The 284,193-nt window shown below is 50.7% G+C and overlaps 5 protein-coding genes and 2 pseudogenes across 9 annotated transcripts; 4 read left to right on the forward strand and 3 right to left on the reverse strand.

Moving 5' to 3' along the window:
- Positions 1–14,223: 14,223 nt before the first annotated feature.
- INMT (indolethylamine N-methyltransferase) lies at positions 14,224–18,544 on the reverse strand (the record flags this gene model as incomplete). Its single annotated transcript, XM_081244005.1, is given in 5 exon segments — positions 14,224–14,430; positions 14,432–14,608; positions 14,610–14,658; positions 16,678–16,885; positions 18,391–18,544. Coding segments are annotated over 5 exon segments (795 nt in total).
- A 5,000-nt stretch (positions 18,545–23,544) lies between these two features.
- Positions 23,545–187,932, forward strand: MINDY4 (MINDY lysine 48 deubiquitinase 4). 3 transcript variants are annotated; one of them, XM_081243855.1, is made up of 18 exons: positions 23,545–23,690; positions 30,005–30,124; positions 78,138–78,373; positions 83,216–83,462; positions 88,882–89,315; positions 127,282–127,340; positions 132,427–132,533; positions 135,262–135,378; positions 136,606–136,694; positions 145,748–145,849; positions 147,562–147,625; positions 148,780–148,845; positions 153,514–153,581; positions 165,144–165,207; positions 168,242–168,403; positions 174,729–174,909; positions 175,486–175,558; positions 185,520–187,932. In XM_081243855.1, the coding sequence occupies exons 1-18, from the start codon at positions 23,628–23,630 to the stop codon at positions 185,566–185,568; spliced, it is 2,301 nt and encodes a 766-aa protein (XP_081099981.1). In that variant the 5' UTR covers positions 23,545–23,627; the 3' UTR covers positions 185,569–187,932. The 3 variants fall into 3 exon arrangements, with proteins under 3 accessions (XP_081099981.1, XP_081099982.1, XP_081099983.1); XM_081243856.1 differs by lacking the exon at positions 185,520–187,932 and adding an exon at positions 182,424–182,517; XM_081243857.1 differs by lacking the exon at positions 145,748–145,849.
- Positions 71,953–73,488, reverse strand: LOC308622769 (germ cell-less protein-like 1; the record flags this gene model as incomplete). Its single annotated transcript, XM_081244403.1, has 1 exon — positions 71,953–73,488. One exon carries the CDS (start codon positions 73,486–73,488, stop codon positions 71,953–71,955), a length of 1,536 nt encoding a protein of 511 aa, XP_081100529.1.
- LOC308622906 (ATP synthase-coupling factor 6, mitochondrial-like) lies at positions 79,552–80,134 on the reverse strand (annotated as a pseudogene). The gene has a single exon. The product of its transcript is annotated as an ATP synthase-coupling factor 6, mitochondrial-like (transcript).
- LOC308622770 (oxysterol-binding protein-related protein 9-like) lies at positions 182,495–184,137 on the forward strand (annotated as a pseudogene). Its single transcript has 2 exons — positions 182,495–183,590; positions 184,125–184,137. The product of its transcript is annotated as an oxysterol-binding protein-related protein 9-like (transcript).
- A 16,910-nt stretch (positions 187,933–204,842) lies between the features above and the next one.
- AQP1 (aquaporin 1 (Colton blood group)) lies at positions 204,843–218,441 on the forward strand. Its single transcript, XM_081244833.1, has 4 exons — positions 204,843–205,305; positions 214,952–215,116; positions 215,409–215,489; positions 216,402–218,441. The coding sequence occupies exons 1-4, from the start codon at positions 204,916–204,918 to the stop codon at positions 216,579–216,581; spliced, it is 816 nt and encodes a 271-aa protein (XP_081100959.1). The 5' UTR covers positions 204,843–204,915; the 3' UTR covers positions 216,582–218,441.
- An 18,548-nt stretch (positions 218,442–236,989) lies between these two features.
- On the forward strand, positions 236,990–251,192 carry GHRHR (growth hormone releasing hormone receptor; the record flags this gene model as incomplete). The annotated part of the gene is made up of 13 exons (XM_081243964.1): positions 236,990–237,046; positions 241,332–241,434; positions 241,562–241,669; positions 242,357–242,460; positions 243,587–243,684; positions 244,433–244,565; positions 246,010–246,163; positions 246,451–246,511; positions 247,084–247,153; positions 247,836–247,927; positions 248,505–248,634; positions 249,230–249,271; positions 251,067–251,192. 13 exons carry the CDS (start codon positions 236,990–236,992, stop codon positions 251,190–251,192), a joined length of 1,278 nt encoding a protein of 425 aa, XP_081100090.1.
- Positions 251,193–284,193: the final 33,001 nt, after the last annotated feature.

Genomic DNA, 284,193 nt, shown 5'->3' on the forward strand with positions numbered 1-284,193 from the left:
TACCTGGTCATTGGCTCCCCTCAGGATGCACTAGTGAAAGCTGCCAGGTCTTCTTAATGCTCGGATCTGGAAGCTCCGGAATGTCATTGATGCCTCATCCACTGGCTAAATCACAGTCTCAGGGCCAGGGGAGGGGAAATAGATCTCACTAATGTGGAAGAGTGGCACGGGCCTATTGCAAATGAACATGTGGGTTGAGAGAGATTGTTGTAGCTTTTGGAAACACCATCTACTATACAATTAAAATCCTCTCAAACAGATTGAGAAAAAAGAGGGGAATTTATAAGGATATGGAGTGTCTCAGTGAAGCCCAGGCCAGGAAATGCAGCAGAGGGAAGGTTTGGCTTGGGAAAACCCATCAATAACTCAGACTGCATCCCCCTCACTTCCCTGGGGGCACTAAGGCCTCCTGTGCACACCAGTTTTCTCTGCTTTCTGTGTTCATGGGCTCTATGACGCTGCCTCAGGATAGTGCCCTCAGACCCCAAGTCCTCAGCTTCCCTAGGTTTTTGTGAATCCCAGTTCCAAGCCCCAGAGAGTCCGACTGGTCCAGCTCAGGGCAGCTTTTCTCCCAAATGTGGAAAACGAGGCTCAGAGACGCCAAAGGTGTTGCCTGGCGCCGGAGAGCGGCGGGGTCGAGTTCCTAGCCTTGAGCCTCCATCTGATCCAGAGCCAAGGCTCACTCCAGGCTGTCCCTGAGCGCGGCCCCCCTCCCCACCTCCCCCCAAGCCCCTGTCAAGCTCAGACCTCGGGAGCTGACAGCCTCCTCTGGTCCCCACTCGGAAGGGGCGACATCCTGCCATGCAGGGTGGGTAGGGGCCACGTAGAGGTGTGATTCATCAGAGTGAAGGGCTTCAGTCACCCCAGCGGGCTTTCTGCCTCCTCACTCTAGCTGCAGCGTGGGCTGGGAGTGCAGAGTTTCCGAGGTGAGGTGCAGAAGGAGGCAGGCAGTAATGCTCACTTCGGAGGCCCCTTGGTGAAGGCAATCCATCTTTCTGGCAGCTCTGATGAGAAGGCTTGTTATATCTCCCTGGGGTGCAGCTGCCTGGCTGGGATGAGACACCCCAGGGCTGCTTCTGACCTCACACCTTCCCCTACGGTCTATCAAAAACCTGGTCTGTGGTCCCACGTCACCTGTACCACTTTCTCGGCCCTACCCAGGGGCTGGTCTGCTCTAGGTTTCCAGACCCTTCTTCTTCTGTGCAGGTCCTTAGCTGATGTCAACCCACAGCCTGGAATATCCCCTTCCCCCTTTTCTACCTAAGTGTATCCTCTCCACCCTCCACGGCTTGCAGCAAAGGTCACCTCCTCCACAATGCCTTGGTCAGGTTCTCATGAGAAATGTTTCTACCTCCCTTTGGACATCTCTCTCCTTTCAGCTTGGATCACTGGGATTCTGGACACAGGCAGCAAGGCCTGGAACATCTTCATAACATATCATTTATTCATTCAACTATTTATCGAGTGCCCATTCTGTGCCAGGCACCGTTGTAGCACTGGGGAACAGATGAGATGAAAGTCACTGCCTCTGCGGACCTGAGATTCTTTTGTGGGAGGCCGGCAATAAACAAGATGATTGAGTCACGTGCGCGGTGAGTCACATGGAGTAGGTGCTATGGGGTGAGATGAAGCAGGGGAGGGAGCATAGAGTGCCAGGGATGGGACAGGATGGGGTGGGGGTCGCCTTCTAAGGTGGCCACGTCACTCACCAGCTGTGTGAGTTTCAGCCAATTTCTTGATTTCAATCCACCAACTTTTAGTTGCCTTGACTCTAAAACCAGAACAATGGCACCTAGCTCAAGTAGAAAGTCACAGATAATGGAAAGTCAGTGCCTGGTGCATAGTAGGTGCTTCCTAACTGAGCTGTTACTATTACCACCATCATCGCCTGCCAACAAGGACTTGAAAGCAAAGTTTGCCCGAATAACCCTCCCTGGGCGGGTGGTGGGGAACAACTCCATCTGATCAGATTCCAGCTCCCTGAAAGAGGCACAGAGTTCTAGAGGGTTCTGGCGCTTTAAGAGGATGAAAAGGGGGGTAAATCTGCCTCTGCAGCCCCTCAGCTCAGAACACTTAAGCTGACTCCCTTTCATGATTTCAGGCAGTCCTCAGCATGCCCCTGCCACTCTACCTGGGAGTTCAGTTTCTAGGAAGAGTTGATTAATTGGGTGTCAGTAATTGGTTTTGGCTGCTGGATGGGGGAGGTCACAGATTCTGGGGGGTGGAGCGCTCTGCAAGCGGGATGCACGTAGCAAGGTGGCTGGAGCCCTTAGCTGGGAGGGAGGCATGGGTCCTCTTTCGTGTGTGTGTGTGTGTGTGTGTGTGTGTGTGTGTGTGTGTGTGTGTGTGTGTTTGTGTGTGTGTGTGTGTGTGTGTGTTTGTGTGTGACAGAGAGAGAGTGAGAGAGAGTTCCCACTTCTCCCTGGGCCTCTGCCAGGACAAAATGGGGTGTTTCAGCAAGGTGGGCCAACACGTGGAGAGCCTGCAGGTGAGGTGGGACACATCCTCTTGGTAGGCAGAACTTGGTTTCTAGGCTCCAAGAGTCCCCCTGGCTTCTTCCACCTACCAGGTCTCTTGACCGTGGGGTAGCCAGCAATTGCGCCAGAGCCACTGCCTTTGGCAGGCCTGGGGCACAGACCTTTGGCTCTGAGGTGGGGACCCGGACCCCATGGCCTCTCTCAGGCCCACCTGGTGCCAGGACTCGAGTTAATGCTCACCAAAAGAGCCCCTTCTCCCTGAGGAAAATTGCTGCCGAGGGGGAATAAATTTAGGACTCCAGATGGTTTCTCAACCACGCAGAAGCAGGGCTCAGCCTGGAGTCTGTTGATCTTTTTTCGGTTACGTAATGTAATTCTACCTTGAATTTGCATAGCCCTTTTTCTTTTCTTTTTGAAGCTCTGTCCCGTCGACCCATTCAATGCCGGCACCTCTTCGCACAGTATATCAGCCAAAGCCTTCTTCCCGCTCTCCAGATGGTCAGCGGCGGCCCCTCAGCAGGTCAGAGGAGCCTGGGCCGCACTGAGCCGTCTATACAGACAGCCTCACCCTGATAGAAAAACAACCCAGTGTGGGTGAGGTCTGGTTAGCCCCATACCGCCCTCACCCCATGGTGTGGACAGTGCTCTGGGCCCAGAGAGCGTGAGCGCAGGGCAGAGGGGTACCCGAAAGTGGGATCCGGCTGCTCACCGCTCAAAAGCCAATGAAGAGGCCAGGTTAGTGGAAAGGAAAATTTGCTTTATTTTGGATGCCGGCAACTGGGGTCGGGGGGGGTGGGACATCTGCAGGCACATGTCCCTGGTGTGCACAAACACAGACCCTTGCACGAACACGCACACAGAGGCCTGCATACACACACACACGCACACACAGAGGCCTGCATACACACACACATACGCACGCACACACCTGCATAGCCTGCACCTGGAACTTGCCAGCCGCTCTCCCTTCTCAGGGTCCTTACACCTGCTGTTCCCTCTGTCTGGGAGGCATCTGCCCTGATACCTGTGTGGCTCCCTCCCTCACCTCCTGCTTCAAATGTCACTGACGCCCTCCCTGGCTGCCCTGCAGTGGACACCGCTGTGCCCCACCAGGTCACCTGCCTTTAGGCTGGTGCACCGTAGAGATGAGTTGGAGAGGAGAGGCCTCGGATCCTTGGAGGAGACCCCGGGCAACACCTTCCTTCCACTACCTCATGTCAGGGAGGAGTGACACATGACACTCAAGGCCACACAGCTGATGAGAGGTCCAGCTGCGCCTGGAATCCAGGCTTTCCAACTCCTGGCTAAAACTCCGGGGCACAGGGTTACCACCCAGCTTCGTACCCTCAGGCTTCTCCCCTCTCCTGGAGTCTCAGTTTTGCCATCCGTGAATTGGTTGGTTGTCTCCATGGCCTTTGAGGGCCCTGCCTTCACTGGGACTCCCCTTTCCTGCCAGCTCTGGGGAAAGATAGACACTGGGCGGGTTCCATCCATGGTGTCCTTCTCCCAACCACTTTGGGATTCCGTCCCACCTTTCTACTCCCCAGCCCACTGGCCCCCAGCACCTCAATGCAGGAGTGAGGGGTCATTTGACTGTCTGAAAGCCAAATGCTGGGCTCTCTTAATGGATTTCAGAAGCTTTCTGCCTTTGCTGCCACAGTAGAAAAGACTTTCTTCTTTGTGGTATTGAAGGAAATATAAGCAGTTATGCCTTTTGAGGTCTAAAATGAGCACTATAACCCCGGGTGAGATGCGGGGCGGGTAAATTACTGGCCAGCAGAATGGACAGTGGCCATCTTTCTCAGATCCAGAAGTTATCATTACAAAGAGAAATTCATTCTTTTCTTTTCAGCCTGGGGGTAGGCTACCAACAGCACGAAGTGGATTTCTCCCTGAAATTACAGATGTGCACTCCCACTGTCTGTAGTCGTTCGGCCCCCATCGGGTCTCAACTGGGCCAGCCTCTCCAGCAGGAGCAGCTGCATCTGCAAAATAAGGATTTCCCGGCCATGTTCCCTCTGGGAAAGCCTCTGACCCTCCCTCCACCATGGCCACAGAGAAGCACGTCATCCTCCTTCGCTCCTGGCCCTCCCCTTCCCAAGGAAGAGGCATCAGGAGTCCTGACACGCCAGACCCTATTTATTCAGACCCTTCTTGCTTCTCCAGCCTCTTATCCTCTGGTCCGGCACCCACCAGCCACCCAGCCTTCCTGATCTGGGAGCCCCATGCCTGCCCACCTTCCCACTGCCTTTGATCACACCAGTCTCTTTGCCAGGATGATCAGCCCTAGACTGGCCCTTCTACCTGGGGAAACCCCTCCAAGCCCATGCCAGCCCCTGCAGGAGCCTTGATGACTCTCCCATGCTCCTTTCCCTCTCTCCTGGTGCTCACCCTGGCTGTGCCGCCTCTCAGGGGCAGCCAGCCGCACCCATGTCACACACCCACCCTCAGCCTGAGGACTAAAAGGAAGGCCACAAGGTACCTCCTCTAGACCAACTTCCCACCGGGTGCTGGGCTGCAGGAGCCCCTCTCCTCCATCCTGCAGGAGCTCTCAGCCTCTACTTGCATAGCCCACAGTGACGGGGAGCTCACTCCCTTCCTCCTACACCCATACACACACTCGCCCACCAGCCTCCTCAGTGGATGAATGTGTGCCCTTCCTTGTGTTAAGGCCCCATCACCCTCCCCCCAGGGATGACTCCTGCCCCCTGAGCCCCTCCTGCTTCCCCAGACATCCCAACACCCATGGGGAGCTAGATGGGCAAGACGTTGTTGCCTTCACGGCCATGCCAGGGGCAGGGGGGTGGGTCTGAACAAACTTTCACCCCCCTGTCTTTTGCTCGGACCGCCGATAGTGCACTATGATCCGGGCTGTCCCGAAGCGCCCTTGTGCTGTGCCCCCGACATGGAGCTCAGGACCCACCAGCAGATGAAGATTCACTCAGCATGTCAGGAGGAGACCACCCACTGTCATCCAGGTGTGTGGGGAGGGCAGGGCCTCAGAGCCCAGCCTCACCCAGGTTCCCACTTTCCTCAGAAGAATCTGAAAACCAGACCAGGGTCCTACCACACAGGCCAAATCTGGGAGAGAATTGGGCCAGCCTTGAACATGCCTGTCTTCTAGAGGTTTCCAGAATGCTCAGCTTCTGTGTACCTGTAAGCTGGATTCTAAGACTCAAGTATTCCATGAATGTTTGCCACTCGCAGTCTGGATTCCAAGTTCAAGAATTCCCAAGGTGTGCACGCTTATTCTTTGGTGTTTGTCAGGGTGCTGGGCTCCACTTCCTGTTCTGGTCCTCAGAGAGCTTGATGGCCATTGCAAGGCTGTCCGTGACCAGGGCAGCCGCTGAAGCAGGAGCCCAGGGCTGCCTGCACGGTGCCGACCCCCACAGCGACATCCCAATCCAGCCAGTCGCCCATCCCATCCATCCAACCCAGCTGGGCTCTGTCCCCACTCACGCCTCAGCTTCCTCTCCTATCACAGTCTCCTCATAACGCTACCTCACCTGCACACGCCAGGTATTTTCCCCTCCTTCCTGTGATTGTGTCATCCTGGAAAGGTGATGTCCTCCTCATCTTCCTTCTTCAGGGTCAAGCTCTGTGCCCTCCCCTTGCCTTCAGGGGAGCTCCCTCAGGGCCCACTGACTTCCTTGGGGTTCCCTAAATCCCTACGGACCTCCTTGGGAGCTCCCCGGCTTTGCGTGCTGGAGCCCACCCTCCAGCCACCTCTGACTGAGCCACTGATTGATCCCTGGATGCCCAGCAGGGTGGGAGGTTCCTCCTCTGTGCTCACTGGACATGAGTGGAATTAAAAGGGAAGGAGTCCTGACAACAGCCAACGCTTCATAGCGCTTACCTTGCACCAGACGAGATGCTGAGTGCTTACTATTATATATGAACTCATTTCATCTCCACTACCACCGCATTTTGCATATGATGAAACAGCGTTGGAGAGAGCTTAACTAACTTGCCCAGGTTCATATACCTTGAGTGTCAGGATCAGGATTGAAACCCAGGTAGTGATGCCTTTGACCTCCACTCTCTACTGCCCTCTGTGATACAGCGATGGGGAGGACAATGGAGGGCTGTGTCCAGTGACAATTAGCTCAGTGGACGATGGCTAACTGAGAAATGTGCTCATCTGTGCTGATTCCCATGTTAACATGCCATGTTCCAGCCCTGGGTGTACAGAAGTAGTTAAGACCTGTCCCCAACCTGATGGAGCTCACAGACTTGTGGCAAACAAGATGACGGGTCCACAGAGCCTTGCAAAATACCATGTGGCACCGTGCTGGTGGTGAAGGGGGAAGGAAAGATGCTCTAGATGGAGCAGATAAACTACCTGGGTTTAGAGCTAAGGGGAGGATCTACCAAGTATGGCCACAGCCAAGGCCAAAGGCATGCAAAGCAGCGTAAACAGCACATGCAAAGATCCTGAGGCAGGGAGGGCTGAGGTTTGGGAACAGTAAGGTCACATCAGGTGACCCCTAAGGAAGTTTGGAGGAATTTTTGTTATCTTCCCATATGGGGTGTGAGGGGCTGGGGTGGAGGACCCTTCCCTTCCAGAATTCCAGGCTCCTCTGCTGAAGCTTACATTTGCCTTTCCTGGATTTCTGGATTTCCTGCTATTTTAAGCCCTGATTTGGCCCCAGCAGGACAGAACCTGTTCCTTGTAGGTGCCAGTAATTATGGTGTAAATTTCTGCTTCCTACACAATCTGTTTCTTCCACCGTTGCTTTTTTTTCCTGTTGTTTTGTTCTCTAGTGATTAGGTTCTCCTCACATGTGTGGCAATCCTTAGCTGTCTGTTCATACTTGGAGAGGCGCACTGCAGAGGTTAGAAGCTCTGTATTCATGGCGGGGCGTGATCTGGCTGAGCTATTTGTTGGGGGACAACCGATGTCGATTTCTTAGGTCAATAGGACACTTTAAGTCAACTTCTCTTGCCTTGGTCAGGTTCTCCAGAGAACACCCCCTCCACCCGGCCTCCTGCTAGAGGAAAAAACACTTAGCAGCAGGCATTCTGGAAGCTGAGTAAGAGGGAAAAAGCCTGGGGTAGGGGATGGCCTTGATATTCAGCCTGTAAGTCTTCATAATCCTTTTATTTTCAGGATGGTGCTTCTCCCATCCACTCGTAGTCATGGTCCAGCCCCCCTCTGTTTGGCCCTCTCTGAGAACCCACCTTGGTCCTGTGTGTGTGGGTGAGGAGTGCCAGCTGCCCTGGGTTGATGAGCAAGGTGTGAGCACCTGGCCTTATCCCACACAGTGTTCAATAACCCTCCCGTTGTGTGCCCACAGTCAGCCCACTTGATCTGCCTTTTCCAGAAGCAGCCAGTCCAGTCTCCTAAAGCAAATCATGTTGCTTATCAGCATCCACCACTGCGGGCTTATGATGCAGCGAGGTTAGGGACCACTAATCAGGCTGACGCCCAGCTTTCAGAATCGTGGTGAGGTCATCTCCTTTCCAGTTTGTCCTTGTGGGTTTATGGTGTTAAATAATGTTTGCTGTCATTTTAGTGGGGTTTCGGAACAGATAGAGCTCAAATGTGTGTTCGCTCTGCCACTTTAATTGAAAAATCTGTTTCAGTTGTTTTTTGTGTGGTAGCCACTTACCCCCCAAATTAGAGACTGAAACCAAGAAGCATTTATTTTTATTTCATTATTCTGTGAGTTGGCTGTGCAGGGCTGCTGGTCAGGGCCGGTTTGGCTACTCTCTGCACTCAGCTGGCACCTTGGCTGGGCTGATGGTCTGTCTGGGAGGCCCTCACTCGTTTGCCTGGCAGTTGGCTCCATATCAGCTGGGGCGGTAGGCACGGCCACCAGGATCCAGAGGCCACCTGGGCTTTTCGACATGCTCCAGGTCACAGGGTTCCCCAGAGCAGCAAGAGAGGAAACAAGCTCCAGTGTATGAGCACTTTTAAAAAAAAGACACTTTATTTGTTAGAGCAGTCTTAGGTTCACAGTGAAATTGAACAGAAAGTACAGAGGGTTCCCACTTTCCCCCTGTCCCTCAACTTCCCCCACTATCAACATCCACCCCTAGATGGGTACGTTTGTTGCAATCAGTGAATCTATACTGATATCTTATTACTCAAAGTCCACAGTTTCCATTTGATTCACTCTTGGGGTACATTCTATGGGTTTTGACAACTGTAGGTAAAGACATGTATCCACCATTACAGTACCATACAGAATAGTTTCACTGTCCTAAAAATCCTCTGTGCTCAGCCTATTAATCCTTCCTTTCCCCCATCCCTGTAAAAGTTGATCCTTTTACTGTTTCCATAGTTTTGCCCCTTCCAGGATGTCATCATATAATTGAAATCATGGACTATGTAGCCTTTTCCGATGGGCTTCTTTCACTTAGTAATATGATTTAAGGTTCCTCCATGACTTTCAGGGCTTGAGAGATCATTATTTTTTAGCACCAAATAATATTCCATTATCTGGATGGACCGCAGTATATTCATCCATTCACCTATTGAATGACATCTCGGTTGCTTCCAAGTTTGGGCAATTATGAACAAGGCTGGTATTGACATCTGTGTACAGGTGTTTGTGTGGACATACATTTTCAACTCTCTTGGGTAAATACCAAGGAGCGAGAGATGGAACAAGCCCCATGTGCAAGTGCTTTTCAACCCCCTGCCAGCATCACTTTTGCTGATGCGTATTGACCAAAGCAAGACACATGGCCAAGCCGAGATTGGGAGTGGGCAAGAGATGCGGAGGAATAGATGTGACCTCCCAGTGGGAGGAGCAGCCAAGTCATTTGCAAAGACAAGTTGCCTGCTGGAAAGGGAAGAATTTTGGTCAGTTTTGCAATCTACCCCACCCTGGTACATGCTTTTGAAATCTGGATGTTCTGCCTGAAGTATAAAGTTGTTGGATTCTGGCCCATTTGAAATGTAAAGAATGGGACAAAGCTGTTGGATTAGACAGTTTTGGCAGCTTTGAAGTTCAGAGGGTGAAGTCCATAATTGTAAGTTTCACACAGTCAACTTCTTTATTTAGCAATAGTTGTGCAGCTGGTACCATGTGATGGGCACGGGGGGTACATCAGGGAAGGAGAGAACGTCCTTTCCGGGGAGGGAAGGGGATAGAGACAGCAAAGAGAATAACACGTGCCCTGAAGGAAGAAATGGGTGATGTGGTGGGAATGGAGGGGGTGAGGAGGGAGAATGTGCTCTGTGTGGGGAGGTGGGGACCCCCAACCACTGAGCTGCGACAGGAGGGTGAGGAAGGCCAGAGAGGAGGCTGCTGGGAAGGAGCCCTGCTCCCTCTCCTCTGCCCTTCCGCCCCCTCAGCATCCTGTCTTCATCTCTGCATTTCTAAATCAGGGCTTTTCAGGTTGTAGTGCAGGAGAAGCCCCTGGGGATCTTGTTAAAGTGCAGGTCGGCTTCAGCAGGTCGGGGCTGGGATCTGAGAGTCTGCGTTTCTAACAAGCTCTCTCTGATGCCCATCCTGCAGCCCAGAGTCTGTGGGTGGGGGAGCCCTGACCCTTCTCAGGATGGGGTGTCCAGGTTCAGGGAAGGGCCTGGCTGGTGGTGAGGAGAGAGGGAGGGAAAAAGAGGTCACCCCTGGGATCAGGGGGCCCCATGGCTGTTCTCTCCTGGGACCCTCCTGGCTTCTGGGGAGGAGTAAGCTACAGAAGATCACATCCCCTCACAGGGATCTCAGAACTGATGTTTAAGCATCTTTGGGTACCATTTCAGATGAGGAGAGTGATGCCGGGGGAAAGAAAGTTCTTGCCAAAGGTCAGCAAGTGAGTGAACAGAGCCGCCAGGACTGGACACCCGGGCCCCTGACTCTTTCCTTCATGCAGGTGGCATTCATCAAACCCCTCCTGTATGGCAGGCCCTGTGCGCTCCAAGGAGTTCATTGGCTGGTGGAGAAGATAAAAAAAAACAGGCACAAAACGGCAGATATGGAGGCTGGGACCGGTCAGGAATGCATGGCAGAATTGAAGTGAGGATAATATGGCTGGGTTCAGGCAGCGATGGGGTGGAGAGCGGTTGGGTGGATTTGAAGAGTTGTTTAGGAGGTAACATGAAGAGGCCTGGGTGAGCCTGGGTGACAACCGATGGTGAGAGAGGAAGGAGGTTGGGATGGGTGAGGGCATGGACGGAAGTGTCCTCACTGGGGTGGGGACGGGTGAGGAGGAGAGGGATGGGGGATGGGGACTTTGCCTTTGCACCTGCTGAGTTAGAGGGGCTGAGGTCTGGCAAGTGGAGGTGGCTGGACACTGTAGTCGGGAGGGCAGGAGAGCAAGTGGGGCTAAAATACAGACAGTCGCTCTGTGGATGAACCTCTAGAAGGAATGAGTGACTCTTGGATGCTCCCAATGATGTATTAGTAGAGGCAGCACAGAGAGATCTGGCTTTGCTGATTCAGAAGGCTTTTGTGAATCAGTCAATACCCTAGGTCTGAAGGATGTGGTCCATCAGGGGTCATTGCTTTGCTTTGCACTTGGACCACTTTATTGTGTTCCTCAGTCCCCCTCCCCCAGCTAGCATGGGCCCAGGCTGGGGGGACAAGAGGAGGTCCCCCCGTCTGTAGTCTTGTTTCCCAGACTGGTTCTGGGATCAGCTGCAGGGGCATCACCTGGGGACACGTTACAAATGCAAATTCTCAGCCCATCTCAGACCTATCAACTCAGAATATGCATTTTATTAGAGCCCCAGGTTGTCCATGAGCAGTGGCCCAGGTGAGTAGTTCTCCATCTGGGTTCCACACTCGAATCCCCAGGAGAGTGTTATGAAATACTACTGCCTGGGTCCCTCAACCCAGAGCTTTTGATGTAGTTGGTCTGGAGGAGTTCCCAGGCTGCAGGAAGGTTCCAGCTCCCTGGGTGACTCCATGCCTATCCAGGGTGAGAACCCCAGTCCGAGCCCCCAGCCTTCTTTGAGGGACTCGTGCTGGGAATGTGGAAGGGCAGTGCCTTTGTGGAAGCCACTTTGCTTCTTTGGTCCTCATGTTAATCCACCCTGTCCCCTCTGCCTCTTAGGAGCTCAGAGGAGGGCAGGTGATGTGGCAGGTTGATGGGTGTCTTAGTCATGAAGGGCTGGCAGGCAGGCATCTAGTTGTTTGAAACACATGCCGACCTCAGCAGCAGCAAATCCTGCTGAGTGAGGAGTCTGGGGGCTCCCTCAGTCCATTCCCTGAGGACTTCCATCTGGAGGAGAAGCTTTCAAAGAGCAGAGGGAGGGGAGAGCCCACCAGGCCTGGGTTAAGAGAAGGGGAACCGGAGATGTTTTCTGGGTAGAGTGCTGGGCCTCCTCCCTCTCTCACCTGGAGCTAGGGGCCAGAAAGTTAGGTGTGCCAACTCCAAGGTGTGCCCAGGAGCCCTGTTACTCAGGGGGAAAGCAGAAATCAAGATGCATTCCTTAATGCCTTGATCTTCAAAGTATGGCCTTTGGACCAGAAGCATCAGGATAGTTTGAGGCTTGTTGAGAATGCAGAATCTCAGGCCCTACTGGACTGGACCTATTGGATCAGAATCCATAGCTTAACAAGCTCCCCAGGTGACTCACATGCACGTTAGTTTGCAAAGCCCTAATCTCCTGGGCCCCAGCTGACATGCAGTGTCCAGGACCCACAGAGACAGCAAGTCCCGGTATCAGGGAGGCTCTTCCTGTCCAATGGTTTCCAGGCTCCTCTGACGGGTCTGGTTATGGCTCTGGGCTCGGTGAGGCCTGGCAGGACCCAACTGAGCCAAAAAGGGGCCCAAGCATGGAATTGTCTTTCCAAGCAAACCTCTGAAATCTGCTCTCCTTGCACGTCTGCCGGCAGCTTTCTGCCCTGCACTACCCTCTGGTGGTCATGGGGAGCCATTGCCGCCTCACATTGCCCCCTCTCTCCTGTCAGCCGCCCATGTTTCAGCTGACATTGGAAGGAGGAGGACTGTCCTGCCGCTGCCCCCTGCCTTAAGGCTCAGGGACCCCCAAGAACACAATAGAAGCAGTTTGGAAAACACTGGGCTTTAGCAGCAGGTTAGCAAATGGAGGCTGCCCTTTTGTCTGGGTGAAGAGTCCTGGCTCAGCCCTTCTCCCTGTCACTGCTATGTCCTGGACACCTTGTTGGAAGCTGTTCAGAGCTGGGGCCTGGGCTGGAGGAGAGAGAACGCGTTTCTGGGGTAAGGACGTGCAGGTGGGAGGAGGCTGGACGTTCAGGGAGCCCTGCGTGGTAGCTGCAGGACACAAGGCAGCAGCCAGGTTGCGGAGAGCCTCGTGGGCCGTTACCTGTTGGGACCTTTTCCCGGGGCCCACGGTTCCAACAGGGCAGAGGCTTGACTGCATTTGCTCTGGGAGACTGCTTGATGGAGCATGGACTAATGTAGACACTGGGAGCTGTGAGGGGCCCACGCCATAGGTCAGAGAGCGTGAAGGGCTTTGTATGAGCCAGGCTCTGGTGGAGAAAGGCCAACACTCTCCCACATCCCAGAGAGAATATGTCAGCCCAGAGTCAGGAGCTGGCTGGGATGTGAGCTGGCCGGCTGTGTGGGCAAGGAGTGTCTCGAGAGACACACGACTTCGTGAAGTTTCTTCTAGGGATGTAACCCAGGTCTTCCCAAAGCTCCAAGAGCTTGTTTTCTTGGTCATATGGATGGAGAGGCCTGACTCCCTGCCCTGCCTGGCCTAGTTCAGCTGACCACTCCCTGGGACTCCATCACCTGCCAGGTCCATAGTAGCCTCACTTCACACATATTCTGGGGGAGCTGCCTTGGACCTCTGGTTGCCCTTCTAAGCCCAGGGTACCGGGTCCATGGGGTGACCTGAGGAAGAAAGAATGAGGGGCACAGAGTCCATGGGCTGGGTACAGGCCCCTGCCTCCCCCAGGTTTGCCAGGTCTCCCTTTGTACCCTCTCCTGGCAGCTCCATCCCCCATCCAGGTCCATCCTAACCTGGCCCGCGGCTCCAGCTCTGGCTCTGCAGTGGACTCACTGAGCCATCAGGAACCAGTCACCTCTCCTCCCAGATCTTGGTTTTCCCACCCAAGGGGGAATAGGAGTTTGGCCCGGAAATAATCTAGTTCTTACAGATGCCTTTCGGCTTTGAGAACCTGAGGTCCTGTTCCTCCAGCAGAAGGGCCAGGCTGCCCAGACCAGCCCCACTCTCCTACTTCCAGGGACCAGCCCTGCAGGTCTTTGTCTGAGTGTCTCTCCCTGTTGCACATGATAGGCAGGCTCAAAAATCCTGGCCAATTCATGCACCCTGGGCAGCCCTCAACCACGACCCTGGGAGTTGGTGGACAAATGCCTCAACTTCCTGGAGTGGGGCGACTCTGAAGCCCCCCGACAGGTGATCTCCAGTTGCCCGCAGTGGTGACGGGCTTGAGGACACACCCTTTATTACCTGCCTGTCTGCCTGCCTTCCCTGCTTTCCTTCCCACGCTCCTATTGGTGTTTCCTGGGATCCTCTCTCAGATAAACTATTTGCTCTCAAATCCTTGTCTGAGGGTCTGCTTCGGGGGGGTGGGGGGAGGAACCAAATTAAGGCAATATCTAGCTGAGCCACTTTATTTTCCTGATTTTTTGGTGCAGTATGAGCCAGAAAAGGGTGTGGGGGACGGATCCCTGGGCTGGGGGCAGGGAGACCCTGCTTTTCACCTGTGATCTTGGGACATAGTAATAAGAATGAAGGGATAGGGTTCAGGCTGGCCCTGCATTAGGGGGCTGTGGAGTGAGACTCTAAGAAACGCTGGCCCTGACTTCCCTTCCGGGGCAGGCCCTCTCTGCCAGGCTGGCCTCAGGCCCCGGGACCCTTGCGGGCGACCACAAAGCAGATGCCCTCGTTGATGCAGTGGGCCTCTGAGTAGCTGACGGGGGAGTACGGGCATCTCAGCACCTGGCAGCCGGCGTCCTGCAAGGCCTTCTCCACCGTCTCCTTCTCCAGGTGGAGCCCAAAGAACTTCTTGGCGCCCACCATGTAGTGCTGGGTGCGCAGGGCTACTGCGCACGGTGACCAGGTGCCCGCCCGGCTTCAGCAGGCTGACCAGGCCTTGCCCGGCCGCCCGGTAGGCATCCACGTCATGGCAGGCGCACTCCAGGGCCAGCAGGGTCAGCACGCAGTCAACTGGTGGCACCTGGGCAGGCCCCAGTGGGTGCGGCTGGTTCGCGTCACGCTTCAGTAACCCGCGTGACTGTCCTTCGGAGACGGGCCTCCTTCTCCTGCCACTTGCTCCTGTGGGGGAGGGTCATGGAGGTGATGATGAAAATTATGACAACATCCCTCCACCCCTCGCCCCCTATGCAGGGGCTCCCTATGGGCAAGGCCCATGATTTAACCTGTTGAGCTACTCTTTGAGGGAGATCGTATTTCCCCCATTATACAGATGAGGAAACTGAGGCACAGAGAGGTTGAGTGATTTGCTCAAGGCTACACAGCTGGTAGGTGACAGGGGATTTGACATTTGATTCTTCCTTCTTCCTCTTTGTCCACTTCCTCCTTCCTCTCCTTCTATTTATCTTTCTTCTTGATAATTCAAAATAATTCAATTTTTGATACATTGCCTTATTAATTTTTCAAGTTGTAAAATATATATAACAGAAACTTGCCATTTAAATCACTTTAAATGTACAATTCAGGGGCCTTAATTGCATTCACAATGTGTGCAACTATCACTACTGTCTGCTTCCAAAATTTTTTATCACCCCATACTGAAACTTTGTCCCCATTCAGCAACATATCCGCATGCTTCTTCCCTGCAGCCCTTGACCCTTTAAATATGCTCTGTTAAACATGCTCTTTCCCATTGCTGGGCCTTGGCCCTTGCTGTCCCCTCTGCCTGACACTCTCTTTCCCCAGATCTTCACATTCTTTCTCCTTCACCTCACCCAGGAAGCTGCTCCGAGGGCTCCTCCTTGGAGAGGCCTCCTCTTACCATCTGCTGTGGACGGAATTGTGCCCCCCTCATAATCATATGCTGAAACCCTAACATGAATGTGAGGGTATTTGGAGATGCAGCCTTTGGCAGGTAATTAGAGGTAGATGAGATCATGAGGGTGGGGCCTCTCATGGTGGGATTTGTGCCTTTTAAAAGAAGACACACTAGAGAGCTTGCTGACTTTCCTTTTCCTTCTTGTGAGGACACAACAAGAAGACGGCTGTCTACCAGCCAGGAAAAGGGCCCTCACCAGACCTGATCTTGAACTTCCAGTCTCCAGAACCGTGAGAAATGAATGTCTTTGTTTAAGCCACTGGATCTATGGCATTTCTATGGCAGCCTGAGGTGATTAAGACACCATTCCACCTAACACAGCACCCCTACCTCTTGTAGGCCTCTACTCAGCTGAAGATTCTTCTCTAGAACACTTGTTCTTCCCTGAATATCTACCTCTATCTAGCTTGGTTGTGTTGTCTTCCCTACTAGAATGTGAGCTCCTTGGGGCTGAGACTTTGTCTGTTCACTGTAATAGTTCCAGTACCTAGAAGCAGGCGTGACCATCAGAATGCTCTCCGTGAATGATGACAGGAATGAATGAAGCCCAGGCTGGGTTGATGTGGAGACCCTGTGCTTAGAGACCCTCCAGCTCTGTCCCACTGCAGGCTGCCCCTACCTATAACTAGGTCAGAGCCCCATGGCCCAAGGATGGGTCAGGAATTTAAACTCTGATCTTTGTCCTGGCTCTAAGGTGTCCTAGAGGCCACTCTCCATGTCTGGGCCTCAGTTTCCTCAGCTGCAAAATCAGGGCCAGCATCCTGCCTGTGACCCCTGGGGCTCTGGTAGATGGGTTCCCTCTCTGTGAATTGGATGGGGAAGGTGCCTGGAGGGGTCAGTGCTGTTGGTCTGTGGGATTTTGTAAGAGTGCTTCAGGGGGATTCCTTGAAGCCCATGTCTTCCCATAACAAGTCCCCCTCCAACATTAGGGTTAAGGAGAAGCTGTACCAGAGGGACGTGAGATCTGTGTGAGCTAGAGCAATCAGGGGAGGCTTCCAGGAGGAGGCGGGACTGAAGCTGGTTCTGCAGGATGGGTGGGGTACAAAGTATGGAGAGCCCAGTAGGGCAACCAAAGCTAAGAGCACAGGCAGCTCTGAGGCTGGAGGCAGGACTCACTCAAAGAGAGGGAGGTGCTCTGGGTCAGAGACCCAGGTCAGGAAGAACCTGTAGGGAAGTGGCAGGTGAAGCAGGGTGGCAGGTTCAGGCTCTGGCCTGCAGGTGACAGGGAGACCTCATCTGAGAGGGATGGTGGCCGTGGGTACCTGTCTCCCTCCAGCTCACACACGTACTGCATGGCTGGGGACCAGTCGTAGGCCCCTGGCTCCTTCTTCAGCCACTTCTTCAACTCCTGGGGGTTCTGCTCCGAGTGGTCTGAGGCGATGATCTCCCGGAAGGCTTCACAGGCCGAGAGCAGCTGGTAGATGGTGGGGCCTGGGCCAGTGTTGATCAGGACATCACCTCTCGCTCCTGCTGCAGGAGACAGTGTTTTCCAGGTGCGTGGGAGCGGGGGACACCCTACTCCAGGCCCAGCTGTGATGGATGGAGATGCCAGGCTCTGTCCTGCCCCAGGACTTGCCAGCAGGGGAGGGTGGCTCACAGGGGACCCGACCCTGCCTTGGGTAGCAGCCAGGCTGTGTGAGGAGTCCAGAACCCCATGCCTGGGGCTCAGGGGGTGACGGCTGGCAGGTGGGGCACAGCCTGGCGCACATCACGTCCCCCTGCTGCCCCAAGGGTTGCTACCAGAGGCCTGATAGGACAAATTCTGCACTTCTGGGCAGGTTTCAGATTGACTTCTTGGTTGGAACTGGTTTGTTTCCAACAGTCTTCTGACTCTGGGTTTAAAACAATGGTGAGAGTGACCCCCCATGGCCCACTCTCCCACCTCCTCTGTTGCAGAAGACAGAGCTTCTGATAAGGGATAAGACCCGAGCCAGTGGGTTCAAAACTGGCTTAGTCAATCAGGGGAGGCAAGGGGATCCGGTGATGAGTTGAGGGGAAGGATCTTTGCCTCAGAGAAGCACTAAGTGCACTTCCCTCTTCTCCCTGCTTCCCCCCTCCTCCGCTCTCCATTGAAACACACCTGTCTATTTTTCAAGGCTCAGTGCCGGTCCTTCCTCTAGAAAGTCTCCTCAGATGTCTCTGTGAGCCTTAAGCTTTCTTTCATCTGTATTTTTGTGGACATTGCTTAATATACCGTTCTTGGCACTGATTACATAGTAAGGCAATGTTTGCTGAGTGACTGAGTAACCCCTAATTGTTCAGTATACTCCCTGCCCAACTGTGCATGGCAGCCCTGCGTTAACTGATCTTGAAGTTCGCTGCTGCCACTGACTGGCAGTCTGACCTGGTCTGGCCACCCCCCTCTTTCCCACCTCAGCCTCTCCTTGTGTGCACTGAGGAACCTGGGCGATAATCCCTGCTGATCACCCAGCCTGACGCCCAAGAGCAGGGTTTTGTAAACTGAGCTGTGTTTGGCTTTGTGTATCCATGAGCTCTCTTAATTCTGAGTAAAAGATTAGGAGTGTGACTGTGTGTGTGTGTGTGTGCGCACGCCTGTGCACCAGAGCTTTCCTCAGATTTTCAAGGGGATTCAGGAGCCAAGGCTACAAACCCCGGCTTTACGGGAAGACAGGCAGAGATAGTCAGATGCGGGCAGTGTGCTCATGTCTGTTGTCTCAAATCCCCTCCAGCATGAGCCTGTGAGCCCCACAGCTCAGGAGTTACCTTCCCATTTCACAGGGGGAAGAAACTGAGACTGACTGTCACAGACTCAAGCCTGGCTCTTTGGCTTCTAAGGCCAGTGCTTAGGTCCCGCTCAGTTGCCACCCGGCAGAGGGCCTCATGGGTTCACAGGCTGAACTGCCTTTGCAACATCCTTGGTGAGCAGTGTCCCAGAGCACAGGTCCCCTGCCGCCGGCAGCTCTTCCTGTTAGGTGCAGCCCTGTCTCTCCCTGAGATGGAGACCAGACACTCACCTGAAGAGAAGGTTTCAAAGAGGTTTTTCAGGTTAAATGTCAAGATTTCATTTTCAGCTACGGTGCCTGAATCGAAGGTGCAGTACGTCTTTAAGTAGTCCTGGGAGTCGATCTCTTTCCTGTAGTCCTCTCCTGTGTACAGGTTGCCCTCCATTCTAGCTGGGACCTGGCTGTGTTTCCCATTGCTGCAGTCCCGTTATAACCACTTTCCTCTCCCTGCCTCTTCCCATCAGGAGTTTCATAATCTCCTTAGACAGACCCTCCCGCCCAGGGAGGAGCTCAGATTCCACATAGTTGGAGTCAGGCCACGATGTTAGCTTTTCTGGCTGGAGTTTATCTGTTTGATAATTATCTCAACACAGAAATGCAACAGGGTGGCCAACATGTGCTCCTGGGGGTTCTCAGTACTTGGCTCGTGAGAGGTGATGTTTTGAATGCACGTACTGCGGGTGAGGGTTAAGCAGAGGGGCAGTGCCCCAGAACTAAGAGAGAGACACAGATGGACAAAGACACAGAGAGACCAGCATCTGGAATAGGTCAAGGATGCTTCCCTCTTTGGGACTGGTGGACAAATGAGACGAAGAAAGGAAAAACCCGTAGGGTGGAAAACAGGATGCAGAGGTGGCTAAGATTTCACTGACTGAGGTCAGTGAGCTTGCTCTTGAAAATAGTTTGTCCTGACCTTGGTTAAATATTTCCTCCTGTCTTCAATTCTGTTTACTCTGTTTGCTTAATCAATCCTTTATTTATTTACTTTTTTGCCAGTACGCGGGCCTCTCACTGTTGTGGCCTCTCCCGTTGCGGAGCACAGGCTCCGGACGCGCAGGCTCAGCGGCCATGGCTCACGGGCCCAGCCGCTCCGCGGCATGTGGGATTTTCGCGGACCAGGGCACGAACCCGTGTCCCCTGCATTGGCAGGCGGACTCTCAACCACTGCGCCACCAGGGAAGCCCAATCAATCCTTTATTTTGCTGAGGGTAAAAGTAAACTTAACCGGGGCCCCTGAAAAGGTTGGGAAGCCTCTGTTTGCACAAACCATTTAAAAACTATTGGCATACATAAACACAACATGTGATTAAATTGCATAGAATTTGTGCACACACACACACACACACACACACACATATGACTACCAGTAAAACTAGGAAAAGATGAATAAGAGCAGTGGGTTGTATCAGTGACAATATCCTGGTTGTGATATTTACTATGCTTTGAAAGATGCCGCCATTATGGAAACTGGGTAAAGCATACGTGGATCTCTGTGTATTATTTCTATAGCTGCATGTGACTCTACATGATCTCAAATAAAAGTTTTATATAAAAAAGTGTTGCCAAATCTCTTTCAAAAATTCACCTAAGCTCAGAGATTTCAGGTAGCAAACTCTAGTGTGTTTTGCAAACAGGCAAGTCTGGGGCCCTGGCCTATAATACGTGCCAGGTGTGTCCCCCACCCTCGTTCGCTGCCGTCTTCACAACAATCAGTAGAGAGGGTGTTGAGACCCTCCCCCCTCCCATTGGAGATGAGGAGGATGAAGGTGACGGGCCTTTTCCCAAGGGGGTCCTGGCAGCAAGTCTAGGTCTAGGTACAGATTCAAGGCCCATGTCCAAAGCCAAAATAAAGACCAGCTCCAAACCTTATTCTCTCCCCATCATACTGCGCGGTCTATCCAGGTCCCTTAGCTGTGCTGCTCAAACTAGTGTGCCTGGGAATAGCCTGGGGACCCGGCTAAATGCAGATTCTGGTTCCCAGGTGATACTGAGGCCACTGTGATGTGAGCCGCAGAGCCCCAAGTCCTACCACCCAGAATCAACATTTATTTTTCAGGTTTTTGAGTTTTAACAGACTAGAAACTCTATTTTATTGTTTTCAGTGCAAATTTCCCCCTCTTCTGATATTACTAGAACCTGTACTTGTGCTATTTCCACTCAGTGAGAAAAGGGTCGATTATATAATAAATGGTGAGGGCACAACTGCCTGTCCAGTTGGAAGAAAATAAAGTTAGATGTCTCTCCAATTTGTTAAAAAAGTATGTTATATTCAGACTCAATTAACATAAACTCTAGGAGGATTAAAATTATTGGTGACACTGAGTGTGTCATATTTGTCACAGGGTTTCTTGTTATAAGTGTGCCCCCAGACATGTGAACCTGCAGTGGTTTTGCAGGGCCGTAGAGTCACCGTGTGTGCCCCCCATGCCTGCTTGGTTGTCCGGCACGGGGTCAGCGTCCCTTCTCTGTATCACTCGAAATGAGCTGGTAATGTCAGTTTTTAGTGTTGCCTAATAAACGGTACACAGAGGTCCAAGTAACTTGACTTAACTGCTCCCCAAGTGGTTGACAGGTAAGAGACTTACAGGTGTTCATTGTTATAAATAATCTCATAATTAATATCCTCGTGCAATAAGCTTTTTCTGTATTTTGGATTCTGGCTTTGGGCTGGATTCCTAGACATAAGATTAATGGATCAATTTTTAAAAACTTTTCGTACAAATAATTTAGGTAAATACTTGCCAAATTATTTTTCTAAGGAAAACAATGCTTTTGCTGTTTATTGTTTCTGGACAAATATTTAATTTTCCTTTAATAAAATGTGTCAAATTATTTTTCCTTTGGGCTTGTTTCTATCTAAGCTTTGAAAATCCTTCCATGTCCAGAGTTCTGATAGCTATCCAATTGTGATAGCTTCTGTGATGATTTTTAAAAGATATTTAGCCTTTATTTTGGTGTTTGGTATGAGATGAGGCTCTGTGTGACTGCTTACATCTCACTAGAGAAAAGTCCTGTTTACCCCTGCAAGTTCTGGACTCATTTCTTCACCCCACAGGCTCATGTGGGAAGAAGGATAACAGGGGTATCAGAGCGGGAGATGCTGAGATGATAGTTTTCCTAATCTGGAGAATGAGATTGATTCTTTTCTCAGCTGGTCGACTCTTAAACAGTTTATTTTCTTGATAGCTTGAAAATGTGCTCCTGTGTTTGAAGTTAGGGCAGAAGTCTTCTTTTTTTTTTTTTTTTTTGGGTACGTGGGCCTCTCTCACTGTTGTGGCCTCTCCCTTTGCGGAGCGCAGGCTCAGTGGCCATGGCTCACGGGCCCAGCCGCTCTGCAGCATGTGGGATCTTCCCGAACCGGGGCACGAACCCGTGTCTCCTGCATTGGCAGGCGGACTCTCAACCACTGTGCCACCAGGGAAGCCCCAGAAGTCTTCTTAAATGGAAAATTTCCTGAGTTATTCAAAAGTCACAGTATAGAAGGATGTTTAAGATGATGCCGACATTCTTAAAAGGGACTGAGACGGCCCTGGCATCAACCAAATGTCAAACTGATGAAGGCAAACCTTAGGACAGTGGTTTCTACACTCACCCCTCTACAGTCTATTCTCAACCCCAAAGCCAGAGAGATCCTGTTAAAACCTAGCTTAGAGCCTGCCTCTCCTCTGCTCAAAAACCAATTCAGAGTAAAAGCTCAAGTCCTTCCGAGAGCCACAGGCCTTCGTAGTGGGTCTTGCTGCCTCATTCCCTCCTGGCCTCCCTGTTTCACAAGCACTCAGGCTCAGTGCTGTCTCAGGACCTTTGCACTTGTTCCTTCTACCTGGAGTGCTCTTTTTCTGAGTATCTGCATGGCTTTTATCCTGTCTTTCTTCAAGTTTTTGCTGAAATACTACTATCTAAGTAATCGTTATGGTCTAATATTTGTGTTTCCCCTAGATTCATATATTGAAACCCTAACCGCTAGCATGATGGTATCAGGAGATAGGGCCTTTGGAGGTGCTTAGGTCATGACGGTGGAGCCCTCTTGGAGGGGATTCGTTCCATTATAAAAGAGGCCCACCAAGCTCCCTCACTCTTTCTGCCATGTGAAGATGCAGTAAGAGGATAGCCATCTACGAACCAGGAAGCAGGTCCTCACCAGACACTGAATCTGTCGGTGCCTTGACCTTGGATTTCCATACTTTCCTTTTGAAATAAATCTAGAAACATGTATGATGGCTTAAAGTCAATAATATGTTAAGTAACCGTACAGGTTTTATGGACTGAATTGTGTCCCTCAAAATTCGTATGTTGAAGTTCTAACCCCCAGTACCTCAGAATGTATGTGTAGTTGGAGACTGGGCCATTAAAGAGGTAATTAAGTTAAAATGAGGTATTTAGCGTAGACCTAATCCAGTTAACTGGTATCCTTTTAAGGAGAGAAGATTAGGACACAGACATGCAGAGGGAAGACCATGCAAAGACACAGGGAGAAGGCGGCCATTTATATGCCAAGGAGAGAGACCTCAGAAGGAACCAACTCTGCTGACACCTTGATCTTGGACATCTAACCTCCAGAACTGTGAGGGAATACACTTCTGTTGTTTAAGCCACCCGGTGTGTGGTACTTTGTACACCAGCGCTAGCAGACCAATACACTGGGTGATGCGCAGATGGGGCGGAGATTGTGAAGGTGGTCCCCAAGTGACTGAGTTTGGGGAAGCTGGTACTGGGCAAAGGCATGGGTTTGGCTGGAATCCTAGCCTTGTCAGTTCCTAGTTGTGTGATCTTTAGCACAATCTTAACGTCTCTGAATCTCAGTGTCTTGGTTTAAAGAATGGGCCGATAGCAAGCACCTTGCCTGGAGGTTGTAGGATTAAAGATGTGGTAACGTGTGAAAATGCCTGGTGTTCAATAATTGGCAGTCTCCTTATGGGAAAGCAGGCACCAAGGGGGCCAGGGATTCATCCTTTAATTTGAGCACCAAGTCAGTAGAGAGTCCTGGGCCTCCTTATCCTTGCAGCGGAGGCCAACCAAGGTGGGTCAGCCTGGGGGAACCCAGGAGACGGCTGAGGTGCTGGGGGTGGACCTCTAGGGGCCACTTCACTGGGGGTTTACTCCTCTAGGAACCAGGAGCCAGGCACTCTCCCCAATCCAAACCTTGTGAGATGCTACTCAGATTGGAACAGCGACTTGTTCTAGGCCACCCAGATGGACAGGGCCAGTGCCAGGACCTAATCCCGGAGCCCGCGGCCTGATCCCTGGGATGCACGGAGCTTGTACCTTCTGGGTTCCGCCTCCAGCTCTCAGGGCAAGTTTGAAGGTTGCTCCGCCCCTGCCCTCCCGCCTTCCCAGCCCGCGCGCTCCCAGGGAAGGGGCGGAGTTCTCCGGGTCTGATGACACCGTCGCCACGGCAACGCGGCCATACTGGCCGCGACGGACCCGGGATCTGGGGCTGCGGCGCTGCGGCCTCGTGGGCAGACCGGAGCATGGACAGCCTCTTCGTGGAGGAGGTGGCGGCCTCCCTGGTCAGGGAGTTCCTCAGCAGGAAGGTACGTGGCGCCGCCCTCACAGCCCTGGGAAGTTGCTCAATTTTGGGGGTGGCGGGGCGAACAGTCTGGAGGCACTCCTGCAACCTCTGCACCTTGGGGGAGGGAGCCCTTCCCCTACCCGCTGCCTGCCTTAGAGATGCCCGAGGCAAGCGCCGCTTTCCCGGGCCTGGGGAACTACCTTTCCCAGGAGCCATTTCTCTCACGGTGCACTTCCCGCAAAGCGGGGCAGGACCGCGGCCGTCCTCTCGGGCGTCTCCCTCCAGGGCGCGCGAACCAGGGGCCTGGGCCCTCCCCATTTTCCTAAAGTTCACGAGGCTCTGGGAGCCCAGCAGGCCGGCCTTGCCGCCGGGCTCCATAACCAGTCCCAAGGCTTACATCCCACTAGGAAAGAACTTACCCCCAAAGGAACTCCAAAGGGCTAAAAAAAGTTGTTGTCAGTCAGACCTTTTAGTCTTGTTCATCAGTGGGAAATTCAATCGTTGAGGTCGTTTTGTTTTTAAGTTCTCCTATTGTCTTGTCCCAGGAGAGTTTTCAGAGAACTCAGAAGTTGGGGAGGTCCTTGGCTCCCACCTGCCCTGACAGTGGAGATGAAGGCAGGCTGGGGAAAAGGTCACTGGGGGTCACTGTGTACGGGTGTGTAGGGAAAGCACCCACTGCTGACCCAGACTGACCACCTGCTATGTGTTTGGTGTCCTCCTGGCGTCATGTTGGGCGGGGACGATGGGCTCTTGTCTGGCATTAAAAGACACAAACAAAATAAACAGTGTTTTGAATGGGGGAAAGGGAAGGGCTTTGGAGTCAGAGGGAACAGTTCAAATATCCGCTATTAATTAGCAGCTCAAGCTGGAGTACCTTACTCACTGCCTTGATTTCCTTATCTGTAAAAGAGGAATAATAAGACCTACTCTTGGCAGATTTATAAAGAGGATTAATAATAATGTACGGGCAGGTCCCAGCCACTGTATCTGGCACATAGTTGGCATTCAACATTGTCTCCTCCCCCATCTCTGATGTGCATTTGTTTTGAAAGTGTCTTTCTTTGCTTTTTGAAAATGTATTTTTATTTAAAATGCAATGTGGCCTCACTGTACCTGCTCTGTTTTTATGGCTAATTGACCTGCCATCACCTAGTCCTGGCTACACAGGGGATATCAGTGATACACCCTGTGAGGCTGACCACAGCCATCGTTTCTTTTAAGTCTGGGCTACCAAGCAAAACTCTCTGAGAGTTTTCCTCATACGTATCCTTTCTCGAGTACAAACGAAATCCAGAGACCTCACCTGATATCCAAGGCTCCCCTGTAGCTTGACCTCACCTTGCCAGCCCAATCTCATTTCCAGCTTCTCTCACATGCTTTCTTTTCCCTGTTCCACCCATGGCCCATCCCAAGTTCCATTTCCTTCAAGATGTCTCAGGTAACTGCGGCTGAAATAACAGATTCATTTGTCTGTGGTTTGCTCATCGGTGCTCATGTCATAGTTTACACATCTGCCTGTCTCACCCACCAGACAGGTCCACAGAGCTGACACCTGAACTGGGCGGAACCTTGGCAGTCGTCTGGTTCACTTGGTCTCCTCTCCTTCCTACTTTTCATCGGGGCACACTAAAGCCCCGAGAGGAGAAAGGAGTTGCCTGCAGTCATTCAGAAAGTCATGGAGAGCTGGAACTGCAGCTCAGGTTGGCTGCTTTGCTTATCACCTTCTGCTCCGGGGCAGAGACTGTGTACTCCCCTCAGGGCTTGGCACAAGGCAGGTACCGAGCGGTTCTGACCAAGAACGTGCCCATCGTGGTGCAAGGTACCTTCTAGATGCCTGTTTATTTTCTCAAATCCTCATAACAGTCCTGAAAGAGGTATAATTATTTATTCCCTTTCACGAAAGACTATGATCAGACTGGCAGGCGAAGAAACTTGCCCAAGGTGAGCAGGTCAGATCATGTCACTCCTCTGTCCAAAACCCTCCATGCGCTTCCTTTTGCAATTAGAATAAAATCCCAGGGAAGGCCTCACCAGGGCCTACCAGGCTCCCCATGACGTGGCTGCCGGTTCCCCCTCGAACCTCACCTTCCACTACTCCTCCTCTACCCTCCAACCTACTTTGTACCCAGCTACACTGGCCTCCACCAAGCGTGATCCCCCTGCAGGGAGAACCATGACAGTCTCCTGGCAATGGCAGGGTCCACCAAGGTGACTCTTCTGGTGCCCTAGCCTTCCAGGCCTCCCTCCTCTCGTGCCCCAGCCTCCCTCTCCTGCAGGGACCTGTCCCATCTGACCTTTGACACTCCTTCCAGGTGGTCATGCCCTAGGCTTGTTTCCATAATCTCAGTTCCAAGCATCCCATCGTCCCTCACTTCCAGCTCACCCCCATCAGTAGCCCGCTATAAACTATTCTTCAGCCTCATTCCCATCTCCATTCCACTGTTTCTGCCAACTTTTCATCATTCCTCAGCCCTCTGTGACCTCTCCTCACGTCTTACCCGCCCACCATTGTAATCACGTCCTCAACACCACGCTCAACTCCCTTGCCTGTCTCTCCCTTCTTTATACTCCTCTGATGTTAAAAATTCAGCTTGGGGCTTCCCTGGTGGCGCAGTGGTTGAGAGTCCGCCTGCCGATGCAGGGGACACGGGTTCGTGCCCCAGTCTGGGAAGATCCCACATGCTGCGGAGTGGCTGGGCCCGTGAGCCATGGCCGCTGAGCCTGCGCGTCCGGAGCCTGTGCTCCGCTACGGGAGAGGCCACAACAGTGAGAGGCCCGCACACTGCAAAAAAAAAAAAAAAAAAAAAAAAAATTCAGCTTGGTCTACTCTGTGCCTGCACTGCAGAGCTGAATGGGGCTGGGGGAAAACACACCACCATGTTGATGGTTTCATGCCAAATTCATGGCCACTCACTCCTGTGATGCCTCAGGGATGCCTGCCCATCTGCTTATACCTCTCCAGCCTGTTCACTCTCTCAAATCTTGACTGACCATTTCACACATCTCTCTCCTCAAGCTCCAAAGCCCCCTCCCCCTCTAATTTCACTGAGAAAATAGAAGCAGCCTTGAGAAAACTCCAGCACGCCCTACCACCATAGTAACTAACCTTCCTGGGCCTGAACTATTTGCCCCACCCTGCCTCCTGTTCTTAGGGATGAATTCTCCATCTTCCTGGGTAAGGCCAACCCCTCCCTGTGTGCCTGTCCCCTCTTGTGTGTTCCAGGACACTGGTGCAGTTATCATCATCTCTCTGTATTGTAGCATACATTTTGCTTTCTCTACTGGGTTAGTCTTATCAACATGTATACGTGCTCCTACCAATTCCATCTTGACCCCCAAGACCCTCCAGCTACTAGTCTCTTTCTCTTTTATAGCAAAACCCATGAAAGGGCTCTGTATGTTCTGATTCTAATTCTTCTCCCTGTTTTCTCAAACCCACTTTAATCAGGCTTTTGTCCCCATCACTCCATGGAAACAACTCTTGTCAAGTTCACCAATGACTTCTGATTTTCGTTCCTTACACTTATTGATCTAACAATTGTGTTTGACTCAGTTGATTATGCCTTTCTTGGAAACTCATTCCCCTTGGCTTCTGGAGATCACCCCCTCCTGGTCTTCCTTCTATACCTTCTCAGGTTCCTGGCAAGTCCCCCCTGGCTTCCTGAGCTGTGCATGCTGGTGGGCTTAAAGACTGAGTCTCTGGCCCTCTTCTCTTCTCCATTCATTTCCCAGCCACTTCCACCACTGTTGTGGGTTCCAATACCATCGATATGCTGACAGTTTCCAAATGTCTATCTCTATCCAAGACCTCTCCTTGAACTCTTACATTCTTTCCAACTGCCTATGTTACATTTCCACTTGGATATCCAATAAACATCTCAACTCCACTTGGATATCCAATAAACATCTCAACTTAACACGTTCAGAACTCAATTCCTGATTCCTTCACCTCCTGCAATTTTTCCAGCTTCAGTAAGTAGCATCACTCACTGTCTGGTTGCTTGGACCAAAACCTTTGGAACCATTCCTGGCTTTTTTTCCTTTTTGTGCACCCTGCATGCAGTCCATCAGTAAATCTGTGGGCTTTCCCATCAGAGCACTTAAAGAATGTAGCTACTTATTCCCACTTATGCTACAACCACCCTGGTCCAAGTCACCTCCATCTTTCATGTGAGTTGTTCAATAGCCTTCTAATCTTAATATGTGATCCCCTATCTCATACAGTCTGTTCTCAACCTAGCAGCCAAGTGATCCTTTGCAAATATAAGTTAGTCCAGGATGCTCCTTTTTTCAAATCCTCCAGGAGCCTTTCCATTTTACAAAAGCCGACAAGGCCTTTCCTTAGCAAGCTCTGGGCAACCTCTCTGACCTCATTTCTTGACACTTTTCCCTAGTTACATGGCTCTAGCTGTACTGGCCTCCTTGTAGCTGCCACAGGGCCTTTACCCTTGTAGAACACTACCCACAGGTGTCTGCACAATCTGCTCCCTTAGTTCCCTCATGTCTCGACTCTAATGTCGCTTAATCATGAAGCCTTTCCTGATCACCTTTTATAAAGTAGCAACCCTTCCCTGCACCCCCTCCTGGCCCTGTCTGTTTCCTGACTCTGCTGTATTTTTTTCCCCATAGGGTATTCTATTTGTTGTCTTTTTCCTGATAGTAGGTGAGCTCTATGAGGGCCAGGACTTTGGTCTGTTCACTCCTCTGCCTCTAGCAGATGAACGAGTGGACTAATGGTTTGTTCCTTTCATTTCACAGACGGGGAAACTTGAAGACAGGAGTGAGCACATGGATGATGCTCAATAAATAGCTGACTACCTAAAATAGTGTCTCCCCTCTCTCTGTTTTCTCTGTCTTCATAATCGAGCATATTAGCAGCTGGTGTACTGTACATTTACCCCTTTGTTTATGGTTTGCTTCCCTAACAGAATGTCAGTTCCATGAGGGCAGGACTTGGTCATAATCCATCTATATCTCCTGCATCTAGAACAGAGCCTTGTTGTGCACAGAGTAGGTGCACGACAAGTGTTTGTTGAATGAATGATGGGACCGATGACTGGCTGATTTCTGAGGGCATCCTTGTCCACTGCTCCAGTGGTTTTCAAATGCCAGTTTGCACCACAATCCCAGGGAATTTGTTAAGTGTGCCAAGACTTGCTGATCTGAACTGCTGACAAACATCAAGAGTTACCCAGAAGAGAGGGACCCTCATTATACAGGTTTCCACATCACTTTGGTGGGAAAGCCATGGTTAAGCCCCCATGAAATGCAGGTGCCTCTTGAGTCTCACCTCTCCTTCCGGCTGACTCTCCTTAATGGACCCAGGCATGTCCCTACCTTCTCCCCAACATTTCTTTCTGTTTCCCCCCTCCCCAAGACTTCTTTTCATTCCTTTTGGTTCAAGGTTGTGTTCATATGTCTTGTTTCACAAATTCTTCTTGTCCCAATTCATGGCAGGCAGCAGGTTTTGTCTTGTTTTCCCAGCACTGAGAGCCTCTGTAAAATTCTGAATACAAAGCCTAGGGGAGCCACTGAGGCCTGGCTCGCACTGGGGTCTGGATCCTTCAGAAGCAAGGGACTCCCTTAATGCCAGGCTGAGCTGTGTGTGAGGCATCTCCTCATCTTCCGCCATTTGGTTATCACTGCGTTCTGGGGAGGTGGGCAAGCCACAGGTGCTGTCGTTTTCAAATGAAGAAGCCAGGCTCTTAGGGGGAATAGTGCTTCCCATGGCTGGCCTTCTGGGAGTTCAGGGCCGGATGATGGAAAGCGGCTGCGCTTGGGCACTGCAGACGCTTACCACGTGCTTCGTGTGAGCCTGGGTCCTCGCATCACTGCCTCGCAGCCTGGGATGGTCAGAACTCCCGCTATGTGAGTCCACTGTGTTATGTTGGACAAATCGACCCTGGTGCCCCATCTGAAAGAAGGAAATGAATATTGGCCTTTTGTTTATGCTTTTCCTTTTGTTTATTTTTAAAGCTTCATGTCCTGTGGCCCCAAATCTAGGCCAAACCCAGGGCTCCTGAGCCAGCTTCGGGCCAGACAGTTGTTACCCGGATTTCACTTTCCTTTTCTGTAAAATGTGCTGACAACTTCAGCCTGAGCCCAGCCCACGGGGTGGCTGTTAGATTCGGAATAATAATTGTGAAGATGATAACAAGTGTAAAGGTTATATAAAAATAAATGCTTAAGTCAGTTTTTGGTCCTCCCAATATCCTGAGAGGAAGGCAGGAGAAGATGATCATAAAGAACATCAACAGTCTTTTGTTTATCCAGTGCGTCAGAGCTGGAAGGTTTTGATTTAAAATGGTAAAGAGTGATTCAGAGTTCTTCCCTCAGGGCTTAAAGAAGACGTGTGTGACCATGGACCAGGAACGCCCGCGCTCTGATCTCAGCATAAACAGCAGAAACCATCTCCGAAAAGTTTTGCATCTTGAAGTTCTCTACAAGGAGAACAAGGTACGTGCTTTTAACGTGTGGTACGGAGTTCTGGAACGGAATGTGGCAACGTCAAAAGCACTCGTGAGCCCTGCCAGGTCATCCGAGACCAGTGGGCGGAGGCTTGCCATACATGCGGTCAGGGAGAAACAGACCAGGCTGAGGGCGGACAGATCCCAACTGTGTGTGGGGGGTTTCCAGCCTGAGTCGGCAGCGCCCAACTGGCCTACCGCGCCGCGCATGCGCAGCTCTGGGGCGCATTTTGAACCCGAGCCTGCAACAATTATTCCCGGTGCTCCCTCCTCCCCGCCATGAGGCTATTTTTAGTAAGACTGTACTTAAAAATATAGCATTCAGTTATGCTAAAAATTTCCATTCTCTGCCTGCATATGGTTTTCCTTCTGCAGTTCTGAGTAACACCTTTTTCTTAAGGTCACTGTGACGTTTAATTCAGGCACACGCAGGGCTTGGGTTCAGCTAACGCGGGTGTGTTGGAGTTGAGGTAGCAAATGGAACAGGCACCTCGGGGTGCTTCCCTGAACCCTCAGCCTCGATGCCCCCACTTTCTGTTACAAGCCTTCAGGGTACCCCTTATTTTTCCTTTGTTGTGCTTATTATGTTTATAATAGAATATTTGTGTGGTGGTTTAATTAGGATCTGCCTTCCGCACTACCTTGGACGCTGCAGGATGCGTTGTATCCCCATACTTGACATGGAACTGATGACATAGTAAATAGTCAGTGTGTATTTATGAATGAATGAGCGAGTGAATGAATATACAGGCACGAAGGAATGAAGCCACCGTTCTGAATTAATTGCTCTTTCTGTAAGAAGAGAGAATGTTATAATTTGATTCAAGAATGGGCTCTCCAGCAGATGCCCTGTGGGAGGGCATAGTGTCAGAGGTGGAAAGAACTTCGTGATCCTGTCGTTCAGCATTTATCACAAGGGGCAGCCAGGTGAAGTCCTACCGGAGGCCCGGTAAAGACCTTCATCCTCTGGGTCCTGCAGTGACACTCGGGCCCCTCCATCTCCTGTAGACAGAAGACTGTTGCCCCAGGCAGCAGATACTCAGCAATCCTCCTCTGGCTGTCTTTTAAGGCAGGAGAGTAGACTGTACATTTTAGAAAGATTTTCCACAGAGAGTGAGACGGTTAAGCAGAAAATTCAATTAACCATTGCTGCACAGTGGAATTTTTATATAAATACATCTTTACCTAATTTCCCAGAAGCATCTTTGCCATTCAAGTTATTATTATTATTATTTTTTTGCGGTACGCGGGCCTCTCACCGCTGTGGCCTCTCCCGTTGCGGAGCACAGGCTCCGGACGCGCAGGCTCAGCGGCCATGGCTCACGGGCCCAGCCGCTCCGCGGCATGTGGGATCTTCCCGGACCGGGGCACGAACCCATGTCCTCTGCATCGGCAGGCAGACTCCCAACCACTGCTCCACCAGGGAAGCCCCTCAAGTTATTTTTATTTCTTCACTGTGGTATAGTCTCCCTAAGGTAACTATTATCTTAAGATACTTAAGATATTTTCATTAGATCTTGATAAGTGCCCTGATAATTTGATTTATACAGTAGTTAGTAGCTGTTATACAATGAATTGGAGCTTATATTTTACAGGAAAATATACTCATTAATCTATCTATGGCATTATAATTTTGACGTTCACTCAGCACAAAGCTAGAGTGATTCTGGGAAAGCCCTGCCAATTTAATGTTAATTCCAGTAACTTGTTTTTCCCTATTAAGTGTGCAGTAGATAAAATGCCTGTGTAAAATTGAGGTTTTGAAAAATGGTATCTAGATTCATATAAAGGCTGTATCTATTACGAGCAAAGTGATGTGAAAGGCCACAAAGTACAGTTCAGGTATTCAGGGCCCTAACTCTCTCCTACTGAAAGAAGAACAAGAAGGTTGAAATAATTATTTAACATCCCCCCCCCCCCGAAACTGTCTTCCTTGTAAGTTTCATCTAGACTTAGACAAAATAGTTTTTTGGGTCCCATTCTAAAAAAAATAAAACTGTCCCCTGATTTTGACTGCCTGATAATTCTGTTGAGTTTGATCATAACCCTGTGGGTCTTGGTCCCAGAGTTCTGCTATGTAGGTCAAGGGAATAGAAAGGGGGAAAGACTGGATACACCCGAGGGTTCCCTCTGTGCCAGGCTCTTTATCAGGCGCTTTACCACTCTGACTGCAAACTCGCCACATGCCCCACGCCTGGCCGCAGTTCCAAAGGGCCTGGGTGTTACGGGGCAGGTGGGATGCGGACTGACACATGGTCTAGCCCCTGAGGCCAGCCTGTGGATTGCTGCTTGGATAACTGTGTCTGTACAAGTTACTTAGGAGACTTTCTAAAAGAAATCAAGGTTCTAATCTTGGTGATTCTGGCTTAGTAAGACTCAGCGAGGCCTGAGAATCTGTCTTTTATTTTTTATATAGATTTTTTCCACATTTTTATTTTAATTTTATTTATTTTTTTTATTTCTTTATTTTTTTTATTTATATATTTTTTTATTAGTTTCTACTTTATAACAAAGTGAATCAGTCATACATATACATCTGTTCCCCCATCCCTTCCCTCTTGCGTCTCCCTCCCTCCCACCCTTGCCATCCCACCCCTCCAGGCGGTCACAAGGCACTGAGCTGATCTCCCTGTGCTATGCGGCTGCTTCCCACTATCTATCTACCTTACGTATGGTACTGTATATATGTCCATGCCTCTCTTTCGCTTTGTCACAGCTTACCCTTCCCCCTCCCCATATTCTCAAGTCCATTCTCAAGTAGGTCTGTGTCTTTATTCCTGTTTTACCCCTAGGTTCTTCATGACATTTTTTTTTCTTAAATTCCATATATATGTGTTAGCATACAGTATTTGTCTTTCTCTTTCTGAGTTACTTCACTCTGTATGACAGACTCTAGGTCTATCCACCTCATTACAAATAGCTCAGTTTCGTTTCTTTTTTTTTTTTTTTTTTTTTTTTTTTTTAATGAATATCCATCATTCTTTTTTTTTTTTTTTAATTAGTTTCTGCTTTATAACAAAGTGAATCAGTCATACATATACATCTGTTCCCACATCCCTTCCCTCATGCATCTCCCTCCCTCCCACCCTCCCCATCCCACCCCTCCAGGCGGTCACAAAGCACCGAGCTGATCTCCCTGTGCTCTGCGGCTGCTTCCCACTATCTATCTACCTTACGTTTGGTAGTGTATATATGTCCATGCCTCTCTTTCGCTTTGTCACAGCTTACCCTTCCCCCTCCCCATATCCTCAAGTCCATTCTCAAGTAGGTCTGTGTCTTTATTCTCGTTTTGCCCCTAGGTTCTTCATGACATTTTTTTTTTAAATTCCGTATATATGTGTTAGCATACGGTATTTGTCTTTCTCTTTCTGACTAACTTCACTCTGTATGACAGACTCTAGGTCTATCCACCTCATTACAAATAGCTCAGTTTCGTTTCTTTTTATGGCTGAGTAATATTCCATTGTATATATGTGCCACATCTTCTTTATCCATTCATCTGATGATGGACACTTAGGTTGTTTCCATCTCCGGGCTATTGTGAATAGAGCTGCAATGAACATTTTGGTACATGTCTCTTTTTGAATTATGGTTTTCTCAGGGTATATGCCCAGTAGTGGGATTGCTGGGTCATATGGTAGTTCTATTTTTAGTTTTTTAAGGAACCTCCATACTGTTCTCCATAGTGGCTGTACCAATTCACATTCCCACCAGCAGTGCAAGAGTGTTCCCTTTTCTCCACACCCTCTCCAGCATTTATTGTTTCTAGATTTCTTGATGATGGCCATTCTGACTGGTGTGAGATGATATCTCATTGTAGTTTTGATTTGCATTTCTCTAATGATTAATGATGTTGAGCATTCTTTCATGTGTTTGTTGGCAGTCTGTATATCTTCTTTGGATAAATGCCTATTTAAGTCTTCTGACCATTTTTGGATTGGGTTGTTTGTTTTTTTGCTATTGAGCTGCATGAGCTGCTTATAAATTTTGGAGATTAATCCTTTGTCAGTTGCTTCATTTGCAAATATTTTCTCCCATTCTGAGGGTTGTCTTTTGGTCTTGTTTATGGTTTCCTTTGCTGTGCAAAAGCTTTGAAGTTTCATTAGGTCCCATTTGTTTATCTTTGTTTTTATTTCCATTTCTCTAGGAGGTGGGTCCAAAAGGATCTTGCTGTGATTTATGTCATAGAGTGTTCTGCCTATGTTTTCCTCTAAGAGTTTGATAGTTTCCGGCCTTACATTTAGGTCTTTAATCCATTTTGAGCTTATTTTTGTGTATGGTGTTAGGGAGTGATCTAATCTCATACTTTTACATGTCCCTGTCCAGTTTTCCCAGCACCACTTATTGAAGAGGCTGTCCTTTCTCCACTGTACATTCCTGCCTCCTTTATCAAAGATAAGTTGACCATATGTGCGTGGGTTTATCTCTGGGCTTTCTATCCTGTTCCATTGATCTATCTTTCTGTTTTTGTGCCAGTACCATACTGTCTTGCTTACTGTAGCATTGTAGTATAGTCTGAAGTCAGGGAGCCTGATTCCTCCAGCTCCGTTTTTCGTTCTCAAGTTTGCTTTGGCTATTCGGGGTCTTTTGTTTTTCCAAACAAATTTTGAAATTTTTTGTTCTAGTTCTGTGAAAAATGCCAGTGGTCGTTTGATAGGGATTGCATTGAATCTGTAGATTGCTTTGGGTAGTTGAGTCATTTTCACAATATTGATTCTTCCAATCCAGGAGCATGGTATATCTCTCCATCTATTTGTATCATCTTTAATTTCTTTCATCAGTGTCTTATAATTTTCTGCATACAGGTCTTTTGTCTCCTTAGGTAGGTTTATTCCTAGATATTTTATTCTTTTTGTTGCAGTGGTAAATGGGAGTGTTTCCTTGATTTCACTTTCAGATTTTTCATCATTAGTGTACAGGAATGCCAGAGATTTCTGTGCATTAATTTTGTATCCTGCTACTTTACCAAATTCATTGATTAGCTCTAGTAGTTTTCTGGTAGCATCTTTAGGATTCTCTATGTATAGTATCATGTCATCTGCAAACAGTGACAGCTTTACTTCTTCTTTTCCGATTTGGATTCCTTTTATTTCCTTTTCTTCTCTGATTGCTGTGGCTAAAACTTCCAAAACTAAGTTGCATAAGAGTGGTGAGAGTGGGCAGCCTTGTCCTGTTCCTGATCTTAGTGGAAATGGTTTCAGTTTTTCACCATTGAGGACAATGTTGGCTGTGGGTTTGTCATATATGGCCTTTATTATGTTGAGGAAAGTTCCCTCTCTGCCTACTTTCTGCAGGGTTTTTATCATAAATGGGTGTTGAATTTTGTCGAAAGCTTTCTCTGCATCTATTGAGATGATCATATGGTTTTTCTCCTTCAACTTGTTAATATGGTATATCACGTTGATTGATTTGCGTATATTGAAGAATCCTTGCATTCCTGGAATAAACCCCACTTGATCATGGTGTATGATCCTTTTAATGTGCTGTTGGATTCTGTTTGCTAGTATTTTGTTGAGGATTTTCGCATCTATGTTCATCAGTGATATTGGCCTGTAGTTTTCTTTCTTTGTGACCTCCTTGTCTGCTTTTGGTATCAGGGTGATGGTGGCCTCATAGAATGAGTTTGGGAGTGCTCCTCCCTCTGCTATATTTTGGAAGAGTTTGAGAAGGATAGGTGTTAGCTCTTCTCTAAATGCTTGATAGAATTCGCCTGTGAAGCCATCTGGTCCTGGGCTTTTGTTTGTTGGAAGATTTTTAATCACAGTTTCAATTTCAGTGCTTGTGATTGGTCTATTCATATTTTCTATTTCTTCCTGATTCAGTCTTGGCAGGTTGTGCATTTCTAAGAATTTGTCCATTTCTTCCAGGTTGTCCATTTTATTGGCGTAGAGTTCCTTGTAGTAATCTCTCATGATCTTTTGTATTTCTGCAGTGTCAGTTGTTACTTCTCCTTTTTCATTTCTAATTCTATTGATTTGAGTCTTCTCCCTTTTTTTCTTGATGAGTCTGGCTAATGGTTTATCAATTTTGTTTATCTTCTCAAAGAACCAGCTTTTAGTTTTATTGATCTTTGCTAATGTTTCCTTCATTTCTTTTTCATTTATTTCTGATCTGATCTTTATGATTTCTTTCCTTCTGCTAACTTTGGGGGTTTTTTGTTCTTCTTTCTCTAATTGCTTTAGGTGCAGGGTCAGGTTGTTTACTCGAGATGTTTCCTGTTTCTTAAGGTGGGATTGTATTGCTATAAACTTCCCCCTTAGAACTGCTTTTGCTGCGTCCCATAGGTTTTGGGCCGTCGTGTCTCCATTGTCATTTGTTTCTAGGTATTTTTTTATTTCCTCTTTGATTTCTTCAGTGATCACTTCGTTATTGAGTAGTGTATTGTTTAGCCTCCATGTGTTTGTATTTTTTACAGCTCTTTTCCTGTAATTGATATCTAGTCTCATAGCATTGTGGTCAGAAAAGATACTTGATACAATTTCAATTTTCTTAAAATTACCGAGGCTTGATTTGTGACCCAAGATATGATCTATCCTGGAGAATGTTCCATGAGCACTTGAGAAAAATGTGTATTCTGTTGTTTTTGGATGGAATGTCCTATAAATGTCAATTAAGTCCATCTTGTTTAATGTATCATTTAAAGCTTGTGTTTCCTTATTTATTTTCATTTTGGATGATCTGTCCATTGGTGAAAGTGGGGTGTTAAAGTCCCCTACTATGATTGTGTTACTGTCGATTTCTCCTTTTATGGCTGTTAGTATTTGCCTTATGTATTGAGGTGCTCCTATGTTGGGTGCATAAATATTTACAATTGTTATATCTTCTTCTTGGATCGATCCCTTGATTATTATGTAGCGTCCTTGTTAGTCTCTTCTAGTAGTCTTTATTTTAAAGTCTATTTTGTCTGATACGAGAATTGCTACTCCAGCTTTCTTTTGGTTTCCATTTGCATGGAATATCTTTTTCCATCCCCTTACTTTCAGTCTGCATGTGTCTCTAGGTCTGAAGTGGGTCTCTTGTAGACAGCATATATATGGGTCTTGTTTTTGTATCCATTCAGCCAATCTGTGTCTTTTGGTGGGAGCATTTAATCCATTTACATTTAAGGTAATTATCGATATGTATGTTCCTATTCCCATTTTCTTAATTGTTTTGGGTTCGTTATTGTAGGTCATTTCCTTCTGTTGTGTTTCTTGCCTAGAGAAGTTCCTTTCGCATTTGTTGTAAAGCTGGTTTGGTGCTGCTGAACTCTCAGCTTTTTCTTGTCTGTAAACGTTTTAATTTCTCCATCAAATCTGAATGAGATCCTTGCTGGGTAGAGTAATCTTGGTTGCAGGGGAGGGAGGGGCACGGAGTGCGGGGCGAGCCTGCAGCGGCAGAGGCCGGCGCGATGTTGCACCAGCCCGAGGCGCGCCGTGCGTTCTCCCAGGGAAGCCTTCCCTGGCTCCTGGGACCCCGGCAGTGACGGGCTGCACAGGCTCCCGGAAGGGCGGCGTGGACAGTGACCTGCGCTCGCACACAGGCCTCTTGGCGGCGGCAGCAGCAGCCCCAGCGTCCCACGCCCGTCTCTGGGCTCCACGCTTTCAGCCGCGGCTCACGCCCATCTGTAGAGCTCCTTTAAGCAGCGCTCTTAATCCCCTCTCCTCGCGCACCAGGAAACCAAGAGGGAAGAAAAAGTCTCCTGCCTCTTCGGCAGCTCCAGAGTTTTCCTGGACTCCCTCCCGGAGTGGCGCATTAGCCCCCTTCAGGCTGAGTTCTTGCCGCCAGCCCCAGTCCTCTCCCTGCGCTCTGACCGAAGCCCGAGCCTCAGCTTCCAGCGCCGCCCGCCCCGACGGGCGAGCAGACAAGCCTCTCGGGCTGGTGAGTGCCGGTCGGCACCGATCCTCTGTGCGGGAATCTCTCCGCTTTGCCCTACCCAGGTACGTGGGGAGTTTCTTGCCTTTTGGGAAGTCTGAGGTCTTCTGCCAGCGTTCAGTAGGTGTTCTGTAGGAGTTGTTCCACGTGTAGCTGTATTTCTGGTGTATCTGTGGGGAGGAAGGTGATCTCCGCGTCTTCCTCTTCTGCCATCTTCCCCTCCTTTTTCTTGTAAGAAACATTAGCAGGTGTATTTATGCCCTACCTTATACATTTTGATAAGCCCTTTGGGAACCTAGAAAATAACTTATCATGCCTCTCTTCTTTACCCCAGCATAATAAGAAACAAGCTCTGGATCAATAGTTGAAATGTGCAGGGGCCACCTACTTAAAGTGAGGTTTCAGCAGGCTAAATTCCTCTTTGAGCATGGTTAGGGATTGTACGTGTCTTCAAAACCTGTCACAAAGGAAATAAAGTTTAGAACATTGTCAATCCCCACTTTATACCTCAATCACTACCATAGTCTCTTCCACCAACACTACTACCACAACTACAACCTGATATCCAGACACTGGCGGCATCTTTCTCAAAAGCCCAAGACGTGTGCTCCCTTGCCCAGTTGGCTGAAACACCTCCTGATGTCCAGCCTGTGTAGTTCTAAGGGCCAATGAGTCAATCCCTCAGCCCAGTTGCCTGTTAAGCACTTTGAATAATTTATGCATAATGTTAAAAAAATTTAACATTTTTTTTGTGCTTACCGTATGCCAGGCACCATGCTATGTGCCTTATGTGTATTAGTCCATTTGATTGTCATAAAATCTTATTAGGCGGGTGCTACTTTTATTCTTAATTTTATAGATGAGGATGCTGAGATTTGGAGAAGGAAAGTGACTTGCTCAGTGTCTCATACCCGCCTCTTAAGTTGTAGAGCTGGGATTTGATCCCAGATTGATTTGACCCCAAAGCCAATCTCTTGGTCACTTTGCTATATTGTCTCTCAGGCCACTTGATCATACCAACTAAATTATGTACAGATCTCAACACCTCAGTCTAACTCAGATTTTAGAGCCATACTGTCACCTGCGAGTGAGACCTTGGGCAAGATACTTTAAGTCTTTGTGCCTCAATGTCCTCACCTGAAAAATGGGGATAACCTTACCTACCTCATAGGTGGTAGCAAGGATTAAATGAGTTAATGTAGGTAAAGCACATTTAGAAAAACACCTGGCACATGGTAAGTACAGAATGGTTAGTATTATTATTTAAATCAGAATGTGCCATGGGGAATACTGTGTCCTCTGAAACAATATCCAGATGATGCTAGCCTAACAAACTATGGTAATCCCAGTAGGCAGAGATTATTTTTTGCTCTAACATCAGCATAATATATTTAGGAGTTCTGCTCTAGTCACTGTCTGTCTCCTATATAAATAGAGAAACTTTGTTTTTCCCTGTAAATCTTTTAATCCACAAATATTATGGAGAAACTACTAGCTGTTTTAGCACTGTACTAAGAGTGAGACCATTACAAAAGAAATATGAGATAGGAGCCCTGTCTTCAAAGAACCAACAGTCCAGTGGAAGAGACTAGCACAGGATAGATAACAATGAGGATGCTGGGCAGTACGAATTAAGTGCTCAACGATATGGTCCTTATTTGAAGAGACATAAGAGTTCAATTCAAAGAGGTGAATTGGAATCAATATTCACATCTAAGCCAATTGATGAGAATATTCACTCCTAAAGCATGCCGCAGAGCTGTCTGTTTGCATGTTCACTAACGCCAGAGTCAGTCTAGCCTAGTGGGCATTGGGGCAAATGTCACCTAGTCGCCCAGCAATTCCCTATTTACTCTCCGAACTGTTTCCTACCCAGCTGCCTTCACTATTTATCTCCTTACCCTGTGTTCTTTTTCTTAATAGCATTTATTACTATCTGACTGGACCATATATATTTACTCATTTTGTCCTAGTCCGTCTGTCCCACTGGATTCTCTGCTCCTTGACAGCGGGAACTTTGTTGTCTTCACTGCTCAATCCCCAGGCCCCACAAGAGTGCCTGGCTCACAAAATATTCTTTGGGACAAAGGAATAAACCCTTACCAGACCTGCTGTCTCCAGCTTTCTCCTTTGTTCTAAAGCCAGGCTGTCCCCAGTGCTGCTGCAGGTAATTATAATAGTTACTGTTTATTAAGACTTCCTATGGGCCAGGCTATGTAATGTGTTCCACACAGCCACCCCAATGAAATCAAGAATGTTATTCTCTCCAGCTTACCAATGCAGCAACTAAGGCCTAAAGACATTTTGTACCTTGTCCAGGTTCACATACTTAAGAAGTGACTGACTTCCAATAAGGGTTGACCTTATGCTCTCTGGCTTTAATCTAGCAGTATTGGGACATGGCCAAAATTTGACTCCTTTTTTTTTTTTTTTGGCTGCCCCATACGGCTTGTGGGATTTTAGTTCCCCGACCAGGGACTGCACCCGTGCCCTTGGCAGTGAGAGAGTGGAGCCCTAACCACTGGACCACCAGAGAATTCCCGAACATGCCCAGAATTTGAAGCAGAGAAGTAGAACCCTAAAGAGGCAGGAGTGGTGGAAGGGTGGATGTGAGAGTCAGTGGGTAGGTGTGATGGGTTGAATTATACCCTGCCCCCCTCCCAAATTCACATGGTGACGTCCTAACCTCAGTACTTTAGAATGTGACCTACGTGTAAATAAGGCTGTTGGAAAAGTAATTGTTTCTGATGAGGCTATACCGAGGTGAGGTGGAGCCTAAATCCAACATGACTGCTGTTCTGATGAAAAGGGGAAATCTGGACACGCACACAAGGAGAATGCCCTGTGAAGATGAAAGCAGAGACTGGAGCGATTGCCAGCAAACCACCACAAACTAGGAGAGAGGTGTGGAATAGATGTCTTCCCCGCAGTTCTCAGAAAGTACCAACCCTGCCCATACCTTGATCTCAGACACCTAGCCTCCAGAGCTATGAAGCAATAAATTTCTGTTGTTTAAGCCACCCAGCTTGTGACATTTTGTTACGGCAGTCCTAACAAATTAATACAGTAGGAGTAGGCAAGGAGAAGACCAAGAGAGAGAGAGGAAAAAACCTCTCACAGCTCCTGGTGGGCATTCTTGCCGTATTCCATCCTTGCCTCTTCTACCTTCACCCACAAGCCAATCTGGCATTCTGAAGACATAGCTTTCTTCTGGCAAGACCCTGGCAAGCCTTCTGAAGGACCTAGTGATTTCCTAGGAGATGAAAGCGAGCTTCCTGATTGTCCTTGTTAACTCTGTTAACCAGGCCCACAAAGTGGATCATAGTGCACAGATAGCCACTTAGAAATTTCACTGCCCCGTGCAAAGAAACCTACAGAGACTTCACAGGCTCTGTGGCCTCTCCAAGGCCAATGTTGCCCTGAACTATCCCAGATCTTTGTATGAACATAAGCTTTAGAAAATCCCATGAAGATAGCTCCCTCATCATTCATATGTTGGTGGCCCTGCTTGATGGAAAAAGTTGGAAACGGGACATTCAGGAGGAAGATACATCCCTAATATCTGCAGCGTCTACTGCGGGATATTGATTCCATTGTCCTTTAACCCGCTGGCACTGGGTTGATAGTATATTACTGGTAATGAAGAGAGAATCCTGCCAGGAATTGTTAAATGGTTGTAAGTCACTATAACAAATCTTTTCACAGTAAAAATAATGAGGGCTCAAGACTGATTTCAAAAAGAATGGCAAGAAAAAATGTTTCTCTCCATCCCAGGCCCAATACCCATCCCCACAAACCTACTCAGGGAATTTCAGCAACATGTAGTCTCCTTCCAAGCCCCAGAAATTTCTGTATTGGACAGAACTTCCCTGTCATGACAAAAGGAACCTTTCCTCATGCGTGGGGTAAGTGTTTGATTTCTATAACACAGTGGTCAGCAAACTTTTTCTGTAAAGGGTCAGACAGTAAATAATTTAGGCTTTGAGGGCCATCACTGTTGCAGCTGCTCAGTCGTGCTATTGTTGTGTGAAAGTGGCCATAGATCACACACAAATGAATGGCTCTGGTTATGTGCCAATAAAACTTTATTTAAAAAAACAGGCAGGGGCCAGATTTGGCCTATAGGCCATAGTTTGCCAACCCCTGGTGTATAGCACAAAAAGACTAGAACTTTGCTGCCAATGGAAACAGTGCTCCTTTTTCCAAAGTTTTGGTGTCCAGCTCTTTCCTGGGAAGTGTCATCTCAGGGCTCACATTCTTTTGCATCGCTGTCATGAAACAGAAGAGAGAAATGAATGAATCTATCTCATTATTCCTTTTAGGGCTCCATATTGCCAACCAACACTGAACTAAAGTGATGCCAACCTGTAACCCTTTAATTTCTTCCCCTAGACTTTATCAGCTCATAAATTTTGTGATAAAGAACAAAGAAGAAATTGCCTTGCAGAATGTCTCCTTCAGTGATGAAATGGCATTGATAGAAGAGTACTAGACTTTGTCTAGAGCCCGACTTTTTGTCCATGTCTCTGCCCCTGACAAGCCCAGTGACCCCTCACAAGTCATTTCATCTTTCTGGTGTGACAACTCCTTCCCTTCCTACTTTATGGGATTGTCACGAGAATAAACTAAAAAGACCACAATAACAGACATGAAAACATTTTACAAAAACTTAAGTTGTCACAGATCTATTGCTCCAAGGAAGCAGGAGGATGAGAGGGGTGCTTTTCTGCGCAGGTGGAAATGTTACAACTAAAATAGAACTGAACCCTTGTGATGTAGAGGGACCAGGACAGGAGAGGGCAAAGGGCTGCACATGAAGCTGTGGCAGTTTCAAGCCTGCCCATTAGACTGGCTGGCTGTTGTGTCATTTATATCTAAATTGATTCCTTTCACTTTTGGTTGTTTCCCAGCAAGTCTATTGGAAAGAGCAGGTGCTCATTATTGAATTCCCTTGTTTATTTTCCCCCAAATCTATTAAATCAGTACCAAACACTTAGAATTCTCTGACACTAAAGCAAGTGATTTATTTATCTATAGCTATCTATTGCATCTGGCTTTGATAGGCTTTATCTCTATGTGCTAAAAACACAGAGCCCTTTAAAAGTTTGATTTTATTGCAAAAAGGAAAACAGCTGTATAGGGGAACCTGGATGGGAGTAAAGGAGAGCAGCAACTCTCTGGCTGACAAGTCTAAATGTCAGTGCTTTTTTCAAGCGCATCAAAACATATAGAATCCAATTGTGGACCAAGAGGCCAGACTTTCATAAATCCTTACAGGGAACTTTGTTTGGGTTTAAGCCTAGGGTGGGAGATTAGGTGTAGAGGAAAGAGCGGTGGGATCAGGAGCCCTGGTTTAAGTCTGGGTTCTGCCACTAACTTGCTGTGTGATTTTAGCTAAGTTACTCAGTCACTCTTGACCAGTGTCTTCTCATTTGTAAAGTGAAGAGATTTTAATTTTAAGACTCCTTTTCCTACCCACTCTCTAGGAATTAAGGATTCAGTCACCATGATGCATAAACCAATAGTGCCTACTATGGATCTCATCATTCATTTGTTCAGGAAACATTTATTGAGATGCTACCGTGAGCTAGGCACTGAGGGTATAATGATAGACAAAGACACACTCTTTTGTATCCCATGGAGTGGAGACGATCTCTCTCTTCCCTCCTTTGAATCAGAGAAGCAGAAGGGCTTTGATACGATCATTGTTCAATTACTATTTTATTATCCTTCACATTATTTTATTTTTTAATTTTTATTGGAGTATAATTGCTTTATAATGTTATGTTAATTTCTGCTGTACAACAAAGTGAATCAGCTATATGTATACATATATCAATTATTTTAGCCCATTCTTTTGAATAGCACAGATTTTACCCAAGTCTTAGCACAATCTTGACCTGACCTAGAAACAGATTCTGATATGGTAGTGAACACATAGTTTGACTATGCACGTGGAAGATATTTTTTGACTTAAGGCTTATTGGAGGCTGGTTTCCAGTTTGGCGCGAGAGTTGCCAAGCTTTTAGACCTTGTCTGTTCAGGGACTCTGGTTAGCCCTGTAACCTCACCCGAGGCCTTGAGCCCAACTAGCTCTACCTGTGGACTGGGCCGGGGGGGGCAGGACTGGATAGAGGAAAAAGCAGCTTGAACAGGCTCTCCAGAGAAAAAGACAAACCCAGAGCTCCAGAAAGCATAGGATGTGAAAGAAACGGGTAGGATAGCACAGAAGTGTTTAAAAGGGCTGGAATGACTAGGAGGGATAGGTAAGGGACAGGAAGAAGGAAAAGTTGGGCACAGTTTTCTGGGCTCATAATAGACAAGCAGAGCCATGCTGGGGCTACTACATAGCTGTGAAAGTTAAATATTCACCCACTGACATTTATCTGCTGAGTGCCTAATAGGTACTTTGCTAGATTCTGGAGTTGCAGAGGTAAATTAGACTTCATCCGTGCTCTCAGAGAGCTCATGGTCCATTGAAGGAGGCAAATGAACAAATGGCCAATTAGAATACAGACCTGAACTAGATGAGGACAGTGTTCTAGTCTGCTTCATTCACTGCTGTTTCCTCAGCTTAGTATATAACCTGGGACAAGACTTTGTTGTAGACCAGATGATGGCTCAGAGAAAGAGGGAAGTGGAAGAATCAAACAGATATTAAGGAGAGAGACTAGACCACATTTGATGATGAATTGGAGTTAAGGGCAGAGGGAAGATTCAAGGATGACCTTCAGCCCTCTGATTAGGACAATTAAGTGGACGGTGATGCCATTCCCTGAGAGGTGAACCCAGAAGTTTGAGGCAAGTACAGAGACTGCTGAATAAGGATTGAGATGGTGGTAAGTCATGACTTACTGTGAAGCTCCAGAGGCAGCCAAAGGAGCTGACTGTGGTACTGACCTTTCTGTTTCTAACTTCGTTTCTGCCCCAGGATGTCTGTTTGTGTGTCATATACTGAGAAAAAAAGAATTTGGATCTTTTTGAAGAGTTAGTAGAAAGTGAGCATGGTCTGCAGTCTGACATGATGAGAGTTAAACAGATGTGTGTTCAGTAAATAGTGTCTAGTCCCTCTGTCTTCAGGAACTCCAATGCTTGAGTAACATCCTGAGGTTTCTGAAGGGATAAAAGAGAAAATCTACTTGGGGATATTTCACCTAATGTCGGTGATGTATCTCAGCTGATAGACGTCAGTATAGGGTTTGCCTTTCATCTACAAAGGACTACGACCTCATCTGTGATTCCTTGAAAATTTGAGGTTATCATTCTCATAAAGGCTTCTTTTTAGCACTATTATGGCAATTAAGTTCAGGCAGAATGGAGCCACATCCCCAAATATTATATTGGGCAGCAAGATGAAAAACGAGCACATTACCAGAGAAAAGTGCTTCTGTCTGGAACTTCTTCTTGATGGTTTCCTTGGGGACATAAGTTTGAGATTTTATTAGTTGAAACTGGCCATAATACAATACTTCGTATGTATTTATGTGTCTGTGGGGCAGGGGACCTGTATTCGCATATTTGACCTAGAAGTTTTAGTAACAGAATTTATTTATTTATTTATTTATTTGAAGCATAGTTGATTTACAATATTGTGTTAGTTTCAGGTGTACAGCAAAGTGATTCAGTTATATATATATTTTTCAGATTATTTTCCATTATAGGTTATTACAAGATACTGAATATAGTTCCCTGTGTTATACAATAAATCCTTGTTACTTATCTATTTTATATATAGTGGTTTGTATTTGTTAATTCCATACTCTTAATTTATCCTTCCCCCCTTTCCGTTCCCCTTTGGTAAACATAAGTTTGTTTCCTATGTCTGTGAATCTGTTTCTGTTTTGTATATAGATTAATTTGCATTATTTTTTAGATTCCGCATATAAGTGATATATGATATTTGTCTTTCTCTGCCTGACTTACTTCACTTAGTATGATATTCCCTAGGCCCATCCATGTTGCTGCAAATGGCAATATTTCATTTTTTTTATGGCTGTGATATTCCTTTGTATCAAGATGTATATATATACCACATCTTCTCAAACCAGTCATCTGTTGATGGGCACTTGGGTTGTTTCCATGTCTTGACTATTGTAAATAGTGCTGCTATGAACATTGGGGTGCATGTATCTTTTCAAATTTCATGTTTTCCAGATGTGTTTTCATCTTTTCCGATATATGCCCAAGAGTGGGGTTGCTCAATCACATGATAGCTCTATTTTTAGTTTTTTGAGGAACCTCCATAGTGTTCTCCATAGTGGCTGTATCAATTTACATTCCCACCAATAGTGGAAGAGGGTTCCCTTTTCACTACACGCTCTCCAGCATTTATTTTTTGTAGATTTTTTGATGATGGCCATTCTGACCGGTGTGAGGTGATACCTCATTGTAGTTTTGATTTGCATTTCTCGAATGATTAGTGGTGTTGAGCATCCTTTCATGTGTTTGTTGGCAATCTGTATATCTTCTTTGGAGGAATGTCTATTTAGGTCTTCTGCCCATTTTTGGATTGGGTTGTTTGTTTTTTTAATATTGAGCTGCATGAGCTGCTTGTAAATTTTGGAGATTAATCCTTTGTCAGTTGCTTCGTTTGCAAATATTTTCTCCCATTCTGAGGGTTGTCTTTTCGTCTTGTTTATGGTTTCCTTTGCTGTGCAAAAGCTTTTAAGTTTCATTCAGTCCCATTTGTTTATTTTTGTTTTTGTTTCCATTTCTTTAGGAGGTGGGTCAAAAAAGATCTTACTGTGATTTATCTCAAAGTGTGTTCTTCTTATATTTCCTCTAAGAGTTTTGGTGTGTCTGGCCTTACATTAAGGTCTTTAATCCATTTTGAGTTTATTTTTGTGTATGACATTAGGGAGTGTTCTTATTTCATTCTTTTCCATGTAGCTGTCCAGTTTTCCCAGCACCACTTATTGAAGAGGCTGTCTTTTCTCCATTGTATACTCTAGCCTCCTTTATCAAGATAAGGTGACCATATGTACATGGGTTTATCTCTGGATGTTTTTGGATGGAACGTCCTATAAATATCAATTAAGTCCATCTTGTTTACTGTATCATTTAAAGCTTGTGTTTCCGTATTGTTTTTCATTTTGGATGATCTGTCCATTGGTGAAAGTGGGGTGTTAAAGTCGCCTACTATGATTGTGTTACTGTCGATTTCCCCTTTTATGGCTGTTAGTATTTGTCTTATGTATTGAGGTGCTCCTACGTTGGGTGCATAAATATTTACAATTGTTATATCTTCTTCTTGGATCGATCCCTTGATCATTATGTAGTGTCCTTCTTTGTCTCTTGTGAGTCTTTATTTTAAAGTCTATTTTGTCTGATATGAGAATTGCTACTCCAGCTTTCTTTTGATTTTCATTTGCATGGAATATCTTTTTCCATCCCCTGACTTTCAGTCTGTATGTGTCCCTAGGTCTGAAGTGAGTCTTTTGTAGACAGCATATATACGGGTCTTGTTTTTGTATCCATTCAGCCAGTCTGTGTCTTTTGGTGGGAGCATTTAATCCATTTACATTTAAGGTAATTATCGATATGTACGCTCCTATTACCATTTTCTTAATTGTTTTGCATTTGTTATTGTAAGACTTTTCCTTCTCTTGTGTTTCCTGCCGAGAGAAGTTCCTTTAGCATTTGCTGTAAAGCTGGTTTGGTTCTGCTGAATTCTCTTAGCTTTTGCTTGTCTGTAAAGGTTCTAATTTCTCTGTCAAATCTGAATGAGATCCTTGCTGGGTAGACTAATCTTGGTTGTAGGATTTTCCCTTTCATCACTTTAAATATGTCCTGCCACTCCCTTCTGGTTTGCAGAATTTGTGCTCAAAGATCAGCTGTTAACCTTATGGGGATTCCCTTCTATGTTATTTGTTGTTTTTCCCTTGCTGCTTTTAATATTTGTTCTTTGTATTTAATTTTTGATAGTTTGACTAATATGTGTCTTGGCGTATTTCTCCTTGGATTTATCCTGTATGGGACTCTCTGTGCTTCCTGGACTTGATTAACTATTTCCTTTCCCATATTAGGGAAGTTTTCAACTATAATCTCTTCAAATATTTTCTCAGTCCCTTTCTTTTTCTCTTTTTCTTTGGGAACCCCTATAATTTGAATGTTGGTACGTTTAATATTGTCCCAGAGGTCTCTGAGACTGTCCTCAATTCTTTTCATTCTTTTTTCTTTATTCTGCTCTCCAGTAGTTATTTCCACTATTTTATCTTCCAGGTCACTTATCCGTTCTTCTGCCTCATTTATTCTGCTATTGATCCCTTCTAGAGAATGTTTAATTTCATTTATTGTGTTGTTCATCATTGCTTTTTTCATCTTTAGTTCTTCTAGGTCCTTGTTAAATGTTTCTTGCATTTTCTCTACTCTATTTCCAAGATTTTGGATCATCTTTGCATCTCTATTCTGAATTCTTTTTCAGGTAGACTGCCTATTTCCTGTTCATTTGTTAGGTCTGGTGGGTTTTTATCTTGCTCCTTCATCTGCTGTGTGTTTTTCTGTCTTCTCATTTTGCTTATCTTACTGTGTTTGGGGTCTCCTTTTTGCAGCCTGCAGGTTCGTATTTCCCGTTGTTTTTGGTGTCTGTCCCCAGTGGCTAAAGTTGGTTCAGTGGGTTGTGTAGGCTTCCTGGAGGAGGGGACTACTGCCTGTGTTTTGGTGGATGAGGCTGGATCTTGTCTTTCTGGTGGGCAGGTCCACCTCTGGTGGTGTGTTTTGGGGTGTCTGTGGCCTTATTATGATTTTCGGCAGCCTCTCTGCTAATGGGTGGGGTTGTGTTCCTTTCTTGGTAGTTGTTTGGCATAAGGTATCCAGCACTGTAGCTTGCTGGTCGTTGAGTGAAGCTGGGTGTTGGTGTTGAGATGGAAATCTCTGGGAGATTTTCGCCGTTTGATATTACATGGAGCTGGGAGGTCTCTTGTGGACCAGTGTCCTGAAGTTGGCTCTCCCACTTCAGAGGCACAGCACGGACTTCTGGCTGCAGCACCAAGAGCCTTTCATCGACACGGCTCAGAATAGAAGGGAGAAAAAGTAGAATGAGAGAGAAAGAGAGAAAGAGAGAAGGAGAGGAAGAGAGGAAGAGAGGAACAGAGAGAGCGAGAGAGAGAGGGAGGGAGGGAGGGAGGAAGGAAGAAAGGAAGAAAGGAAGAAAGAGAGAGAGAGAGGAAGGAAAGAAGATAGAAAGAAAGAGGATAAAAGAAAATAAAGTAAGGTAAAATAAAATAGTTATTAAAATAAAAAATAATTATTAAGAAAATTTTTTTAAAAGTTAAAAAAGAAACAAAAATGGACGAATAGAACCCTAGGACAAATGGTGAAAGCAAAGCTATACAGACAAAATTTCACACAGAAGCATACACATATACACTCACAAAAAGAGGAAAAGGGGAAAAAAATAATAAATCTTGCTCTCAAAGTCCACCTCCTCAATTTGGGATGATTCGTTCTTTATTCAGGTATTCCACAGATGCAGTGTACATCCAGTTGATATTGGAGATTTAATCCGCTGCTCCTGAGGCTGCTGGGAGAGATTTCCCTTTCTGTTCTTTGTTCTCACAGCTCCTGGGGTTCAGCTTTGGATTTGGCCCAGCCTCTGCGTATAGGTTGCCAGAGGGCATCTGTTCTTCACTCAGACAGGACGGGGTTAAAGGAGCAGCTGCTTCAGGGGCTCTGGCTCAGTCAGGACGGGGGGAGGGAGGGGCACGGAGGTGGGGTGAGCGTGCGGCGGCAGAGGCCGGCGTGACGTTGCACCAGCCCGAGGCGCGCCGTGCATTCTCCCGGGGAAGTTGTCCCTGGATCAAGGGACCCTGGCAGTGGCGGGCTGCACAGGCTCCCCGGAAGGGAGGTATGGATAGTGACCTGTGCTCGCACACAGGCTTCTTGGTGGCGGCAGCAGCAGCCTTAGAGTCTCAGGCCCGTCTCTGGGATCTGTGCTGATAGCCGCGGCTCGCGCCTGTCTCTGGAGCTCCTTTAAGCAGCACTGTTAATCCCCTCCTCTCGCACCAGGAAACAAAGAGGTAAGAAAAACTCTCTTGCCTTTTCGGCAGCTCCAGACTTTTCCTGAACTTCCTCCTGGCTAGACGTGGCGTACTAACCCCTTCAGGCTGTGTTCACACTGCCAACCCCAGTCCTCTCCCTGCGCTCCGACCGAAGCCCGAGCCTCAGCCCCCTGCCCCCGCCTGCCCCGGCGGGTGAGCAGACAAGCCTCTCGGGCTGGTGAGTGCTGGTCGGCACCGATCCTCTGTGTCGGAATCTCTCCGCTTTGCCCTCCGCACCCCTGTTGCTGCGCTCTCCTCCGTGGCTCCGAGGCTGCCCCCCTCCGCCACCTGCAGTCTCCGCCAGTGAAGGGGCTTCTAGTGTGTGGAAACCTTTCCTCCTTCACGGCTCCCTCCCACTGGTGCAGGTCCCGTTCCTATTCTCTTGTCTCTGCTTTTTCTTTTTTCTTTTGCCCTACCCAGCTACGTGGGGAGTTTCTTCCCTTTGGGAGGTCTGAGGTCTTCTGCCAGCGTTCAGTGGGTGTTCTATAGGAGCAGTTCCACGTGTAGATGTATTTCTGATGTATCTGTGGGAGGAAGATGATCTCCACGTCTTACTCTTCCGACGTCTTGAAGTTCCCTCCAGTCTATTTTAGAACATTCTCAACACCTCAAAAAGAAGCCCTTGTATCTTTTAGCTATTAATCCCCTGTGCTCCCAACAACTTCTGCCTCAGCCTTAAGCAATTATTGATCTATTTTGTATCTATAGATTTGCCTGTTCTGAGCATTTCATATGAATAGAATCACATAATATGTGGTCTTTTGTGACTGACTTCTTTCACTTAGCATAATGTTTTTAAGGTTCAGCCATGTTGTAGCATATATTAGTTCTTCATTCCTTTTGATGTCTGAATAATATTCTGTTGTATGGATTTGCCACATTTTGTTTATCCATTCATCAGTTGATGAGCATTTGGGTTGTTTCCATCTTTGGGTATTATGAATATTGCTGCTATGGATATTTATGTACAAGTTTTTGTATGGACATATATTTTCATTTATCTTGGGAATATACCTACAAGTGGGTCATACAGTAACACTGTTTCACCCTCTGAGAAATTACCAAACTTTTCCAAAGCAGCTATACCATTTTACATTCTCACTAACAATGTATAATGGTTCTGATTTCTCTAAATCCCCACCAACAGTTATGATTATCTTTTTGATTCTAGCCATCCAAATGGGTATGAAATGGTATCTTTCTGTGGTTTTGATTTGTGTTTTCCTGATGAATAATGATGTCAAGCGTCTCTAATGTGCTTCCTGGCCATTGGTATATCTTCCTTGGAGAAATGTCTATTTAGATCTTCTGCCCATTTAAAAAGTTGGGTTATTTACCTTCTTATCACAGGCATGTAAGAGTTCTTTATATATTCTGAATAAAAATCCCTTATCAGATACATGATTGATAAATATTTTCTCGCATTCTGTAGGTTGTTGTGCTATATTCTTTACATGAATTATTTGAGTTGATCTTTGCAACAGCTGTATGAGATATTATCCTTCCATTTTTTTTTAGAGATCAGAAAACAGGCTCAGAGTGGTTCAGTACCTATCCTAACTCACAATGCTAGCATGGGATGGTTCCAAGATTTGCACTTAGATCTCTATTGGAATTTCAGTTAAAGTCCTCCATCCTCTTGCCTTGATGCTCATATATACGGTTTGTATTTGATGAAAGAAATTGAATCTTAGGATTGTATTGCCCTGTCTATTCTTCACTCCTAGACATTCCAGGGGATAAACACAGAAAATGAAAACACTTTGGCAATACTCCTCAAATTGATTCTCTGGGGACCATGCTGATTCCCAGCAAGAAGGTGTAGCCACAAGGCTCCTGAGGTTGTTTGAATTGATGTTCTGAGTCTGGATTTATAAGCATGGGGAATTGTTCCTTTAGAAGACAATGACAAAGAGAACGCTTTTAATGTGAGCCAGATGCAGCCATGATTTTGATTAAATGTTTGCTGGTAACCATACTTAGGCGGGAACATCTGCCCACTGATGAGCTCCCTGGAGTTTTAGCAGGTGAATTTATGTAGGAAATACAGCTCCAAGTACTTCTTCCTGAGGAGAGATGTTAGGCAAAAAGAAGCTTAATTTCCTTTCTTCCATTTTTTGTCCACCTGCCATTTAGGAAGCCTAAGTAAATACATTCCTGTATTGGGATAATACCACTTCCCCTTGGCCTTCCATCTTCCCCAGCTTTGGCTTTGCAGGTGCCCAGTAAGTGTTGGTGCTTGCATCTGGGCCACATCTGTGCAGGCATCTTGGGTTGTCCAAGAATAGTGCATGGCTCCATAAGCCTATAGTAGCAACCCTCTGACATTAGAATTTGCTGTTGATATTTTTCATACACACTCACACTCTTAAGCAAACACACTCCTTTCCTTTCAGACCTACCCTCTTAGATGTCCTTACTAGTCTATCTTTGAAATGCTGGATCATCATACAGGATACATGATATTTAGAGGAAACAGGTTTCAATGGTGTTTCTGGATTCTTCTTAGTTCTAGGTCAGCCTAGATTAAGCAATCTCTAGTCTGGAGGGCTTTACTCACCTCCCAATCTGCCATACAGTCACAAGGTCCATCTTGTCTTATCACTTTTACTTAAGTCACCACCCTGCAGATTATCCATCATTAACTAGACCCTTATTCACGTATTGCTCTGCACTTGACAGAATTGGACCCAACTCTCTCCCCAACTTCATGAGCGCTTCTTTCCTGCCCTCTGTAACTCATAGTCTATCATTAAGAGACTCCCCAGTAGCTTCAAGTTCTTCTCTCAGTGTTCCCTTAATTTCTGTTTTATAACTGGAATATGGCTGTGCCTTGAGGAAATCACTTCCCCTGCAGTCCTCTTGAGCAAACGTTAGTTTTCCTCACATACCCCAAGGAGTCGACTCATTGTCACTTTCAAACCGTTTCTGCTCCTTTCTCCGTCAAAATTCAGAGCTCATTTGTAGTTCTTGCTATTAGATAATGTCATGTGCTGCCCCATCTTATTTCTTTACCTTCATTCATTAGACACTTTCCTGATCGTCTTCTCCACTTTTAGTACTGCCACCATCTTGGCAACTTCAACATCTGTCATCTATGTGGATATTCATCCAGCATTTTTGGCTTTGCAAATCTTTCATGCCCTCAATTCCAATGATATTTTTCTTCCATCATACTTAAGCCACTCACTCTAACGCTCATGCACTAGACGTTGACATTCTCAAAAATTACAGCAACTCTGAAATCCTGATTTTAAAACATACATCTCTTGGGCTACAACTGATTATTCTTCCTAGCAAAATACCTCTCTCTCATGCAGGTATACACACCTACACACACCCAACTCTAAAAATTCTTCAATTTTGAACTCCAGTCTGTGAATTCTACTACTTTTCAGCATCAGCCACATTTCTCTTTTCGCATTTCCTCATTGCTTACCAATTTATCATTAGAATCACTTACTTTCATAAACCTTCATCTCCCTACTCACTTTCCCACCCTAGTACTTCCCTGGCAAAACCACAACCCTTGTTAAATTTAGCTATCTACCTACTTTGTTCCTATATACAAGTGATGGATGTTGCTGTAGAAATTTACAAGGCAAAGCTAACTGAACTCACCTTAAATTCTTGACCACATATCTTAAATTATCAATCTCTCCATATTATACACCCATTTCCATTATACAAAATGAATATCCAATACTTTATCTTCCCCTCAATTTCTCAAAACCCTACCCTCACTCTTGTTATTTTATGCCCTTATCTCATCCTTCACTGAGAAAACTGAAGAGTCAAGAGAAAATTCTTTTATATCTTCCCCACCAAATCTACCATCTTACCTGCATTTGTAATCATACCATAATCGTTTCCTTCTCCACTGCAAAATCTATAAATATTACTCGTTCTCATGGAAAGCCAACATTTCTACATTTGCTACGGATCCCATCTACTAGTGCTCTGAATACCCTTCTTGCTTTCTCAATATTTTTTCTTCTGCAATTATCCCTTTGGTGTTTTTTTTTTTTTTTTTTTTTTTTTTTTTTTTTGCGTTATGCGGGCCTCTCACTGTTGTGGCCTCTCCCCTTGCGGAGCGCAGGCTCCGGACGCACAGGCTCAGCGGCCATGGCTCACGGGCCTAGCTGCTCTGCGGCATGTGGGATCTTCCCGGACCGGGGCACAAACCCGTGTCCCCTGCATCGGCAGGCGGACTCTCAACCACTGCACCACCAGGGAAGCCCCCCTTTGGTGTTTTATATCATCAGTTTCATTCAGTCATTTATATTGGCTAGATGCGTTCTAGAATCTACCCTCTTAAAAATACACTCTCTTAATACCAAATCCCCCTCCAGCTATAGTCCCATATTTCTCCTCCCCTTAGCACCAAAACTCTCAAAAGAAATTGTCTAGCCGCCCCTCACTTTCTGATCTCACATTTTCTCCTTAATACACATCCAGGTTTATATTAAAATATTTTCCACTCTTTCAATTTCCTTCTTATCAAATTTACCAATGACCTCTCTACTAACAAGTTCAATCATCATTTGTCTGTCCCTATATTACCTGTAAAAGGTATTTAATAAAGTTGACCATTTTTTACTTCTTGAAACATTATCTGCCCTTTGCTTTTGTGTTGCTCAATTCACCTGTGTTTTTTTTGTTGTTGTTGTTCCCTCCTTTTCAACTCTTTTCATTATATACCTAGGAGTAGAGTTACTGGGTAATATGGCAAGTCTATGTTTAACTTGTTGAGTAACTGCCAAAATGTTTTCCACAGAGGCTGTATCATTTTATGTTCCCACCAGAAGTGTATGAGTGTTTCAGTTTCTCTACATCCTTGTCAATACTTGTTATTTTCCTTTTAAAAAAGTTATAGCCTTCCTAGTGGGTATGAAGTGGTATCTCATCGTGGTTTTGACTTGCATTTCCCTAACGACTAATGGTATTGAGCATATTTTCATATGTTTGTTGGCTATTTGTATATCTTCATTAACACAATGTCTATTTAAGTCCTTTATCTGATTTTCAGTTGGGTTGTTTGTATTTTTGTTGCTGAGTTGTAAGAGTTCTTTCTGTATTCTGGATACTACACTTTTATTAAATATATGATTTGCCAGGATCTTTCTTTGGTGTGCCTTTTCGCTTTCTTCATGGTATTTTTTTGCAGAAGAAAACATTTTAAAATTTTGATATAGTCCAATTTACTCTTTCTTTGTTGCTTGTGCTTTTTGTGTCATATCTAGGAAACCATTGCTTAACCAAGTTCTATATGTTTTTGATCCCCATAACTGACCAAAAAAGTTGAAACCCATTCATTCAACAGAAATATTCATGGCCACCTACTATGTGCCAGGCTCTACTGTAAATACTGGGGATAGTGATGAACAAGATGGTGGAGACAGAGATTGCTAGCTTATCTCCAACATTTAAGTTCTCCTCTTCTACTAGGTAGACTACATTTCTTATTTTCTCTTGTAGTTAGATGTGGCTATGTGAGTTTTTCCCAATGAAATGTGAGCGGGAGTAATGCATACCCCTTTTGAGCCTGGCCCATAAATATTCCCATGTGCCCTCCTATATGCTCTTTTCTGCTTCTGCAATTGGAATGGAGATGTCCTGGCAGAAATGACAGAAACCGCTCTTTTGCCACTTATCTCAATAGGGTTGTGACGAGGATTAACTATGTATATGGATATTTAGCATAATTCCTACATAGAGTTAGTAGTCAATAAATGTTAGTTTCTGTAATTATTATTACAGTCTTTGGATGCTACAGTAGTCACCCAGGATGGGAAACATGTTAGAAACCCCTCATAATTCAGCAGATAGTACAATGAAGTCTGCTCTTTTGTGACCAGTGTGTCAGACCTCCTGAGGCTAGCAGTCTTTTCTCTTTCTACACAGTTTCTCTGTGATGAACCAAGATAATTCTAAGTCACCTTAAATAATATTTAAAGGACCATAATTTGGGAAATACTAATCTAGTGAAACGTGGTTTAACTGAAAACAATATAAGTGTGGTTATAATGGTTATGAGAATTCTAAACTGTGCTAAACACCTTGCATTTACACAACATTATTCTATAAAAGAGCCCTACCACTGCCTCTTCCCCTGCTTACCTATATCTGATAAGAAAGCTCAGGTACTGTCTCTTCTGTGGGCCAGGAGGAAGTTCAGACTGTGCAAAACCTGACCTGTGTGTGGGAACACTCCAGCGTCATCCCCTCACCACCATAAAAGCCAAGCCAATCTCCTTCTTCTGCTCTCTTAAGCCATTCTTGAACCTGCTTGAGAGCCTGCCCTGCTCTCCCCAGAAAGCCTCCTTATGTAGTAAAGTTTTTCATACTCTCTAGGTGTATGTGTTATCAGTCTCGACATCCAAACCGAATTTGGGTTGAAGGATCCATCCTGTCTCTGTGGTGTGATTACAACAACTGGTCCTGTGAGCAGGACATCAAGGTGCTATCCCTTACCACCAGGGGTCTTTCTTCTCTTGCTTTGGCTTTCTAACTGGCTCTGCTGTATGCTGGTGAACAGGCACTTGGGCTACTGCCTGCTGGCTAGCTTGTGCTTTGAACTTGCTTCTTTGTGCTGCATTTGTCAGTCCTACTGAGTGTCTGCTAAAGCTTTGACCAACATAAATCAGTTTAGCCACTTGGCATATAGTGAAAGGATTATTGGATTGGGACCTTCCTTAAAGCAGTCCTGAATCCTGTGTCTCAACCTGGACCTATTTGTGATTCTCAGGTTGAATCACGTGTTTCAATTCCAAAATAAGGTGTGACTGACACTAACCTCAAAGAAATGACTCTTACCTTGTGAACACTGGTTGTGTCTCAACCACATGTTGGCCTCCTTTCTATATAGAGCTCAGGAGAAAGACTGACAGCCTGTTCAATATACAGGTCCATGGATGGTCACTCGTGTGGAGGAAGAGCCGTTAACTATGTGGGATGCTGAGGTCATACTTCTAAAAGTAAATGACTCACTAGTACCTTACAAAATGCTTCTGCTGCTGCCCCTGTGCCTCTGTCATAAATAAAAATGATCCTGATCCTCAGACCTCTAGAGAAAAACATCTGTGTCACCTCTGTGACAAAGCCAAGAGATTAGTTCAACCATTGCCATGGGGAAGTCCATAACACTGATGGTACTGACTTGATTTGAGGTTCTCTGGAAGAAGAAACTTATAAAAACTTTTACCTATAAGAGCAATAACATCTGCAGATCTAATGTAAAAGACAAAACACAAAACCCCAAACTGTCAACGTCTTCAGAAACAAGAAGTCTAAGAAACTGTCAGAGCCAAGAGGAGCCTAAGAAGTTATAACAAGGAATGACTAAACTGAATGTAGAATCTTGGTTGGGATCCTGGGACAGAAAAAGAACATTAGGTAAAAAATAAGGAAATCTGGGGCTTCCACGGTGGCACAGTGGTTGAGAATCTACCTGCTGATGCAGGGGACACACAGGTTCGAGCCCTGATCTGGGGAGATCCCACATGCCGCAGAGCAACTAGGCCCGTGAGCCACAGCCACTGAGCCTGCACGTCCGGAGCCTGTGCTCCGCAACAAGAGAGGCCGTGACAGTGAGAGGCCCGCGCACCGCGATGAAGAGTGGCCCCCGCTTGCCACAACTACAGAAAGCCCACGCACAGAAACGAAGACCCAGCACAGCCAAAAATAAAAATAAATTAATTAAAAGAAGGCTCAACATTTAAAAAAAAAAAAAAGGAAATCTGATGAAGTACAGACTTTAGTTAATAATACTGTTTCAGTGTTGGTTCACTAAGTTGAACAATTGTACCGTACTAATGTACAATGTTAATAAGGGAAATTTGTTGTGGAGTATATGAATGTGATCTTCACAATTATTCTGTAAATCTAAAACTGTTCTAAAATAAAAAGTTTAAAAAAAACCACACAATACTAGGTGATGAGATCTGGGAGACAACAGAATTAAACACTGAATGGGGGTGGCCATGTGGAATGGTTTGGAGGGAACACCTTCTCCCTAACATGTGCACCACAAGAATTGAACCAGAGAAGATGAGGAAGAGTGGAAGGTCAATTTGGGAAGGCTCTTTAATGGGTGTTGAGGAAGCAGTCCCTTTCTCTAACCAGAGCACCTAGACTTCTCTGCACCCCTCCCCTTCCCCCATGTATCTTCAAGGGTGGTGCTTTGTGATGTCACAGCCACCCCAGCGCTACCATTGGCTGACCAATCAAAGCTGATGGGTGTGGCTCTTCATTGTCCTGGCAGGGTATATATAGAGAGGCCAGGAGCCTTGGAGTAGACCACACTGTTGCTACTGACATGGCAGAGGAAACTGAAAACCCACAGGAGCCTAACTGCGATGCAGAGACAAACACTGAAAGTTCAGAGCAACAAACACCAGGCGTCCAAGGCAAGAGGGAGAGGACGAATTCTCCACTCCAGGGCTATAAGATGGAGAAGGTCAGATTACCCGACTCACGTGCCTCCTCTTCATCCCCCACCCAAGACTTACCCAGCCCTTCCCTGGAACAAACCCCTTCTCAATCCACACCCATTCTCTCAAAGTTCTCCTTCCCATCCTCTTTCCCCAAATCAGTATCTTTCTGTATCACTTTGTTTTCCGACCAGATTCGGAAGGTGGTCGAGTTAACAAAATCAGGCCGTCCTCAGAATTCGGGAAGAGGTCCTACACAGAAGAAGTCAGAGATACTACTGTTTTACTACCGGCAGAGTACAACAATGACTAAAGAGCCAGAGGAGGATGAAAATGTCCCAGAGGGCTCTTCCAGCAGTTCATAAAGTGCTGCCCTGGGTCTATCAGGTGACTGAGACCTTGCTGTCTCTGTTGTTTCTCCAGAAAAAGCACTGGAGAAATGGTCATTTGTGTAGAGATCAAACACAAATGGTCACCTGTGTAGAGACCAAATAAAAAAGCACTCAGCTATTGATTTACAAGCTGTTTTAAAAAGATGTGTGTGTATCTCTGTCGTTCGATGATGGGGAGTGAAGGAAGGCAGGAAGGGGCAGGCGTGTGAGAAGGGAGGGAGGTAGTATCCTGCCAGTGTGGGGCCCAGACCAGCCAGTCCATAGTTAGCCAGACACTGGGAATAAGGACTGGGTGAGGACTGAGCTCTGAAGACAGATTTCTTCCTGAACACTTTATCCTGCTGGTGAGGAGGAAAAGGACTTGGTGTTTCTGTGTGTGTTTGGGAGGTCCCAGATGGGGAGAGGGGTGATGTATGGGTGGTGGCAGTGTGTGTCATAATCTGATTCCACTTTTGATGTTTGACAATTGACAGTTTTGAAGCCTCATTAATTCCCCTTCCCCTTCTGGCCCACATCTGGCCCACACTGTACGTCCATCTCCTCCCAGCCAGGGCGTAGATGAACATACAATAGAAACAGATGTGCCTAACCTGAACCATCCGAATTATTTCCGTGCCTAACTTTTCCATAGCCAAAACATCCATTACCCTAAAATATCCTCTAGTGCATGTGGAGAACCTGACCCAATAAGTAATAAAGTTAAGTCTCTGGCCCTTATAATCAGCTTGAAAACTATGTGACCCTATGGACCTTTCCCCCTAGTTAAAATAATACCTTTCACCTCAGCGTTTAAGAAAAGGTTCAATCTAAATGAAAGCACGGTTTTCACAGATTGAAACCCATTATATAAGACCTATTTAGAGAAGGTGTGGTTATCCCCACTTCTGCTGCGTTTAACAGCCAAGTTTTACTTGTTCTTAAACCCGGGAAAACAGGACCGGTGCCTCAGTGTGAATTCGTACCCTTGGCGTCATGGCCCCACCCACTAGGCCTCCATATATATTATTGAAATGACTGATTCCACCCAATAATAATAAGTAACTGGTAAATACTTTGTAGTTATAGCAAAGTATTTGGCTAGCATGTTCTATTCAGTGCCTATTTCAACAACCTCTCAGCTGCAGTTAACCTTCACCTTTAAAGGGACACAATACACCTTCACCTGGGTACTCATTGGGCTCAGTCTCCACGCCTGCCATCTCACATAGTCTTCACAGGCAATATTTTAACCAGCTCTAACTTTTTTCGGGTACACAGTTATGACATCACACTAATGACATCCTCCTTTGAGGAGATTCACATGAGACACATAGTACAGGGCCCCACCACTTCAGTTAAGTTCCTGAAAATTATTTAGTAAGTTGAGGGCTGCTCCAGTCCTGACAGTGTCAAGAAACAGCTTTTAGTCTTCTTAGTACCCACATTGTTAAAACAAGCCCAACATGTTTTCGACATTTTTAGATTCTGGAGGCAACATTCCTCATTTACAAAGCTTTTTTGTTCTGTAACTTGCAAATAGGCCCAACTTGAATGAGACCCCCTGTAAAAAGATACTAGAATCTGCCTGAATTGCCATAGAACAGGCATTCCTGTTACGGCCCCCCGAGATTCCTTCACTGTGGGAGCTTTAGCAACCTTCTCATGTATCTTGGAGTCCCTCTACCATCAGTGATGGCCGTTAGTTGCATGGGCTTCTGACACAAGGAACTACCTTCCTTGGCCCAATGCTGTATGCCATTAGTGTAGCAATTGGTGGGTACATACTGGACTTGCCTGGAAATATAGACTATCTCAGGTCCTGAACCTGTGACCCTCAGTATACAGCTGCCCGTTAGGCCTTTGATCATGGAAACAGCACCCTGCAAGCCTAGCACAGCTAGTGAGGCTTCCTTGCTACAGGATGGAGCTGAACCTGGGCCCTCTGCATACCCTACTTTCAGGAGAGGGTAACGTCCCCTGTGCTGGGTCCCTTGCCGGATGCCACAGTGCTAGAGGAGGTCATCTCTTAGAATACTTGGATACCTGGGGAGCCCCTTAGGCTCAACACAGTGAATACCAAAGGGAGTTCATTCACTTAACCAATGGCATTGTCACTATCACACTTAATGGAGCTTGCTTGACTCTTGCTTCTTTTCATCTCTTAATCAGAATGTTCCTGATAAAGGACAGGACACAGGGTCAGCTCAGTTGGCCAAACTTTAGGCAGTTATCTTAGCACTTGGCCATGTCTTGGCCAACAATTGGCCTCATCTGCACATTTTTATAGATCTTTGGGCCACTGCCAGTGGTCTGACCATCTGTTCTGGCCAATGAAAACAATTCCTTCTCCAAGGTTGCCTCATTTGGGGTAAAGAACTCATAGAATCTCTTGCCTCACGGATACCCAAAATATAAATCAAGGTCACACATCTTCTGCACATATTAAAGCCACAATACAATGTCTCACCATAGCACTCTTTATCTTCTTTGAAGTTCTACACATTGATAGAGAGACTAAGGCACTCATTTCACTTCTCAGAATATATAGTACTAGATATTCAGTGGAACATTCACCTTTCTTATTGGTCTCATGCTGCAGGTGCCATAATGGCTTACATAAACAAGTCCAAATTAAATTAAATAAACCACGCAATGTTTTAGTTATCAGACAAACACCATGGGTAAGTTGTCATTGAGACTGATCCCATTTTTTTCAGTTTTATTGAGGTATAATGGATAAATAAAAATTGTGTATACTTAAGGTGTAGAACTTGGTGTTTCAATTATTTCTATATCTATACATATATCTATAGAATGAAAGAATCACAACCATCTAATTACCCATCACTTCACAGTTACCAGTTTTTTCTTTTTTTTTTTTTTTTTTTGGTCTAACTGCATTTTTGATGCATAACTCATGTGAGTAATAATCCTTTTCATACCTTCTTGGTATATGTGTGGCATCATTAGTCTTGACATTCAAACCAAATTTTGGGTGGGGGATGTACATTCCACTTCTGTGAGGTGACAATAAGCTCACATATCCATAAATATATATATGTAGATATACTCATAGGCATATGATTAGGACACTTTAAAAAAGATACCAGTATTTCAGGAAACAAATATGTCCTGAGTGCCTAGTAGGTGTCAGATATTACTCTTGGTTCTGGAATTAGAGTGAAGAACATGAAATCAATAGTTCCTGTCATCAAGTAACTTCTGTTTTCATGGGCAAAGGGGTCGTTCTTGTTGTTGGTGTGGGGAACCTTCTCTAAGGAGCTGATATTTGAATCAAGATCTGAATAATGAGGTTGAGTCCCCCCACGTGGAAAGGTGGAGTGCCCCCATAATGCACTGGGGAACTAGGACTGCTTCTCAAACAGCAAACACAGCCTTTCCAATTTCATAAAGGAAGAAGCTGAGCTAGCTGACACCTTTGCAGTTTGGCTAGGGACTGTAGGAACTAATGACCTCCACTAGAATTTTGGGGGCGGGGAGTCCTCCTCGCCTCTGGACACTGAGTCTCTCTGTCCCTGTCAACCCAGAGCCCACGGGATAAACATAACCAAGTCATGTTCTCTTTAAAGGCAGAGGGTGGAAGGTGTGAAGCCAACTGTGTGGGGTGGGAGATGTAAAGTGCTTGACGAGTCTGAATCACTTTGCTGTACAGCAGAAATTAACACAGCACTGTAAATCAACTGTACTTCAATAAAATAAATTTAAAAGTTTTTAAAAATAAAAATAAATTAAAAAATAAATAACGTGCTTGACGATCGGTGCCAGATGTTGGACTTAAGCCCCTGAAGTTTCCCCTCGTTGCTCTAGTTTGGGAATGGACGCATTTCATGACAGTATTATTCACAGCCTCTGCTGACTATAGTGGTGCAAGAGAAAGAACATGAGTGTTCTCACCGTGTGAACCGCACCAGCGCCTCACCACCCACAGTTCCTTTTCTCACACTTACAAAGCCAGCTGAGAGGGTCCCAAGAGATCTTTCTGACTTCCTCCCCCAAATCTGTAGCTGAAGAACCAGGGGTGCAGAGCCTCAGCAGCCAGGCCAGAGACATGCCTCAGGTCACAGTAAATTAATGGAAAATTAAAACTCAAAATCAAACTTCCTTTGATGAATAGTGAACTTTAGCTCGTTTCCTTACCAATGATTGTCAACTGGAGGCAGCACTGGCTCCCGACCACCACCAAGGGACATTTGAAAATGGTGTGCAAACATTTTGGGTTGTCAGAATGATTCAGGGTAAGGGTGCTCCTGGCATTAATACTCAGGGGTCTGCAGTGCATTAGACAATCCCACGTTACAAAATGCCAGCATGTGCCGTTGAGAACCATTGCAGGCCTACACCAGGCTGTATCCACTTAGAAAAATACAGAAGAATACAGTCATGTCTTCACCTTGTCTCCTCCTTCTCCTCAGCAGAAAGCATGAGGAGGGTGAGACTGGAGACCTCGGTTCTAGCTCTAGCTCTGGCATTACATCATTGTGATCATGGTAATCTGGCATTACATCATTCACACAAGCCTTCCTCTCTGGACCTCAGTTACCTCATTTGTAAAATAGTGGTTTTGCCAAGATGGCCCTCAAGAACTCTTCCGATTCAGCATTCTGGGCCTTCTTCTTTCAGAAAAGGGTCCAGGCAGTGCTTGGGCTGCAGCTTTTTAAGAAGCCAGATTTCTGGACCCCTCCATAGACATGCTAAATCAGAACTGATGAAGGTGGGGCACTGGGATCTGTATTCGCCTCCCCCCGCAGTGATTCTGAAGTACAGTAAGTTTGAGAACCATGCTACTGTGGCCCTGAATGGGAGGTGGGAGTGATCTCTTTATACTCTGTAAGTGCTATAGCTGATCAAGTATAGCTCTGCCGTTTAAAACATTAGAAGCCTGGTTCTCAAACTTACTGTGGGCTCCCTGCCAGACCGCTGAGATCTGTGAGCAGTGCGGGGGGAGTCAGCTCAGGGACTGGGGCTGGTGGAGGCAAAAGGTCTCAGAGGGTGCAGTCTGACTTTTGAAGACTGTAGGGCTTACTTCTCTAACTGAGAGGAGACAGCCTGCACCTGTTACAGCTGCGCACCTGCCACTTGGCTTCTCAAGCAGCTACCCTGATGAGGCTGCAAGCTCAGGCTCCATGCTTCGATGGCTGCTAACTACAGAACTTCTTTATTTGGTCTAAGTAGGGCCTCTGCAGCCTGTCTCCTTCATCCCAGCACAGGGGGTGGAGCCTGCAGTGAGCATGTTGTGTACAACACACCCAGAGTGAATTGATGGCTTCTTCCTGTTGGCTCATAGAATGCTTTGCTCTTCCATCCACCAGTCCAAACTTGAAGGCCTTCATCAGTGCTCAAAGCCAAAAGGCTAAGACACAGAGTTCACCTTTGGGTAGTTTGGTGGAAAAAAGGTTGGTTCTTTGAGCTTGGAAATAACGTGTCAAACAGACTGCTTTTATTCAGCATGCAAAAGATGCGAGAGTTGTGTCCCAAGGAAGCTTTGAAGATTTACTGCCTGGCATTCTTGATGACCTTCAGGCTGACAGGCCATCGGTAATCACCCTACTAAGTAATGCAAAACATGTTGGCCACAGTTTTCTCAGGGAGTCTCAGGGATTTCGAGGCCTTTCAAGAGAATGGAGGAAGGGAAGAAGTTAATAGCCAAACATAAGCTAATGTCCTAATTTAGGATGTACCCTCTCTCCTATAGATAGCAATCTCTCTCAGTTTATTTTGCCTAAAGTCATAAAATATATAGATGGGAGGTTGTGAGTGAAAGTTAAAATAGCAACATTCCAGCATACTTTTCTTATGTATTTCTTAGAAATAATCTGTGTTTTCCCCTCTACTGCCCCCCCACCCCCAGAGGGGAAAAAAACCACCATTAAAGTAGTGTTTACAGTTCCTGAGCACCAGTTTCTGCTCAGAGAAAAGGCCAAAGAATGCATATGTCCATCATTCAATGGTTGGATGTAAAGATTTCATTACAAGTAATTAATTTATTGAGAGTAAAAAAATAAGTCAAAACAAAGGCCAAAATACAATCCACTGTCAGTGAGGTAGGGCCCACTTTACACCTGTTGGAAAGCTTGCTAGTTTTTAATCTGCCCTGATAGGAAGAAAGCATTTTTGTACCTGACAGTGTTGATAAATGTGGTGAACACTGGCCCTACATTTTAAAATCAATATGGAATGTTTTTCAGAGCAAACCTGGCTCAAGCCAGCATACCAAACATAAATGACTAACAACCAGCATGGAGACTAATTGTTTAAATGAGTTCCAGGGGACAAACAAAAATCACAAGAGGGAAAGACAGAAGACAAGGCTGATAAAAGGAAAATGGGCTCAGCTTGGTTCAAGGAAACTTTTCTCTAATAAAAAGGATCTTTGGAATGTGAAAGGGACTTGTTATGGCAGAAAGCAGTAAAATGCAGGCAAGAAATGAGCAGGCATTCATACAGTACTTTACAGCTAGTATGCACTTTGGGGCTGAAAGTCTGAACTATGAATCAGAATCATGCAAAGCTATAGTGCAGAAGCCCTAACATAGCCTCAGAATCTTCCAGGTTAGAAGTATCCAACCGTAGCTTATAATTTGCCTGGATTCATTTATTTCTTCAACAAGCATTTATAAAGAATTCTGGAGAGTCATTAGTGACTAGAACAGTGTCCCTGCCCTCAAGAGGTTCACAGGAGAGTAAGATAGAGATATGGAAGAAAATTTCCAGCACCATGCAATAGTGCTGTGATTGAAAGAGGCATGGGGGCCTGTGAGAGCACAGAGCAGGGGAACCGAGTCCAACCTGGCAGGAGGAGAATCCAGGCAAACCTTACTAGAGAGAGACTATGGGGTCAGACAGGCCTGAGTTCTTAACCCAGGTTCTACTGCCTTGTAGTTGTGTGTGACTTTGAGCATTTACAGATGAAGAATAGGAGTCTCAGAGCGTCTGACTAACTTGTCATGATGGTTAACTTTACGTGTCAGCTTGACTGGGCCACAAAGTGGCCAGATATTTGGTCAAACTTTTGTCTGAATGTGTCTGTGAAGGTGTTTATGGGTGAGATTAACGTTTTTTTTTTTTTTTTTTAGGAAGATGTTGGGGTAGGAGTTTATTAATTAATTAATTTTATTTTTGCTGTGTTGGGTCTTCGTTTCTGTGCGAGGTCTTTCTCTAGTTGTGGCAAGCGGGGGCCACTCTTCATCGCGGTGCGCGGGCCTTTCACCATGGCGGCCTCTCTTGTTGCGGAGCACAGGCTCCAGACGCACAGGCTCAGTAGTTGTGGCTCACGGGCCTAGTTGCTCTGCGGCATGTGGGATCTTCCCAGACCAGGGCTCGAACCCGTGTCCCCTGCATTAGCAGGCAGATTCTCAACCACTGCGCCACCAGGGAAGCCCAAGATTAACGTTTGAATCAGCAGAGTAGAGCAGATTGCCCTCCCTAATGTGGCTGGGCCTCATCCAGTCCATTGAAGGCCTGAAGAGAACAAGATGACTAAGGGGCCGCCTCCTACCAGACTGCCTTCTAGTGGAGATATAGGGTTTTTTTTTTTCCTGTCTTCAGATTCAAACTGAAACATTGGCTTTTGCTTATTGGCTTTTAAACTGGAGTAACACCATCAGCTTTCCTGGCTCTCAGGCTTTCCTACTCAGACTGGAGCTACACCCCGGGCTGTCCAGGGTCTCCACCTTTCTGACTGCAGGTCTTGGGGCTTGTCAGCTTCCATAATCACATGAACCAATTCCTTATAATAAAACATACTCATTCCCCCTATTGATTCTGCTTCTCTGGAGAACCCTGACTAATATATTTGCTCAAGTTTACATTGCTGGAAAATGGCAGAGCTGAAATTTCGGACAGGGTTACTCTTACTGCAAAGCCCACACTCGTGACCACTGCACCGCCAGGAGAGTGCATGCTACCTGGGAGCTACCATCCCACACCGCCACCCCTTGGTAGGGCATTCCTGTATAGAATGCTCAGGGAAAACTTGCTTTCTAGACCCTTTTCTTCTCTGACAAGGAAAGGAAGCACTTGTGCCTGCTTCTGATTCCCCTTACCCATACCTCATTCTAGGGCTAATGTGTTTTTTACACCCAAGACAAATTTAGGATTCTTTCTGTTCTAGGTATTTGAAATTATCTTTTTTTGCATGAAGATCTCAGTTGCCTACAGATCAAACAAGAAACACAGGAATCATATGTGTATGTATTCAAGTTGATCAAAATGATATTGGGAGCTTGAGTTATACATAATTTGCCTAAATTATTTTCTCACTAAATAGATAAGCCTTCTAGTTGCTTTAACCAATGTGGACTATATCACTACTGTTTAAAGGCAAAGAAAAGTAAAACTGTCATTTGTTGAACATCTGTTATATGCCTGGCTCTGTCACTGTAATGGTTAATTTTATGTGTCAGTCTGACTGGGCCACAGGGTACCCACATAATTGAACGAACATTATTCTGGATGTTTTTCTGATGGTGTTTTCAGATGAAATTAACATTTAAATGTGTGGACTCTAAATAAGGCAGATTGCCCTCCACAGTATGGGTGGGCTTCATCCTTAGCTGAAGGCCTGAAGAGAGCAAAATGATTGACCCTCCCCCGAGTGGAAGGGAATTCTCTAGCTGACAGCTTTGGACTTTGCACTATCAGCGTTCCCTGGTCTCCAGCCGGCCAGCCCACAATGCAGATTTGGACTCGCCAGTCTCCATAATTACACAGGCCAGTGCCTTATAATAAATCTCTTTAGCTAAATATACACATCCTATTGGTTCTCTTTCTCTGGAGAATCCTGACTAATATAGTCGCATATTTTATTTTATTCTTTAAAAAGTTCTGTGAGATTTAAACATTATTATGCACAGTTAACAGACAAAACAGTGAGGCACAGAGAGACTAAGTACGTGCCTAAGACTACAGAGTTAACCCATGCTTTTCCCCTTCCCCAGGCTGATTCCAGACCCCTGTTTATACTTCCCATTTGCACAGAGCAAAATGTTACCAGTGGCTTAGAAATGTTACCAGTGATACCAGTGTCACTAGTGGTTCCAGACTATAGTGCATCCAGCCCAAACTGTAATACCCATTGAAGGACATGGCACAGCACACACAGACACACAAATCTATTTGCTCTATGCAAATAGAGCTATCAAGGTGGGAGTGTACTTCAGTATTCACAAAAGCTACTTCCTCATCCAATATGCATTTCTCCAATCTGAGAGCCTGCTCTGCACAGCAAAGACAGAGCTCCAGCAAATTTAATTTTTCTCCAATGCTGAAAAACTCCAAGTTTGGAAAACTCTTTCTCATTTCTTGTCAAGGAGCTGGATGTCCTGGGTTAAGTCCAGCCCCTTATGAAACTACTAAAGGAAAAGGGCATCACAGGACACTGGACAGCAAAGCGGTGTCAGGAAGAACTGGGGAGAGGATCAGGTGGTAGGGATACATTTAGTTGAGGAGTGGGCTGGCCTCGGGTTTTTGGTGAAAGGTTTTTTCATCCAACATTTATTAAGAACCTGTGTTGTGCCAGGCATGGGAAATCCAAACACAAGTAACACACTGGCTCTGCCTTCGAGTCCATAACCTAGCATATTTCACAAGGCGACAGGGAGTTCATTCATCTGTAGAACAAACAGAACAACTACCAACTCTGTGCCAAGCCAGTGTGCTAAGTGCTGGGCATAGAGTGGTGAGTAAATCATGTATTATGTACAGCAGAAAGTAACACAACATTGTAAATCAACTATGCTCCAATAAAAATTAAAAAAAAATAAAAAGGTATAGATGCATACAAAACATCATGTATTATAAACTCCTAACCATAAGTAGGCTCACAGTCTACTGGGCCATTGCACCTGGCTTCACAATCCCCAGAGTGGGGAGAGGACCCTGGAGCTCCTCTCAGATCTCCTTTAGTTGGTCTCTTCTGAAACAATGTGCTGTGTCTCTCTTTGTAGATTCTGAATTCACTCCCTACCTCAGGAACATTACCCTGTGACTGGGGAGAGATTATTGTATTTTCAATCATACTAAGCTAATGCTTTGGGGAAAAAATAAGACAGACAGACACTATATTCAGACATGCAACCTCCTCAGCCAGGAAGCAAGGCAGCCAGGTGGAGCAGTGACAGCCATCAGTCTTCCCTAGCCCAACCCAAGAACAAACAATCCTACAATATCAAAACAAGGAAATTGACATTGGTACACTCTCCAGCGCTTATTCAGATGTCATCAGTTTTACAATGCACTCGTGTGTGTGAAGGTCCGTGTAATTTTATCACATGTATGGATTCGTGTAACTACCACCAGGATCACAATATGGAGCTGTCTCATCACCACTAAGATCCCATGTATTGTTCTTTTATAGTCACATCCATTTCCCTGTCATCCTCCCCATCCATAGATGCTGGCAACCACTAATCTGTTCCCCACTTCTATAATTTTGTTATTTCAAGAATGTTACATAAATGCCATCATACAGAATGTAACACTCTGAGATTGGTTTTTCCCACTGAGCCAAATTCCCTTGAGATTCATCCACGTTGTTACATGCATTCCTTTTTATTGTTGCATAGTATTTCTGGGTATGGATGTGCCACAGTTGGCTTAATTATCAACCTGCTGAACTACATTTGTGTTGCTTCCAGTTTTCAGCTATTACAAATCAAGTTGCTATGAACGTTCACATACAGGATTTTGTGTGGACATTGGTTTTTGTTCCTCTGGGATAAATGCACGAGTGTAATTGCTGGGTCATATGATAATTAGTTTTAAAAGAAACTGACACACTACTTTCCACATGGCTGTATTATTAAAGGTTCCAGCATAAACATATAGTGATCCAAACTCTCTGCATCTTCACCAGCATTTGCCATTGTCAATATTCTATTTTATTTTAGCCATTCTGATAGGTGCATATCATATATCATTATGGTTTTAATTGCATTTTCCTTAGTGGCTAATGATATTGAACATTTTTTTCATGTTTTAATTTTCCATTATTATATCTTATTTTGTGAAATGTCTGTTCATGACTTTTATCTATTTTCTATTGGATTTTTAAAAATTTACCATACAGTTTTATCAGTTTGTTAGTATTCTAGTTATGAATCCTTTGGCAGTTATATAGCTTGCAAATTATCTTCCAGTGATTGGTTATTAAAAGTATATAATTAGTGGGACTTCCCTAGTGACACAGTGGTTAAGAATCTGCCTGCCAATGCAGGGGACACGGGTTCGAGCCCTGGTCTGGGAAGATCCCACATGCCACGGAGCAACTAAGCCCATGAGCCACAGCTACTGAGCCTGCACTCTAGAGCCCGCAAGCCACAACTACTGTAGCCTGCACGCCTAGAGCCCGTGCTCTGCCACAAGAGAAGCCACTGCAATGAGAAGCCCGCGCACCACAACCAAGAGTAGCCCCTGCTCGCCTCAACTAGAGAAAAACCACATGCAGCAACAAAGACCCAACACAGCCAGAAATAATAAATAAATAAATAAATAAATAAATATTTAAAAAAGTATCTAATTAGGGAAGGCCTTTGGGAATGGTGGAGTTAGGGCCTATGAAAATATTTTCCTTCATAAAAGCCATGAGAACACTGACAAAAATTCTAAATCAACTTTTCGAGAACTCTGGAAATTAACCAGAACACATAAATAACTCTTACAACTTGAGATAAAAAGACAATAACCCACTTAAAAATGGTTAAGTGATTTGAATAGTTATTTCTCTGAAGACTACATAAAAATGGCCAATAAGTACATGAAATGATGCTCAACATTGCTAGTCATTTAGATAATTCAAATCACAACCACAATGAAATTGCAGTAAACACACCCAGTAAAATGGCTACTTTTTTTTAAAAGACAGTAACACATATTAGTGAGGATGTGATGAAACTGGAATCTTCATACACCAATGGTGGGAATGTAAAATGGTGCAGCCACTTTGGAAAAAAAGTCTGGCAATTCCTCAGAAACCTAAACATAAATTTACCATATGACACAGCAATTCCATTCCTAGGTATATACACAAAAACTTCTTTTTGAAGTATAGTTGATTTATAATGTTTCAGGTGTACAGTAGAGTGATTTAGTTATATATATATATATATATATAACTTTTTCAGTTATATATATATATATAAAACCTTTTCGGATTCTTTTCCATTATAGGTTATTACAACTATATTCAACTATATTGAATATAGTTCCCTGTGCTATACAGTAGGTCCTTGTTGGTTATCTATTTTACATATAGTAGCTTACAAAAACTTGTACATGAATATTCACAGCAGCATTATTCACAATAACTAAAAAGTGGAAACAACACAAATGTCCACCAACTGATGACTGGATAAACAAAATGTGTATCTATACAATGGAATATTATTAGCCATACAAGGAACAAAGTACAGACATATCTACAACATGAATGAACCTTGAAACGTTATGCTAAGAGAAAGAAGGCAGACAAAAAAGGACACATATTTGTATGAGTCCATTTATATGAAATGTCCAGAGTAGGCAAATTGATAGAGACAGAAAGTAGATTAGTAGTTACCATGAGCTGGGGGAAAGGAAGATTGAGGAGTGACCTTTAATGGGTATGAGGTTTCCTTCTCAGGTGATGAAATATTCTGGAATTAGTGGTGGTGTTTGTACAACTTTGTGAATATAATAAAAACCACTAAATTGTACACTTAATTTTTTTTTACTTTAACATTCATTTAATCAAACTAAAGGAAACACATATATTAAGAGAGTTTCACTAAGAGTAGTAGAGTAGGTAGGCTCACAGTTTCTCTCTAAAGTCAATAGCTCTTTGGCTTCACAGAAATGATGGGCGGGGCGGGGGGTGGTGTCGATGGATCCTAAACCAGGAGGACAGGTTGCCACGTTAACAGCCCAAATGAGTTCTCGAGGAGTTTGGGGGGCTTCAAAATGTGTCCTCTTCATATGCTCATGTAAACAATCTCAAGTATTATGAGCTACAGTTCAACAAAGCCTCTGACAGAATTGGTTACCAGAGATGGGCAAGCCTGGTTGGTCCCACAGAAGGAGCTGGCATCTGGACCATGCTGGCCGTCCCTGACCCCAGGAAAGAGTTGCTCAGTTCTCTGAGCTGCTTTGCAGGGGCAAATGCCCTGGGAAACGCCCCCCTTGGTGGCGGTACAGGAAGGTACAGGCCACATATATGGGGAAAACCACGTCTTGGTTTTCCAGGTTCATTACCTCTAGCTCTTGATTCTGTCTCAGAGAAAGCATCCGGTATTCTGTGCGCTTCCTGAAAATGGCTCTCCCATTCCTGTCCAAGGAGAACAGGCGCAGGCGGAACACGACCTTTCTCCTCCCGTGTAGGCTGACCCCGAGGCTAAGGGACTTTTTCCGTGCGCTGCACCGGAAAATGATGCGCTGGTTGGCGTAGCACAGCACCAGGTCCCAGCTGAATTTTAAGCCTTCCAACCGCCAGCTGCACTGCTTGTCCCTGTGGAGCTGGCCCCCGCACCGCAAGCTTCTCTCCTGGGGGTCGGACACGTAGACGCCCACGGGCCAGAGATTTCTGGTCTGCTCAGCCCGGAGGGGGCCAAGCCAATGCTCGTTGTACAGGGGACACAACCAAGAGGGAGGGATCAGCGCATCCTGCTGGATGACGTGTGCTGACGTCGGGTCGCACATTATGTAGGCAAGCCGCAGCTGCTGGAACACTGGCACGAAGGCTCTGCCCTGCTCGGTCTCCAGGAAAGGGGTGCCCTCCGAATCCCACCTGTAACTGGCAAACCATGCGTTGGTGTGAGGCAATAGGGCACAGCGCGGGCCCCTCCATGTCGGCTGCAGCTGCAAGAACATCCACATTTTCAGCATGGTGTACACGTCCATCTCCACCCCCATCACCAAGAGCCGTGAAGAGGCAACGACCTCTCGCATAAGATCCAGGTTGACTTCTCGCAATAGCTCCTCACTACACTGGGTCATCACGTTGTCCAGCAGCCACTGAAGACACATGGTCCTGATGTTCTTGAGTCCGTAGCTTTCAGCAGAGTAGTAGTAGCTGCACACGGTCTGGGCACTGACAGTCTCCTTCATGACCTGCCCGCACCGCTGAATCAGCTCATCCAGCTGCAGCATGCTGGCTGTGGCCAGGATGGCGACGACTCGACCGGGTGGGATGAGAATGGAGCCTCGGTACAGGGAACCTAAAGCCTCGTGCAGTGCCTCGCGATCAATGTTCTCATCAGGCATCTGCAACTCTATAGTATCCATGTTTGTCTCCCGCCAAGTGCCACTGAACATGCTAGCAAAGTACCCTGACTGGCACAAGTAGACCCTATGCAAGTTCCACTCCTCCCCCAGTGCGCAGATCCGCACGTCGCTCCCTTCTCCTCTCAGGAAGAGTGCCTCATAAATGGACCCTGAACGATCTTTAGCACGTTTCCAGGGGGGCTCTTTTGTGAGCGGCCCCCCTGGGCCTGTCTTCCGCTTGCGGCTCCTCTGACGGGCGGCGGGTCTGGCCTCTTCACTCTCCTTCCCTTCCTTTCTCTCTGCCACTACTGCCTCCTCAGCCGCTTCCTTCCCCCCACTGGCACCTGGCTCCTCTGGGGCACGCCCCCACCAGTGCCGTAGCATCCGACTGCTTTGTGCTCCCATGGTCTATACCTCAGTGGTGCAGTGGACAAGCTTCCTCTCCAGGCGCCGTTGCCACGGGCACGAGCTCATCCCAGAGTGTTGCTGGGTACTATGACGTTTGCTCTAATGGTCTCTCGAGAGGACGCCACGCTAAGCCACACCCACTAGGCCCCACCCCGCCGGGTAAGGCCACTCCGTACCAGGGATTCCACCCTGTTTATCTTTCCCTCCTGGGATGACTGCTCTCAGGCTCCCTTCATAGGATGATGGTGGAACAGAGGCCTTTGTGTGCGAATTTTACCCATTAATTTCAAGAACACAATTCGCTCTTGCCCATCTAAAACAGTTAGTGATTATTCCTTTATGGAGAATTACATCTTGGTCCCAGCTCTGTCCTCTAGGCACCTTAATTTCCATAATTAACTTCTTTCTTTCTTTCTTTCTAATTAATTAATTAATTTATTTTTTATTAGTTCCTGCTTTACAACAAAGTGAATCAGTTATACATATACATCTGTTCCCATATCCCTTCCCTCTTGTGTCTCCCTCCCTCTCACTCTTCCTATGCCACCCCCCAGAAGGTCACAAAGCACCCAGCTGATCTCCCTGTGCTATGCGGCTGCTTCCCACTAGCTATCTACCTTACGTTTGGTAGTGTATGTATGTCCATGCCTCTCTCTCGCTTTGTCACAGCTTACCCTTCCCCCTCCCCATATCCTCAAGTCCATTCTCAAGTAGGTCTGTGTCTTTATTCCTGTTTTACCCCTAGGTTCTTCATGACTTTTTTTTTCTTAAATTCCATATATATGTGTTAGCATATGGTATTTGTCTTTCTCTTTCTGACTTACTTCACTCTGTATGACAGACTCTAGGTCTATCCCCTGAGAAAACCATAATTCAAAAAGAGTCATGTACCAAAATGTTTATTGCAGCTCTACTTACAATAGCCCGAAGATGGAAACAACCTAAGTGTCCATCATCCAAAGAATGAATAAAGAAGATGTGGCACATATATACAATGGAATATTACTCAGCCATAAAAAGAAATGAAATTGAGCTTTCTACTTCTTTATTCCCTTCAAGTAACCAGGAAATACCAGAATTTCTCCTGACCTTCCTTCAGGTTTTTACTGCTTCATTCTAGTCTCCCTTTTGCTGCTAATTAGGAGGTAAGTCATCCACGCAGAATTTGTACAACCCAATCAAATGAGAACGTTCTCTCATCACTGAGAATCTGTATGGTGTAGCTGATGCAAATCCTCCAATAATGAGAAAGTTTCATGTTCTGTATGAAAACAAATTTCCGGTAATTAGCATCCTCTTGTCATCAGTGTGTTCCGGCCGGTTGGCTGAATGGCCTGGGCCAAGGGATTGGCAGCTCTCCAAAGCCTCAGTCTGTTGGGAGTTCAGGCCTTACGAAAGAGGGAGAATGCTCAGCATTTTCATTTCACACCATAGGAGTGGCCTAACACTCAGCACCCTCTGTGCAGAAAGCCCCCAAACACTCTCCTGTCGTTGTCACTTTCCCATTCAACCTTCTTGGGTCTATTGCGACTTCAATGTTTGACTTGGGAAAGTCTCCTTCCTTCTCTTTGTCTCAACCTTTTCTGTTAATTGAGTAATCTAGGGGAGGGCCAGGAGGAACTCTGGATCTACTGGATTTGTATTCTTTGACTGTCTTCACCCCCACCACTACCACCAACACCAAAAAACTCCCCAGGTAACTAAAAGGGGTTCTACACTGAATTCCAGTGCGATGAGGGGAGGTTCCCCACACCAATGAGCATTTCTCAGACACCAGCTGGGCATTCTACAATTCATCTCAATTCTGAAACTACCTACCCGGAGACAGCATCAGATTGCACGGGTTAAGGGTTCAGCCCTACAAGGCTGCCCCACCCCCTTCAGACGGCAGTCACAAGCCCAGGTTGTCACTTGTGCTTCTGACCGACCAGCTATGTATTAGAGGTTCCAATGGCTTCTTCCTTGGCTTTGATTAATGTGCTAGAGTGGCTCACAGAACTCAGAGAAACATTTTATTCACTAGATCACCAGTTTATTATAAACGAATATAACTCAAGAACAGCCAGATGGAAGGAGAAGCATAGGGCAAGGTATGTGGGAAGGGGGGCCACCCTCCCAGCACCTCCAAGTGTTCACCAACCTGGAAGCTCTCTAAACCCAGTCCTTTTGGATTTTTATGGAGGATTCATTACATGGGTATGATTGATTAATTCCTTGGCCATAGATGATTGATTCAACCTCCAGCCCCTCTCTTATCCCCAGAAATCAGGGGGAGTTCCAACTCTCTACTCATGGTTGGTTCCCCTGACAACAAGTCCCCCATCCCCAGCTGCTTTCCAAAAGTCACCTCATTAACATAAACCTAGTTATGGTACAAAGGGGCTTGTTATAAATAAGAAGACTCATTTCACCTTCATGGCTCTGAAGTGATTTCAGGAGCTGAGGACAAGAGACCAAATTTATGACAAAAGATGCTCACATTGCTCTTATTGTTCATGAAATTCCAAGGGTTTGGGGAGCTATGAGCCAGGAACTGTGGACAAAGAACAAATTTATATGAGAAATACATTTTGGTCCACTGAATGACCAAGTATAAATTTCTTATAAGTCACAATATTGCAGTGACTGAGAGAACAGCAACAAAGGGCTTTATTGGCAGGATATTGGGAAGCTTGCAGATGCAATGGGAGGCTGGAGACAAGGCTAGGAAACAGAAAGGAACCAGGACAGAAACAATTTGAGCTTAAACTGCTGCTTGCATGGATGACTTTCAATCGTGTATTTTGTGCTTACATCGCTCTGCTTAAGATTGAAAGTGCTGGGATTTAGAATCTAGTTGTCTCTATTTAGGTCACCTGCTGGCCTCTTGGATTTGGAACAAGGGTAGGGCAGAAGGAGCCTCCAGGAACCCTTTTGACTTCCATTATGGGAAGGCAAGCTTCCTGATCACCTCTGCAAATTCAAATAGCATGATCAAACTATTCCGTTTATTGACCCGTTAACAACAAACAAATATCTTAGCTTCCTACTTTTGTAGCCTGAGAAGCTGGAGTCACATCCTTCCCTTTTCATCTCCTCACTACCTTCCTCCAGCTTTTATCTGCTTGTTCCTTTATTTTTCCTATTGCCAAGGTTGATAAAGTGTATGCTTTATTTTGCAGCCATGCTTAAGTTTTCCATGCTTTTTCTATAGATTAATTTTTTTAAATAAAGTTTAACATTTATTATTTTTATTTATTAACTATTTTGTTTACACGTCAGTCCAGTTGATGTCTCTCTATTTATTTTGGTTGTCTAAAGCTCATTTTCTAGTAGAGTTTTCTAGTAGAGTTCTGCCATGTAGGTCAGGGGAATAGAAAGGGGGAAAGACTGGATACACCCGAGGGTTCCCTCTGTGCCAGGCTCTTTATCAGGCGCTTTACCACTCTGACTGCAAACTCACCACATGCCCCACGCCTGGCCGCAGTTCCAAAGGGCCTGGGTGTTACTGGGCAGGTGGGATGCGGACTGACACATGGTCTAGCCCCTGAGGCCAGCCTGTGGATTGCTGCTTGGATAACTGTGTCTGTACAAGTTACTTAGGAGACTTTCTAAAAGAAATCAAGGTTCTAATCTTGGTGATTCTGGCTTAGTAAGACTCAGCGGGGCCTGAGAATCTGTCTTTTAAAAAAACCTCCAAAGGTAATATTTAGTGCTATCAGGGTAGAGAAATACTGATACCACTTATTTCCAAAGCCTACTACTAAAGAGTTTCATTTTGGACTTCCCTGGTGGTGCAGTGGTTAAGAATCCGCCTGCCAATGCAGGGGACATGGGTTCGAGCCCTCGTCTGGGAAGGTTCCACGTGCTGTGGAGCAAGTAAGCCTGTGCACCACAACTATTGAGCCTGTGCTCTAGAGCCTGCGATCCACAACTACTGAGCCCGTGTGCCTAGAGCCCGTGCTCCACAACAAGAAAAGCCACCGCAATGAGAAGGCCACGCACCACAACAAAGAGTAGCCCCTGCTCACCGCGACTAGAGAAAGCCCGTGCGCAGCAATGAAGACCCAATGCAGCCAAAAATAAATAAATACATAAATTTATTTTTTAAAAAAAGTTTCATTTTGTCTTTTTTAAAGATTGGGGTGTAAACTGAGTCAATCCTGACTGCCTCTCTCTGCTCTTGCGCTAACTTTCTGCGGCGTTGTCTCTGTAATTCCTTATGCGCAGTGTTAAATGTAGAGTACGTAAACTAAAATCATTCAGGTCCCAAATGTTTATAAAGTTGTAGGGTTAGCGATCATGAAGACTTATTTTTTTTTAATAAAAAGATATATATTTTATAAAGTTATTCCCAGGAGAAAAAAACAAGAGGAAATTTGCTCGGGTATTCCTCTGTTCATATCACATTCTGTTACAATTGTTCATTGAATCTCCTGACTCATGCATTGGATACTAGTTCTTTTAAGGTACTGATTTTTGTCTTCATCTGTGTTGCTACCTAACACAGTACCTGATATATAATAAGCAGTCAGTGAATGTTTGCTGAGAGAATGTATGGATGAGTAAGAAGCTGATAAACTATGTCAAAGAATTGTGATGGCTGTCTTTCCCACCCTTCCCCAAAGCTGTACATAAAATTAATGATTTTTTTCTTCTGATGATAGGCAAAGGGAAATCCTCTAAAAACAAACCTTGAACTCATCACCAGATATTTTCTGGATCACTTTGGAAATACTGGTAACAATTTTACTCAAGAGACACCAATCCCTGCACTCTCAATACCAAAGAAAAGTAACAAATTACCATTGAGATGCTCAGAGACCACGCTGGTAAATATATATGACCTTGCAAATGAAGATGCGAGTTGGAGAACATCATTGTCAGAAACAAGCAAAGCCAGGTACCTCTTCTCATTTATACTGTGGATTAGTTTCTTATTTCTGCTATAACAAATTACTGTAAACTCAGTGGCTGTAATAGGATTCTCCAGAGAAACAAAACCAAAAGGAACCAATAGGATATAAATGTGTATACGTCTAAATATATATGTGCATAAATATATATTTAAATAAAGAGATTTATTTTAAGGAATTGGTCCATGTGGTTGTAGGGCTGGCGAGTCTGAGATCTGTAGAGCAGACTGGCATGTTGGAAGCTCAGGCAGGATTTCTGTGTTACAGTCTGGAGGCAGAATTACTTCTTTGGGAAACCTTTGTTTTTGCTCTTAAGATCTTCAACTGATTGAATGAGGCCCACCTGTATTATCTAGGGTGATGTCCTTTATTTAAAGTCAACTGATTGTAGATATTAATCACAATATGTTAATTAATCACAATATAAAAAATACCTTCACAGCAACATCTAGACTAGTGTTTGACCAAACAACTGGGCACCATAGCCTAGGCAAGCTGACATACAAAATTTAACCATCATGGTGTCCTAAAGCAACACCAATTTATTTATTTTACAGTTCTGAGGTCAGAAGTCCAAAATTGGTCTTACTGGGCTAATGGCAAGGTGTCAGTAGGGCTGGTTCTTTCCAGAGGCTTCGAGGGGAGAATCTGTTTCCTTTCATTCTTCAAGTTCTAGAGGCCGCCTGTATTCCTGGGCTTGTGGCTGGCTGCTTCCTCCATCTTCAAATCACATCACTACAACCCCTGCTTCTGTGTCACATCTCCTACTACTGACTCTCATCCTCCTGTCTCCCTCTAATAAGGACCCCCGTGATTGCATTGGGCCCACACAGTCAATCTAGGATAATGTACCATCTCAAGATTCTTAACATAATCATGTCTGCAACGTCCCTTTCTTTTGCCATGTAAGGTAACATATTCACAGGTTCCAGGGACTAGGTTGTGAACATCTTCAGGAGGCCATCACTCAGCCTCCCATCCTCTGCATTTTCAGAATCCCTGTCATGGAGCACTGTTCTTTTCCTCTGGAAGCCATGGGAATGGACCACTTTGTGATGGAGGATACTTATGATTCAAAATGTTTAATTTAAATTCCATGATTCATAAGGTTCGGGGGCTTCCTTTGCATTTTCTTTTCTTTTTTTTTTTTTTTTTTTACACCCAACACCATCAAATAATTTATTTGAAATCAGAATTAAAAGAACATATGACAGTTGTGAAATGTATGTTGATTCTGTTACTTCTCATCAGTTGTACAATTAATCTAGGACAAATTACCAGATAAATTTTACATTATTTCTTCAGGACTGTGGTTTCTCGACGACTTCAAACTTGGGATCTTCAAATGTGAAGTTAGGGAACGTATTCATGTCTGCTTTACCATACATTTGCTTAAGCTTAAAAAGCTCCCTGTCTAGGTCTTGCTGATACTCTGGGCCAGCATCAACAGGTCCTCCAGATGTCACCATGGTTGATTATCTACCCACTTACTGTCGCTTAGTTCTCTATTCTCTAATCTTGTCCAAGAAGAGTTTCTGTACAGGATCAAGTTCCTTATTAAATGCCACTGCTGTAAAACCGATGTTCCTCCTCAAAGAGACCGAGACTGCAGACTGAATGACAGAGGTCAACCTGAAGAGCCTCTGAAGAATCATGGTGATTCTGTTACCTCCCAGTCACCTTGCACTCGGTCCCGAGCTGCCAGAGCCACCGCCGCCACCGTTTTACTTCCCCTTTGCATTTTCTTAAAAACAGGAGTAGAGAATTCTAAAAGGCCACTAAACACTGGAGCGATGGAGAAATCTGAAAAATAAGGCCTTTTGGAACTCGGGAAGAAAATGAACTGGCATTCTTGATTGTACCTCTATTATTTGGAAAACAGTTAATTTTTTTTTTTTTTTTTTTGTGGTACGCAGGCCTCTCACTGTTGTGGCTTCTCCCGTTGCAGAGCACAGGCTCCGGACGCACAGGCTCGGCGGCCATGGCTCACGGGCCCAGCCGCTCTGCGGCATGTGGGATCTTCCCGGACCGGGGCACGAACCCGTGTCCGCTGCATTGGCAGGCGGACTCTCAACCACTGCGCCACCAGGGAAGCCCGGAAAACAGTTATTTTTTTTCTTCCAGTTTTATTGGTATAGAATTGACATACAGCACTGTATAAGTTTAAGTTGTACAACATAATGATTTGATTTATATATGCCATGAAATGATAACTACAGTAGGTTTGGTGAACATCTATCATCTCATATAGATACAAAAGAAAAGAAAAAGAAAAAAAATATTTTCCCTTGTGATGAAAACTCTTAGGATTTCCTCTCTTAACAGCTCGCATGTATAACATACAGCAATGTTCATTATATTGATCATGTGGTACATCACATCCCTAGTGCTTATTTATCTTGTAAGTGGGAGTTTACACCTTTGACCACCTTCATCCAATTCCCCCTCCACCTACCCCCTGCTTCTTATAACCACAAGTCTGAGCTCTTTTTCTATTTTGTTTGTTTGTTTGTTTTTTTTTTTTTTTTTTTTTCCTTTTGCGGTATGCGGGCCTCTCACTGTTGTGGCCTCTCCCGTTGCAGAGCACAGGCTCCGGATGCGCAGGCCCAGCGGCCATGGCTCACGGGCCCAGCCGCTCCGCGGCATATGGGATCCTCCCAGACCGGGGCACGAACCCGTATCCCCTGCATCGGCAGGCGGACTCTCAACCACTGCGCCACCAGGGAGGCCCCTGTTTGTTTGTTTTTGAAGTATAAGTGGCCTACGGCACTATGTTAATTCCTGTTACACAGCATAGTGATTCGATATTTTATACATTACAAAACGATCAGCGCTGGAGAGCAGTTTTGTTAAGTTACAACCTTAACACACTGCATGTCATCACCAATAGTGAGTCTAACTTCCCGGGAAAGGGTGTTTTCTTCCAGCTCTGTTGAAAAACATTTCCTTTCCTGAGGGTAGCCAAAGCTTAAGGTCTGGGTGTCAAGCTGCTAAAAGATGGGGACCACCAAAAAATTAACTCAAGGCTTAAGATGTGAAAGGAAATGAGGGTAGTATGAAAAAGATGATTCCTCCTTCAAAGACACTGCCTGGCTGGGAAATGAAATTCTTCTGAACCGATAAAAAGCCAGCAATGCAGAGGTTGAAGCTTCTGAGTTCCACCCAGTTACCCAAGCTACAAACTTGGGTGTTATCCTTGACTCCTCCTTGTCTATCTTTTTTTTTTTTTGTGGTACGCGGGCCTCTCACTGTTGTGGCCTCTCCCGTTGCGGAGCACAGGCTCAGCGGCCATGGCTCATGGGCCCAGCCGCTCCGTGGCATGTGGGATCCTCCCGGACTGGGGCACGAACCTGCATCCCCTGCATCGGCAGGCGGACGCTCAACCACTGCGCCACGAGGGAAGCCCTGTCTATCATTTTTGCATCCTTTTGTGTCCTTAATGCTGCTAGACTCTTTCCCCACTTTCTCTGTCTTGCAACAGCGGCCTCCATTCACACTCTCACCTCTTTCCCTGGCTATCTCCCAGGGTCTTTTTCTCTCATCTCCAGGCCCCTGGTCATCTTCTCAAATCCACCCTTGACCTAAGGTAGAGTGAGATTTCCACAAAACAAGTCTGGCCATGGTCTTCTCTGCTGAAAGGCCTTCAGACGCTCCCTGTAACTTTTAGGATAAAGTCCAGATTCCTTAGGAGAACTTGCAAAGCCTTTTCCACATCAGCAGGTGTCCCGCCCCCCCCCCCCCCACCAGCTCACCTGAGCATGTCCTGCTTTTACAGGACTCTGTGCTGGTGCCTGGGGCCTTCTCCTGGTTACCTGCTGCCTACTCATTCTTTCAGACTCAGGTTCTGCCTTCTCTGGAAGCCCTTCTAGATTTCTCTGGGTTTGGTTCCAGATCCTTCCTCTGCTTGGCATGTCCCAATCATAGCACACATGACCACTTCTGTCACGCATGACCCAGTGCGTGGTAAGCAGCTTGGCACAGAGTTGATGTCGATGCCTCTTTATGCCAGAGTTCGATAGAGCATTGCCCAGCCTGTGTCGGAGGGGTGCTGGGCTCTCAGTGTCCACAGGTGGGATTCCTCTTTCCCTGGGTCTCTTGCTCCGTCTCTTTCTCATTCTTGTTCTTCCTCACTCCTTGCTTTTGCTCTCAGTCTCTTACCCCTTTTGTTCTCTCTCCCTCTCTTACACACACACACACACACACGCACACACACACACACCCTCTTTCTTTCTTACTCTTCCTCTCTTTCAATGCCAAGCAACCCAAGAAAAGAAGCCGTTGGCATGCCTAACTTTACTAAACCTTAACTGGGAACGCCAGGTTTTCCAAAGGTCTCTATCCACCACCCTCAATGGTGTGCAGTAACTGGGCTCCACCCCTCTCATGACTATACCATTGTCCCCCCTTATCCATGGGGGATACATTCCAAGATCCCCAGTGGATGCCTGGAACCATGGATAGCACCGAACCCTATATATACCATAACGGGAGGGGGGGACTATTGTATTGAAGGGCTACAGTTTTCCTTAATCACTGGGGTCTGGGAGAAACAAGGCTGCTCTTCGTATTGAAGATTCAAGGGATCGTATCATCAGTCATCGACTCTGATTTTGTTTCTTGTTTCAGGTCTCATTTTGTAGGCCAGACTCGCCCTGATACAAAAGTATTTTCTTTTCCTTGCCTTTATTGATAAAGCACAGTCTGGTTAGAAGTCATCACAGATTTGTGAATGGGCTTGCTATGGGTGCCTGTGGAATGTGGAATTTATCATCATTGCTAGTGATTCCTTTTGGGGAATCTGTTTTAATGGAAATATCCCTTTTTCGCAGACACGACCATCTTAATGGGGATGTACTTGGTAATTTTGCATCATCCAAAAGGGCCTCCCACAAAAGTAAGGCCTTGCAGACTGTCCCAGGTGAAAGCCCTCCCGTGGCTCCTGCTTGGGAGAAGATGGACAAGCTTCAGTCATCAGAGCCTTCCTTGGACACGAAGAGGATGGGAGAGAAGATCAGACCAAAGTCTGGCCTGATTGTCCGAGGCATGATGGCCGGGCCCATCGCCAGCTCCCCACAGGTGGGCTTGGTGCTCTCACTATTATTATGAGCATGGAAAGTGAGGACCAGACAGGGCTTAAGGGGCTGCCTGGCTTTATTTGGGGGTACCCCACGAGACAGCTCAAGAAGGGAGGATCTGTGTGGTAGATGGAAGAACACCGGCCTCTGTTTCCTCCCTGGCTCTACTGTGAGCTCTCTGGGGCCATGGGTAGGTCTCATCACCTCCCCTGCCTTCGGTTTAACTATCTGGTCAACCAGGTGGTTACCAGGTGGATTCCTTTGCAGGGTGAGAACCCAGCTTTATCTTTGACATTCAGGCATGGGGGGACCCATCCCAGTCTAAAGGACATTTTTTTTTTTTTTTTTTTTTAACACATGGTAGTGAAAAGGGAAAAAGAAATCCCAATCCTTATAGCTTTGTTTTGTTTTAAAAAAATTCTAAAAACTTAACACCGATGTTTTATAGTCTCCCTTAAGGAGGGGCCGTGGTAGGGTCCCATCAGGTGGGAGACTAAACCAAAGGAGAGAATGAATGTCAAAGGGGTTTGTAAAACAGAAGAGAAACAGAAAACCAAAGGAAGGTCAAATGCCACACTCAAAGTAGAGTATCAGTCAAATCAGGGAGCCTCAGCCAACCAAAAATAGGTCATCTGTGTCCACACTGGTCACCTCCACCCTCACGTGTGGCATGTTTACTTGTGGGTGTGGCTGCAGATGCCAGCACTGCTCTCCCAATTCATCTGGAATCAAGGCAGCAAGCAGTGGACCTTCTCCCTGCCTCAGCCTACGTCCTGTGAGATTTTCGGACAAGATCTTTGTTCCTCTTGGCCATGGTCTCGTTTGTTAGACCAGGTGTCTAAGATCCCTTCGAGATCTGGAATTTCATGGCTCAGTGATGGTCATGCAGTTGGGAAAGGGAAAAGTATTTTAATAGTCCTTTCAGAAAACTAGGGGTATTTTTTAATATTACACCAAACCTAGACAAGTTGAGAATTACGTTTTATTTGACGGACTTAAGCCTGGAAGACAGCCTCTCAGATAATGCTGAGGGACTGCTCTGAAGAGGTAAGGGAGGAACCAGGATATACAGGAGTTTTTGCAAGAAACCAGCTAGTAGGAACAATCAAAAGGTTACTGTTAATTAAAGAAAAACAGGGACTTCCCTCGTGGTCCAGTGGTCACGAGTCCAGGCTTCCACTGCAGGGGGTGTGGGTTCGATCCGTGGTTGGGGAACTAAGACCCCACATGCTGTGTGGCGTGGCCAAAAAAAAAAAAAAGAAAGAAAGGAAAAAAAAGAGAAAAACAGACATCTCAAGTTAATGAAGTTAGCACTTTTCTTTGTACAGGAAGATGCAGAGTCTGAGTTCATTTAAACCATTCCTTGAATACGCACCTTATCAGTGGAAAAAAATGTTGCCTGCCGTTTCAGTAAGCAAAGGATGTGGCAGCCATCAAGCCATCACACTACAGCGGCCTGATGGTGAGCCCTGAGGGAACTCAGGGTAGAAATAGGATGCGACCATCAGACACTGCAGCCACCACCAACCCCCGCATAGTGCACCCTGAGGAGACTCAGGATGTGAAAGCATCCTGACCCCAGAGAGCTGAGGTGCGCCTCAAAGGAAGGATTGCAGTGAGCCCTGACTTTTGCATCTCCCCATATATAGAAAAGTACTAAAGTCCTTAACTTGAGATATCTGGTTTTCTTTTTCTTTTTTTTAAAATTTATTTTTTATACAGCAGGTTCTTATTAGTTATCTATTTTATACAGATTAGTGTATATATGTCAATCCCAATCTCCCAATACATCCCACCCCCACCCCCACCCCGCCGCTACTTTCCCCCCTTGGTGTCCATATGTTTGTTCCCTACATCTGTGTCTCTATTTCTGCCCTGCAAACCGGTTCATCTGTACCATTTTTCTAGGTTCCACATATACGCGTTAATATACGACATTTGTTTTTCTCTTTCTGACTTACTTCACTCTGTATGACAGTCTCTAGGTCCATCTCCCTCTCTACAAATGACCCAATTTCATTCCTTTTTATGGCTGAGTAATATTCCACTGTGTATATGTACCACATCTTCTTTATCCATTCGTCTGTCGATGGGCATTTAGGTTGCTTCCGTGACCTGGCTATTGTAAATAGTGCTGCAGTGAACATTGGGGTGCATGTGTCTTTTTGAATTATGGTTTTCTCAGGGTATATGCCCAGCAGTGGGATTGCTGAGTCATATGGTAATTCTATTTTTAGTTTTTTAAGGAGCCATACTGTTGCTTAAAACATACTGTTCTCCATAGTGGCTGTATCAGCTTACATTCCCACCAACAGTGCAAGAGGGTTGGTTCCCTTTTCTCCACACCCTCTCCAGCATTTGTTGTTTGTAGATTTTCTGATGATGCCCATTCTGACCGGCGTGAAGTGATACCTCATTGTAGTTTTGATTTGCATTTCTCTAATAATTAGTGATCTTGAGCAGCTTTTCATGTGCTTCTTGGCCATCTGTATGTCTTCTTTGGAGAAATGTCTATTTAGGTCTTCTGCCCATTTTTTGATTGGGTTGTTTGTTTTTTTAATATTGAGCTGCTTGAGCTGTTTAAATATTTTGGAGATTAATCCTTTGTCCGTTGATTCGTTTGCAAATATTTTCTCCCATTCTGAGGGTTTAGACAAGTTGTTTCTTAATGTGGAATCTGAAACCATCCCAATGAACTTTTTCTACATATCAGTTTCCACTGGTTTGTCTTGAACTTTGAATGACTCTTTTACCACTGCATGGTTTAGTAACATGATGCATTGGATCATGTGGAAATTACTGGTTTACTAAGTTATATGGATCTTCTGAACATTGACACATTTCAATATACAAAAAAAACCACATAAAAATAGCATTTGTTGATGTCACTACTCAACTTATCAGAAAGTTTTTGAGAAGCCCTCCAGTTCACAATGGCAAACACAAGTGTCCTCAGATCCTAATTTTTACCTGATGACTTGTATTTTATCACGGCAACAGTGTATCATTTATTTTCCTTGACGTGACAGGCTCAGTTTATTTTCAAGAAAATGCCTGCCAAATACTCAATACTCAATATTCAAGTACTGAATAACCATAGTTCATCTGTCAGTTGTTCCATGAAAAAAATAGCAAGTTTAGCTCACAACTCAGATGGCTGCATAAGTGCTTCTCCTGGTGACAACCTCATCCTCTGCATCCCGCAGAATGTTTATATATACCTCGCATTTTGTCACACAGACTGTTAAAGAGATGTATAACATAGGGTCAAGATTGAACACAATTAATATTTTTTATGCTTCAGCATGGACATTCTTAAGTGAAATTGGCATTTCACTTATTTACTTTTATTGCAAGTGGTGTTAATACCTTGAGTACTGGTAAAGTTTGGTGCTGCTGCCTTGATTCGTGCTAAGGGCCAGCCAACAGTTTTTCCCACCAGTGCTTTATGCCATCAGTACAAATGTGGACACAGTGAAAAAGGCAAATCATGTTGTATTATTATTATGAAAATAATTTTGAGCTCCCTGAAAGGGTTTGGGGATAGACCTGTAAGGTCGGTGAACTGTGCTTTGGGAACTGGTAGACCAGATGAACACTAGGGTCCTGTCCTATCATGACTTTCTAATCATCAAGTCTGTGCAGTTCAGACCCCTTCATAACTGAGGTGTAAGGAAGATGGCTTGTACCTGCTTTATTGCTGATAGATTGCTGCAAACTTCTCCCCAAAGGAGAAGTGATTGTTCTCGGAGGTGTTCTTTTCCCCTGGGGTATCTGAATCCCGTGAAGAACATAGAGGTAGAATTTCCCCAGGTATTCTGGAAGGTGTTCTGTGGGCCTTTGAGTACCTTGGCCATACTTATTGGTTGCTCAAGAGAAAAGAGCAAGGTTGCTAGGTATGACATCATTAGGTATGGCATATGGATCAGCTCTGCACTTTTGAAGAATGAGTAAGAGGCTGGGTTCCCTGCCCTTGGCCGGAAGTTTGGGTCTCTTTGGGAATGTTGACTAATGTTTTCCTTGTTCTGTGGCAAGGGATGCCCTGGGTGGCTTTCGGAGGAGGTTTAGTGCCTAGTAATTTCCACCGGGTGGGAATATGGCAGAATTAGCTGTTCTTTTTCCGGCACAGGCTTTACAGTTTGGCTCAGGATTATTTCTGGAAATGCTGGGAGGTCCAGAATTTTAAACCCAGGAAGAGCCCAGCAGGTGTATTTTTGTCCCCTACCCCTACTCCTCTACCTCAGATTGGTAACAACGTGAGTTCTCATTTCATTGGTTAATGATTGATAGTGAGAGAGGACATTTCTGTTGACTCCTCTGAAATTCCTTCATTTCAAAAAGTAAGCATTGCTTACTATGTATAGGTCACTGGGCTGGGAGCTCTGGGGACACCAGAGTTGAAGGAAGAATGGCCTCCATCACCTGGTCTACTGGCAGGAAGGGTTAAGGCCATATGTAAGTGGGGACAGGGGCAAAGATGCATAGCAGTAAGTAATATTTGCTGGCTGCTGTGCAGGGTTTGGCTCTGTGTTGGTGCCTTACATGGGTCTGGGTCTCTCCTTTAGTCCTCACCATGGTCTTGTGGGAGATTGGCACTGCAGGTCCCCAGTCCCTCATCCAAAACCTTTGAGCAAATGTGTTTTGGAATTTAGATTTTGTTTTTAAACTTCAGAAAGGAAATACAATGCATAAACCACATACCAAAGAATGCCTGCAGTAGGGTTTGGAGTAGCATCCCATAAACAAAACATTTCTGCAGCAAAACATCTGAGTATTCACACTTAAAAAAGGACCGCAATGGAATTCCCTGGCGGTCCAATGGTTAGGACTCTGCGCTTTCACTGCTGAGGGCCCGGGTTCAATCCCTGGTCTGGGAACTAAGATCCCGCAAGCCACGTGGCCAAAAAAACCAAAAGAAACAACAAAAAAACCCAAGAATGCAAGCAACCTACCTCATAAGAATGAAAAAGAATTTGCCATGGGATTCCAAAAGAAACGTTCACTTTTTAGGGGCTTTGGGATTTAGGAATTATTGATAGCGGGTTGTGGACAGGTTCTATTGCAGGTGGGGAAGTGAGAGACAAAGAAGTTCAATGACTTGCCACAGAGCACACGGCTGGCAGGGGGTGACACGGGAATTAGAACACAGGTGTGACCCTGGAGCTCTCTGTAAGGGGCATGAGGGGGGGGCCGAGGCATGCTCCTGGGATTTATGTGGGTGGGGTTCTGTGAAAGCGTTACGGAAATGGTAGCCCCTGCGTGTCTCCTCAAAGGGTGGGTAGGATTTTAAGAGAAGGAGTTGAGGATGGGAAAGACATTCCTGGGGGAGGGAAGATCATGGGTAAATGCTTGACGTGGGATATTTTCTCATCTCCCTCCAAGGGGATCCTCACCGCTGCTTTTGTCCTTGCTGTTTTCAGGATTCCCTCCGCAAACGCTCGCTGAGGCAGTTCCTGGCCTTGAGCAGCACGACCCAACCCCACGAGGAGGGGAGCCTACAAGCGCCCGAGCTGTCTGCTCACACCCCAGCCTGTCCCCCGCCTGTCCCACAGGAGGGCCCGGCTTTCAGCACCACCTCCACCCCCAGGAGCACCCTGGACCTGCTCAACCAGCTGACCTTGGAAAAGTGGAGAGCCTCGCCCAGCAGCCCTCTTCACCTGCCAGGCAAAGGGCTTTCCCAGAGCGGGAGCGGCCGGTGGAGAGACCTTTCAGAGGACAGCCCAGCCGTGGACAACGGCCTAGAGGCCGACAGGACCGCCTTGAATTTCTCCTTGTCCAGTGGGAATGCCCCGACGACCCAGGAGAGGCTGGAAAGAGTGTTCAAACGGCAGGGGAGCCAGCCCCCAGCCCTCAGGTGAGTGTGCTGTGCCCAGGTGATGGTTTTCGGAGAACCGTCCAGTCCCGAGTGGCTCCTTGGGCTCTCTGAGCGAGGCTGTGAAGTAGGAGAGGTGATGATAGTCACTCCACCAGGGAGAAAGCAGCCCAGAGTGCACACACCAGGAGGCTTTGCGGGGGGGTGGTTCTTTAGCCCTTATTACTTCTTCTCAAGGGTCAGCCTGATATGGTACAAGAGATGCGTCGAAGCCAGAGGTATAGTGGTGAATCAGTTCCCACAAGGCTCCTCTGGGGCAATTTTTTTTAACCCTATCCTAAGTCCTTCCCTTTTATTCTTTCACAATGGACCTTGGTGATCCCTACACTGATTGTTTTTTGAATGTTAAACCAACCTTACATTTCTGGAATGAACCACCCTTGGCTATGACGCATTATCTTTGTATATATTGTTTGATTTGACTTACTAATATTTTGTGTAGGGTTTTGTATATAAATTCATGAGGGAGATTGGCTGGCAAATTTCCTTTCTTGTAACAACAGCCTTGTCAGATATTGGTGTCCAGGATATGCTAGAAGTGGTCCCTCTTTTTTTTTATGGTCTTGAAGAGTTAGTGTGAGATTGGTCTTATTTCTTCCTTAAATATTTGGGAGAATTTTCTGGAGAAGGCTTCTGAGCATTGAGTTAAAAGGTTTTAAATTGTGGATTCAATTAAAAATTTTTTTTTAATTAAAATTTTCTATTTCTTCTTGTGTCAGTTTTGGCAAGTTGTATTTTTCCAAGGAATTTAACCACTTAATTTATATTTTAACTTTACTGATATAAAATTGTGTAATTATACACAATTTTTTTATTGGAATAAAATTGCTTTACAATGTTGTGTTAGTTTCTGCTATACAATGAAGTGAATCAGCTGTATGTATACCTATCTCCCCTCGCTCTTGGACCTCCCTTACACTCCCCCCCATCCCACCCATCCATGTTGTCACAGAGCACCGAGCTCAGCTCCCTGTGCTATATAGCAGGTTCCCACTAGCTATCTATTTTACGCATGGTAGTGTATATATGTCAACCCTAATCTCCCAACTCGTCCCACCCTCTCCTTCCCACCCTGTGTCCAAATGTCCATTCTCTATGTCTAGGTCTCTATTCCTGCCCTGCAAATAGGTTCATCTGTACCATTTTTCTAGATGCCACATATATGTGTTAATATATGATATTTGTTTTTCTCTTTCTGGCTTACTTCAGTCTGTATGACAGACTCTAGGTCCATCCACATCTCTACAAATGACCGAATTTCATTCCTTTTTATGGCTGAGTAATATTCCATTGTTTATATGTACCACATCTTCTTTATCCATTCATCTGTCTTTGGACATTTAGGTTGTTTCCATGTCCTGGCTATTGTAAATAGTGCTGCAATGAACATTGGGGTACATGTGTCCTTGTGAATTATGAACATCCTCTTATTGTCCCTTTAAAGTCTGTAAGATCTGCAGGGATGTCTCTGTTTCCATTCCCGATACTGGTAATTTGTGTTCTATGAATTATATGCTTTTTTCAAAGAGCTAACTTTTGGCTTTGTAAGTTTGTTTTCTAATTAATCGATTCCCACTCTTACTTTTATTCTTTCTTTCATTCTGCTTTCTTTGAGTTTAATTTGCTATTATTTTCTATTTTATTTTATTATTTATTTCTATTTTATCTTAAATTATTGATTCTCAGCCACCTCATCCTCCTTCTTCTTGTTCTTCTCCTTCCTCTTCCTCTTATTCTTCCTCCTTTTCTTCTTTGGGCATTTCTGATTCTAATTTTTAGGGGACTTTGTGACTGCTATTTCAGGATTATTTTCAATATTTCTTACGTATAATTATTAATAATGAGTACTACCATTAATTGAGAGTTTACTTAGTGCCTGATACTATACGAGGCACTTTTCATATATTATTCTATTTCATACTTGAAAAAACCTGCAAGGAGGTATTATTATTCCTCAATTTACAGATGAGGGAATACAGACTCATAGAGGTTATCACTCCCAAGGTTGCCTAGCCAGGAAGTGAGCGGGGATATGAACCTAGGTGTTTCTGAGTCCAAAGCCCATCATGCCTGTAAGCACCATCCTGTTCTAGTTAGGTAATTGCATTTTTGTTTGTGTGTGTTGTGTATGTTTTAAACACTAGTAATTTGCTTGGAGAATTTCTGCAGGGGTGGGTATAAGAAGTTTTAGGCATCCTGGTTTGTAATACTGGCTTTTTTTTTTTTTTTTTTTTGTGGTATGCGGGCCTCTCACTGCTGCGGCCCCTCCCGTTGCCGAGCACAGGCTCCGGACGTGCAGGCCCAGTGGCCACGGCTCACGGCCCAGGCGCTCTGTGGCATGTGGGATCCTCCCAGACCGGGGCACGAACCCACGTCCCCTGCGTCGGCAGGCGGACTCTCAACCACTGCGCCACCAGGGAAGCCCAATACTGGCTTTTTAAGTCATTTACTGTGTGCCTAATATGTGCCAGGCACTTAGGCACTGGTAGTGCAAGGCAAGCTAAACAGATACAGTGTATTAACTCCCTTTGTGACCATAGATAAGCTGGGCCTACTTTGCTTACACATTTTGTGACTATGTTATTTGATGCATACACATATAGAATTCTTATAGCTTCCTGTCGGATAGTCTTTTCTATCATTATGAAATCTCTCTTCATCTCTAATAATGCTTATTGCCTTAATGTCTATTTAGGTATAGCTACTTCAGCTTTCCTTTAATTAGTGTTTTCATGGTATATCTTTTTCTCCATCTTTTTACTTTCATCCATTCTGTAGCTTTACATTTAAAGGTGCCAACCAAAAGTCTGTGCGGTTTATCAAGATCCTTCACCCTTTAAAAAAATAATTATTTTAATTTATTTAAATTAAAATAAAGCAAAACAAAACAAAACCAGTTTACCCATTTCTCCCACCTTCTACCCACCTCAGCCGCCTTCTTTTTTAATTAATATCTTTTAAGGCTACAAATTTCCCTCTAAGTAATGCTTTGTATCCCAGAAGTTAATAAATTATATAATCATATAATTTAGTTTAAATATTTTCTAATTCCCATTGTGATTTATTCTTTTGACCTGTGGGCTATTTAGACATGTATCGACTAATTCACAGCATTTGGGCTATTTTTCTGGTTATCTGTTTGTTTTTGATTTCTAGCTTATTTCCACTTTAGTCATAATATATTCTGTTTGAAATATATGATTTCAATCCTTTGATATTTGTTGAGATTTCTTTATGATCTAGTATATATTTAAAGCTTATCTCTTATAACCAGCATATATGTGGATTTTAAAAAATCCAGTCTGATAATTTTTTGTTTTAGTCGGAATAATTATTGCATTTATATTTTCCTTTTGCTTGAAGAACTTTCTTTAGTATTTCTTTAGCAGGTATATTACAATAATTTTTTTTTTCAGTTTTTGTTTGGTAATGTCTTTGTTTTGCCTTTATTTTTGAAGGATATTTTCAATGGGTATAGAATTCTAGATTGGTGGTTTATTTTCTTTTCAGCACTTTAATTATTTAATCCCATTATCTTACCTTAGTCTTTCATTATCTCTATTGATAAATAAGTTGACATTTTTTATTACTACTCTTTTGAAGGTAATGTGTCTTTTTTTTAACCTCTGACTGCTTCTTTTTAATTTTTTTTTTTGCTTCTTCTCATTCTTTAATTTTCAACAGTGTTACTATGATGTACCTAGATGTGGTTTTCTTTGATGTTTCCGTTAGTATATGTAGAGCTTCCTCAGTTTGGGGTTGATACATTTCATCAGTTTTGAAAATTATTGTCTATTGTCTTTTCAAATATTGCTATTATCCCATCCTTTCTTTTCTCTCCTGGTACTCCAGTTATACATATATTACTACATATTTTCACTGTGTTCTATAGGGTTTAAAAAATATTCTTTCCTATGTTTTCTATCTTTTTCTCTCTCTGTACTTTAATCTAGATATTTTCTCTTGCTCTATCTTCTGGTTCATGTTTTTTCTCTTTTGCCATGCTATTAAATATATATAATAAATTACTACTTTCAGTTATTTTTCAGTTTTATAATTTCTGTTTCTTTGTAAAAAGTAGATATCAGTCTTTTGTGAGATTCTCCATCTTTTATTTTCTTGAGCACATTATTCATAGTCATTTTAAAGTTGCTGTCTGGTAACTTCCATATCTGGATCACCTATAGGTCTATTGATATTGTCTTTTTTCTTTTGGGTTTTGATAATTTCGTCCTGTTTCTTTGCATTTCTTATAATTTTGATTCAATTCCAGACATTGCATGTGAACAATTGTAGAGGCTCTGGTTAACATTATCTTCCTCTAAAGAGGATTTAATTTTCTTTTGGTAGATATTAATCTTTTGTTAGTTTTAGACTTTGTAAAATATCTTTTCCTTTGTTGGACAGAAATTCTTTTTTTTTTTTTTATTAGTTTCTGCTTTATAACAAAGTGAATCAGTCATACATATACATCTGTTCCCACATCCCTTCCCTCATGCATCTAGAAATTCTTAATTTTGGCATAATTAACCAATCTCTTGTTTGGCATACGATTTGCATTTTTGCATTTTTTCTTTATTAAGTCCTTTCTTTCCTTTAGGTTTCCATAGTATTCTCCTGTATTTTTTTCTATTAATTTTGTAATTTTAGCTTTCACATTTAGATATTTAATCTTTTGTATTTGTTAGGTTGAAAGACTCACTTTTATTTTTCTCCATATAGTAAGACAGTTTTCCTAGCACCACCTACTCTACAATTTGTTCTTTACCCCATTGATTTATGGAGCTGCCTGGATTCTTTTCTAAGCTCCTGTATAGATTGTCCAGCCAGTGCAATAACAGTGCTGTATATTCAGAACTTCTTCCCCATTCCTTTTTCTAACTACGATTGCTGCAAAATTGCAGAGACCTTATATAGGAAATCATCAGAAATCGTAATCCATCCTGGTGCCTTTTAGGGTATCCACAGAGACACTCTAGAGAACAGCCTTATCTACTTATTAGTTTTTAAACTAGAAATGGTAGGACTGGCTTTACATTTAACAAATATTTAATATATATATTTTAAAAGAATCATGACCATCTAACAATATTTTAAGGTTGCAGCCATGCACAAAATATACTAGCTCACTCTTGTGTTTCATTGGTCATGACCAGAGCTTTTATTACTATGGCTTTGTAGTTATAACCTGGTATCTTGGTAGGGTCAGTTCCCTACTTCTCCTTTCTTTCAGGATTGACATAGCTATATACAGATCTTTTTTCTTTATGTAGACCCTTTTTCCTATTCACCCAACATGTCTAACTTATTTCTACAAGAGGGATAACTGGTTTGTCCCTTTGCTGTAAAGGCCTTGTTCTCAAACCATCTCATGAGTGTCTCTTTCTTGTCAATCAGGTGTTTTATGCTCATAGTGGTTTTCTTTGACTAACTTCACCTCCACCCACTCACCTCTAGCCTGTTTTATTGTTATCACAACACCTATCATAACCTGAAATGGGCTCTGGAGTCTGATGACCTGGACTGGCAAACCACCTCTGCCCTTTATAACCACTGTGGTCTTAGACCAGTTCTTTGGCCCTTGAAAGATGGTATGGACTTTGTCTTAGAGGAGGAGGAAGGTAGCAGGTAAATGTGCTGCCACAGACCCCTCCCTCAGGACCAGGCAAAGTATGACCAGGAGTACTTAACACGTGATAATAGTGTTGATCTTTATATCAGTAAATGTTTTGGGAGCTTTGTTGTTTACCCACTACTTATTCCCTGTATGCTGAGCACCATGCTAAGCACATGTGTGTATTATCTCATTTGCTTTTACGATAATCCATTCAGGTGGATATTTTTGGTTTTCTTCTCAGGGTGGGGGAGGTTCTCATTAAATAGTATTCTTCTCCTCCTGAGTTCTGAACAAATTGCCAAGTAAAACAAAGGATATCAACTAGATTGGGGTAAAATACATATCATCTCTGTGATTGATAAAGGGAAGGTAGGGGACACAGCAAATCATGAGGCCTGGTGGGCCCAGAGCTGGACAGATTTCTCCACCTCATCTCAGGCCCAGGACCATGTGGTGGGAGGGGCCAGCCCCTAGAAGAGCAGCTCACTCCCAGAGGAGAAAGGGTGCAGCTGAGCCTAATGCCCCTCTTTCCTTTCTTTTCCAAATTAACCAATCAGGTCACACATCCTCCCTCAGGATGGAGTGAATAAAAAGGAAGAGAGGAAAGGTCTACAGGGTAGACCAGTAGAACTCCTTCCAAACTCCCAGGAGACACTGGGAGTTGAGAACAAGCATCCTCCCACCCCAGCAATTATTATTCCATTTTAGATGAGGAAACTGAGGCACAGAGAACTAAAGGAAACTGTCAAGATTCTGGGTAGATGCAGGGCTCATGGTTTGGCAAATGGAATATGGGTTGGATTTCAGCAGTCTCTCATCCCCTCAGTTAGGCAGCTTTGTGCAGTGCACATACTACTCAACTGTATGTGGCACCCTTGGTTTGAAACCAGGGCCAAAGTAATCCCACTTGCTAAAACTACCTACCTCCTGCCCTTCCCAATACCCCTCCAACAGCCTTGTCTGCCCATCACTTGTTTTTTTCATTCAATACAGTAAACATAGGTCTGAGGCCTAGTGTGTATAAGATCCTGTGAACTCTTCAGGTGAGAGAGTCGTGTGCATATGTAATTCTTTTAAAACATGACGAGGGACAGTGTGATGACAGCAGAGCTGGCTCGCATGCATGGCACATGCTCCATCACTCAGCCCTAAGGAAGCTGGAGGAAAGGTGGCTCCTGGGAGCCTTTGCTGGGCCTTGCAACATCAGGTTTAGGGATGGCCATGGAAGTCACACCTGGGGGCGGGGGAGTGAGCATGTGTCCTGGGAGAGGGGGCAGGTGGAGGACGTGACCTGCTGAGATGTCAGGGAACATGAGTATACGTGCAGTCAGGCCCTTCTGACACTAACTCCTTAGATCTGACTCCGTTGCTGAAGGAACTATTTTCTGCTTTGATTTTTGTTTCTTTCTTGTGTCCTTTGATCTTAGAAGACGCTTAGAAAATGTCACCTTCTCATTGTTGTGGCAGTTTGGGGCCATTTGTCACTTGTCACTGGCTAGTCAGGGCTGCCCTTGTTGGACTCCTCTCACAATCAGTCAGATCTGCTGGGCCTCTGGCCCTGACCTGGGTGGTCCCGTAACCCTTGCCTCACTCTGCTTCCTCTATACCTTTGCGTATCTTGCTATCACCTACACACCTGGCCCAGACTAGGCCCTCTAGAAACCTCAGGCGCAGGACTAAGAGCATCAGAGCAGTGATTCTTTATTTACAAGCCCCGGAAGCCAGTCTGCCAAGCCTGTGGCTCCCCAGGTGGCACTTAGTGAAGGTTGATAGTCTGGTTGGGGGCAGTCTCACTTGTGGTGCTTATGCTCTCTTGGGGCCTGATGGCCTGTCATTTGTCTGAGTCCCTCAGAGTGAATCCTTGGGGCTTCTCATGGCCACATGGACCCTGCTGTGGTTGATTTTCTGCATGTTAGTTCAAAACACATCATGCCGGGCATTTGACAATAAGGACTAGCTTCAACTTGTGTTTTCCAGAGGTGTGTGGGCTGCAGAAGCTGCAGCCACATACATTTTGCCCAGTCTCCTTTGGAAACATGGGTGTAATCAGTGTCATGAAGTTGAGAAGAGTTGTTGGCCTCCCTTGGGAGTTCAACCCATGGCAGTGGCCCAGCAGCAGTGTCTAGCTTCTGGAAGATAGAGGTCAGAATTGGGTCTCGTTGGGCTGAAATCAACATGTTGACAGGGCTGTGGTCCTTCTGGAGGCTCTAGGGGAGAATCTGTTTCCTTGTCTTTTCTAGCCTTTAGAGACTGCCCACTTGCCTTGGCTTGTGGCCCCTGTTTTCCGTCTTCAAAGCCAGCAATGTCAGCTGGGTCCTTCTCAGGCTCCCATCTCTCTGATTGTCCCTTTCGCCCCTTTCCGCCTCGCCTCCTTCTTCCCCTTTGAAGGACCCCTGTGGTTCCATTGTGTTCACCTGGATAATCCAGAATAGCCTCCCTATCTCAAGATCAGCTGACCAGCAGCAACCTTATCTCTAAGAATTCCCTTTCCATGTAACCCAACATGTTCGCAGGTTCCAGGGCTTAAGACAAGGGCATCTTTAGGGGTGGGCATCATTCTGCCTGCCACAGAGGGCAACTGTTTTTTTCTTGCAGTGTTTAAAATCTTTTTTGGTGTCATGATTATTTATTTATTTATTTATTTATTTAGTGCTACGCGGGGCATCTTACTGTTGTGGCCTCTCCCGTTGCGGAGCACAGGCTCCGGACATGCAGGCTCAGCGGCCATGGCTCACGGGCCCAGCCACTCCGCAGCATGTGGGATCTTCCCGGACCGGGGCACGAACCCATGTCGCCTGCATCGGCAGGCAGGCTCTCAACCACTGCGCCACCAGGGAAGCCCTGGTCTCATGATTTTTAAACTGTTTACTTTTACCCTCTCCCTTTCTACCACTCCCAGGAGAAATTTGGTTGTTTTCACCTTAGCCAGCCATTCTCCCCTGCTTGTCTGACTGTCTTTATGTCTCTCTCTTTTTTAATGTGGGTCATGTGTGGGAAGGGAACCAGGAAGACCCACGGCTGCATGGTCCCCGGGAGCTGCGGGATTAGGCATGTAGAAGATGTCTGGCTATGTGGCTGTCATGGTGTATCCAGTGGGCTCAGGGCAGTTGTGAATTTCATGAGCATTGGTGGATTTCACCCTGGGGAAGGTGGATGTTTTCCCAGAATACAAGCTTAAAGTATAATAGAATCCATGGAATTGAAGTTTAATTTTGTTGGATTTTTTTAAAAGATATTTTAAATTGGGTGTTTTAAAAGCAGAGTGGAATAGATGTTACTTTAGAATCTGTCTCGATTCTTAACTGTATAGTTTGTCAGGGCTAGAAAGATCCTTAGGATCCAAGCCCTTCATTTGGCAGTTGGGGAACAGGGCCCAGGGAACAGAGGGGAAATGGCTCACCTGAGCTCTTGCAGGTGTCGTATGATTCTTTCATAAGCTCTGTTTTCACTGTCTGGCTATGTTTAGAGCTTTTGCTTGAAATATGTATGGTCTTTCCTGTACTCAATATAAGCCTCCAGCAAAATTGTCATCCATCAGCATATGACATCTTATTCCTCACACAGTAATCCCTTGGATTTTTGTTTGTTTGTTTGTTTGTTTTTGCTTGCGGTACACGGGCCTCTCACTGTTGTGGCCTCTCCCGTTGCGGAGCACAGGCTCCGGACGTGCAGGCTCAGCGGCCATGGCTCACGGGCCCAGCCGCTCCGCGGCATGTGGGATCCTCCCAGACCGGGGCATGAACCCGTGTCCCCTGCATTGGCAGGCGGACTCTCAACTACTGCGCCACCAGGGAAGCCCCAATCCCTTGGTTTTGGAGAGGCTTGATTTCAGACCCTGAGTTCATGGCGTTTGTCCTCAAAAAATCCCCATCAATTGACAGAAATATCCATTTATTCAAGTAACTTATTAACAAGTTTTTAATGAGTGCTGTAGTGTGTCAGAGCCAGCTTGTACTGGCTCACGGACCTGATTGTTGCCATGTCTTCCTGACGTCAATGTGGTAGCTTGAAATTGGTCATGTTAGGAATATTTACACCGTGGAAATTGGCAAATGCTGCAAATTAGCATCCCCCTTCCCTGGAGAGCTGGTTGTTAACTTCTACCAGCACGCCACCCGTGATGGCCTACTATGTGCCAGATGCAGTTCTAGCCACTGGGGATTCCACATGGATGAAACAGACCAAGTCTCTGCCCTCTTGGAGTGTATACTTCTGATGGGGAGAGGCAGCCCACGACAACAACCCAGTGACTAAATATATAACGAACCTGGGTGCCACGAGGAAAAGCAATTCAGGGAAGTGTGATGGGGAGCCCTGGGTTTGGGGTTATTACTATTTTACAAAGGGGTAGCTGGGGAAAACCTTTCTGAGAAGGTGATGTGAGAGGAGACCAGAAGGAAGACAGGGAACCAGCTTTTGATCCCCGGGAGCAAATGCAAAGAGAGCAGCCGTGCACAGGCCCTGTGGTGGGAACAGGGTGCTTGTTCAGGCTGAGTCGATGAGGGGGAGAGGCAGAGAGGGAGGGGGAGAGCAAGCAGGGGCCTGGAGGCCGCTGAAAGCACTGGCTTTGCCCCTAGGTGATGCAGGAGCCTTTGGAGGTTGGGCAGAGGCATGGCCTTCTGTGACTTGTGCTCAGCAGGATCCCTCTGGCTGCTGGGTTGGGGTTGAGAATAGATTCCAGGAGGCAAGGCTGGAAGCAGGGGGACCAGGAAGGGGGCGACTGCAGTCATCTGGAGGAGAGCTGATGGCTTGAATCAGACAGGGCAGTGAAGGTGGCGAGATGTGGGCTGGATTATAACACACACACACACACACACACACACACACACACAGGGATCCTCTGCTTTTCGAGTTAGCTTTATTCCACTTCACTTTCACTAAAGACCTACGTTAGCTAACCAAAATAAATCCGAAGAGGATTTTCACTTTTAAGGAAAAAGGCAAAAAGTGCAAGTGGTGATCAGCGTTTTGTAAGAAGTTGTTACAAAGGCAGCTCGCACTCTGAACAGCAGCCAGGGAGGCACCGCCAAGCTCCTTCCCTGGGAGCCATACTCAGCATCAGGCCGCCATAGCCCTGAACTGGTCTGTGAGCCTCTGTGCTTGATCTCGATTTATTTTGTGCCTCCATTAGCAAGATGTGTCCTAAGGTAATTGCTTCTTCGCTTTACACCATCTCAGCTTAGGAAAGGTTTCATAGGAATGCTCTACTTTTGGGTAGAAGGGGAAACCTGCATATGGTAGAGTCAGCAGGATTTGACCATGGATTAGATTTGCCTCATTAGAGAACGACAAGAGGCAAGGATGACTCCAAAGTTTTTGGCTGAACAACCGGAAGATGGAGTTGCCGTTCCCTGAAATGAGGAAGATGGTGGGAGAAGCAGGTTTAAGTCATGGGCACCAGGCCACAGTCCATTGTCCTCCCTGCCCTGATACTTTTTATCAGGCCAGTCGTGTTTCTTTGTTGACTGGCCTCCCTGTGGCCTGAGTCAGAGACCATGTGTCTGGAATCCACGGATGTGAGCAGTCAGCTGTCTTGTGGTTCTCATTTCAGGCCCTGTTGATGCTATTGTGACAGGACAGTTCTCTTCTGGCCTCAGGGTCTTATTGAAGCTGTGAAGAGGTGGTTTCTCACACCAGGACTATTACTAGAGCCCACGTAATTGGATTGCTCACGGCTTTTCTCTGAGGACAGTGAAAGCAATTGTCTTGCCTTTAAATCGAGCACTTATTTTTCCTGTGTTTGCAGGTTGAATGTCTGCCTTGGTCAGATGTCCAGCCCTCTCTGGGCCTCTGTGCTCCTGTCTGTAAGGGAAGGGGTTGGATGGACTGCTCTTTAGGGGCTCCTCCGTCTCTGACATCCCCCTCATCCTATACTGTACACATGGCCTTGGGCGTGTCCAGGCCAAACTTCCACCTTCTCTGTGATCCAGGAATCATAGTCTATTCAGCTGGTCACTGATGTTCATCTTGTGTAAAGAATGAGCATGTAAACGGGGCCCTGTGCCTTGGGAGTCCCTCCTAGACGGTGGGCTCCTCTGAGCTCCTATAGTAAAATGATACAGGACTCAGCAACGTAGATTCACCCCCAGCCCCGAGCATGAGGGTCTGTTGCTGGAGGCCTGATGATCTTCTGTTCCGGCTGCAGGGTTTTGTCTGGGAGGCTGGCTGAGTGCTGCATCCTGCCACCTCCAACCCCTTTGCCTATTACTTGTTGAATGATTTCTGTCTTAGGTCAAAGTGCCAAGAACAGCTATTCTCAAACTGTGATCCCTGGACCAGCAGCACCTGCATTGCCTGGAAACTTGTTAGAAACACAACTTGTCTGACTTGCTGAATTGGAACTTTGGGGGTGAAGCCCAGCAGTGTGTTTTAACAAGTCCTCTAGGTGATGGGCTGCAGGCTAAGTTTTGGGAACCAGTGCCCTGGAAGCTAAGCCTGAGTTGGAGGGTCAGATGCATGTGATCTGTTGGGCGTGTGCTCTCAGGAGAAAGGCAGCAAGGGAAGCAGGACAGGGCAGGGGAAGGTCTCAGCAAGGATGTGGAGGGTCAGGTGGCTCCCACAGGGAGATGAGCGTGTGAACTGACCCAGAGCTGCTCCCACCTTTAAGCTAGGAGAGGGCTTATCTTCCTGTGTCAGTCATTGGCTATGGGTGGCCCATCCTGGGGTAGGGCAGGCAGCGTGCCATCTCCTGGCTGAGTTTTGCGAAGAAGAGTTCTCTGGAGAAGGGTGCAGCTGTGAGCCTTTAGCAGCCAACGTGGATAGCAGCTGGGATGGGTGCGCCCAGTCAAGGTCATCTGTGGGGGACACCTGCATCTTCCACGTCAGTTCTCATGGTTCCTTCTGTACTCGCCCAGCTCCCAGTGGGATAATAGAAATAGACAGTCTCGAAGCCTGCTCATGGCCATCACTTCTGGTGCACGGGATGTCCTGGTGAGTCAGGCCAAGCAGGGATCATTTACAGGTGAGGAGGCAGACCCCAGAGGGGGAGACTGGGAAGAAGCTCGATAGAAGCCCACAGACAGCCCCTCCCGTCACGACACCCACAGCTCACATTGCAAGAGCACCATGCTAACCCATCACTGGCTTCAAGCTGGGTGATGCCCTGCTCTCTCAATCAGACAGGAGGTGTCCCTGAGCTTTCTTGGCACCGAGATCTGGCACTGGGGTTGTGGAAAGATGAGATGGCTCCCTGCTCTGAAGCCAAAGGCCCGCTGAGGCTGTATGTAATTGGGTGCCTAACTGTGGCCCTCAGAGGAGTGGAAGGTCCGGAAGCATGTGGAGGTGCTGTTGACAGGGCAGGAGGGCCTTGGGCTTGGAGAGGCCGTGTTGGATGCCAAGACTTGATGGTGAACTAGTAACACTGGGCGAGGAATAGCTGTGATTAGCCTGCCTTGTTCTGCGTGGATCTCTGCAGCCTGGACACAGACACAGCCCCACCAAAGCATCAATGTGTGACAGCTCTGTGTCAAGGCCTGTAGTCAATTCCAGGGATACGGCGACTGATGTAGGGTGTGCCCCCATCAGGTTTTCGGGTTTTGCAGGAGAATGGACAGTAGGTGGCAGCAGATCTTCATCGATCTTCAGGACCCCAGAGACTTTGGTTGGCCCTGTTGGGTGATTTTAGCCAGCAGACACTCACCAGGCCCCTACCAACGATGATGACATGACGACACACTCAGGTGGGAGAGAGATGAATGAGATCCAATCCCTCCTGGGTCCTCCCCACTGCCGGGCTCCAGATCACTAGCCGAGACCTGTTTGCATCCTGAGAGGGAGTGAAGGATGCCACCTGGGGCCTGGCAGAGGCTGAGCAGAGGATGTGGCATTTGTGGTTTATTGACTGTTCCCCATATCCGAGCATCCAGAGTCTGACAACATCTGCGCTGCATGGGACGAGTAATGGGTAGAGTTTCCATTTTAATGTGTCTCTGCACGTTATTTGGACTTTATGTCAGACTAGGGAGGTTCGAAATTAGCTGAGTCTTGAAACATACACAACACACAGTTGCTTTCCTGTGTGCCAGAAACCCCGTGTGAACAGGTGGCCTGCCTGGGGCTCCTGTGCTGGTCCAGCTTCCCCTTCGTAACTGACTTCAGGGACCTGTCTTCTGGGTCAGTACGGCTGCCCCTCACACCTGCCATCAGTGCCCTGTGCCTCGCTGGTTCTCCTTCCCACCTCTTACCCACATCCACCCTACACATGTGTCCCCGGTCCACAGTGGAATGCCTTCTCTCTCCTCCGAATGCCGGCCTCTCCCTAGCACGCCCAGGACTTTAAACATGAGAAACGGCTCCAGCGCACATGACAGGCCACTCGGAGCCCTCCAGGAGCAGGGTTGATGCTCTCACCCCTGTGCTTTAATGATAGCTGCTACCTACCTTCAGTTCAAGGGTTTCTGAGTCTTTGATCCAGTGCATCCCCCAGGGGAAAGAGACTTCTCATGAGTCAGATTTCCTTTGAGATCAAGAAAGTGGAGCTAAAGAGGCAAGAGAGCGTCCACACCTCTCCTTGGAAGGGTGAATGATCTCATTTTGTCCATTTTTGGACATTAGGATGGCAGCTCTGAGATCCTCCTCTGCACACACCTGGGCCCTGCCAGCTCTGCCCTAGGCCCAAATCCATGGCACGCAGGCTGGGAAGACGTTCCGTGCAGGGGAAGCTGCTGCTGCTAGATGGAAAGAAGCTGTTAAGGCTCAGGGATAATTTTTGGGAGGTGAGTGTCAGAGAGCAGGGGAGGGGTATGGAGACTCTTATTTCCTGGGTGCTTTTTTCCCCTCATTCCAAGATGCTTACTGGCTGGTCTGTGAGCTAGCTTCCAGCAGACCCTAGCTACCAAAACCCCAAAGAGAGGCCCGTATGGAGATTAGCAACAGGGTCAGGATGAGAGTGAAGCAAGTGAGGTATCTCAGGGGCAAAATTTAAGGAGGCACTCACTCTTACGGTGTTTCAACTGCAGTGTAGGCACCTCCATGAACCTTGAGACTGAGTGCCTCCTTAAATTTTTCATGCTAGGTACCTTGTTATGTTTCACCCTAATTCTAGCCTGGTCCGCAGTCTGGCTGCTTCTCTTCTGCTTCTCAGTATCACGGGTAATCCTCAATAGATCATAATGGAGAAACAGCGGATTAAATCTCCACAATCAACTTGATGTACCCTGCATCTGTGGAATACATGAATAGACAACAAATCATCCCAAATTGAGGAGCCAGGAGTCAGTGCTGTGCCTCTGAGGTGGGAGAGCCAACTTCAGGACACTGGTCCACAAGAGACCTCCCAGCTCCACATAATATCAAACGGCGAAAATCTTCCAGAGATCTCCATCTCAACACCAGCACCCAGCTTCACTCAACGACCAGCAAGCTACAGTGCTGGACACCCTATGCCAAACAACTAGCAAGACAGTAACACAACGCCACCCATTAGCAGAGAGGCTGCCTAAAATCATAAAAATTCCGCAGACACCCCAAAACACACCACCAGACGTGGACCTGCCCACCAGAAAGACAAGATCCAGCCTCATCCACCAGAACACAGGCACTAGTCCCCTCCACCAGGAAGCCTACACAACCCACTAAACCAACCTTAGCCACTAGGGACAGACACCAAAAACAATGGGAACTACGCAAATCAATCAACGTGATACACCATATTAACAAATTGAAGGAGAAAAACCATATGATCATCTCAATAGATGCAGAGAAAGCTTTTGACAAAATTCAACACCCATTTTTGATAAAAACCCTGCAGAAAGTAGGCATAGAGGGAACTTTCCTCAACATAATAAAGACCATATATGACAAACCCACAGCCAGCATCGTCCTCAATGGTGAAAAACTGAAACCATTTCCACTAAGATCAGGAACAAGACAAGGTTGCCCACTCTCACCACTCTTATTCAACATAGTTTTGGAAGTTTTAGCCACAGCAATCAGAGAAGAAAAGGAAATAAAAGGAATCCAAATCGGAAAGGAAGAAGTAAAGCTGTCACTGTTTGCAGATGACATGATACTATACATAGAGAATCCTAAAGATGCTACCAGAAAACTACTAGAGCTAATCAATGAATTTGGTAAAGTAGCAGGATACAAAATTAATGCACAGAAATCTCTGGCATTCCTATATACTAATGATGAGAAATCTGAAATTGAAATCAAGGAAACACTCCCATTTGCCATTGCAACAAAAAGAATAAAATATCTAGGAATAAACCTACCTAAGGAGACAAAAGACCTGTATGCAGAAAATTATAAGACACTGATGAAAGAAATTAAAGATGATACAAATAAATGGAGAGATGTACCATGTTCCTGGATTGGAAGAATCAACATTGTGAAAATGACTCTACTACCCAAAGCAATCTACAGATTCAATGCAATCCCTATCAAACTACCACTGGCATTTTCCACAGAACTAGAACAAAAAATTTCACAATTTGTATGGAAACACAAAAAACCCCGAATAGCCAAAGCAACCTTGAGAACGAAAAATGGAGCTGGAGGAATCAGGCTCCCTGACTTCAGACTATACTATAAAGCTACAGTAATCAAGACAGTGTGGTGCTGGCACAAAAACAGAAAAATAGATCAGTGGAACAGGATAGAAAGCCCAGAGATAAACCCACGCACATATGATCACCTTATCTTTGATAAAGGAGGCAGGAATGTACAGTGGAGAAAGGACAGCCTCTTCAATAAGTGGTGCTGGGAAAACTGGACAGGGGCATGTAAAAGTATGAGATTAGATCACTCCCTAACACCATACACAAAAATAAGCTCAAAATGGATTAAAGACCTAAATGTAAGGCCAGACACTATCAGACTCTTAGAGGAAAACATAGGCAGAACACTCTATGACATAAATCACAGCAAGATCCTTTTTGACTCACCTCCTAGAGTAATGGAAATAAAGACAAAAATAAACACATGGGACCTAATGAAACTTAAAAGCTTTTGCACAGCCAAGGAAACCATAAACAAGACCAAAAGACAACCCTCAGAATGGGAGAAAATATTTGCAAATGAAGCAACTGACAAAGGATTAATCTCCAAAATGTATAAGCAGCTCATGCAGCTCAATAACAAAAAAACAAACAACCCAATCCAAAAATGGGCAGAAGACCTAAATAGACATTTCTCCACAGAAGATATACAGACTGCCAACAAACACATGAAAGGATGCTCAACATCTTTACTCATTAGAGAAATGCAAATCAAAACTACAATGAGATATCATCTCACACCAGTCAGAATGGCCATCATCAAAAAATCTAGAAACAATAAATGCTGGAGAGGGTGTGGAAAAAAGGGAACACTCTTGCACTGCTGGTGGGAATGTGAATTGGTACAGCCACTATGGAGAACGGTATGGAGGTTCCTTAAAAAACTACAAATAGAACTACCATATGACCCAGCAATCCCACTACTGGGCATATACCCTGAGAAAACCATAATTCAAAAAGAGACATGTACCAAAATGTTCATAGCAGCCCTATTTACAATAGCCCGGAGATGGAAACAACCTAAGTGTCCATCATCGGATGAATGGATAAAGAAGATGTGGCACATATATACAATGGAATATTACTCAGCCATAAAAAGAAACGAAATTGAGCTATTTGTAATGAGGTGGATGGACCTAGAGTCTGTCATACAGAGTGAAGTAAGTCAGAAAGAGAAAGGCAAATACTGTATGCTGACACATATGTATGGAATTTAAGGGAAAAAATGTCATGAAGAACATAGGGGTAAGACAGGAATAAAGACACAGATCTGCTAGAGAATGGACTTGAGGATATGGGGAGGGGGAAGGGTAAGCTGTGACAAAGCGAAAGAGAGGCATGGACATATATACACTACCAAACGTAAGGTAGATAGCTAGTGGGAAGCAGCCGCATGGCACAGGGAGATCAGCTCGGTGCTTTGTGACCGCCTGGAGGGGTGGGATAGGGAGGGCGGGAGGGAGACGCAAAAGGGAGGGGATATGGGAACATATGTATATGTATAACTGATTAAATTTGTTAATTAAAAAAATAAATAAAATAAAATAAAAAATAAATGAACCTGTATCGAACCCTTGTGACAAAACCATTAGTTCAAGGACAATTTGCAAAAAAAAAAAAAGAAAAAATAGAGCATAATGATTTGATAATTCATCTTTACCTCCATGCACTCTTTGAGGATTGGAGTGGGCCTTATTTCTTTGTTGTTGTTGTTTTTCCTAGCTATATCCCTGGACCTGGCAATCTATATGGAGCAAATGAGAGAATGTACATAGTAAAGGGAATGAAAGGGAAAACCATGCTGATCTGTTTGGGACAGTGTCGTGAAACTTAAGTTGATAATCTTTAATAGAATTGAAACGATCCAAACTTTCTCTTCAAGTTCACTTGTCAGCATTCATTCATTCACTCATTTATTTTTTATTCATATATTGATTTAACCAACTAATCATCCAGCCAACCAACCATCCATCCAACCAACCAACCAAGCAACACAACCCCTCACAACTGTGATGTCCGGTATTGAAGTCATCTTTTTTTTTTTTTTTTGCGGTACGCGGGCCTCTCACCGTTGTGGCTTCTCCCGTTGCGGAGCACAGGCTCCGGACGCGCAGGCTCAGCGGCCATGGCTCACGGGCCCAGCCGCTCCGCAGCATGTGGGATCTTCCCGGACCGGGGCACGAACCCGCGTCCCCTGCATCGGCAGGCAGACTCTCAACCACTGCACCACCAGGGAAGTCCTGAAGTCATCTTGAATGTTGCCTTCTTTAGGAAGCCTTTCTGATCTCTTCCCCGCTCCTATACCTGGACGTGATCCCCTTCTCATACCTCTCATAGCACATGTCACACTGGAGACCTGACAGGCTACCATGTTTCTCCTTCTGGATTGTCAGCCACCTGAGTATGGGGATAAGTCGTCTGTGACCCTGCCTCCCTCAGTTTTGCTCAGAATTGTTCCAGACTTATTGGATGGAGCTGAATTATTGGCGTGGCCTTGTGGGAGGGGGAGGTGAAATGTCAAGTCTTCCCCTTCATTCAGGGGACACACAGGAGAGTGGGGCTAGTGATTTAGCGAACAGGAAAGTCACCTAAAAATAGCAGGCAGATCTGTCCCAGAGCCAGATGGATGGTGCCCATTGAGGTGCCATAGGATCTTAGAGGGGGTGGTGCTGTTCCTGGGCTGGGCCTTGAAGTCTGAGCGGAGTTGGAATAGACCAGTTGGGGGCCAGCCAGGGGCCTCCCTGCTGTGCCTGACATACTCATCACTCTTCCGCACCTTCCTCCAAGCCTGAGATTTTGGCGGGGGGGATGTTTGCTCGTGTCCCCGGGGATCTCATTCCTAAAGACTAAAGCAGCTCCCTTGCTCTTCCTCAGCCCTTTTTTTTTTTTTTCCCTGGGGCCTGCATTGTGTTCTGCTGCATTTGCAGACATTTTTGGATAATGTGCACTTATGGTGGCTCATGGAGAAAGAGCCTAATCGCGTAGCTTTCCTAAGGATTGGGAAAGGGCACTGATTTAGGGAAAAGATGGGCATCCTTGTTCTCACCCCAAGTATAACCCTGATAGGCTGGCTACCTTGGGGCCTGGGTGGAGCGAGCTGAAGTCTTTCCCCTGCCAAATCCTGTTGCATCCTGCTAGAGTGGACCTTCCCTCGTGACTCCTCAGCTGGTTTTCCTAAACAGTGGCCATGACTCACTTGGGCTGGTGCCTCCACCTTGGAAAGATGGCCTTTGATGCTGAGTTCTGTCAGGGGCATTTGGGGCAGAATTCTTCAAATCACAAAGATGACCCGCCGGGGCAGTTTCCTGTGTAGCTGGATTCTGTGTGTGTGCCTCGTTCCAGAAAATTCTACTTTGTTTTCTCTGCTCATTGCACAAGAAGTTACTAAAACCATGGGATTCCTTCCATTTTCTGTAGGGGCCGGTTTCGCGGCCATGGGTCCCTCAGAATTAGAGCGTCTTTGCGATAGAGTAAACAGTTTTTGATTTCTATGTAAATACCTGTTATTTAATTTTATTCAGTTCAACAGTGCATTTATGGAGTTCCTCTTGCTTGTTCGAATAGTGCTGGGGAGAGATGCTGAAGATGTGGCTCTTGCCCCAAAGAGGCCGAGACCTCCATACACATAAAATCATGATTAAAAAAAGAAAAGAAAAGAAAGTGACAAGTGGACAGGGCAGGTGCCATGGAGCTGGAGTCTAGATTGTTTGAAGGGTAATTGAGCTGCTGATATTTACTGAATACTCATTCTGTTGCAAGAGCATTCGATGTATTACCTCGTTTAATTCTGACAGCAACACTAAGAGGGTTATCAGGTCCGTTTTACAGATGGGAAAACTGAGGCACAGAATTACCAACCAGCCTGAGTTCATGCAGGCAGTCTGGCTCTAGGGACCTCAGTCTTAACCCCTATCCTCAAGCCCCTGTCTGAGGAAGAAGGACTGATGGGGAGCCGACATGGGCCAGGACTTAGAGGGTTGGTCTGGTGATTCAGGGAGTGGACGCATGCCAAGCTGAGGGGCCAGTGTGAGCAAGTGTGAAGAGGCAGGTGAGGTGGTGTGGCTGGACCCCAGGGCATGTGTGGGGACCAGGAGGAGAGGAGACTGGAGGACTGGACAGTGCTTGAGAGCCAAGCTAAAGAGCATAGAGAGGAACAGAAAGGTTTCTCAAATTTTTGGTTAGGTGGTGGTTGTTTTTTTTAACTGGTTAGAGCTGTGCTTTAGGGAGATTAGTCCAGGGGCGCTGCAGGGCTGACAAGGGTGACCAGTAGCAGGAACCTGACCTAGAAGGTGGGGTGGGCCCTGACCCGACTGTACCAGAGGGGCGAGCAGCAGGGGATCTGGGAGGAGAATCCTTGGGACTCGGTGTGCAGGGAGGTTGTGGGCCTGGAGGGCCGGGAGGCTGGGCGTGCAGATGGCAGGGAGAGGGGACCTGACTCGGGGAGGCACTGGGTCAGGAAGCAGATGAAGAGGCTGTGCCTGGAGATGTCCAGTGGAGCTGTTGTCTCCGCAGTCAGGAGTGGGGCAGAATCGCAGATCCTGGGCAATGTTGCATGAGAGGTTGGGAGGGGGCATCTGGGAGGGGCTGGCACGGGGCTGAGAGCTGAAGTCCTTGGAGGGGTGGACATGGCCAAAGGTACAGGATGAAGGGGCCAAGGTCAGAATCCTGCAACGGGAGAGCCACATGTTTGATGTGGTAAGGAAGAGGGGTGGTCAGAGCAGAGGGGGACTTGGGAGGTGAGGGAGGAGAGGGTCTCCAGGAAGCAGGAGGTGTGGGCAGCTTCGGAACCTTAGGGGGGAGATTGCGAAGGTCACCAGGTCTGGTGGCAGAGTGGCTTTGGAGAGAGCACTTTCATGAGGGACTGGGGGCAGAACGTCACCTGCAGCAGGGTGAGGACACGCACGAGAGCATGCAGCTTTTTAAAAGAAGTTAGAGGGCTTCCCTGGTGGCGCAGTGGTTAAGAATCCACCTGCCAATGCAGGGGACGTGGGTTCCAGCCCTGGTCCGGGAAGATCCCACATGCCGTGGAGCAGCTAAGCCCTTGTGCCACAACTACTGAAGCCTGCGCGCCTGGAGCCCGTGCTCCGGAACAAGAGAAGCCACCGCAGTGAGAATCACGCTCACCGCGACGAAGAGTAGCCCCCGCTCGCCGCAACCAGAGAAAGCCCGTGCACAGCAACAAAGACCCAACGCAGCCAAAAATAAATAAATCTATAAAAAAAAATAAAAGAAGTTAGAGGGGATGAGAAGCATAGGGACAGTGGGCAGCTCAAGAGGGTAGAGGGTTAGGGCACAGGGTCTTTCTTTCCAGGATGGGAGAGATAGGAGCACATTTGTAAGCCAAGGGCTGGGCAGCAGGAGCAGAGGGGAGAAACTGATCATTAATAGAGACTCTGAGGGGACAGGAAGTGTGGGCCTGGGCGGGCCCGCGAGTGGGCAGCGGCCACAGTAGCCAGATTCATCTTCTGCCAAGCTCCACAATGATAATTGATGTCCGTAATGACGGGCCCGGGGCACTACAAGTTCCCAAAGTACCTTTTAAATCCTCAGTGAAAGAGCCAATTCTGCTCAGCAGAGTTTCTGAGTTATTTGAAATTTATTCCAATTAAGCAAATCTTTGTTAAGTTACTGAGGACTGCTGTTTGGGAAACACTGCATTTTATTGTACTCTGAGATTTTGCAAGGTGGCTCTCCATCTTTAATATATTTTAGTAACCCAGCATGGTGAGGTTGAAAGGGCCCGAGATTTAGAATTGGACAGATCTGTCCCTTACTAACAGGGTGACCTTGGGCACAGTGTGTGTGTGTTTTCAAAAAAATCTTTACAACTTACTTTCTTCATCTAAAAAATGGGATGACAGGCCTACTTTTATGTTTATGTTATCTTTATGTTATGAAGAGTAAATGAAATAATGTATGTAAAACATTTGGCCCACAGTAGCTACTGTAATAAATACTTCCTTTCTTTGCTACTGTTTAGTTAGCCCAAACACCCTGTTTCTTGAATGGATGGACGTGTTCCTGAATAAATGAACATTTTGTAAGAAAGGGATGGGAAGTGAGATTAGAGGCAGATTATGCAAGATGGTGATGGTTAAAGAGAAAAGTTGAGCCCCATTGTGTGGGCTACAGCAAAGGGCAGTGAGGAGTGTGGGCTGGGTTCCCTGACTCAGGCACGGAGCAGGCCCGCCTCCGCAGGGCATGTCCACCCTGTGCACTGAGGGCCCAGGTGAGGCGGGGGCCACTTGGATGTGTGCTCCCGCCTTTCTTTTTTTCCAGAAGCTCTCCGGAGGCCAGGCCTGGATGGTGGGCTGGCACAGTGAGCTGCCCTTGCCCGGGCCGGCACGGCTGTGGCCCACACTCTCACGGCTTCTGCTCCAGGCCTGGGGCTTCATTAGATTCCTTGATGGAGTGTAGCGAAAGGGGAAGTCCATGATGGAGGATGGCGTTCCTATAATTGATGATGACGCTTCCTTTGCTCCCACTGTCGCTTTGTTTGGCCTTCTCCCTTCTTCTTTTGAATGAGAAAAAAAAAAAATTGAACAAACTAAAAAAGTCAGTGATGGAAACCAAACCAAGTACCCATCTGGGGACTGGAGGCTCTTTTGCAAGGCTTAGAGCTGCCTCGTTTTTCTTATTCACCTCCTCATGGAGCAATGACACATTGAGTGTTCATGTTCCAGAAACTACTATCCAGAGGGCAGATGAACTTATAAGGGCATTTCAACAAGTGTCTAGGAGCCAGTGCCAGAAGCTGCCGAGGAAATCCAGCCACACGCCTCTATAACTCACAGCCTCTTCTCCCCACACCCTACACAGTGTATTAAAAAAAGAAGAGAGAAGTTGAAAGTATCCATGTTAGATAAAAACCAAAAACAGACCTGGCCCATTAAAGGCATTATGACTGATTTATCATTCTTCTTTTTCAAGAAAATAACTCCAAAATAGTACACTTATCAGACACAGGAGTCTGGGAGAGCTTAAACAAGGATCCTGTTTTTTGGGTTTTTTTTTTTGTGGTACACGGGCCTCTCACTGCTGTGGCCTCTCCCGTTGCGGAGCACAGGCTCCGGATGCGCAGGCTCAGCGGCCATGGCTCACGGGCCCAGCCGCTCCGCGGCATGTGGGATCTTCCCGGACCGGGGCACGAACCCGCGTCCCCTGCATCGGCAGGCGGACTCTCAACCACTGCGCCACCAGGGAAGCCCAGGATCCTGGTTTTAAAAAGTGTTGTCCGACAAATAAACCCCCCATGGATTTTGTAGGAGGCTGTTATTGTTCTTAGGAGTTAGGCTGATGTAATATCTGCAACTTGCTTTCAGATGGTCCAGCAAAAAAAAAAAAATGTGTGTGTATGTGTGTATTTGGAGAGAGAGAGAGAAGGAGAAGTAGAGAGGGAAAGCAAATAAGGCAAAATATTAACAATTTGTCACTGTAAGTGAGGGGTATGCCAGTGTTATGGTATTAATCCTTTCCATTTTCCTGTAGATTTAACACTTTTCAAAATAAAAAGGGAAAGTATGTATGGAACAAATAGGAAAAATGAAGAGTCAATAGGATCTATTTTTTGTCTCTCAGAAAAGATCATGAAGAATGTAATAGGGTCATAGTGAGTCACTATGGAATGGTGGCATCCGGGTGCGGTGACGGTACAGACACAGGGCTAGCCCAGGAGACACCGAGGAATCACCCCAACACAGCCCCTTCCTTGTTGTATATGGGCATCCTCGAGGCCTTTGACCTCCAAGGAACCAGTGGCTGTGACAGAAACAAGAGCTCATATATGTTTTCCAGAGGCACAGAAAGCAGCTTCTTTTGGTGTTATCCTGGTGGGCACTGCGAAGCCCATTCCTACCCTCCCTCACCAGATCCATCCTCCCCCACCCACGCTGTTGGGCCTGGAATGCACACGCCCACAGCCTGGCCGCGTCTTCCCGCTCCATACCTTCCGGATGTTTTCTCAAAACTCACAGTTCCTTGATTACACCCACATCGTGAAGCTCAGTGTGACATTTCCAACAGGAGACTGCCTGACGTGGGTCCAGCTGCTTCACATGGTTTTTCTATTTGTCCTGGAAAAAGCTCCAGATACCTTTGGTCAAAGCTCTTCCCGTTGGCCGTGCTCCTTGGGACCATTGCTCGCCCACATGGTCCAGCAGGGGCTGCAGTCTGCAAGTCCCTGCACGTCCACCCTGCCAGGGATAGGTAACCTTGGCAGAAGGGAGTGGCCTGGAGAAGCAAGGACTCCAGGGGGGGTTTTGGAGGGCGTGTGCTTTCAGTCTCCTGCCTGTGTTATTTGCATTTAGATCCCTAGAAACCAAGGGAGTCAGAGCCTTGCCAAAGGGCTTCATTCCGCTTCTGCAGAAGTTCCACTATTAAGGAGAAAAGAGAATGTGCTGCTTTGATTTTTTTTTTTTTCCTCCTTGCAAACTCACATGGAATACTGTTACCTCTTAAGGATCTGGGAAGGAATACTTGCCCTGTGCTAAAATTCTCAGTCCTCAGGTCCTGACTTCTTTGTGAGGTGGGTCCTGCGCTCCCCTGCTTTGGGGCTCATGGAAAGTTCCAGCACAGATTCCCCACCTTTGAGCAGCTGTGCTTATCCACATCCCAGCTCCCACTGAATAACCCCCTGCCAGGCTCTCCACCTGAGAAACCCTCATTAGAGGCAGGGGTGGTAACCCCAGAGGGGTGAGGAGGAAAGGCTCCCACACTCTGGTTTGTAGCCGGGGACCCTCGCACCTTATTTCAAGTGCAGACACTACCTGGAGAGGCACAGGGAGGCCACCTAGCTGGCCCAGGGACACGTCTAATTTTAGCCCAGGGTGTGCATGTCCTGACGGGGGCTGGCTCACCCATGGAAATTCCACAGCTCTCCGGTTTTATGTGTGTGAGTGGTGTAATGCTCAAAGTTTGCAAAGCTCAATTGGGTTTAAAGCAACATTTCTTTCTCCTTTTTCTAAGAAATGCCCAGAAAACAATCAGTCCTCTGTGGTTTTGGTGTAAGTCAAAATTTCCTAGAGATTCCTTTTTTGTGTGTGTGATGGGGCAGCATGGGGTGGAAGAAAGGGAAGCTCCATGAGCCAGTCTTGGCTGGACCTTTCTCTGTAGGAACTTGGACAAGACAATTACAGGGTGTCTGGGGCGGAGGAGACTTTGGGACATCTCTTGGTATGGTGGGTCACTGGGAACTCATGGATCAGCCAAATAAAAAAGAAAACAAAAGAACAAACTCCTTGGGTTCAGGTTCAGATTCAAACGTTGTGAGCCTGAAACTTACACAGTTTGGGTGCCTCTTGAAGACAAAGAATATAAAATTACCTCATTTTTGCAAATTTGACAAAAATAGAAGACCATGCCAACATGTGCTAGGGCCTCTTGGAAGGGCCTGTGCAAGGGAGGGTCCCTGAAGCTTAAGCCCCATTAACTTCATGGTAAATCAGACACTATTCAGGTTGTTATTATTTTTCTGGCTAAGTAAGAACATTAAAACAATTTTGTAAAATGTAAATATAGATATAATCTTGAAAGAAAAGTCCAACCTTTGAAATAAATAACTTAAGCCTCAGGAAAGATTCACAGTATTGTGTGGTCCCCATTTGGCCATGGATCTGTGTGCCACGGACTGGTTTGTGTTGGACGATTTTCGGTTTTCTGAGCCTCAGTGTCTTCATTTTTGAAAATAAGGCTAAAAAGTCCCTTTGCTACCCCCCACACAGGCTTTTGGTGAGAAGTAAATTAAAAACTGTGCTTTCAGAGTGCTTGGTAAAGTAGAAATAAACACCCAGATAAACAATTCCTATTGTAAGGACAAAACTTAGAACCCTTAGAATGTCACAGAGAAGACAGTGGAAGCCCAGGGAAGGTGAAGATCCATCCATGTCTGCTTTGTTGCTTTGTTTTCAAATTGATATGAAGTTAACCTCGGACCCAGACAGTATTGTTTCAGACTTGCTGCTCATGGGTCTTTTATTAATGCTCATGCAGGGGAACGTTCTGTGAGTTTAAAATGAAAATATTTCTTCCCAGAAGTTGTTTTACGCCACCCTTTGGCATATTTTACCAAACAGAACCTAAGTGGGTTTAATGTTTAATGGGACTTGGAAAAAGTCGGCCCCTCTCGTTGGGACAGCTCCTTCCCTGGATGCGTTGTCCTTTACTAGCACAGTAAAGAGCAGTCATGGTGCCCCAAAGCAGTTTCTCCTAGCAGCTAAGTAAACATCTTCGCACAGCTTTCCAATCCACGATGGAAACCAGCGGCAACTCTTATGGAATGTCTTTCAGGCGCACGTTAGAACCTTCCCTTTTATAACTCCGAGTGTGACTTTAGTCTTCCTGGGGCCGGGCCAAGGTTGTAGAGGCAATCCTTTCCATCCTGCGCTGTCACACGAGCCTCAGGGAGGGCGGGGCCCGGGGCAATCTCTGTCTCTGAGGGAACCATCCTATTAGGCCCTCACCCCGCCGCCCTAATCAGAGGCAGCCTTAGAGATCCCACCTGCTGGGTGTGCAGTCTGGGGCTCACACCGGGAGGGGGCGGGGCTCACGGCATGGGCCTGTTACCACATCATGTCTCTCGCTCCATCCCTGGTCACTGGGCTCATCCTGCATCTCACAATGGCTGGGCTTGGCTGAGCTACGCGGCCAAGTGCTGGTGGGCAGAGCGGAGGAGGCAAGACCGAGAGGAAGGAAGGTTGTGGGCTAGCAACACAGTGCTTGGTGAGCTGCACAGTTCGGGTGAATGAGTGCTTACTCAGTGGATCTGGCCGTGTCCCAGAGGTGTACTCCATAGAGACCACTTGTCCTTCAAGAGGGTATTTTTCTTTTCCTGGAGCCACCTTTTCACCTCCTGTTGAGCAATGCCTGCCTCTCAGCACCAGTTGCCATGTGGAGCTGAGCTCAGCCACACCCGGGAAACTGCAGGCTGGGAGAAGGGCAGAGCGACAGGAGCTGGAGGAGCCTCCATTCCTGCTAGTGTGCATCCCTCACCGGAGGAGCGAGCAGCCGGTCCCAGTGCATTCTGGGTCTTAAGGAAACACAGTCGGTGGCTCCAACATCCAGCATGGGATAGATGAAAATGAGCTAAGGTGAGAGTCTGGAGCCTGACATTGTATTTTCTGCTTTGCCCACGACCCAGGGGTTCTTGGTAGAAGCTCTGCCTTCCATTCCCACCCCTGACAGACTAGACGGTGTGGGTTAGCCCTTCCAGCCCTTCCAGATGGATGAGCCTTATCTAGGTGAACTCTGAGTACTCCTCAGCTTCCAGAGGGAGCATCCATTAAACACCAGATGTATGCCAAGGCCTCGTGCCAAACTGAGAGAATAACATGGAAGAAGGGCACATCTGGTACAGTTTTGTTTTGCCAGTTGTGTGCCCATGCAGGAACCCTCCCAGTCTGATATCTTGGTGACCGGGGTACATTTCTTCTCTGTTCCTGAAATGTGCCAGAATCCAGCCCAACTCAGGGAAGGAGAAATGTTGGACTGGGTTGTGGATCTTGCTCTGGCTGTGCACACTTCTGGCCAAGGGTGTTTGCCAAAGCCTGTGGGGAGGGGTGCATACGGAAAGAGAGTTAAGCTGATAAATCATCACCCTCAAAGAACAATGGTTCAGGAGGCGAGAGTACAGCGTGTGTTCTCTCCAGCTCCACAGGCTGAGCCGATTGCTTTTCCAGGAGGATGCAGGGCCATCAGGGACCCCTCCCCTCCCAGTCCGTTCTCACACGGTGATCCCTATCTTTGTCCAACCTTTGTCCAGCCCGGATGAGAGAGTCTTGGCTATGCAGCCCAATTCCCAATTAAAGTTTTTCACTAGTTTCAGTAAGATAATTTATTTGGGCTGAATTGCTAAGGCAGATTGCTTTCACAGTATTCCAAGCAGAGCACTTTCTCACAGGAAATCTCAGACCAGGCAGTTCCAGTCAGGTTTTCCACATCCTTAAGAGAAAGGAGAGAGGAAAACAAAAAGATTCCTTTTAGATGTTGACGGTCAACAGCTGGAGAAGTGGCAACTGCCGGGGATAAGACTGAGATCTGTGCACATGATGACTTCTCGATAACCCAGCCCTTAATGAGACCTCATGTTCTTTGACAGCTTAATTTTTAAAATGCCTGTGCATGTGACAGCCCTGGGACTCGGATCGCCTCGGGCTGAGCACCGGGCGGTGGAGACACTGGAGGAGCCCCCTTCCTCTCCAGAGCGCAGTGTCCTCATCTGTAAAACCAAAGGTTATGGCAGATGACTCCTGAGCGCCTTCCAGGTCTAACTCACCATGATTCTGTACCCCGTCTTCATCTGGGGGAGTTTGGCTGAGCCTCTGCAGGAAGCCAAAGGACAGGAAAGTCAAAATCTTTTCTTCTCTGGAGAATTTTTTTTTTTTTTTTTTGCGGTACGCGGGTCCCTCACTGCTGTGGCCTCTCCCGTTGCGCAGCACAGGCTCCGGCTGCGCAGGCTCAGCAGCCATGGCTCACGGGCCCAGCCGCTCCGCGGCATGTGGGATCCTCCTGGACCGGGGCATGAACCCGCGTCCCCTGCATCGGCAGGCGGACTCTCAACCACTGAGCCACCAGGGAAGCCCTGGAGAATTTTCTTAAAAGTTCTTTTTACATTAGTTTGCCGTCAGGGATCCACCTCACTAAGGCTTACCCCTCCCGAAGTTCAGTCTTTGATAAGACCCTGTAATCACAAGGGTTGTGCAGAGTCACTGTTGGGAAGGCAGGGAAGGAACACGACACAGCACAGCCGTTCCTCCCAGGGCACCTCCTAGGTGCCTGCCAAGCGCACAGACGGCCAAACAGCGCCTGCGGGTAGGCATTCGGTGGGCCCGAAGAGCTGAAACCCAGAATCACTGGAGGTGAGGGCCCTTGCAGCTTCACAAGGATGACCCTGGTCAAAGGGAAGTTGAGACGTCAGGCAATCAGTCTATTGCCAGATGGAGCCAGTCTTCTCTGACACGAGCTGGACCTGCGGCTCATCTGTCCAGTTTCGGTATGTCCATTGACAACTGCACGGCCCTCTGCTTCATTACCATCGAACCTTCTTGTTTATTCCAAAAGGATGTTCTGTTTGAAGCAGGGTAGTAGAAAGAGTGGTGAACCTAGGTCAAGAAACCTGGATCCTGGCCCTGGGGTTGTCAGTTTCACTTGTCTCATTATACTGCCTCTAGCATATCTCTGGTATAGTTCGGAATCTCGTGGGATAATGGACATCCTCATCAGGCTACTGCCTCCAGTGGGGAAGCTTCTAAAGCTTCAGTGTTAGGATGCTCTGTAAGCTTCAAATATGTACATATCAAGTAAAGCAAAACCCTTCCCTTCCCTTGAGCTTGCTAAGTTTTTATTTTTTTAATTTATATGAGTATTTATTTTTACCAAATGCTTTTTCTGCATCTATTGAGATTGTTTTACATGTCTTCCCTCTTTTGGGGAACTTCTAGGTTTTCTAGGGAATTATTAGATTTTCTAATGTCAAAATATTCTTGCATACCTACTTGGTTAACATTTTTTTCAAACTCATGGCTGATGAAGTGGTCTTTTATTTTAGTTCATAGTTTTGCACTTACGTTTACAAGTGTTAGGTTTTTGGAATCAAGGTTATACTTGCGTCATTAATGATCATCATCTCAGCTAACACATAGTAATTTAATTACTCTGTCAGATACTATTCTCAGCATTTGATATATTAACTTGTTGAATTCTCACCACAAACGTTTGAGGTAGGACTACTACTAACCATTTTACAGAGGTTCATGATGGCTAAATTTTCATGTTGAATCGCTCCTTTTGTTATTCTGCAACAAGTAGGTTTATCACTAATAATGCTTTTTATCGGAGAGTTTATTTTTATCCGATAGCATTTAGCTACATTTGCATTTAAATGGTTGGCATACAAGTGACATATTTTTTCCCCATGCTTTACTCTTTTCCTTTGTGTCGTGTATCATGTGAAACAGCATATTGCTAATTAAAAAAATCAATCTGAGTGTGTCTGTCTTTTAACTGGCAAGTTTAATTTATTCACCTTTATTATAGTTATTGATATACTTGAATTCATTCGTCCTGTTATATTTTACACGTTGGTTTTGCCATACTTTTACTTTCTTTTTTTCCTTTTTTTTTTAAAGATTTTTTTGATGTAGACCATTTTTAAAGTCTTTATTGAATTTGTTACAATATTGCTTCTGTTTTACGTTTTTTGGTTTTTTGGCTGTGAGCCATGTGGGATCTTAGCTCCCCGACCAGGGATCGAGCTTGTACCCCCTGCATTGGAAGGCAAAGTTTTAACCACTGGACCGCCAGGGAAGTCCCTTCCTTTCTTTTTCAACGTAACCACTTTAAAGTGAACAATCCAGTGGCATTTAGTGCATTACAAATTTGTGTAACCACCACTTCTACCTAGTTCTAAGACATTTTCTTGTCTTCAAAGTAAAATCTCTTCCTATTAAGCAGTTTCTCCCCATTCCTCCCACTCCCAGCCCCTGGAAACCACCAGTCCACAATATTTCACATAAATGGAATCACATGTGACCTTTTGTCTCTGGCTTCTTTCACTTAACATAATGTTTTTTTTGCCTTTGTTTTTTATAAATTTATTTTATTTATTTTTATTTTTGGCTGCCTTGGGTCTTCGTTGCTGCGCGTGGGCTTTTCTCTAGTTGCAGTGAGCGGGGGCTACTCTTCGTTGCGGTGCGCGGGCTTCTCATTGCGGTGGCTTCTCTTGTTGCCAAGCACGGGCTGTAGGCACACAGGCTTCAGTAGTTGTGGCACACGGGCTCAGTAGTTGTGGTGCATGGGCTTAGTTGCTCTGCGGCATGTGGGATCTTCCCGGACCAGGGCTCGAACCCGTGTCCCCTGCGTTGGCAGATGGATTCTTAACCACTGTGCTACCAGGGAAGCCCTAACATAATGTTTTTGAGATTTATCCATGTTGTAGCATGTATCAGTACTTCAGTCTTTTTTATGGTGGATTAGTATTTCATTGTGTGATGTATAACATTTTGTTTATCCACTCATCCATTGGTGGACATTTGTGTTGTTTCCACCTTTTGGCTATTGAGAATAGTGCTGTTATGAAGGTGTGTCCCTGTTTTCAGTTCTTTTGGCTATATACCTAGGAGTGGAATTGCAGGGTCATATGTTAATTCTATGTTTAACTTTTTGAGGAACTGCCAAACTGTTTTTTACAGTGGCACTTTCTTGTGAATTAACTGATACGTGTTCTTTTTTCTTCTGCTTTCTGATTTGGAAGTTATATACTATCTTTTTACTCTTTTAATGGTTACTCTTAAATTTTCATCATAACTGACTTAAAGTTTTAAGTTTAATCACTATCTCTATCCCCTCAAAAAATGCAAAGATTTTAGAAAGCTTTAATTCTGATCATTTCCCCTTCCCAGGTTCCCTGTTTATTATTGTCTCGTATTATCCCTTTGTTTTTAACTCCCCCCAGATTAGTTGCTATTGTTATTATTTTTATTGTCAGCTCTTATTTAGGTTTATCTAAATGTTCACAGATTTCTTTTCTGCCATTGCTTGCTGCATCCTGCTCTTTCTTTCTGGGTTCAGTTTTCTTCTCCTGAAGTAAGTCCCTTAGTCGTGCATTCAGTGAAGGTCTGTGATGGTAAACTTTTTTAGTCTTTGTCTGAAAATGTTTTCATTTTGTCCTTACCTTTAATATTTTGAATACTAAAGATGTCTTTTGTTAAAGTAATTGTTGTTTATGGATAATCTATCTACCTTTTCTCTAAGATTTTTCTCATTACCTTTGGTATTCTGGTAGTTTTAAGATGACATATCTAGGTGTGCATTTACTTTCATGTGTATCATTTGAGACTTATTATGTTTCTCTGAGGATTCATGTCTGGTAGGTTCTTAGCAATTATATTTTCAATAATCTCCTTTCTCACATTCTCTTTATTCTTTCCTTCTGGAACTCCTTTTAGATGTATATTGGACTTAAAATTTTTTCCCTCCATGTCTCTTATTTGTTCTTCCATATATTTCATCTCTCTTCTGATTGAGTTGCATTCTGAATAAATGTCATCTGACTGTTCCTAGTAATTTACTATCTCTTCACTGTATCTAATCTCCTTTTTTAAGTTTACCAGAAGTTTCCCCCAACTTTAAAAAAGTTCTAACCCATAGAAAAGTTGAAAGAATCGTATGTGAAACCTACCTTCTGCAATTCTAAGATTTTTTTGCACGTGTTTTCTCTCTCTTTCTTTCTCTCTCCCCCACATTTTTGATGATTGATTGAAAGTCAAATTCAGATATCATGGCATTTCACCCCTAAATATTTCCGCTTGCATCTCCTAAGGACAAGAACATAACCACAGCACCATTATCACATCCAGGAAATTTCACATTGACTCAGTAACATCCGCTAACATAAAGCCCATAATCAAATCTCTCCCAAATGGCTCCAAAGCGTTCTTTGAGACTTTAGTTTTTCAACCCAGGATCCATTTAAGGTTCACTCGTATTTGGTTGCCATGTCTCTCTAATCTCTTTTACTCTCAAACAATTTCCCTCCTTTTTCAGTTTTTCATGATGAATGTAGGCTTGGTGTCTCATAGAATGACCACATTCTAGATATATCTGTTTCGTTATTGGATTTATGTTAAACAATTTTTGGCAAGGACAATACATATGTGATGTGGTGTACTTCCCAGTACATCACGTCAGGAGCACGGTAATGTCAGTTTGTTTTATTTTTGGTGATGCTAAGTTGGGTCAGTCCGTTAGGGTTTTGCCAATCTCTCTGTTCTTGGAATTAACAAGGAATCTGTAACTTTCAGACCATATGAATATCCTGTGCCTCAGAAACCTTTTAACCCATGGTTTGAACATCCATTGGTGATCTTTTCCCATATTAGGAATTTATAAAATTGTGATTTTCTAACTTTTGTCATTTTATCGTTCCTTTTTCATTTATTAGTTGACAGTGTTTTACAGAGAAGAGCTTTCTGTTATCTATCCCTGCCCTCCTTCCTCCTCTAGTAGCAGACTCATGGATTTAAAAAATATGTATTTAATATGCTATTATCCATCACCATCATTATATGCCCCAGAGTTTTCTTATTTCCGTGACTGTATTTGCTTTTCAGAGTTGCCCATTCTTTTCTTAGAGTGTCTATTTCTTTTCGCATGATTTCCATTCCTTTTTAAAGAAGTTCCCCTACTCTCTCTAATTACAGCCTCTTAGATTGCTGTTCTATTATCTCAAGTTCTTAGGAATCCTACTTGCTATGTCAGTTGGCTTTCACGTATGGTGGATTGTTTTCTCACATATTTAACAGTTGTTTGTTTTGAGTGGGACTTAAAACACAACAACAACTCTGTCTCCCCTGGGGAACCTTGTGTGACCTGCTCTGTAGAAGTGCCCCTCCAGGTACTTTTGCATGGCTTGAGTTAAGGTGTGCTGGTATGTCACTGGCTCGGGAAAGTTTTATGTAAATTTCTTATGTTCTGGATTCTTGTGCTGTGTGAGTGGGGTCAATTCACACTGGCATCAGTGTTTCCATCAAATAGAATATATAGTAAGTGATCAATATCTTTCTTCTCATGGAATATCTTTCTTTTGTAATCATAACTAATTTAGCCAAGTATCCAGTACCAAACACAGAGGAAGGAGCATCTCCTTGTCTGATTTTAATGCTAAGAGCTGGTGAACTATTCTGAATGTTGGGTGTGTAAGCAGTTGAGCATCTTCAAGAATAACATGACCCAGGCATGTCAGTCCTCTCAGAGCCCCTGCACCTGGTCATGTTCCACAGCGAGTGGTCTCGCTCAGGCTTTCCCCAAGGTAGAGATGAGGCCCCTGATACCCACAGAGGTAGGTGACTTGCCCAAGGTCACTCAGAGTCGGGGGATCAGAGGCAAGAACTCTGGTCTCTGAGTGGCTCTTTCTACCCACCCAGGACCCAGTTATCCAGGGATTGAGTCCTGGCCCTATGTAGCCCCCGACACCTGCGATGCCCTGGCCCTTGCTCCTCCCTTGGGGGCACGAAGAGGAGCTTGGCTGGGAGGTGGAGACCTCAGACCCATCAGGCAAGCGTGTGTTTACAGCCTGGCTCCCGAGGATTTATTAGACGCGCACTTTAACACGTCTCCAGGTTATATGCACAATCGCATTTTTAAAAAGTGTTTTGAATCCTTGATTTATCTTTTTGTCATTGTTTTTCATAATAGTTTTCACTCAAAGGCAAGAACATGCTTTTAAACTGACCTTTTAAACTTTGTAATGCTTATGCCACAAAGGGACACATAAAAGGAACAATAGGGCATTCCCTAAGTGTGAGCATTACTGAAGTCTCCTCTGGTGAAGAGATCTATGGGAAACGTCACAAAGGATCTGAGCTGGGCTCTCGCAGCTGATGGATGGCCTCAGGGTGGACGTCTCATGACTGGGAAGAGGCCCAGCTGTACCCTACACAGCAGGAACATCATCCCCACCCTCTCCCCACGGCTCGTGGCCATCTGCGTGCCCCTGCGGCCTTGCCCTTGGGAGCCAAGGGGACAACTTGGGAGGTTTGGACTTTGTCTCCTGGTCCACAGGAAGCCGTGGAGGGTTCTGGGCAGGGAGAGGAAGCATAAAATAGAAAAAAGAGCAAAACAGAGCATTTGGAGCCAAGGGCCTGGGTTTGAGCCCTGGCTCTGGCACTTCTGCGCTGCGTGACCCGTGTGAGTCACCTAGCTTGTGAGAGGGTCACTCTGGTATTGGCACCCATGTATGGAGCAGTGACTAGGTGCTGGGCATGCAGGTTACAGAGGCAATCAAGAGAACCTCACAGTCCTTTGTTCCTCCTTGATTGTTTCTCTTACTGTGTGTATTAGTTTCCCATGGCTGCTACAACAAATTACCACAATTTAGTGACTTAAAACAACATGAATTTATTATCTCACTGTTCTGGAAGACTGAAGTCTGAAATCAGTTCCACTGGGCTAAAGTCAAGGTGTTGGCAGGGCTAGTTCTTTAACAACTAGCATCTGTTTCCTTGCCTTTTTCAGCTTCTAGTGACCACCCGCATTTCTTGGCTTGTGGCCCCTTCTTCTGTCCTCAAAGTGCATCACTTCAACCTCTGTTTCCATCGTCCTCCTACCTGTCTTCTTCTGTGTCAGATCTCCTTCTGCCTCCCTCCTATAAGGACACTTGTGATTAGGTTGCCCCCACCCGGATAATCCAGGCTACTTTCTTCCATTTCAAGATCTTTAACTTAATCTCATTTGCAAAGTTCTTTTTGCCATATAAGGTACCAATTTCCATTTCCAGGGATTAGGACGCAGATATCTTCGGGGACCATTATCCAGCCTACCACAGCATGTCATAGTGCAATTTATGTCTGTTTATTGTACACAACTGGGTCTCCCTGGGGCAGGAAGACAGCCCTGCTGGACAGCTGCCACATGTTTGCTAAGTGAGTGAAGACATGAATGAATGCATGCTTTGCATTTGAGAGGAAGGTAACATTCCAACGGGGCTGTAGAGGATGAGTGTGAGTTTGCCAAAGGATATTCTAGCTGGAGTGAACAGCTTGTGAAAAGGTGTGGAGGCGTGGGCTGAGAGGTTAGCGTGGAGGACATGCAGGTGGAGTGGGAGAGTGCAGAGGGAGGTGATGCTGGGGTGGTAGGTAGCCAGGTCACAGGCAGCCCAGAGGGCACACTAATGGGCTTGGGTTTTGTCTTATGAGGAAGCAGTGTATGTTATGGTTGTTGCCGTTATCTTTGGAGTCATTGCTTAGGTTCAAATCCCTGTGCTGCCACTTATTTGCTGTGTAACTCTGGGGAAATTGCTGGACCTCTCTGAGACTCAGTGCCCTGACTACTTCCTGAGGCTCTTTTGAGGAGCAGATGACTTTTTTTTTTTTTTTTTTTGCGGTACGTGGGCCTCTCACTGCTGTGGCCTCTCCCGTTGCGGAGCACAGGCTCCGGACTCGCAGGCTCAGCGGCCATGGCTCACGGGCCCAGCCGCTCCGCGGCATGTGGGATCTTCCCGGACCGGGGCACGAACCTGTGTCCCCCGCATCGACAGGCGGACTGTCAACCACTGCGCCACCAGGGAAGCCCACAGATGACTTTTGATGCTTGCAAAGCACTTAGCACAGTGCCTGCAACAGTCAAAGGAATCAGAAAGTATTTGCCACTATAATTGCCATCATTTTTATAAATATGATGTCTCTTGTTGATGATGATGTTGGGGAACCTTTGAAGAATTTCAGCCAGGCCGTGGCATGGTCAGATTTGCTTTCTAGAAAGATGCCTTTGACACTCATGTGAAGATGTGGGGACCAGCATGGGGTGGGGCATCACACGGGGGGTCAGGAAACCAGTTAGGGGGCTGTGAGAATGATCTGGGTGAGAGACGAAGAGGCAGAGAGCAGAGATGGGTCCAAGAGAGATGTTGTTGCCATCAGGGTGTTCCAGAGATGTCTTTACTCCCGATGTTCCCGGCTCAGAATGGTTCAAGGTGGCTTTCAGAGACCATCTAGCACCTGCGCCTCAGTCCTTGCTTTTCAGACACCTTGCCTTAGTCTCTGGGTGAAATAGTGACACAGGGGATAGAAGGGATGGGACTCAGGTCCTCGGCTTTAGTGGCAGTGAGGATTGGGGTGGGGAGAGGTGTGGCTGGCTGGTGGAGGCTTCTGATGAAAGTGCAGCTCCTTATTGCTGGGCCCTGGGGAGGGGGGCACAGCGTCTGTGTGGCCCCCCCTACATCCTCCTGCTGCCCCTCCGTGCCTTAGCCCCCCTTTCCAGCTTGTTCTCTTACCATTCCCCACAAGAACACTTGCAGAATCCTGGTAGCCTAGGGGCGTAGGACTTTTGTGGTTCTGAGTTGAGGAAAATGGGCTTAGCTGCGTGGGGGAGGAGGAGGGGCTGCCTGGGAGGTGGGGGAGGAGCTCTGTGTTCCAACGCCAGAGGAAGAAACCCGGAGTCCAGAGCAGGACGTGCTCAGGGATTCGGTACTGCGCGTCCTCCGTGGTCTTCCACTCACGCGCCTTCATACATCTTCAGGAGGAAGCCAATTCAATAGAACCTACGTAGCAAGATTATGATTGTTACTTCAATCATATCTTAGCCTGCAAGGATGTTGGAGGAAAATATATTTCAATGCCACGTTCAAAAGAGCTGTCATTTTTAACATTGTAAATGGATTTTTCAAGGGAGTGATGTAATGTTGTTATTTTGAATACATTCTTTTTTAAAAATGATTTTACTTCAGTTCAGATCGATGCATGCTGGGGGGAAAAATATCCAAAGGGAGCTGAAATACAGGTGGGCCATTTAAAGAAAGCTCTGTGTGCACATCTGAATTTACAAGTCAGGATCACAACAGTATGTATTCTTTGGTGCATTCTTGAGGTTTCTGATAAATGGCTGCTGATAGCTTTAGAAGAAAGCTGGGAGAAAGGGAACAAACAAAAAAATGAGACAAGAAAATCTGTGCAGTGATTGCAGGAACTTGACGTGTGTGTGTGTGTGTGCACGTGCACGTGTGAATGTGTTCCCCAGCAGTATTACAGTGGCATCAGCAAATTAGCTTGCATTCGGTTCTTGGGAAGTGCCAAACTACAGGGTCCATCGTCCTGTATTGGCTGGTGTGTGTGTGTGTGTACAGAATTGAAAAGCACCCCAGAGGTGATTTGGTCCCTTCTGATATGGAACCTGTGGCTCAGTGAGGCAGAGTGCTGGTGCAAGGCACACACGGCACAGCCGGGCCAGAGCTGGAGAGAACCTACCTCCTGAAGCCCCATCTAGTGCTTCTCCCACTCTTCTCTGCTGTTTGTATTTCTCTGTCATTCTCCTATGGTACATTGACATTTCCTTTTTTTATTTCTAGGAGTAATCAGTTGCCAGCATCCAACAAGGTCGATGGTGAGCTGGGCGTGCTGCAGCTTGGTGGGTACCACTGGGGCCTCTGTGCTGTGCCCATCAGGGCCCAGGGGGCCTTCATTTGGTCTGCCTGGGAGGTAGTGGGTGGTAGCGCTCTCTGCTGGCCTGGGGGTGGGGCTCCTTTCTTCCCACCTGACCTCAGGAAGGAGGGGGCTGACCTGGTGTGTAGAGCAGGCTTCTCTCTTTTTTGGTTGATGTCCAAATCCGTCTTCCACTGACTATCTCTCCCAGAGAAATCCTTATAAGAAGTCTGGACATTTCTAGATTCACACTGGGAGAGAGGGGGCAGAAAAGCCTTTTCTGCATTTGGAGGTTCTTTTAGGGTTACTCAGAACCTATAGAAGTTTCTAGAAGGCAGTGCTCAGTCAAAATATTAGTATATCTCTGCCTGGAGAAGCCCATCCTTTAAACATTTTCCCCCACATATCATTGAGGTGTAAAATACAAATCGTGAGACGCATCAGTGCACAAAACTTTAGTGTTCAGCTCAGTGCCCTTTCACATGTGTATACATCTGTGTACCTCCTCTGCAAGATCTAGATAAGAACATGTCCATCCACTCTTTTGTTTTGAAGCCATCTGTTTTTTTTCTCTTTCTGGAATTCTCTACTCCCCAAAGACTGATGTGTTTGCAGCCCTTGGCAAAAGCCAAGGATAGAATAAAGGAGGACAACCAAGGACCAGACATGAAAGGACGAGGCTTGAGTGCCACTGACCTTTGCTCTCCTCCTGGAAGCCAGCAATTTACCTGTTGGACCATTTTGGCGTACAGGAGCTGAGAGCTGCTCACACCCTTAAACGTCTCCTTTTAAGCACTCCCTTTAACATGAAGGAGGAAAGCAGCTCGCCCTTTAGAAGTGACTTGTGTGAGACATGCTGTCCGACAGTTTGCTTTGATGAAGTTGAAAGGCAGGGGCAGGCCTCCGAATGATAGAGGCAGGGGTTTGTATTCTGCTTAGTTCTCCTCAGAGGTAAGAGTTCCTCAGAGTTTTGTTTTTTTTTGTTTTTTGTTTTTTTATTTTTGTCTGCATTGGGTCTTTGTTGCTGCGCACAGGCTTTCTCTAGTTGTGGCGAGCGGGGGCTACTCTTCGTTGCACTGTGCGGGCTTCTCATTGCGGTGGCTTCTCTTGTTGCGGAGCACAGGCTCTAGGCGTGCGGGCTTCAGTAGTTGTGGCATGTGGGCTCAGTAGTTGTGGCGCATGGACTCAGTAGTTATGGCTCACAGGTTCTAGAGTGCAGGCTCAGTAGCTGTGGCGCATGGGCTTAGTTGCTCTGCGGCATGTGGGATCTTCCCAGACCAGGGCTTGAACCCGTGTCCCCTGCATTGGCAGGCGGATTCTCAACCACTGCGCCACCAGGGAAGCCCCCTCAGAGTTTTAATCACCAGAAATGGCTGGTGGGATCATTTGGCCCACCCAGGAAGGGGCAGATTTCACTGGGCACACGGCTGTGCAGAATGAAGGCCGGAGCCGGGAAGGGCTGGCATCTGAAGCCTTTCTGTGAAGCGCTTTAAGATTTTCTAATAAAAGCCACTCCTGTTTGGACATAAACTGAAGCAGTTCCTGGCCTTGGGAACCCAGAGGGCTTCTATTGGGAGGAAGGCTTTTAGCAATTCTCTCAGAACGCAGCTGTTTGAAGTGTGTGTGCCTTTTCCGGAGGGAGGCCGACCCCTTCTTGCTGGTGGCTCAGCTGATGATTTAGAGAAGACGACGGAGATAAAAGATAAGAGGGCATGCAACCCAGTCACCCAGAGAAAGGGCAAGAGAAGTTTGGGGTGGGGGGTCAGAAACAAGGAATAGCACTCCCTTCCCCATCCCAACTCATCTTTCTTTGGTTCAAGTCAGCAAACTTTGGTTAGCATTACATGCCTGGGCACATACAGGGCTGTCAAAAGCACTTTTCATCGCTGTGATGAAAAGCGGCCTCACCTTCTTGGAGGGTGGGGCTGGGTGAGACGAAGGAATAGAGGTGACCCCTGATAGCAACATACAAAGTGGATGACCAGCAGCTCCTCACTGCTTCAGGAGGTGAGTAGGCCAAGTCTGTGGTGGGTTCCAGAAGTTTCCATAGTGAGGTGGCATTTAGACTGGGCTTTGACAGATGAGCAAGGTCTTGTCAAGCAGACATGTGAAGCAAACGATGTTTGAGGCCATCTCTGGATGTGTGTGGAGGATGGATTTTAGGGGCAGGAGTCTGCACGTTTGGGAGACGGGTGAGGGTCTCTTGGAATAGTCCAGAGAAGAGGTGCCTGGGGCCCTGTTCTATCTGGGGAAATCCTATGGGTATTTCAAGACCCTGATCAAATATTTACCTCTTGTGGGAAGCTTCCCTGACCCTTTAAGGCAGAATTATTTGCCTCTTCCCCTCTGCTCTTATAACCTTTGCACCCGTCTCCATTTTAGCACTAACGTCATGTTCTTTGTTTGGGGCTCTGTCCCCCCCTCTAGGCAGTGAGCTCCTTGAAGGCAGGGGTGGTGTTTTCACCATCTCTGGACCTCCTCTGTCCCACATAACCAGTGGCACATCATGCATGTTCAGTAAAGTGCTTGATGAACAAATAGAAAAATGACAACACATTCCTGTAACAGTGGGGAGAGAAAGGGCGGGGGGCAGCGTATGAGGATTCTGGAGGCAGGATAATCTGGAGGCTGGAGCAGCATGACGAGAGGGTTGAGGTTTTGGCCTGGGTCCTTGGTGGAGGGTTGGGGAGATGGAGTCTTATCAAAATGGAAGCCTGGAAGGGTTCTGTGCTAAGAACCCTGAGTCCGGGGCATTGGGGTGCTTCCAGGAGAAGATATCTTGCAGTCAGTGTGAAGTACTGGGTGGGAACCTGGAAAAAGAGATATACAGGCCTCTGTTAAGTACTACCAAGTATATGTATATGTTTTCCTCCAAAGGGTAAATAAAATGTATGGGAAACAAAATCCCTTGCTTCTTTTCAACCAGGCATTTACACCAGGGCCTTAAAAATAACATTTTCAAGCCACTGGCGTTTGCAGCTGATTTTGTCTGCTTGGCCAACATGTCATGCTGGAGTGCTTTGTTTTCCTTTGCACGGCCATCCCGCCACACCTGGACCTGCCCCATGGTCCTGAACCAGCTCCCTGCGCAGGTGCCAGCTGCCTCCTGGCAGAAGCCGAGGGAGGCTGCCTCTTCCCGGGGGCTCCATCAGTCAGCTCCCCTTGGGCCCCCAGCCTCCAGCCTCAGACTTAGTTCATGGGGCTCAAGCAGAGCACGCTTCAGCCCTGGTTCCCTTCAGGACAGCCTTAGACTAAACAGAAGCCTCCAAATAGGCTTAAATCCTGCCCACTCTGGGCCTCCAGGAAACAGTCTGGCTGAAGCATTACAAGGACCCTTCAGGGCCTGGCGGAATCACTCAGTTACTCTCCCCCTCTGTCTTGGCCCTCAGATGCCTAGGATTGGATTAATCACACATCTCTGTTACTTAATTAACCTTCTCAGTATTGATCTTTGCAAAGCCTGCTCATTGGCCTCCCTCTTGCCTTTCCTTCCTGATTTCCCTTTAGCCTCATGCTACACTCCCATGACCCTTGTCTCCATAAGCAACCACTCTCATGTATTTAGTGATTTCTTCCTGCTTGTGTATGTTCTTGCAAAAATGTTTAGTGTTGTTCTGTGTGCATGTGTTTATAATGGATGTGAAATCGTGTTGTGTTATACATCCCATTTGCTTTCTTACTTTCTCTACCCAGAGCCATGTTTTCAAGACCCGTGTGTGTTGGTGGGTGAACATCTGGTCTTTATTTCAGGTGTTTTTGTAAGGCCATGGTCACTGGGTGGCTTTTTTAGAGACCCTAACTAAGAAAGGTTCTCGTTTAAATTCCAGACTTGTTTAAAATCTTTGTTTCACCCTAAAGGTAAAATCTGTCTCCATTTCAGTGGACCGAGCCTCTAGGAGTTGGCTTCGTGCTGTGCCTGGTCCTCTTCCAGGGGAGAAAAGGAGGCTGTAGAATAAGATTTATGGCATGTGTTCTGGGGATGTTGGCCTTTGCACACCGTCTCAGAAGATGCGGGGCAGGGACTGTGACATTTCTGTAGTCCCAGATGCACAGAATTATGGCAGGCAATGTTGGTTTCTATACAGTGTGGCATGCTTTTTAAATAATCATTTAATCTTGGGGAAAGGGGGATGGAAAAAGTCTCCAGAGGCTCTCTGGAGACCGGCCTGCCCAGCTTTGCCAGCATAATTGCCTTGGGTTGTTTTCACTTGGGTCCTGCATCTGAGGGTTCTGGTAGATGCTGCGGCAGTGCATATCATGGCGAGAGGGAGCCTCACTGGCTGGGAAGGCACAGGCTGGTGCTGTCAACACCCACGCTGGGACCCTCTCTGGGCCTCAGTCACCCCAGCTATGAGCATGTGACTTAGTGTCCCTTCTGGCTGGAGGTCCAGGGAGGTCTGACTGGCAGGATGGCCGAGGAATTAGGAGATGGCCTGGGTTTATATTCTATCTCTGCAACTTTCCATCTGTGTGACTTCTGGTCAGTTACTTAACTTCTCTAAGCCTCAGTTTCCTCATCTTTAAATGGGGATGATGATAATTGGAGCTGTTCTGGGGCTTAGATGATAAAACACAGATGGTAAGTAAATGAAAGCCACAATGGTGATAATCTATTGTAACTATTATTATTCTCTCAGGAAGGGCGGCATCTTCTTTCCTAATTCCGCCCTCTTCATGTTTGTCCTCAGGGGGACAGATTTATGGGTCACGCCCACCTTATGTAAGAATTGTGTCTGAGCCAGGCTTTCCTGGGCCTGACTCGACAGCTTAGGCCTAGGCCCTTGTTTCTGCATGTCCACAAGCAGAGCTTTCTAGTGGACTGGTAGCCAAGTCCCATCTGCCAGCATCCTTGGACCAGCGTGGGGTGACAAGGATCAAGGGCTCTCACTCTGCCTTTTTCCTTCTGATGAAGCCTTGGGAGCCTCCGCGGGGACAGGGTGTGGGTGGTGGAGGAGCCCTCCTCTCATTCCAACCACCTCAAGACTCATCAGTGTCCTGGGTGTTAAACGGCTTCCCAGTCTGTTCTCTGTGAGTCATAACAAGGAGCTCACGTGGCCACGGTTTTCTTTCAGAGGACGTGGAGGATGAATTGGCGAGGGAAGAAGTCATCCTGTCTCCAGTGCCATCAATGCTCAAGCTGCAGGTAGAGTCAAAGCCCATCGACCTCTCAGTGGCAAAGGTAGGTGTCAGTTGAAAAGTGCGAGGTGATGTGTCTGGATTTGAGTTGGTGTGCATTGAAGGCGTCTGGATTTGAGTTGGTGTGGATGAGGTGATTTTCATCTCTCTGGCTCCATTCATCCCGTTATAATCTCTCAGTCACTGTTAAAATGGAAATTTGCGTGTGACGTGGAAGAAAACCTGAGCGGAGAGTCAGGAAAACGAGGCCCTAGTCCTGGCCTCTCCCTCTCCTTCTCTGAGACAAGAGGTGAGGATACAACCTCCTCCCATTCAAACATTCTGGAATCCAACTTTTCTTTTGGTCCAGAGCTCTGCTTCCCATGTCCGCAACCGGTAACTCCAGGGTTGTGATGGGAACGCGATAACTGTCCTCATTAGCTTGACTGTGCTCCTGCACTGGTCCCCTGAGCTGGGCTCAGGCTGGGCTGCAGTGAGGGAAGGACAGGGAAGTGTTACCAATTCCTCAGCGCCACCTGGGTTCACACCAGTGACCTCCTGGGTTCACACCAGTGACCTCCTGGAGTCACAGGACTTCGGGAGCCGGTTCCTGGCCTTAGCAGCCTCCTCTGTGGGGATGTCCTGGATTCCTCACCATCTCTGCTGCCATAGGGCCTCGCCCTTCTCCGTGGCCAGCGGTTCCTGCAGGATGGAATGCTGCCCCTGCTGTCCTCCGCTGGCTTTTCAGCCAGAATCCAGAAGGGAAAAATAAAACTCCTGGGGACACAGCTGACCCTGTTCTCTTCCTACTTACCAAGTATTTACTCAGCACACAGATGAAAAGTCAAAGGTTTTTCTAGAGGTTTTGTCCCTCCCCATCCTTCTCCTCCTTTTCCCTTCCTTCTTTTGAAACCAGAGGGAGAGGGTCAGACACAGTTAAGTGGCCCCAAGCCTGGGAGTAAGTGCTCTGGTTGTCTGTAACCACAGGGCTATGATTCTTTGCAGTGGGTACCGCTATTTTGGGAAGGGTCCTCAGAGGCCTCTAAAGACCACCCAGTAGTAGCATCTCCAAAAGCAGCTGAAAAAACCGAGGCCCACACAGAGAAAGGAGGACCCAGGACACGTGGTGTCCAGAGCAAGCAGGACCCAGGTTTCCAGGCTTGTAACCCTGTGACCTGGCAACCAAACTGTGCCTAGCTGGGAGCTGTCATTCTGTGACTGAGAGAATAGACATGGGCTTCAGCCAGAAAACTCAAGGTCCTGTAGTTTCTAGGCTCTTGGGAAACTCAGTCCAAATACATGGATGATTGTAGTTGGTGCAAGAAGGGGAACCAAGCCCTGACAGACGGATTTACCCACCCCTCTCTCCTGTGTGCCACCAGCCCACATGTGATGACGTGTAGACAAACGCTCTGTCATAGAGATTTTCCTTGTACTTAGTGAAAAGAAAACAAAGAACCGATTCTAGAGGGAAACGTGAGTCTGTAGGAAAGGTATGACCTGGAAAGAGACAGTCTGAGGGGGTAGTGACAGAATCCACATGCTGGCCCTTCAGATACTCTTGGATGTAAAATCATGGTGGAGAGAGAAGAGGCAGCCGGCATGGGGAAGGGGCAAGTGGAGAGAGGCTCTGCTTTCCCATCCACGGTCTGGCCAGTGGGGAGGGGTTGGCACTTTCTGGGGCTCTGGAGGGTGAGGCTTGGGTTGATGGGAGATCCGTATCAGCCAGAAGTTTTGAGAACACAGAGCTGTGAAAAAATGGAGGGGCTGCCTTGGGAAGTGGTGGGAACCCTCTTCACTTGGTGGTTGGAGTGTTCAAGCCAAGCTTATGGGGGGACCACTCTCCGGTGATATTGCAGAGGAGATTCTTACATGTAGGAAGGGGTTGTACCAGTGTGGGGTTGGCAAACTTTTTCTGTAAAGGGCTACATAGTGTATTTTTGGCTCTCGGTTGCAACCACACAGCTCTGCCATTGGAATGTAAAAGAAAACACAGACGACATGCAAACAAATGGGCATTGCCGTGTTTCAATAAAACTTTATTTACAAAGCCAGTGGAGGGTCGGATTTGGCGTATGGGTCACAGTTTGCTAGAGCACCAGTTCTCAAACTTGGCTGTACGTTGGAATCACCTGGGGAGCTTTTGATAGTGCAGATACCAGCGTCCGACGCCCAGGGGTCCTGCTTTAGTTGGCCTGGCACGGGGCCTGAGCATCAGGATTGTTCAGGGCTTTGTAGGTAACTATAATGTGCAGTCAAGAACCTCCAAGGTCTTTTGTAAAACTAAAATTTTGTGTATCAAGGAACTTCTAAGGATGCTCAAAAGATTTTGGCCTGGGTCAGCACAGGCTGGTAAGGTTTACAGATATTCCAGAGGTAAGACCCTGAGGGTCCATTTTCTCTTTCCTCAAATAGGAGAAGAATGGGTTTGCAAAAGAAAAAGAAAATAGATTACCCTGCTGGAAAACAGACTACCCTGCTAGAATTCAAGACCAGCTCCTGTGGGAATGCAAACACCCAGCAGTGTACTGCTGTTTGCTTTTTTTTTTTTGCGGTACGCGGGTCTCTCACTGTTGTGGCCTCTCCCATTGTGGAGCACAGGCTCCGGACGCGCAGGCCCAGCGGCCATGGCTCACGGGCCCAGCCACTCCGCGGCATGTGGGACCGTCCAGGACCAGGGCACGAACCCGCGTCCCCTGCATCGGCAGGCGGACTCTTAACCACTGTGCCACCAGGGAAGCCCTGTTGTTTGCTTTTAAAACAACCAATACAATTCTCTCTTCTTTTGACAGGACATAAAGACCATTCTGTTTGGTTCCAGCTTTTGCTGTTTCAATGAAGAGTGGAAACTTCAGAATTTTTCCTTTCACGACTCAGCATCATTAAAATATGGCATCGTGCAGAACAAGGCAGGTTGTTTTTAAGTGCCCCCGAGGACTCTGCTGTGGGCCCATCATGGACAGGGGCACACGTCCCCCAGTTTCGTAAATCCTGTGGGTGTTGCCTGTGCCAGCCCCTCGTTTGCTGAGTTGTCACCCAGGGCAGGAACTTCATGTGTGGCTGGCAGAGCAGAGCGGGGCAACATGACCGCTGCCGTGAGGGGTGCGTGATGCTGGAGGGGACAGGGAGCAGGAGGGGGCCTGTGTCTGCTCTGGGGTACCAGAGAGGGTCCTGAAGCTAAGTACTGAGAGACGATTTTGCAGGTAGAGCTGGAGAAAGGACACTGGAGGCAGGGGGCAGCATGAACAAAGGGAGGCTGTGTGAAAATACAGGGACTGCAGGAAGGGGCAAAAGTATCAAGCGTGAGGACCAGAAGTTTGCGGGGAGGATATGATATAAGACGGGGAAATGGAGGTAGATTGTGGCAGGATTTGAACATGGCTTATACACAGTTGCCAAGATACACATTTTCAGGGCCAGAAGATAACTGTGAAATCCGGCAGCTTATCCAGGTTCCGTTTCTCAAGCCCCAGGAGCCTCCCCCTGCCCCACACTGCCTGAGGAAGAACCCCAAGACCACTCGCTTCTGCCCCTAATTTGGCCAAGTCAGCACATCTTGCACCCCGAGTTCAAGGGCACCCACGGCCCCTGCTCTGATAGCCCTTGTACTTGTTGATGCCTACAGGGGTGAGCTCCTCAAGGAGCCCTCTCCCTCCAAGTCACACCTACTAGGTGCTGAGGCAGGCCACCGGCTGGGGAACAAGATTGCTTACACAAGCGGAGGCTGCCCAAGGGGCTTGCTTCTAGCTGAGATGGTCAGGGAAGCCTTCCTGGAGGAGGAGGCCTTTAGGATGGGCCTTGAAGGCTGGGTAGACAATTGACACCGTCAGCCTGTGGACACGGAAACATGTCTCTGGATGCCTGGACACCCATGGTGTCAGCCCCTGGCAGGTTGCGAAGAATCACTTTCCCCCCATCACACACTACAGACTTTGCTCCTTCCTCTAGCGATGGGCACCTGGGCCTCTGTCACCCCCTCTCTGTGACTCAGGGTCAGCACTTCACAGAAGTAGTCGCCACGCAGGAGACCCCTATGTGAGGCTCTGTAACCTGTTGGAGGAGGCTGGTTCTGGAGGAGCAGGTGGCCCTGCCCTGGGTCAGTTCTCACAGGCACTGACGCGCGTCCTTCTTTGCAGGGTGGTCCCTGTGGGGTTCTGGCAGCTGTCCAAGGCTGTGTCCTACAGAAACTCCTGTTTGAAGGAGATAGCGGAGCTGACTGTGCTCGGTAAGTCAGCGCTGATTCCGGCAATAGCTTCTCTTCCCAAGGCTTCTCCTCACTGTCCAGAAAAAATAAGCAAGGAAATGTGTGTTTGTTCCCTGATATTTCCCGTCTTCTGGAAAGGGAAACGGTGGCTGGCTAACAGGGCCAGTGCTGACCAGTTTAAATGACCTGCATGCCATTTGTTTCTAAGGGCAGGGAGGCTTCTTAAGTCCTGTGCCACATGGGAAGTGGCAGTGGGAACAGCCCTGAAACTCAGGCCACCCCCTCCTCAGGACTGGAGCACAGCAACCGCCCAAATCCCGTCCACACCCAGGTCAGCCTGCTGACCCCTCTGCTGAGCCCAGGTCTCCCCTCCCTCCCCTCGTTCCCCCACCTCTGCTAACAGCCATCTCCACAGGGTCCAGCCAGACCTGCAGTATATGGCTTCCTCCCCTCGGCCATTCTTTCTCCACCTCACACACTGAGTGTTTGCACACAGCCCCTCATTCTCATCCTCACTCCCTCCACAGACATTTCTGGAACATTCTCTCTGTGCGGGTACCAGTGATTCAGAGAGGAGTAGACGCATTCTCTGTTCTCCAGAGTGCTCTGTGAAGTTGAGGGATGGAGAGGAATCCATAATCCTACCTTGCGGTTGGTGCTCAGGTAGAAGGATTATCGAGGGGCTACCCAAGGCTGGGGCCAGCTCGGCCAGTTTGAGGATGCAGCCCTCTTACCTTAACCAGTAACTGTGTGCCCAATGGTACTGAGTCACCCTCAGATTTACAGAACTTCTGGCACTTCTCTTTTTTCTTTTTTAGTTCAGATCTAATATACATACAGAAGAGTACACAACTCAAAAAAGGGCACAACTCATGTATGTTCTGCTTAATGAATTATTGCAAAATCACACACCCGTGTACACAGCACCCAGATCAAGAAAGAAAATATTTCCAGCTCCCTGGAAGCATCCTCCTGCCCAGTAGATACCTCCATTCTCTTCTCCAAAGTTGTGATTAAGCGGATTTGAAAATCACAGCTTAGTTTTGACAATTCCTGAACTTTAATTAAAGGGACTTGCCTTTTTTTTTTTTTTTTTTAAAGACAACAAGGCCCATCCCCCATTTATTCACGTTCAAATTCCTGGGAAAGACACAAGTTTCCCAGACATCCAGCCAAGCTTGTACAAAACGAAACACATTTTACCAGCTTAGAGGATGTGGCCTTAGACAGGATCCAAGTGAAGGTGGCTTTTCATGCTTGGCATTTCAGAATTTGTCCGATAATATGATTTGTCTAATTACTTTACAAGGTAACAATCAAGGTGCTTGGTTTCAAGCTGAAAGATGCTAACCATAAGCATAGCGTAACTATAGCTGGAAGCCCAGTGACACAACATTTGCACAGCAAAGTCTGACCTTGTGCTGTTCTTCTCCCCAGTGCCTGCTCTGGAGTCCAGTCCAGCAAAGTGCGGCCCTCACAGTGAGTGTCTGATGATCAGGGACGCTCCTGGCTGGCTGGCTGGCTGGGACTGGCTAAGCGAGGGACCTCTGGCTGCCTGCCCTCTAAGGGCGCAGGGACCCTCTCGGAGCACATATGCACCTCCACCCCTACCTTCCCTCCTTGCACTGGAGAGAGGCGCACGGGGAGGACTTCATAGGCGCTTGGAGGGCGTGCGGGCCTCAACAAGGCAGCTGTGGCCTTGCCCTCATGGCACCTACGACTGAACACGAGAGCCAGATGAACAGGAGGTCCCAGGGGGACGTGCAGGGAGCTCAGGGCCCACCCGGACGTGAAGAGGGTCAGGCAGGCTTGCTGGAGGAGTGACATTTTAATCTTACTGAGATCCGGAGGATGAGCAGGGCTCCTGACTGGCTTCGCACACACCCTCGCACAGGCTTGTTCCTCCCTCGATTTCTCCTTTCCCAGCAAATCCCTCAGCCTCCTTCCCTGGCTCCTCACGTGCAGAGGCCATGGCCTCAGGGCCGCCTTCCCCGACCTCCCCAGACGCTGCGGCCCCCACCACTGGATGCCCTTTTTATCCAAGTCATTACCTGTCCATTGTCTGTGCCCCAGAACACAAGCCCCCTGAGAACAGGGGCCTTCCTAAGCTGCCTGGGCCGTAGCCCGTCCCTGGTATCCAGCCCCAGGCCTAGTGCACAGAAGAGGCCCCTCGGAAATTTTGTTGAATGAACGCATGGACAAACATATGAGTTATCCAGACTGACTGGGAGGGGAGGGGATAGTATTCCAGTAAGGAGAACAACATGTGCGGAGGCCCGAGGTCAGGGAGTGGCCACGGCAGAGTGTAGGGGGCAGGGCGAGACCCAGGCCAGGCTGCCAGAGGGCCCGCAGGGCCCAGCGGCTAGCTCAGGTCAAGCCTTGGCCTTGGCCCTCGTGGGAGGTGTTTGATAATTCATTTCAGCCCCACGTCCCTTCACAGCTGCTTTTGAACTTAGACTTTGGACTTCTTGGGGGAAGTTGTAGATCATTTCCCAACAGTCAGGAAGGGGTGTATAAGTTGGTTCCCGGAAGGGCCGTTTCTGCCCAGGGCACAAGGCAGGCTTGGCTCCTTGTCACCTGCCCTACAGCCCCACTAAGGGGATGTGACAACCTCTGGATCCCCAGGCACGTCCTCGGGAGAGAGTTCTGCTCGCCACACCTGAGAGGGGAGCTAGGGCTTGGAAGGCAGAAAGCCATTCGGGCTGGGGGCCCCAAGACGGGCTCTGGGTAGAAAGAAAACTGTACCAGCTGTGGGAAGAAGAGTTGGAGCCAGCCTAGATTGAAGGCCCTCGGAGGCCGGGCTGGTGGGGCAGGAGGGGAGGAGGCTGGAAGGGGCTGCTGGCTGCTGGGAGCTACGTGTGGGGTGTGCCTGGTGGGAAGGAGCCCCGCTCTGGGGGAAGGCTGCCTGGGTGGGCCAGAGGAGGCCTGTGCTGAGCCTCCAGGAGAGCTCGGCCTGCTGGCCAGGGAGGGTCCCGCCCACGGGAAGCGCGGAAGGGTTCATGCTGCAGAAGAGTGACCTCACCTTTCTTTGGAGTCCCACAGCCTTGGGTGCTCCTCGTAAGTCCCTCCCCTGTTGCCCCTCCACGCCCGCGGCCCCCAGGCCCTGCACCCAGAGCTGCTCTCCACGCAGGCTGAGCATAGTGGTCTGGCTTCCTGCTGGTGCTGGTGGCCGAGCAGGCCCAATAGTGGGCATTCTTCCTACCCATCCGAGAGGGAGGGGCGGAGAGCTTGGCTTAGTGACCCGGCTGCTCTCATCTAGCCCAGACCGCTGAAAGTGCCTCAGGGGACTCAGGGAGACAGGGCTCCGAGGGGGACCAGCTGGGGGAGGTCCCAGTGGTGATGGGCTGTGGGCAAGGAGCACCAGCTGCCTCCACACCCCCCATTCTATGTCTCCTCCTCTGGCTTCCGCTGCTGTGGACCTAGCTTTGCTGAGGCATGAGCCTGCCTCAGGGCTGGAGGCCGACTGGGGGCGAGAGGAGAGAGTCCTCCTGGGTTCAGGCTAGGACTTGGGTCAAGCAAAGGCCAGGGGAGAGAGCGGCCGGGGCCTGGGGCTGGCAGCCGAGGGGGGAGGTGAGAGCGGAGTCTGGTCGCCGTTTGCTGAGGTGAGGCCCTGCAGATTGGAGGCCACGGAAAGTCGTCCTTGCCAAGTGGGTGTCGGTGCAGCCTATAGGTGCCCGTGCTGAGGCTGCGGGGAGTGCCCAGCTCTGTGGTCCTTAGCCTGTCCCAGGATGGCGGTTGCTGAAGAGAGCACTGGACCGGCCAGAGACCTGGATTACAGTTGTGGGCCAGCAAGGCCTCACTTCCTCCATTTGTGAATCTCTGTCCTGCCCAAGTCTGACTCAGTAAGGAAATGCAAACCAAATCCTTTGTAAATCAAGGGCTGTGCAAGTGGGTGGGACCTTGAGGTCGCCTGCTGTGGTACATATGGGGAAACTGAGTCCCGGAGAGGGAAAGATGCTTGTCCAGGTTCACACCTGACCTCCGGGGCAGAGCCAAGCACGTCTGTCACACCACACTGTGCCCTAGAAGAGACTCTGAGCCCCAGGCGAGCCAGAGAGGCCAGGAGGCGCTGGTGCTGGGAGGCTGAGTGTCATGGGCTTGAAACACCCAAGGGCTGGACACCCAGATGGACTCTCAGTGACCAAGGTGCAGCTCTTTAGGCTCTGTAGTTTACGAAGGGCTCCTAGGCAGAACCTCCCCATTTTTCCTAATTTGGGGAAAAAAAAAATCAGAAGAGTACAGAAGAGTAATGCGGCAAGCCCCTGGGGACATGCTGCCTCATGTGAGTAAAGGATGACATTCGACATCCCTGCGGGAACCTCTCGCAGCCCCGGCTCCTCTGGTTTCCTTGATTCATTTGTACGATCTTAATATTGATTGTTTGGGTCATTGATGTCGCTGCACAGGCTGGTGTGCTGAGCTGGGTTTGAGCCTTCAGTACTCCCTTTTGACTCTGAAATTCCAAGATTTCAGAAATGATCCGGTTTAAAAAAAAAAAAAGAGGAAGAGAAAAGCAGGCAAGCTGCTCTGTTCTCTCTAGGAGCACTGCGTCGGCCCTCATGCCACACAGAGGCGGCACCTGCAGCTGCTGAATGCTGGGCGCTTTGGGAGCTCCGGGACCAGGGCTGGTGGGCCTTCCTGCACTGGGTCTGCAGGCCTGGACGGGCGTGGCCCCCTGCTCGCCATCTCCCCGCACGAGGCTGACTGTCATATGAGCTTGAAACACCCGAGGGCTGGACACCCAGATGGACTCTCAGTGACCAAGGTGCAGCTCTTTAGGCTCTGTAGTTTACGAAGCCGCACGAGAATGTGATTGCGGCCTCCAGGGAAATCATGCTGAAATAAAGGCTTCTTGGCAGAGGTGGTGTTTTTTCTGAAGGACTGTCTGGCTTCATTAAGACTCATCCCATCAGGCTGGCAGCCGGCCTCTCCTCAACTGGGGACGACAGAGCCGGGCGGCAGGGCTCGGTGTTTTTCCACTTGAGGAGGGCTGTGCCAGCCGCCTCGGCTCGTGGGAAGCGATGGTGAGCCTGGTTCCCCTGCGGGCTTGGGGAGTGCCACAGGCAAGGGAGCTGTCCTCTGGCCTCTACTTCCCTTTTCAACTGGGGAAGTCGAGGCCCAGAGAAGGAGGGGCACTTGCCCAAGGCCCCTCTGGACCCATTAGTGGAGCCAGGCTTGGAACCCAGGTCTGGTGGTCCCCAGGCCAGCTCTGGCAGCGTTTGACCCTGAAAGGGGGCAGAAAGGTCTGCAGTCATTCGCCAGCTTTCTTCTGATTCTTCTACAGGCTCAGACTAGCGGGCACGTCAGGGTGGACTGGTGAGCCCTGTTTTGAGTTAATGATGGTAGAAACATCTTTTTAATCTGAAAGACTTGGGTAATTAAGCCAAACACAGGATGTATTACTTCCTGACGCCCATCGCCCATCCTTAGACAAATCCTGCACTTCTTCTGTGAGGTATTAGACTCTTTTAAAGAAACTTCTCTTGGTGCGAGAGCCCGGCCAGGTGCTAGATTTCGCGGTAGGGGTTGGATAAGCGCGTGTGTGACTGATGAAGACAGTGCAGGACCACCCTGGTCACCGAGGTGAAGGCAGACCCTGAGTTCCCCAGTGAAGGTGGAGGCCGGCGATTCACTGCAGCGCCTCCCTCCTCCCTCCTGTCATCCGCACGCACCCCAGCCCTGAATACCCTGTGGCTGGTTTACCTGGCAGAAGGGCCGGGCTGGAATGATGCTTGGGGGCATCTGGCCCAGGGTCTGCATTCTGGACATTCATCTCCTTGGAATCACAACCCACAGTAGTGGACTCTGTCATCCCCAGAGCTTGTTTCCTGCCCCAGCCCCATCCAGGTGACCGTCAGTCGTGTCTGTCCCACCTCCTGAGCACCTACGCCCATCCTTCCCGCCCCTGCCCAGGACTGGGGTGCCCTGCTCCTCAGCTGAGCTGTACGGCCAGTGCCCGACCAGCACTGCTGCGCCATCTTGCCGTCCCTCCAGTCCTCACTGTACGTACTCACCACAGGCTCCTTTTACAGCACAGGTGTGACCAGGGCACTCCCCAGCTTGATCCCTCGACATGGGCAGGAGCGGGGCAAAGTTATGCCTGGATTGTATCCTCGGTTTAGAATGTCTATGCTGGAACACCTCCAGACGGAGCTACCAGGTCACCTTGCAAACATTCACTATGGTCCACACTAACTTACTGAAGCAGGTAACGCTTGCCTGAAAGCTTCTCAGTGCAGCCACAAATAAGATTTTAAAAACCAACATATATTAAGTACTTATCGCATGCCAGGCACTGTTAGAAGCACTTCACACGTATTACTTCATTAATCATTAAAACCACCCTATGAAGGAGGTACTATTATTGTCCCCTTTTAAAAGGGGGAAACTGAGGCACAGAGACTAAATGATTCACCCAAGGTCACACAGTTAGTAAAAACTGGACAAAGTGAAACAGCAGTGAGGGCAGAAGGAGAGCGTGGCGAGGTGGAACCAGCCATCTGGAGCTCCTGGTGTTGGGGACCAGCATCCCTTTGCCTCTGAGCCCATCTTTCCTGCACCTGCAATGCCATCAAGAGACCTCACTCCTGGGCCCGGCCTATCTTCCAGGTCTCACAGGCTCTAATTACAGACCCTCTGAACTTCCGTGTTTCTACACAAAAGTTCTCATTCTTTTCAATGGCTTCCATTTAGTCTCTCCATCCTTCCCTGTGTCTTCTCCAGCATGCTCTTCCCTGCATCAGCTCCAGACACAGCTTTCCAGAAAACAGTAGCACTGGGAGAAGTGCGGTGGTCGGGCCTGGGTTCCATTCCTGGCCTAAGGCCTTGGGGAAGCCCCTTGCCCTTGCTGGCCTTCGCCTCCGCACCCGGATCCTTTCTCCTTTGTCCAATGAGCCCTGATTTCCAGGCCCTCCTTCGTCCTTGGCAGCTTCTCCTGAATCCCAGAGCAATGTTTCCTCATTTTTGTTTTCATAGTTGACAGTGGCCCAGGGCCAGTGCTTCCCGAATCTCAGGTGCCCGGTTTGCTGGTGGTGTGGTAGCTGTTTCCAGAGGAGCAGGCAGGCTTCCTGAGGCTGCAGACATACCAGGGAGTCTGCATTTCATTTCTCAAGTGGTTGAGTGCTTGTTTGTCTCATTGAGTTAGAAGGACTGCCTGGTGTCAGCGGCTTGTCATCACTTTCACATCAGACATAGGGAGCTCACCATCCTGTGAACTCTCTGGCCACAGCCAAAGCGGGCACTTGACGTTTCCATAAAGACAACAGCAATGGGTACCCTTTATTGAGCATTCTCCCCATGCCAGGCACTGGGCCATGGACCTTACACAGATCATCTCATTTAAAGCTCCCAACACGATGAAGGAGGTACCACTGCCCCAGCCAGTCTAGGGATGGGGAAACTGAGGGACCCTGTGTCACGTTGCCTCCCACTTTAAAGTCACTGGACCACAACAGCCTGGGTGCAGACGGCTGGCTCTGTGGCCCGGGGACTGGGCCGTGACCACATGCTGCCCACCATGGTGACCTGTGTCCTGGTCTCCGGGTTCTCCTCTCCTATCCTGGAGAGGAAGGACGAACACCAGTTTTCACCTGCTCCCCACCCAACAGCTCAGCCTAGAGCTTAGGGTACTTGGTGGCTGAAAACATGGAAGCTCCCTCTACGTTGCTGGGAGCCCTGGCGTCAAGCCCCTTTCGTTTGTTCGGTAGTGAGACACTCAGACGCTCAGCCTGCCTTCGTAGGAATGTAAGGAAACTTCCCAGAATCCAGGGGTGGGCAAGGAGCACAGCTCTGTGGAGCCCTGGAGACAGAAAGAGCGTCTGTACGTGGCTGTCGCTTCTTCTGTCTTTCTCACGGACGTCATGCACTAAGGGCCTCTTCGTTACCGTTTTTATGGTAAGAAGTCTCTCTGCCATTTTTTTTTTTTTTTTTTTTTTTTGCGGTCCGCGGGCCTCTCACTGTTGTGGCCTCTCCCGTTGCGGAGCACAGGCTCCGGACGCGCAGGCCCAGCGGCCATGGCTCACGGGCCCAGCCGCTCCGCGGCATGTGGGATCCTCCCGGACCGGGGCACAAACCCGTGTCCCCTGCATCGGCAGGCGGACTCTGAACCACTGCGCCACCAGGGAAGCCCCTCTCTGCCATTTCTGACACCACTGACTGCCTGTCCTTCTCCAGCCCTTTTGCTCCCAAGACTGTAACGGTCCGTCTCCGAGCTCTGCCCTTCCTGCCTGCCTCCCCTGCCTCTCCCACACGCTGGAGTTCCACTGGGCTCCAGCCTTGGCCGCCGCCTCTGCCTTCCTCATCCTCTTTCTGGGAAATCTTAGCCACGCGGGGTGCCGAGGACCCCTCACACGCTGCTGGTTCGTAAGCCTCTACTCAGCCCGAGCCGCTCTCCTGGGCTTTAGAGCGAGGGCTTCACCTGGGCATCCCACGTGCACCTCCAGCTGCGCCGCCCCACCCCCGTCCCCGCCGTCCCCACCCCATATTCCCCATTTCAGTTGGTGACACCGCCATGCACTCACCAGAAGCCCTGCCGTCCTCCCGAATCCTCTGTTTCCCCCGTCCCCACGCCCTATGTCCAAGTAACCAGCAAGTCAGGCTACTTTCCCCTCAGCACTCGTGGTCTGGTCTCCTATCAGCTGGGGGAGCGCGGGGCACCTGCTTGCGTGAGCCGCTGTCTCCAGGGGCCTGGGTGTCGGGACTGGCCAAGGCTGGGCGGGGCAGGGCGGTGCCCCTGCCTGGGATGGCGGCAGTTCCGGGCTCAGTCCCCTGGGCTTTGTCAGAACCCGCAGCCTTTTCTTCCACTGCTCCGGGTCCTGCCGAGTCTCCAGAGGCTGCTTTGCTCCCGTGGGTGATTTCCTCAGCCTGTTCCTCCCCCAGCCCTGCCAGGGCCCCTCCCTCACAGCTCTTCCCTTGGTCTTCATCTGCAGAGGCCCTCGTCCCAGGCTCTGCCCGAGCCCCTGGGCCGCAGGGCTCCGCTGGGCAGCAGAAGAAAGGACAGGCCATCTTCCACAGGGCTGCGCTGTCGCTGATGTCTGTCCCCATAGGCATAAACACACTTCCCTTTTTGTCCTCAGGCAGCTGCAGCCTTCAAACGCTCGTAGGACCCGCTGCCTGGCCCTGGCCATTGCGGACATTGTGTGGCGGGCTGGAGGCCACAAGAGAGCCGTGGTCACGCTGTAAGTGCTTCCCTGGGCTGTCTTGCTACCACTCCACCTCGGGCGGGCACAGCTACAGGCCAGCTGGCTGTGCGCTTTCCTGTCCTTGGGGAAATCATCGTCTCACACAGGCTGTCTGGGCCTGAGGACTGTGTCTGTGTCCTCCCAGACCCCTGCCCTGTGCTCCAGGCCAGGAGGAGCCCAGAGAGTTGGCCTGATGTGCTGGGCAGCCCCACACCAGGGGAGGGCCAGCCCTCCACATGGCTCCGGTCGAGAGGGGTCGGATCTGGGGATCCTTCTCTGCAGGGGGTGCTGGCGGATGTAACCTGCCTGAGAAAACCCATGCCCCCGCCCCCCACCCCAACGGCAGCTTGCTCCCCTCTACATTTCTCTGATCTGGAGGCCTCGGAAAACAGCCTCTAGGTCGACCAAGTCATTTGTACTGCTCCCCCCAGTCCCCAGAGCACGCTCCTATTTGCTCTGTCACTTGGATCCCCGTTCCGGTGAGGAGCCTCAGAGAGATGAGAGGTCAGCGGTGGAGGCAGCGCGTTCTTCCTCCCCGCTACCTCCGTCCTACTGGTGGAGGATGCCATGCTCGTAATCTATGTGGATGGTCTGCCGGCTTTTCAGCCTGACCCTTCAGAGTGGAAGCATCACTTCATCCCAGCTGTGTGGCTAAGCTTTAGTAAAGGGGGTGCCCTTTGGATACAAGGGCCACACCCTGGTAGGGGGCACAGTGGTCAGTAGAGCACAGTACTTAAGAGACTCCAGAGGCTGACTCCCAGTGCTGTTGCTTATTGACTCTGTGAGCTCGACTAACTGACTCGACTTCTCTGTGCCTAGCCTGTTTACTCACCTGGAAAATAGGGGTGATAGTAATGATTACTTAATGGGGTGAATGTGAGAATTGAACGAGTCAACATAAATAAAATGGTATATAATGAATGACAATATCATCGATCAGTTTAAATAATTTATCCGTATAAATAAGTGATAAAGAATAGTATGAAGCACTTAGGATAAGGTCTGGCTCATACTAAGTATCGTGTCAGTGTTAGATATTATCATCATTATCACTATTGTTCTTATCGAGTGCTTGTCCTTGGTACCCATGTTCCAGGTGACTTACAAACCCTGGCCCTTAGGATCTGCATGGCAGCCTTGAGAGCATATGGGGCAAAAATTCAATCTCTCCTTACTTTACAGATTAGGAAACAGAAGCCCAGAGAGGGGCGGTGGCTGGTCCAAGGCTGCACAGCAGGCTAATGTCATAGTGGCCCCAAACCCAAATGCAGCTTCTAGTCCATGCCTTCCCGGGCCGCACATGCACGTGCTGTGTAAACAGATGTCCTCCAAGAGAACAGAGGCTGGACTTCCTCAAGTCCCTAAAGACGAAGGGCAAGTGAGCATTCCTTAGTCTGGAAGCACGCTCGTCGGTGGGTGAGAGGCAGGCTTCCTGCTACCAGGATTTGGGTTTGGTTATCCCGAGCTCTCCTTCGGCTGTCTTTTTTCCATCCCATGTTAGCACCCGCACCTCCACCCCCTCCCCTTTAGTGGAGTTCTCCGGACCCGGCCTAGCGGGTGAGTTCAAAGCGGGGAAACGAGGTGTGCTTGGCTCCCTTCTTTCCTCTGGGCCACCTTTTGGGTTGTCCTCATTGAGCAGGGTTTTGCCCTGGCTCTGGGGCATGTCTTCTCTGCGCGCAGAGACTCATGCATCTCCCTTTCCTTTTTAGGGCTTCGAGAACGCAGCAGTTCAGTCCAACCGGGAAATACAAAGCAGATGGAGTCTTAGAAACAGTACGGCTTTCTGGAAAATTATCACGCAACCTTTGGCTTTGTTTGGGGACAGTCTCCTTTCATATAAGTAAATCCTTCCTCAGTTGGGGATGGACCAGCCTTCCCTGTGGCCCAGGCCAGCAGCATCCTCCACCTGGGATTGGGGTGCAGGCAGAGGTGGGGGCCTTTGGGATGAGCTCTGGCCAGAACGGGCTTTATGGCCAAAAGGCCGATGGGCGCCCTGTCATGTTGAGCTTGTACAGAACCTGACATCCCTCCAGCATTCGGTGCCCCATGCCTTTTGGCTAAACCCCAGCCTTCCCCGTGTCCCCCTTTACGTCATAGCATCCTCTCTGGGATTGCTATGAGAGGGTAGTGGGGGTGCAAGAGAGAGGAAGTTAGAGAGCAGAGAAGAGCTTTGATGGATGGAGCACCAGCTGGAAGCCAGACCCAAGTAAGATAAAGGACAGGAGAGAAATGAGAGACGTGTGAAAATGTGGAAACTCTGAGACTTTCCCACAAATTAACCTCCTCTTCACTGAGGATTTTTGTTCTACTTAGCTTGTTTCCTTTGACCTTTTGGGCATGTGTGGCTCTGGGATCTTAATTAAGCATCTCACTTTGTTGGATGTTATCTGTGAAAGTGTTTTTTTCTGACCTGCATGAGAAAGCACAGGAGACGCATAACCACTGCTTTGCACCGAACTCAGGGCACTGCCTGCTGGGCTTAGAACAGGCCTGGTGATGGCGACCTGAGTGGGTCACCCACCCTGTACTCCCCTGTCCCCCCGCCCTCCCTGCCCCCAAGGGGCTCCTCAGATACCTGTGACTAACCTGCAGGGTGCAGCCCCGCCCGTCAGGCCCTTCCATGCATGATGCTGGCTCTGGGGCTTTAGTGCCATGATGTCTCCAATCCTGGGGCCTCTAAAGGCAGGCCCAGTGTTGCTGCAGGGCGGGAGCCCCAGAGCCCCCAGCTGGGCCCTGCAGCCTTTAAATCACACACAGGTGTAGGAGTGCCTCTCCACCCCCGCTCCCGAGGTCGCCGCTCTCTGACTGCAGGGACCTTGCCCAGTGGGGTCTTGCAGCTGCTGAAGTTAGGGCCACAGAAACTAATCCAGCATGGGAGACCGTCCACCGGGCTTGGGCAGTTCACCCTGTGTGTTTGTGTTTCCCAGCTCATACTCCACAGTTTGACCTCCTACGAGGAACTGGTGACTTTTCTTCAACAGAGCGTCCATCAGGTATGAACAGTGGTTTAGTTTGTGGGATGTGCGTTGCTAAGCTTCTGCTTTCTCTGTGGGAGACATGCTGGCGAACTGGGGTTGTTCCCCGTTCATCCCCACCCTGGGGTAGTGGGGCGATGTCGTCTGGAGAAGAGTGGGCTTGGGGGCAGAGGGTCCGACCTCTGCCACTATGTCCTGGAGGGCTGGCCATGGCTACAGGTAAAGGGAGCCGCTGCAGCGGGGGCTGCAGAAGCAGGGATGGAGCGGGGTCAGGCTGAAGGGGAGCAGCTATCAGACTGTGGTTATGAGAGCTTTCTCTCTGTCCGAGAGCAGGCAGCTACCTCTGCAGGTAAAGAACGTCAGCGAGTGGGGCCCAGTACCATCGGGGAGGTGACTAGGACATGGGTTCCTGGGCTGGGTTGGAGGTCTGAGCACTGTTGATGGAGATCCTGGTAGTAGAGGAGCTTGCTTGGTGTCCCGGGAGGCAGGGCTGGGCCCGGAGGGGCCTCCGGAGCATCCTGTCTACTGGAGGAGAGCCGTGCACCTGCTCCAGGCTGTGAGATGGGGTGGAACCCAGCCAGGGCCTGGGAGCAGCCCATCAGAGGGCTGAGGGAATTCAGAGTTGGGCTGTAGCCTTGGGGCTTTGTGGAGGAGGTCGTTGAATGCTCTGAGGTGTGTGAAGAGCATTGTCTCTGGAGCCTGTCAGCGTTAGTGGGTGTTTGCATCTTAGTAGTTCCGTGACCTTGGGCAACTTACTGGACCCCCTGTGCCTCAGTTTCCTCCTGTGTACCATGTGGCTGATGACAACGGTGCCTGCCTCAGAGCGCTGTGCAAAGCGTTTGCCTGGAGCCACTGTGTCCTGCTCCGTGTTCCCGGTGGTCGTTAGCTTTCATTGTGGGTGTTTCATCACCTTGAGATGGGTTAGTTGTAGACAGGTAGAGACGGGAGGGAAGCATGGCAGAGAGAAGCAGCCAGAGCCAAGGGACGCTGCGTTTCTGCGCCAGCCTGTCCCGCAGGTGCGTGGGAGGGGCTCTGATGTAGGAGGGGTCCTGGCCTTGGCACTGGGAGTCCTGGGCTGGCTGTCACTTGTTCCTGTCCCTGGCTTTCTCTGGTTCTTCATGAGCATAACCCAGTGGGCAGTCTGTAGATGCAGCGTGCTCACCACCGGCTCAGGGCCATGGGGCGCCTGGAGCAGCGGCCCTGGGACCTCCTCTGGCTTATTCCTTGGTCACAAGTGGCCTCAGGAAAGTCACTGGGCTTCAGTGGCCTCATCTGGAAAGTGGAAGATGGAGCAGTTAGTTAGCGGGTAACTTCCAGCTCTTTACTTTCCAACTGTGATTCTTAAAGAAGAACCTTACACGCATGGGAAAGAATGTCTTCCAAATTAAGGACCAGGCAATTTAAATAAGCAGAAAGGACACCTTTTATTAAACATACCAGAGCAGTGTGAGAATACAGCAATGCATCTGAGAGACGAGCAAATCCTGACAGCATCAGTGTGCATTCAGGGAGGCCAGGACCAAGGGCACCTGTGTTCACACTGTCAGGTGACGCAGAGCTGGAGGAGGGAAGCCCTGTGGGGCAAAGGAGGGGCCCTGGGGTGATTGCTCACATGACCTCAGGATCTGAGGCCCCGTCATTGCCCCTGAGGCCCTGGGGTGGCCCTTCAGCACCAAGATCGTCTACATCCTTGTCTATAGATGGGGTCTCCCTCCTCCCTTGGCCTGTACCCCCAGGGTTTCGATGAAGCCCAAGCGAGATGGTGAGTGTGAAAGAGGTTCTGAGAGTGGGACCCTCGCCAGGGGCGGGAGCCGCCTACTTCCTGCCACACCTCTGGGCTCAGAGCAATTCCCCCTTCTCTCCTGGCCTTGATCCCTGGGTACGAGTGGTCACCATTTGGCCCTCGCTCTGGAAGGCGTTGTTTTCCCCCTGCAGTTGAAATTATGTTTTTGCTGGAAGCCGTTGAGCTGCCTCAGCACTACCCTCACCAAATTCATTTTTCATGGTCTGGGCCTAGGAGGGGTTCCTCGTGCTAGGCCTGGAAATGAACACTGAACCACGTCTGCCCAAAATAAACAGCCTCTTTGCTGTGTTTTCATTACCGCTCACCCTCCTGGTGAGATGTCTGGCTGCCGCCCCCTGTGAACTGGGGGATGCTCCTGCCCCTGCCTCCCACTGGGGTTCTTGGTGGACTCAGGTCTCTCCTGGGCCAGAACAGCTCGGTGGAACGACCCCTTCTTCCCAAGCGGTACCAGACATTTTTCCAGACCCTGCTGGTGGGCTCTGGCCCAGTTGCCTGCCTGGACTCTCCTTTCAGTGCAGGCACACTTCGCCCTGTGGCCTTCCATGGCTTGGCAGCTGGAATTTGATGAGATAATTTGATAATAATAAATGTTTTAAAAACAAAATGGGATATTGGTGCCATTCAGTCGTGTTCCGTCCGGCAAGGGCCAGAGGCCCCAGGTGGGGGTCATGTCCCCGCCCTCTGCAGTTTCACCTAACCTGTCCACACGCAGGGGCATATCCACGGCTCAGGATGAGGTCCCCTTGGACGTGTCCCAAGGGCTGTGGAAAATGCTGGCCTGAGTATAATAATAGTTCTCCACGTTTACACAGAGAGTTGGCTTACAGCGGGAGTCTGTGTTCCTTACTTCATTGCAGTCCTGCGAGTAGGAAGGCACGGCAGAGGGGGAAACAGACCCAGGAAGTGCCGTGGCCTCCCCAGGACAATGTGCAAGTCCATGGCAGAAGTATGTAGGCATTTCAGAAGGGGAAACTGAGACTGAGAGAGCTTTGTCACTCCTTGAGGCAACAGACAAGACTGTAGTAGAGCTGTGACAAGGGCACTGGTGGCCCGAGTCCTCCCAGGCCTCTGTCCCCCTGCGCAGGGACATCAGCATTCCTCTTTGCAATTGTCAGAGCACTTCCACCGACCTGGCCTCATAGGACGTGCAGCATGACCTAAGGAAACATGCAAGGGAGGTATTTGTTGTCCTCGTTTTGCAAATGGGAAACTGAGGACAACAGAAGTGAAGTGACTGGCCTGAGATCACAGAATTAAGGTGACGTTGATTTAAGATTATTGTTGATTCATTCATTCCATTTCTGCTTCCAAAAAAAGATTTAAAGGTAATTATTTAAAAATTGATGTCCTCGGGGTTTTTTCCGTGCTCCAGCCATGGTAAACCTTCCCTCTCTTGCCTCTGGGCCTTTGCATGTACTTCTCCTCTCATCTGGAACAACGTTCCCTTTTCTGATTCCTCCCTGTCCCTTGGGCTTCTGTCTAGACATCACTTCCTCCGGAAAGCCTTCCTTGACGCTCCCTCCTTCCCTAAGCCCTAAGTCTGCATTGAAGGCCCTTCCTGTGTGTTTCCAGGGAACCTTGTTTTTCCCATCAGTGCAGAGCCCCTTCTCCGCTTTTTTCAAGTTGCTTATTATTCTCTCTTTCCTGAGTTACTTCTCGTGAGGGCAGATCTGTGTCCACCTTGTTCACAGGTATAGCTTTAGCAGGGAGCATCCTCTTGGCACAAAAAGTTCAGGCAGTAATTTTTTTTTCTTGAATGACTGACTAATTGAATTATTGGGTGAAAATAAAGACTATATACATATGTAATTTTTTTTTTTTTTTGCGGTACGTGGGCCTCTCACTGCTGTGGCCTCTCCCGCCGCGGAGCACAGGCTCCGGACGCACAGGCCCAGCGGCCATGGCCCACGGGCCCAGCCACTCCGCGGCATGTGGGATCCTCCCAGACCGGGGCACGAACCCGTGTCCCCTGCATCGGCAGGCGGACCCCCAACCACTGCGCCACCAGGGAAGCCCTACATATGTAATATTTAGAAAATATAAATCTATATTTTTAATTGAAGTATAGTTCATTTACAATATTATATTAGTTGCAGGTGTACAACATAGTGATTCAATATTTTTATAGATTATACTCCATTTAAAGTTATTATAAAATAATGACTATAGGGCTTCCCTGGTGGCGCAGTGGTTGAGAGTCTGCCTGCCGAGGCAGGGGACACGGGTTCGTGCCCCGGTCCGAGAAGATCCCACATGCCGCGGAGTGGCTGGGCCCGTGAGCCATGGCCGCTGAGCCTGCGTGTCCGGAGCCTGTGCTCCGCAACGGGAGAGGCCACAACAGTGAGAGGCCCGCGTACCGCAAAAAAAAAAAAAAAAAAAAAAAACTATCTCGGGCCTGTGCTATGCTCAGCGGCCATGGCTCACGGGCCCAGCCGCTCCACGGCATGTGGGATCCTCCCGGACCAGGGCACAAACCCACATCCCCTGCATCGTCAGGCGGACTCTCAACAACTGCGCCACCAGGGAAGCCCCCGGGATAGTTTTAAATGTGATAATGAGCAGAAGACACTTGCATGGTAGTGGAGGCTGCCCCAGGCCATGGCTGTCCGTGAACTTCTGGGACTTGGAGGTTGTGGGGTGTTCCTCGGCGGGCACTGCGTCTGCTCCATTGTCATTCAGGCTGGTGCGCTCCTCATCCCTTAGCGAGTCTGGTTAGTGAGACCTGCATGGGATCTGCCATGGGGCTACCTGGCGACCTCTGGGACCTGGCTGGAAGCAGCTGGCTCGGGGTCAGGCTGCTCCCTGAGTCGTGGTCCCCAAGGAAGTGACAGGAGGGAGGTGCACACACCTGATGGGTTCTCATTCCTCTCTCCTCTTCCCAGTTTGAAGCAGGCCCCTACGGATGTGTCCTGCTCACCCTGTCGGCCATCCTGTCCAGGTCCACAGAGCTGTGAGTATCTTCCTCATTCATTTCCGGGAGCCGGGCTTGTCTGTCTGGTTCACTGCTGCCTCCCCAGAGCCCAGGGCAGAGCTGGGCACACAGTGGGTGCGTTGTGAGCGTGGATGAATGAAGCAGTGGACTAGGGGCAGTTGGCTGGACAGGGGAGAGAGAACAGTTACATTCTTTGTACATGTGTGTTCAGTACTACCTTCTCCTCCGTCTCCCCACGTGTGCTGGGGAGTGCATGAGATTCAGATCCAAAAGACCCCCCAAAGAGCTTACAGCCTCCCTGGTGTCCCAGCGGCACTGCAATGGGCGGGTACTTGGGCACACACGTGGACTCCTCCGAGACATGTGTGGGGACATAAGAACTGGGGGATGACCGAGGGCCCTGTGAACTTGCTGTAGGCCAAGGCAGTCCCGAAGGCTTCAAGGTTGGTGTCTAGGGCCAACCCTGAGGGGCTGAGTGTGCCCCGGGGCCTTGGAGGCCGGGGGAGCAGGGAGGCTGGGTCCCCCGCTTGGACACCACGCATCCTTATCAAACATGGCCTCCCGGGCTGCCCAAGAACTGGAGTTCCGCCATCACCCTCATTCCCTAGGAGCTTTCTAGGCCTCTTTTCTGTATTTGTCACCTGGGCATTATGTCACTAGGGAGGGTAGCAGATTAACAGTACATTAATAAGTTTGTAAAGTATAATCGATTGCCCTGTCCACTTCCAAGCAGAGTGCAGACCCCAGAGGGCGTGGAGACCTGGGGGACTGAATTTGCACTTTGCAGGGGTACGTGGTGTTGGGGAAGATTTGGGAACAGCTCTGAGCAGGTGGGCCCTGGGAACTGGGGAGGCAGAAAGAGTAGCCATGGGGAGCCCAGGCTGGGGAGGCCCGGCAGAAGGAGACGCACGCCCTCCACTCCTGGTCCTGGGCGGGCCCTGTCCGAGTTCCCCGTGGCCTCTGGTGTGGGTGGGAGGAGGAGGGCAGGGGCTCTGCAGCCTCGTGCTGCTAGCCTGCCTGCTGCTCGCTGCTCCTGACCTTATTAAATGCATGTGTGTGCACTTTCTAATGGCATTTTCCTTCTAATCCTGCCATAATGATATGATTCATTCCTGGCCGGGCTCACGTGCACGGGCGACTGTAAGCCGCCCTGCCTTCTCCCCAGGCCTGGGTTTGCTAATCCCTGGGCTGACGGGTGTGTGAGTGAGACCCTTGAGCTCCCTGAGGGGAGGCTGAGCTCTCAGGAGGCCCAGGCCCTTTTGCAATCCTCTTGGCCTCAGTTTCCCCGTCTGTATGGGGGCCCCTTGGCTCTGAGGGTCAAGGTCTCTGTGCTCAGTGTCTCTGCTCTAGGTGCCGTGGGGCTTGTCAGCCTGGGGGCCGGGCACCCTGTTCACATGCACACTCCTTAGGGACTGCTCTGGCAGCCCTGCCCGTCTGAGGGGTCTTCGGGGCCCCATGTCCAGGCTGTGCTTCACGTTGTCCAGAGCTGGAGCACTAGGGCAGTTTCTGCCGCCTCCCCGCTCCATCCAACCAAGCCACGCAGGGGTCAGTCCCTGCCTAGGTCATGGCACCTGTGGGGCATCTGTGTTGGGGAGGGTACCTCGCTGGACCTGCACAGCCTCGTGCCCATGGGCCTGAAGTCACAGTGCTGCCATGCCCCCTCCCCCTCCACCAGTCACAGACACACACACACACACAGACACACAGACACACACACACACGGGCACAAAGAGACATACATAGACACAGAAAGAGACATACACAGACACACAGATATACACAGACACATGGATACACACACAGACACACACAACGCTGTGGGGGTCCCCTCCTTCCCCTTGTCCCTAGAGAGAGTATATAAAGACAGTCTCTCCTGCTTAGGGCCCCCGAGGACCTTCCCTGGGTCCTGGAGGCCAGTGGTTCCGAAGCCTCCCAGGGCAGCTATGGGCAGCCTGGCCCCTGCCTTCCAGGAGGACCTGCACAGAGACCTGCTTTAGCGTTGGCCCCGGCAGTGCTTTGGTGGGAGTTGTCTTACTCCTGTGGCCTCCCTTTCCCTTCTTCTAAGAAGACAGCATAGAGAACATTCTCATCGGCAGTAAGAAGGAAAGCAACCAGCATCTAGTAAGCTTCCGGTGTGCCAGATCCTTTGCTGTAGCATTTTACACGAGACGCATATAATCCCCACGGCAGCCCTGTTAGGGGTCACCATCGCGATCACCGTCACCATCTCTGTCTTTCAGGTGAGGAAACGAGGCTCTGAGAGGCGAGTGACTTGCCCCAAAGTCACACAGCTCAACCCCGGCAGCCTCGTCCCAGACGGAGTTCTCTGGGTTTTGCTGTTTAAGGACCTGAACTTGGGAATAAAACAGACTTGGTTTCAGGCCTGACTCCAAACTCCTTTGAGCTTGAGTTTCTTACTCTGTAAAATGAGGATGACAATTCCTGCCTCACAAGATTAAAGGAAGAAATACGTCGTGTGCTTGGCAGGGCTCTGGGTGGGTGGCAGGCCTCGGATAGTGGCCGCTGCTGGTCCCATCCTCTCCCAGCTGTGCTCAGGAGCCTCTTGTGCCCCGTGCTGTCCTGTCTTGCTCTCAGTCTTGGCTTGGTGCCTCGTGGTGGAGACATGGCCACAGGGACATCCTGCAATGGGTGATGGGTCCTCCCTGGTGCCAGGAGACTGCTCTTAGGGGGAAGCCCCAGTTCTGCAAACACAGCTTAAAAACCACAGGACCAGGCGATCCCAAGGGCCTTCCTGCTCTGGGGTCCAGTTTTAGCTTAGCTTTTAGCTTTGAACCCTTTGATACCATTTCAGGGTGATCCTGTGCTACTTTGGGCAGTTGAGAACATGACCTGGTAGCCCAAAAAAGAGAGCAAGTCTCTCAAATCATATGCTGTTTGGCCGGGAGAAGTGGAGCTGGGGGAGGAGGGGCTGGGAAACGCAGCCAGACACAGTGAGTATGTGTGCGTTTGTGGCAGGGCGTGTGTGGATGGGAGATGGGTGGGTCTGAGGGGCTGGGTGTGAGATGATGTGGGTTTTGGTGGTTGTGTCTGAGATTGTGCGAAGGGTGACTTGATTGTGTGTGTGCGGGAGTGTGAGTGTGACTGAGGGCATGGCCGTCCCTCCCTCCTAGCAAGGCTCTGAGACTCATGCCTGAGGCCCAGGGGCAGCTGTCACAACAGAGTCATTGCCTCCTGTCCACGGGCTGTCCCCAGCCCTGGGTGGAGCCAGGGTGAGGGCGCCATGGGCAGACACAAATGCAGCAGAGTGCAGCCTGGACACTTCACCCTCAGAGGCTCAAAGAACAAGTGGCAAAGCTGGCCTTTGAGTTTTGCTTACCCCAGGCTGAGTGCAGAGGCTTGAGAAGGTTTCATTATTTTCTGCTTGATTTGAAGCCATCCATGTTCTTTCCTAAGATCTCGAATTGCTTACGGTAAATCTCATACAGGCTTTCACGTTCTCCTAGTTCCCCTGCTTTCCAAACCGCATGGCCCAGAACTTTCCCCAGCGCATTCTCACAAGCCCCAAGGATGCCCAAGTTTCCGGGGTCAAGGCCAGCTCCGAGCCAGCCCTGCACAGCGCAGTACAGGGGTGGGCCAGCCCCTCGGCACAGGGGACGGCTAGGGTGCTGCCCCCGCCCCACCACCCCGGGTGACTTAGGCCTGGGCGGCGAGAGGAGACAGCTTGTGAAGAAAACCTCTTCATTCAGTAGACCATTGGCATTCATTACAGTGGCAACTTTGGATGCCCAAGGGCAATCTTGAAAGTCCAAAATAGGCGGTACTTTGTCATTTGCCGAAGTGATTTTCTAGCAGCACAAGCCAGGCACTGGGGGCGTGGAGAAGCCTCCACACCACGTGGTTCTGTGTTCTTTGTAACCATCTCCAGCAGAGGGAAAACAACAACACAGTGAAACAGCCTTGAACTGAAAGCCAGCGTGAGTGTTGGTCAGGCGAAGGCAAGTGACAGAAGCACAGTTCTTAGCCAGCGTAAGCAGAAGACAATGCAATTAACTGATTCATATCAAAAGCCCAGGGCTTTGGGAGTGGCTGGGTCCAGGAATGCAGACAGTGTCTTTGGGACTTGCTGTCCCCCATTCTGTCTCTTCTCTCTCCTTTCCTCTGTCTCGATGTCGTGTTCTCGGGGGAGCCTCCTGCACGGCGGGCTCCAGGGACCCTTTTCTCGGGCTGCCGCAGTTCCTGATGGCCTCATGGTGGCCAGGCCCAGGCCGAAGCCATTGTGGGGCAGGTGAGACTCAGGGGCTCCCCCGGAAGGTGGTCCCCTCAGGACCACCCTCAGGGATCTACCACACTGGCTGGGGAAGGGACGGGCTGCGTAGTCAGCAACTGGAGGTATGAGACGGATCAAGGAGCCGAGAGCAGGCCTGAACTCGGGGCTGAGTCAGGTCTGGGCCTGATGGAGGCCCTGCAGGCCACTCTCAGAAGTGGAGAGAAGCAGTGACGAAGCTCCCAGTCCACCTCAGGGAGGCTGGGCGGGCCAGTGGATGGCAGCGTAAGGGTTCGAGCAGGGGGCTGTTCAGGTTGAGAAGCCCAGGATTTTGGTGGCCCTAGGTGTGCTGTGCTGGGGGAAGGAAAAGATAGGAGACTTGTCAGAGTTCTCCTCCACCCTCCTGTCGCACCCGCTAAACTCTCCCAGCCCAGGATGGGAGGTGCACACAGACCTGCCCAGACCGGGTACCCTGGCTCGATATGGACAACAACTGCTTTGCAGCCCTGAATGGAGCCTGGCCTTTCTCCCCTGGGTCTTCCAGGTGGGACACGGGAGACCGGGCAGGATGGTAAATGGCCCTCTCTCACGACATGCCAGGCTGTTTGGACTATAGCTGGAAAACAGGAGGAGAGAAACTTTCTCAGTGACTTCTAAGACACCTGTCACCTGGACTCAGATTCTGGTGGAGGCCGTGCTAGTGAGTGCTTTCAGCAGACGTGTCTGAGGAGGCCGTGGTGGTGGGTGGGAAGCAGACCCAAAGGGCTTGCTGGTACCTTTGTCATCAGAAGCAGCAGGTGCTCCACCCAGACCCCACTTCCTTCGACTGACCTTCCTTCCTCGCCCAGGTTCCTTTTCTGGGAGCCCCCAGCTCCTGTGCAGTGAGTGGAGCTCCATCCTGTAGCTCTCCAGCTGGCTCCCCCAACCCGAGGAAGGCAGTTGCTGGAGGCCCAGCCTCATCTGGAGGCGGAGGAGAGAGGGAGGGGCCCTGGGCCCCTGCAGGTGCACAGCAAACGGGCCCCAAATGGTGTGAGCCTGCCCATACCCAGGCCTGTGGAACGGCCTCCAGAAGCTGGGTCCCAGGCTGTGTTTGAAGGCAGGCAGAAGCAAGTGTCCTGCCCAAGCAGCTGAGGCTTGCCTGGAACAGCCCACCCCAGGCTTTGGGGGCTGCCAGCAACCCAAGGGACAGGCCCATAGGCCTGGAACCATCATCCCATTCTGCAGCTGTGGGGACCAAGGTTCTGAGAATTAAGGGCAGGTTGGCACACAGCTGACACCATCACCCGAGTCTCCTGTGCCTGCATCTCCCATCCTGGGCTAGGGGAGGAATGACAGGCGCTGGTCAGCTGTGTCTGCCCACTTAGAAGGAGAATGGGAAACAGGACCCCAGAGAGTCCCAGACCAAACTGATGCTTGTCCACCGGCTTCACTCTCCACCTCATTTCAGCCGGCATAGTCTGGTCCCAGGCTGCTGAAATGGCAAGTCATGGCCCGTGAGTGCCAGTGGGGTGTGGCTGAGGGCAGCAGGTCTGCGTAGACAGAGCCTGAAGGCTGGATGCAGAGAAGGGCGACCAAGCCCAGGCCACGCCGGGGTTAGTGGCAGAACTGGGAGGGTCTCCTGATGCTCGGTGCATCTAGCACCCCTACCCACTCACCCCAGAGCTATACATACCTCCTTGTTCCACGAAGGGCTTGCTTAGGTGCCCAGGTAGAGAGGATAGGCCTCAGGAGGTAGGAGAGGCCATTAACTTTTTTTTTTTTTTTTTTTTTTGCGGTACACGGGCCTCTCACTGTTGTGGTCTCTCCTGTTGCGGAGCACAGGCTCCGGACGCGCAGGCTCAGCGGCCATGGCTCACGGGCCCAGCCGCTCCGCGGCATGTGGGATCTTCCCGGACCGGGGCACGAACCCGTGTCCCCTGCATCGGCAGGCGGACTCTCAACCACTGCGCCACCAGGGAAGCCCCCCCCTTTTTTATTTAACATCTTTATTGAAGTATAATTGCTTTACAATGGTGTGTTAGTTTCTGCTCTATAACAAAGTGAATCAGCTATACGTATACATATATCCCCATACCTCCTCCCTCCCGCGCCTCCCTCCCACCCTGCCCATCCCACGCAAGCCACTAACCTTTTGAAAGAATCTTTTGTTCCAGGCCAGCTTCAGCCATTTGGGTGGGAAGCTTGCTTCTGCCTGCCTCCAGACAAGGCCTGGGTGGGACCCAGCTTCCGGAAGCCGTTCCGCAGGTCAGGCTCACATCATTTAGGGCCCGTTTGCTGTGCACCTGCAGGGTTAGGGCCCAGTTCTGGGCACCATGGGGCCAGACGGACACAACATAACCCAGGCCCTCCAAGTCCTTGCTACCTGGAAGGGCAAGGCTGGCACCCGAAAAGCAGGGGATGGGCACTCTTAGGAAGGGGATGTCTGCAGGGAGATGGGGCACATCTCTCTGGGGCAAGGGAGGTGTCCCTTTGTGGAGGAGGTGACAGTTAGCAGGGCTCTGAGCCTTATGTGGGAAGGGTTGTGGCAGGCAGCAAGAACGAAGCAGGCGAAGGCTAGCAGAGGGGTTTTTGCAGGGAAGGGCTCCTCGAGGCGCGGTTGGAAGGAAGGTGCCGGCCCGTGGAAGAGGACTGGGGGAGGTGAGGTGGAAGGCAGTGGGGGAAGGGCTTGGGCATCTCTGCTTTCTCCTCTTTCCTCCAGGCAGGTCCCTCTCTCTCCATCCATGCTCCTTGCCCTGCTTCCTGGGTCCCCTTCCTCTTTAGGGCCCGTGCCTGCAGAATGGAAATAATACCCGTGCCCTCTAACCTGTGGAGCTGTCTGCAGTTTACAGGGCCTTTTTATGGCCTCAGCCCTTATTGCAACGACTCTTTGAGGTGGTTATTGTTATCGCCATCAGGGGATGACACACCCAAGGCTCAGAGGTAGAAAGAAATTTGCCAAAGGTCACACAGCGCAGGTGGCAGAGGGGGCCTGACACCCAGGTATTCTGACTCATTGTCCATTCCCTGTTAACGTTTCTGAGAAAACAGTCAATATCCGCCACATCCAAATCCTTTTCAGATATTCATGGCCACAGTTCAATCGCTGGGAGCCGAGACTCCATTTATTCTGGGATTTTGGCCGTGATACGAATAGTGGAGGTTGTAGGAATCATGACCTCTCAGTCATTGTTTTGTTGTTGTTGTTGTTATTGCTGGTATCGCAGGAAAAAGGAAGTTACATTTACTAAATGTCAAATGCTTTATATAGTTCATCTCGTTCAGTTCTCACAGCAATCTGTAATAGAAGGAGGCGTCTTCATACCCATTTTACTGGTGGGGAAACTGAGGCTCAGAGAGAGGAGCAACCGGTAAGCGGCAGCAGCTGGATTTGAATCCCAGGCTCCCTGACTTCAGAGCCCACGTTCTCTTAGTTGTTCCACAGCTGTCCTTTCGCTGCTGATATTGCCCTCGAGAGTCAGTAGAAGTCCTGCCAAACAATGGGTGATTGTTTCTGGAGGCCGCTGCAGGTGGCAGGGAGTGCAGTGGAAGGTGCAGTCTCTAGGGGAGCGTGTCCTGGGAGGGACAGGCAGGAGCTGACCCAGTGGAATGTGGTGGTGCCCCGGGCCTGGTGCCCTAGAGGTCAGGTGGAGGGGAGGTGGCTGGTTGGGTCCTCCCCGGTTAATGACCAGCTATTTTAGGCATGATGTTTTAAATATGAGTCGTGGACCAGGCACACTTGTTCACATCCTGGAAGGTCCCCAGAGACCCCTTGCTCCAGGCCTCTGGTTTTATAAATGAAGACACAGGCTGAGAGCGAGGCATTGACTTGCCCGAGGTCACTCAGCTAAGTCCAGGCCATTGACCCCTCCTCTTGTGGACACTGATTTTAGGTGAATTTTGGCTGTAGACCAGAACCATATTTGTAGGCCACTTGGACATATTTTCCTTCTTATTCAGAAACTTCTGCACAAAATGCCCAGATTCGTATGTTCAGTCGTGTGTTGGGGAAGCTTTAGAGGGAAGGGACAAGCTGAGTCCCAGCTGGGGAGGGTGGGGACCAGGAGTGGGGCTTCAGGGCTCAGGGATCTGCCTAGAGCTGGCCGGCCAGGTTGACTATCACGTGTTTCAGGCCACCCTAGACAGTGTGATGTTGGTGACAGGGACACAGTCCCTGACTCTGTGTGACCACAAGTCCCTTCTCCTTTCTGGGCCTCAGTTTCCCCATCAGTAGAACAGAGATGGCCGCTCTTGCCCACTGACCTCACAAGACTTTAGGGAGGACAGTGTCCCTGAAAGCGTCTGAGACCGCAGACTCTGCAGATCTGAGGCTCGGGTGCTGTAAGCTGCTCAGTGGCAGAACCTCTGCCCCTCTGAGCCCTGTGCCAGAGGGCGGGCTGGACAGAGGCAGTGGAGTTCTAGGACCAGCTTCAGCCTGAATGTGGGCTGGCACCTGTCACTAGCCCTGGACCAGCTGTGTCCTTTCTCTAGCCATCCATTCTCCCATCTGCAAAATGCTGGGCCCCGGAGGCTCTGCCAGCCCTGATGTCCTCTTTGTTCTGTTTCTTGGTGCAGTGCAGTGTCTCTGGGACCTCCCGATGGGGGCAGAGCTGGGGGAAGCCGTTCTTGTTGGCATCCTGGGCAGAGCCCCTTCCTCCGTCAGTGGGTGGACTGGACACCCCCAGGGTCAGGCCATCACCCCAGACCATGGGTCCAGGTTCTGGCCCTTGGCTTCCAGAATGCTGAGGAGGCTGGCGGCAGGGCAGCCAGGACCAAACCCTTCCTCATAAGTTTCCATGCCCTGGGCAAGTCCACTCAGGCTTCCCCCGCTCTGTGCTTCCTGCAGTCTAAAATCCAGGCAAGCTCCTGTTCCCTAAAGTGTTCCCCAGTGCAGGACAGTCTCAGGGGGCAGACTTCATCAGGCCCTGGCTCCCCCTCACCCAGCCTGGTGCCTGGGTCCTCGGGCTATGCAGAACTCTCCTGGGGCGGGCTATGCAGAACTCTTCTGGGGCCCAGTGTTGTCCAGCTCCCAGGAGGACTGTGGAAGGAATAAGCTGCTCTTTAGACTGGCATGGTCAGTCCCAGGGGAGGGCCCATCACAGCTTATAGCTCTGAAGCCCAGAAAGTAGGAACCTTAGAGCTCAGGCAGCCCCTCCATGGATCCAGCCCCTGCTCCCAGGACACTGCCTGCCCTTGTGCAAGTCCCTCATGTTGCAGAAGGGGAGACTGAGCCCCAGAGAGGAGAGGTCTGTGGCCACACGGCAAGACAGGGCTAGAACTCTGGTCTGGTGATGGCCCCGCCGTGTGAATCGCCTCCTCTCTGGGGAAGAGCAGAAGCCGCTGTTTCTTTGCTCCAGGATTCCTCACACTCAGCTCTCCAGGGATTTCCCCTAGAGCGAGGTCTGGGCATCTAGATTTGCCAAAGTTGTAAATCTCTTAAGCCATAAGCTGCTCCTTGGTATCTCCCAAATGCCCTAGTATGAAATACAGATGTTCCTCCTTTTTAAGATCTGAGCCTACTTTTGAATTTCCCATCGTGTTTGCACCTAAGGATGCAATTACCATTTCCTCCTATTGTCCTTTCTGCCTGTCCCTCTGCTCTCAGCTGACGCAGGCGCTCAAACCCGCTGGGTGAACACGAGGCTGTGAGAAGATCAGACTGCTTCTGAAAGTTTCGGGGTGGCTTGGGGCCAGCGATCCTTATCAGTCCACCCAGGGCTCCTCGGAGGCTATTTTCTTCCCTTCAGAAGATGCCTGTATATGTACCGCAGGGAGCGTTTCCATCAATTCTTCTGCCCAAGCCAGTGCCAGCCACACGCCGACCTCGTCCATTTGTCCCCCGTCCCCCCAGCTGGCCCCTTCCCAGGCCCGCTGGGTCGTTTCTGGCAGGCCAGCCTCCAAGGCCCTTCCTGAGGACCCCCAGCCTCCGTGGTTCTCGGCTGGGCCCTGCAGTGTCAACCCAGCCCGTCTTCTCGTGTGGACCACAAACCGTCCCTGTTCGGCCACAGTTAGTAAAATCCACAAGAAAGCATTTCTGCTATGGAGTCATGGAGCTTGAGTTTCTAAGCTCGTTTGGGACCAGAGTGTATGTTTTAGGTTTGTGGACTTATGGCAGATTGAGATTTAAAGCATAAAAGTGAGACCAGGTTTTTTCTTCTCTTCCACTAAAAGGAAAAACAAACGTCATGATTGCTTGCCTCTTCCTACCTCTGGGCCACCCCTCGGTGTTCTCTTTGGGGTGCAGATGTAGACCGTGCTGGGTGGGGCTCCCTGGTGAGGCCAGCTCCCTGGCCTCGCATTGCCCCCCTGGCATTACCTCTCTGAGCTTCTTTCCATGTCTGTAAATAAAGTAATTCCTACTTCACTGGGTGGCTGGAGGTTTGAAATGTTGTCCTCTAGTGCGGTCTGTAGGTGGGAGCTCCTTTCCTGTTACCCATCTGTCCCACGGCTCTGTTCAACAAGAATGCTTGGTCTCCCGAGGGATTTACTTTGGGGTAAAAGGAATAATAATGTCCTAATGGTGGGTTTTCTAGACGGTAGGATGGTTTTGAGATTTGGGGGCAGGGGGCTTGCCTGCTGGTGCTGACCTCACATGTGACAGGGCCATTGCTGACCTGACACTCTGCACCGTTCTGGCCCCCAGTAGCATACAGCCCTAGAAATCTCTTTCTTTCAGTTTGGTGGGTTTCTTTTGGCAAAAGGGCTTTTCACCTTGTGCCCTTAGGGGGACCCCATTCTGAAGGTGGAGCCACAGAGGTGATCTAGGGTCGGGGGGAACACAGACCTTGGAGACTGGCAGCTAGATCTCCTGCCAGCTCCATCGCCCACGAGCTGAGTGCCCTGGGCACGTCAATTCTTCTCTGAGCCTTGGTTTGTCTCTCAGGGTTTAGGGAATAATAGTCATACTCGGCCTGGTACAGGGTCTATGCCCAGGTGGTGGCAGCTATTGTTTTAGGACTCAAGAAGGCATTAGAGGCCATTCCTCCCATTTAACCGACTTGCAGACCGAGGACTGGAGGTGGCAGGGGATGTCCCAGTCCCCACCCTTAGTAAGCGACAGTGGGAGTGTGAATGCAGGACGTGGATTCCAAACCCAGGGCCCTTTCTGCTGTGGCATGCCTCCATCACGAACCTCTGGTGTCTGCGGAGGGCCTGGTGGCCCTCTGCAGGCCAGAGTGGAGGCCATTGCCCAGAGCAGAGTGAGCCCCGGACTCCGGCCCCAGGGAGGGCACAGGGCACAGAGGCTCAGGTTCCCGCCAAATCTGGAATTCGGGGCCTCAGCCTGGAACCCGAGGGGAGGCCCTGGCCACCCTCGAGGTTTGCCCGGCATTCTGAATCAGGCAGGAGTGTGCTAACAGCCCTTTCTTCTTGCTCTCCAGTGTCCGCCAGGACTTCGACGTCCCCACCAGCCACCTGATTGGAGCACACGGATACTGCACGCAGGTCAGGGCCGCAGGGGGGCGTGGGGTGGTCAGGCGCTCCTTTCCCTTCCTCTTGCCTTCTGTCTTTGCCCCTGCCAGCACTCCCCAAGCAGCTTTCGTGTCCCGCCTCTGCTGGGCTTCTTCCTCACGGAGACCTAGAAAGGGAACTCAGGTTAACTTCTGTTTCTGGAGTTTGCTGTACCCGATCTGTGGGCCCGGAGCTGCAGGAGGTGCAAGAGTGGCAGAGCCAGGTGCTTCCCAGCCCGGAGCCCCGGCATAGGCTGGGAGCTCCAGGCCCAGCTTGGGGGACAACGGCCATGGCACCCTACGATTGTATAGCACATTGTCTTTATGACGACCCACCCCTCTGCATCTGCACAAAGGGGCCCTCGAGTGGCTTCGTGGAGGGCAGGGGGTCCCTTAGCACAACTGCTTGTCATCGATCCTCCCAGTCACCCGGTGACACAAGGAAAGGGATCTGTTTCAGATCCTATCCGCGAGTGTCAGGACTGGAGCCAAATGCTACACGTGACTACCGTCTGAGCCCTTCTCTGCATGGCAGGGCCTCCTGAGTGGCCACCGGGCCACAGTTAAATCTGACCCTCAGCGCATCTGGGGGCGGCGTGTGTAGCACAGACAGGCTGAGCAGAGCTGCTCTGGCTGCTGGGCCCAGCTGAGGACCCAGTTGTCCTAGGGGTCCTGGCTCCCTTGTGCCAGTCCTGAAAACATACCTGGGTACCATGCAAGGGCCAGCTTGGGGCCCGTGGTTTGTCCAAGGCACCCAAGGAGATGTGAGGTTGGCTGCAGCTTGCCCCCCAGAGAAAGGTTTCAGGCTGAGCGACTGCCAGTGGTGGTCCAGCTCCTGCTCTGGGTGCCTGTCCTCCCCGTGGGAGCTTCCCGATGCGCTGTCAGAGAGCAATGTGACCCAGGGGTGGGCAGTTAAGCAGCGTACAGAGGATGCAGAACAGAATCTGGGGCTGGATTCCGAGCTGTGTCGGCAGTTTCACTTGCGGCGTGAGCTGGAGCGATTTTCTGCCCCTCCCTGAACCTCGGTCTCCTCATTTGTAGAATGAAGCATTTGGACTAGATGGGTGCTTCTTAAACTTTGATTGTGCACACGCGTCCTGCAGAGTCTCGCTGAAGAGGAGGCTCAGATTCCGTGGGCCCGGGCCAGAGCCTGAGGTTTTGAATTTCTAACAGGCTTCCAGGAATGGTGATGCCGCTGGTCCATGGACTACACTTTGAGTAGTAAGGAACCAGATGACCGCTAAGCTTTGCCACTGTGTGATTTTGAGTCTAGGGGCAGGGAGCGTCCTGTCACTCTTTCTCCCCCATTTTGAGGAGGCTTCCTGCTCTGAGGAAGGTTTTGAGACACACCCCAGATGGGGAGCAGGACCTTTTCTCCCCCTTGAAAACCCGCTGGGAGCACTTGAATGTGTCTGAAGAAGGCCATGCCTTTCTTAGGCAGCTGCTGGCCCTGAGGTGCAGTATCTCAGAGCAGACATTTCCTCCAGATTCTTTCTCGTTTCCTCTGCAAGAACACAATGAGGCCCCCTCGGTATCTCCCTCCAATGAGGGCCCCTCTGCGGCCATCAGAGGGGCCTCTTTTACTACCTCTGGGGCAGGGATCCTGGGGTGGACGGAGGGATTTATTAACCTGTGCATCACTCACAATTCCGGGGAAAACACTTCTGTGAACTCTGCCCTCCAGAGTTTATGATGGGCAAGGGCTGTTATGGCCATTCCCACGTACCGTGGAGGAGATTCCTGCGGGCTGGCCTCACGCACGCGCCAGCCCTGGCAGAAGGAGTTAGACAGAAGCTCCTGCCCCAGCGCTAAGGCTGGGCTCGCATGTATCCTTCCTTAGCAGGGCAGCGTGTACTGAGCGGTTGCCCTCCGTTTTGAATCTTTGGCTGACCAGGTGGTACCCTGAGGGTAACAAGTGAGGGGAGAGGGAAGGGACACCAGAAAGGGAGCCGGAAAGTGAGGGTGGGAGTCCGGCTCTGTCACTAAGCAGCTGTGTGGCCTGGGCAAATCCTCTCCCATCTGCAAGCCTGTTTCCACATTCCTGACAGGAGGTTGGAGCCCTGGATGCTCTGCTTGAGGAAGGGCCCTTGCAGACAACCCAGTGCCGGAGGCACTGGCTAAAGGAGATGGCCAGAGAGTCAGAGCTCCACAAGTCGCCATCTCCTGGTTCTGGGGTTGGCAGGCTTGCTGGCCTGTCGGGTGCGAGGCATGAGTCGTGCAGCCATGCAGCCAACAGAGGCAGAGACAGAGCGGGAACCCAGGCTGGGGCCCGCCTGCCTTCTCCTTCCTGCCCCTGCTACCCTCTCCTTTCCTTCCCCCCCTTGAAGACCCCGCCCTCACTGGTGAAATCCCAATACGGCCTGGAGCTGAGTTATTGGTGTCACCCCATCGTCAGCTTCCTGGTGTTGATAATGCACTCTGGTTATGTAAGATGTTATCGTTGGGGGAAGCTGGGTGAAGGGTGCACAGGAACTCTGTACTATTTTTGAAACTTCTTTTGATTCTAAAATTATTTCAAAATCAAAAAGCTTATTAAAAAATACCCAAGACTTCAAGACCCACCCAAATGCCGCTTCTCCACAAAGCGGCTCCGACTCAGTCATGTGGTCCTGTGTCTGTGTGGACCACAAGTGCTCTGTGCACACATTGTTATAGCCCCAGTCACATCCTACATTGTGCTTCAGGCGTGCAGGCCCGCACTGGTCCCCCCTCTAGACCCGGACGCCCGAGGTCAGGAGCCACTCTTTCCCTCCAGCGGGACCCGCACCCCACCCCCAGCCAACCCACACACAGGGTCCTGGGCACAGTTGGCGCCCAGTGAATGCTTGTGGAGTAAGGACTGATGAGTTCCCAGAGTCACTTTGATGAGCAGAGTTGGCAGCTTCCCTGAGAGCTGTGGGAACGCTGAAGTCACGGCCCCCTCTGATTTCGGTCTCTCGCCCTCCTTGCTTTCTTCCTTCCTTTTCCGCCCTTTTTCTCTTGTTCCCCATCTCCCCTTGACAAGCCTTTCCCCTTTCCCTCATCAACAGGAACTTGTCAATCTGCTCCTGACGGGGAAAGCTGTGTCCAATGTTTTCAACGACGTGGTTGAGCTCGATTCTGGGAACGGGAACATCACGCTCCTCAAAGGCATCGCCGCGCGCAGCGACATCGGCTTCCTATCCCTCTTTGAACACTACAGCGTGTGCCAGGTACCGAGCCCTCGGGCCTCCAGAGACCCAAGAGCCTGGCTCCCTGGGACCAACAGGAGGGAGGGAGGAGAAGGAGAGGTGGCTCCAGTTCCCGGAGCTGGGTCCAGTCTCAATCACGGAGCGTATGGGAAAACTGCAGCTTCACCGCCATCCAGTACAGGCATGTAGTTCCCTCCCAGAGCCAGCTGATACCATGAAAGGGACTTCTAGGGATTTACAGTGTGCTCATGCATTAGGGTGGCCGCAGTTGTCGTGTGTGTGTGTGTGTTGGCCAGGGGGTCTTCTCCAGGGACAAGGGCCTGAGGTCTTGGGCCTTGTGTTAGTTTCCTAGGGCTGTCTCAACAAAGCACCACAAACTGGGTGACTTAAAACCACAGAAACGGGGCTTCCCTGGTGGCGCAGTGGTTGAGAGTCTGCCTGCCGATACAGGGGACACGGGTTCGTGCCCCGGTCCGGGAGGATCCCACATGCCGCAGAGCGGCTGGGCCCGTGAGCCATGGCCGCTGAGCCTGCGCGTCCGGAGCCTGTGCTCCGCAACGGGAGAGGCCACAACAGTGAGAGGCCCGCGTACTGCAAAAAAAACCCAAAAAACAAAAAAACCACAGAAACGTGTTGTTTCATAGTTCTGGAGCAGAAGTTCTCCTAACAGAAGTCCAAAATCAAGGTGTCGGCAGGGCAACACTCCTCCTGAAGCCCACAGGGAGAATAAGCCTTCCTTGTCCCTTCTAGCTTTTGATGTTTTCCAGCAATCCTTGGTGATCCTTGGCTTGTGGCTGCATCACTCCAATCTCTGCCTCTGGTGTCACATGGCCATCTTCTCCCTCTGTGTCTCCTTTTCTCATAAGGATGTCAGTCATGTGGATTGCGGGCCCACCCTACCCCGCTAACCTCGTCTTAACTAGTTACATCCTCAGCAACCCTATTTCCAAATAAGACCACATTCTGAGGTACTGGGGGCTAGAACTTCAACAGATCTTTTGGGGGGACACAATTCAACCCATAACAGGCCTTACTCAGTCTGTTTGCAAATGTATTGGTCCCTCTACCTTTTCTGTCACTGCAGCCAGGGTCTTAGAAAGGGCCGGACCCCCAGGTGAAGCTGGGCACGGGGTAGGGTGACAGTATCTCTGGGCAACATGGGCAGGGGACCACTGGGCCCTGTGTTCTTGTCCCAGCCTGCTGTCGAACCTTCTCTGAGCCTCAGTTTTCATGTCTCCAGGGAAGACATTGTTCTGTGGTCGATTACCTGAAAGGGTTGTCCTGAGGGGTAGCAGGAGGTCTTTCTCTGGTGACCGGCCCAGCAAAGATGCTTGGAGGGTCAGGATGAGGCCCCATTCATCTTACATCCCCAGAACCAGGGATGCAGAGACTGACCCAAAGGGATACTCAGAGTATGGTAAGTGGATGGATATGCAGGGCGGTTCAGTTTCATCATGGCCTTCCTGCGTGATCACATGTTTGGGTGTGCTGTCCCGTGGAACGCCGTTGCTCAGGTGGCCCTGTGCCCAGATTCCGCCTCTGGGTGACACCCCACCCCCATGGACAGGAAGCAGCTTTGTGGGTTCCAAAGACTTGGGGAGAAAAGAGTGACAGTGACTCCTTCCCAGATGTGCTGGTGTCAGGAGAGACCCCAGGAATATAGCCACGTGGCCCGTGAGAAGCACCAGGAACCCTGAGCATCAGATCCTGGGTGGGCTCTGAAGGCATTCAGCCCAAAATTCCGCGGGCTGAGAGGTAACCTCACCCAGGCTCGCAGAATCCCCAGGCTTACCATGAGCCCTGGTTTCACTCTCGTGTGGAGGGCATTGGTCAAAATGTAAACTATTTTCCTTCGGTCTGTTGAGGGTAATTGACGGGAACAGCAGTTGGGCATCATCCTGTCCTTGGAACAAAATGCTGATTGCACAAATTCAGGTCCTACAATGATCCTTGAATGCACATAGACCCCACCACCACCACCGCTCTGCTGTTGTTTGCTTCCTCGAAGACTGGGTGTATTATCTCCCCGCAGCAAGGGATGGTTTGCTCCTCTGCCTTGGGACTGCAGCCCCGCTAAAGAAGGACCCCAGGGCCTCCTCTCCTACTCTCCAGAGCTCACTGAAGGCTGGGCCTCTGAAGGAGAAGGCAGAGGCCTGGCAGTTAGACAAAGCACTTTTCCTTTCCCGTAACTCCACCCGCTATCCCTTTGGTCACTGAGTTCCTTGGGGCTTTCATGATGAGCCACGTCAGACAGAAAGGGAATCCAAGGAGGTTTAGCCTCCAGGCCCAGACCTGGACCCAGAGCCGGGGCCCCCTCTCAGCCTGACCTGGTCTTCCTCCACCTGGCAGTACAGACGTGGTCACTGGGGAAGATCTGGTGTTTGGGGCCGCCTGGGCATGGCGTCCACAGTGGGGCTGTTCTGATAAGGCTGAAGCCTTTCTTTCATGTAGACGGCAGAACCAGGCCCGCCTTCACTCACAGCCCATCTCCAGGCTTCTCAGCGCGGCCTCTGGCTGGGAGCCAGGGTTCTGGGGCCCTCATGAGTATGTGTGTGGGAGGATGATAGGTCCTGCCTATCAGCGAGCTTGTCAGGTGACCCACATTCCGGCTGTGCCCGGGGGAAGCAGAGGCAACTCTGGGCCAAGAAATGCACCCCTGCTGTAAGTAACCAGCCCCCCGCCCCAGCATGGCTGTGTCCTACAGGACCCAATCTGCCATCGCTGACCCACTGGGCTGGCCTTGCCTTGCCCATCTGACTTCCCCCTCACTCCCTCCATCCCAGAGCGCAAAGTGAGGATGGGCTGCGCTGCAGGCTGCACTGGGAAGACCAGCCCCTCCCGGCTTGTGGTGGCAGTGGTGATGGGGGACTGAGAGGCCAGGGAAGGACAGCAAGGCACAGGGAGTTTAACTTCAGGGCTTCCCCATGACCTGTAGGTCACGTTCATTGCTGCCTTCAGGAAGGGACCTGGGCAAAGGCTGAGCTTGGCAGGGAGAGCTCTATAAGCACCATCCTCCTCCTCCCATTTGTCCAGCTCTGCAAACAGCACCATCTACCCAGTTACTCAAACCAGGAGCGCATTTAATCCATCAAGAGGTCGTGGGGCTCCTTCCCGAAGTTGTTTCTCAAGTCTGTCCACTTTCACCCTTATCCGAGCCACCAGCATCGCTGTTCTGGACACTTGTGGTGGCCCAGCTGGCCACTGGCTCCTGTCCCCACCTCCTTCCAATCCTGTTTCTTCACTGAAGCCAGTGTGATCTTTAAAAGAGTAGATCAGTCACATCATTCCTTTGCTTAACAACCTTCTGTGCATTCCCAGTCCTCTGAGATTGTTATGGGCTGAATTGTGCCGTTCCCCCCACTCCCCCGACCCTACATTCATTTACTGAAGTCCTAGCCCCCAGTACCTTGGAGTGTGACTGTGTTTGGAGATAAGGCCATTAAAGAGGTAATTAAGGTAAAAAGAAGGTCGTATGGTTGGGCCCAAATCCAGCGGACTGGTATCCTTATAAGAAGAGGTTAGGGACTTCCCTGGTGGCACAGTGGTTGAGAGTCCGCCTGCCGATGCGGGGGACGCGGGTTCGTGCCCCGGTCCAGGAGGATCCCACATGCCGCGGAGCGGCTGGGCCCGTGAGCCATGGCCGCTGAGCCTGCGCGTCTGGAGCCTGTGCTCCGCAACGGGAGAGGCCACTGCAGTGAGAGGCCCGCGTACCGCAAAAAAAAAAAATAAATAAAAATAATAATAATAATAATGGTGACTCTGATGGCATCTTAGATTCAGTGAAATGTGGTGCAAATGTGTCTGTGTGATTCTTTGTTTACTATCTCCTCCTCATTCGGCAGCTAACCCCATAAGGACAGGCTGTTCCAGGGTACTTCACCACTGACCCATTGTCTCACACGGTCCCTGGGACCAAAGTATAACTCATGTTGAATGGATGTCATCCTTGGCGATGACAGACTGTCACTCTGCCAGCAATCAAATGTTGATCCTTTTAAATTAGGGTTTCGAAGCTGGCAGTCCATGGTTGGGTTGGGGGCATTCACACACCTCACTACTGCAAAAGATGTTAAGAATCCAGGTAAAAGTACAAGTTGACCCTTGAGCAGCACGGGCGTTAATCTGTGTATAATTCATAGTCAATCCTTCGTATCCGCCGTTCTTCTGCATCCAATGATTCAACCAACCACAGACCGCGTAGTGCTGTAGTAGTTACTGTTGAAAAATATCCATGTATAAGTGAACCCACACGGTTCAAACCCACGTTGTTCAAGGGTCACCTTAATCCCTGATTGTGCTGCACGTTCACCCACCAGGAGAGGCTGTGCTGGAGGAAATGTGCCCACCCACCCTCCTTCCTCGCCCTAGGCTTTTGGTCAGCTACCCCAGAATCCAAAGGAAGTGAATTTCATCTTTGGAAAATGTCACCCAATTGGGAGGGGCTCCTGAATGAGAACACTCATTTATAAACTCCCCGGGCAGCTTTTTTTGCCCTTAATCTTTTGACTGTTGCTTAAATGGCAAGCTGCCCTTTTGTCCCTCTGCTGGAAAATTCAGGGTGGCTGTTTCTGCAGACGCCTATTCCTGGTGGGCTGCATGGCTCTTTTTTCCTGCAGTGAATGAGCGCTGGCTTCCCAGTCTTTAAGGCTCCCTGTTCGAGGTGATGCCCTCACCAGAAAAGCCTGGAATTTTAACCTGGAATGGAGGCCAAGTTTGCAGTGGGGTTTAGGCACGTCCAGCCACATCGTTTAAGACAACTAATTCCACCTCCCCCGCCACACCGTTTCCACCAAGGAGCGAGTCACACTTTAATGTTCACAGGGGGCTGGGGTGAGGGCCCAAGGGGCCAGGTGGAGGGGGCGGGTGGGGGGCTTGGGCAATGAGACTGAACACTTCGTGAAGTTCACCCTGCTACCCTCTGTAGGAGGTTCACGAGCAAGCATTTCCCCGGAGCACAGCCCCTTTGTCCGGGACACCCCAGCTCCAGGTGGGCTCTGAGAGGCCCGAGGAAGACTGGCCGGGCAGTCGTCTGTGACGGGCCCCGGAGAAAGTATGCCCATCTCCCCACTGGAAAAATAATTCCCATTCTTTCCTTAATCCACAGGCTGTGGCTGTAAATACCTGAGCATGCAAACATCTCCTTGGGGCTGGTGGGGATTAGGCCGAATCAGCTGGCCCACTGCACGTACAGAAATGAATAAACTAGGGCCCGGGGTGGAGAGTCACAGGTGACAGCGAGAGAGTGCGTCGAGGTCTGGCCACCGAGGGGCAGACCAGCCAGGCATCTGAGCAGGCCTTCGGAGGGCCCCGCCACGCCTCTCTCTTCTGCAGGCGGAACCACAGGAAGGCCCTGATGCTGATTCCGTGCATCTGCCTTCTCCCAACACCCCTCTACCATGAAAGTCCTCTGCTGGGAACTTTCCAAAGGACTCCGTCCTCAGAAGGAAGTTCCAGCTCTTTATCCTCCCCTTCCCCTGCTCTTTCCTGATGCCCTGATTTTCTCCTGAATGTCTCTGGACATTTGTTCTGGTATCACCCACAGACTGCTCACCCAGAGGCCCTCCCTCCCTTCCACCTGTGGCTCCAGCCCCACCTGTCTTCAAGCTAAAGTCCTAGCTCCAGTTCCGCTTCATTCGCGAGGACCTTCAGTCGTCAAACATTTGCTTATGTTGACTTATACCCCCTGCTCTGGTCCAAGGGTGTAGTCCGTGCCAGAGGCAGGCATACATGCTTATCGTGAGGCAGAGTGATGCACTGCAGCAGAGGAGGGTGGGTACCTAGCACCTAGTGCCTAGGACTAGAAGCGGGACATGATGCATGCTCTCTGATTGGGCGATGCAGAACCCCTAGGGGAGGGGAGGTGTACGGGTGAACAGTGAACGCACAGGCATGAGGCTTGCCGTGCTGGATTAGTTTGAGGACCGGTGAGAGGTTCTGTGTGGCTGTGGCTGGGGAGGGGAGGGTACGGAAGAGCCGGCTAGGAGGTCATTGCTTGGGGAGGAGAGGCTGGGCCTGGAGAGCTGTCGGAGGCAGGGTGGGCAAGCACCGCATACCAGCTGGATGTGGGAGATGAAGGGGGGGGCGACGCCCGGCTTTCAGGCCAGGGTATCTCCATGTGACTGCCTGTGGGGCAAAGGCCCTGCGAGCAGCGGGCTGAGCGGGCAGGGACAGCTCTGTGTCAGTGAGCCGCAGACGGGGCCCCAGCCTCACACAGGGTCTGGGATCCCCAACGGGGCCTCGCTGAGGTCAGCCCGGGCCTGGGGCTGGACAGAAGATGCTCTGGCCCGCTTCCCTGGGATGGCGCATGGTATTAGGTACCTCTGTCTGCTCCCTCTCCCTCGTCCAGGTCGGCTGTTTCCTGAAGACCCCGAGGTTCCCCATCTGGGTGGTGTGCAGTGAGAGCCACTTCAGCGTCCTCTTCAGCCTGCAGCTGGAGCTGCTGCAAGATTGGAGGACCGAGAGGCTCTTTGACCTGTACTACTATGACGGCCTGGCCAGCCAGCAGGAGCAGATCCGGCTGACCATCGGTACGCCGCCTCCCCGCCTGCCCTGTCCGTCCCCGGGGAGCCTCCAGACCGGTCGGGGACGCCGGCCTTAGCACACCCAGTCAGGGCAGTCAGAGAACAACGCAGACTGGGGGGGTCAGAGGGCGAGTGTGCACAGGTCCTCCTGCAGGAGGGGGCCGGAGCTGGGCCTTAAGGGTACTGATGGCCTTAAGGGTACAAGGTGAGGTTGAGACTACATAGCAGACAGTATCACGGCAACAAGTTTGGGTTTTATTCTCCAGGCAGTGGGGAGCCACGGAAGGTTTTGGAGCAGGGGAGTGGTGGGCTAAGACATGTTTTTAGAAAGAATTATTCTGGTAGCTGAAAGGGGGCAGGAGGGTGGGGTGGAGACTGGAGGTGGGAGGCCAGTGAGCAGGGACACCTGTGGTGTCCAGGTCAGAACTGATGGGCAGGAACCAGGGAGGGTCCAAATAAGAAGAGAAGAGGGTCAGGTACCGGAAGAGTCAGGTCCCAGGAGTAGGGTTGCTGGTGCTGACCTCGGGGTGAACGTGGGCTCCGGGCTGATGAGCGTGTGCCTCTCTCCCCGCCGCTCCCCAGACACCACCCAGACCGTCCCTGAGGACAGAGACAACGACCTCGTTCCTCCCCTGGAGCTGTGCATCAGAACCAAGTGAGTCAGGCCCATCTGTGGCTTTGGGGCCTTGCCTGAGTGGCTGGGAGGAGCAGTGGTTGGGAGTGGCCTGCAGGAAGGGGGGTGGGTTCCTGGATTGTCCCAACTAGGAGGGGTGTGGTGAGGGGCCGGTAGGACCCCTGCAGACTGCAAAGACACAGTGCTTGGGTTTGTCTGTATGTGGCATTTTGTGGTCACCATGGCCCAGGGAGACGTGTGCGACTGGTGAGATGCCGTGTCTTCAGATAGCTCCCCAAGATGCCCTGTGGCAGGGGGTGGAGGTGAGCTGGTGCCTCCTGAGAGCTCCCCTCATTCCAGGCAGCAGCTGCCAGGTGTGCTGAGTGCTGTTAGGCCCGCAGGAGGAAGAGCGAGTGAGGTTACCTGGTGGTGGCGGTGGAGCTCGGGCAGGATCGGAAGCGCGGCCAGGGTGTGCTCGGAGGTGGCTTCCTGGAGCAGCGACCCTCACGCGGGAGGAACAGCCCCCGTCCTTCTGCGGGTGCGGGTGCAGCCGTCTGAACACTGAGTGGAGGTGCCCCAGAGGCAGTGGGGTTGCCGGCGGGGGTCCTTGGCTCGTCTCACCCAGCCCTCAGTCTTTAAGGGAAACTGAGGCTCAGGCCAGGGGAGGCGGGTGAATAGGAGTTCTCTGACCAGGCCCCAGGGCTGGGGCAGCAACCGTCCCCCCAACCCCCACCCCGCGGACTGGCGGTTGTAGCCGTTGGGAATCATAAAGTCTTTGGGTGGTGACTTGGAGGCCTCAGGGTGCAGTGGGAGGGGCAGGCCTGGGGGAGGGAGGAGACCTGGATTCCAGTGGGGAAGCGTTAGAACTTGCCAGTGTGGTGAGCATGCGTTCTGGCGTTTGAATCCTGGCCTTGCTGCTTTCTGGCTGAGAGCCATTGGACCTCTCCTGTCTATACCTCACTTTGTCATCTGTAAAATGGGGGCAGTGGCCGTGCCTGGCTCACACGGCTGTTGTGAAGAGCGCCCTCGTTAACGTTGTCTCAGCCGCTCCTGACTCTCTGTGACCTCGGGCGGAACCTCTGTTTTCCTGTTTGTGAAATGGTGGGGTTTGGGGTGGAGGATGTAGGCCATGGCTGGGGCCCTGCGGCTCTGACCGCCTGCGATCCAGTGGGCTCCCCTGGAGTCTAGGGCCGCTGCCCACCCACGGGCAAGTGAGCCCTTGAATGGAGCCAAAGAGAGAAAGAGGACTCCACATACACAGTCGCCAGGGACTGTGTCCCCAGGGAGGGGACGTGGAGGAGACGTCGTGACATCTTCATTACCGCCCCACCCACGCGTCCACCTGCTCACCCATCCACCTGCCCGCCCACTGGGCCAGGGACGGAGCATTCCTGTGGGGTCACGTGCCAGCGTTTCTTTCATCGGGAGGATTAAAGGCACATGCAGGTCGCTTTCCTTTCATGTACAAAGGGCCACTCATTCAGAGTGATGAGAGAAGGGCTGCATGGGGGAAGGAGGTGACACCAGCCTTGGCACCTTCTGCAGGACGGGGTGGGAGGCCACAGGGCATCCTTCCTGCAGGAGGACCTGCCCAGCAGGGCTCTGGACCGCACCCTGGGCACAGGCTCCAGCCCCCCTCCGGACCCCTGGGACCCCTCGCTGAAGTCCTGCATCTGTCTCTGTGCCCCTCCCAGGGGTGGCCCACCGCCCCAGACCTCTGCATCTGCCCCCGTCTGGAGTAACTCCTCTTTCCCCAAGAATGCTTCTGCTGCAGGACTCGACTCACCAGGCACCTCCCAGGGGCCTGGAGATTGGGCTCAGCCCTAATTGGCAAGTGCTTGAGAATGACTTGGGGCTCTGGTCTGTCAGGGAGCTCAGTCCAGAGACATCTGAGTGTGAACGTGGGCCCGGAGCACCTCTTCTTCTTCTGTGAGCTGTCCCTTCTCCCAAAACCTACCCCTGTCCCCGGGGCCATGTGCCATGAAATGCACCAGCGAAATGACGGCATGTGAAATGATCTGCAGAGGCTGCACACAACAGGAAGCGAGCCCTCGGCCTGGGGCAGGCGGTCCAGTCTGAGTCCCTGCCCTGCCCTTGTCTGTCCCTGCTCACTGTCGCGGGAGGAGCTTGGGCAGGGTTGAGCCTTGGCCTCTCCTCCAGCAGTGCTTCCTAGTCCTCGTCACAGATAGCAAATCATCGTACTGCGGCAACACAAAGGGTTAGGGACAAGTGGCTTGGGGACTCTGGTTGACCCAGACTCTGCCCAGTGCCCTGATGGCTGAGGGGATCAATGGTCCAGCACGTCTGTATTTGTCTATGGCCGCCCACTGGGAAGATTTGCTAGAGCATATGATCATCAGGGTTCAGCGGGCATCCCCGCTGGAGGGTGTGGTAAAACACAGATTGCTGGGTCCCACCCCTGGGGCTTCTGGCTCAGTAGGTCTGGGATGAGGCCTGAGAATCTGCATTTGTCAAGAGTTCCCCGGTGCTCCTGGTGCTGCTGTTCTGGGACGGCACTGTGAGAACTGAAGTTCTGGTGGCTGCTGAAGGCGGTGCCTACCTCTCCCTCACCCTCCCTGGCTGCCTTGTGAGAGTCAGATGTCAGGTGAGGTGCTGACCCTCCAGCATCTGGTCTGCTGTAACATACCAGACCAGGGGTACTTTCTTCCTGGCTCCACTGGCTGCCCCCTGCCCGCCCCCCCCCAATCAGGTCTGTTGGCTCGGTCCATCTGGGCAGTTAACACGGTGAGACTTTTCCCAGCATCATTCCCGGAAAGCTGAATGGGTGAGTGAATAGCGGGAACGCAGGGTTTTTCCCCCTCTGTACCCATCAGATAACATACTCCACTGTAATGGGAAACAACAGGCCCAGCCTCCTGGAATCCTGTTCCGAGGGGTTGGATTACAAAGGCTTTGCGTATTGTTTTCATCCCAGATTCTCAAACAGCTCAAAGGGAGAAACTTGGGAAAGTAGCCTTCAAGGTCAGTGAGACCCGCTAAAGCTGGGGCCCTGCCTCTTAGGGGATAAGTCCTGCTGCCTTGACAGGAAGGGCATATGGCCCGAGCTCAGGTCATTTCCAAGGCCAGTCAGAGTCCAAGCACCCGCTGAAAGGCAGCCGAGCACTCATGGCAGGGTAGGCCAACCTGCGGGCTGGCGGGGTTTCCCTCTCATCACTTCAACCTCATGGAACCCCTGGACTGGACTCCATGGAAGAAACAGCTGGATAAGACGCGCTTCTTGCTCTCAGAGTTCACAGTCAAATAGAGGTCAAGTTCAGAATCAACTCTGTTCTAATCCAGGGAGAGATGCACCACCTGCCCTCAAAACCACCTCTGTTGCCCCATAAGAACCTCTGACATTCACGCTAACCCACACGGAGCATGCCACCCACATCCCTGGCCACCTGGCCACCTGCTTGGGATCCACAGAAAGGCCCTTGGACACCGCCCGATATGGCCCTTCCTTCTACAGATGGGGTCGCCGGAGTGGAGGTCTGACGCCAGGCCACACCTCGAGTCGAGCAGTTCAGGGCCTGGAGCTTAGGCCGGTGCTATCCCAGTCCAGTGGAAGGTCACTGAGCAGGCAGTGTGACTTCCTGCCACCTGGCTTTGTTGCCACGGTGACATTGCACAAGACCAGACTGCCAGTTTGGCCTTTGGAGAAGAGCATCCTAACTTGAACCATCCCCGGGCCCCGTGCTGTCTCCACTCTCTGGTGTGACGCACACCTAGACCTCAGAGAAGCTCCTGTTACCTTCGCTTGTGTCTGTCCCCCAGCCTCCTCCCTCCTCTGTTCTCTAACCATCTCAGCAAAGAAAAAAAAAAAAAAAAGACTCATTTATGGTCGTTTCCAAAGAAGACACACACAGTGACCTCTCTCAAGCTTCCAGCCTCGCTAGAATGGGAGTAAATGAAAGGGTTGTCACCAGGCCAGAGAAAAGAGGAAAGAACTCATAACCGGGGCCTGGGCCTGGGCGACAGATGTTTCTGTTTGGAGGCTCAGACAAAAAATGGAAAATGTCATTTCAGCTGGGAACGGTGCCTTTGAGGGGCTGGAGCCGAGCGCCTGCCTCCCTCACCTGTGCACCCGCTCGCCCGAGGCGTCTGCTCCAGCCTTCACGCCTCTGCTGACACCCTTCTTGCTTAGATGCCCTCTTCACAGTGCCTCTCCCCCATTGAGGGAGGGCTCCTGAGTGCTCCCACTGCCCAGCCCCCTCTTGTGCCTGCAGCCCACACGCACAGCCACCCCTGGTCTTGTTCATGGCACATGCAACGCCACTATGCAGAGCGGAGCAGCCAGCAGGAGTCTGGAGACCCCAGCTGCGTCGTGGCTCTGCTGCCGTCACGTGGCACGACCTCTGGAAGGGCTGGCTCTGTCTGGACCTCAGTTTCCCCATCTGTCGGTTGGGTAAAACGATGCCTTCCCTGAGCTGTTATGAGGTCGAGAGGAGATGTAGAAGCATTCCCTCTCCTTTGGAGACCTCAGGGGTCTCACAGGCAAGTGGGGGGAGGAGGAAGAATGGGAGGAGGCAGAGGGGAAGGGACGAGAGAGCGGAGGTGGGCGATGGACAGGGCTCGGTGACCACCGGGGTCAAAGGGGAGGGAGAGTGAAGTGTGATGAAGACTCAGGTTTTCCCTCTGGTGCCTGGGCTTGAGGAGGGGCAGGGCGTGTACAGGGGGTGTGTTCACTCAGCAGCATCCCTGGGAGCCCAACACAGAGCTAGAGGTCATTGAGGGGATGGAGGCAAGTGAGACCAGCTCTGCCCTTTAGGGGCTCACAGTCTAGCAGGAGAGGGAGACCCCATGACAGCATGGCCGGGGAGAGCCTGACAGCAGTGCTGAGGGAGGATGCTTCCGGAGGGAGGGATCCTGGATCTGACCCTGAAGGAGGAGGGGTGGAGAGGGAGGATGGTTCTTCCAGGTGGAGGGCGCAGCACCAGCCAGGTTCGCAGGTGAGAGACAGCCTTGGGGCTCATTCTGTAGTTGCCCTGACTGCCAGCAGCTGACGCGTAGGACAGGACACTTGCGCACACGGTACTTGTCTGGAAATCCAAAGTGAGTAAGAGAAGAGCTTGGGTGTATTTCTACTGGTCAGCTCTGGTGGCTTTAAAACCAGGCCTGCCCTCTTCTCCTTGCTGATACAGCAAAACATCATGTTCAAAATCTGTGAAGTCAGGTAACTGCTGCTCTGATGCAGTGATGGCTGCTGGGGAAGAAAGGGATTCAGTCGTGGGCAAGAGATGGGCCTGCCCATGACGCTGAGCTGATCTCAGCTCTGGGGACCACGGCATCTTCACTGAGCTCAACCCCGAAGCTGGTGGTTCTCAACTGGGGGCAGTTTTGCACCCCGGGGGATATTTGGCAAAGTCTGGGGACATTTTTGGTTGTCACTCGTTTGCGGGAGGGTGCCAGATGTCCTACAATGCACAAGACAGCCCTCCCCGCCCCCCACCCAACAGAATTATCCAGACCAAAATGTCTGCTGTGCCCAGGTTGAGGAACGCTGCTCTAAACTCTCACACCCTCAGCCTCCTCTACATCAGCATAGATGAGTGAGCCTTGACGGCACCTCTGCACTCAGAAAGCGGTCCATTCCATCCCTCCCCTTTCTCTATCAGCCCCTAATTGCATATGCAGAGTTCTTTTTCATCCTTGTAACGGATCCATAGACTTTCAGAACTGTTCCTACGGGGGGAACCATTCATCCCCTAAATAAGCACAGTATCCCAGCATTGCAGCCCTTTCAAAACGTCTCTGCTTTGATTTCCTCTTGTGGTTGTGAACTGCTGCTTTCTGTGTTTCTAATACTCTCCCTGCCTCAGCACCTGTAGTCCAGGATTGGGTAGGTTAGTTACCTCTGTGAAAAGCCTCACAGGTAGCATAAACCTCCCAGCCTGACCTTAGGACTCGGTGACTGTTGGTGTGACCTGGGCTCTAGCAGCAGATGAATATGACTCACCCCTGCACTGAGGCAAAACCCTATTTTGTCACATTGGGAGCTCACAGGAGGAACTTCTGTCTGCCTGTCAGTATGGGCAGAGGAGGGCGATAAGGGAAGGGCCTTGGGGGCCAGGCTGAGGGTGGATCTTATAGGGATACAGGAAGTCTGGTCTGTTTCTGACTCTTCCCCCTTCTTCTCTCCATGACTGGAGGCAGGAATCCAAACTGGTCTGGGCAGTAGTTTGGCCTTTGCAAACCTGCATCCCTGGTGCCTGTCTGGAGCCAGGCTGTGGGTGGGAATGTTACTCCCCTCTCTTCCTTCCATCTGCCACCCCTGGATGTCTGGATTCAGGATGTGTCCCTAGTGTCTAAGATTTTGATAGGAAACTTACAGAGGCTGATACTCCTCTACAAATCTTAACAGGACAGTAAGTCCCCTACATATGAACGAGTTCCATTCCAAGAGCGCATTCTTTAAGTCCAGCGAAGTTAGCCTAGGTGCCCAACTAACACAGTCGACTATATAGTATTGTACTGTAATAGGTTTATAATACTTTGCATACAAATAATACATAAAAAACAGATACAAAAATAAAGAAAACATTTTTAAGCTTACAGTACAATACCTTGAAAAGTACAGTAGTGCAGTACAACAGCTGGCACACGGGGCTGGCATCGAGTGAACAGGCAAGACGAGTTACTGACTGGAGGAGGGAGAGGAGGTGGGAGATGGTAGAGCTGAAGGATCGTCAGCAATAGGAGACGGAGGGCAAGCTGCAGTTACACTCACGCCTGACGTGGATGGAACGCACGTTTGCATCTTTGAAAGTTCGCAACTTGAAGGTTCATATGTAGGGGACTTACTGTAAAAGCTTTTTAATGATGTGTTTCAAAACTGCAACAATGATGAACAGCAAGAAAACTGAAAACCTTAGAATCACTAAGGCTTTGTCTTATGTTGCTGCAGGTTGCTAAAGTGCTGTTAACCCAGTAGATGCTGTAGGTCCACCTACTCCCTTGGAACCTGTGGTTATCTCAATGCCTTCCCAGCTTGCCTTACCTCCCGAACCTGCTCAGTTGTGCAAGTCAGAGCTGCATGTGTCTTCCCTACCAGCTGAACCTATATTGGCTACCCTGAGACATCATCAGGGTCCAGCACCAAAAGTGCAGGCAGTGGGCACTCACCACCAAGGAGCAGCCTGAATTCTCCCGGGGTTGCCAAGTTGTCTCCGGATACCTACCATCCCAGTATCTCTCCTTCGAGCAGTGATGAATGCTATGATGCTGATGGATTCCATCAAAGTGGCTCAACCCCAAAACGTCTAATAGATTCCTCTAGATCTGCCTCAGTGCTGACACACAGGAAGCAGTCTAAAGCACCCAGGTTCCAAAGAATCACTTAATTCTTCCACATCCAGTGGAACAAGTGATGCTGAGCATGTCGATGCACATGATATGACTGATGATAAAGCAGAGGCAGGGTCCATGGATGAGCACGAGAGGTTATCACACATTTCTTATCACAGGTTAGGCTTGGAATGGATCTTACTAAGGTAGTTCTTCCAAAAATTACTCTTGAGAGAAGGCCCCTTCCAGAAATATATGCAAACTTTTTGCACATCCAGACCTGCCTCTGAGTATCTGTGAGCAGAAGGATCCCAGGGACCAAATGGTTCAGGTGGTCATATGGTAGCTCTCAGACTTTCGTGCAGGAAGCAAAGGATCAGTTGCCAAAAAGCCACACAACTGCATTTTGGGTGAGACCTTGCAGCCTCATGAGGCACTGCCAAATGACACTGAAGAGAACAGAGAGCTAGTTTTAGAGGGACTCATTTCTTGAAACAGTATAACATTCGTGGCTGAGCAACTTTTCCATCATCCACCCATCTCAGCCTTTTTTGCTGAGCGTTTTAACGAGACGATGCAATCCGGCATTCATATATGGACCAGATGAAAATTTCTTGGGATGTTGATTGGCGTGCACAACATAGGGCAGGGCTGTGCCTTGTGTCTAGACTATGACAACTGTTACATTCTCACATTCCCCGGTGGTTATGGAAGGCTTGTCCTTACAGCGCCGTGGGTGGAGCTAGGAAGAGAACGCACATATCAATTGTTCCAAAACGAGCTATATGCAAATATTGTCTCCCATGCTACTCCTGCACAGAATTACCACTAAGATTTTTTCTTCTCCAAATGACAGATCTTTTTGCTCACTTGAAGGGAAACGGAATGGTGTAAAATATGCAAAATTCTCAACAGGGGGTCTTACAGTCTTTACAGAGACCAAGAAGTTGCTGGTAATGAGGAGGAAAGTAGGTTGGAAAAACAGAGTATGAATCCCACTGCCTCTGCAAGGCTGTCTCTCTCGACCTAAAAATCAGAGACGTTGAGGTGGCCATTGAAGCAAGGCACAAGCGAGAAGAAAGACAAAGAGCAGAAGCCTGAGGAAGGAATAGAGAGAAATTCAGTGGAGGTCTAGGTTATTCATGATGATGGAGAACATTGGCTTTATGGCAAACCACTACTGAAACTTTGTGATGCTTCTAAGCATTAGATTGGGAAATGCAACAGCCTTACTTTGGGAGAACCTGTTCACTCCCTTCTTGCAGCAGGTCCAATCTCAGGGATACAGGCAGACCTCAGAGATATTGTGGGTTCGTTCCAGACCAGTGCAGTAAAGCAAGTCATACAAATTTTTGGTTTCCCAATGCATATGAGAGTTATGTTTACACTATCCTGTAGTCTGTCAAGCATGCAATAGCATTATGTCTAAAAAGCAATGTACACATCTTAATTAGAAAATACTTTATTGCTAAAAATGCTGTCATCTGACCCTTCAGTGAGTTGTAATCTGTCTGTGATAATAACATCAAAGATCACTGATCACCATAACAAATTTAATAATAATGGAAAAGTTTGAACTGCTTCGAGAATTACTCAGATGTGACACAGAGACACAGAACAAATGCTGTTGGAAAAATGGCACCGATAGACTTGCTTGACACAGGGTTGCCATAAACCTTCAGTGTGTAAAAAAAAAAAAAACAACACAGTATCTGTGAAGAGCGATAAAGCGAAGCCCAATAAAATGAGGTCTGCCTGTACTGGACTTTGCAACGCAGATGTACAAGTAAAGTAAAAGCATCCCCTGTTTTCCTCCCCTGTGGCAGTTACAATTATGACTTCAGTCCTGAAGAAAAACTTCAGGTTTTAAAAATGTCTGCTCCCTCCCCAAACCCCACACCCTGGGAAGCGTTTCTAAACCCCAGTCTCAGAGTCTGTGCTCCAGTACTGCTGTTGACGCGTGCAACAGCTGTTTCCTAGTTTGTATAATCTTAGGATGTACGTCTATGTATAATACGCCTAATGACAGATTTTTCAGAAATATTCCATCGGCTATAAATGATTCCTCTGAGTTGTTTTAGAAAACTAGTTCCATGTATTAAAATCAAGTGCTGGTCTCACCTGTAATAACTTTAATTTTGGAATTGAACTATTATTAAATTGTGTCTAAGCCTGGACTCCTGTTTAATTATACTCAGTGCTTCTTAAGGCTTCATAAAGTAAGTTTTTAAAAAGGCAAATCAGTGCTTTACTGAACCGCTCACAGCCCTTCACTAGCAGTTCTTAAAGCAAAGCCCAGAATCCTTGCAAGGCCTCCCGGGTCCCGTGTGGTACCACTCCCGCTGGCTCCCTATGCCCTATGCCTACCTTTCTGGGCTCTGGCAACTGGACCTCCTTCCGTGCCTTGAACCCTCCAGGATGTCTCCATATCTAGGTCTTCCCATGTGCCTTTAAAGTGCCACCGTCAGGCACCCCTGGAAAGTGGCTGGATTCAGATGCGTGTAGATCGTGCACCTCATTTGAGGGGTTTAGGTGTGTTTGTTTTGTAGGGGCCTGGTGTGTAGGCTTGTCTGTGAGTGTGGAGGGGTGAGGTGGGCATGTTGGAACCTGAAATCCTCGAAGGCCCGGAGAGAGCAATTCCCGTGAGTGAGGACAAGAGCTGGCTCCTGTGTGGGCCCCTGCAGCTCTAACTCTTTCTCTGTTCCTCTGCTCTTAGGTGGAAGGGGGCATCAGTGAACTGGAACGGCTCAGACCCCATCCTGTGACCCTCCATGTGGGTGAGCCCCATGGCTTCAGCACACATCACTGGGGGTGACGGCTGAGCCCTGGGCCTCAGGGACAAGTCTGGGCCAGCACTGCTGCAGAAGCGTCCAGAACCTCCCTGCCTCTTCCATGAAGGGCCTGCCCAGGACTGTGCTATGGACCCAGAGTGCTGCTGTGCAGCCCCTCCCAGCTGAGCGGTGACTGCCAAGGCCTGGAAGGAGGCTGGTGGGGCCTCTGCTGCCTTTTCTATGCATCCCTCCCTCGCTCCCTGTGGGGCCGGCCCCTTGCCAAGCCTCTGATATGGTCGGCCCGGGACCCTGGGCACTCGTTATTTCTGATGGTTGGCTTTCTATAAAACAGGAGTCAAACCCATGCTGAGGGCCGAACCTCATTTGTTCTGTTGCCGCAAAGGAAGCATGAGGTCTGACCGGCTCATGGCTGGGGCGGAGATGGTGATCGGTGGAGGGGCCCCAGAGCCCCGGAGACCTGTGGGCTAAGTCCTCACCTAATGAGGGTCTCTGCAGGCGAACCATGCCCTCTGGCCCACTGGTGTCCCTGGCGGGGCCTCTGGTTTGACCTGGCTTCTGTGGATCAGCCCCAGGTCTAAGGCACCAGGCTCCAAAAGCTGTGCAGACCAGGAGAAACTCAGGCTCCCTGAGAGCCCATCTCGGGGCCGACCTGGATCTCTGCGAGGCCCCATGAGGACGGTCATGTGGACCTGGAGGGTAGGCTACAACTGGCCAAGCAGATACGGGGAAAAGAACCTTTCAGGGAGGGACCTCTTGGCCAGGGAGGACAACGAGGTCAGGATGAGAAGAGGGACTGAGTGTGGTCCCCCGTGTGGCTGCAGCGGGGCGTGTGCAGAGAGAACTGGCTGAACTGCTCCAGTGGGCAGAGCCTGTGGAGACCCTCGCATTCCATACTGAGAGTAAGATAGGTGGGAAGAGGGAAATCTCCATAATCACTTGTGAAGGGAAAATTGTACTCAAAGCCTCCTTTGTTCCAACAATTTATATCCAATGGATTCCAAAAAGGAATATGAGCAAGTATAGAAACACAATGGGAGGCTGGTGAAGAAGAAAGACCAGAGAGAGAGTTTTGTCAAAATCAGAAGCTGGGGGCCCCTCTGCAGTGGCTCCCAACGATGGACTGAGCGAGGGCGCCCAGTGGTAGGGCACGGCCTCCAGGAACCTCTATCACCTGTCTCTCCACGCGGGAGTCAGGAGCCACATCATGGCGGAGCCACGTCCAGGGCCCACCCTGCTATGCCCCTTGGGTGCTTGGCTGGGACTCTGAGTGGGGCCTGCAGAGGTGGGTGTTTACACGTGGTGACCGGGGCACGCACTCCTCTGCCATGTGCCCTGACACAGGGAGAATCATAGACACTGGACGGCAGCCAGTCCCCAGCCTCCGTGTGCCCCCTTGGGCTCAGGATACAAGCAGTTCGGGGGCCGTGCTCCCCGGCAGTGCTGGCTAAAGGGAGACTCCCTCCTCTTTAAGGGCCAGGCATGCAGGGGGCAAAGCTGGTATTTGGTGGTGACAACTAAAGAGCCTGTTTTGTGCTCTCGTGAGCTGGGTAAGAAGAGCAGTGGCCGGACTATGGGTCTTTGGGGAGCGGCAGGGAAGATCTGGCAGGGAGTGCTTTGTCCAGGCTGTGCACGGCCCCCGTGAAGTTTGCTATGTAAACTCCAGTGGCCATTCACAGCAGGCGTCCAGCAGAAATGCTTCCTATATGTCCCTGAAATGTTTATGCGTTTGTTTTCCTTGGCCAGGATCAGGCCTCTCCAGCTGAGCGACCGGGTAGAGGAAGTCGGTTTCCCTGCAGTGGCCTTGTTTATCAGCCTGGGAAGGAAAAGTGTGTCTTTTCAATAAAACACTTAACCTCCTGACCAGGGTGCCATGGGCGGAGCTGGAGAAATCAAAATATTCCCAGCGTTGCTTGGGAAGACCAGTTCCAACAAATTACAAAAGCACTTTTCTAGAAGCCGAGACATAGGTACACGTGCAGCATGACGTCCCTTGCCTGGGACTTTCTGGAAAGGAAGATGAGCGAAGCCCAGCACCGCCCTCTCCCAGGTCCACAAGTCAGAATGAGCCCATGGTACCGCTGCCAAACCTACCAGAATGAAATGCAGGCGCTGCTTCCTCACACATGGTGCTCCCCTTCTGGGCTGCGTGGTTTTCTAAGGAGACTGAGGGTAGTCTTCAGAGGGCCCATAGCCCGCCCCGCCCCCAAATTAAATTAAAATCTCTGTGTACATGTACATTTGTGTAATTTTCTGGGGAGAGAGTCTATAATCCACCTCATGGCCTTGATCTTGGAACAACACCCCTGTCTTTTCCCCCAGAAGGTTAAGAACCATATCCTAGGGTCGAGTGGCCTGTCAAAGACTGAACCTGGGCTTGACTGCACTCTCTCTCTGGCCGCCTCATGCACGGGGGAGCCGGTTTATTGAACGTGCAGACCTCAGCGGGAAGTGAGCAGGAAGCAGCTTTATTCTTTCTTATTGCAGGTGGCTTATCCGTGGGTTCTGCATCGGCGGATGCTGAGGGCCCAACTGTGGGATTTGAGCATCCTCGGAATTTGGTATCCTTGGTGCATCCTGGAACCAATCCCCCTTGGAGACCGAGGGACGTCTGTATTTCCCTTTGGATTCTCTTTCTCTCAATTATTCGTTTCTTTGTCTCTGGATGAAAGGGTAGGCCAATTCCACTGCTCTTGCGGCAGTGTGACCGGAAGTTGCTGACGGCAACACCTAACTCCACTCTCATCACTGGAAAGATCCTCCTCCCCCTGTTCTTGTGGGGGACCTCCCACCCATAGGGGTCTCTCCTGAGTCAGGTGACTCGTCCCCAAGCTGGTGCTGATGGAGGCTCCCAGCACCTGCCCCCATCCAGCTTCCGGTGGAGTCAACCTCCCTCCTTCCCCTTTTAAAAAGACGGGAGTCTTCCTTCCGCAGGCTCCACGTTTGAACAAGCAAAGCACCGACACGTCTTTGCCCCTCCAATTCTGGAAGTCAGACCTTCCCACCTCAGGCTGCCTGTCTGCCCAGCCACCCATCGGGAGCAGTGACATGTCCTCGTCCCCAGGTGGGAGTCAGGGACCATCCCACACTGCAGGGCACACATGGCAGGCTTTCGAGGAGTTTCCTTGAAGCCTCCCTCGCTTGGCTTAAGGAGAGGAGATGCTCCACTAGGAGGCGGTGGGGAAGGGGATCGCAGCACACGGATGCCTCTCTCCAAGGAAGCTCTCACCAGCTGCTGGCCTCTTCCACTGCCAGCCCAGTGCTTCCTCACCTTCTCGCGAGGCTAGAGGGCGTGATGGGTGCGCCAACCTTGGCAGGACCATTTCCACCCTTCTCTGTAAGTTCTACATGGTTGCAGCACAGGTAAGAAGAAGAGTTTCCAGTAGAGCTGTGAGAATTCCCTGGGGGCCAGGGCTGGGACAGGGCTCGGAGGGGCGTTTGGGGAAATCCTAAGGTAGGGTTGCGTCCAGACTCCACCTGACTGCTCCCCAGGGTCTCCGTGTCTGAGCCGGAAGGGAAGGCAGGGGCGGGGGCTGGGGCCTAACCCATGGGAGGCACTGCTGGTGGAAGAGGGGGCAGCAGTGGGCCCAGGCTTCTGGGAGGGCCGGGAGCGGTGAGCAAGTCTTGGAAGCTCTGCCCTGGAGCTTGCGATTTTGTGGGGTGACAGTTTGGAAACTCAGAAGTCTTCCCCATAATGAAGAGGTACTGCCGTGTAGACACAAGGGAAGAAGCTGCATCGGGACCAGACGGCCTGAGTTTAGTCCTGACTCACCACTTCCTGCCTGTGTAGCCATGAGCACTTGACATAAGCTCTCTGGACCTCAGTTTCCTCATCAGCAAAATGAAATCCCCCCCCCCGCCCCCCACAACAAGTCCGTAATGAGGATGAGGTGAGTCCATACAGTGTGAGCACGGGGAATAGGGCCTGCACATCACAAGGACTTGGTAAGTGTTGGCTCTTAATATTTCCAGCGTGGGCTAGAAGAGGCTCCTCGGTGCAGCGTCTAACCTGGACCTTGAAGGGTTTCGACAAGTGGAGAATTGGATGGAAGTTCATTCCAGCTGAAAGGAACGGTGAGGGCCGAGAGACCATCAAAGTCCAGGATGTCTTTTTGTCTCATCGGGGGGGGGGGCGACCCGAGAGTGGGAGGATGAGGACAGGAGGCAGAGTTGGTGAAGGACTTAGACGGTGGGCCCTGAGGCTGGGACGTTTTCTCCGGAGACAAGGCCTGCTCAGAGCTTTCCTTTAGACCTTTCTCCTTGGCAGGGGAGCGGGTGTGCAGCAGAGGCAGGGGGCACAGCGAGGGGCTACTGTGCCGCTCCCAGGGAGGACAGTACTAGTGGAGAGGCAAGGAGGGGATGGAGGCGACGCATGCTGATGACCTTTGCTACCAGAGGCCCCATGGACCATCCTCACTGGCCACTGATTCCTTTCGGGATCCTGACACTTGCAGGAGGCGAGGAGGCTGCCAAGTCCTTTTGCAGGTATTTCTCTCCACCCACCAGAGTCCTCCTCACTCCCTAATCACGCCCTAATCCTCACGGGGCTGTGGGAGCTGGAATTACCAGGCAAAAATGCCAGGCATTTGCGATAATGGGGATTGCTTAATGCAGGACGAGGGGTGGGCTTGGCGGTGGGGGGAGTGGGTGGCAGGCAGGTGGCCCTGGGCTTGGGGCGTACCCCGCCAGCGCCCACACGTTGCTGGGGATGCTGCTCTGGCAGATCCGCTCTGCACGACACAGGAAGCAGTACCCCGCCGAGGCTGGGCGCTCAGTCTGCCTTCCCGCCCCCCCTTCCAGGCCATTTCAGTGTCGTGGTGCTTCATCCCACTGTCCGGCCCACATTCCCACATCCTGTTCCTCAGGAAGTCACTGAAAGCCCTCTCTTTACAGATGGGGAAACTGACCAGATAGCAGTCTGTAGTTAAGAGCCCTCCTAGGACGTTTCTCCTTCACGGGGGGCTCTTGGAGACCAGACCACCGGCGTGGTCTTTGGATGGAAGGGAATACATCTGAGGGGGAGGCCGTGGGGTGGGGGGATGATTCTAACCACCTCTAATCCCATCTCCGACTCTACCTTCTCCAGCTCCGTGCACTCCCCACCCCAGACCATAGCAGCTGCTTCCCTGGTGAGCCCCTCACTGCCAGAGGCCTTCACAGCTGCTCTTTGCTGCACCTGGGTCCCTGCCCTCCAGCTCCCCATGTTCGTCTGTCAAATACTACCTATCCCTCAAGGTCTGTCTCTAAGGGCCCTCCTCTAGGAAGCCCTCCTAGATTACCTGGCTGAGTGCCCTTGATCAGGTCCTCTCTCACAAGCCCAGCTCCCAGTGAGTGGGTGCCGGTCACACAGCTACCGGTTTCCCCCTTTACTGTGTGTGTGTGTGTGTGTGTGTGTATCAGGGGCCACCTGGTCTTCCCTCTCTCCCTCGTCCCCGCCACCAACCGGTACCAGTCCCATCATGGGGAGATGAAACTCAAGGTCCCTTCCCCTCTTTGAAGAAGCCCCTTCAGGCCTACATCTGGCCCCTCCCTTCACCCCCTGCCCCACCTCCGGGCGTAAAGCCCCAGTCACTGGGTGTCTGACTGGGGAGGTGCTGCCTGAGGTCTCTAAACCGTTGAGTTGGCTGTCGTTTTGAGATTAAACCTGGCGCCTTTCCTGTGGCCTCTGATAAGGGTGATCCTGGGTGCTTATCTGGCAAGTCCTGTTTTAAGGCCTGCTGACATCTGCGAGGCTCAGCAAAGTCTTACCTCCCTGTGGAGTGGAGCCCTGGGGGATAAGTGCCTACCTCCCCTTCCCCATCTCCTTGTGCCCTGCTGGGGCACCCAGGGTAGGCACTCTCAGGGCACTGGGGACACTGGGCCCTGCCCCCTCTGCCTCAGCCCTCCCCTGCCCTAGCACAGGGGCCAAAACTGAGCGGGTGCTATTAATAATTACACGAGGACAATTGTGTCAACGGACTGCGCTGTGTGTGGGAACCTTAGTCTAAGGAAGGATTGTTCCATTATTGATTGATCTCCTGGCACCCTATTCTCCAAACTCCTGGGCTCAGATCCTTCCTGGATTTTACTGGGGGCATAGGGCTCAGAGGAGGGAACTTGTATGGATGGGAGCAGTTAGGCAGGCTTCTTGGAGAGGGAGGATTGAAGCCTGACCCTGAAGGAGGGTAGGGAAGCAGGAGGGGCAGAGGCACTCCAGGCGGGATGGGCGGGGACAGAGCTGCCAGGGGAGGGGCCTGGGGAGTCTGGGGTGCCAGGAAGATGGAGCATATTAGGGCTGGATCCTGAAGGGCTTTGCATGTCAAGCAAAGGAGCTTGAGCTGCCTCTGTGAGCCCTGGGGAGCCATGGGGGGTTTCAGAGCAGGGCTGTTTTAGAAGACTCAGACTGCAACAGTGTGGAGGGCGGCTCAGAGAAAAGATGCCAACTTCCGAGCTAGGGCCACGGAGAGGAGGAGTAGGTGGGCGATACCCTGCATTTTAGTGATTGAGCCTGGGGAGCAAGGTGGGACCCCATGGGCCTGGAGTCAAGGCCCCTCTCTCCCCTGCTTCCTGGAAGGCAGATCTCGGCCTTGAGTAACCATTCCCTCTGTGTGCTCCCCCGTCGGCACTGGCGGCTGCAGCTCTCCCGGGAACAGTCTTTGCAAAACATCCCTACCTCCTGATGAAGGCTTCCTCAGTCTCCTGCCTTGGCAAAACGTGAAGGAGGGGGCCTCAATGCGAGGAAGTGCCCGAGCCTTTGTTCTGGCCCCAGCCACGGCTAGACCCACTGCCCATTGTTTTTAAAGCTGTTGGTGACCTTGGGACCAGCTGGCTCCCTTGGGCCTGGCCACCTCCAAGTGCACATGGAAGACAGCCAGTCTGGCAGGATGGTTCTCAGCCCCTCGGTGGCCTTGGGGGGGACCTCTGCCATGGGGGTGCCTCGGGGCCCCATTTGTGTTCTCAGAGTCTGAAAGCCCCAGCTCTGGCCATCTGGGATGTTGGTGGGCATTCTGGAAACTGCTCATCTCTTGAGGACCAGGAATTTCTCAGGAAGGCAAAGAGAGCTCCCAGTCCCTGGTCCCAGGTTCATGCTTCCTCCACATCTGCTGCTGTCGGGGCCCTGGCTCTCCTGAACCTGTAGGTCAGAAGGCCCAAGTCTATGCACCTACTGTTCTCTCTCCAGGTTTTGGGGATCCTTGCTGCACCCACCATGAGGTGTGAGCTGTGAGAAAGGGGCCTGGACAGCTTGACTATTTGGGTTTAGATCTTAGCTCCAACGTCTCAGTTGCGTCACCTAAGTTACAAAACAAGCAGACAAAATTAAAACTTGTCTGAACCTCAGATTCCCTACCTGTAAAATGGGAATAATCATACCCCGTGCCTCTGAAGGTTGGTGTGAGGAGTAAGTGTACAATGCTTGGAACAGGGCCTAGCACCCAGTCTGGGCCCAGGAGATGCTGGCTCTTTTACTGGGAGCTGGATGGGAGGCCACAGGAATTGGGGTGGGTCTGACTCACTGAGAATCAAGAAGGGTGATCATGCGGAAGCTGAGATGTAGCGAGGCCAACTGGACCTTAGCCTGTCCACTGACCGCTGGAGGTCAGTCCCTCTCCCACTACCTTTCCAAACCCACCCGCAAGTGGCTGTCCCTCCTCTCCTTTCCCCAGCTCTTACCAGGCCCCATAGCTGCTCCTGAGTTAGATGGAGAAATGTCTTCCTCTCTGGTTGCCCCCGTAAAGCCCTCCCTCCCCACTCTAGGCTTTGGTCCCCTGTTTGTGAAATGAGGCAGCTGGATGATGTGGCCCTAGGCAGCTGGGCCCACACTCTCAGCAGTGACCGCTCCTGAGTCGAGGGCTCCAGCGGCAGGCACCGTGGGCAGCACCTGACGGGCATCTCCCTCAAACCTCCCGCTGCCAGGTGAGAAAACTGAGTCTCAGGGCACCGAGGCACTCGGCCAGGGCCCCAGGCAGACTGATGGCAGGTGCCAAGCCTTCCTATTTGTTCTCCTGCCTCCTGGAAGGTTAAGCAGGGAGGAAGAGAGGGTGGGGCTTCCTGGAACCCCTCCTCTCCTATCTTCCCTTACTTCCTCCCCAGTCGCCAGCCCAGACCTGAGACTGTGGGGGCTCTGGAAACATCTGCAAGTGTCTTGGTTTCTACACCGGCAAGCGATTGTATGGGAGCCCAGCCTTTCCTTCAATTCAGGCTTCAGACTTCTCCCCTGGAGCAAACTGGAGAGAAGGATGGGTCAGAGCCCCCGTTTTGGCCCAGACCAGAAGGAAGCCTGGCTGGCCAAGGCGGGAGCAGCCGTCCAGCTCCAGCGTCTCCGGCAAACCCCACTTCCTCTCGCGCCCCAACCCCTGACGGCTTTGGCAATCACAGAAAATGCCAAGCACTTTTGTCTTTCTTCCCTGCTAATGCAGACACACTCTGGCTTTATTTATCTAAAGGTTTTCCATTTCCTTTTCTGGGAAGTCATCAGGGTCCTACACGTCCCTTTCATCACAAAGGAGGCTGGGAAGAGAGGGTGTGTCCTGTGTCACCCTGGGAAGAGCAAGTGAGGAACACTGGGGACCCCGTCCCCAGGTGACCCCACTGTGCTCTACCTGACCCCCCTTCAGGCCGAGATGACAACTTGGGTTGGCCTTTCATAGGAACATCCCCGTTTACAGGTGAAGGGCCTCGGGAGGGGGCAGTGACTTCCCGAGTCCTCCTGGAACAAGGCTGACCAAGCCTCTCTCCCCCTGGGTCCTGTCTGTGGCTGTACCCACGGTCATGTTCAGAGGCCTAACTGTCCGAGCTCCTCGCTCAGCCCCAGCTCCCGCCCGCACTGGTCTGGAACTCTCTGAGGGCAGAGCCTCTCCGTCTGCAGCATGGGTGCTCCCTGAGCAGGCAGGGCCCACGCCTCTCCCTCTGCACCAACCCGGACAGGAAGCAGAGATTCAGGCTGTGAGGAGAAGAAAGACTCATGCAGGATGTCCCGGGCATGAGGTGGGGGGGCTACACCATCCTACCTCCACCAGCCCCTCTCTGAGGGTCTGAGCCAGCAGTGGAGAGAGGGGCAGTGGGGAACCTCTCCACCTCTGCCGTGGCTGGAAGCCCACCCCATCCCATCTCCCCTTCTGCTTGGACTTTCCTCTCCCCAGACCATTTCTCTTCCTTTACATAAACAAATTTGTCTGCCATGTCCCCTCCTCCAGGAAGCCTCTCCTGATTATTGGGAAGAGGTGGGGCTCTTCCGCTGCCCACATATCCACCTCACCCCTTCCTGAGGCTCAGGCCTGGGCCTTAGCTGCCCTCCCCTGAACACTCAGGGCTGCATGGTGAAGCATCAGAACCCCAGGTTTCCCTCTGTTGTCAGGGGCCCTTGAGCCAGCTAGTGTCTGAGCCACTAGGTGGTGGAAGAATGGCCTCCTATGGGCATTGACCATGGCGCTGACCCAGGCTTGGCACAAGGGGCACTGTGTTATCTAAACTGTGAATGTCCATCAGGGATGGACCCCATGGAGGTGCTCAGGCTCAGTCCTTCTCACAGAAAGGCCCACTGTGCCCCTAAAACACAGCCTGTTTCTCAAATCTCCTGATGGTAAGATCTGCTCGATCAGTTCCCTGGGCAGCCAGAATCAGGGGAAGGACTTTCTCCTGATGACAGACAGCTGTCTCTGCTGTCATAGAGTAAGAGTTGGTAAACACTTCTTTCTTTTCTTGCCATGGCTTCCAGGAAGCTCAGACGGAAAGTGATGTTCAATTGCAATCTCTCACCCATATCATGAGAAGTTTCCTTCCTTTTCGTATTTTTATTTTAACTAGATTGTGATCAGGAGTTTATTTTGTTTGCTTGTTTATTTTGGTAATTCAGCCCCTTGCTGTTCAGAGACCTGAGACCAGTGGTCTTGGGACCAGCAGCATTGGCATCATGTGGGAGCTTGTTAGAAATGCAGAATCTTGGGCCCCACCCAGACCTACTGAATCAGAATCTGCCTTTTAACAAGATCCCCAGGGGATTCACGTTCACATTAAAGTCTGAGAAGCACTGATGGAATCCTCGGATGCTCTGGGAACAGATATGAAAGGTATGTGAAATAAGACCAGTAATGATTCTCCCCTTTCCTACCCTGATTTCTCTACCAAAGAAATTTATCTTCGTTGCAGCCCTGCCCAAGCCTGACATACCAGCCCTGGCTGTGACTTTGGTTTTCAGTGGTGCTCTCTGGCAGGGTCAGGTCACTGAGGGGTATGGGATGGGGGCCCTCTTGGGTTGTCATCTAGAGGATGAGGCAGGTGGAGGGCCTGTGCCCCAGGGGACAGGGGACCTTCCATAACTGTCTGCTCCCTCATGGGCCAAGGGGTAATGGAATTGTCCTGATGTGATCTTGCTGGGTTTGGGCCCCCACTACGACCAGGATGAAGCAGGAGCACAGAGGGCAACAGAGACCTGGGGATGGCCCCTCTGAGAAGTGACAGCCCCTGAAAAATAGGCCTTATGTCCCCGCTTCTCCAAAAAGCTGTCACTGGTCGGTGTTGGGGGGCACACTTGGTCTGTGGCCCCAAAGGGCAGCACGGGGAAAGGTGGAAGCATTGCTGGGAGGTGACATGTAAGGAGCCACTCTCTAACCGTAAGAGCGGCTCCACAATGAGCCGATAAGCGGTTCCCAGGGGGAACAGTAGCCACAGAGGGGACCATAGCACTCTGGCAGGGATGATATTAAGGCGCTTTCTGGGTCTGATGATATGCAATTTCAGGCAGCCTGAACTATATTTAGCCTCTTTCAGGCCTGGGCCTGGCTTGGACAGAGGCAGGATCGACATGAGGTGACTGGGTTCCTGAGTTTAAGGCACTGCAGCCCCAAACCCCTCTGGCCCTGGCTCTTCAGAGGTCCCAGTGACGTCAGCCCGGAGACGGGGTGGCGGGGGAATGAGTCCCGCCTTGCTCAAGCCGTGAGTGCCTGCCAGTCCACTGTGTGCCCGCCTGGCTGCCACTCTGACAGCAGGGCCAAGGGCTAGGCTGAGACTAGTTCACCGTGTATGACATTGGGAAAGCCCCTTCAGCCCGTGGCCTCAGTTTGCCTTTGTGCAATAAGGTGTTCATGACCTGAAGGCCCTCCTATGCTAATGGTCTAATCCTCAGGAGTTTGGAGGTGCCCAGTCCTCGTGATGGGAGGGCCCTGGAGTGGACCGCGTGGGCGCCCCGTGAGATGACTTCCTAGGACTGACAGGCATACCTGTAAAACAATAGCACAAAGCAGGAGGCCTGTGTGCTGGGATGAGGCTGCTGGTGCTGGGGGGCTGGGGAGTTAGGGCCTGGCTGGGCACAGGGGCCAAGGGCAGGGGGCCATGTCATCATTTTCTCATTAGGCAAGACAGCGATCTGCCTGTGTGAGATGATCTTGCTGGCCCTGTGGGCTCCAGGAATGTTGGCTTCACATGAATAGAATCCCCAGACTGGACCACAGAGGGAGGGGTCTCCGGTGGATGGGGAGAATGCCTACTTCCTCCCACCCTCCTAGACTCACCCCCACCGGCCCAGCCCACAGCATCACAACATCCTAGGAAGCCAAAGAGTGAAAGCGGGGTGCGGGTGGGGGGTCCCACAGTTTGCCTTGCCCACTCCTTCCCTGTGGGGGCCCAGCATCCCCCTCCTGACACCAGCTGGTAGGCTGGCAGACAGCTGGTTCCATTCACCTTTGAAAACTTTCCCGAGCTGCCCTGCACATTAAACTTACTCCCTACCTGGCTGCAAGAGAGCTGGGTCAGACCCAGTCCCCATCCCCACCCAGGGTGGGTGGTCTCATCTGGAGATGAAGAGAGGCTAGATATAGTATTCCCAAGAGAGGACTCACAAAGCCATGGCGTCGCAGAAATGGCCACCGCCGCGTTCCTCTTGCCCACGGCTCCCCCGTTCCACCATTTAAATTCAGCTTCATGTTAAGGAGCTGAGGGAGGCCCCTGGATTATGAACAGCATGGGTGGCTGCAGCTCTGAGTGCTCAGAGGTGCCAGAGAGACCGTGCAGAGAGGTCCCAGGGCTCAGGGCACAGGCAGCAGAGGCCACGGTGTACATGGCAGAGGGTTTCGGAGGTGCAGGGGTTGTGGCCATGAGGCATATCTTTACCCTGTGTATTTGCATGCATGTGTACATGTGAGGATGTGTGTGCACTTGCAGGTGTATATATTTAGGCATGCACACGTGTTTGCATGAGTGCAACACATGTTCTGTGTAGGTAAACCAGTGTGTGTGCATTGCATATATATGCGTGTGTGCCCATGTGGTGTCCATGTATATGTGTGTGAGCACATGTGGAGTGTGTGTGTGTGTGTGCACACATGCGTGCAAGTCCATTCACTGTCAGGAGAGAAGGAAGGGACAATCTGGCCTGTGTGGTGGCACCCGGGCCAGGTGTGACTTGGCAGGGCAGGCAAGAGGGATGAAGGACCCATGATAAAGGAGGACAAGAGCTGGAGACACAGCTCAGCCCAGGAATACGCCTTACTTGTCGGAGGGGTCAGTCTGAGCACAGCTGGAGCATGCGCATCTCAGCCCGCCCTGACTACCGCCCTTGGCCGTGGTGGCAGTGGTGATGGCCATGGTGGTGCTCCAGGCCGCATTATGATTTTTGTGGGCCCCTTCCTCCATAAAATAATATTAAAAATGAAACTTTACGACTAGGGGGATATAAAGAAAAATATATTAATCCTGGTGATGAGGTGAGTGAGAACAGTGCAAACACTGTTTGAAAGAGGAATTTCCCTAAAGCCCTGGAACTGCAGCACCCGAGCAGTCCCAAGGTAGGGCCCAGAGGGAGCACAAGGTAGCACCCGGCCGCACCTGCTCCCACTGCTGGAACCCAGCTGGGGTGTGCTCACTGGAAACGCCGAAGAGCCTGTGAGGCTCTGGCCCTGAGATGCGCCCAGCTGGGCCAGCAGTGGGGACCGAAGGAGGTGACGGCACCCGGCACTGGGGCCGAGAGCACGGGGTGGCCAGCCGGAGCAGGGTCTGGCAGCCGGCACTGTTCTCAGGATGTAGTGAAGACTGGCAGAGGCAGTGGGACCCGCAGGACGGCAGGGAGGCCCTGTGGCCAGAAGACACGGGGGCGTCCAGGAGAGGGCTGGAGCAGGAGGGCAGCGAGCCTAGAGTCCCTGCCTGCGGGACTTGCAGTGCCCACCTGGACACTCTCTCTGGGGACGGTGGCCATAGGTGAGGGCTGGGTTGGGACAGGGGCAGGGGAGCATAGAAGGTCCCCCCTGCCCACCGCAAGATACCTTCCAGCTGCCCGGGCACTTTTCTGAGTCCTCACTGGAGCCCGAGGAGTAGGTGGTCTCTTGTCCGGCAGAGAAAGAGGAGGAAGAGGCTGGGTGAGGCTGACAGGCCAGGCCTGGGCAGGAACGAGAACACCTGGACTGTAGTCCTGGCTGCACCCTGACCCACCAAAGAACCTCGGGCACGTCACCTCACCTCTATGAGCCTCCGTTTCCCCATGTGCAAAATGAGGGCATCAGATCCCATGCTCTCTGACACCTTCTCCCAAGTCTTGCTGCTTTATGATCTAACAAGGCAAAGACAGGAGATTTTTGAGGGCCCAGGGCAGGAGGGGGTAGGGATCTCGGAGAGTCGAGTGGAAGCTGCAGTGACAGCCAGGCCAGGGGAGAGGGGAGTGCCCTGTGTGTGGCCAGGGTGAGGAAAGGCTCCAAACCCTGGTACCCAGTGCGCCGAGGCCGGCTCCAGGTTGAACCCCCTGTCCTGCCCGTCTCCCCTCAAGGGTGTGGTTAGCGGCTTGGGAAAAAGGCCACCACTAGCATTTTCTGGAAATGAGAGAGGCCTCCCTCCTCTCCCGCAGGGCAGGGCTGGGGAAAACGTGACCTCACTCCTTCTTAGACGGCTGCCTCCAGTCCCAGCAGAGTTGGGGGTGGGGCAGGGGCAGCCCTGTGTCCTCAAGGCGCCCGCATTCAGGCCTAGGAGCCCAGCCTGACTCTCCCAGCCAGGCCGGGGGCAGCTTTCCCACCTGCCTCTCAGGCTCCTCCTCTGTGGCATCAAGTGGAGGCTATTGCTGGGGAGATGCTAAAACATCAAGATAGAAAATCCCGCTTGCCAGAAATAGGGTTGACACTGTCCCACCCTGCCGGCCTCCCCACCAAGCCTTGGTATTATTGCTCAGGGCAGGCGGGGGGCGGGGGGCGGGAGGGCAGTGTGAGGAGAGATGAATGGAAGGCAGTAGTTTAGAAAATTACTAAATTGTTCCGCCGCTGGTGAATCACTGGTGGCCCGCTAAATCCTGTTTTGATTTAAGGGGGATCGTGTGACGCCTAAACGGCCAGGAGTTAGCTGTCAGACAGGGAGGAATTCACATGCTTTAAGAGGTGGGTACCTTGTCTCCAGGGGGAGTCGGACAGTCAGACAGCAGATGGTTCCAAGATCACCCCGCCTGCGCCCAGCCCCGCACTCAGCTCTGCTGGGGGCACGGTGGATGGGGAAGGAGAAGACCCAGGCCCTCGGGCCCACCCTCAGCCCCTGGGGTCAGGAGGGGACAGCCCAGGCTGGGGTGAGCTCACTGCTGTAGCTGTGGGTGCTGCCGTGGAGGAGGGGTCAGAGGAGGCTGGCTCAGCGGGGAAGGAGAAGGAAGAGTGTGCGTGCAAACATCTGGGGACAGTGAGCCTGGTGGCACGGGAGTCCGGGCCCTTGTCTGGGGCTGGGAAGGGGAGGTGACAAGTGTGCCCCAGGGTGGTGAGTGGAGAGCCTTGAGGACACGGCCGAGGAGTTGGAGTCTCCGTTTTGGTCTCTGTGCTCTGGGCCTGGGTCCCGCCTCTGCTCCCCCTCGGTGGGGCATGGCCACACCTCCCAGGGACAGTGACTTCACCCTGGTGCTAAATCCTCGCTTCTGGCGCAGGCCTCCTGGGCAGCGGGGGCAGACAGGCCCCATCCGGGCAGCCTAGATCAAGGTCAGGGTGGGATGGGAGCCAGTGCCCTGTTGAGGGCCAGAGCTGGGAGGACCGGAGGGTTTGTCCAGGAGGGGGTGTTCACTGGTTCTTGGCCACCCTCTCCAAGACCCGCAGGGACTTTGGCCTGTATTCCCACCCTCCACCAGTGCTCTCGGCCATGATTCAGAGAAGTCTGACCGAGGGATTTGGGGAAATTCATCCAAGATGCTGGTGGTCATGGCCAGTCAGCTGTCGGTGTCTCCTCCTACCTCAAACGCCATCTTCCCGGTGGGCCTCCTGGGGGGAATGAAGTCATTGTTCCCCACAACTCAGACTGTGGGTGGGGAATCCCTGGCGGCCCAGAAGGGAGGGTCCGTCCCCTCGGTCCCTCTGCCCTGTGCTGCACAGAAGCTTCTGGCCAAGAGAGTGACAGCTGTGGCCACACCCATGGGCGTCCTCTCCCCACATAGCCCGAGGGCCAGCTCCTTGGCCAGCATGTGAGGCTCTGTGCGTCCACCTCTGGACAAAGCTGAGCCTCTCCCGCTGGATCCGGGTGGGGACCGGAACCAAAAGGCCCTGGAACAGGCGGCTCTGACTGGAATGCGGGTCTTGTAGACATGGCCGTAATATGGCACGTCTGGCAAAGCGTTCGCTGAGACCTTTGCTCTGGCAGGGCCAGACAGTGCCCAGGCCCAGTGGCCTCCAGCCCCACCTCAGGAGCTGGGGAGGGGGGCAGCCCCCCTTCTTTAGCCTGGCTCAAGCCTGTGGGTTCTGGAGGCTGGGCCCACGCGGCTGCCCGTGGGAGGGCCGTGGAGCCTGCTGAATCAGGTCACACCGGAGGGGGAGCTGGGTGGGTGTGGTGCCCTCCACAGGGCCCAAGCTCCCTGCTGGCGGGACCAGAGGGGCGGCTCTGGCCTCTCCCAGCTGCTCCGATGCCCCCTGCCCCACCCCGATTACGCGGGCACGGCGAAGATGGTCCTCTCACTCCCACCCCTCCCTCATCCCAGTGCCTCCGGGGCCAGCTTCCCCTGCCCTTGGCTTTGTTCCTGGCCCAGCAGAGCTGGGGTTTCCATCTGGTACCCGGGTCCCTCAGGACCCTTCCTGATAGGTGGGCAGAGAACCAGACTGGGGTTCCTGAGTTCCCCAGCTCTGCCGTTCCTTGGCAAACCGCTTACCCTCCGAGCCTCCCAGGGTTGTGGTGAGGATGGACCCTCAGACAAAGGCTGTTTCCTTCCTTCTTTCCCTGGTTGGCCTGGGTTTGTGGCAGACCAGGGAGGAGGTGGAGAGGTTTGGGACCTTTTTGGGTCTGGGGCTCCCCTTTCCCCATTGAAGTGGCCACAGAGGCCCTTTTCCATTATGGGAGATGGTGGGTGATTGAGGTGGGCATTATTCTGGAGATGCCTGCGTTCTGATGGCGCCTCCTGGTGACGGCCGTGCCTTCATCCAAAGGAATGTAGCTATAATGGTGGCATTTAAGGCAGATGCCATGCTGACCTGGGAGAGGGGGCAGGAAATGCAGGGGTTTCGGGGGCTGTTGCCCTGAGGACCCTCGTATCATCCTGAGATTAGTGGGTGCCTAATTGGCCTGGGCAAAAGTGCTTTGTCAAAACCCCTGTGTCCCCCGTCTCCTGCCCCACTCCAGACAGACATGGCCATCCAGCAAGTACATGCTCACACACGCGTGCCCCCCACAGTAATACACTCAGCCACTCACACAGAGCCTGCAGGCTCATGTGCTAGAAGGAGCACTTCAGTAGCAAAAGGAACTGGGCCGCCTCGTTCGTAGCTGTCTCCCAGTGCCCAGAACAGTGTTTGGCCGTGACATGGGCTAAGTAATTATTTGTTGGATGAATTAGTACTTCCCAGGTGACTTTCACCCTCATGCACAGTAGCACGTGATGCGTCCTCTGCTGCCTGGGTCCTGACCTGGCCCGTGGACACTCTCACAGAGCCTGGAGCACACAGAGGCCCACGCAGGCTCCGATTCTTGTCTCTGGGTTGCTGTATCCCAACACCGGCCCGAGTCTAGTGGCTCCTTTGGGGCCAGCTCTCCCCCTGCTGCCTTCCTCAGGCCCTCCTGGCTGGGTCCCAGCACCTACCACGGTCAGAACTAGTCCCTGCTCCAAGCAGAGGGTGTATGTTCCTTGGTGGACAGGGAGCCTGTGGCCTGAAGGGAATGGTCCTGCTCCGGAAGACCCTGCTCTGAGGTGCACCTCAGCCTTGCCCTCCGAGACGGGTCTGAGGGGAAACAAGGCCATCCAGCAAAGCCTCAGAGTGAGGGAATCCCAGCCACGTGGTGGCAGCTCTGGTCGGAGGCTCGGAACTGACCAGAGAACCTTTCATCACGGGGCGTGGTGGCCACCAGGCCATGGGGCCAGGGTCAGGGCGTGAGGAGCCTCCTGGGGCACGGAGAGCTGAGCCAGCTGCCCAGAGCGAAAGATGCGGAAGAGGCTCCAGGAAGTGTCCTAGTGGGGCCGGCTTCCTCCCTTGGACGGTTAAATAAGGCACCGATTACCTCTGGGCACTGGGCTCTCTGGGCAGGCAGGGCCCGCTAGCCACCATGCTAGCTCCCTGCCTCACATCCACCCTGTCCTGTACTCACAAACCCTTAGGTGGACACATCTCCCCCACCCCTAACCCGGTGGGCCCCCTGCCCCCGCCGGCAAACACCAGGCTGATCTCTGGGGGCTCACTGCCAGGGTGAGGGCAGCCCTGGTGCGCTGCAGCCAGGCAGGACGGAGGTCAGTGAGTTCTAGCGTCATCTTCAGCAGGTGGTCCCTGGACACACACAGAGCTCAGAGAAGTCCTTCCCCTCACTGGGCCTCATCTTCCCACCTGTAAAATGGGGAGAAGCCAGCATTCTGGTGTAGGGCTATGGTAAGGGGAGGGAGGAGAGGGCCGGGGAGGCCCCTCCCTCCTGGGCCCAGCCTCGCCCAGGACCCCACCTGGATCCTCTTCTCACAGAATAATGTGCAGCAGGCTGGTGGCCTGGGGCTCCTGACCGGGCTCCTGGCCCAGGAGTCCAGTTTCTTGATGAGTTCATTGGCTGCCGCTGGGCCTCTGGCATGGGGATGCACGGGGCACAGGTGGGACTGCAGGGTGGGGTGGGGGACTGCAGAGCAGCCCCTTCCCCTCCCCCTGCTCGGGGTGTTGTCTGCCCCCTGCCCCCCACCTCCCCTCTGCTCACTCATCTTTCTCTTTTGGGTTCTTGCCTCTGGGTCCAGTCCTGTGTCCCCTCCTTCCAGTTTGTCTCTTCACCCTCTGCGCTCTCTCTCTGTCTCTCTTCCTCGGCCCTGACCCGTCTCCCTGTCTCTGTCTGGGGATCTATCCCTTTCACTTCCACTTTTGCTGATTCTACTTCTCTCTGTCCTTCCTTCTCTCTGTGTCTCTCTTCCTCTCTCTCTCTCTCTGTTTCCTTTTCTTCTTCCTTTTCTGTCCGTGTCACTCTGCCTCTCCCTTTCATGCTCCCTCCTTGTCTCCCCACTCCCTCCCTCCCAGGCTTTCCAGTATCCAGGCTAGGCTGCCATTCCTTCTGTCTCCCCGTGTTCTGCCAGCTTGACAGTCTTTGAGAGGAAAGTCCTCACCTGCCCTCATCTTCCCACACCTGCCCCGAAATCATTCGCTCAAATTGCTTCAGAAGCTGGAGGGCTCCCAGCATGGGGGCCTCTCAAATTCTTACTGATCTCAGGCCTGCCCTTGACCACAGAGTGGAGGGTGGTCCACGGACAAGCTCTCTGCACCCTCTGATGCCTCCGTGTCCCCATCAACTTTGGCCTGGCCGGTGGGGCTGGGGGCTCTGGGCCATTCCTACAGTGACATCCAGTGGCCAGGTCTGGGCCAGGTGTGAGAGGCCCAGACTGCCCCTGGGGACCCCGGACCTGTGGACTCCAGACTAATGTCACTCTGAGGCGGGATGGGGATGCCAGGCCATCAGGGTCACGGTGCCTGCCTCCAGGAGGGCAATGTCTACCTGCTGAACCCAGCTGCTCACCCCGCCCCATCCCTCCCGAGCGCCTGGATGTGTCCTCGGGCACCCCCTGAGCTTTGCACACAGGGCGGGGACACCTGGATTTCTCTGGCCCTCTGAGTGGGGCCAACTTGGAGGAATTTCTCAAAGCCTATTAGAGCAGTGGCTGCCTCCTGCCTGCCTCCTCGGGCTGGGCAGGGCTGAGGGCAGAGGAAAAGAGGGAGGGAGGGGAGAGAGGAGGAAGGGAAAAGAAGTTGGCAGGCTGACAGCAGAGCTGTGTCTGCATCCATCGCTGAGAGGAGGCCCATGCGGTGTGGGGCGGGCCACGAGCAAGGAGAGGCCTTCCTCCCTTTGTGCTCCCCCCTTCTCCTCCCCCCAGGGTCCTATAAATAGGCCCAGCCCGGGCTGTGGCTCAGCTCTCGGAGGGAGGCAAGCACCAGGCAGCGGTCTCCAGCCAAGCCCCCTGCCAGCATGGCCAGCGAGTTCAAGAAGAAGCTCTTTTGGAGGGCAGTGGTGGCTGAGTTCCTGGCCATGACCCTCTTCATCTTCATCAGCATCGGTTCTGCCCTGGGCTTCCAGTACCCGATAAAGAGCAACCAGACGACAGGTGCCGTCCAGGATAATGTGAAGGTGTCCCTGGCCTTTGGGCTGAGCATTGCCACGCTGGCCCAGAGCGTGGGCCACATCAGCGGAGCCCACCTCAACCCGGCTGTCACGCTGGGGCTCCTGCTCAGCTGCCAGATAAGTGTCCTCCGGGCTGTCATGTACATCATAGCCCAGTGCGTGGGGGCCATCGTCGCCACTGCCATCCTCTCGGGCATTACCTCCTCCCTGCCCAACAACTCGCTTGGCCTAAATGCGGTGAGTGGGGTGGCCCCAGGCTCTGGGGGCTCAGTGCTGAGGCGGAGCTGGTCTCATCCTCCGCCCATTGTGCAGATGGGGACACTGAGGAACAGAGAGGACAAGAGGTTGCTGGAGGTCATGCAGAGTTGGGACTGGAACTCAGCTACGCCTGCCATCCAGAGCCTGTTTCCTGCCAGGCACTGTGGGGGAGCTGAGACCCAGCATAATGGTGTGGCCAATGTCCCCTGCGGGCCTCTATTGTGGGGAATAAGCACGGGTGGCAGCTCACAGTTGGGCCAGCAGTTCCTTGCCCCTGGGCTGTGGTTTCTTGTACCACCACTCCCCAGCCCTGCCTGTGCAGCAGCTCTCTCCCTGTGCAGCCTGGACCCTGGGGACACTCTGCCTGCTGTCCCCAGCCTCCCTGCACCACCTGCCCGGCATGTCCTGCAGCTGGCCACACAGTCCTGTGTGAGCAGGGCTCTCCTGGAGGGGGGTCACTCAAGCTTCCAGGCAGCCACCCAGGTCCCCCAAACAAACTGCCTTCAACGAAAAAGCTCCTCTTGCTCTTCTGGGCCCGGGAATGAGACAAAGATGGGGGGTGAAAACACTTGCTGGACAGCCTGCAGGCGGCTTTCCTGGATTACAGCAAGGCGGGCGGGAGGCGGGTGGCCGGAGCGGGGACATCTTGCCTCCTGTCTTGGTCCACTCTCTGTCACCAGACACAGGTGTGGCGCCTGTATTTGTGTTTGTGAACGGTGTGTGCACGTGGGTGCCGGCATGGGCCTCCAGGTCTGTGGAAGCTGGCTCCACTGCTTCTGGAAGTGTGTCTGTGAGCACATTAGTGCTGCTCTGTGAGCGTCCCAGGGGGTGCGTGTGTCCCTGTGTGCGCCCACTGCTCGTGGCTTGAATGGGGCCCGGCCTGGGGGCACTCATGAGAAGCAGATGTGGGCCACTGGGTAGGAGCTGCGGAAAAGAATTCCTCCCGGGCCGCTTAGCACAGCTAATTGGTCGTTGGCGGCAGCTGCCTGCTGTCGCGGACCTGGGCTTTTCCAGACCCTCAGCCAAGTGCAAACTCAGACCTGGCTTGGGCCGCAGCAGGGGGAAATTTGGCCTGAGAGGCTGAGTAAGGCTTGGAGGAGGTCTCAGAGCACCCGAGGGGGTGTTTCCACAGGGAGGGAGAGAGGCAAAGGAGCAGAGAGGAGGAATCAAATCAGGTCGATACTGGCGGGGCCTGGGCCGGGCAGGCCGGTGTGGGAGAGTAAGGGAGCCGGCCAGGGGCTCTGCAGAGAGAGCCATGGGTGGTTTGAGAAGCAACTGCCCTCTTGCTTCCCAGCCAAAGTTCAGATCCTGGTGCTGCAGCGGGCGGGAGGCTTGGTGAGGTCTGTGCAGAGGGCAGCTGGCATGACCCTGCCAAGGAGGGTTTAGCACTTCTTGTGTCACAGTGACACCTCACCCAGCCTAGGACTGAAGGTTAGCCCTGCGGCCTGGAGTTTAGACTTTAGTCGGGGAAGATGTGGTCACGGTGGATGGAAGGCCCTCCAGGCCTGTCTCTCCAGTGGGGGCAGAGCCAGGTGACGTCGGGGAGCGCGCACTGGGTAGGGTCAGGACCACCTTGGGGCTCAGCTGGGCACGATGGGGATTGGGAACGGGTCCTCCTACGGGAGGAGTTGAGTCTCCCCAGGCCTTCCGGCCCCCTCTTGACCTTCCCTCTCAAGGGACAGGCAGGACAGGCATCTGCTGGCTGACTTGGCTCTCTCACATGGGCATCCCAGGCAGACTTGAGGAGGGCAAGCACCTACCTCTGTGCCATCTTGATGTGGCCACACCCTGCTTTAGTGTCCCTTTCCCTCTCAAGGCTCCATTTTCCAAAGTCACCCCAATACCTGAGCTGGATGGGTTGCAGAAGGGGGAGAAAAAGGGGCCCAGCCCTGGGCGGGGAAGCAGGCAAGTTGGGTTCAAGGCCTGGCTACTGCTAACTTGTTGAGTTTTCTTGGAGTTGAGAACCCTGAGGCTCCAACAGGGGACCTTGATATCTCTTGATATCTCTTGGCCACACCCATACTACGAACAAGCTTACTTTGTGGACTTGAGTTTATCACTCTTCCCAGCAAGGTCTGGCTAACAGGAGCCCAAGAGGGGTCAGGCTGAACGTAAGGGCACTGAGGGCTGTGGTAGGGGCCCAGGGACTGCCCTGGCCACACCGTGGAAGTTTGGGGTCCAGAAGCACAAGTCCTGGGCTGAAGAACAGGAAAAGGGTCCAGAACACTGAACCTGGGATCTGAAGAGACCTGGGAGGCGGCCTCAATACCTCAAGAGGGGCAGAGACCAGCCTACACAGGTGACACACTCTTTACTCCAGGCTCTGGGCGAGGCTCCCACAGCCCCTTGAGTCCCAAGCCCCACCCCAGCCCAAACCCATCGTTGGCATGGAGATTTCCAAAGAAAACACAGAAAGAAGTGGCAGGAAGCGGTTGGAATGAGTCAGGGTGTATCCCCCGGGGACATGTTGAGAACAACTTTCTCCTCACTGAGTCAGGGCTCAGGATATACCCCAGAGGGACCATGGACCTCTATCCAGCCTGGCGCATCCTGGCTAGTTCTCAGAGCCAAACCCTGATTTTGTTCCTAGAGTGAGAGGCTCAGAGGCAGGGGTCGGTGTCAGGCCTGCCCTGCCCTAGCTCAACTACTAATACCCTGTGTGATTTCATGCAAGCAACCTTGTCTGTGTGGCCCCAGCTCCCATCTGTGGAAAGGGGAGCTCGCAAGGTATGGCTGGGCACTGAGAAGTCGAAGATGCTCCTGAACCTTGGAATCTGGACCATTCGCCTGCCCTTTTCACTCTTCCCCTCTCTGGCTTGCTCACCCTATAAACGTGACTGTCACTGCTGCAGCCTGAATGCAGGGCTGAGTCAGCCCAATCCCTGCCCTGGGAAGCCCATGGTCCTGTGCAAGATAAGCCCGGGGCACATCTGTCCGTGATAGGGGGCAGGAGGCCGGTGCGATAAGAGGTATCGGGGCACCTGGGAACTTCTGACTTTGAGCTGTGGTGAGGGCCAGGAGGGCTTCAGGGAGGAGGTGCCATGAGAGCCTGAATGTAGGTAGAGGAGGTCATGTCCTGAGAGTCGTGGGGTGTGGCTGACGGGGGGTCATGGTGGGAGGCTGGGGCTCTGGAGAGAGGTGAGGGCTCAGGGTTCAGGCCAGTGTCTACCTGTGTCCAAGAGGGGACTGGATGCCAGGCCATCCAGAGCCTCTGATTTCAGCCCCTTCGGGGGCTCAGGCAGAGCGTACACGTCCCTCATTTGGGGGTCTTTTCTCAGCCCCATTGATTCTGGGCCTGACTGCCTGGGGACTGTTTCTACGTGCTGCATCCAGGGCCTGCCTTTAGCCCCAAACTCCCCACTTCCCCAGTTTCCTGGGCCTCAGTTTCCCCAGCCACAGAATGAGAGCACCCCCCTCTCCCTAACCCCCCTTCCCCATGCCACCGGTTCTTCCAGAGTTGAGGGCCCTCGGCCTCCCCCAGAGCTGGGGGTGGGCTGGGGGAATGGGAAGCCAGTTTTCCGATGGCCCTGCCCAGGGAGGGGGCTGGGGGCTGGGTGGTGATGCCATTGATGGGACATATAATTACTGTTTCCAGCCAGAACCAGATGAGGGGGAGGGCACAGAGCAAGGCAGGAGCTTTGCGGTGGAGACTTTCCTTACCACGGAAAATTCTTAGGCTCTTTCCCCCCTGAGAGCCCTTGGAGCAGCCCTGCCCGCCCCATGTTGCCCACGCTGACACCTGGCCCTAGCCAGGGCTCGCTGTGGGAATCCTCATGTGAAGGAGCTACGTTCTGAGAGGGGACATGGCCCGCCGGGGTCCCTCGGTCTAAGGGGACTTGCCTTGACTCCCCCGTCCCCCGGTCACAGCCTCCCCTCACACCTGGAGCCTTTAGCTCACTGCAGGCCAATCCCACACTGTCTCCCCGCAACCTGATCTCAGACCCAAGTAGTGGTCCCCGCTTTCTCTAGGGCCCCGCCCAGCAGGGGTGCCTTTAGCCTTACCCATCAGGGCTTTCCCCAGGCAGGTCAAACATGCCCCCTGCCTCGCCTTGAAGACTGGTTTGGGCAAGCTTTCCTGGGGGCACAGGGAGCCCTTGGTTCTTGCTGGCAGAGCCCCCCATGGTCCTTGCCCTCTGGAAGCACCGACAGGTCTGGGGTCTCCTGAATGGGCGTGGGCTGAGCCCACATACCTGCAGGTAGGGGCAAGGAAACGTTGTCCTGGCCAGGGTCCCCTCAGCCAGAGCCTCTCTCTGGGGTCCAGAGGGGCTCCTTACCCACGGTGGTGCCCAGGGGGTAAGTGAGGGGCTGTCTTTACACAACCAAGGAGCTACAGTCCAGCGGGCAAGCACACCCTGAGGCTGGAAAACCTCAACTCAAAAGAGGGTAGAAAAGGCTGGGAAATGCCCATTCCAATGAGCACTTTCTTTCAGTGCCTGAAATCCCAACATCAGGACAACCAGAGGCAGGTGTCTGCTCAGTGTAAAGAAAGACGCTTTTTAAAAAAAAATTGGGGAAGATCAGCCTCCAAGTCAGTAAGCTCAGGGCTGTGCAAGTAGGGTCTGTCAGGCAGCCGGCTGCTCTGGGGCGTGTGTCTGTGGAGGGCATCGGGCGGTTACAGGTGGGTGGGAGGTCCTATAACAGGCTCCATGCCATATGGAGACCAGTGGTTCAGATGGCCTTGTGGGAATCCTGCACTCAGGATCCTGGCCCGGAGGGTGACCGCAGGTCTTGGGGGCCGGGGTCCCACATCAGGCAGGGAGGAATTCTGGACAAGATCTGGGGCTAGAATCTGGGCTGAGGCCTCTCTTTTACTGGTAAGGAAACCGTGGCCCACAGAGACATGGAGACGTGCCTAGGTTGCATAGCAGATGATGGCAGGCAGGACCCCCCAGCCTCCTGCCTCCAGCCCTTGATTATCTCTGCTGCCCCAAATTGCACACATTTACGCTGCACCAGTACACACACGTGCACTCACACACGCAGTGGTACATGGCACATGGGCACACACACATGGGCATGAAGCACACTCTCAAGCCTGGGTGGTCCCACTCAGGCCCTGGGACCCTAGGAGGGTACGGGGAGGGTGGTCCTCAGTGGAACCTCTTCCTTTCCCGGGCAGGAGGACAGGGCTGCCCTGAAGTGAGGAAGGGAAGGAGGAAGCCATTGCTTTGTGTATTGTTTCTTGTCAGGAAGATGAAATGGCTTCTGGGAGCAAATAAAGGGCACTTTGAGACCTGCCTCTCTCTCTTTTACTCAAGGGGGCTTCCTTCTCTTCTCCTCCATCCCCAGCCAGTAGTGGCACTTGTGTGTGGGAGTGCAACACACAGGGACAGGGTGACACACTCAGAAATGCGTCAGACACACAAGATGAGCATCTAGGGCTACACAGAGAGCCCCGCCCCAGCCTCCGCAAAGCCCCCCTCCGTAAGAGATGGCACCCTGCGTGATAAGGATTTTCAGAGACAGTTAAGATGCATCTGGCCAATACATGATTAGTTTGTCTGAATGTCCCACGTGGGCTGAAAAAAAAGAGGGTATATTCTCAAATATGGAGGTGCAGGGCTTATGCATTTTCCTTAAATCAAACTTGTTAATTGTGGGGTTCAAATCTTCCTTGTTCATGCTCTTCATATTTTTTTTTTTTTTTTTTTTCGGTATGCGGGCCTCTCACTGCTGTGGCCTCTCCCGTTGCGGAGCACAGGCTCCGGACGCACAGGCTCAGCGGCCATGGCTCACGGGCCCAGCCGCTCCGCGGCATATGGGATCCTCCCAGACCGGGGCACGAACCCGTATCCCCTGCATCGGCAGGCGGACTCCCAACCACTGCGCCACCAGGGAGGCCCTCTTCATATTTTTTGACGCTTCATTCCATCCGTTTCTAAGAGAGGATTGTTAAACTCTTTCACTCTGGTAGTGGACTGATCATTTTCTTCTTGTAATTCTGTCAATTTTTGTGTCAGATATTTTTGGCTTGTATTGTTTAGTGCGTACAGGTTGAGAGCTTTTGTAACTCTTGGATAGACTTTTTGTTGACTCATTGTCTAATAAACCTCTTAATGTCTAATGAAAAAGAAAAGAGTCACACCTGGACACATGTGGTCACCCACAGATACCAATCTACAAAGACACACAGGGGCACACAAAGCCGTGGATCCTCAGAGGCACATGCATGCCAGAACAGTCACAGAGGGGTGACGTTGGGGGCCTCACCGAGGCCCCCCTCACTGGGAGTGCTGAGTGCTAGAGGCAGTGGGTGTGTGGGGCAGGCCTCAATGTCTTCCCTCCCCTGTTCTTTGAGAGTGGATGCCCAGAGCCACAGCCGGGCCTGGCTCTAGGACCTGCTGTTCCCCAAGGGTGGGATGCCATGGTGCCCAGGCCAAGCTGGGGCCCTGGCCCTTAGAAGCTACTTTGGTCATCCTGCCCATGGGCAGTGGGGAGGGTTTGAGGCCCATTCCTGGAGAGCTCAGCCTTGTGCCACCCTGGTGCCTGGGACACCCCGGCAGCTACAGAGTATATTCTGCCAGCTCCTCAGGCCAAGCTGGGGATCGTCAGAACCCTTAGCCCAACCTGTGGGTAGCCAGCACCTTGGCCTGTGAGTTTGGGTGGCACAGATCCCCGGAGCAAGGATTCTGACTTTGCTCTCTCCTTCCTGGGCCTTGGCCTCCTTGTCTGTCATCTCACAGAGCCTTGAGCAGGCTGCCCTGCAAGGTCCACAGAGACCAATGACTGGCCTGTGGTCTCCCAGTTAGAAAGCAAATGAACCAGCCCTGCCAAGCTCCAGAGGGCTTCCCTGGCTGCCTCTAGAGAGGGTGGAAGTGCTAGAAAATTAGCATCGTCTGCTACTTCTGTCACCACACAGCGAGTGTCCCCTTTGAGGTCTGGGTGGGGAGATGAGAAGGTGTCTCCATTCTGTCCCCACCGAGCTCCCAGGCCAGGGTGTCTGAGGCACCCACACAGGAGGCAGAAAGGTTACTTCTCTGCAAGATACGCAGGCCGTTCAGTGAGGGCTCGGCAGAGCGGCAGCAGAAGTCAATTCTAGCCAGGGACCCAAGAAAACTTCTGGGTGCTAGTGGAGTCTGAACTGGGCCTCGAGAGTGGGCTGCAACGGGTTTGATACAAAAATGGAGAGCCTGCATCTTTCTGGTGCTTTAACCAAATGTGTGGATTTTTCTACTTGTGTTCAGAAAATTGATTGTTACTTTTTTGGGGGGGGGCCTTCATCAGTGAAATATAAGACCTGGACTGGGCAAAACTACCTGGGGATGTGCAAACATGTTTTTTTTCTATAACAAGAACCGCAACTGGGATTAACCCTATTTAAGCAATTGTGTCAAATTTAATAGGTTGTAAACAGGAACATAGGGTCTGAATGTTTACTTGCTCTTTTCTGGACATCAAGTTTCAACAGACCTTTAACTATCCCTTCCGATTTTGAGTTATCAATTTTTTTTTTCAGATGTAAGTAACACAAGGGCTTTGGCAGTTGAAAGAGAGGAGGTCATAGACATGGCAACAATGTGGTTCTGGGCTGTCAGGTTCTAAGAGCTCTGGGCAGCTAGGAAAGGGTACATCCTAGGCTTCCCAGGGCAGGTGTCACTTCCTGTGGACTGGTCATGGCACCAGGCCCCCTGCTCTGCACACTTTGCATGAAAAGTGGTGCCCTTGGGCAGAGCAGGGGCTGGGATGCTCAGACCTGGTTAAGAATCGGGGCAGGAGGTGAGCTTGCCCAGACCACATGTGTGTGGAGATTGCGGTGGGGATGGGGAGTATGAAGCAGGAGCCGCTTAGAGCAATGGCTCCATTAATCAGTGTGGAAGGGCTGGTTTCAGGACTCCTGGCAGCTAGCAATTATGCGGACCCTGGAGAACAAAGGAGAGAGCATGAGGAGGAGCCCTGAGCTTCCTGAGTGCTCAGACATGGAGGGTAACAGCAGGTGTGGGTGTGATGGGCATTGGTACAAGCTGCCCGGCCTCACCAGCCTCGCCTCCGTGGAGCCTGTCCCGGCTCCAGGCGGGCCTCACTCCCATCTCCACACTCCTGGGCAGCAGAGCCTCTCCCCTTCTGCCTGCCACAGCCCCCAGTCCTGGGGATGAGATGAGAAAGAGCCCGAACAAAGCCACAACAACCATCCTGATCCCTCCTGCCTCTGCAGCCCTTCCCAAATGCCCCAAGACTGTCCCCACAGCCTTAGAACCTCTGGCCTCTCTGGAGAATGGGAAGGGAAAATTAGATCTATTTTACAGATGGGGAAACTGAGGACCAGAGAGGGTGGAGACCATAGTCATGGTGCCAGCAAGTGGGAGAACAAGGACCTGAACTCAGGGTTTCTGCCTCCACAGCCCCACGGGGTATGAAAAAACTGGGTATTGCCCAGAGGGCTGGCTGAGCTGAGGGGCTGCAGCCCTGGGGTTGGCCAGGAAAGGCCCAGAGCTGGGGCTGCAACACAGGGGAGGGGATGTGAGTCACTTTCCCTGTGACCCAGGGCTGCAGACAAAGGAGGGAAGAGAATTGTTCTTGTAGGATGGCCTCAGGGTGGGGCTGAGAAAACCTCTGGATGGTGGTGGAGTGCCCTCCACCTAGGACTCTGCAAAATGCCCTGTGGCCTTGGAGACAGCCCCATTCCCCTACCCTCCGGATGAGACTTCAAGTTCAGTCTTATTTGGACACACCAGCCTGGGAGAAGGCAGCCTCCGTGGCCATGTCCAGGCATCTTTGTGAGGGGGCCTGTGCTGACGTGGCCCAGCTCCCCTGTGTGGGCATATCTGGCCGCTGGGACCCTCATGTGCGGGAAGGTGCAGGGGCTCCATGGGGAAGGGTATCCCTGGCAGCTGCAGAGGGAGGGCTCCAGTGACCTCATGGCAGCTCCCATTCCCTTCTTGTTCCATGAGTCATGTTTCTAAAAGTGGCCCAGGAGCAAGTGGGAGCCAGACAGTGGTGGTGCAGCCAACATAGCCAAAGAGAGGGAGGGGCGCTGGGCCAGGAGGGACAGGGAGGGGGTAGATAGGGAGGGCAGGGCCCAGAGGAAATGGGAGACAGACACTGGACCAGGGGAGAGACAGACAGAGGTGGGGAAGGAGACAGAGGGTGGGGATGCAAGGGACGTAGGCTCAAGGGCAAGAAGGACATAGGGAGCTGTGGCCAGCTAACTGAGGAAGACCCTCACCGTCTTCGGGAATTTTAGATGCAGCAGAGGATGGGGGGGAATGTTCAAGACTTTTGGAGTAAGAAGCAATGTCTCCAGCTGGGCCCTGCCACCCATTTCCTTCTCTTCTTTAATTGTCCCTGAATGTCCCTAACCATCTCCTCCCATGTCTATGGCTCACCTGTCGCCTATGGCCTTGGTACCCCCAAGGGTACCCCGGCCTGGATGTAGCTGGATGCAGAAGCCCTGCCCCCCAGCAACCCCAGGCCTCTCCGGCCTCCAGACAGAGTGCCACAGTGTTTAGGCCAAGCTGGCACTTCAACAGGTGTGGGAGGGGACTAGGTCCACTAATGGCTGTATGTGCTTGAGTGTGGCCTTGCCAGGCGCTGATGCGATGGGCTCTGAAGGCACTGAGGGTCTGGCCCTGGCGGCCTGGTCCTGGGGGCCCTGGGACGCAGTTCTTACTGCCCCTCTCCCCTACAGCTGGCCCCTGGCGTGAACACGGGCCAGGGGCTGGGCATCGAGATCATCGCCACCCTGCAGCTGGTGCTGTGCGTGCTCGCTACCACGGACCGGAGGCGCCGGGACCTCGGGGGCTCGGCGCCACTCGCCATCGGCCTCTCTGTGGCCCTGGGGCACCTGCTGGCCGTGAGTGGGGACCTTCCCAGGTGGCGGTGGAGGTGGGGAGGGCGGAGCCAGGCTGTTGTGGTGTCCTGTCAGGACAGTGGATGGGACCCCGACAGGGCTCATGCCGTGGGGTGGGGGGACCACCTACCTGGGAGAGGAAAGCGCAGGCACCTCCTGCGCATCTTTCTGGGTCTGCCAGTCACTTGTCTGTTTCCTCTCCGGTCCTCTCTCTGTGTCACCCTCTCTCTCCCTCTGCCTCTGCCTCTGTGTCTGTATCTCCTCCCCCGTTGCCCCTGCGCCTTCCCCCTCACAGATCGACTACACAGGCTGCAGTATTAACCCAGCCCGGTCCTTCGGCTCTGCGGTGATCACGCACAACTTCCAGGACCACTGGGTAAGGGGTCGCAGGGCTGCCCCGTGGAGGTGGGTGGGAGGTTTTGGTGCCTTATGGAAGACCCGCCCCCGTCCTGTGACATTACCTCCCATCACAGAGGCTCTGGGAGATGGCCAGGGCGGAGGAAATAGGGCAGCTGAGACCTGAGACGAAAGCGCCGGTGGGCTCACGCCTCGGGCGGCGTAGGCCAGCCTCCCGTCCCAGCTCAGACCTGCCCCATGTCATCCCAGTTTCTCTTGGCGCCTGTGTTTCCTGAGCTGGGAGGTGCGGGTGTGGGAGTGCCTGCTTCGCGCCTAGGACAAAGGTCTCGGCACCTGTAAGCTGAGCACGACACCGGAGTCAGTGCCCGAGGGATTTAGCTGTTCCCACTGTTGCTGTTTCTTTTCCAGGCCACTTTTTTTTTTTTTTTTGCGGTACGCGGGCCTCTCACTGTTGTGGCCTCTCCCGTTGCGGAGCACAGGCTCCGGACCCGCAGGCCCAGCGGCCATGGCTCACGGGCCCAGCCGCTCCGCGGCACGTGGGATCCTCCCGGACCGGGGCACGAACCCGTGTCCCCTGCATCGGCAGGCAGACTCTCAACCACTGCGCCACCAGGGAAGCCCTCCAGGCCACTTTTGATCAAACCAGACTGTCTCTGGGACCTTTTCAAAGCTGGGGAGGGTGGGGCACTGGCCGCCCTCAAGAAGGGGCTGGTCTGACCACGCCAGGCGTGCGGAGCTGTGTCGCACCGAGGCAGGGAGACACCCACTACCAGAGTCCTGCCTTGGGCCAGTCGTTGGGTGGCACAGGAATGGGGATGCTGGGGTTCAGGCATGGGTGGGAGGGAAGCCAGGCGGTGGCGTGGTGGAGCAGGGGTCTCAGGGTAAGCAGGTCCCATCAGACGCCCTCTGAGCACGTCTGCTCTGTTCCTAGATTTTCTGGGTGGGGCCGTTCATCGGAGGGGCCCTGGCCGTGCTCATCTATGACTTCATCCTGGCTCCGCGGAGCAGCGACCTCACAGACCGCGTGAAGGTGTGGACCAGCGGTCAGGTGGAGGAGTACGACTTGGATGCCGACGACATCAATTCCAGGGTGGAGATGAAGCCCAAATAAGGGGGCCTGGCCCAGGCATCCATGTTGGGGGGGCAGGGGCGGGTGTAGGGAGGGGAGGGATGAAATCCGTATTGTAGACACTCTGACAAGCTGGCTCAGTCACTCCCCAAAGATCCGCAGGACCTGCATAGTCAAGCCTGATTTGGGGCTGTTTCTATCACCTTCTTTCTCTTTCTCTGTTTCCTGGCCTCAGGGCTTCCTGGGGACCAAGATTTTCCAATCACCCACTCCCTTGAAGTCACAGAGGAGGTGAAAGAGAGGGACCCACCTTGCTAAGTTGTCCCCTCAGAGTGTGATGGCAGGTGTGCCAGAAAGTCCCCCCTCATCCCAAAGTTGCTCACCAACTCACCTGCTGCAGGTGCCTGGGGCTCCACTGTGATTGCTCTGTGCCTTTAGGCATGGCCCTCTTTCCTGTAAAGTGCACTTGCCCCCAAGGATGCTCTGATGGGGAAAAGATCCCAGCAGGTGCAGTGGTTGGGGCAGGTGGCAGACAAGCCTCGGCCTTGTGACCTGGCTCACTTCCAGGGCCCCCCTAGATGTGCTGCATGACCTTGGGAAGGTCTCAATCTTGGGGCCCCAGTGACCCCATCTGTAAAGTTGCAGGGACAGGGAAAGCTATATGGGCCTGAGGCCCCTCTCTAGGATTCTGTAAGTGTAGACACACTGCAGGTTCTGGAAGATGTAGTCTGGACCAGTGCTGCTTCTTCCACTTGCCAAGTATGTAGTTGTACCTACACATCTATGTGAACACGTGTACGTAGGCATACATGTTTCAAAGCAAAGAACAGCAGACCATCCAGCCACTGGAATTTCCTGTTCCTGGGGGGAGCAGGTCCGATAGTGGCTCCACTGGACAGAGGCTGCTCTTGTAGAATGAAGGTCATTTAGAGGGCGAGAGAGGAACGCCCATATTCCTTCACTGAGTTGTAGTTGATCTTTTCCACCTATCACTGCATCACCCCCATCATTATTTGGTTCTTCACTTTCTCCTGCCAGGGCAGACACAGGTCACCATTATGCAGGTGTGTTTATTAAAGGGCACTTGGTCATCTGAAGGTTACCAAGCCTGAGGACACATGACCATGATTCGGATCAGCCCTTGGAGGCAGATGCCCTCGTTGGACACTTGGGGGTGCTTCTAAGCCCCCAGCTGATCCCAAGGGGGAAGGAAGAGCAGATTCCCCCCTTATTCCTGAGCTCCTGTTTGGAGGCATTTGGGGCAGCTGGGTGACCTGTCCAGGCTGCCCAGTCATAGTCTTCCCTCCTCTATTATCTGGAGGGGAGAGTTGGTCTTGACCTGAGGAAGTAGCTATGGCTGCAGCCCAAGGACAATTCAGAGCACAGTCTGTTTGGGGGCAGCTATCTACACAGTCCATTCAATTCCACCAGGGTCAGAGCAGGTCTCCCTATGTGCCTGTGGCCATGATGGTGACAAAAACTGAGAGACACAATACACAGGTATCTAGGAGGAGCAGGACGATCCATCATGATATCCACACACTCCCTTCTCCACTTCCTAGCAAAAACTTCTAGCCCATTTAACAGATAAACTGAGGCCCAAGGACCCACAGCTAGATAATGATTTGGCCAGGCCTAACAGCCAGGACCATGTCTCTGGCTACTCCCTGGACTGTGAGACTGGTCCCTCTCAGTCCCAGCTTCTGCATTTCTGCCTGGGCAATGGCCAGGGGCCAGGAGGGGTGAGGGTTGTGCTGGAGGGGAGAGGGGCGCTGACCCTTCCTGTCCTGTTCTGGCTGCTGCACACCAGAACCCTGCATCTGTCTGCTCTGCATATATATCTCTTTGGATTTGGAATTTCATTATATGTTAAGAAAATAAACGGTAATATAAGTCATCCAAGCTCTCTGGAATGAAGTTCTCCTTCTTTTGCCACCATGTTCCCACAAGGGATCTCTGGGTCTGAGAGCTTGGGCCCACTCCTAGGGACCCAGTCTGAGGGGGAACCACTGTCTGCCCTCCTGCCTCCAGGATCCCTGGTCTCAGGGAGTGGACACAGCCCCACCCAGAACTCCATCTGAGAGACACAGGGTCTTGCCCCTAATTTTTGATTCTGACCTGTGAAAGGGATGAGGGAAAGAAAGAATGAAGTGTGACAGCCCGTGGCTCCCCTCTGACCCCTAAGAACAGAGCCCAGGGAGCACCAGGGACTTCGCAGGTGACCCTCCCTCTGACCCTCCTCACATTTGTGACCCACCTACACCTGGGCTGGGCACTGGGGCCCACAGGCTTGCCCGGGGAGCTCAGGCCCAGGGGTGGGTATGGAGAGAGACTTGCCCACCAGAGTGAGGTTAGTGCCAGGTGCAGGGGGTACTTAGCTGGCTGGGGAAGGATGAACTGCAGTAGCTAAGAGGGGAAAAGCCACTTAGTTCCTTGAGACCTTGAGGGGCTAAGGGCTCCTCCTCTCTGAAATCATGAGCCACATTCAGTGAGGTTGTGCATTTTCCCATGGAGAATCTGTGGCTTTTGTCAGACTCTTAAGGGGTCTCCCCAGGGCAGAAGGGAAGAGAAGTCAGAGTGGGCTGACCTCTGCCCCCAGGGTGACAGGAAGCCTGGAAAGGACCCCTCTGTCTGTTCCTGCCTTTCCATCTGTCCCCCATGTAGCCCACGGCCAGTGTGGGCTGAAAGGTTCCATCTAGGCCTGTTCAGCTTACAAAACCCCTTCCCATCCACGGCCACCCCCAGTGTTGGGGGCTCAGCAGGCATGGGCATCCTCACTTGATGGAGGGGAGTGGATACTCAGGCACATGTCCCAGTAATAGGACAAATCTTTACCAAGCTGACATTTGGACCGAGGCCCCTGACACTCTCCCTGACATGCACACACACTTTGGGCTAGTTTCTCAAAACAGGGACAACTATACTGGGAAACCTAGTGCCCAATGACAGGAGGCCCAGAGTCTGGGAGGTTCTGAGAACCATCAACCTGGATATCTCACTGGGCCACATGGACAGGCGTTGCCATGAGCATGGGCTGAGCAGGTCAGGGGTGACTGGGGAGGTCCTGGCATCACAACTCTGCTCCTAAGAGATGCACAGTTCCTGCCTCCCTCTGGTGGGGGGCTTTGCTGATGGTGATACAAGGGCGGCTTGGCCTGTGGAGGCCAAGGCTCAGTGCTATTGGAGCAGGCTTTCTTATTCCAGTGTGAACTGGGCCACTGCGAGTGGCACCTGGGCCCTTAGTCCATGCAAACTGCCTCTGCACCTCCCAGGCTGAGGACAGGCTGCTATGAATAGGAGGGTGCTAGCGAAGCTATGGAAACAGGGTCCAGTCTAGCCTGTGGCAGCCCACCTGAGCAGGTGTGCCAAGGCTGTCTCTCACAGCCCTTCTTGGCTTGTCTCCTTACCTTGTCCCATCCTCCCTGGCGTGAAGCCCTCTCAGAACCCATAAGGGCCCCTGGCCACCCCCACCTCAACCCTTGCTCTTCCTTTGGTATCCCCTGGCCATTCCAGGGCAGAGCCTTTCTTAGTGATTGTTTTGTCTTAACTTCTAGAATCCTAGTGCCAAGATACACAGCCTGAAGAGGTCGAGGAACTTCCCTGGGACTTCACATACAAGATTTCTAATCTTTATAACATCCTTGGAAGGTAGAGATGACAACCTCTATTGTAGAGAACACTGAGGCCCCTGAAGATGAAATGATTTGCCCAAAGCCACACAGTGTGCTGGTGGCAAAACTGGGATTTTGAACTTGCTCTGTCTGGCTTCAAAGACTGGGCTCTTTCCACTATGAGGTGCAGGCTCATTTTGTCAAGACTCCCACTAAGTTTAGCTCTGGTTCAGCTAGGCTTCCCCTGCCTGGAGAGTGTTGAGAGGAAAAAGGAAGGGAAAAGAATACCTGGCTGAAGGGAACTCTAGCACCAGGAGAAGTGCCATTAATTCTGGGGCCAACTGGCCATTGTTTCTGCTTGAGACATATTGGCACCACCTGGCCCAAGACTGCTCCCTGGCACTGGCCTCACCCAGTGCCCTCCAGGCCTGACTGTCCCTCTCTCTATTTGGGAGGAATATGTCTGATAAACTTGCTCATCCAGAGGTTGTCCTCTCCCACCAGAGTATATGAGAAGGGGTAGGACAATGCTATACCCTGAGGGATAATAATGCACCATTCAGGCCTGAGAGCAAAATCTGTAGGGCCGGGCTGTCCCAGACTCCCTCTCATCTTCCAGACCATGGCTTCAGGGCTTCAGGTATCCTATCTCCCAAGGGTCATCCCCACTCTGCTCTGCTCATGTTCTGTCCAGCCCGGCACAGAGGAGAGGTTTTAGAATAACTGCAACTGAAGTAGAGCTTCTGGAGCAACCAGAACGCTTGTCTGTTTTGTTCATCAAAATGTAATGGAGAGAGTATATTTCCTGGAAGATTCCATGACTCAACCTTGGTTCCCCAGCTGCCAAGCATTCAAGCAACTACACACATGAGGTGCTTTGATGAGGGGGTCATCTATCACCCTCCTCCATCTGGGTCCATGCTGACCAGCTACCAGGCCACCTCCTCCACTGGATTCCCCCATGGTCCAATGGATACCTGCACATGGAGGTAGCTCAGCTGGCCTGGAAGGCTGTGCTCTCTGTGCTTGGCCCAGAAGGAAGCAGGATGTAATTCAGCAGTTACTGAATCCTAGAATACTTATCTCTCCATTAAACGCTTTTTAAAATTAATTAATTAATTAATTAAAATTAAGAGCTGGACAAGGCCAGATTTATGGGCCTTTAATAAATAAATAATAAATAATTTTTAAAATTTATTTATTTTTGGATTCATTGGGTCTTCGTTGCTGTGCGCGGGCTTTCTCTAGTTGTGGTGAGTTGGGGGCTACTCTTCATTGTGGTGCACAGGCTTCTCATTGCGGTGGCTTCTCTTGTTGCAGAGCACGGGCTCTAGGCATGCAGGCTCAGTAGTTGTGGCGCATGGGCTTAGTTGCTCCACAGCGTGTGGGATCTTCCTGGACCAGGGATCGAACCCGTGTCCCCTGCATTGGCAGGCAGATTCTTAACCGCTGCGCCACCAGGGAAGCCCTGTCCTTATTTTTTAAACATTCTGAAGGTTCAAGCAAATGTCACAATACAAGAAAATAATCAGTATAAATATTGGGATATAAGAAAAACTATTATTAACAGTTGATATGAGTATATGATTGTATATGACCCCCTGCCTCCAGTCAATCAGTCCTGGGTTTCTAAACATCCAGGAATGTAAGATCCTTATAGACCCATATTTCCCTTTTGATATATCCTTTCCCTCCAGGATCAAGGGGACTCCTCTTTCCAGGCCCTCGAGAGTTCTATGAGAGAATTGATCTTTGAAGCTATCCGGGACTGGGGTGAGTCAACTGGTCAGACATAGATGCCACAAGCCTCAATGGGGCTAGCGACTCATAAATCTGGCCCTGACTCCAGCATCCTTGTCCATCTCAAAATCTCATGTAGGCTCCAAGAGGACCCAAATGAAAGGGTGTGGGTGGCTTAGGGTAGCCATTTGCCACTTGGCCTCAAGGACATGGTGCCTTTTGGGGATTTGATAGAAGCAAGGCAGGCTCACTTCCTTTTGGGGTTCCCAGGCTGGTCCTCAGTGCCCTTGGAACCAAAGCCAGGAGCTGGTCTGGAAAAGCACTGGAGGGACTGGTGCCAGGGGCCCCCTCCCGTGGCACGACCTGGCCACGTGCTGACTGATTAGGATTTTTCCATCACTCCTGGAGGTCACACCTTCACTGGCCAGGAGCCTCTCAAGGAAGGAGATAGTGATTAATGTTTTATGGATGAGCTGCTGGGCAGAAGCCTTGTTTTCTTTAGGTTTAGAATACAATGAGGATGATGAGTGGAATTTGCTGTGAGCTGGGGGCCAGGGAGGGGCCGTTTTTGGGGGCTGGGGACACACAGGTGATGATGTTTACTGTCCTTGGTGCCCCTAAAGGGGAAATTCTGGAGGTAGGGCAGGCAGGTGAGGTCCTCGCCAGCAGGGCCATCATCCCGGGCCCTCAAGAGCCAGTTCCTACTAATACCTCGGGCCCTGCTGGGCAGAGAGGCCACTGGTGAAGGGAGCCCAGAAATTTTAATGAGCTTGTCCTGCTTAGATGATTCTACTTCAGTCTAATAAATCATATTCTCAGTATATAGGGTTGTGCTTATTTTTCTGTTCTTTCCAGTGTATTGATGGGGAATGGCGCGAGGGCTGTACAGATCTTCGGCCACGTGGGGTAGTACGGCCTCACCAATTCTTTGTTTGTTTGTTTGTTTTGTTTTTAAAATATTTTAAGTAACAAATTATATTTAAGTTAAATAGTAAACGGCACCAAGTTGAGTATAAGTCAAGCATGTTACTAAATACATTAAAAATGAAGTTAAGTTGAATGAATATAGAAATATTTATTTCCTTTGAATTTCTTCCCCATTAACTTTTTCTAATTTTTATGTTTTTATTGAAGTAGAGTTGATTTACAATGTTGTGTTAGTTTCAGGTGCACAGCAAAGTGATTCAGTTTATAGATTCCGTATATATATATATATATATATATATATATATATATATATATTCTTTTTCAGATTCTTTTCCCTTACAGGTTATTGCAAAATACTGAGTATAGTTCTCGGTGCTCTACAGTAGGCCCTTGTTGGGTATCTATTTCATATATAGTATTGTGTATACGTTAATATTAAAATGCCTCCATTTATTCTGAGCTCTTCAAGTACCTCCCCCCACCCCTCGCCCATAGCTGTCTCGTCTCGGGCTACCCTGGTTCTTCTCTAGTCTCTAGCCTCCCCTGGACCTCTCCACAATCCAGCACTTAAAGGCTTAACATGTCATCAGCAGGGGACCTCCAGGACCCTGTCCACCTCAACAGCTGTGGGATAGTTCTGGTGGATTGGTGCCGTTGCCACGCAAGACATATATTTTGCATATCACCTCTAGGTAGGAAAGAGTGCGTTCTCCCTCTCTCTTTCTCTGTGTGTGTGTGTGTGTGTGTGTCTATATATATATATATATATATATATATATATATATATATATATATACACACACATATGAGGTGGCTATCCAGTAAGGTGTCTATCCAGTAAGGTCCAAATTATATATATATATATATATATATATATATACACATATGAGGTGTCTATCTAGTAAGGTCCAAATTAGAAACTCTGCTTGTATGTGTATGTGTGTGTTGGGGGAGAACTTATTCCTGCAATACTATATTTGGAGTCATCCTCTGATCTGTCCTAAGAACTTGCCAGTGATTCTCACTCATGGGAGAGCCATGGCACAGCTTTGTGTAGGCACACAGACCCAGTGTCTGCCAGCTCTTGCAGCCTCACCCAGGACCAATCCCTACCACATAGTCAAAGGCTGAAGAAATGTCCTCTGCCCAGGGTATGTTTCTTAAGAGATGTCCCCACTAGGTGCTATGCTCAGTTTGTCTGAAGCCAGCCTATCCTTCATGGAGAATATGAGCCTGGGAAGGCTGGTCTGGCTGTGCTCATAAAGGGGGACCTGGCATCCACTTTCAACAAGGTACTACGGAAGCCAATGGAACTGCAATTTGGAGGGAGAAAAATATTGTCTTTGGGGAGAAAAATGAAAGAGAGGGAGGGAGGAAAAGAGATAGATAGATAGAGAGAGAGAGAGAGAGAGAGAGACTCAGTGAATTCAACCAATGAGTCCAATCCAAAAGAAGCAAACCCAAAGAATTAATAAAAGATGTAAAAGTTCTCAAGGATGGGAGGCCACCATTGATAGCACTCTTGAACATTCTGAAAAGTGACTAATATATCCTTGACACCTTACTTAACATGAGCTTTATTTTTTTAAAACTTAGCTTATATTTTTCATAATGCAACATAAATAGAAACAAAAACCTATGCCTTTAAGGAGCTCAAATAGAAAACCCAAACAACCTAAATCCATAAAACCAATAAAATTAATTATAATCACGCAGACACTGGCATCTGTGGACAGTGCCCATGTCATGCTAGGTGTCAATATATTGTTGTGGGTGTGGGGAGAGTGCTATCAAGCCCATAAAGTAGGAATCAGTGATGTCAGAGGTGACTGTGGAACCTCCTACAGCATCTTCTGGATTGTGAAGTCTCCTGCTTGCCACTGGATGACGTGAACAACTCATAAATTTTTGGTTATTTGTTTAACTCCAAGGAAACCTTCTTTAAATCAAACTTGGGTTTTTGAACGCAATGAAGGCACGTTACCCAGACCACAGAGCAGACAGGCATCTGCCGGGTTCCAGGCAGTCCATGCCGATCTGCCCACTGGGAAGAGCAAGTTCCTGGGAGTCTGGTAGAGACCAGGCTCCTCCTTTCCCTCGCCAAATCAGGTCTTCTTGCTTGGGTAGATTACACATAACTTGGTGGTGTTTTTGTTTTTTTGGCCAGTGAGATTTTTTTTTCAGTGAGAAATACATAATAAATTATCCATTTGATAAAAATGCTGGCAACCTCTGTTTTCACGTACATACTTCCTCCTGATTCCTTGTGACTCAGGCATTGCGAGGTGAGTTCCATGTTCAAGAATGGAGCTAGTTTCATGTCCTGGTCAAATCGTTGACCGAGGCTGGTTTTGGAGGCAACCTCTCCCGAAGGCACAGGGCACACAGCCATCAATGTCCACAGGCTGTCTGGCATGTACCAGCTGGCAAGCATACACCAACAACTCTGCAATGAGCATTCGTGACCTCCTGTTCTAGCGTTCTGTGCGTTCATCCATATTTCTGGGTCTCATCAGCAAAGACAGGGACACGGGAATTTCCTGGTCCTCCGTATCCCTGTATCCCTTTGTCCCCTGCTTCCCTTTACCCCCTCTGTCTGCCTCTCTGCTCTGTCTCTGCTCCACACCCTGTGAGAGGATTCCTGGGCTCTAGGGAGAGAATGACTCTGTTAAACTGTTTATAAAGTTCCGGGATTCACTGATGCGCCCGGATTGTGACTGATGAGCCGGTGGCACCTTCCATCCGAGACGAACTCCAAGAATTTCCGCTGCTGGCACTGACCACCTGGCCTGGGAGGAGACACTGCATCTGCCTCCAGGAATGTGGGGCCTATAGAGACACCAAGCCCAGGAATGCCTGCATGGGGCCCAAAGCTTCAGTTCCAGAAAATTCTGAGAGCTCCCAGCTCCCTGCCCATTTCCCTCTTTCTCCCTGTGAAGCCGCCTCAGGCTGCAGGGAAAATCCTGGAGAGTTAAATTTGAAACAAAGCTTAGCAGCCATGGGGATTTTACTGTCCCGTGCCCGGACAAAGCCTGAGTGAGTGGGCGTAGGTGGATCACCTGCCCTACGTGGTCCCCGCGGAGTGAGAGCCCCAGCTCTTGACTGGTTTTCCCAGGTGCTGAGGTAATTTTGAAAACTGCATCACCCTCTGGGAGACTCATCATAGTAGAGGCTCTGACAAGTCTCGCAATAAGAAACTCACTTGTTTAAGCCAGCGTTCACCAAACTTATTTGTCCACAGACCTCTCTTATGGAAGCAATTCGATGACTATTTTGGAGAACTGGTTTCTACAGAGCACATACTGTCATTGTTGGCCTGGGCATTGTCTCAGCTTTCAGATTCCCCTATTGAAAACCTTAGTTTATCAGAACTCGCCTGAGGGCAGGTGCAAGGGAAGAGGGTGAGAGAGAGAGGTTCTGAGTTCAGAGTGAGGGGGCTGGAGGTACAGGGGGAAAGAGAGGTGGGTAAGGGTGTGTGTGTGTGCGTGTGGGTGCAAGAGAGAAATAGAGAAGGGGGAGGGTCGGGGAGAGAGTCGGAGAGAGATAGAGATAGCCAGTTATCCGGAGAGACAGAAGGAGTACAAGGGTTGAGAGACACAAAGAGAGAAAGAGAGAGAGAGAGAGAGAGAGAGAGAGAGAGAGAGAGAGGCCTGGGTGTCAGGGCTGGGCTGCGTACAGTCCGGCTGGTGGGTGGGGAGGACCTTCCTCCCTGCAGTGACTCTTCTTCCTCTGGGCCCATCACTGATTAATCCCCATCCTGCTCGGTCCAGGGGAGCTTGTACAGGGGCCAATGGCAGGTGCCTGGTGTACTCAGTGAAGGCCTCCAGGAAAGGAGCCTCCATGAATCATTGACTGGCCTTTCATTGTGCTGGAACCAGCTGGGGCTGGTGTGCGTGCCAAGCTCCCGGAGCTGTGGGTAAAAAGGTGGCACAGGCTGGAGGGAACCCAAGCTGAGCCAGATCTCATCCAGAGCCTTGGAAACAGGCTGATCCAGGGCTGTCAGGATGTGCTCGGCACACCAGGGCTCCCCCGCCGCCACAGTCGGCTGCAGCTGTTGGAAGTGGGCTAGGAGTCCGGAGCCCAGAGTACTAGGCCTACTTCTGCTACCCTCTTACCATGGAACCTTGGATGCGTTCCTTCTCCTCTCTGGGCCTTGGTTTCCCCAGCTGTATGATGTGGATTGAATTTGAGAATCCAAAAAGCCCCTCTCAGGTCTAGGATTTTGCTCAAAGTCCTTTCAAAACCTCATGCCTGGAGGCCTCTCCCCATGTGTGGGCCCGGGGGTCTTGGCATTCACACCCCAACTCATACCTCTGCAGTTCTTCCTAAGGCCCACTGGGCTCTGTGCTTGCTGTGGGGAATGTAGAGGGATGGAGGCCTTGGGTCCGTCCTTGGAAGCTCCAGGATGCTTTGGGAGACCCGACATCCCCCATGGCCAGGATTGGGTCCGTCCAGCTCTGAAAGGCTCAGGACTGTGCTGCACCTGTCCTCCCCAGTCATCTGTGCCTCTGCTGGGCTGGGGGACCTGGAGCACCCCTCCCCCAACTTAGTTTCCCCATAGCACGGTGCTGGGAGGAAGGTGGGTCACTCTGGGCTCTCATGGAGTCTGGGCCCACACACCATCATTCCCAGCCCTCTCTGCCCCGGCTGCTGGTGCTGGAGACCCAGGCCCAGCCCCCTGCCAAGGGAGGAGGGCGCCTAGGCAGAACCTACAGGCTGGCCCTCATTCCACATACTCTGGGGCTTCCCAGGGTGGAAACACCACCCTGTACCTCAGCGAAACTCTTGGGGAAGCCAGAGAGGACCCTTCCCAGGGCTGAGCATGCCCAGGGGGACAATTTCCAAGGCCTTTCTTGCATGCTCACATGGCCCCTACGCTCCTCTTTTTGGCTGCTAATCCCTTGTGGGCCCTACAAGGCAAGTTCTGGGCCTTAATGGATGGAGGAGGAAGTCGGGAAGGGGGTGGGTAGGGCTCCTTAGCAGATCAGGCTGAGAGTAGAAGCTGCCTGTTCGCTTGGGTATCCTGGGACAGCCGTGTCTGCATGTGGGGACCACGGGGATCGGCTATGATGATGCCAGGAAGCTGAGAAGGTCTGGGGGTGATCAAGAGTTGCCCAAATCCCCCACACCTACATCCCTGACCCCATTAAAGAGCTGGGAAATCTGAGGCCAGAGAGAGGGGCCCTTCACTCATTCACCTGGGGGCTCTGTCCTTGCTAGGACTAGAGCTCTTCCTGCTGCCCGAGCTTGCTCTGGCCCTCATCCCTGGCTGTCTTTCACTGAGATCATTTCTCGTCTTTGCCTTTCCCTATCCCTGCGGGGCAGCCCTAATCCATCTCTGCAAAGGCCTTTTCAGCCCCCAGAACTGCTCTGAGCACAGTGGGTGCCCAGGCATGGTTGACAGACTCACCTGGCTCCCCGTTTTGATTTCGGCCCTCTCAGCTTGCCTACCTGTGCACCTCCACTGGTCATGGGGTGAGGGAAATGTTTGCTGAACAAAAGAGAAGAAAGGAAAGGGGTGTCCAGGGGATGCAGGCCTTGCAGGCTGGACCTCAACGGGAAGCCAGAGGTGCTGTTTCTCCAGGCATCATGAGAAGGGACCACAGGGTAGGCAGAGAAGAGGGAAGCACAGGCCAGAGGAGCCTCTGGGGAGGAGGCTGGCCTGGGTGCTCTGAGCCGACTCCTTAGGCTCCACGCTCTTGGTGCCTGGGAATTTCAGGATGGATCTGGGCTTTGGAGATGGGAGACCCTGGACTGGGATCAGAAGGGAGCCTGGAGCCCTCAGAGTGGTCAGTGAAGGGGCAAGGGGAAGCCCATTTGCAATGTCCTGCTATGTCTTTGCACTGTGCAGGATTCTCATATATATTGCTTTGCTTGATACTCATAAATGAGCTACGAGTTAGGGATTCACTTGTTCATTCAATGGAGAAATATTTCTGGAGCTCCTATTATGTGTCAAGCATTGTTCTGGGTATAAGTATTCAACAAAACAGACAATGTTTACATTTTAAAGATGAAGAAAGTATAAATCAGAGAGGTTAGGCAACCAATTCAAAGTTGCACAGCTAGAAAGGGCAGAGCCAGGATTCAGAGCCATGGTCTGGGCCCAAGTTCTCTCCATTTCTTCATACTGGTGGAGTAGAAAGGCAGTGTGGTGAAGAGGAGAGAACCTCAAACTGCCTTGCTGTGTGAGTGAAGGCAAGTCACTTCCCCTCCCGACTTTGAGGAACGTGACCAAGCAGTCTGGAGCTGCTCCTGGGCGGCAACAACAGAAATTAAAAATTTCAATGGGGACAACTACCAGTTTTTGAGCAAGTTCTATGCATCAGATCCTGCAACATCCATAAGGAGCCCCTGAAGGTTTTCTGAGCAGGAGGAGGGGCCCAGCAGAGCATCCCTGAACTCTGCTTGCCCCGGGGCCTCTCCTAGTTCCCCAAGACCTCTGGTCCTCGAGTTATCAGGGGAAACAGCTGAAGCTTTGGACAAACAGGAGGGACAGGCAGGGACCCAGGGACATATGGTTTATAAATAAGGGGGCTGGCTGGGGCGGGGAGGGTGAGAATCAAGCTGCAGGGAGAAGCCAGGAGAAGGCGTCGGGGGACAGCCGGCCCCTCCTTCACGGACCGCCTCTCCCACCCCAGGGGGCAGGGAGCTCTTGCCCCGCCCCCAGGGCCTCAAAGCAGGGACCAGGGCTACTTTCTCCACGAATCTTCCAGGCTCAGCCCAGCTGCCTTGACTGCACCAGCCACCCTGCTGTGCAAATGAGAGCTCGGTGCCCAGAGAAGATGGGTATGGGCAGTTGGGTAGGGAGAGAGGAGGTGGAAGGGAGAAGAGGGGAAGAGGAGGGGGAGGGAGGGAGGGATTTTACCTGGGGCAGGGCGTGGAACACAGTGCTGGCCTCCTTTCTTACCTCTCCCTGTACATTTTAACTTTTTAAAATGACATTGAAAAATAACATACTTATACAATAATATATGTAGCCCAGTAGAGTGGTTTAGACCATGGGCTCCGGAATCAGACTGCCTGGATTAGAATCCAGGGTCTCATATCAGCTATGTGATCTCCAAAAAAATCACTGGTGCCTCAGTTTCCTCATCTGTAAAATGGGGACCCACCTCACAGAGGATTAAATGAGCTCATGTATATAATGTGCTCATTAAAGGGCCTGGCACATAGTAACCTTGATATAAGTAGTAATTATTGTAGAGCTAAAATATTAAGTTTAATAATATAGTAAACACCCATGAGTCCATCACTCATCCCCCAAACTAGAACATTTCCAGTAATTTGCATCTAGCTATGTGTCCCCTACTCCCTGAAGACCCCTTAGAGGTATCTACTATCTTGAATTTTGTGTTTATCATTCCTTTGCTTAAAAAAAGGGTTTTTTTTTATCATGCACACATATGTGCCTAATCAATCTATGGTTTAATGCTCCTCTTTTTGAGCTTTATGGAAATGGTAGCATATTGTGGATACTTTTCTGGGGTGTTCCCTCCATCTTCAGTTTCTGAGATTCATCCATCTGTCACCTGTGGCAGGAATTCATTTATTGTGGAGAATTTGCCACCCTTGGTTTCTCCCAGCTGCTCTTGCCCTCCCCTGACCACTGGCCACACTGTAGCCAGGGAGAGTCTTGCGCAGAACAAATTCCACCACCGGTGCTGCTATAGCCTTGCAGCCTTTCGACCTCCACCCCTGCAGCCCTCTGCTGACCCTCCTCAGCCCCCAGCCTTGGCATCCCAGCCCAGCCCAGCCCCTGGATGCAGGGCCACTTCCCCGTCTCCCATTGCTCTGGGAGGAGTGGCTGGCCAGGTAGCACCCTAGCTTTGCTTCTGACCATCTGTGTGACCCTGGGTAGGTCTCCTGCCCTCTTTGGGCCTCTGTCTCCCCACCTGTGAGGAAAGTGGGTGAAGGAGTCCATCTTTCCTCGGCTACAGAGTCCTTCCTCTGCCTGCAGAGGGCATCTTACCCCATCCAGAAAGTAAGGACAGTGGGGGGGGTTGGCGGTGTGCAACCTCATTCTCTCCTCTCACTGGGGCCGGGGCACCTTTCCTCGGTGAGAATCCCACAGAGCTCTGGGGACTCTGCTCCCAGCACCTTCAGTTACTGTGTAATAACCTCTTTAACACCAAAATAAGCCATTGAAAATTTGAATCAGAACCTTGCAGTGAATGATAGCATGGAACTTGGGCCACAGACAGCACCCGAGGCTGGGAACCTGGAGACCTGGGTCCCAGTCCCAACTCAGAGAACTTACTTCCCGTGTGACCTCGGGCACCTCAGTTTCTCCTTCTGCAACATAGGGACAGTTATCCATGCTGGGCATGTGCCAGGGACAGTTATCCCTCACACATAGCACCTCTTGTCAGGCCTGGCTGGAGATAGCCTGCTCCAGGAGGAGGGGAAAGTCTCGGGGGAGTTTAAAGTTTATAAGAAAGGAGTTATCCATGCACACATCAAAGCGCCTTCTCCAGTTAGAGGAAAACAAAGTGTCACATTGTCCTCATGTCGCCTCGCTGAAGGCCAGTGCTCTTCCCGCACCCCACCGCCCTGTCTGCACCTTGTCCCGCCCTGCCCCGCCCCCAGTTAGCAGGTGTTCCTGCGGGGCCATAATTTCTGCTCCCTTTGGGACTCTGAGATTGACCTAAAAAACTTAGAAACTGATTCACCCTCCGAGCCCAGAGAATATAAGCATCCCCAGCTCTGGTCCTCATCTTGATCCTGACCCTGGCTGGAGACTGAGCCGTGATCTTGACCCCAGTCTGAGCCCCAAACCTGGTCCAATCCAACTCAGACCCCAGAAAGATGGCAGGCTGACCTGTGACTCTGGACAGAGACTGAGCCCTGCTCCAGGCCTCAGGCAGAGCTGGGCCATGAGTACATGTGAGAATGATTATGGCTTCAGGCAGCCAGAGCCCCTGCAGAGCCTCAGCTAAGTGGGGTGCCCCCTCAGATGGCCAAGGATGGGGCTTCTGTCCGTAGGGATCCATTCTGAGGCCCCAGGGCCCCAGCTCCTGTGCTAGCCTGTTCCTGCCCCTGAGGAAAGGACAGACTCAGGGAACAGGAAGAGGGGCTAAAACTCAGCCAGGTATAGGGCTTGCTCTGGCCTTGCTCTGAATACCTTCTGTCTGAAGCCCACCCCGGCAAGGGAGATCCCGGCCAAATATCCAGAAATAGCTGCACCCTGAGGCCTGTCCACCAGCTACAAGACCCCAGCCCCAGTTATGGACACGCCTGGAGCCACCTGAGACAGGGGCCGCTTTCCAGCTCGGCCCCTCCTGCGGGAATCAGGAAGAGGCAGCAGTTGCTCAGCATCACCACCAGGGGGCATCAGACAGAGGCACGATTGAAAAGCTACTGGGGCTGGGTTCCCTGGGAGTTTTGCTGTGGGTTGGAGGGGCTCTCAGGGAAGACCTTGATGGTCTGTTTAAAGACGCCCAACTGCTTGTGGTGCAGACATACCCCACCCTGACATCTACAATACCCACCAGTGACAAGGAAAAATTAAGCACTAGCTACTGTGATCTTTTACATTTAATTTTCCAAGTAGTGCACAAATATATTTTTCTTAAACACTGGAATATCGGAGTTAAAGCGACGGTTCCATTTGACCATTCCTCACATTCCATAACCTGTCCCTTTCCTCTTTTCTCCATTTTTAGGATTTTGATGTGGGAGCTTCCAGACATAAAAAAAAAACTTTTATATATACAAATATGTAAGATTTTCCTACATATAATTGTATCATCTGTGAACAGAGATAATTTTATTTTTTCCTTTCCAATTTAGGTACTCTTTATTTCTTTTTCTTGCCTAAGTATTCTGGCTAGAACTTCTAGTACTATGTTGACTAGAAGTGACAAAAGCAGACACTCTGTCTTGTTCCTCATCTTAAGGAAAAAGCTTTCCGTCTTTCATTACTGAGTATGATGTTCACTGTGGTTTTTATATGTGGCCTTTATCATGTCAGGGAAGCTCCCTTCTGTTTTTAGCATATTGAGTGTTTTTATCTTGAAAGGGTATTAGATTTTGTCAAATGATTTTTCTGTGCCCGTGGAGATGAGCATGAGTGCTTTTCTCCTTCACCCATTAAAATCTAATATTTTGTATGTTTTGTTTAAATTTCTTGCTGTTAAAGTAGAAGAAGAGTAAATCATTCTCTGTTACTCTGTCTTGTAGGGAAGCAGAAGTTCCTCAAGTATATATTTTTGAAATCTCTCCATGTTGATACAAATAGAATTAGTTTATCCTTTCAATGCTTTACAGTATTCTGTTGTATGAATATATCACATTCTATTTTGCTATTCCATTATCATTAGACATTTGTGTTGTTTTCTGGGTTTTACTACACATTATAAATAGTACTGCCCTCTGGAACAAATATCCAGAAGTGGAACTTCTGGTTTATAGGGTATGTTCATTTATAGATTGTAAAGATTATATTATATTGCTTTTCAAAGTAGATATACCAATGTCCACTCCTATCTGCACAATATAAAAGTACCATTTCCCCACATAATTCCAAACATTATATTATCAGACATAAAATTTCAGGCAATGTGATAAGTGAAAAAGAGTAACTCATTATTATTTTGATTTTCATTTTCTTGAGTATTAGTGATGTTGAGCATTTCTTCATCTGTTCATTGGTCCTGTTTTACTTATTTTCTGAATTGACTGTTTATATCCTTTGCTCACTTTTCTATTGGGTTATTTTTCTCCTTATCATTAATTTGTGGGTATTTTAAAATACATTTTTGATACTATATCTTTGTCATTGTTGGTCACAAATATTTCTTTCAGCCTGTAGTTTGCTTGTAGCTTTATTTATGGGGTCCTTTCTTGAATATACTTTTTCTTTAATACTGATGTGGTCAAACTTATTAATTTTTTCTTTATGCTTTAAATTTTGTATACAAGAAAGTTTCCTTTCTTCTGAGGTTATAAAAACAAATTTCCATTTTTGGAAAAAAATATTATTTTGTTGTTTTACAGTTGGGACTTTAAGCCTTCTAGAATTTATATTTTGTAAATGTGAGCTAGAGAGCTAATCTTATATTTTCCACACAAAGAATTGATTGTTCTAACTTTCTTTGTGGATCGTCCATCTTGTAACATGCTGTCCTCTATGAATTAGGCTCTGTATGAGGTACTTTATTTGCCTTTCCTTATCTGCTTATCCCATCAACCCTATAAGCAAGGTATCATCCTCATTTTTCAGTTGGAAAAACTGAGGTTCAGAAAGGTTAGATAACTTGCCCAAGGCCACACAGCTGGTAAGTGGTGGAGTCAAAATTTGAACCCTGAGCAGATACAGAGATAGAGATGGTAGTTCAATGACCTTGGCCCCTTCAGAAGGGACAGTGGGCCTGGGGGAACCTTGGGGAACACAAACGATTAGATGAGGGTCTCTCAACCTTAATCCTATTGACCTTTGGAGTGGATCATTTATTATTTTTTAATTTTTTCTTTCTTTTTTCTTTTTAATTTTATTTATTTTTGGCTGCGTTTCGGGTCTTCATTGCTGTGTGCGGGCTTTCTCTATTTGCGGCGAGCGGGGGCTACTCCTCTTTGCGGTGCGCGGGCTTCTCATTGCGGTGGCTTCTCTTGTTGCGGAGCACAGGCTCTAGGCGTGCGGGCTTCAGTAGTTGCATCAGGCAGGCTCAGTAGTTGTGGCATGCGGGCTCTAGTGTGCAGGCTGAGCAGATGTAGTGCACGGGCTTAATTGCTCCGCGGCATGTGGGATCTTCTCGGACCAGGGCTCGAACCCGTGTTCCCTGCATTGGCAGGCGGATTCTTAAGCACTGCGCCACCAGGGAAGCCTGGATCATTTTTTAGATGGTTGTGAGGGCCATCCTGTGCATGGTAGGATGTTTAAGAGCGTGCCCAATTTTTATGGTTTTTATCCCTTACATAAAAATAGCACCGTGTCACACCTCCTCCCTACCCCCTGACCCCTGGCTGTGACACTGAAAACTGACTCTAGGCTGTGCCAAAGATTCCCCAGGCCACAGAATTTGTCCTTGTTAAGAATCGCTAGTTTATATACAATGGAAAATTACTCAGCCATAAAAAGAAGCAAAATTGAGTTATTTGTAGTGAGGTGGATGGACCTAGAGACTGTCATACAGAGTGAAGTAAGTCAGAATGAGAAAAACAAATACCATATGCTAACACATATATATGGAATCTAAAAAAGAAAATGGTTCTGATGAACCTAGGGGCGGGGCAGGAATAAAGACACAGGTGTAGAGAATGGACTTGAGGACACGGGGAGGAGGAAGGGTAAGCTGGGACGAAGTGAGAGAGTGGCATGGACATATATACACTACCAAATGTAAAATAGATAGCTAGTGGGAAGCAGCTGCATAGCACAGGGAGATCAGCTGGGTGCTTTGTGACCATCTAGAGGGGTGGGATAGGGAGGGTGGGAGGGAGGGAGACGCAAGAGGGAGGGGATATGGAGATATAGGTATACATATAGATGATTCACTTTGTTATACAGCAGAAACTAACACAACATTGTTAAGCGATTATACACCAATAAAGATGTTAAAAAATTAATTCTTTAAAAAAAAGAATCGCTAATTTAGATAATAATTACCAGTAGTATTAATATCAATTATTAACCTTCAGTAATACTAACTGACACTAATTATTAACAGTGATTACTGCGGTATTTGTTCTTGGGCTGTTGTCTCTCTGCAGCTAGGGGACAGAGACTCTGGCTGTCCCTTAAAGATACACCTGTTTGATGCTCCGCTTCCGGCACTGCATCCTCACTCAGCCTGTCAACAGAGGGGCTCTGCTTCGTCCTGCAAACGTGCGAGCTAGTTGTGGTGTGAGACCTGCCCCAGGTCACGGCCAAGCACATGAAAACGCTAGTGCAAGGGCAGGAATGTCTGGGCCGGGGATGCTTCATGTTTTCTTTTCAAAATATTTTTCTTTGTTGGTGATGAACACAAATGGAAAAATAAAGCCCTGCTGATGTAAAACGATTCCTCAATCCAGACGTGGCAGGGGCAAGGAGCTTCATCATTCATGATTCGAGTTAGGCTGTAAACATGTCTGTGTCACAGCGTCTGGCCCGTCAAGCTCTGGGAATGCAGACCTGCACGCAGACGTTGGGACCTGCCAGGTACTGGCACATTCAGGGCCCTGGAAGATCAAATGTGTTTTCCAATCCCCCCGGTGCCGTGGAGGATCCAGGGCAATTTAAAACACTGTCTGTAGCCTGGCCAATTGGGATTCCTCATTTTAAAGTCTAAAACTATAATAAAAATAACCAGGCAATGAATATGCAAAATAATCCGAGCTCTTGTGTAGGTCCTCTTGTTTCTGCCCCTGATAACAGTGGTTTTGCCCCATTCAGGATGGCTTAGCTCCATGAATCTTCTTGCACGTTTCCTGTTTTTATCTGTTGCCATGAGGACTTCTGGAGAGACTTGACAAGGTCCCCCTGTAAAGTCCAGAGCCTGGACACCTGCAGACTTCACCTCGCCATCCAGGCTGGCATCCTTGCCGGGAACAGAAATGAGGTTTTGCTGATATGTCACCTTCTCTACCAGCCCATATGGGTGCTTCGTGATTGCGCAGCCCTTTTCTAAGCTCATTCCTACTGTCCAGCCCCCACTGACACCCTATTCACCTCACCCCAGGGCTCAGAGTTCACCCTCCAGCACTGCGGATGAGGCTGGGATCACAACCAAACTGGGGGCTCCCTGAGGGTGGGTCCAGGCCTTCTTCTTCTTCTCTGAATCTCTCCAGGGTGGGCCCGCAGAGGGCTGGGCTCAGAGAAGAAAACGATAAAGAATACTGACCTACTGGGGTAAGAGGTGTCCTGTGGCTGTCATTTCTCTGTGACCTTGGTATTAGGACAGACACAGGCCGACTTACCGACAGAGTGGAAGGGGGTTGCAGGGGCCCAACCCGTTTCTCCTGGGAACGTGGAGTCCCACCCCAAGGCCGGGGCTGAGATGGGCACGGTGTCCTGTAATCCTGGTGAATATTCAGCCGTTCTGTCCCCTTCGCTGGCTCCTGCCTATGCAAACAGCCACCTGGGAAGGGGAGGCAGACGGTGTGCTGGCAGCGGCGACAGGAGCAGGGGACAGTGGGCAGGAGAGCGGGGCTCAGCGAGGCTGACCGAGGAGCCGCTGCCACGCCCCTACCATGGACAGCAAGGTGTGGGGTGCCTGCCTCCTCTGCTTGCTGCGCCCCTTACCCATCGTGAGTAGCCAGCTCAGACCCTCCTGCCCCTCCCACTGGGCTCGAGATCTGGGAGCCACAGGGCCGTACTGGGGTCCACCCTTCACCAGCACAGGAGTCTCTCTACCAAGCCAGTGGTGGCCTGACTTGCAGAACTCCTCATCTCCTCCGTGGCCCCCTCCTCTCCCGCCCTCCCTTCCCAGGCAGCCTGCTCGTTCCTGGGGAGCTCTGACAAGCAAACCGTCCTTCCTGGGGCTGAACGGAATTTGCTTGCCCGTTGCTCCCCCCAGGGCCTGTCTGCACCCTCTGGGGGCCACAAGACTCTGTCCCAAGACAGTACTTCCGCCCCCCCTTCACACCCCAAGTCTTATCCACACCCCCTCCTCCGACAAGCTCCCCAGAGCCCTCCCTCTCCCCACGACCCCTGGAGCCACTCCATTTGGTTGCTTCCTTTGAAGAGGGTGTGGCCAGGGACTGAGAGGCCCTGGATAGTAAGTGAGCAGCTGCTCCCCTCCGGCATTTGGGGGACACTTCCTCGCATGATACGCCCTGGGGCCCTGAGAAGCTGTCCATCATCAGATATTGCTCGGAAGCCTAGCGTGCTGGAGAACAGGCTGCCAGGAGGGGGCGCTCTCTGAATGTGCCGCGGTTCCCCAGAATGCTTTCCCGGAGTGCATGCAAGTGACAGGGACGTGGATGGGAGACACAGGTCTCGGGAGGCAGCTGCAGCTCCCGGGGACTCCTGAGAGCCCGCGGGGACTGAGGGCTCCCTCTCCTCCACTGGCTTGCGTGTGAGTGTGTGTATGTGGGCGGGGGCCCGAGCCGCGCCTCCCAGACACTGCTGCACATGCCCCTCGTGCATGGCCTTTAGGCTTGAATCCTGGAGCCGTGAAACTAGCGGTGTGATCTGTGCAAGTCCCTTCCTGAGCCTCACTTTGTAAAAGAACACAGTATCTGCCCCCTAGGGCTGTTGTGCATGAAGTCAGATCTGACTTGTCAAAGGCTGGGCACGGGGTGCAGTATGGGAGACTTCTACGCCCTCCCCTCTTCAGTGAGGGGCGCCTCCTGCCTCTCATCAGTGTGCACCCTACAATGAATGCTCTATTTTTAGGAGGGGAGATTGAGATCCCGTGGGGGTCATTCAGCTGCTGGTGGCAGGGTCAGGGCCAGCACCAAGTCACTGTTTCCCAGTGTGGCTTCCATCCTGCACAGACCCCGGGTTAGCTGTAGTCACGGTCAGCAAGGCCGAGGTACGCAGGGTGACACAGTCTCCCCTCAGGAGGAATGGGTCCGGTACAGGGGCCAGATGATCCCCGAGCCCTAGGTGAGTGGGGCGGGGGGCGTCCGTCAGGAGCCTTTGGGTAAGTCTTGGAACGGTCCACTGTTCCCCACCCCGTGCCGTCTCCACCCATCACCACACATCTGGGTCATGAGTTGGGCTTCCCTGAATTTTCCTCCCCTTAGGAACTGTGAGGGCTGTCTGTCTCTCCTTTTGGTGGGAGGCTTCCCACCAGGGGCCCTAGTTCTTTTGGCCTCAGTGGTTCCCTAGTCAGGCCCTGAGAAGGTATCCCAGGAAGGGATGGGCTGCAGACGTGGAGGGGAAGGAAAGGCAGACGGAGCTCGCAGTCCCATATCAGGAGAGTCTGCCCTCCCCATCTACCCGCTTCTGACCATCAGACTGCTACTGGGGAATGTGGGGGAGTTAAGACTGGGGAGATGCTCTGCTCTGAGATGGCTCCTGGGTCCTTGAGTCCCGGGGAGGAAGCCAAGAGGCACCACCAGGTTGGAGACCCAGAGCCTGGGCGGCAGGTGGAAATCTATAACCTGAGGTCCCAGGGGCCCAAGCAGGAGGTGGCAGAGCTGAGTCCAAGCTGGATTTGGGCGAACAGGGTCAGCAGGTCAGGACAAGGGGTGTCCTTCCCCGTAGGGCAGGGCTGGTAGGGGTGAGCCTACTTACTGGGCTGGGTCTCCAGGTCCTCTCCTAGCCCACTGGCCAGTCCTTGGGTCCCTTCCATGTGGTCACCTACTGTCCACTGTCCCCACTCTGGTGTTTGAAGTCCCTTCTCTCTGACCCCAGTCCCTGTCTCGCATCCACTGTGCTCTTTGCCGTGCCTGGATTTCTGTCAAAGGACACTGGGAGTTAATTAAACACCTGCTGATACAGACTCTGTGCCAGACATCGGAGCTTGTGTATGCATGTGTGTGTGCGTGTGGGTGCGGGGATGGCCATGGGAAGGGCTCTCCCCTCACTCAGCTCAGGTGCATCTGCCCTCTCCCTTGTCTGTGCACGTTCTTTGTCCCAAGTGCTCTTTTCCTCACCAATTAAAAAAAAAATGCTCCTTTTTTTTCAGGTCCGGCTCAAATGCCACCTTCTCGGTCCCTGTGAGAAGGGCCACCCTCCCATAGTGCCTGTCCTGCCTCTGATCAATTTGTATTGGATCTATCAGGACTAGGTTTTAGCTCCCACCCTCACTCCACTCCTCCCTGTGAAATCCTTGGGGACAGAAATCTACACTGATTGAATTTGATGTGCATGTTGTACACAAATGTGGGCTATGGGTCATATTCACAGTGTAAGGAGCATGTCTTATAAAGCTGGGTTCCCTCACATGTATCTGTCTGGGGCTGTGCCCTGTTGGACAGTCCATTTCAGTTTTTCTCCAGTCTGGGGCAGTGGGAGGGAGAGGTGTTAAGAATTCCTGCCTTTGACTCCCAGCTTCCTAGAGAACTTGTTAAAATGCAAAGTCCTAGATCCAGCCATAGATCTCTGCATATTCTTGGCTCCATCCCAGGTGATCTGCAGTTAGATCATGAGGCACACTTTCAGAAATACTGCTAGAGGGTTTCCAGAAAAAGAGCTTCTTTACCAGCTTCCAGGGATCATTCCCTGTGGTCACTGGGTGGCATCAGGCTCTGGGAAACTCCTAAAACTGTAATCCTTCATGATTACTGAGTCACACAACTAACCCGTTATCTCTCCATGTATCTATCCATTACCTATCCATCCATCTTCATGTGCATGCCCTCATCCATCCACCTGTCCACCCATCCACCATGCATCCAGTCATCCATCCATCCATGCATGTGTTCATGCATCCGTCTATCTATTCACCTATCTATTGTACGTATGTTCACTCATTCTACCAGCCAGCCACACAGTTACCCATTCATTCATTCATCCATGAATCCAAATTCATCTGCTCTTAAACCTCATTCATCTACTCATTCACTTATTCATCTATCCTCTCTCTAATCCACCCATTTTTTTCACATATCTTTGTCAGGGTACCTCTGAAAGCAGAGTCTGAGACAAAGGCATCTGTGTAGGTAGTTGTATTAGTTTCCTATCGCTGCTGTAACAAATTACCACCAACTTAGTGACTTAAAACGGCACTAATCTATTTTCTTACAATTCTGGAGGTCAGAAGTCGAAAATGGTTTTCAATGGTTTAAAACCAAAGTGTTGGCAGGGCTGCATGGTCCTTTCTGGAGACTGTAGGGGAGAACTCGCTTCCTTGCCTTTTCCAGCTTCTGGATGCCACCTGCATTCCTTGGTTCATGATCCTCCACCTTCAAAGCCAGCAGTGTAGCATCTTCATCTCTCCCTCTCTCTCTCTCCCTCTCTCTCTCTCTCTCTCTCTCTCTCACACACACACACACACACACACACACTCACACACTCACTCCCCTGCCTCTGTCAGAACATCTCCTTATCTCACCCTGACACTCCTGCTTCCCTCTTATAAAGACCCTTGTGATGACACTGGGTCCACCCAGATAATCCAGGATAATCACTCCATCTCAAGATCCTTAACTTACTCACATCTGCAAAGTCTCTTTGTAAGGTTGCATAGTCACAGCTTTCAGGGATTAGGACCTGCACATTTTTGGGGGCCATTACTCTCTCTACCAAGGTACTTTATGCAGAATTGCCTTCGGGGAGTGGGAGTACAGAGTAGGGGAGTAAAACAAAGAAGGAAAAAAGGCTGCTACATGGATGCATTATTGAGTTGGCCATCTCTGTGAGATCTTCTGAAGACTTTTGTTTAATGTGACTCAGAACTTCCATGAAATGAAAAGGGGAAGCATCCGTCCAAATCTCTATTCTCTCTGCCTCCCTGCCTTCCTGCTTGCCTGCCTTTCGTCCAAATATCCACTAAGCATACCTGGATGAGTCAGGCCCTGTGCTTAAGAGCACAGCCATGGACATGAATCAGGCTTTATCTCTGTCTTCAGGTCATTAGACCAGCAGACCCAGAAGAAGCATCCAGTTGGCTTAGCTCATCCCATTAACTCTCTCCTGCAGGTACTGGGCCACGTGCACCCAGAGTGTGACTTCATCACCCAGCTGAGAGAGGATGAGCGAGCTTGTCTACAAGCGGCAGAGGGGATGTCCAACTCCACCTTGGGTACGTGGCTTGGGAGGGCGGGGGTGGCTTGTCACGGGTTTCCTGATCTCCTCCAGCCTCCCATTCAGGATGGTGGACAAGCCTGTCCCCTGGGCTGAGTGTCCTCTGCCCCCATCTCGCTGCCTAGGCTGCCCTAGGACCTGGGATGGGCTGCTGTGCTGGCCGACGGCAGGCTCTGGCGAGTGGGTGAGCCTCCCCTGTCCAGCTTTCTTCTCTCACTTCAGCTCAGAGCCAGGTGAGGGGCGATGGGGGTGTGATGGGGGAAGGGGGAGGACGCGGAGGTGATGTGGTTTCATCTGGTGGTGGCAGAATGAGGTGGCCACACCCCTGGCTTTGGGGCCAGGCAGACCCGGATTGAGCACCACCTTCCCCCTTCCCCTCTTTCAGTGTGACCTTGGGCGAGTCAGTCACCCTCCCAGACCCTCAGCTCTCTGACCTCCCGTGACCTGGGGAAAACAAGAGCAGTAACTGCGCGGAGGGTGGGGTTAATGATCGGGGCTTGGCAGTGCTGAACTCAGGGCCTGGAATGGAGTAAATGTCCTCTGGGAAGTTGCCTGCTTCACCTCCCTGGCCTGGGTGTCTGGGGTGGACGGCCCCTCCAGGGGCAGAGAGGGCCTCCTTTCCCCCCGCTGCCCTTAGGACGCTGGAGGCCCACCTCGCTACTCTGTTCCTCAAGGGAACCATTCTTTCAATGAACAGGAGGTGAGTCTGCGGCCAGAGAGGAAGTTCCTAGACCGTGTCCCAAGCAGGCTGGGCCTGGACCCCAGGCCTCTGGAGAGAAGGCTCCTCTCTCTCTGCTGCAGAGACGGGCTGTCTGTGCAGACCCTGCCAGGGTCCCTCCCCGGCTCCCCAACCTCTCCTGGGGAGAGAGAAGGAGCTGTCCTGACAAAATCTCTCCTTCCTCGCCTCTGTTGCCTCCCAGGGGCCGGGGCCTTGAAGCGGGATTGCACCATCACAGGCTGGTCTGAGCCCTTCCCGCCCTATCCTGAGGCCTGCCCTGTGCCCCTGGAGCTGCTAACTGAAGAGGTGAGAGGCTCCTGGCATCTTGGAGGAAGGGTCGTCGTGGATGTTTGATTGGGTGGTGGACCGCACAGCTGTAGGGGCCGCCGTTCCCATTGTAGTCAGCAGGTTGGAATATTCATTACCGCACATTTCCGGAAGGTGGCAGTGTCTGGAAGAGAGGGGGTCTCGTGCTAACTTGCTCAAGGGTGACAGGTGGGCCGTGCAGCTAGGAGGGAGCGGGGAGGCAGGGGGCAGGGAGGGAGATGTGCGGGCCACCGTCTTCTTTTCTCCTTGGCATACCCGCTCTGTGCCCAGGCCTCCAGGGCAGGGAGCTGAGAATAGTTCCGGGAAACAAAGGCCCTTAGTGGTCCTGGGCGAGCTCCTTGCCCTCTCTGGCCCTCAGTCTGTGGGCAAGCGAGAGAAACCAAAGCCTGGAGTGATGTCACTGCCCCCTAACCTAGCTGGCACACCCCACACTTCCAAAGTGAGCAGGGCCTTTGCAAGGTGCCTCCACACCCATAATCCCACATCTCTTTCCCCCCAGCCCTGAAGGCAAAGCATGAGTCTGACATTTTTTCAGATAAAGAGACTGAGTCTGGGAGGGGCCATCGCCCCTGCATCCCTCAGTGGAGCTGGGTCCCGGATCGATCCCCTCCCCGCAAGGCTGCATGCTCCGTCTCCAGCTCCGGAGTCCAGGCTTGACTCTGATGGATCCAAATCCTTGGTCTTGGAAAGAGCTTGTCCTTGAAGCTGTCCCTGGCTGTCCCCTTTATTTGGGGATGTCGTGTTCCCAAGCCAGTGAGCAAGCTGGATGTCAATAAACAAGCCCGATTTCCTCCTGAGCTTTGTCAGTCCCCAGGGACGTGCGGTTTCTGTGGCAGCCTCCCCTACCCCCAGCGACAGCCAGAGTTAAGCATCTAGCTCCCCCTTCCCCTCCCCCACCCCTCCCCTGCTTCCTCACCAGCCAACAGGCTGCAAACAAAAGCTTCGCTTCAGTTTCCGAGGGAGTTTGCTGTGGTCCCCACAGACACCCCTGCCCCGACATGGGCAGTTTCGCGATAGAATTGAAAATGTCACCTGCTTGATTGTCAAGCCTCCCTTTCCTCAAAGGCCCAGTTGCTGAGCGTTCCTCCGTCTCCACCTTCCCCAGAAATCCTACTTCTCCACCGTGAGGATCATCTACACCATGGGCCACAGCGTCTCTGCCGTGGCCCTCTTCATGGCCATCACCATCCTGGTTGCCCTCAGGTTCGCCACCCTCATCACCTGCTCCAGAAACTACGCCCTCTGCATCGTCCACAGCACCAAACTTGAACCCTTACCTGGATATTCAAGACATTCCCAGATCTGGCATCGGCCATTTCTAACTTTTCCTTTTCCTTCCCCCAGGAGCAGACCCATCCCTTCACACTCCAGGTCTGGCTCCCACCTCTACACCTTTGCTTGTGTGGAACTTATTCTATTTGCTTGGAATGCCTGCCTCCTTTTTTCTCAGGGCCCTCATATCCATTAAAATTCAAAGCTCAGCTCTCATCTGTCTCAAGAATCCTCTTTGGCTCTTCTGTGAAGCCCTTCTTGACTATTTTAATGCTTTGATCTCTGCCCTCTCAAAGCCCCACCTCACCCCACCCCCCAGCCTGGCCTGCGCTGCTCTCTGTCTCGTGGGGATGAGCCTCCTCTCTCTGATCGTCAGGGGGCCCCCCTGGGCAGGACCCTGTCCTTTCTGCCTCTGTCCTCCACACCGTGAGCTCCCTGAAGGCAAGGGACTGCTATTCTCTGTCTTCTCACCTACCCTGAGCCCAGCTGTCCTGCAAGGTTATTGCTGAAGCCTCAAGTTCAACGCAATCCATCCAATCCAATCTGATCCAATCCAATCCAAGCCAATTCAGTTCACCTCCCGCCCTGCTCAGCCTCCCCAAGCCCGCTTTGAGCACACCAGAAGCCCTTCTCCCACCTTGCCTCCTGTTCCTCACCCCTCCTGTCCCCCCCCCCCCAGGAGGCTCCACTGCCCCAGGAACTACATACACACCCAGCTGTTCATCACCTTTATTCTCAAGGCGGGAGCTGTGTTCCTGAAGGATGCCACCCTCTTTCACGGCGAGGACACGGACCACTGCAGCTTCTCCACTGTAACAGCCATGGGTCGGGGTGCTGGTGCGGGTGCGGGCGAGGAGGTTGGGTTAGAGATGCAGACGTGCCTGTCTGGGTAGCGGGGGCTGACCCTGCGACTCCCGCTTTGTTAACGACAGAGCGACAGAGCGGGAAATCACCCCTCCCCCTTCCTCCCCCTCCTTGAGGTCAAGTTCTAAATCCTCCGGCTGTTTCCTGGACGACGGTGCCCATCCACAGAGCTTCCCTTATTCCACTCTCCACTCCATATTCTGTATTCCTGTCCCATTCCCCATCCCATATCCCAACCCGGACCACATTTCACTCCAGCCAGCCTCTCCATTTCACACTTCCTCTGAGCACTGTCTGTCTGTGCTGGGCGTGCGTATGTCAGGGCCTAGGCAGAGCCGTGTGCCTCCCTTGAGAAGCACCCCGGGTGCCTACGGGGACAGATTATACCAGATTTTATGGGACCACTAGGTAGAGGAGAGGGCTTCAGGGAGGAGATAGCTTTGGAGCTGGGTGGGCAGCAGTGATAGGGAGGGAATGGGGAGGACCAGGGTGAACGTGTCCAGTGTGAGAGGACCCGCTCTCACAGACAGGAGAAGCTGGGGCAAGTCCAAGAAAGAGGGGTGTCATCCTGGGGGCAGGGAGGTGGGCTATGAGAAGAGACCGAAAATAAGGGAAGTTGGGCTGAGTGTGGTGGCCTGGCACTTACCAGGTACTCTGACACCATGCTGGAAATGAACATCTACATGAATGAACAAACCAACAGGTGACCTTCATTCGTTAATGAAAGACATAATAATAGCATATGTATCGAGCACTTATGTGCCAGCTAAATGCTTTACATATATTATCTCCTTTTACTTCCTACATCTATTTTCATTTTAGTCCCATATGTAGATGAGGGATAATTGGCGATGTCACCCAGCAGCTGAACGGTGGGAGAGGGACCAAGCCTGGGCCATTCTGAGCTCAGAGGCGAGCGCTCCACACCCGACAGATGAGCAGAGTCATGCAGTGAATGCATGAATGCATGCACGGGTACATGTGTGTCTGTTCACAGGATGGAGCCGTGCATGAATAAATGGTGTTCCATATCCTCAGCTCTAGGGATTGACTTGAGCTCAGGAGGGATGGGGTGAGAGTAAAAACAGTAGCAATTTGTATACAGGGTTTCCGTTTAATCCTTATGATGAGGCCACGAGCCGGCATGGCAGGTTTTTCCTTTTAGAGATGAAAAGCTAAGGTGTGGGTAGGTTATCCAGATGGTAAATTTGAACCCAGGCTGTCTGGATCCCAAATCTGTGCTCTTAACCACCACATTACCTTACCACACCCCCTCTGGGGCAGCCCAAGGTGGAGGAGACCTGGAGGTTTGGGGCCTGAGCAGGGTAGGGGAGACTTGGCGGGGCTCCACTGGGTGTCCGGGCTCTGAAGCGCCCAGCCCCTGGCCCGCAGGTTCTGTGCAAGGTCTCTGTGGCCACCTCCCATTTCGCCACCATGACCAACTTCAGCTGGCTGCTGGCAGAAGCTGTCTACCTGACCTGCCTCTTGGCCTCCACGTCACCCAGTGCAAGGAGGACCTTCTGGTGGCTGGTCTTTGCTGGCTGGGGTGAGCACCGAGGGCTGGCTTGGGCACTGTGCTGGTGTTGGGGGGTCGGGGATGCCCAGGTAGCTCACACCAAGGTCCCTTCATCTCACTCACGATGACCCCAAGGCCCAGGGAGAGGAAAGGCAGCCTACAGTCCTACAGCAAGTGCTGGAGTTCAGGGCCAGGTCCCCGGGCTCTGAGCTCTCTCCTGGTCCTGCCTTCACAGTGCCCTGTGTGACTGGCTGTAGTGGTGGGAGGTGGGCGCAGGATGAAGACCCCTTACTCGTGTCTTTTCTGTACCCCCTCAGGGCTACCCCTGCTCTTCACCGGCATGTGGGTGGGTTGCAAGTTGGCCTTTGAGGATGTTGCGTGAGTCTGGGCTATCCCTTCATGACACCCGTACTGGGTCCCCATGGGGCATGGACTGGACGCTCAGGCAATGAGGCTGTCCTCCAAGCTGGGAAGAGGAGAACTCCCAGGCTTGGGAGAGGGGTGGGAGATGCAGTCGTGGATCGCACAAAAGGCACTTGAGCCTGGGCAAGAAGGGGGCGCAGAATCTCAGGGTTCGGGGCTCAGGGGGCAGGGGGCTGTAAGTGGGGGCCTTCTGGAACAGGGGGAGTGTTGGAGCCACAAGAAGGCAGCAAACAGACTGAGTTTTGAGAAACTCAACCACCTAGGTGGAGAGGAGTGAACCCAGCTTGGATCAGGGCACGCCTTTGGAAAATGCCTAAATGTCTGAGAGGACATAGATAAGGCTGGTTGGGAGTAGGGTGAGGCTAGAGGGCTCAGATTCCAAAGTGAGGAACCCAGAGGCTGGTAGGTAGGGAGGAGGGAGGAGCATGGGTGCCGCAGAAGAAGGCTTTCCAGCAGCTGCACTCTTCCCACCCCATTCCCCCCACCCCGCCCCCCTCCCCATCAGTCCCGGCCTGTCCTCTCCCCAGGTGCTGGGACCTGGACGACAGCTCTCCCTACTGGTGGATCATCAAAGGACCCATCGTCATTTCCGTTGGGGTCAGTGCCTGGGGCCAGTGTCCTGTGCTTTATTCAGCCAACCTCCCTGGGTCCACCGAGCAGCCATACACAGCAGGAAACACGACTCCAGGCTGGGACACCTGGGGTTCCAGCCTTGTTCTGCTGTAGATTCTCTGTGAGGCCCTCTCTGGACCTCAGCAGCCCATTGGTAAAACCAACGCTCAGGCCTCTTCTAGCTCAGAGTTTTGATGAGTCTGGCACCCTGGTTGCGGATCACTTACCACTGCAGTGAGGCTGGGCTGGGAGAGTAGAAGACGCGGCAGCTGAAACTCCTACCTGCTCCCACGTGGAAGACAGGGCAGCTAGGACTGGTTTTTGTGGCCTGGGTGAATGTACGCATTTTTGTCAGTTTTGCAGTTGTGCAAACAGAAGGCCACATGCTTTGTGCCAGAGAAGAGCCTGAGAGGTGCTGGAGGCAGGATGGCAAGGCCTGATCTCCCACCCTTGGTCCTGGGACTGGAAAGGGAGGGGGACCCTGAGCCCCCATGGGACTGTCCAGTCTCAGGTGACAAGGTCTAGAGCAATGACCTGCACCTCCATCTACCTGCACATCCCTGCCTCTCAAGGATTTGAGGTTTCTAATCCCCAAGGATGTCTCACCCCAGGCCATTTGGGTCACCCGTGAACCTTGCCTTCCACCTTCCTACACCTCTATTTCCAGGTGAACTTTGGGCTTTTTCTCAATATTATACGTATCTTGCTGAGGAAACTGGAGCCAGCTCAGGGCAGCCTCCACACCCAGCATCAGTACTGGTAATGTGTATATGTGTGTGTGTGTGTGTGTGTGTGTGTGTGTTTCTGGGGGTTCTGGGGACATAACTGGAGTAGGAGTCAGCATGGTTCTCTTTTATGCACGATTAGGCATCCATGATCCTGGTCCAGTGCTTGTCCCTATGTCCCCAGAGAGAATAGATATGGTCCCTGCCCTCCAGTAGGTCACAATATAGGAAGGATGGGGCTCCAAACAGCCAGTTGCCAGGCCAAATAGGCTGATGAGTGTTGGGATCAATTTCTACGGGAGCCTGCGGAAGGAGATCCTTTCTAAACAGATGGTGGGGTTGGAGTACAGTCTGGGAAGACTTCCTGGAAGAGGTGTCTTTGAACTAGACTTTGAAAGATGCATAGACTTGACTAGAATAAATTGAGGCAAGAGAATTTGGCAGAGGGAACAGCAGAAGCCAAGGGCCCAAAGTAAGGAAGCCCAGGGTGCATGTGAGGAGTTCTCCAGGGTGGCTGGTATGTAGAATTGATATGGGAAACTGGTGGGAAGTGAAAGTAAGTAGGGGCCCACGGGACTTAATTCCAGCCTTGGGCCTGTCTTTTTCTGCAGGCGTCTCTCCAAGTCAACCCTTCTGCTCATCCCGCTGTTTGGAATTCACTACGTCATCTTCAACTTCCTGCCTGACAGTGCTGGCCTGGGCATTCGCCTCCCCCTGGAGCTGGGACTGGGTTCCTTCCAGGTAAGGACCCCCATAGCACTCACTCCTTCCCTCTGAGTCCTTGGGCAGGAGGAAGGTGCTGCCGCCCACAGGCTTGGTTGATTTCATGGTAGGGTGAGGGCAACTAGGCTTGTTATTCTTCCTTCCAGCCACTCATCCATCTATTCAAGTATCCATCTGTCTGTTTTTCTCCCATCCATCCATCTCTCTATTCATTCAAATACTCATGCACCTATCTACATATCCATCCATTTACCCATCCATTCATCCATCCATCCATCCATCCATCCATCCATCCATCCAATCTATTCAACATTTACTGAGCACCTATTATGTGTCAGGCTCTGTGCTTAATACTAGGGGATGCAGAAATAAAGAGAATCAGAGAAACAGGCCAACGGGGCCAACACTACAGCCTTGGCAGGCTTGCTATGACAATTACATGTGACAATATGCCTGGCACATGGTAAGTGATGAATACGTCTACTTTCCCTTTTCCCAAAGACCTGGTCCAAGTCACAGCCTGGTGGAGAGTAGGGGAAAAAGGTACTAGGAAGACTGCAGACACCTTGAGGCCAGGCCAAGGTGATGGGGTCCTTTCTCTTTGGCCCCGCAGGGCTTCATTGTTGCCATCCTGTACTGCTTCCTCAACCAAGAGGTATGTGACTCAGGCTATCCTTATTTGTTAAGCCTTCCCTCCCACCAGTCCTAAGGCTGCCTCTCTCCTGCCCAGCCCCTGTAAATCCCCGATCAGGCCAAACACTGAGTCCTGCAATCCTTTGTGGAAATCTGTCCTGAGTTCCTGGATTGAGCTTAACCTGAATACTTCCTGTACACATCTTTTATCCATCCCTCCTCTGGGCTGGGCCAAGATTACTGTCCATTCAGCAGGAGGTGGAGAAGGCCTTTCAGGGATCAGAAGAGGGATCCAGGGGTGGGTTAAAAGGATCCTTTAATTCTGTGTTTCTAAAACTGAACGAGAGAGAGTGGGGGAAGGAATAAGTCAGCTCCTGGAGAGACAGGGACAAGACACAGAGGAACCAAGAAAATCAGAGGTAGGCATACAAAGTCTAGGAAAATAAATTCAAGTGCAGAGACAGGGAGGATGATGGAGAGAAAAGCCAGGGACTCTGAGAGAGAGCACCTGGAGGAGAGATGCACAAAAAGAACAGACCAAACAGAGGTGGACAAACACATGAATAGACAGAATAGATGGTACCGGTGCACATGTAGAACTATGGAGAGATGGTAAAGAGGAGTGAATCATAACATCCCACCCAGAAGACACTTTGCATTTTTCCTTTAGGACAGACTTGCTTTATGGGGAGGGGTGGGAGAATTTAACTCAGTGCCCCAGACAACTAGGTCCTGTTGCTGTGTGCACAGGCAGAGTCATGGGCTCCCTCTGCTGGCCAAGGATTTGCTGTGGGCTCTGTGTTCTGCTGGAGACCTGGATGTTCGGACCTGTACCCCAGCTGTGGAGCATTGCACCCCCTTATTCTGCCACCACTGTCTCTTATTGGCTCCCTCCCCTCTGACATTCTTTGCTCCCACCCTAGCCTTTCGGAGTCTTCTGCAGCCTTATCTGGCGTCTGGATGCAGACACAGGACTGCAGTATCTGATTGTAGTGGCTCATGGGCCCTGGGGTTGCTGAGAGGGGCGAGGTGGGTGGGATCTGGAAAAGGGGATTCCACAGAGAGTTGTGAAGGGATCTATCCCAGGAAGAGGTTTGGGGACCAGATAGTTAAATGCCTCTGGAGACAGGGAGCTTACTACCTATCAATGACACTTTCTATCATCAGGAAGCTCACCTTTATGTTGAATGGAAATCTGTCTCCTTTTTGTCTTTGTCACAGCCTAAATTCAGCTCTGTCAGAAATGTCACAGCCTCTCAGCAGCCTCTTTGCCCCAGCAGCCCCTTGGAGATGTGACAATACAGACATCCCCCCACACACATCTCCCAAGTGGCTTTTCTTTCAGTTACTCTCAATCCCCTCAATTGCACCTCCTCAGACAGAGTTTGGAGGCCTCTCTTCCTTCAGGTCATGTCCCCTGGACAGGTTCCCAGTGGCCACAGTTTAGCTCAGTGGGCAGGGGCAGGAATGAGCCCCAGAACAGGGGATGGTCTAAGCTTTTGGGGAAGACAGAGTAGTTTTTTGGCCAGAAACTCAAGAAAGCACCCATAAATGTCTTTAATTGGGCCCAGACAAAGGCAGTGCTAAAAGGGAAAGGAGTCAAAGGGAATAGTCAGAAATACAGGAAGGAGGAAGTAGTATCTTCTAGAGGTAGTACTTAGCAGTGGCTGTGGCCAACCATAGTTTCTCCTGCTCCAGGAACCCCTGTCTCTGTTTCTCCTGCATGGTCTCCCCCTGCACCCTCAGCCCTACTGGGGTTGAGTAAAGAAGTGGCAGTGGGACCTTCCTAACATCCTCCCTCTTGTCCTTGCTTGGAGGTGAGGACTGAGATCTCACGGAGATGGCGTGGCCATGATCCTGAACTTCTGCCAGCCTGGAGGACTCACGCCAAGTGGACGATGCCTTCCCACTCAAGGGCGAAGGTGCTGACATCTGTGTGCTAGGCTGGCCACATCACGTGACTGGAATCCACACCTGAACTTGGGCAGCTACACGGGCCCACCACCCTTCAGAGGAGTGGGAGCAGCGCCCCCTGGGAACCGTCAGTTGACGCCTCCACCCAAGCTGCTGCCCAGCCTTTCTTCCCTGTCCTGCCCCTGACTCTTTTCGCCCGGGTCTCTGTGTGTCCACCTCTGATTTCCTTGGTTCCTGTCTATTCTTCTCATGTTCCTCTTCCTGGAGTCTGGACCGTAGCCCAACGCCAGAGGAGCCAATAAACTTGTAAATGAATAGATACACGTTTGAGTGAAACCGTGCGCCTCTGCAGGGGAGGGATCTGTAGGCTTTATCTGAACCCCCGGTGCAGACGTGCATTTATCGCGTCTCAGTTCATGTCACGTCCCCATCACTTGTCTGTGCAAGGATCCTCTTGTTTAATTCATTAAAAAAATGTATTCTCTTTTGTCTCTACCTGCACTCCCATTCCCCTCCTCCCACAGGCAAACATTCCAATGTGTTAAATGTGAATTCTTGTGTTTCTGTGTTCTTGCAAAATGTGTAGTGTTGTATGTGTCTGTACTCTTTTTTTGTGTGTGTGTGTGTGTGGTACACAGGCCTCTCACTGTTGTGGCCTCTCTCGTTGTGGAGCACAGGCTCTGGAGGCGCAGGCTCAGCGGCCATGGCTCACGGGCCAGCCGCTCCGCGGCATGTGGGATCTTCCCGGACCGGGGCACAAACCCGTGTCCCCTGCATCGGCAGGCGGACTCTCAACCACTGCGCCACCAGGGAAGCCCACAAGGATCCCTTGCCTGGGGCTACATTGAGGGTTTCTGGGCAAATCCCTTGATCGGCAAACCCTTCCCTTCTCAGGGCCTCAGCAACCCCATCTGCAGCAGGAAGGAGTCGGTCAGTAGGTGACTTCTGAGAGCTTTTCGAAAGGGACATTGAATTACAGGCAACAGAGTTGAGAAGAGCAATGCTTAACTTGGCCACCAGGTGGCAGAACAATGACGGTCAAGAACATTGGCCGGGCTGACCAAGCTCCCTGATTAGGCCCCAACGCTGGAGATGGACACAGGGCTCCCAGGGCCTGGCCTGGGCCACAGAGAGCCTACAGGGCTGGTGGAAGAAGGACCTCGTGGTCTGGCCAGCGTAGCGGGGCAGGAGGCTTTTGGAGGAGGGGGAGGAATGGGACACCCCCGAGCCCTTCTGACCCCAGTCTTGAGGAGGAAGAAGCTGATAAGAAGAGTGAGAGCTGAAGGGATAAGAGAACCTCTCTGTACAGGGTTCACACCAGATGCGAGGGGTTTCCCTGGGCCCCTGGTTTTAGCAGGGAAAGTAGGATTTTCCATCATCCACTGCAGCATTATCCTTCCAGCCAGCCTCTCCTCAGGTCCTGAAAGGAGTTTCCTAAAGGGAAGGAAGAAACTCCCCTGTTGTGGCCAACCTGTACTCCTCTCCACTGTGGGGAGCAGGAGGGAGGGTAAAAAAGAGGGGCCTGTTCCCTGTCCCAGGGGAGACCCCAGGAATGTTGAAGAGACCCCCAGGGATGAGCCCAAACCTGGATGTGAGTAAGAACGGGTGTGTGGGGGGCTCAAATTCTCTGGGCTGTGGGAACTCAGAGAACAGGGTGTCGGTGAGGGCAGGAGCAGTCAAGGAAGGCTTCCTGGAGGAAGGGACTCGGGCTGGTCGTATAGATCCTAGAACCCCACCAGGCCAAGAGCCGCCATCTGCCGGGCAGGAAGCAAGAGTGTGGCTGATCTCAGCTTGAGGAGCAACGTTTGGAGGAAGGGTCTGCAGGACAGGATGGTGGGTATCAGACTCAGACTTTGTTCTCCTCAGGGATATTCATGGACATTCCTTTAGGGCTCTGGGTTCTGTGGGACCACCTATTTGCTAAGTACTTGCTTAGGTGGCAGACACCTTGCTAGCATTTAGAAACACGGCTGCAAACAATTCCAGAATATTCCTATTCAGGGGCTTAGGGTCTGGTTAGGGAGAATATGAGTCAGAGGTCTCTGTTGCAGGCCACAGGACCCCTCAGGCTGGGTTAAGCAGAAACATGATTTAGTCGAGAACGCCAGGGAGCTCACTGGGCTCCAGGAGTTCAGTCAGAGGCAGCGCCCACCCCCAACCAGGGGACCACTGTGGCGAATTCCCTACTCCACCACTTCTGGTTGCAGATTCAGGTGCTCACACCAGTAGCACTGGGGACGCAATGCCGGACACCCCACATGGCTGTCCTTAAAAGCCAAACTCCTCCACTGCCATGCTTGCCAAAAACTCAGTTGCACTTGGTGCTGGCTTCCTCTTCTGAACCCAGGTCTCACAGAGCTACCTCTGATGGCACGGCCTTGGTCCTGACCCTGCCCACTAGCTGCAGGGGGTGCTAGAGAGCCCATGCTGACTTCTCCCCGGGGAGGGTCCACACACTGTCACAAGTTCCTCAGACATAAGACAGGCATTCAGAATAAGCTGGCTGGCCACGAACATGACAGATGTCCAACACTGGGACACAGTCATGCAGCTCAAACAATTGCATGATAATGGCTATAGGTGTACAGAGGAGAAATAGAGTATCAAAAGAAGAAACATCTAGAGGACCAAATCTAGTCTGGGAGTGTTAAGAAAAAGGCTTTCTTGGGCTTCCCTGGTGGCGCAGTGGTTGAGAGTCCGCCTGCCGATGCAGGGAACACGGGTTCGTGCCCTGGTCCGGGAAGATCCCACATGCCGCGGAGCGTCTGGGCCCGTGAGCCACGGCCGCTGAGCCTGCGCGTCTGGAGCCTGTGCTCTGCAGCGGGAGAGGCCACAACAGTGAGAGACCCACGTACCACAAAACAAACAAACAAACAAAAAAAGATTTCTAGAGAAAACGACATGTAAGCTGAGATTAGACCGTGAATATGAGTTGGCTGGGTAAGGAAGTGGGTAAAATCCCAGGTAGCGGAAATAGCACATGCAAAGGCCCTGAGGTGAAAAGGAGCTTGTCATTCGGCAGGACCTGAAAGTAGTTACTGTGGCTGGATTGAAGTGAGAAAAGAGGAGGGTGGCCTGAGATGAGGTGGGGTGGGCAGCACCCAGATCACGCAGGGACAGGAAAAGCCATGTTAAGGAGGTTTCATCTCAAGAGCTGTTGGAAGTGTGTGGTATAATGAGACATGTTTTTTGCAGTAATCCCTCTGACTGGTATGGATGGGAAGACTGAAGTTTGGGTGGAGACCTCAGCTGGAAGCAGGGAGGCTGAAAAGGGAGGCTTGGCTCAGGGGATGGTGGTAGGAAAGACTAGGCCAGAGTGAAGATGTCTAATTGGGTGATGAGTTAATGTGTGAGGTGAAGAGAAGGGAGTTTTGTAGGAAGATTCCTGAAAGAGGCTGAGGTGGAGAGGAGCACGTTTTAGGAGTGGGAGCGTGATCAGTGTGGGGTGCACGGGAGACAGATGGATGCCAAGGGGCAGGCTGGAGCTGAGGAGATAGGCCTGGCTGGCAAGTGAGATTCGTGAGTTGTGGGAATCTCTGTGGTGGCGTCTGACCCCCGGGCGGTGAGAGTGAGGTGTGAGCCTGAAAGGGGGCTGGAGGGACTGAACATCCACAGGCCCGGCGCAGGAGCCGGAGCTGGAGCCTCCGGAGGAGGCTGGAGGGAGCAGCCGGAGAGTGGGAGGAAATCCAGAGGGACTGGGATGGGGATGGCGTGAGCGCTGCTGCGCAGCCCTAAGACCTGAGACCAGGCTTGCAAAGCGGGCCGTGGACTTGACGGCACAGCTCACGGCAGGGGCAGGAGCGTCTGGGGCAGAAGATGGACTCGGAAGGCAGCCTGGAGGGGGCTACACGGTGAGGGGGCCGTGAGGACGCAGAAGCAGGCTGTGTGGACACGCCCTTCACCCAGGCTGGTCTGGGAGGGGGAGGGGAGATGAGAGGGTATCGGGAGGGGAATGTGGGTTGCTGGGGCTTGGTTTCTTTGTAAGAAGACTGTCTGGATAAATGCTAATGAGCTGGATGTAGGAGTCACCAAAGGATGGGGGGAGGGCAAGTGGTGGAGCGAGGTCATTGAGAAGGTGGCCCCAGGACCCAGGTGGGGGCATGCTGTCTGGGGAAGGGGGCCCCTGCCCCCAGGGAGGTGGTAGATGCAGGCGACAGGAGGGCCGGGGTGGGCAGTGTAGGAGGCCGGCTGCTGGCTCCGCACTCACCCCGGAGGCGAGGTTGCCTGCGGGGCGAGGGGAGCTGTGGTGGGGGTGGAGAGTGGTGGGGCCTTGTGGAGAAGGAAGACGCTGGGAAGTAGTAGTGGCAGAAGGTGGGGGGCAAGCTGGGCAGGTGAGTTCGGGGTTACGACAATTTGACAATTTCCCTCGGGGGAGTCTCTGGCCCAGAGAAGGCCAAGGGGAGCCTCCTCAGGGTGGGGTTTTGCCCAGAAGACAGTGGCACTTGAGACTTCCAGGCCGTATTTGCAAACGAGGGTTTGCACTGATGACCCCGGGATCTAAGCCAGAGGGGACGGTGGATGGAATGGAGCAGGTTACAGAAGCGTCAGCTGTGTAGGTGGGGGGCGTTGAGGAAAGACCCGGAAGGACACAGGCGGGCGGGGTCAGAGGGGATGAGAGCTGCTCTGGTGCGGTTTGTAGCCAGGGCAAGGGCTCCGCGCTGGGCGAGGAGGGGCTGCCAGGAGGAGGGCCCGGAGGGGCTGCTTGGCCAGTGGGCCTGAGCATCGCAGTCACCTGTGATGAAGGCTGTGATTGAGGTGAAGGAAGACTTAGAGCCAGAGATTCCAGTGACGAGGGAAGGCTGGCGATTGCAGAGAGGGGCTCAGACGCGGGGGGACTGACACTGAGTAAGGACGGCAGGGCAAGCCAGAGGGAGACACAGGACAAGGCCACAGGTGGAGAGGACCTGGGCAGGGGGCAGGGCAGGAGGCAGGAAAAGATCCAGGCACTTGCCCCGACTCTGGAACCCTGGTGTGTCCCGGTCCTGCCCAGCCATCCTGTGATGACCTCACCCTCCAAACTTTGGGGCTGCCAGTGGCCGGGCCCTGGAACCATTAGGAACAGGGCTGCCTTCAGAGGTAGAGCCAGGCTTTGGAGACCAGTCAGAAACCGTAAACTGCAGATGTTTGGGGCTTTTATTTGGTTGGAGGGGGGCAGTCTGTTCTGTCTCTCTTATCTATGTGAATCTCTTTGTGTGGATATTTCTCTTCTGGGGCTCTCCCCCTCTGTCTCTGTATTTCTGTCTCTCTCTGTATTTCTATGTATGTCTCTCTGTATTCTCATCTCTCGTCTCTCCCTCTCTCTGTCTCTGTCCTTCTCTTGTCCTTGCTGTCTCTGTCTCTTTCTTCCTCGGTTTGGGGCCCCAGCTTCCAGCTGTGGGAAGTGACAGAACAGCCCATCGGGCAGCTGGCCCGTCTCCATGATACCGGGCATCTGGGGTTGAGGTTGGCTGCAGGTGGCTGGAGCCTTTAGCTTGTATCCAGACGGCCAGCTCCCCAACCTGTCAGAATCCTCTGTGGTTCCCTCTGTCCATCCCCCTCCCCCACATCTTTCTCTTTCCACCCGTTTTCTCTCCAGACCATTCTACCCCAGGAGTCCCTTCCACAGACAGGGTGCCGTGTGTGTGTGTGTGTGTGTGTGTGTGTGTGTGTGTGTGTCTGAGTCTGGGCGGGGGGTGACAGGTGGGGCAATAACCCAAGTTCACGGAGCCTGTCTGCGGGCGTCCCAGGGAGCAGGTCAGGCCGGCAGGCAGGATTGGGTTGATAGGCGGACCGTTTCCCAGTCTCGGAGATGTTGCATAAGCAGCCGCAGCTCTGCACACATTCCCATGGTTACGGGGCTGGGACAGGCTGGCAGCGGTGGCATCGCCATGGCACCAGCGTGGCCCGGGGCTCAGCTGGCATGGTGCTGGTACGGAGCAGCTCTGAGTTCTCACTGGACAGATCTTTGCCAGGCAGGGCCCCTCCCGGGCATCCAGCAGCCTGTGGACTTAGGGAGGCAAACAGCCCGGGACCAGCTTTGGGGGGAAGGCTGGACGTTCCCCTCAGCCTCACAGCCCAGCAGCCAGAGCTCTGTGGGCGTATGGGGGTGGCCAGGGGAGTAAATGCCTCCTACACTAGCCAGCTCTGCACAGGCAGACCTGACCCCGCCCACAGCCCAAGTCCTCAGTCGTCAATCTGCAGGAATCTTGACCTTGACCTTGGCCTCAGTCTTGGAGTTCTCATCTCCTGCACACCTTCCTGCTAGGCCTGTGCCCTGGGGATCTCACAGTGGAGACCTAAGCCTTGCTTGTGGGGGCGGGTATGCATACTGGGAACAGAGGCATGTAGGACTCAGGCCAGCGGGGACGGAGGGGATTCAAATATCAGAGGTCAGCGGAGGTCGGAGCAGTTATAGGAGTCCTCCTGGGAGGCAGTGGTGTGTTGGGCCCATGAAGGTGAGCAAGATTTGGAGAAGGGAAAGATCCTGGGAGGAGGAGCAGCTGGCACGCAGGTGGGGAGGCCCAGTGCACACGACCTGCCTGATCAGTTTAGGTCTTTCAAAAAGAGAATATCTGCGTGTGTGTGTGTGTGTGTGTCTGTGTGTGCGTGTGTGTGTAGACGTTTCTCCGGGTTTAGCTCTGGGTTGCTCCAGCACAGGAAGTCTTCCGGAGGGTGGGCTAGGGGAAGGTTATGAAGAAATGCCCTTAGAGGGAGCCTTGCCCATGCCCTGACACAGACTGGAGGGAAGATCTTCTGCAGGTCACCTGAGGCTCCCACGCATGGCCCGCCCCAGCCCCCGCCCAGCTCCTCCACAGATCCGGTGGGTGTCAAGGCCAGCCCCTCCTGCTGCCCTCCCAGTTCTGAGTGTAAACCCCATCAGCCCAGCAGTTCCCACACGGATTCCAGGACTAATTCCTGAGTTTCCATCAGGAGGTTCTGAAGCCTCGGCCTCCCTCTTGTGTCCCACACCCATTCTCTTTCACCGATGCCCTTGTTACAACCCCAGAGCTCCTGCCACAGGGTGACCCCTCACTGATGGCCTCTCGGCCCTTACAGGACGTGGCCCACGAGGAAAGAATAAAGCCCCTCCCAGCCCTCCCCACTTTCCCATTTGACTAGGAAAGAAGAACCCAAGTTCCTTTCCGTGGCCTGGACATGCCCACCTCCCCAGCGTCATCTTCCTTCATCCTCCTCCCCTGGGCTCTGCCCTGGCCACACCAGCCGTCTCATGGTCCCCAGAACCCCCAGGCCTGTGCTCATTTCAGAACGACTGCTGCTTGGGACACGCTGCCCCCAGCACCTCCCCTGGCCGCTGTCTCCCCTGACTCCTAATTCAGTGCCAGTGTCACCTCCCCAGAGAGGCTTGTCATGACCGCCTAGTGACATTGCTCAAGGTCATATTGCATTTCCATGTTTTATTTGCTTGGTGCCATTTGGCAGTAGTTACAGCTGAGCCTCATTAGTCATGCCAGTTACAGTCTATAAAGTTGCCATGAACGCTGAGTTAGCAAATACGGAACCATCGCTCCTAGGAGAGATACAGCGTTAGGCTCCTGTGAGCCTCTAGTCACAAGATTTTGTCAACAGATCAATACATAACCTTGTTTTCTGTGTGTTCTGTTTATAGACACATGATTTAATATATATCGTTGATTCATTAACATTAAACTTGCGGCCAACAGCGCTATCATTCTGATTGAGAAAAGCTAAGTTACACATGTATTTGCTCTGTAGGGCACATCACAGCTTCCTTGCAATGAGCAACTCTAGACAACACTTCTGCACTATGCTTGGGGCCATTTAAAACAGCGAACTCACCCACAAAAAGCACAAAAATGTGAAAAACGTGGCCCAAAGTAAACCTCGAAAAGGACACGTTTAAAGTCTGAGCTGAACCAAGAAGGCAAAGGTTGCCATGGCGGAACCCAGCTGGAGACTTGTGCATTGGGCTGTTGAAGTTTTCCCTACCCTGTGTACGTCCAAGAATGACCATAACAACACTGTAAGTATCGATGTTGGGGTGCAAATACATTTTAGCGAGCAGGCAAATTCACAAATATGGAATCTGCAAATAGTGAGGGTCAACTGTTTGTTATTTTCAAGTGTTTCGTGTTTATTGTTGGGCTTCCCTTTGCTTATTCACTGCTGTATCCCCAGCACCAAACAGGGTCAAGGTCAAGATTCACAGTAGATGCCTTATAAATATTTATTGACTGATTGCCCTCTCTCTCTCTCTCTCTCTCTCACACACACACACACACACACACACACACACACTTACAACACAGAGTCCTTATCAGGTCTCGGAGCCGAAAAGATGGGGCATCTTGTTTCTGGGCACCAGAGGCAAGGGAGAAAAGGAAGATTCTGGAAAGAGGGGGTAGGTGAGAGTCCTTGTCCTAAAACTTCCCTATTCCTGGCCCCAGCACCTCCCCTGGCCACTGTCTCCCCTGACTCCTAATTCAGTGTCAGTGTCACCTCCTCAGAGAGGCTTGTCATGACCACCTAGTGACATTGATCAAGGTCATATTGCATTTCCATGTTTTGTTCCTACTCTCCCTACTTATTCGTCCCAGGGAAAGCTGTGTGTGCATGTGTGTTGTTAAACAGCACCCCCCCTCGCAAGAATTGATGCGGGCACACGCAGTATGTGCACAGCCTGGCTGAGGACCCCTGCGTCCCGCTCCCGGAAGGTTGGTGTGCTTGTGCGCATGCGTGTGCCGTGCCCCCTCGTGTGGAGGCACGTGTGTGAGCACGGGCTCCAGCCTGCCCTGACGAGGCCTGCTGGCTTCCTAGCAGCTGCAAAGCTTGCTGCACTGACAGGGCCTGTAATCACGGGAAATTACCGAGCCCAGAACTAAAATTAAGGCTGCTGCTACCACAAAACCTGCTTACAAAGCCAAGAGCCTAGAAGAGGCCTTGGGAGGCTGTGCTGGGAGCTGCAATGTCTGGGGAGGACAAGGGTGGGGACTGGGCAGGGAGGCCACAGAGAGAGGAAGGAAGCCTCTTGTATTTGCCACGCACCCATGAACTGATAAGCACTGTGCTAGTTAATTCTATGTTTCAGTTTATTTGATCCTCACAGCGGCCCTGGGAGGTAGGAATGGTCCCGGGGGTACCGATGCCAGACCTGGTCTCAGAGGTCGAGTAAGGAGTTTCAGGTCATGAAGCTTGTAACTAGCAGAGCTAGAGTTTGAACGCAGGGGTGTCTGCCTCCAGGGCAAGGCCTGTGGGGCAGGGAGAGGGGAGCCCTGTGAGCTAAGTGGGAACGGGTCTCATAAGAGGCAGGATTCTCTGGCTTTTAGTATTTGGTACTTGGTGTAAGGAGCACTGGAAAGAAGACCCCCATCCATAATACTGTCCCCCTCTCGCCTGTCACATGGTCCATGGCACACCCGTTAATACTTTAGGGTGAAGGTGGCCCTGTGGGAACCCACATATCCCTCCAGAGAAGAAACAGGTGAATCGTGCACACGGACATCAAGTCTAAGGGACCCTGTTCCAGGTGCAGGGTTGCCCCTTCCCCAAGGACAGCACCCCCGAACCTCAGACGAGTGGGCCTGAGGGGAGAGACTATAAAGCTGCACCAAGGCCCAGGGTCTGGATTCCCAGCTGAGGGTCTTTTCCTTTTCTTCTTCCTGTTCTGTGGCCCTGCACAGACCCCTGGCCCCAGAAGGACCTAAATGTGACTCTGAGAACTACCCTCCCCATCCCTTCCCCCTGCCAGCAAGCAGATCATTAGTGAACAGTGGGTGATGGGTGTTATCTGTGGAGGGGCATTGGGTGGGGCAGGGAACTCCCTCTGCAGAGGGAAGCGGCTGGACTGGGCGGACAGTCATCCACATTTCTGGGCTGGGCTCTTCGGGTGAGCAGCACCCCGAACCCCTCCACTGTCTCAGGGAGAGCCTGGCTCACTGGCCTGGGGCCCGTGGATAGAGAAAACTCAACCCAGAGGCCCCATATGGCATATGTTGGCACACAACTGAACTGGCCTCCAGCCAGCAAGTACTTTCATCTGACTGAGCAATAAAATATTAATAGTGTCAGGGACTGTTCTAGGTCACACACACACACACACACACACACACACACACACACACACACTTGCTGAGAACCTTTTGAGGAATTAGCATCATCCCCATTTTACAGATGAGAAAACTGAGGCACAGAGAGGTTAAGTGGTTTGCCCATGGCCATAGAGCTGGGTGATCATGGAGGCCGAATTTGGACCCAGGCAGTGTGGCAGCAAAGGTTCTGGGCTAACCACTATACTATATTGCCTCTCTCGAGTCTGCAGTCCCTTGGTCTTTCCCAGGCCAGATACACACGGTGCAGGCTGTCTGGTGAGTGGCCATCTGGTCTCTGCCTGAATATGACCCTCACGGTTCCCTGCAGGTGGCTTGCCTGGGCAGAAGGGCCCTTCTTGAGAAGCTGAAGCAGCTTCTCAGGAGTGTCTGCCTCCTGGGTCTGCTCACCTGGCCTCTTGTGTCTCTGCGGGAACTGGAAGAGGACAGTCACATGCCAATGGACATTCTCGCGCACCAGCCCTCACAACCCTGAGCTATTCACCAAAGGGCTGGAGGGAGCCTTCCATGAGCCCAACTGCCTGCCAGAACCGAGGCTTCACTTCACGTGAGCTCGTTAATCTTTTTCTGTTTGGGTTGTGATCAGCATTCAATATTTTTAATGAAATGGAAGAATAAAAATAGAGTGCATCATGCCTGGTGAGGGTAAGTACTGTTTCATGAAACTTTTATTTCCATTTTACCTATTTATGCATGTTTATGCTGTCACAGTGAAAATGAGGTAAAAATCCCAAGTTTGAGGAACAGTCCCATAGGTTGCCTTCTCACTCCTTGTGTCCCATTTAGGTTCCTGCATCCACAGCAGCCAGCCCAGGATCTCCGTGAGGCCGAGCCCAGGAGTCCCCTTGCTCCCCACATTGCAGAGCCAAGCCCAGCTCCGGGGGCCACAGGAGAGAAGTCAGCTTACCGACTGAGCAACGATCAAAGGGACCACTGTGTGATGTGTGCTCACCAGGTGCCGGGCTCTGTGCGGAGTGCTTTACTTGCATTATCTCTTAAGCCTCATGAAGTAATTGGCCCTATTCTCTCCCTTCCACAGACCAGGAAACCGAGCCTCAGCAAGTGTCATCTGCTTGCTCAGTCATGCAGCTCACACACATCATAACTGGGTTCAAATCTGGGTCTGGATGGTGGGCGCGTAGGTCCTGATTACAGGCAGGCGGTGCTCAGAATGCGCCCTGACCCTCCCATCCCCCCCTCCGGGGACACCTCCTCCTTCCTCCTATACACAGGCTCCTCTGCCATCAAGCTCCCCTGAGGCCCCCTCCCTGAAGGCCTGTGGGATTCTGCAGGTTTACTTTGAAGCAGCTTCTGATTCCTGTGACCCCAGGGCGGAGTGACTTGGGAAGGCTGCTGGGAGCATGGGGAGGGGACCCACCCGAGGAGAGCCTGGCCCTGACTCCGAAGTCTGTTGCACAACCCTTGGGTCTGCACATCTGCCCAGCCCAGGCTTTTCCTTTCCCCATGCAATTCACAGCTGGCGCCTGAGGGCAACACCACACTCCTTGTGTTGCTTAGGGCGAATTGTCACAGGAGCCACACTCCTTCCCAGAGCTGCTCAGAGGGCAGCAAGGCTGCCCTTGGCTTCCCTCCCTCCACCCTGGCCCAAGCCCTTGACCCAGGGCTCGGTTCTCAAAGCTAACAGGTCACTTCCACTCCTAGCCTCTCCCTTCTCAGCGGCAGGAGACCTAGTGAGCACTGAGTTTGGAGTTAGTTGGACCTGGGTTCACGCCAGGGCTGGATTCAGAGAAGAGTATGGTGCCTATTCCTACCCCGACAAACACTAATTTAAAATAAAACCTGTTATTTGCCGAACTCTCTAGTAGCTCTCCATTCTCCTCAAAGTAAAACGCCAAAGGCCTTAAAATGGCCTACAAAGGGCTTCAAAGACCTATATGTCTGCGTTTCTGGACACATCTCCTTTCTTCTTTCCTACACTCACTTGGTTCCAGCCATGCTGCCCTCTTGCTGTCCCTGCCCCAGGGCCTTTGCACCTGTGGTTCCCTCGGCTTGGAGCCATCTTCCCTCAGACACCTGCATGGATCACTCCTTCACCTCAGCGAGGGCCCCTGGCCAAATAATACCCTTTAACCCCAGCTGCAGCCCATAGCATGTCTTATGCCACTTTCTTGCTTTATCTCCTTCCTATGGCACCTCCTTCAAAAATACTGTATGATTGATTTTTCTACCTTGTTTATCATCTGTCTCTCTCCATTAGAATGTAAGCTCCATGAGGGTGGGTTTTTTCCTTAGCTTGTTCAGCAGTGCCTAACACCGAGTAGGCATTAAAAAAAAGGTGGAAATGAACTGAAAGAGAGTTAAAATATGTATAAAGGGGTCCAGAATTCAGGTCTCTTCCATGAATTCCCTGAAGCTTCCATATCAAATTCTTTGAAACCAGAATCATCTAAAGAAATGTGTCTTTGACATTGCTGCTTTGCTCTAGGCCTTTCTTTGGGTGGAATTCAGCTTTGATTCAGTGCCTGGTCCCACCATCATCCTCCTGGTTGCCAGGCCCCGGGCAGGGCACTGTAAATACAGATACAAACCAGAAAGCTCCCCCTCCTGGAGTCACAGCCTGGAGGGGAGGCTGACTAAGCAAATAGGAGGCGATGACACAAGTGTGACAGGGAAGCATCGGTGGCTGTGGGCACCCACAGAACGGGAAAGTGCCCCAGATGGAGGGGATGGCTTGCGTGCGTAACTTACCTCCTTAGAGCCTGTTTCCTTACAGTGACGCTGAGCTTCTAGATCAAATGAGATGATGAACTGGAGGACGGTCCAGTCCTGAAAAGTGACATGCAGGTAGAGATTTTTATGTTTCACTCTTCACAAAGAGGCAGGAAGGCAGGGCAGACATTAGTAAACCCATTTCACAGATTTTGCCATGTTCATCCTTTCCCATGTGGCACTTCTTCCTCCTTCCCAAATTTCAGTCTCATCCAGAGCTCCTGAAGGCTGAGACCCTGTCTGCTTCATTTTGCCTCCTTCCTGACCCCATCTCAGCCCAGACCCAGCCTTGGTCAATGAGGACGTTGGGACTCAGAGAGGGAGAGTGACTTGCTCATGGTCACACAGAGAATTAGAGTTTGGGCAGGGGCTGGGACCCAGGCCTCCTGCCTCCCAGCCTGAGGCCCTTCCACTGCCAAACATGTGATCTTTGGAGCCCCTGCCTCCAGCCTGGGCTCCCCCGGAGGATGCCATGACCTTTGACCCTGCTAAGCCTTCATCCACTCCTCCCGCACCCCTGGGGCTACCGAACTCAGGACTGAGGGCCTGTGGGGGCTGGCTGGAAACGTGGGAGTCAGGGCAAAGCCAGTTCTCGGCGAAGCCTTTGCACGCCTCTGCCAGGGCTCTGCACTGCCTTCTCTCCTCCCCTCCTCCCTCTGGAGAGCCGCTCTGAGGGGGCCCACGTCCTACCCTTTTGGTGCCGACTCTCCCAAGGCTCAAGGATATAGATTTTCAGGCCTAGAGAGGCTGTCATGAAATTCAAGGTCCTGCCTCTTCCTGCCATACTAGAGACGAGGAAACTGAGGCCCAGAGCAAGCGAGAGGCCAGCCCAGGTCCCCGGGGGCCAGAGGCAGGGCCAGGTCTGGAGTCAGAGTTCTGCGCCACCATCAGGTCTGAGAGTATTTGCTCTTTCAGGGCTTCTGGTGTGTTTCATCTGGGCAGCATCCTGGACTCCTGGTGTCTAGCTAACATTTGCATACCTCCAGTGATGGGGGACTCACTACCAATCTGTGTTTTCTCTTGCTCTCTCCACTTGTGTTCTCCTCATCTCTGAACCCAGACCTTAGAGTTCAGGTTCTCTGCTTCCGACCCTTCCTGCCTTCCCCACTGGTGCTTCTTAGGCCGCTCACATGCTTGTTGTCTGTCCATGTTTCCAGAGAGGACTTCTGTCCTGCCGCCACCCCCTCTCTACTCTAAACAGCGTACTCAGGGCCCAAGGTGAGGTTTACCCATTCTTGTCATTCATTTCTTCAAAAATTCTTATTGAATGTTTGCTCTGCTTCGTACCAGGTACGGTTCCAGGCACTGAGGGTACACTAATGAAAACAAACACAAATATCGGACCAAACAGAGACTTGAACTATTCCTGACATAGACCCTCCGTCCCCATGACAGAGCCTCGTGCAGCTCTGAAACCGATAGCCAGAAGGGCAGACTACCATAGAGAGACAGACACACGGAACACAAGTGTTCAGAGCGAAAGTGGGACAAGGCACAGGGAAACTTTACAAACCACTGGCCCAGTGCTAAGTACAGTTCCTCTGCCAGGAAATTACAAGGCTGCCCTTTGACTTTCTTCTGGACGTGGAGGCTGAGAGGCCCTTGGAAACAGCTGGAACATCTGCTAGCCATCCTCTCCCACGGAAGGAGACGGGGCCAGGGCTTGATTGGGCTGGGACGGGGGCCGGGGAGACCAAGCAGGTCCAGCGGAGGCCGCTTCCTCCTCCCAGATCCCTATAATATCACTTGTAGAGCCAGGGCAGGCCTGGTGCCTCCCCAGCCTCACCACCAGACCCTGCTTGCCCTGCCTGCCGCCTCTGGCTTCTCAGAGTGGGCTGGGTCCACCGGGCGTGCACCCTCTGCAGGGCCCAGGGATGTCAGCTTCCCCAAAGGAATGCCAGGCTCGGGGGCAGGGGCACCAGCCGAGCCCATGGGAGCTCACTCTCTGGGGAGAGTCAGGACCGGGCTGTGTGAGATTAGAGGTGGGCAGGTGAACGTGCACTGCGGCGGAGGTCCGGACTGGCAGCACCGAAGACAGCTGGGGGCAATGGAAGAGACTGATGAGCCGGGGAGAACAGAGTGGGTGCCTCACACCACAGACTGAAAGGGATCGAAGCTTGCCCCCCGCCCCTGCTATTGGGGTTGAAACTCGAGGATGTTATGGGCCTAACTGGGGAGCCCCCTCAATTCATATATTGAAGTCCTAACCCCCAGTACCTCAGAATGTGCCCATATCTGGAGATAAGGCTTTTTTTTTTTTTTTTTTTTTTTTTTTTTGCAGTACACGGGCCTCTCACTGTTGTGGCCTCTCCCATTGCGGAGTACAGGCTCTGGACGCGCAGGCTCAGTGGCCATGGCTCACGGGCCCAGCCGCTCCGCAGCATGTGGGATCTTCCTGGACTGGGGCACGAACCCGTGTCCCCTGCATCGGCAGGTGGATTCTCAACCACTGCACCACCAGGGAAGCCCTGGGACAACTTTTAAGATGTATGTATCTATTAACCACTCGATATATGGCCAAGCGCTTTTCTTTGAGCAGAAGCCTGCTGACTGGAACTCTAATGTGTCTATTTTTTTTTTATAAGCCACACCCATAATGTCTCATCTTTGGTTTCCTGTTCTGGTTTTTTAATATGTAGAGCAGTGAGCGTGTGGGCTGGTTCGCACTCTCTGGCCCTCTTTCTGTCTGTGCACAGGGCGGGATGGCCCTTCTATGCCCACCTGAAGTTGGTTACAGCCACGTGACTTCCCTGGGCCAGCAGAATGTAAGTGGAAGCGATGGCCTGAACCAAAGTCCCTGCTCACCACGACGAATCTGCAGCATGACTAAGAAAAAAAACCCGTGTGGTTTAACCACTGAGGTTTGGGGGTTACTTGTTACTGCAGCCTAGCCTACCTCCTCCTAACTGGTACACTCATCAAGTACTACGAGTCCAGTCTTAGTCTTGGCATTTACATGTATTTCTCTGTATTTCTCCAGTATTTTTGTATGGTCTCCTTAGACCTCCTTTCACAATTCTTTTTAGCTATTTGCTTTTACTCTGGGATACCCAGGAGACCCAGCCCTTATTCATTATGCTGTTTCTGTGGTAAAAGTGTGGAACTCCAAGGAGAAGCCCACTGGGCGTGCAAAAGGCAGCACGTTGAGTGTGGTCATCTGGGGCACCCTGAGGGCAGGACCCACGCCCACCCCTCTCCTACTTTTCCCTCCTGCTGAGACAGACAACTCGCCATGGACCATGGGCAACCCTCAATGTTCCTGCTGGGTACTCCACGAACGCAAGGCCCTGACCGCTCTTCTCTTGGGCCACTCACTCGTCAGGGTCATGCTTGCCTCGAGCAACCTTGAGACAAGAGGTAACCTCTCCCACCAGGCAAAGAGCAGGCTTCCTCTCCACTTTCTATAAAAGTGAAGACTCTACCAAGCTCAGTACTCCTTTCCTGGTACTCCAGCCGCTGAGTGACCCACCCACCCTGGGCCCCTTGCTTTGCCTTTGTGGGACTCGGATGGCACCGGAGAACCAGAGCAAACCGTTGTGAAGCTCTGGTAACTGCTTTTGTATAAGTAACAAAGTCCTTTGTCTTGGACCCAGGTGTCTGGGCTCTTTGCCCGGCATCCATGAAACAGTGGTAGGCTAACATGTGAGCTTGTACACAAGGTAAAGTCTCAGGCCCTGCACCCTCCACCCCCAGTTCTGCCCAGGACTGGGCAGGCTGTGGGCCAACGGGCAGTAAGCATGCGTCTTTTTCACTCACTGACCTCGGGAGCGGGGAGTCTGGGGACAGTCTCATTCTATATCTGATTCCCCAGGGGCCATTTTACTTCCTGGAGGCTCAGCTTTACCTTCTGCAATTGGCACAAGAAGCCAGGAGCCAGTTCGCACTCAGGGCTGTTAGATTTGGGGTTTGGAGGAAGATGACTGGCCTTCTCTGGTGATTGCCAGCTGCTTTCTGTCTTCCTTTGAGGTGACGCCAGCACACTTAGCTCCTCCCAGAGAAGTAGGAAAGAGGAAGAATTTACTGTTAGTGAGAAAGGAGGAACGCAGCCAGCAGAGACGCCGTTGGCCGTGGAGTCTTTCCTGTGGACATCTGCGCAAGCAGGACAGGGACTTGGTGTTGTCACGAGCCAGGGCTGGAGTGCGTGTCTCCTGGGGCTCTGTTTGGAATGAGAAACGTGACACTCACCTTCAGGGAGCTGATGGGAAGGACTTGCCTTAGTTTCCAGCCAAGGATTTGGGGTTGCTTTGTCGGGGCAGCTGTGGCGGCCTAGGGAAGGTAGATGGCGGCCAGAAACAACGGGACAGGCCTCTGAGGTCGCGCCCCAGGCCGTGTGGGAATTTGCACCCAAATAAACACTTGGCAAAGCTGGGGTGTGTTCCTGCATTTCAGATTTGATAAATCCAAAGAAAGCAACTCAGTGTGAAATTGAAAAAACAAAACAAAACAAAAGGGAGGGACAGTTACTTGACTAGCGTCTTTGCTGTGCCTTCAACAGCTCTCACCAGGGGACACATGTGCCCCTGCATCTCTTTCCTACACGTCAGGGAAGAAGAAGGCTTAGGGAAGATTGCAGGTGGGACTGGAAGGGGAGAGAAGAGGCAGTGGGGTGGTGCAGCAGCTCTAGGAAAAGGAGACACGGGCCTGAGCCGGGGAGGGGACGATACAGGAGGGAGGAGGGGATGAAGGAGGGGACACGATGAGGGCTAATTCTCAGCAAGGGGTGTGGTGGCTGACTGGCTGGGGGACCCCCGTGTCCCCTCATCTGCCACACCCGGCTCAGGGCTTTCTCTTCACAGAGGATTCTGGGAACCGTTGCCCCTCCTAGTCTTGGGTTCACAGGTTTGGGGGTCGGGTTGATCTCAGGAACCCAGCTTCCCCGCCCCCCATCAAGGAGGGGCCTGTCGCCAGGAGAAGGATAACCCTCCCGTGTCCGAGTCCTCATTTCACTTGCAGCTGGACGCTAATCCAGTTGCTGGCTCTAACCTAATTCTCCATTGATGCTCCAGTCCTTTGCCTGCCGATATTAAAACACTTTTCATTTAATTGTGCAGAAGATAGATCCTCCTCAGCTGTCAGGTGGTAAATATAGAAGAGCTGATGTGGAGCTCTAATTTCTTCCCTGGCAGGCCTCCCACGGCTCTGAGTAATTGGGCACCAAGATGCTCTGAAAGGAGGGGGCCAGGAAGGAGGGAAAAGGGAGGCGGGTGGGTCCCTGGGATGTTACCGTGGCCCAGAGGTTACAGACTGGAGGGAGTTGGGCCTGGTCAGTGTGTTCCTGGCCTGGTCAGCGTGTCCATTTCATAGGGACAGTCACAATCTCTCACATGACTGGGATCAAGAGATATTATGGGAGAATCAAGGGTGACCAAGGGGAGGGGCTGTCGCACTGTAAAGAGTAGGAGGGGGTCACGGGAGCCCCCAGCGTTGGAGGCAGGGAGCCGTGGTCCAGATAAACCCCCTTGATCTCATCACAGAGAGGACCGTTCCAGTCTCAGAGTCAGTACTTCTTTTTTTTTTTTTTTTTTTTTTTTTGCGGTACGCGGGCCTCTCACTGTTGTGGCCTCTCCCGTTGTGGAGCACAGGCTCCGGACGCGCAGGCTCAGCGGCCATGGCTCACAGGCCCAGCTGCTCCGTGGCATGTGGGATCTTCCTGGACCGGGGCACGAACCCGTGTCCCCTGCATCGGCAGGCAGCCTCTCAACCACTGCGCCACCAGGGAAGCCCAGAGTCAGGACTTTTAATGGACCAAGACCCTTTGAGACAAAAGGTCTGCTGACTGCAGCCCCCTTGCTTGGTGACCACAAGCAAGGCAATGAAGAGTTGGTGACAGAGGGCTGGCCTCTTGATTTCCAGTCCAGCCTGGAACGTGGTGGCCACCCTGTGTCCCTGTGGAGGGAGGGATGGAGCATCACAGTGACACCCCAGCAGCCATTCGTTAGCAGGTTCATCCTCCCACTAGAGGCCATCTGAAGTCACTCCTGCCATCTGCTACTTATACCCCCCAATCCTGTGCGCACGCGCATGCACGCGTGCGCGCACACACACACACACACACTTATGCAGGGAAAGGCAGGACAGACATAGAGACCACACAGCCGAGGCTGCGGGTCATGGGTAGGGCCCTGGCCTGTTACTGACCTCACACCTGGCCACAAGGAAGCAAGAAGCATCCTAGCAAGAACCACCGGTCACCAGACACTGACTTCCTAGAGGCCCAGCCCCACCTGTGGCTTCCCAGGAGCTCACAGTTTCTGGGGCTCCCTCAGGCTCTGGAGGACTTGGTAGCCACTCCATCTCCTGGGGAGCAGCTGCTGCTTCTTCTTGGCTACCTGCTCAGCTCCCAGCACCTCAGAGCTCCTTGTGCTTGATCATTGGTGGACCTGAGCTCCTGGATGGGCCCTGCTTCAAGAGGCTTTGCTACACCTTAGCTTCCTGAACCCCTCCCTTCTGCCACGTCTTGTCACAGCCTGGTGGGGACCTCAGATGGTCCTTTCCTCTCTTCTTTCCCTTCCTGCCTCAGAACAAGGCACATATCCAGTATTTCCTGAGGGCTCCTCTCTTCTGGACACTGGGGATTCATAGACCTCCTTCCCCTCCTGGCCTGCCACCCCAGGCCTTTCTGACTCCACCCCAGCCCACCCCCCAAGATCTGCTTCTCCCTTCCTACCTCCAGCCTGAGCGCTGCCTTTACCCCTTCTTCACCTGCTGAGCTAGGAGATCCTTGGGTAAGGGGAGGGCTTATCCTGGGGCTTGGGGTACCTGCTGAATCTGTCACCGACCAGGGTTCTTGGCTTTCCCCAATCAATAGAAATTGACAAGAGGCCAGACAAGAAATTCAGGCAAGGCTTTATTGGGGCTCCTGCTGCAGCAGAGGGCAGTGAGAACAAATAACAGGTTCGCTTGCTTGCTTGCTTGCTTGCTCGCTGAGGCGGGGCAAGCTTGTTCCTTATATGGGGTGAGGGTAGGGGTGTGTCCAGGGGTCGGGCCAGAAGGGTGGCTTAGGTGGTCTGCCTATGCCTTTGGTGGTGTTGTGTGCAGGGAGCATGCGCAGTACCCTGCCTTTGCTCCCGGCTCTATACGAGCGGCAGTTGGGCTTTTTGGTCTCTTTGTATCTTTTGGGTCCAGAATTTGTCCCAACTGCGCATGCATGCAGTTATTTTTAGTCCCATACAGTTTCTTTGTGTTTTGTTGCTGGAGGAGAGGTGTGTCCAGGTACAAGCACTGCAGCAAAGGGTCGCAGGTCCCAGGCCTTTCTCAAATCCTTTGACCAGGAGGTCCTAGAGAAGGTGATCAGGGGGGTTTCCAAGCCCTGGCCCAGAACATCACCACTGTCCTTTCCTTCAGAATTTGGGGCCAAACCTGCTGACCTGCTGACTTGCGGTCCCTCTCCATTGTATTTTCAGAGCAAACACTGGCAGGACATGTGACAGCTGGGAACATGGGCCCAGATGGTCTAGTCACAGGATCCCTGTGTGCTGGGGCCATAACGGCCAGTGCTGCTGCCCAACCCATCTGTTCAAATGAGGAAACTGAGGCTCAGATACACACACAGGAGGGCATGTTTGCCCAGGCTCCTGCTGTGACTCCATCCAGAGACCCTGGCTTCCTAACTCGTCTACACTCTAGACGTTTCTGCCAGTAGAGTCAGTATGATGGGGGTGCTTCTGAGCATGGGGGTCAGGATGACGGAGTGCCAATTCCAGTTCCACCTTCTGCTGGCTGTGTGACCTCCAGCAAGTTACCTGACCTCTCTGGGCATCAGTTTCCTCACCAGTCAAGTGGGGATGCCAATGGTATCTACCTCTTATGTGGCATGAGAATGCACTGAGATAATCCTCCCAAAGCCCCAGCACAGCATCTGGCACGTGGTGAGTGATGATTAGCTTTCATGCAACATTCAGCTCCACTGGATCACAAACATCCTTAAAAACAGTAGGAACTATAAGGAACATTAGCTATTCACGAAACAAGCAGGCATTTAATTTACTCCCTCAGAAAACTGAAGGGTTCTGTGTCAGGAGACAGTTTGGATGGTTTTCCAGAAAGAGAAGTTTGCACAGATGTCGTTATTTCCTCCATAGATGTTTCCCAGCACAGAGCAGGGGCAACAGAGTCATTCCGCCCATCCTGAGACTGCCCCCAGGAAGCAGAGGGAAACACCCAAGTCAGGATGCTGCTGGTTCTTCTCTAGAAGCTCTCCAGAAGCCCAGGACTGCCCTGCCCTGCAGCCCACCTTCAGCTGAGCAGTGTATCTAGTGCTGTGGGAAGCCCCACTCCCCATCCCAGGACCTTCGGAGCAATGATTACGCCCTACGGTTCAGTCCCTGGCAAGGTGTTAAGCAAAAATGCTGATACTCACCAGGACCAGAACTAGGGCGAGGAGAGTGAAGCACTCACCTGGGATGCAAAATTTGAGAGGCACCCCCAAACTCAGTAGCCAAGATAAATAATATTTTAAACATTAAAATTGATTTAAAAATCCACAATGAACAAAACATCACACTTTTTTTTTTTTCCCATGGTACGCGGGCCTCTCACTGCTGTGGCCTCTCCCGTCGCGGAGCACAGGCTCCGGACGCGCAGGCTCAAGAGGCCATGGCTCACGGGCCCAGCCGCTCCACGGCATGTGGGATCTTCCCAGACCGGGACACGAACCCGTGTCCCCTGCATCGGCAGGTGGACTCTCAACCACTGCGCCACCAGGGAAGCCCGTCACACTTTTAAATAGAGACAGGCTCTGCCCCTGCAGAACCCTGAGAGTGAGTGCCTCCCTGGCCTCACCCTATAGTCCCAGCCCTGAAGCTCAGGTCCCTTCTCAGACCAGTAGAGTCAGACTCCCTGGGATGGGGTTCCAGACAGAGGTACCATTTGGGGAAGGCTCTGCAGGTAGTTCTGCTGTGCAGAGAGTTGAGTACCCTGCTCTGAAAGAAGTAACAAATGCAGGCACGTCTGAGGTTTGCAGAGGGGAAGGGAGGGGATGCTCTGTGATCCCTTGATGGCAGCTGTTTAGGAGTTCTGTGCAGAGAGGCAAACCGTGCCCCATCCTCCAAGGGCACTGAAATTCTGCTTTTCCACCATCTTCTCTGTGGGTTTTCTTTCAGAACGCAGAAACTCCTGGAATAATTGAGCAATACAATAAATTAACTTGTTCAGTCTTTGAGGACTCTCTGCTCCACTGTTTCCACTCCAGATAACTGGGGTCCTTCTCTCTGCTTATTTAAATCCTGTGCAGATTTCCAACCCCAGTTCATCTCTCATGCCGCTCCCAGGAAGCCCTGCTCAAAATTCTGTTTCTGGAATCTCTCCCTCTATTCATTCCATAAGCACACATTTGAGGACCTACTATGTGTCAGGCTGGATTATGGAAATACAAGGATTGAATTAAGAAAATTGTGCTTGGGGAACTCAAAGTAGTGCCAGCATATAACTAAAAAATTATACTAGGTTTAGAATGAAAAGCAGCAATCTCTCGTCCAACTTTCTCCAAGTTCAGTATCACCTCTAGGCTCTAATCACCCTTAATTCTTTTGGGTGTTTCGTCTAGTATTTAGTTCCATTTTTCTAAATATAGGCATGCACAGTTTTTTGGGGTTTTTTTTTTTGATTTATCAGTTTTGGGCATTCACTTTTGAATTCCTGCCATGGTAAATAAAGACTTAAATCTCCCATCTCCCTCCTGCTTCCTTTCCCTTCATCCTCCTAACATGAGTATTTTCCAATTTTTTATTGAACAAAAGCACTGCTGAGCTCAGTTGTACATTATAACTTCATTCTTTTTTTTTTTTTTTTTTTTTTTCCGGTACGCGGGCCTCTCACTGCTGTGGCCTCTCCCGTTGCGGAGCACAGGCTCCGGACGCGCAGGCTCAGCAGCCATGGCTCATGGGCCCAGCCGCTCTGTGGCATCTGGGATCCTCCCGGACCGGGGCACGAACCTGTGTCCCCTGCATCGGCCTGCGGACTCTCAAACACTGCGCCACCAGGGAAGCCCTTCCTCTAAGTTTTTAAGACACTGCTAGATGTCATTCTAAGTCTTTGTCCTTTGTATGTGACCTGTCTTTCTCCTTTTCCCTAAATTTTTCAGGATTTTTTTCTCTGTCTCTGATGCTCTGTGACTTGGTATAGATCTTTTACGATTCATTGCTCCTGTGTACTCATGACTGTTTTCAATGTAGAGACTTAAGCCCTTCAGTTCTAGAAAAGCTTCTTGTATCATCTCTGAAAAATTTCTGCCCCTTTATCCTTTCTGTTTGTACTTTCTAGAACTCCTATCGCTAAAATGATTTGAACTTCCAATTTCTTATCTTTTACTTTCTAACTTGTCAGTTTGCTCTATTTTTTGAAAAGATGTTTTCAAACAATTTTTTAGTTCTTCCACTGATTTCAGCTATGATATTTTTCTTTTTACTTTCCATGAGCTTTTGCTTATTCTTTTAATGTACCTTTTAAAAATACCCTTCTGTTCTTTTTTTTCCTCCATGGATGCAATATATTCTATTACTTTTCAGAGGATATTAGCTATACTTTTAGTTTTTTACTTCCTACTTGTCTCTGTTTTCTCTAAGTTTCTTTCCTTATCTGCCTGATTCCTTTCTTGCTTCCCCCTCCTTGTCTGGCGCCTTTCATGTTGGAGGCATTTCTAATGTGTCTGGGGATCCTTGGCAGGAGTTCATTTAAGACAGAGGCACCCACAATGTGATTGCAAACTCTGTGTGGACAGGGCTTGTCCTCAGGGGGGGTTTTCCTGGAGGGGATCAGGTGGTGAGCTCTTGAGCTGATTGGTTTCTCCAGAGAGGGTTTCTCTACTGTCCTACTGGGAGTCTTTAGCCTTTTCAAGTGGAGTAGCAGTTGGGGCTAGAGGTCCACCATCCTGTACGTAATCCCCCATTTTCAGTATGGCGCCTGAGGCCCACCCCCGCTACGCAGTCCCAGTGTCACTAAGAAATCCTCTTTCCATTCTCAGCTGGGTGGGGAGAGAATTTGCAGGGAGAATGGGCAGGGGGAGAGGGTGGGTCTAACTCCTTTTTTAAAGAGACTTTCATTGTTCCTCTTTCAGCCTCATTTTTGCTTTCAGAGGAATCTGGCTGCTCTCCATCCTGAGCCTTTCCAGACATCGAGGTAGAATATGCCTTGCTTCTTGCTGCCTTCTCTCTCCACTGGCATTTATGTTTCCCCTTTCTCCACTCTGTCAAGGTAGTTACTGCTCTGCCATTCACTTTCCCTTTTCCAACATTTTGTTGAGTCCTATTGTCTCGTCTCTGGTTGCCTTTGTCTTTTTCTGTCATTTTAGTGGGGCTTTGCAGGGGTGGGGAAAGGGAATATAGTGGGTGTGGTCAATCCCCAGGGCTTACTTTTTTAAATTAATTAATTAATTTTTGGCCGCGTTGGGTCTTCGTTGCTGCGTGCGAGTTTTCTCTAGCTGTGGTGAGCAGGGGCTACTCTTCGTTGGGGCGCGCAGGCTTCTCATTGCAGTGGCTTCTCATGTTGCAGAGAACAGGCTCTAGGTGTGCGGGCTTCAGTAGTTCTGGCTCGAGAGCTCTAGAGTGCAGGCTCAGTAGTTGTGGCACACGGGCTTAGTTGCTCCACAGCATGTGGAATCGTCCCCGGACCAGGGCTCGAACCCGTGTCCCCTGCATTGGCAGACAGATTTTAAACCACTGTGCCACCAGGGAAGTCCCTCAGGGCTTACTTTTGAAGGCATCAAGGCAGGGCTGCATTGACCTCCTGGGATATCTATATGCTGATGATCCTGATTCTACTCTCCAGCCCAGCTCTCTCCCGTGAGGCCAGGCCATACGTTCAGCTGTGTTCGGGACACGTCCACTTGTGTGGGCCACAGACCCCTCGAATTCGGTGTACCTCAAGTTGAACTCGTCACCACTCCCTCAAACCTGCTCTTCGTCTTTGATCCTTCAGTAGTGAATAACCATACCCTTCCCTCTGTGGTCAGGGAACAGGCCTTCCGGCCAACAGGACGACCATCCTGCATTGGGACTGTCGTTTCCCAATCCCCTCGTGAGTCCACCCACGTGTCTCCATCACCACCTTGACCAGTCTAGTCCAGCATCATTTCTCACCTGGACTGCAACAGCCCCTAACTGCTTTCCTTTTCCTAGTCTGGCCCAGAAGGACCTCTCTCAAGCTGATCATGTCCAGTGGTTTCTCACTGCCCTTGAGATAAAGACTAACCCTGTCACTTGGCCCATGAGTCTTGCTGACTGCCCCTACTAACCTCTCCAGCTCCACCCCTTGCTTCTTACCCTGCACACTGTTCTTTATCCCCCCAGGCCTTGGAGTTAGGCCTGTCTCTTCCCTCTGTTCCTTCTCGCTGCCTCTTCCCCTTTGCCTGATCTCTCTTATCTGTCAGGCTTCGGCTTAAAATGTCATTGCTCCCAGGAAGTCTTCCATGACTCTGAACCCCACTCCACCTCATGAAGACTGATTAGGTGCCCCTACTCTATGCTCTTTATCTTGAAAATTCCTTACCTGTTCACCTGCCCTGTCTTCCCATCAGTCTGTAAGCTCTGTGAAAGCTGGGTCATGGCTGACCTGGGAGCATACCTATCCACCCTGCCTCCAGAGCCCAGCCAGTGCCTGGCATAAAGCAGGTGCTGAACTGGTTATGTTAATAAATCAATGTTATAATTAATTTACAGCTATATATCATACGCAGCCTGGTACATGGGGGAGCCCATGGGAAGAGTGTGCGTGTGTGTGTATGTATGTGCATGTAGTTGCAGGAGTCAGAGAAGTAGGCGGGGCCCAGCCTTCGCCATCCCACAGTGCAGAGGGTGGAGGACAGAGGGCAGAGGGGAAGGGGTCAGCCAGGAGGCAGGGAGGCCAGCAAGGCGGCTGTGGTTTCCTATAGAGAAGAGGGCAGCCCACTCTCCAGCTCCCCTGCCACAATTCCACTTAGCAAACTGAGCTCGGCGAGAATGGGCAGCACTTTGGTATGACGTATGTGCACCAGGGATGGTTCCAGGCACTCTACACATGTTAACTGGTTTAGTCCTTACAGCACTCCAGTGAGCTAGCAGGTATTTTCACATACACTCTACAGATGAGAGAAGTGAGGCACAGAGTGAGGAAGGGTCTCTGGTTTCCATCCCCAGGGCACAGTGAATTCCTTCTGCCCTGGCACTGGCAGCAGTAGGTACCACATCCCCAGGCAGGGCAGCTCTTTTGTCTGCCCCAGGCAGCTGGGGCCCTGGGCAACTTTGGAGACTTAGGACTGTGCTTACCTCTGCTCACCTCCTCCACGCTCGCCCTCCTCCTAGCCCTCCCTTCCTTCCACACTCCCAAATTGAGGGCTTAAGGGTCAGAGGTGAGGGGGGGATGTCCCACCCCCATCAAGCCCCCAGGCTGCTGGAACATCACACAAGCTATGCTCTCCGTGATCATGATGGGTCTGTGTGGTGCCTGCCTTGTTCAGAGCCAGAGGGTGGAGCTGAGAGGGGGGAAGCGGTTTGCTAAAGGACATACTACTGGCCTCTCCCCTTCTCCCATCACCCAGCGGGTCCCAACCTTCCTACCCCGGAATCTCTTCCCTCCACAGATATTCACGGCCCTTATGTGGCTGACCACTGCTTATCACAACCTGGTCCACCCTAAGGGGGTGCCCTAAGCTCCAATGGCGACCATTCTGGCGTCTGGCCACGCTCTGGGAGAACACTGATGGGTTAACACAACCCTGGCTGCCCCGAGTCTCCCTTGGAGGGAGGATGTGGGTGGTGCCCAGCATTGGGCAAGGAGTCAGCACCACTCCCTCCCTTATCTTGTGCGAGCTCAGAGGAGTAGACAAATGCTCCCCGACGCCCAGCGTGGTCCTTTGAGAACTGAAACGCCACTCTCAGGGGTCCACTCCTCAGGGTAAGGCCATGCTAAAATGCTTGGCTCCGGCTTCCCTGGTGGCGCAGTGGTTAAGAATCCGCCTGCCAATGCAGGGGACACGGGTTCGAGCCCTGGTCCGGGAAGATCCCATATGCCACAGAGCACCTAAGCCCGTGCGCCACCACTACTGAGTCTGCGCTCTAGAGCCTGCAAGCCGCAGCTACTGAAACCCACGCACCTAGAGCCCATGTTCCGCAACAAGAGAAGCCACCGCAATGAGAAGCCTGCACACCACAACAAAAAGTAGCACCCACTCGCCGCAACCAGAGAATATCCTGCGCGCAGCAACGAAGACCAAATGCAGCCTCCCCTAAAAGTAAATAAATAAATAAACAAACAAATAAATAAAACAATGAAAAATAAAATAAAATGCTTGGCTCCCTGGGAAGAGCCGCTTGAAGCCTTACCAGTCACACATTCCTCAGTGTGAATGAGACCTCCCTCCTTCCTGAGCTGGGCTTTTTAATGGGCTTTTAATGACAGGGGTGGGAATGTAGGGGACGGAGCCCGAGGATTCAGGGCACAAGAGAGGAAAATGCTTTTGTCTGAGGTCACACAGCGGGAGCCAGGCAGAGATAGGGAGCCTGGGCTCTTCTGAACCTACAGCTGGTCCTCCGGGCCCTGCGCCACCCGCTCTGTCCTCGGCCTGCTGCTGCAGAATGGAGGCGGACTAGGCTGATACTGTGGAGAAGCCTCTGGGACAGATGTAAGTTGCGGGGGAGGATACGGGAAATGGAGGAAAATACCGCCCCACCCACTCTGCCTCCGGCTGGTTGCGGATCCCCCGATTCCCACGTGTGCTTCTTCTGGGGGGCTGTGGAGAGGGTAGAACACCGGGCCACAAGTCTCCCTTGCCGTTGCCCCAACACCTGGCCCTTGCCCTCTTTCCTTCTAGCTGAGGGTGGAGCTTTTGTTGTTGTTTTTGCGGCGTTTTGCATCGGGGTGACTCTGGTTGTCATGGCAACTCCAGCAGAGGGAAGGAAGGAGAGGGCCTCAGGGCGGTGAATTTATTCCACCGTGAGCTGGTTCTCCAAGTGAGGATCTGCAGATGATGGAGACTGAGGGACCAGAGAAAGGCTCTGGCTCAGGAAGGCCCTGTGGACCTCCATGGCTCCCTGGCCAGCCTGGCTCCAAGCTGGCTTCTGCATCACGCAAGGTTTCTTCTTTTGGGGGAGATGCAGGCCTCCCCTGCTGCCATGTGAGGTTCTGGGCCTAGAGAAGGATGTCTTAGTGTGGGTGAAGAATGGGGAGGGAGAGCCCCAGAGAAGCATCCAGGGCCTGGGGACTTGTGCTGAGCCCTTAATCCTGTTGGGGCGGCAGCCAGGGGGTGGGGCAGCTCCAGGGAGTCCTCTGGGTGGCCTGAGAACACAAACTCAACTGCTAGAAGCCTTGGGCCACGAAGTCAAACGAGAGCACAGAACCATGTGTTTGATAGTTAAATATCTTTCTAAGGAAACGGTCTCCCTTTGCTATTTTCTTCTTAAAACATATGTTCCCTCCAGTTCAATTTTCCACTCTTGACAGTGACACATTGACAAAGAAATAGTTTTCTATTAAAACAACAGCACGTCTGGTGATAAATGGCAGCTGGCATTAGGGATGGGGCGATGGGGAATGGCGGGGACTGTGGCCAAACGGAGACCCTTTCTTCTGGGTGATGGGCACTGACTGCTCCTACGCACTCCAGTTGACCGTTGCCATGTGGACATACTGGCTCAATGGTCAGGAGAAGTAGGCAATCCATTTTATGTGAAATTTCCTGAATTTTACCTTTTTCCTCACTAGAGTCCTGTGCCCACCTAGACCCAGGACTTCTGAGGAGCACAGACAAGGGGACCCCTGCTATCACTTAAACAAGTTAAAATGGGCCAAGCCTCTAGAAATGATCTCATCTGCCTCATCCTGCTACAGATAGAGAAACTGGGGCCCAGATAGGGCAGAGACCTGCCTGGCTAGTGGCACTGAATGGGCTAGTGGCAGGGCTGCAGTGGGAGGTACCCAGAGCGGATAAACAGAAAGGCAGCCCAAGAATGCATGTGCTACTGCGACCATACGACTAGCACCCGGCCCCATCAAGTCAGATGGACTGAGAGGACCTATGGATGATCATCATTTTAGCTCACATGTATCGGGACAGGCATCAGTCTTGGTTCTTTACATGTATACGTTGAATCAGCAGGGCTTGTGGCTATTGAAAATAATTTTATTTTTGGATCTCATGGCCTCTTTAAAATGTATTATTAAGGAAGTCTTCTCTTGCTCAGATGAAAACTCGGGCTGGTCCCATGTCTTTTTTGCTTGCTCTTAGGCCATAGAGGAGACATGAATTAAAACTCTGAAACTGATTTAACAGCACTTTCCCCCTTGCCCAGCTCAGGTCTGGAACGTGCAGTGGGAAGGGGGGGATTTGTTCTTCTCCTGGTGCTTCTCTCGTCCTTCAGCCACTTTCCAGCTTGCAAGCCAGTTTCTGACCCCACCCCCATCCCCCCGGGTGGGGGAGGAAGAAGGTGGGGAGGGAGGGCTGGCAAGGGGAGGAAAAGTCTTGCTGGAGCTGGCACCATCATGAACTGACCTTGTACTCTTTGAGCCTGGCAGATGGGTAAAGGCGGCTCCTCCTTTGCAATACCTGCATGGAGGCCATCTTTATCCTGGTGGGGAAAGATAGAGATGGCATCCATAATGGATAGCAGTGCCCACTCCACAGCCCACCACCCAGCCACAGGGGTCCCCCATCAACTGGACCATCCTGAGGAACTTGATCTGTGTCAGATGCTTTATGCCAGGACCACTTCCCTGCTGTGTGACCTTGTTAAAGACCTTGGGCAATCTCTCTTGGTCTTAGTTGTCCTCATCTGTGACATAAAAAGGTCCATACCTTGCATAAGACTGCCTTCCTGCTGGCAAGGAGTAGGCGGGTCCTCTGCGGGGCCTGGGCAAGAGAGGAAACCTCCTCTCCTGGCTCCCACCTGGGCCCCCAGCAGAAGCACAAAGCACTCCACAAACAAGGACTCTGAGTTCCTGTCCCCATCAGAGCCTTTAGAGCCTCCGCTGCCTGCCGGGGGCCCCTCCCAATCTCTGAGGTCTCTCCTGCCCCTCCATGCCCTGGGCTCCTGTCCTCACCCGCACTTCCTCCCTGGCACCAACAGTGGAGCAAGAGAAACCACTGACTGGGGGTAAGGAAGGGGCAGGAGTTGATGCCTGGCGTGTCTCTGGACTTTCTCCTCCTTCTTGACCTCCATCTCCTGACCCCACCCTGATACCAGGCACAAGACCCTGCTGATGGGAAGCTGGCAGTGGAGAAGGGTGAGGACCCCAGGGGGCCAAGTCAGTGCTTGGATGGGGGGTGCAGGGGTGTGGGGTGGAGGCCCAGCTGGAGCCTAGTGCTGGTCTTGGGTGGGGAGAGAATTGGCTCTGAGAGGGGAGGGGATGGGTGGAGGCTTCCCAGCTGCAAAGAGGATCAGGCCCCAGGGACCCTGTGCCTCCTTTCTGCCCCAGTCAGAGAGCCCGGGAGGGCATCTGTGCCCCTGAGCTCCTGGGGGTCAGCCCTGCCGGCTGGGGACAGGGCTGTGGGAGCAGGGCAGAGACAGGGTCGGGGGTGGGCTCATCACCACGAGTCCCTGCTCCACCTGCAGGACTCAGCATCTATGTAATTGAGGTCGGGAAGTCACACGGATTTTCAGATGAGATAGGGCAGGCCAGGTTAACCTGGAAATGCATAGGAATCCCCCCTTGACGCCTTTGCCTGACTCCCAGAGAGCAGCCCCGTTACCTAGGCTCCCACAGGCCCCCCTGCGAATAACTCTGGTACAGGCCTTCGTCACGGTGGGGAAACAGTCGCTGTGTCCGCCCGCTCCTTTGAGGCCCAGGGCTGGGCTGCATCCTTTTCACCTCTGGACTCCAGCACTAGGTCTCACACCTGGTGTTTGCTGAGTGAGTGAGTGAGTGAATGCATCTGGGAGGAAGAGGGGAGGGGCAGGGGTACTGGAGGAAAAGCTGGCCAGCTCTGGCCAGCCGGGTTCATTCCTGCCTGGCCGGAGATATGGGGACGGGTTGGGGCGGGGGGGCAGGCTCTCAGGATGAGGATCTTCTGCTCCAGCGTGTGGGGCACGGCCCGGGCTGCAAGCTCTGCAGCTAGGACGAGGGACACAGCACACTGGCCACCCCTCTCAGCCTGCCCGTGGTGTGTGTGTGGGGTTGCTCTGGGGAGGGAGGGGCAGGTGGACATGCAGAGATTTGGGGGGGAGCCAGGGCAGGACCAGGTGGAAGAGGATGGGGGAGAGGAAGGTGGGTGTGGAGACCTGAAGAAGAGAAAGAGATCAGGAGGGAGACTGAAGCAGGGATGGGGGATCTGGAGGGGTTTCCTCTCCCACCCCTCATCCCTTAGCCTGACAAAGCAGAACCTACCTGTTTGTGTATCTCCTTCAGGAACCACTTCCTGGTTCACTGGATCTGGCCACCTCGTCTGCAAATGGTTGAGGACTACCCCCATGCATTCCTTAGTCTGTGGGCTCCCAGGGGGGCTCCGATCCAACGCCTGGGGTGTGGCTGACCAGAGCCATCCAGGCTCACCGCCCTCAGTCCTTAGACTCAAAGGGGACTTGCTGGTGAAGAAGCATGGCATGCTGAGGGATTAGATGTCCTGGATTCACATCCCTGATAGCTGCTCACTACGTGCCTCCATGGGCCAGTTGCTTAAACACTCTCTGCCTCAGTTTGCCCATCTGTAAACTGGGATAATAATAGGACATTTTCATGGTGGTGTTATGAGATTTGAATGAGATAATCCAAGTAGTGCCCCAAGCCCCGGACATCATAAAGTCGCCATAAATACGTGCTTTTTACTTGGGGCTCTCTGAATGGATGTGAGACAATAGGCAAACACTTCACTTCTGCACACTGGTGCTCTTATCCACCAAAAGGGGGAGAATGATCCTGGCTCAGACAGCCTGCCAAGGATGGTGAGAGAATCCAAGCAAAAGTAATAGTTTCCAATAATTCCAGTGGCCTCCTCCTTGGCTTTTTATAATAGTTCTAATCTTCACCTAACCCTCTGAAGGAGATGTTAAAGCCCATCGTACAGATGAGGGGATCAGGACTGGGGGACGGTAGGTGGTTTGCCCAGGGTCACAGGCCCCGCTGGGGAAAGCAGGGAGGGCTTCTCTCGGTTCCGGCTTTGGGGAGCGGGCGCGGGGGTGTCAGGGCGAGGGCAGGAGGAGGAGGGGCTCCTGCTTCATCCCTGCCCAATAGCCCTCATTATCTGTCCCATGTACTGCTCCTTGCTGATTCTGAACAGCAGGTACCAGATCTCACTGCCACAATCACCTGTCTATTTGAGGAGAAAATTGGACTAAAATGGCCTGGAGCTTTCAGCGTATAGTTTAGGAGAAGGGAGGGCAGAGAGCAGCACAATGGTCAAGGAGGAGAGAGCGGCTCCTGAATCCGAGGATGTTCGCGCTTGCCAGAGCCTCAGAAAGCAGCCTTCCCAAGCCCAGGTCCATGCTTGGGTAGGGCGTAAATGCCAGGGGTCCGAGGACCCAGACCTGGACTCCCGGCTGCAAGATGCAGGCTTCCCAAATTGCTCCCCGCAAGAAGACATGGTGAAAAACCCACCCAGGACCACTGGGATCCCAGAGTTTTTCCCTGAGGACAATAAAAGTAGTTGTCCAGGCCAGGTAAGGGTGGAGGGCATGAGTGGTCCCTCCAGATATTGAAGGAGGTCCTGCTCTGCCCTCCCTTCCCTATGTCCTGGTCTTCACTTGCTTCCCCTCCTGGAAAGACTGGGATAGAGACCTGGGTCCTGCCCTCAGGAAGGCCCTGGCTGGTTGGGAGACCAGCCTCACCAGCACGTGAGCCAGAGAAGAGCCCAGGCTGAGGTGAGAGCCAGGCTGAAGGGGAGGGCTCAGCCTCTGGGACAGGGGAGCTCAGAGAAGGGAGGTCCGTGAGGCTCGAGGCAGTTGGGGAGACTCCTGTAGGAGAGTGGATAGAGCTGGTCTTTCAGGACTTGGACATGGGGATTAAGGCAGAAGAACACTCAGGTGGAGGTATCATCTTGCAAAGTTGGGGCAAGAGTTGAAAATGAACCGAGAAAGGATGGGGGAGATGAAGGAAAACTCTACCTGATTGGATCAAGGGAGGATGGGGTGGAGAGTAAGTCAGGAAAGAGAAAAACAGACCTGGAGGCCGATGGCAGAGAGAGTTAGGCTGAGGGTGTTAGGTGTAATGCAATGTGAAATAGGAGCCATTGAAGATTTTGGAGCAAGGGAATGGCTTGGTCAGATTAACAGGTGGCAAAACTCATTCAACCCCTGGCTGGACAGTGGGTGAGAGTAGAGGCCTGGTGACCAGTTGG

The sequence above is a fragment of the Mesoplodon bidens genome (genome assembly GCF_964165515.1).
Source record: "Mesoplodon bidens genome assembly, chromosome: 9".
Lineage (NCBI taxonomy): Eukaryota > Metazoa > Chordata > Mammalia > Artiodactyla > Ziphiidae > Mesoplodon > Mesoplodon bidens.

Bases quoted from the DNA above. Each gene is read 5' to 3' on its own strand.
- MINDY4 (XM_081243855.1), top strand. From the start codon at position 23,628: ATGGACAGCCTCTTCGTGGAGGAGGTGGCGGCCTCCCTGGTCAGGGAG. The intron at 132,534-135,261 runs GTAGGTGTCAGT...TTCTTTTGACAG, and splicing joins TCGACCTCTCAGTGGCAAAG to GACATAAAGACCATTCTGTT. The intron at 174,910-175,485 runs GTACGCCGCCTC...GCCGCTCCCCAG, and splicing joins GCAGATCCGGCTGACCATCG to ACACCACCCAGACCGTCCCT.
- AQP1 (XM_081244833.1), top strand. From the start codon at position 204,916: ATGGCCAGCGAGTTCAAGAAGAAGCTCTTTTGGAGGGCAGTGGTGGCT. The intron at 205,306-214,951 runs GTGAGTGGGGTG...TCTCCCCTACAG, and splicing joins ACTCGCTTGGCCTAAATGCG to CTGGCCCCTGGCGTGAACAC. The intron at 215,117-215,408 runs GTGAGTGGGGAC...TCCCCCTCACAG, and splicing joins CCCTGGGGCACCTGCTGGCC to ATCGACTACACAGGCTGCAG.